This window comes from Mytilus californianus, unplaced genomic scaffold (assembly GCF_021869535.1).
Source record: "Mytilus californianus isolate M0D057914Y unplaced genomic scaffold, xbMytCali1.0.p SCAF_1, whole genome shotgun sequence".
In the NCBI taxonomy this organism is placed as follows: Eukaryota; Metazoa; Mollusca; class Bivalvia; order Mytilida; family Mytilidae; genus Mytilus; species Mytilus californianus.
In genome coordinates this window covers 61,607,973-61,821,842 of record NW_026262581.1, presented here as the reverse complement: position 1 = coordinate 61,821,842, position 213,870 = coordinate 61,607,973, and the positions used below count along the sequence as shown (strand labels likewise).

At 31.8% G+C, this 213,870-nt stretch overlaps 6 protein-coding genes across 14 annotated transcripts; 3 read left to right on the top strand and 3 right to left on the bottom strand.

Annotated features, from left to right (window-relative positions):
- Nucleotides 1–8,472: 8,472 nt before the first annotated feature.
- On the bottom strand, nucleotides 8,473–32,379 carry LOC127705876 (tax1-binding protein 3 homolog). The gene is made up of 4 exons (XM_052210243.1): nucleotides 32,310–32,379; nucleotides 28,420–28,572; nucleotides 15,956–16,033; nucleotides 8,473–14,722 (listed from the first exon to the last, which is right to left on the bottom strand). Exons 1-4 carry the CDS (start codon nucleotides 32,349–32,351, stop codon nucleotides 14,543–14,545), a joined length of 453 nt encoding a protein of 150 aa, XP_052066203.1. The 5' UTR covers nucleotides 32,352–32,379; the 3' UTR covers nucleotides 8,473–14,542.
- A 223-nt stretch (nucleotides 32,380–32,602) lies between these two features.
- Nucleotides 32,603–52,975, top strand: LOC127705632 (nucleoporin NDC1-like). Of its 2 annotated transcripts, none has more exons than XM_052209962.1 (16): nucleotides 32,603–32,726; nucleotides 35,540–35,660; nucleotides 38,391–38,492; nucleotides 40,559–40,727; nucleotides 41,454–41,577; nucleotides 42,012–42,120; nucleotides 42,868–42,913; nucleotides 43,308–43,440; nucleotides 43,902–43,994; nucleotides 45,219–45,300; nucleotides 46,221–46,367; nucleotides 46,508–46,605; nucleotides 47,916–48,030; nucleotides 48,301–48,401; nucleotides 49,163–49,314; nucleotides 52,719–52,975. In XM_052209962.1, exons 1-16 carry the CDS (start codon nucleotides 32,694–32,696, stop codon nucleotides 52,780–52,782), a joined length of 1,689 nt encoding a protein of 562 aa, XP_052065922.1. In that variant the 5' UTR covers nucleotides 32,603–32,693; the 3' UTR covers nucleotides 52,783–52,975. The 2 variants fall into 2 exon arrangements, with proteins under 2 accessions (XP_052065922.1, XP_052065929.1); XM_052209969.1 differs by having other exon boundaries at nucleotides 32,645–32,726; nucleotides 42,015–42,120.
- A 2,546-nt stretch (nucleotides 52,976–55,521) lies between these two features.
- LOC127705389 (lipoxygenase homology domain-containing protein 1-like) lies at nucleotides 55,522–130,919 on the bottom strand. 8 transcript variants are annotated; one of them, XM_052209706.1, is made up of 69 exons: nucleotides 130,849–130,919; nucleotides 123,626–124,521; nucleotides 123,106–123,310; nucleotides 122,158–122,321; nucleotides 120,735–120,821; nucleotides 120,185–120,317; nucleotides 118,676–118,827; nucleotides 118,182–118,260; nucleotides 117,830–117,908; nucleotides 116,965–117,055; nucleotides 116,503–116,632; nucleotides 116,054–116,157; nucleotides 115,463–115,639; nucleotides 114,956–115,171; nucleotides 114,221–114,398; nucleotides 113,223–113,330; nucleotides 112,755–112,793; nucleotides 108,694–108,854; nucleotides 107,873–108,095; nucleotides 106,640–106,791; nucleotides 105,884–106,041; nucleotides 105,277–105,332; nucleotides 101,137–101,166; nucleotides 98,030–98,104; nucleotides 97,672–97,695; nucleotides 94,152–94,315; nucleotides 92,697–92,786; nucleotides 92,113–92,248; nucleotides 91,434–91,588; nucleotides 90,825–90,973; nucleotides 90,309–90,382; nucleotides 89,640–89,809; nucleotides 87,024–87,038; nucleotides 86,178–86,264; nucleotides 85,634–85,766; nucleotides 84,865–85,233; nucleotides 84,412–84,465; nucleotides 83,221–83,393; nucleotides 82,824–82,910; nucleotides 82,430–82,559; nucleotides 81,812–82,051; nucleotides 81,345–81,476; nucleotides 80,744–80,973; nucleotides 79,375–79,461; nucleotides 79,014–79,146; nucleotides 78,540–78,691; nucleotides 77,409–77,563; nucleotides 77,037–77,131; nucleotides 76,519–76,706; nucleotides 76,275–76,364; nucleotides 75,952–76,078; nucleotides 73,470–73,627; nucleotides 72,119–72,267; nucleotides 71,574–71,692; nucleotides 70,494–70,657; nucleotides 70,161–70,250; nucleotides 69,354–69,483; nucleotides 68,571–68,725; nucleotides 68,003–68,081; nucleotides 66,644–66,722; nucleotides 65,989–66,119; nucleotides 64,955–65,563; nucleotides 64,492–64,652; nucleotides 63,362–63,454; nucleotides 63,105–63,234; nucleotides 62,642–62,659; nucleotides 60,272–60,426; nucleotides 59,172–59,329; nucleotides 55,522–58,532 (listed from the first exon to the last, which is right to left on the bottom strand). In XM_052209706.1, the coding sequence occupies exons 2-69, from the start codon at nucleotides 124,475–124,477 to the stop codon at nucleotides 58,301–58,303; spliced, it is 10,098 nt and encodes a 3,365-aa protein (XP_052065666.1). In that variant the 5' UTR covers nucleotides 124,478–124,521; nucleotides 130,849–130,919; the 3' UTR covers nucleotides 55,522–58,300. The 8 variants fall into 8 exon arrangements, with proteins under 8 accessions (XP_052065666.1, XP_052065661.1, XP_052065680.1 ...); XM_052209701.1 differs by having other exon boundaries at nucleotides 130,845–130,913; XM_052209720.1 differs by lacking the exon at nucleotides 62,642–62,659 and having other exon boundaries at nucleotides 130,845–130,913.
- A 187-nt stretch (nucleotides 130,920–131,106) lies between these two features.
- Nucleotides 131,107–141,988, top strand: LOC127705826 (uncharacterized protein C8orf74 homolog). The gene is made up of 5 exons (XM_052210187.1): nucleotides 131,107–131,195; nucleotides 134,776–134,968; nucleotides 136,553–136,956; nucleotides 139,571–139,712; nucleotides 141,573–141,988. Exons 1-5 carry the CDS (start codon nucleotides 131,145–131,147, stop codon nucleotides 141,695–141,697), a joined length of 915 nt encoding a protein of 304 aa, XP_052066147.1. The 5' UTR covers nucleotides 131,107–131,144; the 3' UTR covers nucleotides 141,698–141,988.
- An 8,888-nt stretch (nucleotides 141,989–150,876) lies between these two features.
- On the bottom strand, nucleotides 150,877–175,273 carry LOC127705803 (eukaryotic translation initiation factor 3 subunit I-like). The gene is made up of 9 exons (XM_052210157.1): nucleotides 175,191–175,273; nucleotides 170,629–170,809; nucleotides 170,218–170,283; nucleotides 162,130–162,270; nucleotides 161,104–161,225; nucleotides 158,928–159,038; nucleotides 153,301–153,390; nucleotides 151,979–152,145; nucleotides 150,877–151,151 (listed from the first exon to the last, which is right to left on the bottom strand). Exons 1-9 carry the CDS (start codon nucleotides 175,191–175,193, stop codon nucleotides 151,070–151,072), a joined length of 963 nt encoding a protein of 320 aa, XP_052066117.1. The 5' UTR covers nucleotides 175,194–175,273; the 3' UTR covers nucleotides 150,877–151,069.
- A 6,749-nt stretch (nucleotides 175,274–182,022) lies between these two features.
- LOC127705887 (NADH dehydrogenase [ubiquinone] 1 beta subcomplex subunit 7-like) lies at nucleotides 182,023–186,686 on the top strand. The gene is made up of 3 exons (XM_052210254.1): nucleotides 182,023–182,196; nucleotides 185,117–185,285; nucleotides 186,524–186,686. Exons 1-3 carry the CDS (start codon nucleotides 182,073–182,075, stop codon nucleotides 186,621–186,623), a joined length of 393 nt encoding a protein of 130 aa, XP_052066214.1. The 5' UTR covers nucleotides 182,023–182,072; the 3' UTR covers nucleotides 186,624–186,686.
- The last annotated feature ends 27,184 nt before the right edge of the window (nucleotides 186,687–213,870 follow it).

Genomic DNA, 213,870 nt, shown 5'->3' with positions numbered 1-213,870 from the left:
ACATATGTCTTATAAAAGTTTGGACCACACTATTACCAGGATTTAGCAAAAGCATTAATTTCTTCTATGCCTTACTTAGATGAAGATGTATATCATTTCATATTTCTATGTCCCTTGTCAAAATGGCCAGTACCCTAATTTGAGAACATCGGTAAATACAATCAAAGCTCCATACAAATACACTGTTGACACATTGTTGTTTTTTAAGGCTAATTTATACAATAAGTGAACAAATTTTGTTGATTGTATTCATCTTCTTTAAGTATATTTCTTCTTGAAAGTCCAGATAGCAAAATGTATATACATATATATTGTTATATATCAGTAGGAGCAACAACAAATAGGTATATTATGGTCTACATGTTGCAAATAAAACAGGAACATGTTTGTCCCAAAACCACTTTAGTAATGATTTAGATATGAGCAGTAGAAATAAAATATTGAGTTCAATACAGGTCATAGCAGCTATATCTAAAAGAATTTTGTCTTCTGTCATTAGATAAATAACATTTGTCAAAACTTAGATGTTTAAGTATATAAATCAAAAATAAGCTATTACATGTTTGAGGGAGTAATTTTGATGCTTTATCTTTTTTGGATCTTGTATATGTTTGGTTTCTTAAGATTCTAGGATTATTTCTTTTTATACAAAAAAGAAAGAAAAAATAGACAACTTGCCTGTCATGACCTTTGGTAGTGAAGAAAAACAGTATGCTTAATTCAAATGTTTTGTCTGGTCACATGTGAGAAAAATTATCAAAATCTTGCATTATCTATTCGTTTGTAAGCCAATTTAATGTACTGTTGACTTGAAAATTCTTTACAACAAATCCTAATATGCATATCTGTGGAATTCATTGTGAAACAGAATTAACCCTGTTTTGTATGTTGATTTATAACTAGTTTATATTTCATATACCGGTAATCAAAAGTATATAGATATGTGATTTTGAGGAGTCAAAGGATGCTGATCTATAAAGACTGTTACAATAATATATATAAGCTCCTTCATGGTTTACAGTAAATTATGCAAGACATTTGTAGTTGAATGTCTTAAAAATTCTTGTATTGGAAAAATGTAATGAATTCAACCCATAATATAATTTTTGAATTACAACTATCACACAAATTGACCGATGATTGATTTATTACAAAACAAAATTTTTCATTGACCTTACATGTCCAAAAATAGGACCAAACAACATTTTCACCACTATAAGTCACTAAACAAAAGATATAGATAAAAAAATTATAGATGCAGATCTTATTTTGATGGAAATGTGACTAAACAAAATTTAGAGTATTCGTTTTCTTTTCATTCATGATAAAAATCTGCTTTACTGCACCATAGGGAAGTGCAGTATTGGCTTAGAAGTGTGTCAAAGACGACATATGATACTCGGTGAAATCAGATATACCCTTATGCTTAATTAATCATGTAGAGTAAAACAAAGGTAGTAACAAAATGCTTCACTACCACTTTTACTACCCCACAAAGATTCACCCCAGCATTGATCATCTACACGTGTAGCTTTAGTGCAATCTAGCTGTTATTCAAAATTTATTATTCAAAATTTATTAAATACTGAATGCAGCTGTCTCCTTGTTTCTAAAGCTGATCATATACCTTGTATTGCTTTAAAAAGTTCACCACATGTACAAACTATATGATTAGAGGGTATGCCATGACATGGGAAAGGTTTGGCTACAATGACCTTGATATACAAAATAACTCTGGAAAGTCACATGCCAAAACATTACACTCAATGTGTATTTCATATGCTAAATATGCTAAAGTTTTTTGTGTCACTAGATTTTTGTATCCTTCACAAAGCTTGAATACAGGTTTTTCTTATTCCTTCCAATTTAAAACTAATATTTGAATTAATATAATGTTTTCACACATATTATTGACATTTACCACATTACTACGTACTTTAACAGGATTTGTTCATTTTCTGATATTTTGGTAATTGATGGATTGTTGTGCAATCTCCTTGTTAGTCATAATGCCATTAAATTAGTGTCGCATGGAAATTGATATAAGTCGTATTTTTCAAACAATCACCTTATTGGCGTGATGGTTTGGATGTGTGAAAAGTCACAGTATCTGCTCAATCACCTGCTTCAATACTTTGAAAAATTAGTTACTTTCAATCTTGAAATAATGAAGTTATTTTTATTTTTTACCATGATCGATAAATCTTTAATAAATTCTATAAAAAGTTCACAGAAAAGAACTATCATTTGAATTGAAGTTTTACTGCAGGATTTTTTTCATGCTGAATATTTATTGTCATCTGTTGCTAGGCCCAGGTTATATATTTTTCAGCTTTATTTCCTTTTGTACACAATCACATCTTCCTGCATTTTGTCATGGAGAATATTCATTTCCATCCTATACTTGGCAAGAGAATTTTTTTCAGTATTTACCATAGATGTTCAGTTATTACCCTTGTAATGTTGGGTTACTGTCATCATCATTGATGTTTGGTCCTTATAACTCTTTTTATTCTTTAAAATAGATCACAAAGCTATTAGGTTAGAGCCTGTTTTGTTTTAGGCCATCTCACTTAGTTGGTGCTGTATCACTTAGACTGTACAGTGTTCTATAGTTGTTAAAATCCTCTTCTTTTGGTCTCTGATAGACAGTTGTCTCATTGGCAAAAATATCACATCTCCTTCTTTTATATAAAAAAACCCAACATTTAGAGTGTCAATACACAACATTCAACAATAGACAAGAGAGACTTTACTATATACAAAGCTCTAAATCGGCTTGAATCTAGACAATTTGTGAATTAATTTGAGGAGACCATCAAAGGTCTGAATTGTCAAACAGGACAGACCTCACATAAAGATTCCAGCAATATTATTTTGTTTCAAAGAGAGGGACTTATATCTCCATCTTGATGATGGACATAGTCTGAAAATTATTGGATCAATGCAGAACTAATCATGCAAGCAATAGGTTATGGAACTAGAGGCTCCTAGGAACAGGCATACCTCACCTGGTTCCTATGTATTTTATTGAATGGTGTACCGGGTAATATTCTTTCTAATTTTACAATTATATCACAAATATCAACAAAATATCATAAAGGATGGTTATTAAATCTGAACAGAAAAAGTCATTTTCATCAGATTTTTAAATGCTGATGACAGTAATGTATTAAAAAATAAGGGCTCCAAGCAGACTGTATTGCTCACTTGGGGAAGTATGTCCAGTGCACGATGTTTTACGGATATTGTCAACATTGCGATGTCTACGGTATGGTGTCATTATTGTGCTTACATTGTATTATATCTATACCTTGTGTTTACATTGTTTACATAGTATACATTGCGATGTTGACAATAGCAAGTCAACATCATGTTTATATTGTATAACAAGTTTATACCTTTGTGTTTACATCGTTCTCATCATAGACATCGCAATGTTGACAACTGCGAGTCAACCTCATGTTTATATTGTATTCTAAGCCTATACCTTTGTGTTTACATTGTTCACATCGTAGACATCATGTTTATATTGTATACCAAGTCTATACCTTTGTGTTAACATTGTTCACATCGTCAACATTGCGATGGTAACATGATATCGTCACTACATTGTATATATCACGATGTTAACAATGTAAACAGAATATAAGAGTTCTCACAATGTTAATGATGTTGACACGATATTGTGTTAACATTGTAAATATTGCGATGTCGACAATATTGTTTTTACATTGTGCACTGGACATGGATGCACTTGACATTCTAGAATAGAACTAATACAAAGCAACAAGAATATTTGTGTTGAATGGAAACTTGTGTGGAACAAAATCTTGTCTTGCTGACAATTGTTAGCTGGACTAGAGTTTTTGTCTTTCCAATATAGTTTTCAAGATAATAGGCAAAAATTGTGATTTAGTAGCAATAAAGAGTGGATTGACAATTTCAATCATATTGACTTATTTGTAGATATTGATCTTATTTTGTTGATAGTTTTTGCTGTTTACAGTTTTGTTTATTCTACTCAGTGCTATATTTTCCACAAAAACGTAAAAATGGGGAAAAATAGCCAATAAAGGCCAATAATTACTATGAGGAATCAACTAAGAACTTCAGCCATGTTGACTTTTGAGTAGATCTTATGTCGCTGATAATTTTTACTCTTTAGTGTTTCTCTCCATCTTCTTGTTTTCACCAAAAGCACATTTTTAGCCATTTAAAGTGTCTTTCTCTATCTATTATGGTTTTCATAATTTATGAGTAACAATTGTCATTAAATGGGCAATAGCTCCTATAAACAGTAGACTGACCATTTTAGCAATGTTTGACCCATTAGTAGATCTTTTCCTGCTGATCATTTTTGCATTTAATGTTGCCCTCTTTCTTTTAAAGATAATAATAGCCAACAAATTAGTAAAAATTGTCATTTAAAGGCAATTTTACTCCTACAAGAAGTTATCTGACAGTTTTTTTTTTGAACTTTTTCCCCTGTCAGATTATCTCCATCTAGAAAAGTTTTACAATACTAGATGATTATTTCATTTATCCCTAATATCCATTTTTACCCATGGTGGTCTATTTGGTAGGCCAGCGGGTTCATCATACACAATTCTAAACTAGATACTCTAAGGAAGATAGTGGAGAAGTTTGGTTGCACTTGGTCCAGTAGTTTCAGAGTAGATTTTTGTAAAAGTTATCAGAAGTCAGATTTCAAGTGATGGCAATAGCTCACAATGGCACTTTGGACCAGTTGAGCTAATAAATACAAGTATTCTGAGAGTATTTCATGGCAATACATAGTCCCCTACCGGGTAAAAATTCATTATACTGGAACAAAATGCTAACTTGTTCTATAACTTGTCATGGTGTAAACAAAAAGAAAATATCAAGTCAAAATCTTCAAGCATGACTAAAAACAGTGTGGAAAACTGATTAAATGAGTGATTTTTTCAAGTCCAAGGACCATAACTCTGCACAAAATTATCAGACCAAAACAAAATTTCAAACTTGATCTGTATACTTACTTGTCATGATAAAACTATATACCAATTATCAATCAATATCTTCAAGCATGATGAAAAAAAGGGTGGAAAACACTTTAACATTAGATATGATTAATAGTTCTCTAAAATTAGATATGATGTAATACAGTGTATATCTATTTTCAAATTATAATCAAATATAATTAATAGTTCCAAATATTTTTTCTTTCATTAATGTCACACAAACTAATATAGATTTGTAACTTATCTATAAAATGTCAACAATTTTTATCTACACAATGTAATATAATATATACATTAATAAAAATAGATTATTATCTAATTAAAGGAATTCACTTCATAATTTTTTTGTATATATATAGCATTCAGGAAATTAGTTTATGCAAAATAACAACAAACCTGCCAAAAAATTCTTCAAATTATTTACCAAAGAATGTCTTTAAAAAAATGAGTTATCTCCCTTTGTACAGAAATATGGTTTAACATAGTACTCTACATTAGATATGGTCCAGAGTTATGGTCCATAACTCTGGACTTAATCATCAGACCGGAACAAAATTCGAACTTGATCTATAACTTGTCATGGCAAAACTATATACCAAATATCAAATCAATATCTTTAAGAACAAAGAAAAAAAGTGTGGAAAACTGATTTGTTGGACTGATGGATGGACAGATGGACGGACAGACGGACAGAGTGCAAACCTAAAGTCCCATTGACTTCATCGGTAAGGGACTAATAAGGGATTTAGTATGCATGGCAATAAGACATGTATCCACCAAAGACCAAAGGAAGGGGCAACCAATGATAACCACTGGAATGTCTTGGGCCAGGCACATACACATGTGTGTATACTAGAACAGAGCTAATATATCATGTTAAATAAAATAAAATGTTCCGCTGGGCGCAGCTTGGTACGACCGCAGAGGTCGAACCCTGAACAGTTGGGGCAAGTATGGACACAACATTCAAGCTTGATACAGCACTGAATTTGGATTGTGATTAAATATTTGACACAGCATAGGTTTCTGACACAGAATGAATGTGGTCTAAGAACTTAAAAAATTCTAATTTACCTATTCAAACCACATCATTATTATTTGCTTTTATATATAAAATTTGCTTTTATATATAAATCAGAAATAACCAATTTAAAATGGAAAATTTTAAAGTAAAAAAATTTGTAAGGGTTCCGCGGAACCCAGTGTCTCGCCTACTTTTGCTGTTAATTGTAGGCTCAACAAAAATGAGATGAGGAAAAAATTTAATAAAAATATTCCTCTCGATACAATTTTGTTATTGTAAGCAGCTTCTGTCCAAGTTTGGTAAAAATCCAGGATAGTTTATGAATCTAATAAATATTTTTAAAAATTTAACTGCAGACTGTATGTAATGTTAACTGGAAGAAAAACTAAGTCCATTTATAAGTAAAATATGGATAAACAAGTACAAAATTTTAATAAAAATTTCCTTCTAGATACTAGCTTTTGATCATAAACAAGCATCTGGCCATGTTTGGTACAAATCCAGGATAGTTTGAGAAAGTTATTAAAATTTTAAAAACTTTAACCACAGAGTGAATGTAATGTTTCCTGGCAGAAAAACTAAGTCCCTTTATAAGTAAAATACGGAAAAACAGGAATTTTTTTTTTACAAAATTAACTTCTGGATACTATCTTATGATCATAAACAAGCTTCTGTCCAAGTTTGGTAGAAATCCAGGATAGTTTAAGAAAGTTATTAAAATTTCAAAAACTTTAACCACAGAGTGAATATTTGTGGACGCCGCCGACGACGACGCCGACGGAATGTAGGATCGCTATGTCTCGCTTTTTCGACAAAAGTCAAAAGCTCGACAAAAAAAGGAAAAAAAGGAAAAAAAATCCCCCCCAATTTTTTGAACCCCCTTATGATTCATCACCCCTAAACTCAATCCCAGCCTTCCCTTTGTGGTATGGTACCTTGCAGTACAATTTCAGAGATATCCATAAACTTGAACACAAGTTATTGTCTGGAAACTAGAAAAATGCTTGCTTTTTGGCCCCTTTTTGGCCCCAAATTCCTAAACCTTTAGGGCAATTACCCCCAAACTCAAACCCAGCTTTCCCTTTGTGATATGGAACCTTGTAGAACAATTTCATAAAGATCCACACACTAACACACAAGTTATTGTCCTGAAACTAGAAAAATGCTTGTTTTTTACCCCTTTTTTGCCCCTAATTCCTAAAATTTCGAGGCAATTACCCTGAAAATAAATCCCAGCCTTCCCTTTGTGGAATGGTACCTTGAAGTACAATTTCAAAGAGATTCATACACTTGAACACAAGTAATTGTCTGGAAAATAGAAAAATGCTTATTTTTGGCCCCTTATTCTTAAACATTTTGGGCAATTACCCCCAAACTCAAACCCAACTATTCCTTTGTGATATGGAACCTTGTAGTACAATTTCAGAAAGATCCATACACTTACACACAAGTTATTGTCATGAAACTAGAAAAATGCTTGTTTTTTGCCCCTTTTTTGGCCCCTAATTCCTAAAATTTTGAGGCAATTACCCCCAAAATCAATCCCAGCATTCCCTTTATGATATGGAACCTTGTGGTACAATGTCAGAGAGATCCATACACTAACACACAAGTTATATCTGGAAGTTACAAAAATGCTTATTTTTGGCCCATTTTTGGCACCTAATTCTTTAACTGTTGGTACCATAACCCCCAAAATCAATCCCAACCTTCATTTTGTGGTATTGAACCTCATGGTAAAATTTCATAGAGATCCATTCACTCAAACTAAAGTTAGAGTGTGAAAACCAATGGGTCTTCGGACGACGACGACGACGTCATACCAATATACAACCGCATAATTTTTTTGCGGTCATATAAAAAACTAGAGGCTCTAAAGAGCCTGTTTCGCTCACCTTGGTCTATATGCATATTCAACAAACAACACTTTCCAACTTAGTAGACAAGAATGGATTTCATGACAAAAATCTCTGTGTAGGCCAGGTGAGCTAAAAATATATATGAAATATCAGTTCACCACCTTCAAAAAGGACCAGTACAAACATTTAAAGTGATTTTTAACTTATCACATTACTATCATAAGCCAATCATCATCTCAATACCTGCAGCTGAAAATGGAGATGAAAACTGTCAATAGTATGTCAAAGAGAACAACACTCACATCTGATTTGTTACTAATCATAGTCTCCAGGCATGTATACATTGAATTGATTCTATATATCAAATAAGTGAAAAAATTACATGATGCAAAAAACAGTCACTGAACCATAAAGTCAAGGACAAAGGACATATGTCACATTGAAATTTCAGATCATAATGCATCTTCTAGCTTTATACCAATAGTTATATTGCCACTAACAGATAAGCATCTCTATGTCTTGCATTCCATTTTTTTGGCAAGTTTTTAGAATCCTATTTCTATAAATTGAAGAAACAAATATATAATATCATAAATAAAATTTTAATGAAAAAAAATACTAACAACAGAGACAATTCTACTATTATTTTCATCTATTTTTTACTCATCATTTGTTGTAAAATTCTTGAATAAAATGCCATTTACTAAAAGTAATCGCTACATAAGCAATTTCACAACAATGACAAACAGCAGCTCCAAGAGCACCAGATAACGCCCATTGTATGCATATTGAAATTGTTGGAAGAGTAAAATGGAATATTGTAGAAGGCATTAAGTTTTAGGTCAATAAACTGGTCATGCACAAACACTTGCAGGAGGATTACTTTAGGCATAAAGCAAGTGTCTGGAAACAGTCATATTTGCTAGACATGACTGAGTCTAAAATGGAAAAGACTGAAATGATTATTATAAGTACAATGTAATAAAATTAAAAATTCAAATGATTTTCTGCCATTTGATAAATAGAACAAACCCTGCATGGTAAATCCAGAATTCATTCATAATTTATAAACAACTTGAAACTTCTGGTTTTCACTTCTTTTCTCAAAATCAAAAGTAATGTTGTCAAAGAATTTTCAATTTAAGTCATTCAAATCATTTCAATTTTTAAAAATAAAAAAAATAAAAAAGCTTTCTTCCACAGATTTGATTAAAGCATTCTCTAGCTTTTGTATAATATTGTAGACTGTTGGATACATTGACAGAAAGAACAATAGTATAACCATAATATGTCCCATCTATGATGTACATATAAAAATGTAGAAAGTCTCTATAAATGTACAACATGGCAGTTTCACAGCAGCTAATTTAAGATATGCCCTAAATATAATGAAAAAAGAATGAATTATTGTAATTGTAATTGAAAAATACATTAAGATTTGAAATACATAATTTTGGCAATTCACTAAAAATTGGAGAACTTGTAAAAGTTATTTATGGTGCAGACAATTTTACACTGTAGAGAAGTAATAAATATTCAAAAAAGTTAAAAGCAACTATGTGTATTATTAGTGCTTTTTCCTGTCAACCTTATCATGCATTAAATGCATTAATGTAAGAGGTTTTATCATTATCAAATTTGAATCCTGAAAATGTTTTAGGATCAAAGTTGACTGAAACTTTAACTGCTACATAAGTATAAGACATATAAATAAATTAAACATTTTTCTTTTTTTATTGCCTTCAAAGATTAAAATATGACTACATTTTGGACCTACATATCATTCCTGTAATGATGGAAGTATGAGTAATAGTACAAAATTTATCATAAAAATTGCACAATATTAAATTTTCATTCACTCATCAAAACCGGTGATGGCTATATACCCTGTTCGTAAGCACTTGTTTCACTAATTGTCTAAAATGAATTATGATTTATCATACAGACAATCCTTTAACACACTAAATAAATAAAATTAAAACCTGTAAATATGTGTAGCAACTTCTGTTAAATGACGGTCATGTTATTATTAAAAAAAAAAAAAAAAAACTTGTTGCAGTAGTAAATTTCAAATATACAAATACCAGTACATGTAATAGTATAAGTGTGTGGTGATGAAAAAAAAAAATTCTAACAGAAATAAAACCACTAATTCATGGCCTCATTGCTTTCTATGTCAAATTCAGCAATTTCCAGCATTCATAGTCATTGAAGTCAAAATACAGTGACAGTGATTTATGTCAAAACAATACCTTAACCTAGCTTGTGCTGTTTACATTAAATTTAACTTTAATTGCATATAAGAAAGCACTGGTTCTTGGAAGTTTGGAAGTGTAAAAACAGTTACTTTTGATCTGAAAAACAGGCAAAGTATGCACTTCTGTTTCAATTTCAAAACAAATATTCAGCAAGTGTTCCCAGGTCCTAAAGCTTTCATTTCATACCAAAATTACTTAAATATCTTACACATTTTAAAATTGAACAAATTTGTGGGAACTGTTTTGTTGTAAATATGTACTCGTTCTTATATGCTCTTTCTGACTAGGCCCAAATTAGTGGTTCCATACCATAACTTGTTAAAGGTGGTCCCAAATAAAAAATATAACATTATAGAAATAATAGCATAAGATGACTTCATCTGAAAAAAAACAACACCATGTATTAAACAACCTTGTAGAAATATAAAGAATATTGGAAAGACATTCACATACATTTATTACATACAGAAATATAAATAAAAATTTCAAAAAGCAATTTAAAAGTCAATATTATATGTATATATTGAATAAACAAAATAAAAATAACAGAAGTCATTTAGCATACCGACACATTTTGATACTTTGTCCATGTAATTATAGCTTAAAGAATAGGGATTTTCTTTGTCGATGTAATAGCTTTAAGAAAAGGGAATTTCTTGGTCGATGTAATAATACTAATAGCTATAAAAATAGAAAATTTCAAACATGCTAAGCTTCAAAGTATCTTCTTAAAAATCAATGTTCATGAAGATAGGCTTGCTTTTGTTTTAGAAGTATATCAAATATTTCCCCACATAAACAACTGTCTGTCATTAAGTCCGTCATCATAGTATGTCATCGTTTGTCATAGTCCCGCCGGTCTACTATTAGCACTTATTCTAGAATTGATAACAAAACTTAACATTTAACGTTTGCAATGATGTTTCTGAAGAGTTATAATTTAAAGGGCTTCACTACATTCATTGGAGGCGAGACAAAAATTATGGATTTAATATGATATGTTATGAATTTAATTCATGAGATATGTGTTAAGTATCATGATAATAAATTGTATGTGATGGAAACCACGAAGGGTCTATCTTTTATCCTTTAAAAAATTTATATATTGGTAATACCTCCTAGCATTAAATATAACAAGAATGCCCTGCATAACAGTATATGATTGAATTTTATTGTATGAAATCTTCAAGATCAAGGTCTAAATTCAGGTTAAAAGAACCTTAACATTATCAATGAACCATGAAAGGTCAAGGTTAGATAAACCCTGCAAAATAGATATGTACACCTTACAGTCATTCTAGACAACCATTATAGTTGGCCCATTACTTAAAGTATCTGAGAAACAAACCTTATCATAAAATCTTAACTTTAACCAATACAATGAAAATGAGGTCAAATAAAGGCAAAAGTAGTATACCACTGTTCAATAGTCATAAATCGTTTAAGCGAAAAAAAATCCTGGTTACAAACTAAAACCGAGGGAAACAAATCAACTATAAGAGGTCAAAGTCAGATGAACCCTGTCAGACAAACATTTCCACCTGACATTCATTCTGTATACATGTACTAAATATTGTTGACCTTATGCTTATAGTATGTGCAAGATGGACCTTATAATGAAAACTTAACCAATCATGGCATTTACAAACGAGGGTGCACTTTATAAAACAATATACATCTTTAATATTGGTGTAAGTGTGAAAAAAGTGTTTATTCAAAGCAATTTACAAAACAATTTATATCTTTAATAGACCTTATCGCTATTTTGGAATCTGCGCTGCTTGACCTTAGAATCTGCGCCTCTTGACCTATTGACGTCATACAACAATCACTTTTCCATTGTGGTGTCAGATATTTTTTATTGTGACATCAAAATTTTACGGGAACCTTCGTGATGTCCAGTAATGGCTGACAAATAGTGATAAGGTGTATTGGTGTAAGTGTGAAAAATATTAATCTGAATAACCTTGTGTAACATGTGACTTTTAATTCCAAAACACTTCTTCATACATATTAAACTGATATAATATTTTATTATATACTTAGTAGTAAATACAGATAAATTGTATGTGTAATACAATCATTGGCAAGCATGCTGTATCAGCTACCCGTGATGATATCGATATCAGCACGGTTGCAAAGGCTTTATCACACCTTTAATATGTATGACGTCACGTCATCGATTGCAGTCACTGTTGCAAAGGCTTTATAAAACCCCTAATCTGTATGACGTCATGTCAAACCTATAATCTGTATGATGTCATTTCAAACCTCCTTACCTGTATGACGTCATGTCACATAAAAAAAATCTACATAATAAAGTGTACATGATATGGCGTTTTCAATATCACACACCGTATCAACCCTAACCAATATAATCCCAAGAGCTCTGCTATAAAATGAAAATCACCACCCACATGTACATATCAACCTACATATTTGATTAAAACTATCATAATATCAAAGCAAAAACTTTTAAGTACATGTAGTAAACAAAAATTTGAAAAAGTACAATTTCTTTTTTATTAGATCATAAACAAGTGGTGAAATAAAGCTGTCATTCAATTTTCCTAATCTTACAAACCCTTTGATCTATATATTGTAAAAAAAAGCTATAAAGAAAAATTCTTGGGAGATTAGGCACGTTATAAACGGAACCTTACATATATTCAATAAATGCTAAATTGTGTTCAATGCAGATCCACAATATTGACTTTGATGTCCAAATAAAAAAAGACTATAAAAATATATAAATACAACCACTTGACTAATAATGCAGCATCCACATTGCAAATGAGAATAAAAACAACAAACACTGTGGGTTCATTTGTTTTCGAGGGTACCAATTTTTGTGAATTGAGGAAAAATATATTTTTGTGGATAGTTAAAAACATGGTTTTTCAAAAGTTTGTATATAAACCTATAGACAATTTATACTTCGTCAACCATTTAACTTCGTAGTTTCCCTATATCCATGAAATCAAAGAAAATTGGTATCTCTTCAAATATAATGAATCCACAGTACATTACAAAACAAATGTAATCAATGAAAAATATTTAATACCAAGAGGAAAAGGTCTGTATGAAAAAGGCCTTGAGATGATGAGATAGGAATAAAAAAAAAAAAAAATCAGATTCTGGTTTCTTATGTTTGTTTTATAAATACATCATTTAAAATTTAAAAAAGCTACCTTTTTTTAAGTAAAAATTTTCAAAATTTGTTAAAAAATCATCGAAAAGAATGAAGTTTTGATCATTTAATTATAAAAAAAAATAATATGTAGATATTGATGCAATCTATATTTGCCTCACTTTGAAATTTTGAATAACTTATACCCTCCTGTACTATGTGTTACATTCATTATGATTTTGTATTGCTACTTATTCAATGTAATTAAATTTGTTGAAACAGAAAATTCAGTTTTATGTACAAGTATGAAAAACTTTCTTTTTTTCTTTTTCTCTAAATGACTATGAAAATGTTTTCTATGCCTTTCTATTACCACAATTTCTATTAGACAGTATACATAACAAAATGTGATTCCATTTTCACATCTATTTTTTATGATACACAAAATTCAACACTAATGACAATTCATTGTAATAAAATCTTAACAAGAAGCACCTCTTTATTATTTTTAACAAATAAAATAACTAATGTACAAATGAAAACTAATGCATCTGAAAATGCACTGAGATTCAAATATTTGTTTCATGTTCCAATGTTTATTTTCTGTTTATAAGTTTGGAAATTTTTACAGGCCAATATAAATTACTGAATGTTGTTACACAATCTCTAAACAAGAAAATTCGTAAACTGTTTGAAATTCAATCTAAAATTTATAGCCTTAAGGTTTAACCTTTTGATTTTTAAAAAAGCTATAAATAATTTTCAGAAGCCATAGTTTTAAAAAAAAATCAATGATGAAATATCAAATTTATCTACTGTGGATTCACTTCATTTCGTGAGTACCAATTTTCGTGATTTGAAGAAAAAAAGTATTTTCGAGGATATTTGATATCTTTATTTTGCCGAAGTTTGCATTACAAGCCTATATGAAATGTATACTTTATTAAACATCTAAATTCCTGGTTCATCTATACCCAAGAAACCCATGGAAATTGGTATGCACTAAATTATAAACGATCCACAGTACTAATTTTTTGGTTATAAAATATAAAATGTTATAAGAATTGGATGGATGTTTTGTAAGTTCACAAGGTTGTGACTGAACACATATTTTAGTATGAAGTAATTCATAAAATTTTGAATATTTGTATATGTTTGATTTAAATAAATCAACGAAGGCAAGTCCTATACTGGCTGTGATGAAAACATTATTATCTAAAAAAATTTAAATACAACGAATAAATTTGATCCTATTATAACCCAGACTACTGATACTGCATCGGGTAATCTGGTTGTTGATTATATGCCTGGAACTGAGGTTGCTGTTGGTTTTTCTGTAAATTTGGAACACCTTTACGGTAAACTAGCATATTTAAAACTGGTTTCCTCTGAATATACTCCACAGCCTTACGGTGTGTAACTACTGTCATGTCATGACCATTTACCTGAAATATAAATGTTTTAAACTAAATTCTGCTGTTCACATGTCAAATTCTACTTACTTACTGACTGATTAAAGCTTAAACATTCAGTTGATATAGATATGCATATTTAATTAAACATATTCAGTAGTGGTAAATATAATTTTACTTTTCAGTTCTACTTATTAATGAAGTACATTTCACTTCAGATATGAAAAAAAGGTTCTTTAAATTTAACAATAATCCTCCATAACTATTTGCACTTAAGAAGACTTATTAAAAAGTAAAATAACAAAATAACGAACTCCAAGGAAAATTCAAAATGGAAAGTCCCCCATCAAATGGCAAAATCAAAAGCTCAAACACATCAAACGAATGGAAAACAACTGTCATTTCCTTATAGAGAAAATGGTGGATTACTCTCACTTGTACGACAGTCGCATGGAATTCCATTATATTGACAACAATGAGTCAGCAAAACAAACTGACCTAATAGGTAAAAATGCAAAAAATTAGGATACAGCAGTCAACATTGTATTATAATCTGAATTACTTTAATACTTGAGTATATGTGTGCTTATTATGCATGGTACCTATATCAGTGAAATAAGCCAACAAAATTTGCCATAAATTATTTGCAATATAAAAATACATTCCTGCTCACAATCACATTTGCAATATGTGTTTTGCTCATTGTCAAAGGTCGTACCGGTGACATATAGTTGCTCACTTCTGTCATTTGGTCTCTGGTGGAAAAATGTCTAATAGGCAATCATACCAAATCTTCTTTTTTTTCATTTTTTATGTGTACTAAGTTTCAAGTTGATTTGACCATACTGAATATAAAAGAAAACACAACCAATATATCTATGAAAGAAAAGCTTCGGTCATTTGGATACATGGAAACAGTTCTAAAATGTTCCAAAAAATTATCAAAGGCAAGGTAAGCCATTTTGGATTAAAAGGCAGGAGACAACAAATAAAATCTTAGAATTACAATAAGAAAATTTGGTGTCCATTAGTACTCTATGAAAACTTTGTAGAAGATGGACACAACGCTATTGGTCACTGTAACTGGTATGTGAATACTGTACTTTAATTCATCAGATATTCATGAAAGAGACATGTAAGGGGTACCTGTAAATACTAAAACCAGAAGATCATGTTTTGATCAGGTTTTTTATTACAACATTTGGTAACTCAAGAGAGCAACCAGTAAAAATGGAAGAGGCAAAATATTTCCATGTTTGAAAATACCTGTAAAATTTTGTCATGGACCGTAAGTCCACATCTTGCAGCAGGTCCTTCTTCATGTATGTAAGTGACATATATACCCTGAAAATACAAAGTTTTCACCATATTACTTATAAACCCTGAAAAAAGAAAGTTTTCCCCATAATACTTATATACTCTAAAAGAAGATTTTTCCCATACGATATATATACCCTGAAAATAGAAAGTTTTTCTCATATTACTTATATACTCTGAAAAAAGAAGATGTTTCCCATATTACATATATACCCTAAAAAATAGAAAGTTTTTGCCATCTAACATATATACCCTGAAAATAGAAAGTTTTCCCCATATTACTTATATACTCTGAAAAAAGAAGATTTTTCCCATATTACATATATACCTTGAAAATAGAAAGTTTTCCCCATATTACATATATACCCTGAAAATAGAAAGTTTTCCCCATATAACTTATATCCTCTGAAAAAAGAAGATTTTTCCATTATTACATATATACTCTGAAAATAAAAAGTTTTCCCCATATTGCATATATACCCTGAAAATAGAAAGTTTTCCCCATATTACTTATATACCCTGAAAATAGAAAGTTTTCCCCATATAACTTATATACCCTGAAAATAGAAAGTTTTCCCCATATTACTTATATACTCTAAAAGAAGATTTTTCCCATATTACATATATACCCTGAAAATAGAAAGTTTTTCCCATATTACTTATATACTCTGAAAAAAGAAGATTTTTCCCATATTACATATATACCCTGAAAATAGAAAGTTTTCCCAATATTACTTATATACTCTGAAAAAAGAAGATTTTTCCCATATTACATATATACCCTGAAAATAGAAAGTTTTCTCCATAATAATTATATACTCTGAAAAAAAAAGATTTTTCCCATATTACATATATACCCTTTAAATAGAAAGTTTTTGCCATCTTACATAATACACCCTGAAAATAGAAAGTTTTTGCCATCTTACATATATACCCTGAAAATAGAAAGTTTTTGCCATCTTACATAATACACCCTGAAAATAGAAAGTTTTTGCCATATTACATATATACCCTGAAAATAGAAAGTTTTTGCCATATTACATATATACCCTGAAAATAGAAAGCTTTTGCCATCTTACATATATACCCTGAAAATTAAAAGTTTTTGCCATATTACATATATATCCTGAAAAAAGAAAAAAATAGTCCTTTCTTTTAACTTTGATGTCTTACTTTGTTAAAAATTACTATTCATAACACTGCATTCATAAAAAGAGGCCAAAGATACCATAGGAAAAATCAAAACTCACAAGCTGAAGAGACATTGATTTCAAAATATAAGGTCATTTTTATCATGTTGTTTTTGTCACTCCTTTAAATTACCAGGACATATACAAAGTAAGGCTACATTCACAATGTTACTATATTGGGTAAACTTCATTATCTCAATAAAATTACATTCGACTAGTTAAGTACAAAATGAAGCAAATTTTTTTTCAAAATTTAAACCTTAAATATTGTTTATTAAACTTTAAGCTCTATTGGTAGACATGTTTCTCGTCTTTTGACACCAAAATGAAAATACTTTTCGACGTCAAGGCCTTATGTTTGTTGTAGAATGCAATAAAAGAGACCATAGAATATTCCAATTGTATAATGTCTAATCAATTTGAAATAGAAATTACATTTTAAATATTTGTTTAGAGAATATATCAACATTTCTTATTATTCTTAAATCAAATAAGGAAGTGCTGTGTTTATACGATCATAGAATATTAAAACAAATTATATTTAAAGTTGGTTATTCACATGTACCTCTTTCATTTTCAGTACAATATATTTATGTAGACCTTGTATATGTATTTAATTTTAAGAGACATCACAATGTCAAAATTTAGTAGGGGGAATATTTCAACTTGAGTATAAAGATAAAGAAACAATAATATTTTATGTTGGGAACTCATGGTGCTGTAAATTTCAAACTTTAGCTTTGTACTTTGTTTTATCAGATATATATAACTCCACAATTGGCAAAATTGAAGTTTCACATTGGCATGGGGACATATACATCCAAGTACCTATACTTAAGTATGACCACGAATATAAGAACTGTACACACTAATATTTACATACGTATGTAAAGTAAATCTCATTTAATACATTCTAAAATCTTTTTCCTCTCAAGAGAAAAGTCAAATGGATGACTGTGTAATCGATTGATGATTTATTACATTTTAAATGAACTTTATTAAAAAATTTTGCAATGTCATACAAAAAAGGTTAAAAGTGCGAAAATAAAATCAAAAATAGAAACTCTTATCTTTACTAATGATATGCATCTATGCACAATGTACTTTAAGTGAAAGTATGTTTGTTGTGTTTAATTAAGCAGAAACCAAAATAAACAATAAAGCAATAGCATTTCTTTGTTTTAACAATTAAAACATTGTTGTACCTATAACCTTAAAAAACTTGGAAATATTATTTTTCCTTACCCCCAGAACACAGAAAAATAGAATTTTGACATAATGGAATCTGTCATAGGATCATAAATAAATTAAAAATGACTTATTCAAATTGGGTTACCAAATGTTCTGTAGGGCCATCTACCTTAAACATGTCTCTTTATTTTATACTATGGTAAAGAAGTAGAAATCTGTAAATTCAGAAATTAATGCTGGCATTTATTATTCAAATCCCTGATTACTGGTGAAAATGGGATCTAATAAATGTGATTGAATTTTGTGAAGGAAAATCACTTCATGTCCTGAAATTATAAATACAAACTTTTATTTTGGCAAACCTTATTCTGTCATATTATTCACATTAATAAAAACATCGCAATAATTTCTGAATTTACAGTAACTATCATGTCTATAAGCCTCAAAATCTCTTCAATCTACGAACAAGTATTTTGGATAAAGCATTCTCTAAAGAACATTTATATATAAATTAAGCAAATCAATGTTAAATATCATTTTTGAATAAATATAAATTATAAGAAATGTGGGGTATACATCAATGAGACAGAGACCCAACAACACAAACACCAAAAGACATGATATAATGGTCAATATACAGTTTTCAACAAGAGACAAGACCTGTGTGATAACATTATGCCAAGCTTTAAATCCCTGAGACTGCTGCTTTCAGTGTAAAAATGAAATGATCGACTGTCGAAAATATAAGGCCAATTATCCACTGTGTAGCATCACCACAGGATATAGGTACCCTCAAGTGGTGGAAAAAACAAAAGCGAAGTCAGGTAAGATCAAATTTTTTTTTATTTTCATCATATTCTACGTTTTGCTGATAAGTAAAGTTTTATGATACTGATTCCTATTAATGTAGCTACTATTTAGGGCTGATTATGATCCTTAATTGGCTTTCTCTCTCTTCAAATAATCAGAAACAGACCGGGTGGTACCTGTTCAAAGAAGCTTGTGACGAATTCAAACTTGTTAAAAATACATTTATCCTTCAACTATTCATTTGACGTTTTCGTAGAGCAAAGTTATTTAAGTTTGAACAACACTGTATTCTGAAATAAACTATTGTTTTCACAGAAAAATTCATGTAAATAAAGCGGATACATTGTACGGCAAATAGTTGTTTACTGTATGGGGATTAAAATTGAGAATGGAAATGGGGAATGTGTCAAAGAGACAACAACCCAACCAAAGAGCAGAAAACAGCCTAAGGCCACCAATGGGTCTTCAACACAGCGAGAAAATCCCTCACCTGGAGGCGTGCTTCAGCTAGCCCCTAAACAAAAATATGTACTAGTTCAGTTATAATGGACGTCATACTAAACTCTGAAATATATAAAAGAAACTAAAATTAAAAATCATACAAGACTAACAAAGGCCAGAGGCTCCTGACTTGGGACAGGCCCAAAAATGCAGCGGGTTAAACATGTTTTGTGAGATTTCAACCCTCAATACTAGGTACTTTTTGTTAACATTGTTTCTTTGCTTCGGGGTACCTATATCTGGTGGTGAAGCTACACGGTGGTGGTCATTTTCTGAAAATAAGAGATGTTTTTGTTCATTTTGTAGTAACTGCGCCACTATTTGATTGACATATTTAATTCATGAACAGCACAGTTAAGTTTCATTGGTCAGCATTTAACCTTTGACATGTATCATCGTCAATTAATATTACAAATCATATGAAGCTAAACGTTACTCTTCAACATATGTAATGAACTCATAGTAACACTTTTCGTCCAATAAATACATTAATTCATAAAAGGTATATTTATAACTTTCTTTGCACTTCCAGCTGATGTTGATCATCATACACAATACATGTACTGCCATAAAATGAAAATAGAAATTTATAAACAAATTATATGGGGAATAGTTTCTTACTGTATGGGGATTAGAATAGAAATTTTTTGCTATCTTTGTTTCTTTGGGGGTACCTATATCTGGTGGTGATGCTACACAGTGTTATCAGTAAAATACAGAAAAATCAATTTGAAAAAAATGAAAAATTTTCCCAAGTATCCATTGGTTAGACAAGCTTCTGTCCAGGCTTTGTAAAATTCCATGACGGTTTGACAAAGTTAATTAAATTTTCAAATCTTTAATCACAGACCTTACCTAAAATTTTAAAGCAAAAAGAAACATAACCACAAAATAATAAGCCCAATCATTTGTAAAATATGAAAAAAATGGGGAAAATGACCCCTGGGAACTCTCTCTATGTGGTGGTTTATTTGATTTTTCTTGTGATGAAGACCATCTTTCATTCATTAGATTCTCCTAAAAAAAGAAGATGTGGTATGATTGTCAATGAGAAAACTTTCCACCAGAGACCAAATGACATAGAAGTTAGCAACTAAAGGTTTGGCCTTCAACAATGAGCAGACTTAAACCGCATAGCAAGCTATAAAAGACCCTACCATGACAAATGTAAAACAAGAAAATAAATGGCCTGATAAATGTACACGACAACAAACGAAAAAAACAAATATGATATACAGCAACAAATAACGATCAGTTAAAAAAGGCTTGACTCATCAGATTTACACAAAGTACACCCAAAAAAAATCCCAACTAACAAAAAGACTTTTAAGACACAAAGTACAGATCTGAGAGTACTCATAGTAACTGGAAGCTAGATATGAAGCAGACTAAAATATCAATCAGAACACATCCAATGGATTTTGTGTGAAGAAGTCAGTGAGAGAAAAACATGATCTTGTGCAATTCCAAAATATAGGTATCGACAGAATGTAGGACTGTAAATGTTCATAGCTGTATATAGCAATAATATTTAGTTACGTTTTAATTTAATGATAACAAAATCAATGTTTGTACAGATAAAAACAATAATCAAAGATCTTATTACAGTGTTTAATTGATAACCTTTAGAATAAGTTTATTCAAAGGAATGATTAGTTTACATAGATCGTATCAAAATTTATGGGTACTATAAACAACATCACCGAAAAAATTAGGATGTGATATCCCATTTGTAATAAGATTTCTTTAAGTATAGCCAAACTTCCAGAACAAATCATTGTATCTACGAAATAATTTAGTATAGTTTTAAGTAATTTGGGAAAATAAAAAAAACCCTGACTTAATAATTTACCACTGATACATAGATTACTTTCATTGAAATCTCTAATGTCACTATAGTCAAGGTGATCTCAAACAAGTTGGGATATATAAAAATTTGTAAGGGTTCCGCGGAACCCAGTGTCTCGCCTACTTTTGGTGTTAATTGCAGGCTCAACAAAATTGAGGAAAAAAATTAATAAAAATATTCCTCTCTATACTATCTTTTGATTGTAAGTAGCTTCTGTCCAAGTTTGGTAAAAATCCAGGATAATTTATGAATCTAATAAATGTTTTAAAAACTTAAACTGCAGAATGTATGTAATGTTGACTGGAAGAAAAACTAAGTCCATTTATAAGTAAAATATGGAAAAAATGGAACAAAATTTTATCAAAATTTCCTTCTAGATACTAGCTTTTGATCATAAACAAGCTGCTGTCCAAGTGTGGTACAAATCCAGGATAGTTTAAGAAAGTTGTTAAAATTTTAAAAACTTTAACCACAGAGTGAATGTAATGTTAACTGGCAGAAAAACTAAGTCCATTTATAAGTAAAATACGGAAAAAATGGAATTTTTTTTTTACAAAATTTACTTCTGGATACTATCTTATGATCATAAACAAGCTTCTTTCCAAGTTTGGTAGAAATCCAGGATAGTTTAAGAAAGTTATTAAAATTTCAAAAACTTTAACCACAGAGTGAATGTAATGTTTCCTGGCAGAAAAACTAAGTCCACTTATAAGTAAAATACGGAAAAAATGGAATTTTTGTTTTACAAAATTTACTTTTAAATATAATCTTATCATCATAAACAAGCTTCTGTCCAAGTTTGGTAGAAATCCAGGATAGTTTAAGAAAGTTATTAAAATTTCAAAAACTTTAACCACAGAGTGAATGTAATGTTTCCTGGCAGAAAAACCAAGTCCACTTATAAGTAAAATACGGAAAAAATGGAATTTTTTTTTTACAAAATTTACTTTTGAATATAATCTTATGATCATAAACAAGCTTCTGTCCAAGTTTTGTAGAAATCCAGGATAGTTTAAGAAAGTTATTAAAATTTCAAAAACTTTAACCACAGAGTGAATATTTGTGGACGCCGCCGACGACGACGACGCCGACGGAATGTAGGATCGCTATGTCTCACTTTTTCGACAAAAGTCGAAGGCTCGACAAAAACCTTAAGATTGGGCCAAGGGAACATCACCGTCCAAGAAAGGAAAGTTAATAATTGGGAATGAAAAATCATCCCTTTTGTCGTAAATTTTTGTATAGAGTTTCCCATGTAAAATATTCCATATCTAAATCTAGGAAAGGTCAGTTATTGCTGTTTATATCTTATTTATTTAGTAAGTTCCTTTGGGTAAATTTCAGCAGTATATTTTGATAATTTTTTATTATATAACATAAAAATATTATCAAAGCATCAGATAGTGTTGTTCTCCTCATCAACTAAATGCAGTTCAAAAGAGTCTTGGCCATAAACTGTTATTCATAACAGTACAGGAAGAAGTCTGCTAAATAAATGGGCGTTATTTGTGCCCATAGGAAAACCTACAACCTGTCAATGAACTTTATTGCACAAATGTACATAGTTATTGTCAAGGAGAAAAGTTACAGCTTTAATCATCTCATAACACTTCCAGTAAGTATGTCTGTTATATTTACCTTTTTCATTACAGAAGGCTTTATATGAGTTGCAGAAAATAAAATTGCACTCAGATTTTTCAAACAACCAATTAATTAAATAAGAAAACTTTTGTCTGATATGATTGTGTGGATAGAGAGTTGAAAATTCAAAACTGTCAACTGAATTTAAAGGACCATCATAGCATGTAATTTATCTAAAACATTTTTTTACACATCATATCTATAATTGTTTTTGTGTAATTTTAAAAAATAAGGTTCAAGGTCATTCCTGAGCATTGGACATTGATGCTCAAGTGGGTCCAATGGTTCCATAACCATTACTGTCTCTTATCACTTACCCATGTACTGTTCTCAAGTTATAACCATTTAAACATGACAATAAATACTTTCCAATAACTTTCTTTAGTAAATCCCACTCTTCTTTCGGCCCCTAAAACAACCCCTTATAGACCCCCATGCAAATAAAATACTTAATTTATTCATTATAATTTATTAAACATACAATCCTAACATACTGCAAAATCTTAAGTAAATCTGAATTGTGGTTTTGGGGAATTGCCCTGGACAGAAAGTAGAAGTGAGCAAAAAAGAAGTCTACCAACTTCATTTTGCAGACTTACTTAATACATAATAACTTGGAGGGTTCAAATTATCAATGTACACATTCTTTACCAAATATGGCTGATCTATTTTTCCCAATTAATGAGAAACTGACCTATACAGGAAAACACAAGTTGATCATTGAACAGTGAAAAAAGATAAAGTCAGGTGACTTCTATCAGATGGACATTTTCACCTATGAACTATTTACTCATAGTAAAGGAATAACTGGCCTAAGTAGAAAAACTTTAACATTTATCTTTGATGTATACCACAAAATTAATTCTATGAATTAAATATAATTGGCCTACAACTCATAATATTTAAACGGAATTAAGCATTAAACAATGATTATGGAACCATGGAAATGAGGTCAAAGTCATGTAACCATTTTATATCATACTATACACAGAATAAAGTTGACAAATTACTTATAGTAAATGAGAAACTGGCTTTAGCACAAAAAATACAAAAGTTCTGAACATTTAAAAACTGTAAAAGAGGTAATTTGATTTTAATGACTAATATCCTCTTGCATAGGGGTTTGGTTCTGAAAGAAAGTATTAACATTACACTTTAACAAAAGATTCCTTATTATTTCAGTGTTTATTTATAAACAAGTCTTTCTAAACATGCAAAGGTATAATACACCTTTTTTAATCAAAGTAATAAAAGCTATGATCAAACACTATGATTGAAATAATTAACAGTTTAATATCAAAATTAGAATCTGTCTTTACAATCATGGCATATCAATCAAAGTTTAGAACAAATCTTTCTTTCAACAGATCGACAAGCGATAGTGTGGTTTTATACTTTGGTCTGATATCTTGAAATTCTTAATTCTTTTAATATGGTTTAACACTACTATTTTCTTGTACATCAAACAGGATGTAATTATATGTTTCACAGAACTGAACACAAAATTGAGCCCAAGGCATACAGGAGAGACAAGAGCACATCATAGGGTTAACCTTAAAAATAGCAAAAATACTGACATGGCATGCAAGCATTGTTGTCTTATATTAATCAATAATTCTTTCTAACTGACAATTATCACATGATTATCTTCACAATTATTTAACAAGAATCGGACCAGGAAGAATATCATGCTGCATAAATTTTCATCCATGAATGATTGATGGTTGCTAAAAATCCAGTTGTAAATATTACATACATATACAGGAGGATACAATATCGATGAAATATGAATAAACCTGAATTACTCAGTAATCAGTCGTCTTAAAAGTTTGAAATTTGTGCCTGATATCTGGTCAGAAAAATGATCAATTTTGCCTGACCAAAACATGATTTGCCTGGCAGATATAAAGATTACATAGTAAAATTGAAAAAAATTGTCTGACATTTGGACAGACAATTGGCAATAGTTGTCTGACCTACCCAAATTTGCCTAAAAAGTCAGGCGGTCAGGCATATTTTCGGACCTTTTGAGTTCATAAGGAAATATTCTATAGGTCAACACAGTGCCCTACCTGGACACACTCTCTTTGCAAATACTGCTTAATTCCAGCTGGTGCTTGGCAAATAAACAGCAAATACAAAATTTAAAGTATTTGGTTTGACCTAGCCAGGGATAATTTCATCATAAAACACATGACCTCCCACACTCGAGGCAAATGGTTAACCACAAGACCACAATTCATTACCTATGATAATGAATGAATGTAAAATTAAAAGTCTATGTGATCAAGGAAAAACTACACATATGTTACTTGAGACTTTTTATAAGTTTTAGAGAAGGAGAATTTGAAAAATTCCCCAATCAGAATCAATAATTGCATCTGATAGCCATGGTTGTCAGTAGATAGTTATAAAAAAATCCATAAATTATGTAAGTTCAAACATGCCATGCAGTTTCAGAGATTAAAAAAGATGGGAATAAGATTTCCAGATGGTTCTGTCGAACCTATAATATTCTGTGACAAATGCCCTAAATTGGTATACAATGAGGAATTTTTACAAAGAGTCTGTCAATCATCATACCTATTCAGTTTGAAAAGATTTTGTTTGTAGTTTCAGAGGATAGAAAGCTAGTCAAAAAAACAATCTCTATTTTCATAATAAACCCTTTTCAGCAAAGAAATAACAATTTCATTCATATATTTGACTAAGTACTTCCATCTAAAAACTCATCCAAGAAAGATAATTTGCAGCGTTCATATAAAAAAATGTTTGAAGCTAGTAATTCTTACTCAAACAAATTGAGCTGTGAGCTATTACTCACAAAAGATACTTGTGCTATAAGTATCTTTGATAAACAGAATGATGAGGAACAATAAATGTGAAAGCACATTACACAGTATAGCATGCTTACATGAAGCCAGATACCAAATTTCAGAAAGCCTTGATTTGTTGTTTCTGAAAAAATGTGACATACATAGCCATTATGTGTATAAGTATATAAGTATTTGGTAAACAGGAAGTGGGATGTCAAAGCAATGAATAAAAGAATGCATCACATGGTCTAGTATAATCATATGAAGCTTGATTCCATATTTCAGAAAGCCTTGAATAGTTCCTGAGAAAATGTGATGAAAATTTCATACATGGCCACTATGTCTAAGAAAGTTTCAGTGTGGATGAGTGATGAATATCAGTGCTCCAGCTAGAAATCAAAAGGGGCAGGGTGCCAGTGGAGGGCAGGGCACTTTTTTATGAAAGGAAAAGGCACTGCTCATTTCTTTTGTCTATGTTTCTGTGTGTATCATGAGTTCACATTTTTTATTTTGCTGTATATGTTGTTAATAAAGATGCATAAGTTGTTTTGATTATTTATTCTATAAAATTTGCATTAGAAAATGTAATTCATACGACATGTTCATAAAACATGTCAATACACATTCATACATCACATCACTATAAACCAATAGAGGCAAATTAACTAACTATACCCCCCCCCCCTTTTTCAAAAAAAAAAAAAACAACATAAACTAAACATCTCATAGTTTAGCATACATGTGACAGAGTTGTCTTATTTCAAAATTTTCAGCTAGAGTTTGGCCCTCAAAACTTTTTTTCATTGTTTGGGTTAAAGAATTATCTGGTAAAGCTTCATCAAGTTGATGTCATGATAGTTTAACTTCTCACTACCCATTTTTGAAGGACTGCAGCTTAACATCATCATAACAAATGAACTTATAAATTTCTTAATTGACAATGTATAGAACATGGATTGCTAAAAGTATGATTATCAAAAATAAATTGCAATATATTTGTTTTGGTATGTTCAAAGACAATTAATATCCTTAAGGTAACATTCTTATATAATTTTGTATTCAATTGGTAATTTATTCCTGTTTTTGATACTAGATAATATTTTAGGAGCACAAATTTGTAATAAGCTAAAACAGGGGAAGTAACTCCAAAATAAATTTCTAACACGTTTACTGTTTGCTTGTCGCTCACAAGTTGAGATGGACGGTGTTTCTGTGAAGGCATAGTTGTATTTTGATGACTTAAATTCTATTCTAAAGTCATGAAAGTCTTCATTTATACACTCTTCTTGGAGATCGAAAATGCCGACCCAGACCCAAACTAAAAACACTCGCTGACACATTCATCAAATTTATGACAAAAAGGTACATTGTCTTAATTAAATTACCTAGTTATTAACACCTTTGAAGTCTTATCCACTGTAATTGATTGTAATGACATGATTAACCTGGGGGCAATCACCTGGTGTCATATATGTAATTTAACTTTGTGATAAGAAATCGATTAAACAAAAGGCAATTTTACAAAAACGGCACAAGGGTTTATGGGAAAAAGGCGTCAGGGCAGAAGGGCGCGGATGAAGGCACCCAAGGCGCGGCTGAGGGCACCCAGGGCACGGCGCCCTTCTATTTTGGGCTAACGAGACCACTGAATATAAAAATGCATCACATATATCATGTTATGCTCACATGAAGATTGATATCAAATTTCAGAAGGCTCTGATTTGTAGTTGCTGCGAAAAACATGACAAAAAATATTATGGGATGAACAGACACAATGGATTGGAGCATTGAGGATAAAACTCAGTATACCCCCTTTCAAAGCAGGGGTATTATTATTACATAAACCTGAATCATTCACAAATTAAAAAATTTTCTAACAAAAGCTATGATTTTTCTCCAAAAATATTTGACAAATGAGAAGGTAAATTTTGACTTTGTCTTCAAACATGTTTCTAAAAAAAAATGCTTATTTACCTCCCCTTGTATTGAATGAGATCTCATCAATCAGGAACAATGTACTTGTAAATAGACAATCAAAAATATCTAATGAAAATAAAGCTATAATCACATAAACTAAGTATAAGACAAGACTTAGTTAATTAAATACAAGTGTCAGAACATGATGTTAAACTATTTATAAATCAAAAGTATTTTTTTCTTTCTTTAGTTCACAGTATAGGTACAAAACACTGGTATGCCTAGACTAGCTACTCATCTAATTGTTTATTAAAACTCTTTCTAAAATAACAGCTAAGGGGGAATAACTCAAATGTATAGCTGTACTATAGTTGATATAGATTGTATGTAAAGTCACATTGTATCAATAAATAATTTCTGTTAAACCATAAGCATAATTTAACGATAAAAGAAAGGACAGCCAACCATTCAAATAAGTCTTTATCATGTTTAAGTTACCTTGTCAGGGTAGCCTTGAGGGCTCTTTGAATTATCTTGATCTATTCCTCCACCAATTCTAAATCCACATCTATATTTTGGTTTGCCATCAGCTCCCATTATAGGATTACCTAACTCATCTTGTTCAGGGTCTTTATTCAATACCAATGGAATCTAAAATTATATAAAATAATTGAAATGGCTGATGTCTGTTTTTAATGGTTTTAATGGTAGTCAGACCTTCTTTCAAACAATCTTTTGAAAGGAACTTTGAAGGTCTCTTTTCCCCAAAAGGCAAGCCTTACAATTAATATAAATATTTATCAATTTAAGGGAATTCTTTTAATGAATTTCTTATAAAATCTTTGTTTTCAGTCTAATGGATACCAAGGATAGATAGCAATTAAGAATAAAATCAAAGTGCATCATTTCCCATAGTTTGAAAGCAGTTTAAACACAGGCATTTTTTTTTTTTTTTTTCTTTCTAAATTTTCATTAAATGTAAAGAGATAGCCATGCTGCATATGGGTTAAGGTATTAATAACGTGTATTGTTTTGAGTTAAATGCACTTTTACTATCAGAGTAATACATATATAACCAGACCCGATATTCTTTCTTATGATTAATAAAACCCAGATTTTCTATCCAACAAATTGAAAAAAAATATTATCTTTACCCCATCATCTTGATTCAAAATATATGGATAAAGGGAGAAATGGGTTATACATATATATGTAAATGAGACAGAAACTCAAGGATACAAAAACCAAGACATCAAAGGTCAACATGGTCAACATAGGTATATAATGATAGTCACCTATATTGTGTACATCACACGTCCGCTCAAAATAACTGAGTTTATGCAAAGTGTGAATAGCTTTAACAGAAACAACCAAGCACCTGCAATCGACACTATTTTTTAAGGGATAAATACACTAAGCATAACTTAAGACAATCACTGGTATGCAAGACACTGAGTCATGGTTCATGCTACCCCAATGAATGTATTTTTCTCAAAAATTTGGTGAGCAATTGGCTGACTACAACAGTTTAAATTTAAAATAATTTTTCATATTTTCACTAAAATTTTGCTGGCATTTTCTGTATCCAGTAATACTGCTTTACAAGGCCACTGAAGATATCAAGTCAAATGCAGACATTTCCTTAACAACCAATCAGGTCATTATATATACATTAACTCCGTAAAAAAAGCTACTATGTTAAAACTGTAAGAAAGTCTTCATAAAAATTGACATGCCATTATTTTGAACATTTAGTGAGATAAGCTGTAAAAACAGGGAAAATGAAGGAAAATTAAACTTTCTTACCTTAAAATGTAATAACTATGAAAAACTACGAATGTAAATTGTTTACAATGCAATTGAATATACCTCTTTTATATTAAATCATGTTAATTTGCTGTGCCAAACCTATCAAGCCTTATTATTATAAGTACATGTGCACTTCAAGTTAGCTTGAAAACCTTAACTATATACTATTCCTAATTGGATTTTCCTTACATATTTTTCTCATTGTTGAAGGCCGTACGGTTGCCTATAATTCCTTACATCCTCTTCATTTGAACTTTGGTGTATAGCTGTCTCATTAGCAATCACACCACATCTAATTTTTATTTAGATATTGTAAAATATCTACTGCTAGACACAATATGGACCTTTTTTAGCTAATTCCCAAATGAAGCATACCCCTTTACAAAACTGACTGCTTTTTTTAAATGAAAAGGTTCACGTAGCTTATCTATATGAAACCTTACATTGATTGAAAATTTTGTAGAAGATGTTTTGAAAAAATACCTTGAGTCATCATCATGATCATTTCACATGTGTGAAAAATACCAATTTTGGACTACACTAAGCAACACAAATAAATACATATAAAAGTAAGGAGATGAATGCCAAAGAGACAACAATCTACCAAAGTTCAAATAAAGTGGATGTAAGCAATTGTAGGCAACCATACGGCCTTCAACAGTGAGAAAAACCCATACTGTATAGGCTATAAAAGGCCCTGACATGAAAAATATGAAACAATTCAATTGAGAAAAATAACGGCCTAATTTATAACAAAACAATATACGAAAAAAACAAATATATCAGACATGAACCAATAACAAGCACTGAACCACAGGATTCTGACTTGGAACAGGCACATAAAGAATGTGGCGGGCTTAAACATGTTTGAAGGCGCCAACCCTCCCCTAACGTTGGACAGTGGTGTAATAGTACAACATAAGAACAAACTATAAGAATAAGTAGAAAAGGGCTTAACTCATCAGATCGATATAAACAGAAAACATCTAACAAAAACACAGACAGGACATGGCAGGGTATTTATACATCCCACACAACAAAAAAGACACAATGTACAGATCTGAGAGTACTCACAGTTACTGGCAGCTAGTTCAAGGCCAATAACAACTAATCATAAATCATGTATCTTAGACTAAAATATCAATCAGTACACATCCAACATCCAATGGATTTAGTGTAATGATGTCATTACAAGTCAGAGAAAAACATAACCTTGTGCAATGCCAATATATAGATATCGACAGATTGTAGTATCTTGAATGTGCATATGTGTATAACAATAACATTAAATATGGTTTTAATTTACTGATAACAAAATCAATATTTATGCAAATAAAAACAATATTCAAAAATCTAATTATAGTGTTGAATTGGTAACCTTTTAGAATAAGTTTATTTAAAGGATTGACAAGTTTACCCAGATTGTATCTAAATTTCTGAGCTTGGTAAAAAACATCACTGTTAAAATTAGGACATGCTATTCCATTTGAAATACATTATCTACAGGTACAGTCAAAAAAAAGTTAGGAAACAGTTAAGAGAATCAGGAATACTCAACAAAAAACCTACAAAAACTAAGACATCAAACCAGCAATCCTCCTATATTGTCATTCTGTATGTTCAACAAACAAACAGAAAATGGCCATGAATAGAGGCAGCAATAGTAATATGATGTTCAAATCTCATAAGTCGAATAAAAAGACAAAGCTAAGTAACAAACAAAAACTGATGGAATTGCATGAACTCCAAAAGGAGAGAGACCAGGTATGTCGACAGTGTTAAAGTTCTTAATAAAGTTATTGAAGCTTTAGGGTGCAGACAACAGAATGTCAACCTATATATGTGGTTGCAGCGGGCAGTGCTTCCTGAAAACACTAAACACAGTCATATTTTACACTTATTAACTACTAATAGTACAAGTGCTCTCATTGATCAAGAATGATGTAAGAAAGTGGGTGCGGTTTTTATCTTCAATAGATGGTGCAGCGCTGTATTAATAAAATCTGTCTTAATCTGCCAAGGGTGTAGAGGATGGGCCTTGATTGTAATGCTTGGCTAGCGAAGATGCATTTACCATGTGAATCCACACTCAAAATGACTCACACAAAACAAACATTGAAATGAAGTTTGAAGGCAACAATGATGACACAAGAGATATAAATACGAAAACTGAATTAAGAGATAGACACTTCTGCAGAAAAATCAGATACTGATTCAGTTGATTAATCAAAATAAGTAATAATTTTTACATGTTGGAAATATTGAATTGTTTGATTGTCAGACAATTCAGAGAGGTAAAATAAAATTTAGATGACTAAAAATCTTTCCACACCAATTTCTGTATACTGGTATCCAAATTAAGGTATAATGCACTAATCTAGGTATAATTTAGAGGGTTGCACTGACTTGAATCATAAGCTATAGGGATTTCAAAGCAATTTTTTGTTCTGTTGCCACAGCGACTGTTGGTGTCAAGAGAACTTTAAAAAGTATTTCATCATGCATGAATTAAGCAAGCATTTATCAACTTGTTCAGCTTCTTCATCGTTAATAACAATTCATCACAAAATAGCTCTTACACTGTAACATTCCAATGGATCACCAGCAGTATGACCAGCCATGTTTTTAATATCTTAAAATAGAAACAGGTGCCCTTCGACTGGTTCAACTTTCATTTTTGAATTCAATATGAATTATAAGCAACAAAAGTAAATTAAACCAGTTCCAAAATAAAATTTATTCTTTGCTAGAAAATTCATTTAGTTATAAAAATCAATTCATAAAAGACAATATTAACTGATGAATGACTGAACTTTTAATTTCACATCCTATAAGGAACAGAAAGTATCGCAAACACGTGGAGATTTTTCGGGTTGATTATTTTATTATTCATTTCAAAGTAAAGTCTTGAAAAGTTCCAAATGTCTGAATGGCGCCTATTTTGAACACATGAGAAATTTAGTATGGAAACGATAGAATCGTGGTTCAAACGAGAGGTTTGACATTGAAATCTCATGATATTTTGCCCTTGTCACAGTTGTAGTGAATCTGCAGATTTCATCGATCCTATTATGTTAAAAAAAAGTCACTCTCAACACCTTTGATATGATAATTTGATTATGACAGTTGTCCTTTCGTTTGATGTGTTTTATCATTTGATTTTGCCATTTGATTAGGGACTTTCCGTTTTGAATTTTCCTCGGAGTTCAGTATTTTTGTGATTTTACTTTTTGGCAGTTTTGATCAGTTTTTCTTAAACACGATATAGTCAAGTGTGTTGATATGTCGTTGAACACCACAAATCGATTATATAATCAAATCCAGATTAACAGATCCCACATATAGACAGAAAGAAATTTGCTGTGATTGCCAATGAGAACTATCACTATGTTTCGTCCTGAACATGCATGAAATATTTGCCACTGGACGTTGAGCAACCAACAATCAATCAATATCACTGTCTTGACAGGGGTGCAAGAAAACTGGTCCTGGGCTTGTATAGTTTGCACTGGTACATTGTCTGCCCCCCCCCCCCCCCCTTTCTCGCCACGAAATTTCAGGTAAAAATACTTTTTTGTAACAGTTAGAAAATGTCTAAAGAAACTCCGGTAATTTCAAATCGTGTGTGGTCATTTGCGGTATTTGCATGGAAAAACCTGTTTTCCAACATCGAACAGAAGTTGAAACTGCTTGCAAAAGATTCTAGAACACTTCACGATTGTTAAAATAAGTCAAAATCACACAAAAAACAATTTAGAAACTTGTGTATGTTTAAACCGGAAGTTTGAATAGCACATGTAAAATATAAATAAAAACGGTGAGTCAGAAAATCTGTACAAAACAGATATCACTAGAATACGACTTTGAAAGTAAAACAGTTCCATCCTTGTGTAAAACAATGTTTTATATATCTATCACATAAATGTTTGAAGGATCTTAAGCTAATACAAAACACATGCGTCTGTATGAAACACCAAAAAGGAACAAATAATGGATTACTTTCTGTAGTTTATACATTGTAAGCTGGTTTACAGTTGACTTTTATACTTTTTTAGTTCCGTTACATTCAAGCAGATTCCAGTTTTTCTAAGCAATGCAGTGAAAAGAAACGAGAAATTTGCAATGAAGCATTTAATTTTTAAATTTATCAGTATTAATTTGATATTGAATAAAAATAACTTATTAATATGGATTAGGTAAAATTATAAGGGACCCTCCGAATGGCGGCCGCCCTATAGTGATCAGTCTGTCCGTCTGTCTGTCTGTCCGTCCGTAACAAATCGTGTCAGCTCTATATCTAGAGAACCGTTATGATTTCAAAGTTTATACTTGACATGTATATTAACCAACACCAGAGGGTGTGTCAGAATGTATGTACAACTTCCAAGGTCAAAAACTTTGGTTTTAGTTGACAACCCCATGTCCTATGGTAAAGATCGTGTCCGCTCTATATCTTGAGAACCGTTATGATTTCAAAGTTTATACTTGATATGTATATAAACCAACACCAGAGGGTGTGTCATAATTTAAGTACAACTTCCTAGGTCAAAGGTCAAGGTCAAAAACTTTGGTTTCATTTGACAACCCCATGTCCAATGATAAAGATACAAATTTTTTACCACACATTATTCACAGCTGGGCCCACAGAGATGGCGCCCATCTCAATGGTATCTAGTTAATTTTGAAAATGATAAGAGTGCCCTCTACAATATCAATAACAAACATGGCGGAACGTAAACAAACCACCTCGTGAAATCAAATTTTTTCTTTTATTTCTTGCTTATCGTACTCTATAGTCTGCAATCCTGTCTGGCAGGTTCAATTTTGGAGAGGGGGCCTCGGTGGCCGAGTGGTCTAAGTAGTTACTACTGTAATCACTAGCCAGTCAACACTGAGGTTGTGAGTTCGAACCCCGCTCGTGCAGGTGCACTTGACTCCAATCTTAATTGACTAGGATTGTCATTTTTCCTATCGAAGGTTGGTGGTTTTCTCCGGGCACTCCAGCTTCCTCCACCAATAAAAACTGGCTGCCACGAAATAGCCCAAAAGCCGTGCTTAAAAGTGGCGTTAAAACACCAAAAATCAAAAACCAAATCAATTTTGGAGAATAAAACCGCTGATTATACAAGCCTTTATACGGTACATAAAACAGTATATTTTGTTTTTAACATTTTCCCAAAAAGTAAGTTATGCATGTGTACATAATATGATCAGTTGATCAGTCTAGAGGATTCTTATTGGGGATTTCTAGAATTATAATTGTATACATTGAAAATAGGATGTTTTACACAAAGCAGAATTTTCTTATTTTTGTAGTTTGAAAATAAAATATTTAATTTGTGTTTTCTTTTAAAAAGAGTTCCGGATGTTCAGTGGTTGTCGTTTGTTGATGTGGTTCATAAGTGTTTCTCGTTTCTCGTTTTTTATATAGATTAGACCGTTGGTTTTCCTGTTTAAATTGTTTTACACTAGTCATTTTGGGGACCTTTATAGCTTGCTGTTCGATGTGAGCCAAGGCTCTGTGTTGAAAGTTGTACTTTGACCTATAATTGTTTACTTTTTACATATTGTGACTAGGATGGAGAGTTGTCTCATTGCTCATACCACATCTTCTTATTTCTATTAACACGAAATAAAGTATCCGTGAAAATAAGTTGGTTTACAGTATATACTCATTTTGTGTATGCCTGTTGTTGTGGACGACACACTGGGAATAGTTTTCCTGTTGTGGGGGTTTTGTGTTTATATGACATGTATGATGCACCTTGTTGTTTTTTTTTCAAATAATATTTATTCATTACATTTTCAGGTGCAGAGTTGGAGAACTGGAGCTAGTATTTGTTGGACAGTGATTTCTCTTCCTGTTTTGTTCACAGTTTATACTATTTTATCACATTTCTACATCTTCTATCCTTTTACATGGATTTCAGGTAAACATACATGATATGCATGGTAGATTAACATTATACTCATCAATCAACACAGGTTATTTAAGGTTGTATCTCCTCCACACTTGTATTTTTAGCACCACTCTTGAATGTTAAAACACCACTCTTTATTTTTTCATCAACGATCTTCAAGTTTTAGATTATAGGTGTAATACCACCAAATCATAGTACGTCACATCCGGTTGCATACGAAAATAGGTCGAAAAAAAATATTTCCTTGAATTTGACAGTTGTAGGTAATTGATCCTACATTTCATTGCAGTAAAACATTTCTGGGTCATAAACATATATCTTGGGTATTTCAAAGCACCATTATTTTTTTATTTGGGGTTTCTATAGAATATTTTGGAAACTTGAGGTTACATGGTTACTAAAGCTTGTATACAGGTTAAAAAAGGGGGAAAATTTGATTGGTTAACTTCCAGTGATGGTTATTTTCTTATATGCAATGAAATGTTATGTGAAGTTTTTTCTATAGTACTGGACAGGATCAAACTTTACTCATGCCAAGTATTTCTTTATTTGAAACAAAGATAAATTCTGCACAATTTTTTGAAAAGTGCAAATTTAACAAAGACTAATAGGGGAAAATCAATGGTGGTATTACACCTAATATAGGAAGCTGTACATGCACCTTTGACCTTGTGAGTACTCTCATGTGTTAAAATTTCTTGCTATTTAAGTGAAATATTACTAATAATGAAATATTCTGAGTGGATTGAGTCTCCAAAACACATTTTATGAGAAAATTTCCTTGAAATAGGACTTTACCATGAATATAAGTTGACAGAATAAGCCATACTTAGAGTTTTGGGGAGCTTTTTCTTCTTTTTTCTTATATTCTGCTATACTAGAAAATTTTTCCTAAGACATACTTTAATAAATATATAGTTTTAAGTAAATGAAATTATTTTTAAAGCAGTAACAACAAATTATTCACCAAAAGAGAAGCTTTTTATGTCCCTCTCTGGAACGCGGCGTAAATTTAAGTTTTACGTAAGGACTTATTGAAACCTCCTTGGAGACAGTAAACTTTTATACGGATAGTTCATTCAGCTTGAATACTTCAATTAATCATTTATTATAACATTTCTATCATAAATGAGTGAAAGTTACCCCAAAATTTTTATTTATTGGCCTATAAAGTAGAAATTTGAGGAAATGAGAGGTATAAATGGACCAAAAGAGACCTTATAAGGAAGACAAAGAGGTCCATTGGTAGTATTTATCATCCTAAAGTCATCTTTTGTATCATATTCAACTGTTTGTAGGCAGATGAGATAAATATTTGATCATTTATTGGTCCACACTATATTCTATCATGATGCGGCTTGGTTTGGATTTTTCGAAGAAATTTAGCTCGAATCGCTGCAGATGTCGTCTTACATTATACTAGATTTTTCTCAAACTATTGAACTGATTATGACAAAACTTGACAGGAATGCTTGAAATAACCAGTATAACAAAGGAAAAAAGTCACATTCAGTTTATTTAACAAAAAAGTCTTCTTTTGGTGTAAAACGCCAAATCATAGTACGTCACATCCGGTTGCATACGAAAATAGGTCGAAAAAAAATATTCCCTTGAATTTGACAGTTGTAGGTAATTGATCCTACATTTCATTGCAGTAAAACATTTCTGGGTCATAAACATATATCTTGGGTATTCCAAAGCACCATTATTTTTTTATTTGGGGTTTCTATAGAATATTTTGGAAACTTGAGGTTACATGGTTACTAAAGCTTGTATACAGGTTAAAAAAGGGGGAAAATTTGATTGGTTAACTTCCAGTGATGGTTATTTTCTTATATGCAATGAAATGTTATGTGAAATTTTTTCTATAGTACTGGACAGGATCAAACTTTACTCATGCCAAGTATTTCTTTATTTGAAACAAAGATAAATTCTGCACAATTTTTTGAAAAGTGCAAATTTAACAAAGACTAATAGGGGAAAATCAATGGTGGTATTACACCTATATGAGAGATTTTGAAAATGTTTCATCTTATATTTAGTATATTAAATTTTGAATAATGATTAAGTTTATCAATCTTTGTTATCAGTTAACTTAAGATAGAAACGCACACATACAGATTCAAAGTGATCAATAGGAAAAAAAAGGATATGGGGTATCTGTTCATGACCCAAAATCCGTACATGCACAGCAAAAAACATGCAAAAAACAAAGGAACAGTGCTTTTATTCTGTTCTTCATCTCAAAGTAACAATGAGGCCTTCAATATGGAGCCAAAACAACTCTCACCTCAGTGCAAGTTTAGGACGGCCCAAATGTATGTATAAGTTAAAGTAATGCAAAAAGGTAAAAATTTCCATAATATTTTGTAACAGAGTTATGCATGTTATTAGCTCCAACCTTGAATGAGTAGCTGTGGTGATACATGATAATATTGTCTGTTATATTTTGACTATTAACTATTTTTAAGGGATACAAAAGAGATCTTAGGCCAATTAAAACTAATTGATAGGTTTTCATCCCTGTCTGCCTTTCTTAAATCGTCTTGCCCCATTTTTTGTTATTGTTTTTATGTGTCTTATTTTCCAATTATAGCTATCAAGATTTTCTTATCTTTACTTGCAATCCCTACAAAACTTGTTATCTTCAATGTTATGGAATTGAAACTGTATACTCGAGAAGATGATGACATCTTTTATTTGTATACATGTATATGACTAGTAGTTATTATTTTTCAGGATCCATTAGTACAGTATTCTCTGCCTCCTTTGTGTTGTTATTGTTGCTGTTGATCCTGGTGATAGTAGCGGTTTGTTGCTTTTCTATATCATCCTACACAGGTAAGAAGTATCTTATCTCAGGTACCGTAATCGGGCTTGTATAGTTCGCACACACACCCCCCTTCTCGACATGAAATTTCAGGTAAAAAAAACTTTTTGTAACTGTTACAAAATGTCTAATGAAATGGTTATTTCAAATTGTTTGTGGTCGTTCGCGATATTTTCATGGAAAAACCTGTTTTCCATCGTCAAATAGAAGTTGAAACTGCTTGTACATGTAAATGATTCTACAACACATCACAAGTGTTAAAATAAATCATAATCACACAAAAAACAATTTAGAAACTTGTGTATGTTTAAACCGGAAGTTTGAATAGCACGTGTAAAAAAAAAAAATACGTTGAGAGTGTACGGAAAATCCGTACTTACCAGATATCACAAGAATACCACTTTAAAAGTAAAACAGTTCTGTCCTTGTGTAAAACAATGTTTAATATATCTATCACATTAATGTTCGAAGGATCTTAAGCTAAAACGAAACACATGCGTCAGTATGAAACACCAAAACAGAACGAATAACCGATTACGTTTTGTAGTTTATACATCGTAAGCTGGTTCTCGGTTGACTTTTATACTTTTTTCATTCTGTTAAATTCAAGCAGATTCCAGTTTATTTAAAGCAATGCAGTGAAAAAAACGAGAAATTTGTAAAGAAGCATTTAATTTTTAAATTTATCAGTATTAATTTGATATTGAATAAAAATAACATATTAATATGGATTAGGTAAAATTATTAGTTTTGAAAATGATAAGAGCGCCCTCTACAATTTCAATAACAAACATGGCGGAACGTAAACAAACCACCTTGGGAATTAAAATTTTTTCTCTTATTTCTTGCTTATCGTAATCTATTGTCCGCACCCCTGTCTGGCAAGTTGAATTTTGGAGAATAAAACCGCAACTATACAAGCCTTTTATTCGGTAGTCGTAGAGCAACAAATAAATTGTTTTCAATATAAACTTTTATGTTAAAAATAAGGAGATGAGGTATGATTGCCAATGAGACAACTATCCATCAAAGTTTAAATGAAGTGGATGTAAGCAATTATAGGCAACTGTACAGCCTTCAACAATGAGAAAAACCCATATTAGGTAGTTGACTATGAAAGGCCCCGACCTGAAAAATATGATACAATTCCATTGAGAAAACTAACGGCCTAATTTATAACAAAACAATTTACGAAAAACAAATATGACAGACATGAACGAATGAAAACCACTTAACTACAGGCTTCCGACTTGGGGACAGGCACATATATAGAATGTGGCAGGGTTAAACTAGTTTGCTGCTGCCAAACCCTCCCCCAACCTGGGACAGTGGTGTAACAGTACAACATAACAACAAACTATAAAAATCAGTTGAAAAGGGCTTAACTCATCAGATCGATACAAAGCAGAAACCATCTAACAAAAACACACACTGGACGTGGCAGTGTATCTATATATCCCACAACAAAAAAGATACTAAGTAAAGATCTTAGAGTATTGCAGTTACTGCCAGTTAGTTCAAAGCTGATAACAACTAATAGAAAAATCATGTATCTAAGACTAAAATTTCAATCACTATACATCCAACATCCAATGGATATGTTAGCTCACAAAATGGTGTCCATTATTTGTTTACATTGTTCATCATCTGTAAACATTTAAGCTCACCTGGCCCATATGAGCTATTACTATAAATGAACTTTAAATTTTTCGTCACTATTCCTAATAACTACTGAATAGAATTACTTTAAATTTTGTCGGCAGCTTAACAATGATGAATTGTAAACTGTGTGCTCTTTTTGAATATGTTGGACACCTTTTTGATACTTAGAACTATAAGTGGGGGTATCTATAGCACGACAATACATATATATGTGCATACTTGTTATTTTTGGGCAGGGACATTTGTGTTGTTCCTTCTGCTAGTCAACAAATTTGATTGCATAAAATATTTAAATTTTCAGCTCATCAGCTGTGGATAGAATATACTGTTAATGAAAGTGTATGCATCCTGAAGGCTGTATTTACTCTAGGAATAAAGTATTAGTATAGTTAATGAGTAGCACATTGTCTTTCAGTGATTCCAGAAGTTCCTGAGACACGTCTTCACAGCTTAGTCCAGTTATTAACCCCACCACGACCTGTACATGGTATTGTATATGTGATCAGTGGTGCCATCTGTACTTGGATTTGTTGTAATGTTTTAGGTGGCAGATATACTCACCTTTCCGTCCAAATTGCAAGCAGGTAAATTTTTCAATAGTAGTAATAAATAATAACCTTATTATATGAAAATAAGGAGTTTTGGTATCCACCAGAGTTCCAATGATGAAGATAATAACAATTGTAGGTCACTGTATGACCTTCATCAATGAGAAAAACACATACCGTATAGCTAGCTATAAAAAGACCCTACATGAAAAACATGAAACAATTCAGACAAGAAAGCTAACGGCATAATTTATACAATATTATTTAGGGAAAATAAATTTGACGGACATGAACCAATGACAACCACTGAATTACAGGCTCCTGAATTAGAACAGGCACATAAAGAATATTAGAATGAGCAGAAAACTTGTAGAAATTAAACTTTCAAACTTTTATTATTTTCATTTTTTTAAACGTTTTACGTCCTAAAATTTATTGTCTGCTCATCTTTCAGGCTAAAATACTTACATTGATTGGTTTTCAATTCATTATTCAGTTAAGTTTTTGTTAGATTCAAATGTTTTATTTTTAAACCATATTGACTTCAACCTTTAGTGATTAGACTCAGAAAATGGAAATGATTTGAGGTATTGTGGAAAGAAAAATACATTTATATTTTAAGCAATATATGTACAAGAAATATTGAAAGTTTCTGGGTTTGATAAAAGTGTTGTGAAAAGAAAACCTACCATATTCAATGTAATTTATATGGTTACAAACACAAAACTATGTCTAATTTATTATGTTTTTTTGTATTTACAGTAAGAGTTACATGTTGAACGAGTACCATTTATTCCTGGTTCTTTATGGAATCTACAGTGGTTTTATGTACCTGATTTTTCATTATGTAAACCATAACAACTATCTACAATTTAATATTTTACAGGTATGGTAAAATGATCACTTCCAAAACTCTTCTACTTACATAGTACATGTATTTTTGAAATGTATCATATTAGTTTTGTTGATTCATAACTGTGGTTCTAAACAACTTGGTGTTGCGACATATTTTCAGAATTTATTTTTTCATTTATTTTTTTCGAATGAAAGCACTCTTTTGCAAAACTATAAAAAATTAACAGTATAGTTATTGGTTAGTTTTAATACTGCAGACTAAGTTGTGGTAAAATGCAGGATTTATGGATTCAGTCCCAGCCCAGGTCAAACCAAAAACTTTAATATTGATTCAAATTTGCTGCTTCTTTGCTAAGCATGCAGCACTTATAAGTAAGAGCAAAGACTGGTTGGCCTATATATGTATGTTACTTCTAAAGACAGTACAAATCCTATTCTAACTAATGTAATAATCTTGTTTTTCAGCAGAGTAAATTTTTCCAGGTCAGAGGTCAAGTAGTGGATGTACTTTTGACATCAATACAATGTACATTATGGCAAACAGTTTATTTTTATCCAGGATACTGGTTACTAGGTAAGAATCAGAGATTATTTTAATGAATTATTTAACTTTGAACAAACTTAGTATATATATGAGGGTGGTACCCTAAGTTTGTTTCTTAAGAGATGACAAATTACTATATGATATTGTTAGGAAATCCAATTGGCATACTCAAATAGGGATATTTGAATACATCAAAAATTTGAAAATAACTCTTTGTTTATAATTTCAAGCTGCCTATCATGCCTATTGCAATATTATATGATCATTGATATACCATCAAAGCACTACAACAAATATTCACTATTGAAACTTGTAAAGATGACAGTATAAGGTTATACCTAACTAGAGAGATGAAGAAGATTAGTTCTAATTTATTTTGACTTGATCTGAATCATGAAAAGAATTCAATAAAAATGAGGAGTCAAACAACAAAATTAGAAGAAAACATGCTATGAAACATGAATACTCATGGAGGAGGATCAACTGCTACAATTCTATGAATTTTATTCAATTTTAGTTTTTTTTCTTTGTTATATATATGACACTTTTTGTTCCAACTAACATGATACTTTTGGCTTCATGACATTCATACTTCTTTTTTTCCTAAAGTTTTGTGCATTTTTGTTGAGATTAAAACATTTTGTCTGAGAGATATAGCGATCCTATATTCCTGTGGATTCATCCAATGTTCTTGCTGGTAGATGACTTTTTATTGCATATGCTTTCAGAATGCTTGTTAATTATTCCTTTGAAAACAGATTTTGTTTTCTTTTTTAGGACAGGTTCCAAAGGATTGGATAGTCCATAATTTGTCACTCCTAAGGTAATAGCAATACTATGTCAGTTAATGCATACATTAGTTGATAAAAAATATATTTGAAGAAAGTACATTTTTAGGAACGATGGTGAAAATGGTCATATTTTGCAACTAAGTCCATATCTCAAAAACCCAAAAGGATTTTGTGGACATAGATTTTCAATATTTTTTTATATGATACTTTTCAATATTTTGTTATATGATACTTTTCAATATTTTTTATATGATACTTTTGTAACTTAAATATAAATATGAAGGTACAAAGAAATGTTTACACTTATATCCATAGTTGAAGAAATTAACAATCGAATAGTGTATAAAGTTAGTAGTTGAAGAAAAGTGGTAAGAAAAAACCATTTAATGGGGTTAGAATTGAAATGTTTGTTTTTCTGTTTTACAGATCTGAACAATCAGTAGATACAGTTTATGGATTACTGGATATAGGACTTTGTTATCAGACAATATTACTAGGAATATTCCTACATTTTGTTTGGAGTTACAGTGCGTTGCTGTATAGGGTGTATTCTACAGAGGTACAGTACATCTTTATCAGACATTATTACTAGGAATATTCCTATATTTTTGCTGAGTGCTATAATAACAATACAGAGATATGATATGATTGCCAAAGTCCATGGCTGTTTACAACTACGGTTTACTGTATGATATTATAAACCTTAATTTCTCGTCAGTTTAGAATTTGATGCTTATGTTGATCAGAGTTTTTTGACAACTTGCATGTATGTAGACTACAGCAACCAAACTGTTCAGACTTTTGGCTACATGTTGGAGTCATAATTTGGACCTCCATGTGAAAACGTAGGATAATTTGTTGTACAAATGTTTATGTTTAACCCAGGCTCCCCTTTTCTGTAATTAACAAGAATGTTTTGCTGCTCTGTATCACCACATGAATGTTAATTTTCACCATTTATTCTTTGGGAAATTTTCTTGTATTATTACGAACTAATAGATTTTTGTTTATCAATTACAGCATCATACATTTCCTATAGAAAGTGCCTTTGACAATACTGCAAACAGATGTTTGATAGATGCTATGTCCTGTCAAAAAGATAACCTTGTCAAGGTCAGTCATACAAAGTTTCTTACTTAATTTAAATAACAATTAAAAAGAAAATATGAAAAGTTTGCCTTGGTTTTGGAAAAAAAAGGTTTCAACTGATACCTGGTATAAACCATATGGTCCTCATATGTTATTTCACTGAATTGTGTAAAAGTGTTACTTAAAGACCTATAGTGGGCGAATAAACCAAGAGAAAGTGAAAACTAGGTAAGGATTAAGAATTACATTGAAATTGGAGCAGAAATGATCATGTATAGATTTCTTGAAAATAGTGAAATGTATTCTAGTTTCAATAACAGCTATTTGAAAACTTGATGTATGATGAAATAAAAATTTCTCATTCAAATATAACAAGATAAACTCTAGTTACTTCATGCAAAACTCTAAAATATTATTGTTATTGGGGTACAGGTTTTACCAGTATTTTGTGGTTGCTTCAACCATGAAAGATTATAGTACCTATCAAAATGCATGAAGTAAGAAACTGTTGATCTTGAAACCACTAAAATCAAATTTTCATAAAACAAAAAAGAATGTTTTCACAAACCAAATTGTTGATACAAAGAAAAGTGGCTTCAATGTAATTTCTTTCTCTAAATAGCTCTTATAAAACCAAAGTAAATTTTACTAGTTGCAATAAAGGTTCCAACTCCCTCAGGCAACTACCTTGAATAACAAAGGAAAAGATGCCTGTGTATCTGTAGAGTATACCTGAGTAGAGTACTGTGCAGATTTTTCTTGTGTACCAACAATCCAAATTTGAATAAAGAAATTGAAAGTGAATTTGGTTATATTGGAACTGCTTCACACCCCCTGCTAACCTGAAATCAGGGAATACAGGTTATACTTACATAAGACAGAATAATTTAACATGAATCGTACAAATGAAAGGCCACAATGACTATTCAGTACTTTCAAAAATTCTGTAATGCAGATGGCTGTCCATTTAAACCTTACATATTGAATGGTCTATGATATTTTTGGGGGGAGGCCCTGCAGTGAAAATTAGATGTGTAAATCTTTTTAGGCCATAAAGTGGCCTTGAAAAGAAAGTGTTACGATTATAATTATATGTTAACTTGTATGCTGCACAATTATAGCTGTACTGAGACTATTTGTAATATTTAACAGTAGAGCTTATATCTTTTGTAGTATCTTTGATTCTTAGATCTGAGTTGTATAGAGACTATTTGTAATATTTAACAGTAGAGCTTATATCTTTTGTAGTATCTTGGATTCTTAGATCTGAGTTGGCTTTCAAAAAATTCAATGGAAAGAAGAGCACAAGTATTCAGTCTCAGTCAGCCAGGTAATTATAAGATGTCAAATATCTACAGAAGTCTTTTGAAGTGGTGAAATATCAGGTGCAGCAGGTAGCTCATTGCAGTTGCCTTTTACGGTGCTCCATTTGAAAACTCTCTACAATACATGTATATACAGATGATACTTGTAGTTGGTTTATTATTTTCTTTCTTTGCTGAAAAATTACCAAAAAATATGCTCTGCCCATTGTGTTTAAATAATAATTTATCTGAATATAACCCTACTTTGATGAACTTCTTTAAAATCAGTAAATTGATTCAAGGGCAATATTAGAAGTATGTCGGTACTTAAAGGCAAAATGTGCCTATTTTATTTTGGGGGAAGAGAGGGGTTTCATGTACATGGAACAAATATTAGATTGCAACCTAAATTGTCTGTGGTCGCATATGATTAAAGGAATATCTCTTGATTTTGTGGTCACAATCTTCAAGGTCAGTCTGATAGTTCATAATAAAAAATCCACCCACATGGTGGAACAAATGTATGTTGACAAAAGTCATTGTTACTAAATATGTACTGGATTTTGTGCATTGCAACGCAACCTTAATTGGAGATGTAGTCACGTATAGTAAGAGGAAGACCCTAATTGATTATGAAATCACCACGTCTAAGGTCAAGGTCATAGTTACTAAAAACATATTTGTGTTAGGCAATATTACTGTCTGAAATCATAATATAAAAAAAATGATACCTAAAGTAAATGAAATAACTATACCATTAGGTCACTATAAGCTTTTCCCCTCTACGTGAGGGATGTGGTTGGTGTGAGATTGCTCATTAAAGTTATTTTGATTTATTGTTATTAGTTGTAAGGTATTTTTTCATGATGTTTAAGCAAATTGCTTCCTTTGACCAACAGAAATGTCAGTTATAAATAGTTCTGGTAATATGTATTTGTTTTATTAGGAGGGCATCCTCACAATTGGAATAAACTAAGCACAGCCTGTTTGACTGAAATAGATGCTCTCAATCAGAAAGTACAAGAAGAAAATTGGAAAGTATTTGTAAATGTTCCTGTTCGACAGACAGAAAAACCTACACCAGTGACTGTTGGTAAGTATAACGGTATAACAAAAATACCAAACTCAAAGGTAAATTCAATTAATATGGCTGTACAAAAAAAAAGTCCTTGTGAGTGTGCAGTAAGTAACACAATTTGAAAGCAATATAAATTATATGATGTTTAATTTCAGGTGATACAACTACTTTGTCTCATAGAATTACACCAGAGCATACAGTAAATGGTACAGGAGATTCTCAGACCAACCCATCAATTGCACCTAAGGAAGGGGTAAATGTAGAACTAATTAAACTGACACCGGTAAAAAACCATCATGAATTTGAAAGACATGAAAACAAACGTGACTTTCATACAACCAGACTCTAATGATACTGTATATTCTTACCATATCTATAATAAAAGATAGTTTTTGTGAGTTTTTGAAATAAAACATTCATTGGAATACATATTACATAGGTACTAAAAATTTAAAGATTATCGAAAAAGCTGAAACCTCTCCAAATTATATAGTACTTGTGCCTTAGAAAGACATATCTTCATACTTTGTAATTTTTAATTAAAATAATACTAAAAAAATGATTCAGGGCACAAGCATTGTCAGGTTGGTGATACTTTCTTCGTTTCATTATAAAAGTAAGATGTGGTCTGAATTGTTCAATTAACCACCAGAGAAGAAAGGAGGTGGATATAAGCAACTATAGGTTACTGTACAACTTTCAACAATGAGCAAATCCCATACTGTAAAGTAAGCTTTAAAAGGCCACGGAATGACAAAACCAAAACAAGTAAAAAATCAATAGCCTAACTAATGGCAGACAGCAACCAACAACAAAACTGAATTACAGGCTCTGACGGGGACAGGCACATAAAGAATATGACAGGGTAAAACATGTTTGTGAGCCCTCAACACACTCCTGACCTGGGTCAGTGTTAACAGCACACGTGTAAAAAATCATTGACTCATCAGATCAGAATGAATCACAAAAAAATCTTGACAAAGTATGGATCTAGGTCTACCCTCAGTTACTGATGGCTAGTTTAAAGCCAATTACAAATGATAAAGGAATCAGGTTTCCACAGAAAGAAATATCAATTAGTAGACATCCTACATGTATGTATTTAGTGTAAAGAAGTCATAAACAGTCTGAGAAAAGCATGAACTTGTACAATACCAAAATATGAGTATCAGCAGGATGTAGGACCATAAGTGTTTTTAAACCATAAATACAGAAAAGTAGATAAAATGTGAATTGTTGATTTATTTTTATCAGAATTTTCTATTCACAGATAAGATTTGATAAGTACTTAATACCGCGGTAGTAGCTGTTTGCTATTCAGAACTTAGTAAAACTATCATTTCGGATTAATGAAGATTAATAAAAAATATTGGCAGTCAAGGTAGTACATATTCATTTGATCAGTGTTTTCAAATAGGAAACTAAAGACATTTTATGATCTTTGCCATGAAGTCTAGCATTATGTTACTTTGAAATAACACCAAGTGTTAAACAAATATGTTCCTTGACTTTACAGGCAAATTTAAAACACTGCTTCTAGTTTTCTTCACATTTTATTTACAGATTCTGTCATATTTAAAGAAGAAACCGTTCTTTAGTTTTTTCTTAATGGATTCACCTGATGCAAAGAGTAGACAACTGTTCCAAGGAGCACAATTACAAATATGGGCCATAGAAGGTTAAGTTTATTACCTAATTAAGATATTGTGATCTATTGTTGTAATGTGCCACAGGAGCCCTTTCTGTTAATAATTTGAACAGGGTCACGATACATTGGATCTCAATAACTGGTAAAAAAATTTTGATATAAACCAAATCTCCACACAAACTTTTACATATTTCAGATAATCCTATCCATGAAATTTTAATTTAGGTTAAATTAAAAATTTTTTTTAAAAAAGTATGTCTTTCAAACACCTTTTTAATGTCTTAAGCTTTTTTTTTACAGCATTATCTAATTTTGCAACAGCCTCTTATACAGAAGATAAGTTTGGAGTAGTACAGAGATCACTTCCATCTACTTTGACTTCCCTGCTTAATCTACAAGAGGTATGTAATACAAAAGAAGGATGCAGGCAATATTTGGGATTTTGGAGGTATGCTTCATTTTATGGGGCCTTTTTAATAAAATCTATAACATGAAGTAATGGGAGATAATGGCTAATTGGGATATAACAGAACCACATTCATAAGCATTTTGTGTTAAAAAAAATGTCAAAACTCTGCCATAAATTTTTCTTTAACTGTTGTAAATATTGCCTGTTTTCAGGGACCTTCAGTTTCATTATAAAACAAAAGCTTTCAATAGCTTACACAGTATATCTGGCTGATGCTATTGAAAACAACACTTTTGAGACCTTATATATTTGTACCAATATATAATATCTGCCAACTTATAGGATGTAAGACATGAATTGTTCATATTTCACCACTTGTGCTTAGTGCTTGATTTAAAAAACATGCCTGAACACTCTTTTGTAAAAATTAGATATTTTCAGGATTTATTTAAAAAACTGTCATAGAAAGCATGCCCCCATAAATATATTGATTAAATATTTTTGTTTAATGCTATTTTCTGCACTCTTGGGGGACAGTTTTTATTGATGGAGAAAGCTAGAATACTAGGAGAAAATCACGACCTTCTTCAGGAAAACTGGCAAGTCAGTGAAGATAGGAATCAAACACCCTGCTACCAGCAGTGTTCAAACCCACACCCTCAGTGTTCCATAAATAGCAGAAATTTTGACACATAACAAAAAGAAATTATATATACAGAATTTTGTTTAAAGTGGCTCCATATATATTTGCAGAATGTTGAGAAGTATTTCAAACTAGCAGTAACTTCAAGCAGACGTCAAACTAAAGATTCTATGACAAAGGATGCTGGATTGAAATATTTACTGCAGACAACATTGAAAAGTTCCCTGTATAAAATTGTCAACACATTTGGCAAGCATTTAATGTAAGTTTGAAAGGAAATGTCAAAAGTAATGAATCATTGAGTTGAATAACATAAGTTAACATTGTCTTGGATTAGGATAGATAGTTTTTGAAGAAAATATTAAATGAATTTTATAGAATATAAAAATAAGGAGATGTGGTATGATTGCCAAATGAGACAACTATCCACCAGTTCAAATTGACGTGGATATAAGCAGTTATATGTAACCATACGGTCATAAAAAATGAGAAAACCAATACCATATACTGTGAAAGTACTTTTATTCGTGGGGTACCAATTTTCGTGGTTTTCATAGAAGGCTTTATCCACAAATTTATTTGTCCAACGAAATATAACAACTGTTGTCAAAATCAAGACATGGAAAGATCCTCATGTAGGTTTGATTTAAAGGTATACAGGCATATAATCCAGAGAATACATCGAGTACCAGCAAACACACTATAAATTAAATATACAACTTCGGATAGGATTTTATCCATTTAATCTTTAAAAACCCTAAACTGTAAGACTTTTAATTCTCATGAAAAATTAGTTTTGATCGATGAAAGTCAGACTTTCTATGATGATATGCAATGATGAAGTGCTCATTTTATCTCCTCATAATCCTGATACGAAAAAAAAATTATATCATATTGAGCTTGCTTTTTGTCTCGCCTTGACGGAGTCAAAAAGCGAGACATAGGTATGCTGTTTCCGGCGGCGGCGGCGTCAACAATGTATTAGTTTGTGATTAGGTCTAGTTAAGTCTCCCAAACGAAGTTTGGGAAGACTTATTGGTTTTGCTCAGTTCTTATTATTATTATTATTCTTCTTCTTCTTCCGCCGCTTTTAAATTTGAACTTGTCCGCACCCGTTCTCCAAAACCGCTTGTCAGATTAACTTAGGGTTTCACAATATGCTAGACTAACATGTCTAGTGGTGCAATCAGGGTTTTGTTTGTGCATTGGGGTTTATAAAAGGGTACTTTGAGGGGCAAAAAGAATGGAGGGTTTTACTATAGAACCCTATGGGATTTTATTTTTTTAAATTTTCAAATGATTATAAATTGAAAACCGTTTGTGATAGACACAATCTTTTTAATTGAAAATGTTCTAAATGATAAAGCACATGAAATGAAATACAGGGTTAGTCCCCAGGGGTCATCCATACCCCCTGCCATTTGAGAAAGTTCTAATATCTTGTAAACGGTCGAGAACCCCACCCCTAAACCATATATATTCTGGTTTGTCATGATAAAGCACATCAAATGAAATACAGGGTTAGTCCCCAGGGGTCATCCCGACCCCCTGCCATTTGAGAAAGTTGTAATATCTTGTAAATGGTCGAGATCCCCACCCCTTAACCATATATATTCTGGTTTGTCATGATAAAGCACATCAAATGAAATACAGGGTTAGTCCCCAGGGGTCATCCCGACCCCCTGCCATTTGAGAAAGTTCTAATATTTTGTAAGTGGTCAAGATCCCCACCCCTAAACCATATATATTCTGGTTTGTCATGTGAAGATGGTTTGAATGATATACAGGGTTAGTCCCCAGGGATCACCCCCACCCCCTGCCATTTAAGAAAGTTCTAATATCTTGTAAGTGGTCAAGATCCCCACCCCTAAACCATATATATTCTGGTTTGTCATACCAAGATGGTTTGAATGATATACAGGGTCAGTCCCCAGGGGTCACCCCCACCCCCAATGTTCTAATATCTTGTAAATGGTCGAGATCCCCACCCCTAAACCATATATATTCCTGTTCGTCGTGTCTCGAACATTTGAATGATGTATAGGGTCAGTCCCCAGGGGTTCCCTCCACCCCCAATGTTCTAGTATCTTGTAAATGGTTGAGATCCCCACTGCTAAACCATATATATTCTGGTTTGTCATGCCAAGATGATTTGAATGATATACAGGGTTAGTCCCCAGGCATCACTAATGCTTATAACTTTACTGGACCAAACCAATTTTCACTGGACTTTGTCCAATGTCAGGCGATACTGGTAATTACGAATTATGGGAGCTTCGTTTGGGAGACTTCGTAACAGCATCCTGTTACAATCATTTCTTGTTCATGGTGAACCACTAGTGGTAGGTCAATGATATTTGGTATGCAGTTGTATTAGCATTGGCACATCTCATTACCATTTAGATTATTTGGCCCCACCCCCTCAGTCAAGGTCTATTGACTTTGAAACTTTTCATAGTTTACATGTATTAGTTTGTGATTAGGTCAATTTATGGGGAACCACTAGTGGTAGGTCAATGATATTTGGTATGCAGTTGTATAAGCATTGGCATATATCATTTCCATGGAGATTATTTGGCTCTGCCCCCTTAGTCATGGTCTATAGACTTTGAAAATTTTGCTAAGTTAACATGTATTAGTTTGTGATTGGGTTAGTTCAAGGGGAACCATTAGTGGTAGGCCAATTTTAATTGGTGTTCAGTTGTATAAGCATTAGCACATCTCATTTCCATGGAGAATAATTGGCCCCGCCCCCTCAGTCATGGTCTATTTACTTTGAAACTTTTGCTTAGTTTACATGTATTAGTTTGTGATTAGATCAGTTTAAGATGAACTGCTAATGTTAAGTCAATGATATTTGGTATGCAAATTTATTCGCATTTGCAAGTATTGTTTCCATGGAGATTATATAGCCCCACCCCTGATCATGGTTCATTGACTTTGAAACTTTTACATAGTTTACAAGTTAATGTTTGTGTTTAGGTTTGTTTTAAGGGAACGACTTATAATAAGTCAATGGTATTTGGTATGCAGTTGTATTAGCATTGGCACATCTCATTTCATGGAGATTGTTTAGCCATGTACCTTCAGTCATGGTTCATCGACTTTGAATATTTGCATAACTTACATGTTAAAGTATTGCTATTTTAATTTCAACATTTGCATTATCAAAATTACAAAAAGGCAAGACATATCTCTGTGATAACAGTTTATTTATTTCATAAGAATGAATTCTACAATTCAAAGTACATTTGTAGCATTTTTTTATGTAATCCTTTTCTGTAAGTGATATGTTTATAGCCCAATTACTGTGACTTGAATGTAAGCATTGCTCTCCACCTATTGTAGTTTGTTCAAAATTCTGACCAAATTACAATTTGTTTTATCAAACCAAACTGTTCAAATGGTCAGAAATTTTGACAAACTGCTGTAGAAAACCACAGTCAAGTTGTGAAAGTGCAAGATGATAAAATGAGGCATACTTACAGTCCTATCAGACTTTGCTTCCACTTCATTGATATTGAAGAAAATGTTTATAAGAATTTCTATACATTCTTTTATTGTTGAAAAGGGAGAGGTAGTGATTTTTAAATTGCTATAAAAATGTCTTTTAAATGCAAATTTCTAATTTCATATTTAACTATTTATTACATTCATCTATTTCAGGAGTTTAAAATTGCAGCCAGATGCAACTAGAAAGTTGAAGCAGTTTATTGAATATAAGGAATAGTTACACTTGAAAATCATAGGCTAAGACAGAAGATAATACATGTACATTCAATTAAAGACTGAGTGATTGAAGAAGTATGAGTGGCAAATGTTTCAGAGTAAATCATGTTTTCAGAGGAAAAAATGCTCACGAATGACTGAAAAGTGCTAGTTTTTTTACAATGTTGTTTAAATAAATTTGATGGAAATGTCAATTGACTTTTAGTCACTTAAAAACAATTACTAAAAAGTTTGAGTTGATTTGCAACATACTTCTTGTAGAAAATAAGCATGGTTATAGGAAACATATATTGCTGCCCGTCTGCACCTTGGTTCATGATACCTGCTATCCACATTATTGTTAAACTTACCATGCATACCAAATTATTGACTGACAAAAATTTTGTGGTCACTCCTGTTAGATACTGCTGAAATTGTATTGTAGTTGTTGATGGGACGGAATGTGATAAGTAAGTTTGCTTACCCATCAGGGATTGATTGATTATTTATATTGTGTTTAATGCCACTTTCAGCACTGTTGGCTATTTCGTGGCTTCTAGTTTGTATTGGTTGAGGAAGTCGAAGTGCCCCTTTGAACCGCAACATTTGATAGGAAAACTGGCAATCCCAGTCAATTAAGATTGCAACAGAACACACCTGCCACATGCAGAGTTACAACTACTACATAAATTTATGGTATATAAGAGTGCACACACTGAAATGTCTCTCCTGTTTTACTCATCATTGAATTAATTTATGTTGAAAGTCTGTAATATGAAGGTTTTACTACAAGTATCACATAAACATAATATTATCAATGTTCCATGATAATGAGGTGATGGTCAGATGAACCAGGCTAGACAGACTTGTACACCTTACAATCATTCCATACACCAAATATAATTGATCTGTTGCTTATAGTACTTGAAAAACAGACCAAAACACAAAATAACTTTACATTGACCAATGAACCATGAAAATGAGGTCAAGGTCAGATGAAACCTGCAATGTACCCCTTGCAATCATTCCATACACCACATGTAGTTGACCTAATGCTTATAGTATCTGATAAACGGACCTAATCATGTAACTCTTACCTTGATCACTGATCCAATGAGGTCAGGTGAACCCTGTGATGGACATGTGGGCATTCCAAGGAACCCATACACCAAATACAGGTATCCTTTTACTCATAAGTGAGAAATTCACATGACAAGAAAACAAAAATTTTTTTCATGTAGTCACTGAACCATGAAAATGAGGTCAAGGACAATGAACATATGACAGACAGAAAGTTTGTAACATAAGGTATCTGCATACAAGGTATGAAGCATCCAGGTTTTCTACCTTCTGAAATATAAAGCTTAATACAAATAGTTTACATCGCCGCCGGATAGTAATACCTATGGCTCAAATACTGCAAATTTCGTTGCAGGTGAGACAAATATTTTGTCAAGACAAAAGAACAGCTGGGTAGTTAATATCTTTTAAACATGCTTTTTTGTCTGGCAAATGCCTGTTGTCCTTGACTTAATTTTCAATTCTTTGTTTCAATAGAACTTTGCTTCATAAATTTTTTTGAAATCACAATATCAGATTTCTCATTTTTGCCAGAGGTCAAGGATTTGCTATAATTCCTGAATTTACAGAATGTACCTAAAACAATATAAATAAATGAAGTACATCCCTACATCAAGCTGTATGACTAGGTCAGTTATAATACAGGAACTATATATAGGCTTCATAAATCTTAATAAAATTGAGAATGGAAACGGAGAATGTGTCAAAGAGACAACAACCGACCAAAGAGTAGAAAACAGCCCAAGCCCACCAATGGGTTTTTCAACACAGCAAAAAAATCCCGCTACCGGAGGCGGGCTTCAGCTGGCCCCTAAACAATAATGTATACTACTTCATCGAAAATGGAAGTCACACTAAACTCCGTAACATATAAATGAACCAAAATTTAAAAAAACCATACAAGACTAACAAAGGCCAGACGTTCCCAACTTGGGAAAGGCACAAAAATGTGGCAGGGTTAAACATGTTTGTGAGATCTCAACCCTCCCCCTATACCTCTAGACAATGTGGAATAAACAAACACACAGCAATACGCACAGTAAAATACAATTACTTGTTTTCTCTGATTTATTTCACATTTTGTCTTGCTATAATGGCTTACTACATGGTATGAGTTTTGCTCATTGTTAAAGATTGTTGTTTACACACCTTTCCTTAGATCTGTGATGGAAAGTTGTCTCATTAGCAATAATACCACATCTCCTTTGGCGGGGTTCAGCTCATAGTATTGTGATGTTGGGCAGGCACTTTTTTGTCGCAGAAGAGAAACATAGCGATCCTACATTCTGTCATCAGTGGTGTCAACAACTAGGTTCAATCTGTGGTTAAATTTTATTAAACATCACCAACTTTGTCATACCTTCATGGAATTGTATAAAAATTGGAGAAGCTTTCTTACGATAAAGACAAATATCCAAAGCAATATTTTGAAATTTTTTTTTTTTTTTTTCATTTTCCCTTATTTTACTGATAATGGACTTCAGTTTGCATTAAGATTTAGATTTTGGTAAAAGTTTTCCAGACATCAATTACTTTGTTTAACCTTCATGGAATTTTACCAAACTTGGAAAGAAGCTATTTTATGATCACAAGACAGTTACCAGAGCAAAATTTTGAAAATATTTTATTTCATTTTCCAGCGTTTTACTGAATGGAATACATGTATAATAAAACAATGCAATACATTTCTATCTTTATTACCCAATTATAAATTCACAGTACAAATTGTGTGGTATTATGCTCATTTCTTTCTAACAGACTATTGAGTCAATGACTTTGTGAAATATTTATATTTTAACTAGTGTATAGATGAAACTTACAAATGTAAAAATCTACTACTATCCTAGAAAACAAGCAAACTGAAATGATATATGAGAAATGTGATCCAAATCTAAAGTGCATATTTTTTTTTATTCATATAACAACAAGATTGAAGTCTATAACAAAGATTTAAAACACCCAAAAAAAAAAACAAAACAACTTACAATCTCAAACTATAAAAGTTTTCCACAAAATCTTGTAGAAATCAATATCTTTAATAATGTTCCAATGAGAAATATTTCTTTCAAAGTATGAATAAATTTCAAAAGGGGTACACTGTTGTCAAAAGACATCATATGGATTTGATATGCGCTAGAAAAAGACATACAGATTTTACCATTGCATTCAATAAGAAATAGTGTTTTCTATTTTGATGACATCTTATAATATATCAATGCTGCATGCTCATTTAAATAATTAAACGGTTAACATTTAACTCCAGTCACCTTAAAGTAGATATAGCTATATCAAGGAAATTAACAAAATCTAAAATACTCTAAGGAAAGTATGAAAATAATGAGGTATGGTGTACCAGTATTTGACATGAAGACACCTAACAGTCAAAACAACGTTAAATTGAAAATCAACATTAATAAGTCAGTGCAATGCCTTTAGCATAACACATTTACAGGTCATTGCAATGCCTTTAGGATTTGCGAAAAAAAATACAAAACAATAACAAACTAAAATTGTGAAAAATTCATGAGGCAACAAAAACTTATTCATTAACTTCAAAGGGAAACATAAATATGAAGAAAATGACAATCACTAAACTAGTCTCCTGGCTTTGGAGAGGCACATTATGTATGTGATAAGGTTAAAACATGTTTGCAATACACCATCTTGTGTCTGTTATTGTATAATGTATTGTTAATTCACATCGTATAAAAGGAGAAGGCACATTTTGGGGCTTATTTGGTCTTTTCAATTAATATTTAAACATGAAAAGTTTGACTCGAAATGACATGAAATGTTTGCTTATTTGCATTATCTGAAATCCTTTTTAAATTGTATTTCCAACGATGAGATTCAACCGTTTTGTCGTCGGCAGATACCCACATCAATAAATAACTATGAAAATCATGGAATGTATAAAGAATGTTTAAGTACATGAAAAGTAAATGAGACAAAAATAATATTATATCACAGACAATCAATATCACAGCCTCACATGAATAAAACGTATACGTATATATAAAATTCTCAATAATAATCACATAATTTATTTTGTAAATTATATATACATTTTTCTTACATGTAAACTGAATTTCTAACATTCAGGTGTGTGTCTTGTAAAGCTTTTAAATTTATCCGTCATATGCTGGATAAATTGGATAAAAAACTGTACAATATATAAATTGGCACCTGTAAAATTGATATTGGCACAAATATTCTCACATTACTGTGCAGAAACAAGGGACTAAATTTTTGTCTCCAGATCTGGTATACATGTATGATTTAAAGCACTTTACCACTATAACTGCTCTTTAGGGATCATCACTTCTGCCATCAAAAAGTAATCTTTCAGCATTTAAAAACAATTCTATTTTATTCAAATTATAGAAATTCATGAGAGTATGAAAAGGACGGATTTATTATAAACTTGATATGTACTCTATCAAATTATATTTATACCTGTAAAAATGTCAAACAGGGACAACCTTATTTGATTATTATGTATGGTCTTCTACGATAAAATGTATCATTTTACTCATCTTCTCAAGCCAAGGGTTATGATCCAGTCCCCTTCACTTCACCCTTGGCAGAATAAGCCAACATTTGTGATTACAATGCTGCGCCATCTACCATCAGATAAAAGTCACACCCATTCAGACTTCATCATTCTTGACCAATGGCAGCACTTGAATTCTCTTCAGTGTGGAGGTGTAAAAATGGTTGTGTCTAGTGTTTACACATTTCATGCAGCAGGAACCAAAAATATACGTTGACATTCCAACAATTGCGCGAGAAACATACCCAGGAACTTCAACTAGTTCTTTAAAATTGTCACTCAATATCATCCTATGTTTTGGGAATAAAGACTTATTGCACAATCAGCAATTGTTTATTTACTTTTTCTACAATTACATCTGATCATCTAAGAGGTGTTTTTCTGATTGGATGCAGCCAGTTACAACTGAAATCAATGGAAATTATTACATCGTGGATCCGAAAATTCTATCTTAATCCTCCAAGGGTGAAGAGGAGGGGACTGGATCGTAACCCTTGGCTTGCGAAGATGCATTTTACTATTTTCAAAATGTATCATATGTAATTATAAGTTGACATAAACTCAAACAATACAATAATATTCTAATATAAACAAGCAATTTTCTGAGGTCACTTTTTTTAACAAGAAATACCATACCATAAAAGCAATACAGTTTAAATTCACCTTTCAATATTACAATATACTGTTTTACATAACTGTACTATTCTAAGACTATTGGCAAGGACAATACATTTGCTGTAGTTACATAAATAACTAACAAAACACATATTTCCATTCTGACTTAAAACAAAAGGCTAAGAACACTATTCCTCCTTATAACATATTGATATATTTGGTCCTGCTTATAAAGTTTCAGTGAATTTTTGTAATTTTTCAAACATTTTAATGATTTTAAATCTTCCATATTTCAAGTTTCTACTTTATCTATTTCATCACTGTTTTTGTTTTCAGTATTGTCAGGTGACTTGTTATCATAATTATCTTCAGTGTGTTTATTTGATTGATCATTTTGAGTATTGAGTACTTCAGTGTTAGCACCATCAGTTTCGTCAGCATTATTATTCTGATCTTCTTTTTCTACACGATCCATATATAACTCAAGCTCTGCTACACCAAGATCATTATCATCTCGTAGCCAGCTGCAATTACAACATATATTTATAAATATTTTAATTTTTCATGGATAAAATAAATATTCTAATTTTTCATTGATAAAATAAATAAATTTCTTATTTTTCATGGATAAAATAAATAAATATTCTTAATTTTTCATGGATAAAATAAACAAATATTCTAATTTTTCATGGATAAAAAAATTCAAAGGATCAATGAAAAACTAGCAGACCAACTGATTGCCCCTCAAAGCTCCTAATTTGACACACAAATGAGACATCAAAAGAGACTTTTTGCTTACAAAATATTCATTACACTGTTTTAATTATAAGCAATAATATTTAGCCACTTAATACAAGGATTTCCAGCTTCCAATAAAAAAAAAGATGAATAGGACAAAAGTTATCATAGACAGATTAGAAAAAAATGACAGTTTCATAGTATTATAGGAACAGATTATCATAGTTGTGTTTGGCAAACTTAGTTCTTTATTTGGCCTTTTTTTTAATTCGAGCATCACTTGTGAATCTTTTGAAGATGAAGCGTGTGTCTGGCATACAACATTATTAGCCTGGTATCTTTGATGAGTGGTTTTTTTTTTTAAACAACCACAACAATATTATGGCTGAATTTTAAGGTAAAAATAAGTAAATATAAAAACAAACCTTCCACAAGGAAATATGTATTTAGTTGTATCTGTAACCGATTCTTTCACAGAAACCTTCTCCAGGAACCATGCTGAACTTGGGCTATGTCCATGGTGTCCAACAATTAAAGCTTCCAACCTACCTAAGTCTACAGCTTCAATAATAAATGTGTCCGTCTGAAATTTAACAAACAAAAATCAATTTGGAATACAGTTTACTCTTTTCTTGTTGAATGTAGTATATAATCGTGTATGCTAATAGTTGAAGTGAAATCAAGAGAACTGCCACTAATTTCAATTACTGTGGTTTTGGAAAGGTTTTGTCTCTTCACAATACCAATTGAACAAAATGTGTTTCCAAGTTGCAGTTTGAACTGATCAACTTGTGAAAACTTTTAGCCCATTGCTAGTGAAAGTTGTTTCAATACAGTTTTAAAATATTAGCTTGGAGATACTTGAGCATTGCCAATTAGAACCAGAAACTATCTCTTGTGGCAATGTTTTCATCCAATCTTAAGGAATATTCATACATTATTTCTATCAAGTTTGATTTAAGATTTTCAAAGCAAAATCTGGGGAGATGACAAAACATGAAATGTGGAAAGACAAACATGAAGTAATATGTGTTAACGACAACATCAAATACCTTGATGTAACACAATGTATACATCGAATGTACATTCTTAAGGCATAGTCTTAAAATGTTGATCTTCTCCTACACTAGACAAAAATACCTTTCACAATCTACTAAGGTAATAGGGAATCATTATAAGACAGTATATGCATGAAAGTTTAGTCTTCCTATCAACGCAATTAATAAGTTAGTTCTATTATCATACAAAATATAGAGACTTTATAAAGGTATTTACTGCTACTCCCAATAAAGCATTGCAGTGTTAACAAGAACACAGACAGTTTGGCTAGGAGTCAACATGATAATTCCAAGTATGATACGTTGTTGGCTAGTACATTAAAAATCTTGCTAGGCCTGTCAATTTATAACATTAGCCAGACATATTCATATCACTCAGATGTTCTAACTCACTTATGCATAATTGCTGCTGGATATTTAACAAACACAGACCAATCAATCATATTATCATATTGGACATTACTTACCTGACCTCTCTGGAATTTAGTTCTTTTCTCCGTATTATGAATGAGATATCGTTTGCCACTATCCCCTAGTGTACCAAACAGGTTAACATGTATTACTTCACTGGTATCTGCTCCTTCTTCATCACCTGTTTCTACTTCTATCACATACTGATTTACTACAATAAATCAAAAGGTTAAATGAATAAATAAACCATAACATCTCGGTCTTGTTATATTTTGGCTGAATGGTGTAATAATTGAGACTGCATCACTGTTTTATAACCTGTCTATATAATTGATTGTGCATTAATAGAAAATCTTCATGATGACACTGTGGCATGAAAGTTGGCAATCAAAATTAAAAGTATATTTAAAATTTTTTTTTTTTTTTTTTTTAAAAAGCATATACATCCACTTTTTCCTCTTGACTTAATTGATACAGACCATAATCTGAAAAAATGTCTGCTCACTAAACTCTGATCTGTGTATACTTTAAAATGTACAGTCAGGTTATGAAACAATTTGGTAAAGTTTTGGTATATTTCAATGTAAATTGTGGGAATTTTGCATAAAAAATTTTCAATTTAAAGCAAGTCTGTACAGTTTCATTCTATTCCTATGTAAAACTGTAGGAGATTTTGCACTGACAAAGTTGTGTGACTGACAGACAGACAAAGACAAGTCAAAAATCAATGTGTCGTCCAACATATTTATAAATAGTAGGGAAGACCTTAAAAAAAGTTACTTCTGACAAGCATACTCATCAAAATTGGATATAGAAATATGATCGTAACTAAGGTAACACAGCATAATAACCAAACATGCAAACAAGAAGCAGAAATATAAACTATACATTTTACAACTTACAACTATATATTATCTAGCACATGCTACAGGACTAATGAAAACTTTGCATGCAAACTTAAATTTATGGAATTGTAAAAACTAGACCAATAAAATAAAACCTTAAATGAAAAAGCTCACATACCACACCCACAATATAGATGGGTAAAGTTATATTGACCTGATGGCATAGTTTTTTTTCTGTTTACTTTAGGTATGAATCTTTATCATGATTTCAGACAGTAATGGTGTGTTTCAAAAACTTTCTTTCATTTACTATTGACCTTGACCTAAGACCTAGTGACTTAATAATCAACAGAGTTCTCCTCTTAACATATGTGACCAAATATCCAAGTAAGGTTTTGATCCCCCAGTATTTGATTTAGCATCTGGAAACAACTTTTCTGCAGAAATATCAGTCTATCTTTAGTAGCTTTGACCTTGATCTTTAATGGGGTCTTCCACTCATTATATGTGACCATATATCCAGGTATGGCTGCAATCTGATATAAAGTATTGGAATTAGCATCTGGAACGAAAATGACTGACAGAAAGGACTTAACAAGTCAAAAACTTAATACTCCGTTCTATCTCGTAGCATGGGGTATTATAACTTTCAAAAGTTAAATGCAGATGATGACAATTTTTATTAAAAGAATGTGGACTGGTGTAAGTGCAGGAGTATAAATATTAAAATTATACTTTTTGAAAGCACTTTTAACACAGATAAGAAGACATTTTTATTACGGTACATAGTTGACAAAATGAATCCCTGCTTTAGTTCTTAGTATATACTGACATCCAACACCACACATTTTATCGTTATTAATAAGTGAAATGTGATATATTATTTCAAACAAAAATAATATGTCTACAACACAATGATATCCTGTTTTAAAAATTTTTAAATAATGTTTGTAAATCAATTGATCACCATAATGACTAAAATGTTACTTAATAGCATAGTACTGTATAAAAGACTGTTATGGTGAAAATGATTGATAACCAGAATTTTCTTTGTTTACTGTCCAGTGGCAAATAGTTCATATATTAAACAAATATCAAATAAGTAAGTTTTGCAAATTTGGTAGACAAGGACGAAGGGCACGAAATTTTAATACACCAATAAAAAATAGGATATCTTGGAAAGGGATGGGCATTTAATCTTGCAACAGACCTACAGATCCTTCAAGAGCTGTTGAAAGCAGAGTTCTTTAAGGTACAGTATTATCTGAACTAATTAAAGCGTCAACTTATTTTTTAAATAAACACTAACACAGCTAACTTTGTATTTGTGATATAAATAACACTAGCACAGCTAACTTTGTTTATGTGATATAATTAAAACTAACAAGGCTAACTTTGTATATGTGATATAAATAACATTAACAAGGCTAACTTTGTATATGTGAAAACGGCTAACTTTCTATATGTGATAACGGCTAACTTTGTATATGTGATAAATAAGGAAGTTATTTGTATATATTAGAGCATTCAAAAGCTAAGGTGAATTTTGCCATTCAAAAATCTGACACTAACAATTCTTACCATCAACTCCTGAACTCTCTTCAAGAAAAATTATAATTCACTTATTTTCCAACACAATATAATGGTATATACTATAGAATCCAAAATAATGTGTTCAAACTAAATGATACACTAAACAGGCAAAATAACAAATAAAACCAAACTGAAGCATAAAATGATAGGAAAAATACAAGACCATTAAAAACTGAAGCATACAACGAAAGTTCTAAAATTCATTTGCTGTTCACAGTTTACCAATATGTATTTGTAATTTTGCAGTAAGTTACTAAAGTTTCCTTTAAAATTTGAGTCAAACATGATAGATATGGCTCATAAATGCTGTGATCTGTACTCAATCTACAGAGATCCACATAAGCAGATGCAATCCACGTGTAGCCATTTTTTCAAACAATTTCATTTCATTTTAATACTAATGCATGCGATGTACATTTGATAATTTCAATAGTGTGCAGCATAAACGTACCTGGCCAGACATGGTTTTTATGATGTGCTGGTATTTCCACAGATATATCACTTCCTGGGTCAGCTAAGGTTAAATTCTTGTTCACTGGGAACTCCATTATGTCACCTCTAAATAAGTCTTCCACAATGATCTAATAGAAAAATAATGCCTTAAAATATCAATTTGAATTTCTTAAACTTCTATCACAGACAAGACAACAATTTTTTACTTTATAAATCATAGAATATTTGAAAGCCTATACATTTGACCACACTAACCTTGTCAACAGCCCAGGCAGCTCCTGGTTTTACATCACTGTGCTCCAGTCTTATTTTACGTGTTTCTCCAAGTTCTTCCAGTTCCAGTTTAATCTATAAATACAATACAATTGACAGTGCTATGAAATTGGACCAACTAAAAGGGACGAGTAATGCTAACAAAACGATACTGAAATTCATCTTTGATATAATATTACAATTGTTACTGACCTTGAAGATGGATATTCTAACCATATTTATGACACAACCTCTGGTGGTTGGCAGTGATATTATCACATATCATTATTATCCTTCTAGACATTTAAAAGTTCTGAGTGGGGCACCACTTTGTATGTTTTTATGTATGGAATTCCATGTGACTTTCATACAAGGGAGAGGTTTAGCTAGCTATAAAACAAGGTTTAATCCACCATTTCTACAAAAGGAAATGCCTATATGTTTGAGCTTTTAAATTTTCCCTTTGATAAGGGACTTTCTGTTTTGAATTTTCCTTGGAGTTTGGTATTTTTGTTATTTTTAATTTTTAATATGGGAATGTAAAGTTTAACCAAGTTAGTGACCTTGACATTGCAGACAGACATTCCAACTGTTTAATTGACACACCCTCTGGTATTTGGCAACAATAGTACCAAGCATCATTAATGACCTTCAAAAACTCTTAAGTTCTGAACTGAATGACAAATTGCAGACAGAGACTAACAGGGTGATTCCTATTTACCCCAACCCTGAACTTTGTTGCTGTTGTCACCACACAACCCTGAAAAATTTAATTTATGAACGGAATTTCAATATGCAGTTCAAACCTATAACATATAAGTTATATACTCCTTACAAAAAATCTAAATACTAAATACTAATGGCCTGCCATGTGTAGTTATTTAGAAACAACCTTATGCTGAAAAAGTATTAAGCTGACTGCTGAAGGGTGAAAATGAGGTCATGGTCAGGTAATGATGACTGGTTACAAAATTAGCATAACAAACTTCCACACAAATTTTAGTTTACCTGAATGAAAGTTGTATAAGATATAATAAAAAAAATGCATCTGTTTTCACCATTAATACCAAAGGAGTAAGCACTCCTGACTTCCACAACTATTGTTGCAGGGAAAAAAGAAAATCCATAAATACCTCAAACATATCTGTGGTTCCTGCCTGGAACAGTCCTGTGCCAGGTTCTCCTAATGGTAACTGTCCAGAGTTACCAGCATCACCAAACACTGTTAAGTAGACTTGATCATCAAACCCTTTAGACTGACCATTAGTGACCACTGTAACTTTGAAGTCTCCATCTACAAATATGCATATCTCATTATTTTTTCCAATGTAGAAGTATTTTACTGAATCAGTTACTAGTAAGATCAGTATAAATAAATCTGAGGTGGCTTCATATCACATTTTAGATATTGCATGTTAATCAGTAACACCAAAACTATCCTTTTATTTCAGTCAAAATTCAATATGATACAGTACATGTATTACACTATTTAAACAACTATTTTCTAGAATATCACATTTATCCCAGAAAAATCAACAATCTTTATTCTGTGTAACTATTAAACCTCCATAGAGTAAGAGAAGTACTGAAGCTTACCAACAGGATCCTTATTAGGAGTCTCTGGTTTGGGAGATACCAAAGGCTCAGTGGTCTCTGGAGATGGACTTTTAACAAGTTCATCAGGTTGTTTTTCCAATGACTTTGGGGATTCTATTTCTCCTGCATCATTTTCTTTTTTGACTTCTACATCTCCTGGCTTTGGTGATGGTGATTTGACTGGCTCAGTAACTGGTTCAGGCGATGGGGACTTGCCTTTTGGTTCAGGAGATGGTGACTTGACTTTTGGTTCAGGAGATGGTGACTTGACTTTTGATTCAGGAGATGGTGACTTGACTTTTGGTTCAGGCGACGGTGACTTTTCCTTTGGTTCTGGTGTTTTTGTTCTTTCATTGACAATTGGAGATGGTGTTTTTGTGTTACTTTCTGTCTTTGCTTCTAGTTCAGGTGTTTCAGTTCTAACTTCTTGTTCTGGTGTTTTTGTCTTTGGTTCAGGTGAAGTGTTGACTAGTTGGTTTGGTGAAGGTGACTTTATTTGAGTTTCAGGAGTGGGTGATTTTGTTTGAGGTAGTGGAGTTGGTGTCTTTGGTTTTGATTCTGGCTCTGGTGATTTTGATTTTCTTTCTGATGCCAAGTTCTCTTCAACAACTAGAAAATAATATGAAACTTATTGCTTGCAATGCATCAGTACAAATGTAATAATGAGAGTGCACACACAGAAATGTCTAGCCCGCTTGCTTTCCTGATAATAATTGAATTTATGTTGAAAGACCTTTTAAGATAAAAATTTGACTACAAGTATCATATATACTTAAAATTATCAAATCCATTTAAATGAGGTAAAGGTCACAAGAACTTGCCAGACAGACTATTAAACCATACAGTCATTCCATACACCGAATATAGTTGACCTATTGCCTACAGTATCTGGGAAACAGACCTAACTAGGAAAAGTTAGCATTGACCAATGAACCCTGAAAATGAGGTCAAGGCTTCATAAATGTCCAAACACACATATTATTATTACTTATCAAATGTGAATAAAAGAAATTATGTTAGTGAATAGATTTTACCTGGGGTGGGAATTTTAGGTTTGACTTTTGATGAAGGAGTTCTGTCCCTTAATCGATATGTTTCACTTCCTGGTCTCTTGGCAATCAAAGTTCTTTCTATTTTGCCATCTCCATCTTCCTTGGACAACCACCTAAAATTAATATTACAAGACATTTTTAATATTTCACTGAAACACACTGTGTGTGTGTGTGAGACACAGAAATTGAAAATTAATTTAATTTAAATTAATTAATTTGTTTGGTGCAATAAATATAAATCAAGGCTCAAAGAAGTCTGCATGTCTTTATTTCATCCAATAAAGCATAATATTGAATAATCTTACTTTCAGATTTTAAAATAGGGCATTTTCTTATGCAATTGAAAAGGATCAAATATTCAGAAACCCTCTTTTGACACCACATTCAGTAAAAAGTTTGTACAAAAGTTCCTAAACAAATCATTTTACTTTCTTTGTCACACAATTATTATATTCTATATAAATAAACAGTGGAGTCAACTTCTGAATTCTATTAGTTTTGAATACAGTTGCTACAAAACAAGATCCTAGATGCTCTAGGAAAAACATTAAGGAAACAATCTTCTTTAACTTTTATAAAAAAAACTGCATTCCTTTAAATTTTTGTCATTTTTCATTAAATTAAGTTATTAACTTACTGATCACATGGGAATATAGTTTCTTCTGTAGCAGTCTCTGATTCAGTAATCACAACCATCTGGAGGAACCAACCAGATCCTAACAAACAAATCATTATTATATAAAAAGTGAAGAAAAAAATTATCATATATTATTTCAAATTATAAGCATTCATTAATTCTAAGTTTCCTAAAATTAAAGTTATTCAGAGAAATGTAAATTTAATTTTGATACATTTCGAGGAATAAATTTCTGAGCCAACAAGATGTACTGTGAGCAATTGCTCACTAATGATACCCCTGCCATTTACATCAAATTTCAGCAAGCTCTGATTCGTAGTTCCTGACAAAAAAGCTACCAAACCTTCATGCATGGCCATTATGTTTAAGAATATATAAAAGTATTGGGTAAATAGGAAGTTAATGAGCAATGAATGTGAAAACACTTCACAGGGTTAAGCATGCTGAATCAAAGCTTGATACCAAATGTCAGGAAGCTCTGATATGAAATTCCTGAGAAAATTTTCATCATTAGAATGGACACTTATATTTACAGACTAATAGACAGACCCTTTCCTTTTAATCAGGATATAATAATTGCAAAGTGAGAATTAATGTCAGTAGCAGTAATATATAATATCAGCATATAATTAGCTCATGGTCATAATTAATGTCAGTAGCAGTAATATATAATGTATAATGTCAGCATATAATTAGCTCATGGTCAGAATTAATGTCAGTAGCAGTAATATATAATGTCAGCATATAATTAGCTCATGGTCAGAATTAATGTCAGTAGCAGTAATATATAATGTCAGCATATAATAAGCTCATGGTCAGAATTAATGTCAGTAGCAGTAATATATAATATCAGCGTATAATTAGCTCATGGTCAGAATTAATGTCAGTAGCAGTAATATACAATGCATAATGTTAGGGTATAATTAGCTCATGGTCAGAATTAATGTCAGTAGCAGTAATATATAATGTCAGCTTATAATTAGCTCATGGTCAGAATTAATGTCAGTAGCAGTAATACATAATGTATAATGCCAGCATATAATTAGCTCATGGTCAGAATTAATGTCAGTAGCAGTAATATATAATGTCAGCGTATAATTAGCTCATGGTCAGAATTAATGTCAGTAGCAGTAATATATAATGTATAATGTCAGTGTATAATTAGCTCGTGGTCAGAATTAATGTCAGTAGCAGTAATATATAATGTCAGCATATAATTAGTTCATGGTCAGAATTAATGTCAGTAGCAGTAATATATAATGTCAGCATATTATTAGCTCATGGTTATTATCCCGGTTACCAAGGATTTCTAATCTATCAAAACACAATACAACAAGAAAACTTGTATCAAACATTTACCTAAACCTTCATCATTGTGACCAATGACAACTTTCTGTAACTTTCCTAACGATACAGCCTCAACAACAAATAAATCTTCCTACAATTAAACAGAGGAATAATGATTTAGTTATACTGGATGTAATCCAAGGTCATGTTGTACATTCTTGTTTTACATATGATTTGAATTCAAAAGAATAAATCTGATAAAGGTAGAAAAAACAAATGCAAATTAAAGTAATGTTTATACGAATAAAAGAATTCCCATGTCCTTTACAATACATGTATATTTTATTATGCAGACAGCATGTATATAACAAGAAATATGTTTTACTTGTTATATTCTTCAAGCATGTCCAGAAAACAGAAGGTGATATATAATAGTCATATGAGACACAACACCAAAAGATAAACTTTTTACATTGTGTGTGTTTTTTAGTAAAGTTATAAGTCTTGACTTTTTGCCTTCAAACATAAACAAGATATATAAAGGTACACAATAATAAACTACAAAACAGGGACAGATGATTCCTGCTATTTCTTGTTGTAGTGAATATAATTCTAAATGTTATAAAAGCCTGTAACTTACTTGATTTCTTTCAAACTTATCATCATGTGATTTTGACTTTTTCAGTAATCTACGACCAGTACTGCCTAGTTCCCCATGGATGTAGATATACACGTCAGAATCTGTACCAGCACTCCTTACATCTCCTGTGTATGTCTTTATTTGGTACTGTAGCACTAAGAACAAAAATCATTTTCTATAGTTTATATCAGTAAAACACTCATTGAAAATATTTTAAAAAATGTAATAAAAAAATTTCAGAATATATTTCATTTACATAAAAAACATCTTTAAATTTTCCTCTATAAACTAACAGTCTACTCATTAAATGAATATTTCCTATATATCTATTTGTGATTATAATCATTATGTTTCTAAAGTTAGAACAAACCTACTACTCTGCAATACAAGACTGCCAGCATTTCAAAATGCTATCTTGATTCGCTTAAACTCTCCTCTAATCGACCTTCTGTTATGTCAAGTTTGTTTACTTCATAAACATGATACCATACATGCTTAGATGCACTTAAATTATAGAAAGTTTTTTTTTACAATTTGTTGAAATTTGTCTTTCAATGAAATCAAAATGTTTCGATTTGGAAAAATTCATTTTAATGGGAGATAACTAACTTGGTGGAGTTGTATATACCGAGTCTCATATTTTGGTAGGATATGCTTTGTTAACAGCTTGCACCAAAGATAGGATTAGGTAAAGTCTTAATAAACGGGTAAATTTAGGGTAAAGGCTATGAGCAGAAAAGTTATATTCCTCAACCTGATGAGATTACTGTAAGTGAATGTTACCTTTAGGTATATTAATGGCTGGCCATGCTGCAGGTACTTCCTTCCATCCATCATTATATTCATCAACAACCATCCAATCTTTTACTTCATAACTAAACACATCACCCGTATCTAAATCTTCACACTTTATCTACAATATGTTAAGAAATGAGTATCATTTAGTTAAAGAATAACAAGTGTTTTCAACAAGCAACATATCATCTTATGTAGATTTTATGGAGAAAGACAAACCAAGTATTCAAGTTCTCAACTTAAAGCAGAATTTTCCCCTTATTATTAATACCTCAAGACAATAAAGTTGGAAAATTTAATTCCTTTTTTTTATTTCAATCACATATTTTTATAACCTACCAAACAGTTTATTTGACTCAAATTTCATTTGAATATGCATAGGATATTTGATATTTGGTGCATTGCAACAATCAATCAATCAATCAATCAATCAAAACAAATAACATGAACAATGGTTCTCACTGATACCACTGTTTGTTTTAATTGTATTCTTAAAAATCTCTGGTAATCTAGATTTTACCTCCTCATTGGAATAAATGAAATATATTTACTTTACTTTTCTAAGCATGACTTGTGAAAGTAAAACTTAGCTGCTTATTTGTTGATCTATTAAGGTCACATTTAATTGAAAACATTAAAGCCTACCACATTAAACATGGTAACCTCACACAACCTTAGTATTATTTTTTTTCACGATAAAAATGTCTCCCATAAAAGCTGTAGTTAGTGATTCACAGACCAAAATATTAGACAGTCACCAGCATAACCTGGAACCCCTAGACTTTAATAACTTACCTTTTTAATGAGCCATCCTTTATTGCTTGTATTATCTTGGAATCCAAGTCTGATCTTATATAACTCTTCTATAACTTCAGAAAACTTTGCCTGCAAAGAGTATAAAAAAACAGTATTCTCAATTTTTTTCTCACAGTGATTTCCTTTGCAATTTGAAGTCAATATATATTTTTCGTATTTATTCAAGAAACCATTTAATGTTAAGTTCTATAAAACATGGATAAAAGAGAACGGTAAAAATATTAAACCTCAGTTGCAAAACCCATTGCTTATCTTCTGTCAAATCAAAATTTAAAAAAATATTCTTTTCTGGCATTTCCAAAGTATCCTTACATCAAATACATCTGTCTGACCAATCTGGAATGGCTTCTCTTTTGTTGTGACTATTTTGACAGGTTGTGTTTCCTCATCTTCGGCACAGAGTACCATGACAACATCTCCAAAGTTTTCTTCTCCCTTATTACCGCCTGTCTCTGCAGTAAGCTTCCATCTTCCTTCTATAATGATGAAAGTTGACATTATAGGATTAAACACATTTTCTAGATGTATTGAAACGTAAACTGGGGCAATATATTCACAAACTGAATAAAATTTTCTCAACCCATTTTATTTTTCTTTTGAGTTTAACTTTCTTCAACCCAAGAATCCCATTCATGTGTATTGCACAGTGAAATTTCCATAGTGTTTACATAGGTTACACAAGTAGTTTCGATAAAATGGTCTATCATAGTGTAAACTATAAGGGATAATCACATTTAAATTTTTATAGATATGCAAATCATAAAAAAAATATTTCATATTAACACCAGGGAAATATATTCATATGCGATGATTTTTTTCCTAAGGAGTAAGAAGATACATTCTGACTTTCTAAATATTATTTCAATTTTGGAAGGTTATTCACATAATAAAAAAAGCCAAAAACATACATAACAGAAATAACTTTGTTTTTTTCCAATAGACTAAATAAAGAAGAGATAGGTTTCGATAGGAAATATTTGAGTATGAGATATTTCCCTTGGACGACATTTTGGATGATTAAATGATTGATTTTTCTTTTTTCACAAACCAATTTGAAATATGCTGTACAACCAAGACTGATAAGAGATCCTTACTAGATCATAGTGATAAAGCAAGCAAAGCTAAAAGAAATTATAATTGTTCAGAAATTTTTTTTCTAAAGTCTAGCAGACAGTATAACAAGATGAATTTGACTGTTTTATGAATGAATTTGTGCACTTAAAGCTCCAACATGGCAAAAAGTGGAAGTAACTCTTTCTCAAATTGGGTCAATCGAAACCTATCTATATATAAAATTATCAAAGCAGTGTGTTCCAACTGTTTACATGAAATATAAAAATATTCAGTCAAGAGTAAACTGATTACATAAAATATAGGAAAATTAGTTCTTACTAGATATAGGTAAGTTGTCTGACCCCAAGGCTGGTATAACAACATGACTGTTCTGTACAGCTGTTAATCTTATAGTCTCCTCTATTTCTGCTGGTGTATCAGATTTCTTCCCTATCCAACTGTAAGCATAATTACAGGTCATTAGTACATGTACTCAAATCTAATAATTTCTATCATTATAGATGAAAAAATAATTAAAAAAAAAATTCAAATTTATTTTTTACTGTTGATTCAGTTATTTTTGTGGATACCAATTTTCTCAGATTGGGAAAAAATTGTATCAGGAGATATTGAGTTTCGTGGTTTTGACAAAGTCTGCATACAAGCATATAGACACGCATACTTTGGTGAACATTTGAATTCATGGTTTACCTTAACCCACGAAATTAACGAAAATTGATACCCCACGAATAATAATGTACATTAAACTTAATCCATAAAGAAGTATCATTTTTGGCAGAATGTGAAATTTCTTCATGAAATCAAAAATGAATAACTTGCTTTCAGAACTAAGTCAGTTGCCTAATGCTATAGTATTTACTTACTTATCATGAGAGAATATGCTTTCTTGTGAAGCAAAGTCAGAGGTTTTAACAACAACTTTTTCTAACAACCAAGGATTCCCAGGTCCTTTTGTCACTACTACTTTCTCTAATTCTCCAAGGTCTACTGCATGCACAGTAAATATGTCTATCTATATACAGAAAGATGACAACATTAATGATAGCATAGATGAAATAAAATCATAGTTATAGATAAAGATGTACTGTGTATTCAACTGCAATATATGAACAATCATTTTGTGAAGATTCAATGATCTAGGTAGATAACTGTAGTGATTACACCAATTTGGTACCAGTACTATGTCTTTTTTTGTTATCTTTAAATGAAAAAAAGGTTCAGAGGTTTAGAAATCCTCAAACAGCTCTTTAATAGCAGTTGCAGTTTCAACATGTGTTCAACCTTTCTGTGAAGTTTCAGGGATCTAGTTTAAAAACTGTAATAGCAGTTAAATATACACTTGTTTTGTAAATTTTGCTGAAAATGGCGAAGTTCTAAAGTCTGGAAAAATAAGAACAATTCTTCAAACAATTCCATAATAGCAGGTGTACAACTTCAACACATAAGCATTCTTTCTATAAAGTTTCAGAGTTCTGGATTTTAAACTGTAAAAATAACATATCCATTTTCCCTACTCCTCCTGATCTGAGGTCCAAATAAATCCATGTATTCATTACATTTATGAATAAAGAGTTTTGCCATGAGTGCATGTTACACAAGTCGCTTTTTCAAAGAATAAAGTTCCATAACTCCTCCATGTCATATCAGAAATTTATAAAAAAAACTAAAGGGAGGTTATTTTAATAGATATAAACCAGTCACCACGTTTTAATGAAAACTGCTCAAAGAACTTTTGAGTTATTGTCCGAAAACGTGAAAATCTCCCTTTTTTAATGAATAAACCCCCACAACTAAGAAATGTTAAATCTTAAATTTATAAAAATTGAAAGGGAGCTCATGTCAATAGATATAAACAATTCACCAAAGTTTCATGAAAACTGCTCAAAGCATTTTTGAGTAATTGTCCAAAAACTGGAAAATCCCCCTTTTTTTAATGAATAAAACCCCATAACTCAGAAACGTAAAATCAAAAATTTATAAAAATTAAAAGGGAGCTCATGTCAATAGATATAAACAATTCACCAAAGTTTCATGCAAATTTTTGAAGTTATTGTCCGACATGTTGACGACGGACGAACTGACAGACGGACGGACAGAGAATGGTATACCATAAACGTAAACGGGCGTATAAAAATCAATTTCTTGATGCTTACATAGAAGGTTAGACACACATTAAGTATTAGAAGAAACTTAGAGAGTTACAACATAACAAACCTGTCCTGTTTGAAATTTTGTTTTATTGTTCCGGCTTTTACTTAGAAGTCTTCTGCCAGAATCTCCCAGCATTCCATACAGAGTAATAAATACTTGAGAATTGGTGGCTGCATTCATTTCCTCTTCACTTGTGTGAACTTCCACATGATAAGGAAATACTACAATTATACAATACATTTACTGACCAGCTGTTTTACTTTTGTTACTATGACAGTGACTTGACTGTAAGTGTTGCTCTCCACCTGTTGCAGTTTATTCAACAGTGATTTTCCTGCCTTTATTTTAGGGCCGAATATTGGCCCCGTTCCCAATCAGAAAATACCTGAAATTTTCCCAATTGAACCCGTAAAATACCCAATCAAGTTGTAGCGGAAAGGTATTTCATAATTTCATTGGTAGTATGATTTGGTTCAAAATATAAGTTGTTTTACTGTTCCCGAAGAAAATCATGTCGAATATAGACAGGTAACTATCATATTTTGTAAACCAGTTTTTACAATGGTTAAGCTTAGTTCAGCATTTGGATGACGGTGGTTAACAGGTAAAAATTTGGAAAGATATGAAGAGATGATGCTGTGTTATTATCTAAGTAACATTGTAAATATATGCTACATGAAAAATTAAAAGGTTTTCAGTATTTCTCATATTTAAATTTTTACTATATGCTTTTTCGGCAATTTCGTACTGAGCTAAGATATGCCGGTCTGGTTTATTTTTTTTGCTGTGAATTGAGCATGCTCAAACAGACAACATGTCCTCTCGTAATTCAAAATATTATGTTCACAAATTAAAAAAAGGCAAAGATGCCACTGATTGTAAAAAACTTCCAAAATTAGTACTGAAGATACTACCTGAACGATAATGTTTCTACTTTTACGGATGTAGAACAGGATGAAGCCGTGGTTGTGGAGATTAAAGGCACTAAAGAAGTCACCTCAGACCCTAGTACTAGCTCTGAACATACTGTTTCTACACAAACACCCAGTGTTCTCCTTTTTGTCACGAAGGTAAGGCAGGTGTTTTGAAAAAAAAACAAACTTGCAACCGGGTGTTTTATATTTTTTAAACATTTCCAACCAATTTTTTTTACTGTGGGTCACAAAAAGAAGGATTAGTATTGTATTCACATTTAATGGAATTCAACAAAAATAAATAGATCAAACCAAACTGTTCAACTGGTAAGAAATTTTAACAAACTACTGTAGAAAAACACAGTCAAGTGGTGAAAATGCAAGGTGATAAAATAAAGCATAATTACAATCCTGTAAGACTTTAATTCCACGTCCTTGATATTAAGAAACATCAGTCTAACAATTTCTATACAAATTTTATTGTAATTGTCATGCTAAAAGTGATAGGTAGTTATTTTTGAATTGCTATAAAAATGTCCAAACAAAGCTTTCATACAATTTTTCTTTGGAAAGGTCTTCTATATTCATATATATAAGAATCAGACATCGTTTGAATTAAAACATCTTATAATCAGTAAAATATATGTGAAATTACAATACGTTGTTTATAAGTTTCCATGGGAGAAAATCTAAAATCATTGATCTTTTGAAATATTGATCTTATCTCCCTTTAAAACTTCAAGAGAATATATTTAAGCTTCAAGTATATTTCACCAAATATTTTAGAGATTAATTCAAAGGAAGCTTTGTAGCATGCATAGAAAAACACCAGTTTATTAGAAATAATTCAAAAACTTAAATTTGAACATTTCAAAAATTACTACCTATCACCTTTTGTATGACAATTACAATAAAATTTGTATAGAAATTGTTAGACTAATTATTCATATTATAATTGAAGTGGAATTAAAGTCTTATAGGACTTAATTATCAAGAGAAGAAAAAAGTCTTATAGGATTGTAAGAATGCTTTATTTTATCACCTTGCACTTTCACCACTTGACTGCGTTTTTCTACAGCAGTTTGTCAAAATTTCTGACCAGTTGAACAGTTTGGTTTGATAAAACAAATTGCAATTTGGTTAGAATTTTGAATAAACTTCAATAGGTGGAGAGCAACACTTACAGTCAAGTCACAGTAATAGAGAAGAAATGTACATTCTACCCAATGTAAAAATATGAAATGAATTTCAGTAAAATTGATACTAATGCATCTTCCTATATGTTAAAAACTTTAATATTCCATGATTTCTACATCATAATAAATATAATACCAATTTTTCTTTACTATTATTACATAATTTAAAAGGTCACTAGCATTTTCAAAGATGTGTTTCTATATTTATTGTTTATTGTGAAATTTGATAGTGCTCTGTTTTATCGGTTGATGAAATCAGTGGGACTAGCCACTATATTTCTGCAAGTAATTGAAACTATTAGTCAGTCAGATGATCCTGTGCAATCACCAATAAGACAACTAACCATTGCAAGACCCAAAACTCATCAGTTATAAGGAAGAATGGTGAACTTTCTTTTGAACTTTAAAAAAAAATTAAGTGTATATTTAACATACTTTGTTTTTGACCTTTTCCTAATCTCAAAACTGGTAATTCTTTCCTGAAATCACCTTTGACCTCTCCAACCCAATGTGAAAAGTCAAAGGTGAAAATATCTTTAGTATCGTCGTCTTCTAATTCAATCTGAATAAAAAAACAAGAACAATGTACATCAATTAAACATTTTTGTAAAGGAAAGAAATTGCAGAGTGAAAACCTACTGTAAAATTTATATTTCTGTCAGATTGAGAACTTTGTTATCAACTTTCTTGAATATATCTAACAAACATAAAAAAATAACAATTAATTATGAATGACTTAACACATATGTTATACTTACTTTTTCAGTTGTCCAAACAGATTCAGGATCCTCTTCATATCCAGCACAAACTCGGATTTTCTTGATTTCACCGACATCAATAGATAATCCCTACAAACATTATATAAACTTTTTATACTTATATATTTCAAACAACTTTTTTCAACTATTTGTCCTTGTATTACAAGTAATAATTTCATGTAATAATGTCAGATTGTTAAAATATTTTTTAATGTTAAGTGTTTTTACATGTACTACACTTTACCTTGAACACATCAACATGTCCTGGTAAAAACAAATCTGCTCCTGGTTTGTCCAGTTCTATTGGTCCAACCACAGATTTACTGCCATACACCATCAGTGATACCATGCGAGATTTCTCACTTCTATCTAAACCTTTTGGAGGTAGTCTCTCTCTATCAGCTGTTGTCACTGTACATGTGTAGATACCCTCTAAAGGAATAAATATTTCAAATGGTTATGTAATTTATATTTTCGCTAATCATTATTCTGTTAATAAAATTTGATCGTTCATCTAAATGGACAGAATTCACCAATACATAAGATCTAAAAAGACTATAAGCTTATTGTGATGAAATTCATTTTCAAATAAAAATGTACACAATTTATCATCTGACAGATATAATGGAATTTTATGCCAAAAAATATCACAAGTTCTTGTTCTTACAAATTTCATCAGGTAAAGATAAAATTCTTCTTTTATTCGAAATATAAGCTATCAATAGAATTTGCATAACAGTTATTACTAAACAGTATGCTTACTTGATGTCCCTGAAGGTGGAGCCACTACTGGCATATCTCCAATATATGGCAATTCTCTCATCAACTTCCTGTCTTCACAACCTGTATCCATCCACCTAAAATAATTAAGAATAATCATTAAGTTGTTTTCACTATCTTTACAGTCAATCTCATTAAACCATGCTTGACACTTGTAGCTGTTGACATATAAAATGATAGAGCCATACAAATTTAATACCGGAGATTAAGTTTGATTAACTTCTATTCAATGGTTTCAAAGAATTAGGGCTACAAGACCATGATGAAAGATGACTCATACGTCAGAGCCCTGTGTTAGACAATGATATGTAGGCTACACTAAAAAGCTAACAAGAAGATTATAATTTTCCTTACCTGTTACATGGAAATATCTTCATAACTGGATTAAGTTTAGATTTAATTTGTACACGTTCGCAAAACCATCCTCTTCCTCGTCCTTTCTCATTATGACCTATTACAACTTTCTGCAGTTTCCCAAGATCCAAACTTTTAATAACAAATTCATCAACCTGTATCATATGATAAAGGTAGATAGCAAGGAAGAATTGTTAGCTCAAAAATTATGTAACGATAACTGGTCTAGACAAACAAAAATTCTATTTCTTTTTTAACTTTGTATATTACAAAGGGATACAGAAAAAGGTTATGTAAGGCAAACTTCAATCAGACACAAACTCAACCATACATGCTAATCAAATTATAACATTTAGAGGTAATAATAATAAGTAAGTAGATACTTCATAACAGGCTTTTAACTACTAACAATTTAAGGTGATCCTTTAAATCAAAGTCTATTAGATTTTGCACTACACTTGTTTTCATTTCCCATATATACCATACTTTCATGTGAAGTTTTGTAATAAATATCTTGTAAATGATTGATGTCAGACTGACGTGTATTGTAATAAAAGGCTGAATGTAATGAGACATAATAAGCTATAAACAAGATATAAAACTATTAGCTAATCTAGAAAAGAACAAAAAAACCTGAATAAATAAAACAAGAATGCATGCATTGTGGTGCTCAACATAACCCCACTCATATTTCATAGTATCTGACAGCTAAATCATTGTCAGAGAAGATTTCTGATTTGACAAGACTTAATTTACAGATAGTAGAGTTAAAACTTATTTTCTGGGTGATTATCTATCAACTTATCATATATGTTACTGACACAGTAATAATGCATAAATAAAAATAAAATCACAAAAAATGCTCTATTAAATCATACAAGTACTACAGATTTCTCTTTTAAATACTTAATCTTTTTGATAGTAAGTTTTTCCCTGTAGTAAATATAGCAGGTCGTAAATTTTGTTCTTCTTTTTCATTAACATCTATCAGCCTTTAATAAGTGGGATTTTAGTTAATGGTTTCCAATGTGAAGATGTCGTAATGTAAATTTCTTGATGATATCTAGTCATGTCAAATTATTTATATACTATAACACAAACAATATTTTAATAAAAAGATTAAATTCGTACCTGTCCTGTTGTGAACGGAACTGGTGAGTTTGACTTTGACAGCATACGCCTGCCCGTGTCTCCAAATTGACCAATGAGACAACAGAATACATCTGCCTCTGTATCTGCCATATCCTGATTACCAGTGGCAACATACAAAGTAAACTCATCTTCTATAATTCATAAAAAGTATACACAAATTATAGCATAAATAAATACAAATATGAATATCAGAATAACATAAAAATCAATTTATTTAATTACAACAAAGGAGTTTCTGTTTCACTTTTATTAAATTTTAAATTCAAGAATCTTAAACAAAAGAATAAGAAACTTTAAACTGATGGGAACTTTATATATGCAGAAACAATTTCATAACACAAGTAAACAAGTAACATTGAAACTGATCCAGTAATATCTAAGAAACAAAATATATCTTATAAATAACTTTAACTTGGTCTATCTACTAATTTTATATAACTCTTAATTCCATACCTTCTAGTGGTGATAGATCAGGTCTAGTTACTGGCAATTCTAAACTACCATCAGGATTTCCTTCAGTTCCAACTAACTCTTTATCTACTCTCATAATAACTTCTTGTAATGTATCATGGTCCTTCATTTTTAACTACAATCATATGAAACATCAAAAACATTAAATACATAAAGACATGTTACAATAAATTCCATTTTGAAGTATTTTAAAAACTAAACAAATCAAGATACATCTATTCTAATAAAAATCTCTTAAGAAAAAAAATTCTAAATATGTAATCAGTAAAAATAGCTTTGGGTTTTTATGCAATAATCATTTATAGCATTTGTGTCTTTAAACTATGACGAGAAAGGAACTTACACTTGAAAGGAACCATGGAGATCCAGTGTAGTCACCACCAAAGTATAATCTCACTTTAAATATTGCACCCATGTCCCCTATATTAATCTGAAAATATAATTACACAATATAGTATACATCCTTAGAGCATATCAAATAGTACTGTCCCATCTTTAAATCAACTATAAATTTCAAGTGAAATGTATCACTAAATCAAAACTTTACTTAACAAACAGGTAAATCATTGATTTATGCAAACCCCATTAGAATTACTTATTGCATTAAAATTACATTAGATGAAAGCCAACCAAAACCTTGAAATTTAAAGACATAATTTAAAAGCATCTTTATTCATACTTAAGATATAGTGTAAACTGATTACTGTAAATTCAGAAATTATTGCGATGTTTTTATTATTGCGAAAAATGCAACAGGGTTATAATCGCAATAATTTAAACTCGCATTTTAAAATTTTTTATATGAATTAAACAGGATTTTTCTCAATATCACAATAATTAAAATCTCAATAATAAATGCACACAATAATTTCTGAATTTACAGTATAAAAGATAATTTCAAATAAAAAATAAATGGTGAATGTGTCTACGGGTCACTGATGCCCCTGCTCGTAAATATGCACGAGTCAATGTACTAATTAATGACATTTTCTTTTCTTTTAAAGTTAATGATATATATTTCTAAGGTTGTTATAAGAAATTGCTTGCAGGTTTGAGTGCTCTCATTGTTCAATAACAAATAGTAATTAGGGAAGTTGTTTGTTTTTTGTTCTTTTATGTAAGAGAACGGAAAAGACAGATTTAGCAATTTTTCCATTTATAAAGGGGCATAACTCTAGAACGATAAAAGTGACACCACCCAATTTCAAACTTGATCTGTGTTTTGTGGTAATAGGCATTGGGTATAAGTTTCACAACATTTGGTTGAGGCAAACTAAAGTTAGAAAAAGGAAACAACAGATTTAACAATTTTTATGTTTATAAAGGGGCATAACTCATGAACGGTAAAAGTGACGCCACCCAATTTCGAACTTGATCTGTGTTTTGTGGTAATAAGCATTGTGTATAAGTTTTATAAAAATTTTGGGGATGTATGCGACCGAGGGACGGGACGGACATTGGTATCACTTAATGCCCCCTTCGCCTTTTGAACTTGATCTGTATTTTGTGGTAATAATCATTGTGTAAAAGTTTTATAACATTTGGTTGAGGCAAACTAAAGTTAGAGAACAGAAACCAATTTTGGGGACGTACACGACGGACAGACAAGGGTAATACTTAATGCCCCCTTCGCCTTGATTTCACTTGACACAATATAATATATATAACATGGTAAAATACAACACTTTAAGCATAAGCATTACTTGACATACATCAGTTTTGACTATTGATCTTTGATTGAATTCCATTTTGTCATTTAGTTGAATAGGTTTGGACTGTCCGTTGAGTCCATATACAATCATATGGACCGAATCCTCAGTCCCACCATTGCTGTCTGGCCCACAGTGTATCCACACAGTCCAATTACCTCGAGATACTTGTGGTCTTATATCTTTGTACATATTTTGTACAATCTCTGATGGACAAGAGACAGGAATGGTTTCTTTAAAAAAAGAAATAAGGCATTTAGCAAATAATAAAGAAAATGCTCAAATTCATCCTGTTGTATCAATCAGTCATATCGAAAAATAAATCATGGTGGATGGATTACAAAGTTTTAGCTGTACTTTTTTTTTTTATTTAAGTTTATTCTGACTTTTTTATTGCATACATTAACTTTCAAAAGTATTACTGGAAAGAAAAATCAATGGCAGATTTTCATTTTATTTCGTCTTTGTTGTCTTACATAGAAATGGAATACCATACAAACTGTAATATAAGCCTGAGACCAGTGTCTCATCAATAAACTCAATAAGACTATTTGGTTTAAGAGTGAGAAGTCAATATTTAATATACATAAGGTTCTAAACCTACCCGACAAATCAAATTCTTTACTGACAGATATCTGGTCTGTTTCTGTACTTAACATTGTGTAACAATTGAAGACAGACTTAGAGATAGCTGAAACTTTATCAAATATACTGATCCTGTCCAGACACCATTCTTCTGCAAAAAAAATCCAATATGTTACTTATTCTATTAAGAAAACTCTTTAATAACTTTTGCCTCCTTCTGAAACCTTCATTGTTACAAGAAAGATGGCTAATTTAGAAAAAAAAATGCTGTAATTAGTTTTCAAAACAATAAATATATACATGTAACTATCAAACATGAAAAATAAAATGTTCAAATTTAAAGCATAAAAGATAAAAATTTGTGTTTATTGATGAGTTTATGTTATGAGGATTTTAAAATGGAGCAAATGTTTTAGTCATTAAAAATAACTTCTCTTTACAAAAAAAAATTAATAATCTGTATCTAAAGGAAGGTTATAAACTAACCTGTTCCAGTTCCTTCATATCTAACATGTATTTTTTCTATTTGTCCTACAGATATGCTTTCTATCATGTAAATGTCTTCTTGTTTTGGTTTCCATGGTTCTGCATTGGAGGTTAATGACTTGTTTAATCTTCTCAGTCCTGTGTCGCTATGGTTACCAATCAAATTCATATACACAGCACCTTTACTAGCTGAAGCATTTGTTTTGCTTCCTGTCTCAATTATAATAATATACTGACAAGCTGAAAAAGAAATTCACTAATCTCTAAGGTGATGCCATTATAGGAACTACAGAAACGGGAAACAACAGCTAATCCCCTTAATCGTTATATTTTCATTCATTTTGTTATTCATATCAATAATGAAGGTCAAGATCAACTAATTTGTTTGTGGACCTATGCACTTAACATGATACAACGACCACTTTTAGTTGTAAGATTTTTTTGTAAAAAGAGCTACTGGATCTTTAGCAAAACAACAAAAGCCATTCATGTGCCAAAAAAAGGTACATTTTATTTCCCAAGCCAAAATGGTGGTTTAAAAATTGTAAAAAATAGTACTTGAACTTCACTTTATAGAGAGTAACAAATTTATGCTATATAAATTTTCCATCTACTTACAAGGCTGTGGTACTCTATCTGAATTTATAACAGAAAATTCCCTGAGTATCTGTCCATCCTCTTCATCTATAGCAAACCATTTGTTTATATAAAACATTACTTCATCATTGTCACCTCCTGTTAATTTCACCTGTGATAAAACAGAATCTTCTAAACAAGGTTACATAGGAATTATACAAACAATATAAAACTTCAATCAGGTTAACAGAATTTGCATAAACAGTAAGGTTTTGTCTATGGCATAAATATATAAGATATAGGTAAAAAAAGTGTTACAAAATTTGTTATGTAAAGTTATCAAGACAACTGTTGTTTCTCCAGCTCTATTCAACTCCAAGTAACTGCATAAGTTTTCCTACTCAAAACCTTTCTTCAAACATATCGTAATACTTACCCAATCAACATGCCATGAAGGATGTTTACTGGTACCATCATGTTCTAATCTGATCTTTGTTAGGTCACCAATATCACCAAAAGATACCTGTGATATATATGCATTCTTTAACAATGAATAAGAGTCTTCCATCTGCCAAAAAAGGCATAGACATGTTTTAATTGATACATTGAGACTGTACATTTTTGTAAGTTTCTAAAAGATGTTATTGTACTAAGGCTGCAACTCTTTCAGCAAATTTGGATGTTAAACAGTTTTGTCTGGTCTGTTTTTGTTTTGAGATTCTCAACTTTTTTAATGTATTACCTTCAGAAAGGTTTGGTCGGATGAAGATTTTTTCAAGTAACATGTGTCTATTTCAATGAAATCAGTATTATACATATCAGTTTCTACTTACATTGATTTCTGATTCAGCACCTTTAGCAAAGATATGAGAACTATCTGGAGATGTCAAAGATAATTTATCTGACTGTCCTTTAGTACCATATGCTGTGAGGTAGACCTGAGCTTCTGTTCCAGCATTATCCAAATCACTTGTCTTTACTGTTACCTGAACGTTCTTCCATTTACCTGTGAATGTAAATATCTCCTATATTGGCCAGAGAACAGTTATTTCTTAGTGCATTTCTTTAAGACAATAAATTAAAATTAAAAAAATCGCACCTGCTCTATCTCAATAAAGATTTTTACAGTGTAGTGTACTACTTTTGGGACAAATAATATCAAAATTATAGAAAAGTCTACCAGCTCTAACTCAAAATATGGACAATTCTATGTTGAGGGTCTATAATTCAGTTTGACAGCTTCAAGCTTACTAATTTTTTACCTTTTTAACTGGACCAAATCACTACTTTACATAAAAATTCATCACCCAAATTTTTTTAACATGTAATTTCATCCCCCTACTTAATATTTCATGCATAAAATATAAAGAAATAAATTTGAAAAGTGTATGAAAAAAATTTTCAAGTTATACACTGTCTACATTAGGGACTATATTCGTAGACAATAAAAATCAAAGGACGATAACTGTGTCCTCGGACCTATTTATCGACTATATCATTTTATCTAAAATTTATATAAAAAATATGAAAAAACAAACCTTTACAATATTGTTTACTGAAAACATTGATACTTTAGATTGCAAATTACATGTTTTTAATGATAAATACCTATCAGGCTGAACCAAAAAATTGCCCTCTATTTTCACATTTATTTGTTGGTGAAACTAGAACTTTTACTCTCTATTTTAACTGTGAAAGTTCATTAATAAAACTATGAGATACCAGTATACAAACTGAGTGTACTTGGTCATTGTTTCATGTCTGTCATATTTGTTTTTTTCGAAAATTGTATTGTTATCAAGTAGGTTTTTATTTTTTTTTTCTCATTTGAGTTGTTTCACATTTTACCATGTTGGAGCCTTTAATAGCTGACTATACAGTATGGGTTTTTCTCATTGTTGAAGCCTGTACGGTGACCTATAATTGTTTATACCTTCGTCATTTGAACTTTGGTGGATAGGTGTCCCATTTGCAATTATACCAATATTTTTATATGGTCAAAGTATTAATATTGTAACACTTACCAGCAGTTTTACTGGAATCAAGCTTTGGTTTAACCTTTTTAGTATCTAAAACATCTGAAAAGGATTTAAAAATTCAAACCATAATTGCCTCAAATCATGTATAAATAAACTAATTTGTTTTATATTTTACCATTTTCCATGCTATATTATCAACAAAATAGTCTTTTTCTTTGGCATTACTTACCTTACCTTAATGAAAATGTTTTCATAACAGAACAACCCATCATATGAACCCGATCTGACTGCAATTATTTTCTAGGTAACACAAACCCCCCATTTGGACCTGACATTCATGCAAAGGAATTTTAAATATTTGGACAAATAGTAAATGTATTGTATGAACAGACAAACAATTTGAACGATCAGAATAACAGAATAATAGATAATTTAAGTCTCTTATGTCTCCAATCGTCCACCTTATCATACAACATTTGACTCGAAAAGTGATCTTACCTAAAACAGGAAGTGTCCTCCATGTCTTCCCATCACCCTCTCTGTCATCTAACCATGCTCGACATGGGAAGACATACTCTTTAGTTGAGTCATCTTTCTCAGATATCACAACTTTATCTAGATACATCCCAGCACCATGACCTTTTCTGTCGTGTCCAATCTCAATGTGTGTTAAGTTTTCTAAAGATACAGCCTCAATTTCAAATAAGTCTATTTGTCCACGCTGGAATTTTTGTGAGTTATTTTTGGAATGGTACAAAAGTCTTTTGCTTGTATCTCCTATAGAACCAAATATATTGATAAACACACTGGCATCAGTGTCTGCTCCCCAATTGTTTCCTGTATGAATGCTTACTTCATATACTTTAACTGCAAAAAAACAATGTAAAATAAATCAAATACAATATTTAATACTCATAAGGTTTCAACTCCTTCAGGCAAAGTTTACCTTAGATGGATTTTGCTATTATTTCAAGTCCTTTTTGGCCATATAGCTCTGAAAGGGTTTCGGTTCTTATACATCCCTTACTTTCAAATATTTGGCTTTGAGCGTTCCTGATGAAGGTAAATTCAGAAAAGCACTTCAGACGCACAAAATTTATGACGTGTTGTTTTTTATTTTTTCTAGAATAAACTATATTGTACTACAAATAGAACTTAATTTTTTGCTGAAATGGACATAGAATATAAGAGATGGACAAACAACAGAGCTTTAAAAATATTCTATAATTCTGGAAAATAAATTCTTGACACAGCCCATAATATATACCTTGTGGTGTAGACCCTGTCTTCCTACTGATAGGGAATTCTCTTACAACATCAAAATCTTCCTTGTCACGAGATAACCAGCGATCACAGTGGAATGTGTATTCTTCATCTGTTTCTACATCTTGCATCTTTATCTGTAAAATTTGTATGCTGCATCATATGATGATCATTTTTCAAGGCACTGATTTTCATCACTGTCTTAACAAGTAAAACAATTTCTGACAGTCTAGAGTATACTTCACCATATACAATGCAAGCAAATGCTTCTAATTAATTTTTGCTGCATTAAATTCTCATACAAAACAAGAACTAATAATAGGGAGAAATAATTTCTTTCAAAACAATGATTCTGTTGAAAAATTTTGAAATTGATAAGAAACTAAGGTTCTTACTGATTAGGCTAATTTGACCTTAAATGGTTTTGCTTAATCTCTCAAAATCCCATTTTGGTGTTATATAGCTCCTCAAGAATTTATTCATCCTTGGCACTATTTTTTGTTTAAAAGCGTACATAAGTAAAATAAACCTTATACACATTTACTAACCTCTAACAGATGCCATCCTTCCCACTGAATTATATCTTGTTTTGTCAGCCTGATTTTATACAGTTCACCCAGTTCTCCTGCTGATATCTTAAACAAGGAAAAGTAAAAACAATTATCACAGAAATAGAAAGAGATTAAAATATACATAAAATTGAATGATTTTATCATTAAAAATAAAAGCTAGATTTTCAAAACACAATGTTTAAAATAATATTTTATTATACAGTGAAAAACCAATTGTACAATCAAAATGTTCTCATAAAATTCTTCTGTACACATGAAGATTAAAAAGTATAAAACTCAATAATTAAAAAGTGTAAATCCAGATGCACAACACAATCTTCATGCCTTACGGTATTCCTGATATAATATTAACATTATACTACTTATTTATTAGATACAAAATTTATAGTATGTTAAAGAGTTATTTGTAGTTTAATTGTCTAATACCATCACAGAAAAATATAATAATAAAATATATTTGAATTTCACTGCAGCTATTTGGACTGCCAATAGAAAACAAGTATTAAATATTATCATTTCATTAAATTGTGAACACATGTGCTCAAGCCAGTCAAGGTTTCAAAGAGTTATAAAGTAATAAGCCTCAGTATCAATGTGTAACCTATGAAAGAAAAAGTACTCAAAATAAAAAATATAAAAATTCCTTTCACCAACAACAAAATATATTTATAAAGATAAAACAAGGATTAAATGGGGCATTCATACTGTGCATTTCCATACCCAATTTTCTCATTATTAACTCATAAGAATATAAATTCCCAACTCCTTGTCTGAAGTTAAATAATATAAGCACAAAATGTATTATTATCAAAATTTGCTTACTGGTACAGGGAAAATCTATCAAAAAGCATGCAATCATAATAATTAATTGTTTACAATGTGAAAATAAATATCTATGATTATAGGTTGGTTTTTGAAATCTTTTGTATGTTAAAGTCTCGTTTAAATATTATTTGCATTATGGCATGATTTGAAATTTACGGTATTGTTATTAAAAATACCCATGCATGTAAGTTGTTTCGTTTTTTTTACTTTGTCTTTGACAAACCTGCTCATTTGTCCCTGATACTGTTATAATCTATCACAAAAACATAGTCATTTTTTTTAATTATAAACTTGAGATTTAACCATACATATAGCATGATCATAACAGGGCAATGCTGATACAATGACATGTAACAATCATGAGCAAAATTATTGTTGACCAAAAAATTGACCAAACTTGAAAAAATACTAACATACAATTGTTTTATAATCGTATTTTTGAAACTTTTAAATGCTATAAAATCAATATTTATTATCATACACAATTGCCTTGTTATTTTTTACTGATTTTCACTATTGTATTCAAAATGTCTATTTTGTTAATCATTTTTGCAGCTTTTAAAATCTCTTTCTCATAATCTCTTCAGATTTAATCATAGCACTTTTAAGGTAACTGTCATTCTCAAATACCTAATTCTTTAAAACTGTCACATTTAACAATCTGATGGTTATACATGTCAATCTGGCAGACGGGGAACAAATAAGACTCTTTCATCACCATGAGTAAATCAAAGAGCTGAAAGCTCTAAGTAAAAATGACGCCATTGTCTCTCATATTGGGATATTTTTGATACAAGTCTTGATTTTTACTTAATTTACCTACTGAATCTTAGGCGAGTTTCAATTTATGGTAGGTAGGGTGACTGATAGAATAGATATGAATTGTTTCCACAATCTATAGCGTTTTTATTTGTTTGTCAAGATATATATATATATATGTGTGTGAAGTGAAAATAACTACTAGTTTTTCTGCTGTACAAAGAAATAGCTCAAGACTACCTGAACAATCTACAATATTCAAAGTAATATGTGAATGTGTTTCCCTTATTTGTAGAATTATTTAACAAAATGATTATGAAGAGCCTGTAGTAAGAAAGCTCTTATACCCATCATAGTCCTTATTCAAGAGATAAGTTACAGGTGACCTAGTGACAACATCACATTGTTATTTCAGTTACCTAAACGTGACCAATTTCTGTAGATTTAGACAATAGTATTGGTGTACTAGTTTCACAATTACAAACAAAGTGACACCATCTATACAACTTAATTTCATTGTGAAGAGGCTGTAGTAAGCAAGCTTACACTGAAATCTTAAAATGACAACATAAATTATTGCAAAATTATTTTTTTTCAAATGATTTAATGTTGAGTACCGTAGTCATTTATTTCAAATAATTGACCCGTAATAAAATAAGGAGATGGGGTGTGATTGCCAATGAGATAACAGTCTGATGTACTATCTACCAGAGTTCAAACAATGTGGCTGTTGGCAGTTATAAGTCACTTTCAGACCTCAACAATGTACCAAACCGGTTTGTTTTCAGGTACCACAGGAAAAAGAGGAGTTGTGGCCAGGTGCTGCCAGGATTTAAAACTATTAGAATTACACAGTTTTGTCTGCATTCAGAGAAAATTTCATGGTGTAAACACAGCCATTTTTGTTGGTGTATATTAGATGAACCTTAAAGGTGAATTATCAGATTATTGGTCACAGGAATATTAAAGTGATTGTTGACTTTTCAAATATAAAAATATGTACAAAGAAGGAAATATATCTGATTCCTTGTGAAAATTAAAAGATAGAACATTGTACTTTAATTGATTTGGTAATTTAATTTCAAGAATGACAACATGTATGATCTGTTACCATAAGTGTAAAATTTGTCCATTAGCTACTGTTTATTATGTTTATGGTTGAACTGTATCTTTGAACTTTGTCAATCAGTCATGATTTCCTTCTTAAGCTGTGTAAGAACCTTTTTGTAATTGAAATTGGTCTGCCATGATCACGATTTCTACAATATTCTGAGTTCCTAACAAGTTCAAAATTTAGCACATTTGCAGTTTACAAAAACCAAAGATAAGGAGAAACAACGATTTTGATTGGCTGATCACAGTTGTCTCCCTTGGGAAAAGTTTGAGGAAAGTTCGAAATATTGGGAACAGTATAATTTAACAAAATCGTGGTTTAGAGGTTTTTACACGATCACAATCGTGCAATCGTGACAAGGAGTATTTCACGCCTGAATCGTGCAAGTTGGCAGGTATGACAGGTTAAGAAATTAAAGAATGAAAATTACAAATTTAATTCTGTTCCAGTTGTATTTCCAACAATATGATTGAAAATTGTCCGACGGTCACGAAGGTTAATGACCGCCATTTTGTACACAAGAAGACATATTGAAGGGAGACAACACCATCTGTTATTTTAAAATGTACATTTGCAACGCTGGAGTTGTCTTTCTTTTACCAATGTATGAGCATACTAACATTCACTTTAAGTATGTAAAATACGGAACCGAGTTCGGAAGGCGGGTTGGAAGTCTGGTCAATGGTAAAAGAAAATTGACTGCGTCATTTTCTAAAAAGATGAAAAACAGCATTAATTACCTCAAACTTATCAATGTTTCCTGGTTCAAACAAACTTGATGTAGAAGTTTGAGAGAACAGTTTGATCTCTTCGCTCCTACCAACATCACCATATAATACAAATGTCACAGATCCACCATTGGCAGGCAGGGAATCTTCTGCTGTCTTTATAGATAATCTATATTCTCCTTCTGATTAATAAATTACAGTTAATCATAAATAGTTAATACAACCAACTGAATCTTAATTCAAAGTTTTATATGTGAAGAGATTGAAATACAATTTCTTCCGTCCATTCTGATTAAATTTTGTTTCTAAATTCATTTATTTCCATTTCTTTCCTCAGCTGGGCTTCAGACAAATACTTTATATTTAAACAAGTAGATTACTGGATATTTCTTCAGTATGAAAAATACAATAGATTAAATTATATAATACTGCTAAACACATTACACAGTCAATGTAAAACAATTTATCAAAGACAATATGGAAACAGTTCAAGGCCCATAAAATATATATGAAAGAAAGTTCAAATAAGATATAATGATAACCTTCCCAAAATGATACAATGAGCTATTTGCCAGTAATGAACACTCATTTTATCATTTTTGACCAACAAAAAATATTTCTTTAAGCATGGACTGAGGTTTCAAATTAACTTCATATTTCTTTTTGTTCTGTATAACTTACTAGATTCTTTAGGCATGGGCTGAGGCTTCAGATTGACTTCACATTTACCATCACCATCATCTTCCACCAACCATCTAGAAAAAACATAACATTTGCAGATACAAATTTTAATATTCTATATTGTCTAATTTTCTATGTAGTGTTGTTTTTTGTCTTTTTTGTTGTATTTCATTTTATGCCATTGTAATGGTGCTGTATGATCTTTTTCTACTAATAAATTTTGATTGTTCCTTTGGTATCTCTCGCCTCTTTTTTATATGAAATGTCTTTCTTAGTAAACATTTAAGAATATAATATAACATTTATCTGTAACTTTATCACAAAATTTAATAATAAAATTCTACCATTCATTCTTCTGAAGGAAGTTATAATTCAGCTTCAGGCTTCTGGTAAAACTTCATATAAACGCAGTTCCATATAATCTTTTTACCTTGGAAGGAGGTTCTTTTGACTTAGAGAGTTATAAACTCTCATACCTAAAACTCTCATACCTGGACTAGACTAGTGTTAACATACCTGTCACATGGGAAGTAAAACTGTTCATCCTGGACACTGATGATAACTTTGTCCAGATATAATCCTGAATAATCACCATTGTTATCATGACTGATGGTGATTTCCTCCAAGTTACTCAAAGATACTGCTTCTATTTTGAAAACATCCTTCTGAAAATAAAACAGACCTGCAAATCTTTTAAGAAAAAGCAAAAAAGGACTACAGAGTTTAATAACTTGTTCTTGATTTTTTAACAATGAGAATGTGTCTCATGTATCAAAACATTATACTCTTTTTAAAAATATTCAATTGACCATTTCAGATTCTAATCGAGTAACCTTTTTTCTATTTTGGTGAACAATGAAATTACCCACAATACTTAAGATCATATTCAATTTTGAAAATATCTTGAAGAAAAATGTGAATATTTATAAAAGTATTCTCTGAAGTAACGAAAACTTAATAAGTAAGATGTTAATTTAGATGACAAGGCAATGACTCTATAGCTTTATAGCCATGATAAATTAACTAGCATGTACTTTTTACTCTAATATCTCAGATCCTGCTCAAATAAAATTTGGGCATGAAATATAAGAACATATCAATGCATGTGTTTAATATTTTCCTTACACTTCCTGTATTAAAAGGTGTATTTCCTTCAGATGACTGGTATAACCTCCTCTTCCCAGAATCCCCTATCTCTCCAGACATTAGTATAGATACTCTAGAACTACAGGCTGACTGTTGTTGTTCTCCTGTATATACCTCTACTGTGTAAACCACAACTGTAAATTAAATGTACATCATTAGTATAGATATTCTAGAACTACAGGCTGACTGTTGTTGTTCTCCTGTATATACCTCTACTGTGTAAACTACAACTGTAAATTAAATGTACATCATTAGTATAGATAGGGCATTAAAATTGTTTTTGCTTTCTAACAGTTAAACCCCTTGAAGGTTAGGAAAGAAACTTTGCATGATTATTTACATATACTAGAAAATGTGTTATGTACATTAAAGATATCCATATTTTGAGGGTCATAGTCAGAAATTAAGTTGAAATTTAGACTTTAAGGTATCTCTTTCCCTAATTTACCTGGCAGTGAGGGTTTATCAAAGAATGTTACAAGTATCTTTCTCCCTAATTTACCTGGCAGTAAGGGTTTATCAAAGAATGTAACAGGTATCTCTCCCTAATTTACCTGGCAGTAAGGGTTTATCAAAGAATGTCACAGGTATCTTTCCCTAATTTACCTGGCAGTAAGGGTTTATCAAAGAATGTTACAGGTATCTCTCCCTAATTTACCTGGCAGTAATGGTTTATCAAAGAATGTCACAGGTATCTCTCTCCAGACATCACAATCCTCCTGTTGTCTTGACATCCATCTGTTTACTGACAATTCAGTGGTTTTACTATTAACCATTAAATCTTGTAACTTAACCTGAAAATTATACAGATATTAATTCTAGTAGGTCATTAAACTTTATATTCTAATATAACTTATTCTTTTTATTTAAATGTTTTGTAGGATCAACTTTCTTTGAGTTTTTCCTACTTACATTATGTTTTATAACAAACAGAATACACCTACTGGTCAGGAATAAACTGTAAGCAATAAGCTTTCAAATATACAATTAGTACCTTTCAAAATAAAAGGATGAGAAATAATATATTGATCTATTACCACATGAAATTTGATGTTGCTCAGTCTTTAGATTTCTGTGTTGTGTTAAGTGGATTGTTGAATGTCTTTTTCTTATCTGTTCTTTTGTTTTTGTCATGGTGTTGTCTATCTGTCTTTGGCTTCTGGTTTTTAATTTATTGTTTGCTTGCTTAATGTCCAGTTTGTGATTGCTCCCTTGGTATCATCTTAAATAAAAACAAATTACCTTTTCTACAAACCATCCACTGTTATCTTTTTCTTCATCATGACCTATTCTGATCTTGTAAATGTCTCCTAAGTTAGTGCCAAGGTTAACCTTCAAAAGATGATACATATCATGACATCTATTAGTTTTCCAAACTTCTGACTATTAATGCTAAGGAAAATCTTCAGGAAGAACATAATTTGGATATTTTTCCTAATGTTGTATAGTTTTTTTTTCGAGACATTTCTTGAAAAATAACTTATTTGGAATTGTATGGACAGGAAGTTTACAAATAAAATAAGGCAAACTTGGAAATTCATGGCATTCCCCATTCAGATTTCCTGTTAATATCTTCCTATTAACAACTCAATGCCATTAGCAAAGGTTCCTTTTAATATCTCTTAATCTTATTTATCTGTTATTTTGGTTACTGTTGGAAAAAAATTTCTAAATGACATCTTTTTGAAGAACTTTATAATAGCATAGCATTAGAACACTAAATTTCTTTCTAATTTAGATTTATCATTAAACAAAAATTAATAAAAGAACAGTGTTCCAAAGTCCCCCGCGTTGCACATATTTTATCTATCCAAGGGCAATAACTAAAAAAAAAATATTTTTTTGTTCTTTAAAACTTTTTACATATATCTGAGAGAAATGAAGGCATGAGAGCAAATACAATGCAATTTCCAATATAATAAATATTTTCAATGGGCAACACTCCTTAAAAAATAATTCATCAACACTAATTTTCGAACTTGTCCAAGATATTGCTTATATAAATCTTTGAGATAAATTTGATAATAATCTGGCAAAAATTGTACACATGAGAGCGCTTACAATGCAATTTTCCCTATAACTGATATTTCCAAGGGGCATAATTCTTTAAAAATTATTAGATCAGCACTGATTTCGAACTTATCCAAGACATTGCTGATATAAACCATTGATATAAGTTTGATAAAAATGTACACATGAAAACACTTATAATGCAATTTTCCAAATAATTAATATTTCCAAGGGAAATAACTCTTTTTAAAATAATTGATCGACACTGATTTTCAACTTGTCCGAGATATTGCTGATATAAACCTATGATATAAGTTTCATAAAAATCTGGTAAGAATTATACACATGAGGGTGCTAACAATGAAATTTTCCATATAATAAATATTTCCAAGGGGCATAACTCTTTTAAAAGTAGTTGATCGGCACTGATTTTTGAACTTGTCCAAGACATTGCTGATATAAACCTATGATATAAGTTTTATAAAAAGCTGGCAAGAATTGTTCCCCTGAGAGCGCTAACAAAACCAAACGGACAGACGGATGGACGGTCGCCTGGTATTTCTATGTCCCCCAGAACATGTTACACGGGTGACAAAAATGTCTATCTCAGTAAAAATTGTTTGAGTTTCTTTTTCGAAAGTATATTTAGCTTCCATAGCTTTTTATTATAGTATCATGTACTCATACCTTAAATTCATCAGTAGCACCAGCCTGGAAATGTCCCTCTGTTCCACTTCCAAGTAACATTGGACCTGCCACATTATTTGACCCATATACATACAACATGACACGATTTAATGTTGACATTTCTTCTTTTCCTCCTGTTGTTACCCATATTTTCCATTCTCCTTCTAGTAATATAAAAAATGTGTTGCTGAAACCTGAGGACTGTTTAGCTTACAATTTTACAAAAGTTCAAATATTGTGAAAAATTGGTATATTTTAGTGAAAAGCAGCAATTAGATGCTCTAAACTGAAAATGACTGATAATCTTCAATTTTACCACAGCTTGCTTAACCCTTTTCCTGATGTTCTTAACCATAATCACAATCTCTCCTGTTTTCTCCGTAATAAAAGACATTAAGTGGATGGTGATAACAAAAAACTTGGCATGCACAAGTTGCACCCTTTAAAATTTAATTCTGACAAGTTTCTTTTATAAAAAAAATTTTGCCATGAAATTTTCCCTATGTGTAAATGTGGCAAAATTCCTATTTTTCACTGTGCAAACCCTGCCTCCAAAAATCAACATCATAATTAGGTACATAACTTCACAAGTTTCTATCTATACTTAAGTAAACTGTAAGACTAGAGACTTTGTATTGATAAACTTCTCATTTTTTACAAATTACAAAGTCTACATTTTGACATACAGAAAACACTTAAAATCAATCATAATCATATATGATTTGTACAACTAAACATTCTGTCAAATTTGTTCAATTTAAAAAACAAGAGGCTCTCAAGAGCCTGAATCGCTTACCTGTATTTCAGAGGAGAAGATTTTTAAATGTTAGCAAACTTGATGAACAAATTGTGTAAAATTGTCTTTAAAGGTCAATAACTCCTTAAGGGGTCAATTGACAATTATGGTCATATTAACTTTTTTGTAGATCTTACTTTGCTGAACATTATTGCTGCTTACAGTTTATATATATCTATAATAATATTCAAAATAATAACAAAAAACTGCAAAATTTTGTTAAAACTACCAATTCAGTGGCAGCAACCCAACAATGGGTTGTTCGATTCGTCTGAAAATTTCAGAGCTGATAGATCTTGACCAACTGAACAATTTTATTCCATGTCAGATTTGCTCTAAAAGCTTTAGTCTTTGAGATATAAGCCAAAAACTGCATTTGACCCCTATGTTCTATTTTTAGCCATGGCGGCCATGTTTGTCGATGGATTAAAACTTCGGATACAATTTATTAAAAACTAGATACCCTAAGGAACATTTAGTTAAAGTTTGAAGGTATTTGGCCCAGTAGTTTCAGAGGAGAAGATTTATGAAAAAGTTTACGATGACAGACAACGGACGCCAAGTGATGGCATAAGCTCACATGGGGCCCTTCGGGCCCTGGTGAGCTAAACTAGAGGCTCTAAAGAGCCTGTGTCGCTCACCTTGGTCTATGTGCATATTAAACAAAGGACACAGACGGATTCATGACAAAATTGTGTTTTGGTGATGGTGATGTGTTTGTAGATCTTACTTTACTGAACATTCTTGCTGCTTACAATTATCTCTATCTATAATGAACTTGGCCCAGTAGTTACAGTGGAGAATATTTTGTAAAAATTTACAAAAATTTACAAAATTTATGAAAATTGTAAAAAATTGACTATAAAGGGCAATAACTCCTTAAGGGGTCAATTGAAAATTTTGGTCATGTTGACTTATTTGTAGATCTTACTTTGCTGTACATTATTGCTGCTTAACAGTTTATCTCTATCTATAATAATATTCAAGATAATAACCAAAAGCTGCAAAATTTTCTTAAAATTACCAATTCAGGGGCAGCAACCCAACAACGTGTTGCCTGATTGGTCTGAAAATTTCAGGGCAGATAGATCTTGACATAATGAATAATTTTATCACCCATCAGATTTGCTCTAAATGCTTTGGTTTCAGAGATATGAGCCAAAAACGGCACTTTACTCCATGTACTATTTTTTAGCCATGTCAGCCATCTTGGTGTGCGGGCGGGGTCATCGACACATTTTTTTAACTAGATACCCTAATGATGATTGTGGACAAGTTTGGTTAAATTTGTCTTAGTAGTTTCAGAGGAGAAGATTTTTGTAAAAGATTACAAAAAATTTACGAAAAATGGTAAAAAATTGACTATAAAGGGCAATAACTCCTTAAGGGGTCAACTGACCATTTTGGCCTAGGTGACTTATTTGTAGATCATTCTTTGCTGAACATTATTGCTGTTTACAGTTTATCTCTATCTATTATAATATTCAAGATAATAACCAAAAACGGCAAAATTTCCTTAAAATTACCAGTTCAGGGGCAGCAACCCAACAACGGGTTGTCTGATTCATCTGAAAATTTCAGGGCAGACAGATCTTAACCTGATAAACAATTTTACCCCATTGTCAGATTTGCTCTAAATGCTTTGGTTTCAGAGATATAAGCCAAAATCTACATTTTACCCCTATGTTCTATTTTTAGCCATGGCAGCCATCTTGGTTGGTTGGCCGGGTCACCGAACACATTTTTTAAACTAGATACCCAAATGATGATTGTGGCCAAGTTTGGTTAAATTTGGCTGAGTAGTTTCAGAGGAGAAGATTTTTGTAAAAGTTAACGACGACGGACGACAGACGCCAAGTGATGAGAAAAGCTCACTTGGCCCTTTGGGCCAGGTGAGCTAAAAATGGAGAGGAAAATTTTTTGTCACAACCAGATTGAAAGACTTGTCAAAAATATTTCTTCCAGCATACAATGTAGGAGAGCTAGTTTAACTAAAACTGGTTATACAGAGCTATTAAGACTATAACAACTACATTAATAATTGTAGCTAAATCAATCAATGTTATTAACATGTAAAATTTCAATGAAATACCATATCTGTAAATAGGAATAATATTCATAATATCTTATCAACTTTAATTTTAATATGAAAAAAGATTCACTCTTAAATATAATATCCTTATTTAACAAAATACTAAGGGTTCCCAAAGACCTGTAATTCTAATCTGATTATTATTAATGCTCTTTCTATAGTTACTGAGATGTGATTTTAAATAAATTTACTCTACTCCCTTAATGCAACCTTCAATAGGATCTGAAAGTGGATCATCTCTGCCACAACTGGTACAATCATCATATAAATTATCTTATAAAATTTATCTAAAACTGAAACTATCAGATATGTCAATGTAGAATTTTTTTACAGTATCAGGGAAGATTCTATTATACTTTTTACTAACTGTAATAAATCACTGCCCCTTGTAGCCATATTATTCTTCACATAAAAAAAGGAATTGTATGAAGGACCTTTTGTATACTACTTCTGTCAGGATTGTTTCAGGATGACCTACAAGGTGAAAGTGTGACAGCTTTGATAAAATATACCAAAGGGCAGACAACAGATATAAACTGACATCTATGCATCATAATGAAAAAAAACACCACAAAACAAGAAACCAACATCCTAATAAGTCCCAAAACCAAATCACACAGTCAATAATTCACCTGTAGTCACAATGGTTTCTTCTTCTGCAATATTATCACACCAAATCTTACATTTTAAATAATATCATGTTTTCAGGGATTTCTAAAATGTCACAGTTAAAAAAAGTACATGTTTTTTTTTTCAAACACTTCTCACATACAAAAAATTTAAACACTTGCAAGAAAGAGACTTTATTTAAAAACAATTGTGAAAGCACCAATTTAACTTTCAAATGAAAAACTTTCTTTACTTCAACTTGCAGTAATATGTTATTTACTATAAATAATTGAAATAATCTTTTTGCACAGAATTTGTCAATATATTTTCTAAAGACTTTTTTATAGTTTCATCAAGTCTGATAGAAGCAGCTTATTTTACCTTTGGGAGGTTCCTCTTCTTCCTCTTGTATAGTGGACACCTCAGGTTCTACACTGGGATGTACCTCTCTTACTTCTGTAAAACAATTAATGACAGTATTACATGAAATTAATGTAGCCAAGAAGAAAATTCTTCAGAAATAACAAAAATAGTCTCTAACCCACTGTGATGATTGGTTATAAGTTCTTTATACATTTGATGTCAGTCTTAATACTGGAATATTCTACTGAAGAGAGAGATATTTTAAAGGATGCTACTACAAATTCTCCCATGGTTATAAGTTTTAAGGATCTAATATTTTGTTATTTTCATCATTTGACAATTTTTGTGCACAAAGGCTGTTTCCTTCTTTTTATTCAAGAGTTATCCTTCTTTAAGCTCTATGTCAGTTCATAAGTCTATAATTCATTAAGTGTAATTTTAAGAACTTTCAAATGAAATGCGAAAATTCTTCTTTTTTGTGTATTATAGAATTTTGATTGACTTTACTCTGTAATTTTAAACTGACTTTTAAGGAAATTAAAACTGCACAAAAGCAATATATCATTCATTCAGGTGAATGACCATATGCTTATCCAAATGGTTTGCCCTTTCACAATACCATTGGAAAATATTTTTACAAGTTGAAGCTTGAATTCATTTCTGCAAACTGGCCTTGCGGTCGTAATAATTTGGAGTAAAATTATCGTACTCAGAGTCAGAATTAAACCAATCAAAATACTGGATTTGGTGTTTCAACCACAACTTTTGTACTCTTGAGTATTGAGAAAAGTTTTATGAAGATAGGCCCAGGTCATAAGATGAAAATTTGTATCCATTAGTAGAGAAATAATTTTAATATAAATCAATTGCAGTGTAATGAAAATATACACCAACCAATTCAAATGATTGAATCATTATGTGCCTGATAAAAAGGTGTTTGACTTTTATAATCTTCTGATGAAGAAATCACAGGAATTGGATGGTAAAAATATTTTCATTTACACTTGCTTTTTGCTACATTGTAACGACCTTTCTCTAGCAATTGGCTAAAAAAACTCACTAGTTGATCAATTTGAACAATTTTGAATTCATACCATAATTAGAAATAAAGGTTGGTTCAATGGTACTATGAAAGATCAAAAACTCTTACATAAACACAGTCAAAGCCTTTATAATTTAAGAAAAGTTTTTTCTCTTCCAAAAGAGTTTTGAATAATAAAACAGTTAAGTTTTCACTATAAAAAGCATGTTACACCTACAAAAAGAAATGGTTGTAACTAGGTAGTTCAACTATAGTAAACTGTTCAAGTGGGAAAAACATTTCAGCTATTCAAGTTAGCATGAATTACAAAGGCACAAAATAATAAAATGTCAATATGTTTATTTAAATCTTACTGCCCTAAAACCATGCAGTGAAATTCACCCGTCCCTTTTACATGTATTAACATATCTTTAATTTATTTGACCAAATATTGTGCTCCTGTCAGTTTAAACCCACTCTTCAGTAGCCTCACTGATTACACTTTTTCATTTTGTATATTCAATGAATCAAAACATAAAATCAATTTCAAAAGAAAATTGTTTAATGAAAAGAATATTTTCAGTGAATACATTTCTTATGGAACATTTGGTCATTATAATGTCAAGGAAATTGGTAATATATACAATAACTTTCTTAAAGATTTCTTTTTAACACATTTTCCACAGAATACCACCATTATGCAATAAGGTTATTAAATACTGTTAAATATAAAGATACAGAATGGATTTGATAATATAGACTTTTAAATGCCTATTACAATAAAGCATCATTCTTGATTTATCCACTTTTTTTAATCTGACACTGACTTGGTGATTTCAAATACAAAAGTTGCCAACCATATTATCATATGCAAATATTAAGTATTAATCTCACACAAGTTCAAACACACTATATTTTACCATATTTTCCTCATATACATGTATAAATACAATATTATTAAAAGGTGTCAGTCACTAAAATAATACCTTTCTGATCATAAATTATAAACATTTATTTTACACAATCGAATGAAATTACAAACATATCTGCTTAATCAATCAGTAAATATATATATTCCATTAATTTCCACCAATCAAATCATAGTTTTACTTTTAAAACCCCACCCCTTTAGACCCTCAAAATTCCATCATCATTTCATCCAACAAATTTAATTAGAATTTATATAATTGATTTTTTTTATAGTATAAATTTTTATTTGAGTCAAACTTGAGTTTGATTTCATGCAATGTAACTATAGGATCAGCAGGAAATAGATCGATTTTTCTGTTTTTATTTTCATTCTTGTTACAGGAATACTCTCACTTTGAAATTTGAATCAATATGTTTAATTTCTGTTTGAATTTTTATTTACAAAACACTATGGATTATGACCTCGTTGAATGGAAAATGACATTAATGGGTTATTACAAGCAATAATAGGACTTGAAAGTGTAATTTGAGACTTTGTTTACAAATGGAAATATGTAATGTTGACACTGCTGATATAGGTTATAAATGGATTACACCAACTGCTTGATCAAACACTTTTAGAAGATTAAAGGCCATTCTGACAAAACAAATTCACCTTTTGACAAAAGATGAAATCAATCTTTAATCGTTGCTATTTAAGGTACAATATTAGGTATTATAAGGTACAATATGACCAATGGAGCATTGATAAGTAAACCTAATTCTTTACTTGTACTCAATCTGCACTTTTTAAATAATCTCATTTAACAAACAAAACCCTATATCTAATTTCATAAATGACACTGGTACCTCCACAAATTGTTTTTTCCATAGTTATGATTTCTTAATGTTAGTAAAACTGTGGCACAGTTAAGACAAATTAATAGCATTTCCACAGCCCTTCAAATTAAATTTCATCATTTCCTAGGTAATTTTTTATTACTATGGGAAATTAAAAAGGCTACTGGTGCTTTTTCAGAAAGAACTGTTGAAGAAATATAAACTTATATCTGTAAGTCCAAGCATGCATTCTGACTTTAGTTCAAATGAAATCATTTCATACATGACTTTGTTAGCAAACACTCTTCAGGATTAAATTCAAACAGGGTTAACATTTGTAACATGGAGGACTCACCCTTGACAAATCTTGCACATGGGGCAGGTTCTAACAATAAATTAAACAAAGATTAGAACAGAAAATGAGTTTTATACCTTTATTTCCATTCTATCTACAGTACATACATATTACATATACTTCTCTCATATACTAATAATAGTTTAATTAAAATTAGCACTATCCTTAATGGCAAAATATACGTAATTTGGCTGTATATCAGATTTTTGTGACATTTTGTATGCAATAAGAATTTGAAAAAAATAATGCTATGTGTAGAAATTATACTTCCTAAGAAACAATAAATTAAAAAAAAATTGTGAAAGAGAGGTATCATTATATAGAATCCACATAAAAATCTGAAATACTGCTCGATTTCATATACTTAGCCATAATGTATTGAACTTATTAGATTAAAACAAACTATTTATTTTAATCAAAGTACTGGTATTATTCAGTTCTCTGATTAAATTAGGAACAGAATAGATTACAATAATGAGAAAAAGGAAAATTCTTTTCATCAAACATCTCAAAATTTCAATTTGGAATTTTGTTAGAACTTTGCTACATCTTAAATTTGTCAAATACAAATTTCTATCTCTGTACAATATGCATACTAGTATTTCGCGAATTTGAATCTGTTGAACTGAAAAAATAGGTCTCACCATTATTTCACTGGTAATTTCTTAAGATCTGACCATATTGAAAATTAGAGAAGTAGTCTATAAATAGAGTCAAGATATCCAAGAGGAATATAAGTACAGATATTACAAAATAAAATAATTTAGGAATTCACTTTATCCCATAAGTGCATGTATTTGGTTGGCAAATGTGAAATTAACAGTTTTATGGGACGAATGAAATTACAATTCAAGTATGAGAATCTACTAACAAACAGTGTTGTACAATTTTAACATAACATATGACCGATTACCCCTATATTATCTGCTAAATTGAAATAAAGAAAAATTATGAAGCACTTGTGAAACAAACTACAGAATGATGTTGTCTGAGGTGTTCCAAGGTCTAAGTGCAGGCAGCCAGGAAAATTAAGATAATAAGTATGTTGTAAAAAATACAATAGTCAGACTAAAATCAGATGTGTCTTTACAATATAAAAGTCTCTGCCAACATATTTTTTTTTAACAAAGGGCCATAATTTCTTATATGAAGGTCAAGGACATATAAGGAAATGAACTCAATTTGAAAATGTAAATTAGAATCTTGTAAGTAATTAATATTGACAGAACAGCATACCCAAAACATTATGTCAATATCTACAAATATGATAAGGCAAAGTGTAAACAAGTACAGTTTTCAAGGTCCAATGGTATTAATTAGATCAATTGGAAGTAAATGTAGTTAGACCAACAGTAGGTCAATTGGAAGGAAATGTATTTAGACCAAAAGTAGGTCAATTGGAAGGAAATGTATTTATTCCAAAAGTAGGTCAATTGGGAGGAAATGTAGTTAAGTCAAAAGTAGGTTAATTTTAAGGAAATGCAATTTGAATCTTCAAGCAACAAAAAATGCATGCAACAAATGTTTAAATTAGGTTGACATGACCTTCTTAAGTTAATTTGTTTGCAAGCAACAGAATAGGCATGCAGCTGAGTATTTTAAAAATAAAATAATGACAAATAGATAGCCTTCTTAGGTTTGTTGGATGAATATGAAAATGTCTATGCATGTTTAACATCATAAGACAATATAATGATGATCAAATGTAACCAAAAACTATCGAAGTGGAAAATGAAAACTCTTGTGCTGATATTTTGACCAAGCACATGTTTTAAAAAGTTCAAATAATCTCAAAATATACCTGACATACGGATGCATACAAGTAACTTCAACAAAGTCAGTATTGAAATAGGTCTGAGTCCTAAGTTTCTCTTAATAAGTTATGCATATTTAAATGCAAGTTAGTACACCAGTTATTCAACTTTAAAAAAATACATTTGATTGGCAATTGCTCAATTCTGCATGATGTACAATCTAGAGTGACAAAACCACTAAACTAAGTCTTTGATCAAGTTTAAATGTAAGAATCCTGACATACAGATTTATCTCCTTTCACTGAAATTTTTCTCTGGAACAAAACAAATTTATCTTTGGCAGTCATACATGTTCTAACAATCTAATGTGTCTGGTTTTTGTAACAATCTAATGTGTCTGGTTTTTGTAACAATCTAATGTGTCTGGTTTTTGTAACAATCTAATGTGTCTGGTTTTTGTAACAATCTAATGTATCTGGTTTTTGTAACAATCTAATGTTCCTGGGTTAGGCATAGCACAGCAAAACATGCAAATAAAATATTGTTTCTGTTGAGTGTATAATGGTACACTGAAACTTTGTTGAACAAGACAATGTCTTGTAAAAGATAATAAAAAGATAATATAACAAACATGTTTATTATGGCACAATTGTGGCAGAATCTAAATATCCTTTTGGATAAGTACACATATGAAAGAAAAAAATGTTTTCAAAGAGAGGCTATTGTATACACGTTTATGACATTTTATGTTCAGAAAACAAAGCCACTATGGTTTTAATCATATTACTTATATATTAAATTCATGTAAAATATATTATATTAAAAGCCAATATTGTTCCATTTTATGGAGTTTACAAGTTTTAATCATTCAAAAGGCATCTGAATTCTATAAATTATAAAATAAAACTTAAGGGTATAAAGAGCCCGTTCAACTCACCTGGTAGCTATGGCAAATGTCTAGAATGGTGAATTTTCAATGCCAAAAAGCTTACTTAGCACCAATAAGTTATGTGATAACTGGGTCTTCACAGGATATTCAAAAAGTTTCTGCTAAATTTTTTTATTTAATTTCAAAATGTTCTATTATTACCAAGAATGCTTATGATTGCATTGAGATGGGGAATTTCAATTAAGGACTTTCCATACATAATTGCCATAAAAGTTTGTTCAGCGTGGCCAACTTACAGAGAAAAACAGATGATAGTCATTCCACTGTGGTAGCATTGCTGCTATGCATTTGAAAATTGACCAGTCACAATCAAGAATTGACTCTGTCATGTTTTTGTCCAGGAAATTTTGATAAATTATTCCTGCCTAAATAGCTTCAGACTATCATGATACAAAAAGTAGTGTCATAGAAGGTGAATATTTGTCTTCACTTGGGTTCAATGGGAATCTGTGTTAATGATGGTTAAAGGATGAACAATGCCAAGTGATGACAATAGCTTAACCTAGCTAAAATGGATAGAATAATTCTCAAAATCTTTATGTTAATTGTGGTCATTTTTTAATGAGTTTTACACAATTAATTCAAAATTTACCCTTTACACTGTAGCAATACTTAACCCAACATTCACACATAACAAACAAACAATGGCAAGACTGGATGTAAAAATTGAACAATACGAATTTGCACATAACAAATAATCTATCCCCAAATGAAATATTTTCCTTTATATTAATTGAATTTTTTTTTTACAATACTGTAAGCCATATGAAAGTTGATATTTTAACAAACAGTCTCTAAATTCAACTGCGTTTCCAAACAAAAGTTTGCTAATTTGAGTAAAAATATATAATGTTCATTTGTAATCCAAGATGGCAGAATACTCCAAAACTACTTGTGACAAGGAAAATATGTTATTCAAAACTAAATGAAAGTGTGGATTAGTATTAAATCATAACAAAGTCAGTTTTTCTATCTTAACTTGAAATTCAACTTTATTTTGCCTAATGCTAACATTTTACCAACTCCAAATTTTGTAGTAGAGAAATTCACTATGTAGCTTTTATTTTTGTGATTCACCGCTTACCATATACAATACAACCAACATCATATTTTCAAGCTAAATAAATTAGTATCACAATTTTTGACAACATTGCACAAACTGTTGGAAGCATTAGATTCTTTCTAACATGAGCACACATAACAATGAAATAAAATTGAAATGACAGACTCATCTTTCTGAACACCTTTGTTTATTGTGGAATGTACCAAATCTAAATGTTCTCAGTAGAAATAAAAAACAAATCAAACACACATACAAATATATTGGGTCATTGAAACACAACACATGCATTTAGTGAAACACAAAACAAGCAACATGGAGTAACATGAGCATAATCTCAGGAAGACAAGTCAAGGAGAATAACTCTCATCACCTACCCTTCACATAAAGCACTCTTTCTATTTTTCTGTCCTCTTCTCCTGTATCCAACCACCTGGAAAATAAAATCATAAGATTATGGAAAGATTTAAACTGAAAGAGATGAAATATGCAAAGATGCTTTCCTGACTAGGTTATACAAAACTTTTAATACTTAAATACTCCAAAAATGAAAGGACATTCTTAAAATAACTGTTCATTTGCTTGGGAGTTAGTATGAATACTTGCTATGAGAAACCCATAAACCCATTTATCGTCCTTCCCTTTGCCTACATCACCCTGCTCAGTTGCTCCTTTAATCTCATATCACGGCTTTGAGGCATGAGCAGACATTATCAGCGACGTCACAATGTGGCCTGAGAAGTAATCAGCTACGTCACAATATTTGAGGAAATATCATCAAGCTTTCGTTTCATCAAGCGCTCACTTACCAAAAAGGTTCATTGTTGCTCGTAGCTGATAATTTACGATATTAATGTGTAGAGAACCTGATAATCAATACTTAGATACTTTGTGAGGCAAAAAATAAATAATTTTGTATTAATCTATATTTTGTCATTGACTTTAAATCTTTGAGATAGGTTACAATGAGAAGTAATGACTTACTTTTCACATGGGAAGATATATTCCTCTTTGGCATCTTCAAATTCCCTGATAACAACTTCATCTAAATACCATCCCTGTCCAGCCATTGTTCCATCATGTCCAATGGTCAGTTTCTGTAGTACACCTAGTGATACTGCTTCAACATGGAATATGTCAGTCTAAAATAAATACTAAATTGTTCACCGAGATATCATCCCTCAGGAAGTGCTTTCAATGAAGTTAAAAGATCTTTGTCATTATTATTCATCTTAACATAAGGAACAAACATGTAAATATTTGTGAATATGTCGAAGTTGTCGAATCTTCTGTTTTAAATTGGTTCATAGTACTGCAGTTATACAATTGAGACATTCAAAGTTTACAATACAAAAACAATAAACTGTTGACACATAGATGTGTCTCTCCTGTATGTAATTTTGATATCAAAATGTAAATTTTGATATCAAAATGTAAATTTTTAAATTAAAATAGCAATACTTTAACGTGTAAAATATGCAAAATACTCAAGTTAATGAATCAAACAGAGGGAAAGGGTCAAATAATTTCCAGGGAATAAGATATGCCAATATTAATTCAACTGCATATCAAATATTGATTTACCATTAGTGATTCCCCTTAAACTGACCTAATCACAAACTTTAACAAATTGTTGACCGGCCGCATCAGCCAAAGACACCAGAAACAACACGAATAAGTCTTGTTTTTTGCCTCTTTCGAGACAACACATAAACCAAAATACATAACAATGTAACATACCTGTCCCACCTTGAACTTTGATACATTATTGGATTGTAAGAGCATACGTTTTCCTGTATCTCCTTTCTCACCAGCAATGTTGATATATACATTGGACTCTGTTTCTGATCCTGATTCTTTTCCTGTTGTCACAATCACATGATATCTCACCACTAAAATATCATAACAAATGTCATCACTAAGAACAGAATAAATATATGAAACATACTTCAACTGATTGATAGATCTGAAAGACAGAAATTGTACTGTCGAAATAAGAATTGAGAAAACTGTTGTTCACAATATCATTAATATACAAGTTGACTGTAGTGGCAAAATGTATTTGAAATACCGTATAGCGGGTTATTTTCGCGGGTGTAAAATTGTGTAAAAAAGTGTACGCAAAAATTTTGGCGGTTTTTATTTTGGTGGATTTTTTAATCCCACTTAAATATTTTGGTGGATACTGAAATTGTTGCAGTTCAAAAGTTGTAAAACTTCTCAAACAAGTGTCTATTGTTATGGTTAATTGAATTTTTTTACCGGAATGACCTCTTATTTATTGATTAGATTCTGATATTTGTTACAGGTATTCAGACGTCTTGTAAATTTTACAAAGATTAGTTACGAAATTGACCGGACCTTTGATGTACTTACTAATTAGGTTACAAAATTATCATGAGTGTTTACAATCTTATATAGTTTGACACTAATTAATAAGGGAATTAATTACCTGATAAGAGTACCGTACACTCTTATTCTAATTGACACTTATTAATAAGGGTATACACACCTGACAGTCATTTTATAAAAAAACATTTATGTACAATGCCCTTTGGCATTTATCTTGTTAAAACTAACATATACCTTCCGACAGGAAAAAATAGATCGTTTACAAAATCCTTTAACCATTTTAACTTGGAAACTACCCAACGTATGCATAAATTTTCGCGGAATTTATTTTCAAGATTTTCGTGTATCCGCCAAAATAAGCGAAAATAAACACCCCGCGAAAATAACCCGCTATACGGTATATCTTTGTCTCAGGATTTTTTTTCAACACATAGAATCAACTAAGATGTCTTCTAGTAGAAAACATCGATTTGTTTTAATTAGCCATTATTGACATTTATGCATTAGAACCCACATGAGAAAATATCTGATTAAAAGACGTATTTTACAACACTTTCTTAAAAAATTTGAATAGTAGCATCAAGTAATAATGTCATATATAATTCTATTACAATATCTTACATGGCAAAACTGGTTCCCCATTTTTCCTGACTGGTTGTTCCCTCATAGTTTCCCTATCTTCCTGTACTTTCGACAACCATTTACTGAATGGGAACACAAGTGTTTCGTTGGTGTTGAGATCTATCATTTTGACATCTTTGACTTTCCATGACGGATCAGCTGAACTTCTTGGTATCAGTTCAAGTCTTATCTTGTAAATATTTCCAACTTTTGATAAATTGGCCTAAAAACAGATAATAAAAATTAACAGATCAGTTTAATACATATCTGTTCAGTAATTGACCATGTGATGGCTAAAAACAATGGGATATAAAAATAAAATGTATCCCTTATTTTCAGTTAAATTTGGAATGCCAAACAAGAGAAAAATATTTAGCAAATTATAATAGAAAATTATTTTTGCTTGTGGCTTGTAAAAATATATTGATGTCAAACATTCATGACATTCTCTAACATTTTCATGAAGTTAAAACACGTTGTCAGAGATTTTCTGCAAATACAACCTTGATTTTAAGGGTAACACTGCCAAAAGTATAAAAAAAAATGTAAGTAATAAAGGCACAGAACATGATTTTAAGGGTATATTCACATTTCAATGTTATGAATGAAAATTGTCCTCTTCAAATGAACTAGTCTATATAAAGTAATAATGAAATACAATATACCATCAAAAATAGTTTCCTGAAAAGGAAACACAATAAAGATCATAAAAAATCAGAGATAATTTGAAATATATTTGATTATAGGGCCAATTTTACCATGATATTGCACCATATCCTTTATTCATAATAAATTAATTTAAAACTTCAAGAATGGCTTACCCTAAACTCATCATTATTTCCTGCTGTAAATATTTTCTTGCCTGGTGGTGCTCCCAGTAAGATAGATCCTGATGTACCTAAATCTCCATAAACCACCAAGGCAACATCAGCATTCTCATCCAGAGATTCCAGTGTTGACACTTGTATACTCCAATCACCATCTATAATCATAAGTTGTTACTTATCATTATATATACTATATTTCATTTGCATACTCAAATTACCATCTGTAATCATAAGTTGTTACTTATCATAACATATACTACAATATTATACTCAAATTACCATCTGTAATCAAAATTTGCTACATAGGATATCACAAACTATAACATTTCATTTTACCAAAATTAATACAACTTAAATAGTAGAAAATATGTTCTGCTTATTTTTTTGTGTAAAATAAGGGTCTTTCAGGTACCTTACAAATCTAATTGCTCATTGTTCAATTTTCTTTTAAACATAAGTTATAAAGTTAAACTGAATAAGAGAGCATCATCAGAAAATCTCATGAATTAAATGCATATCAAAAACTGTAATTGTTTTTTCTTTCACAATCAAGCCATAATGATAACAAGAGATCATATAATGCTCAATATCCTAAGGACTGGAAATCTTGGATACCAAAAAATCTGAGCAATAGACCAGTCAAATAAATTTGTATTACAATTTCTAGGTCTATTACTTATAGAATAACTAATCGAAGAATTCAAATAGAGAAAAATATTCAACGAGTGACTGAACAACACATTAATTCAAGAATGCGCGTAGCGCATGAGTTAATTATCAGTGTTGTTCGGTCACGCCTTGAATATTTTTCGAAATTTGAATTCTTTGATTAGTCATTCTTTTTATTACATTGGCAAATGGTCTTTTTTCTGAAATTAAACTAGAATATGCAAGGAACATTATCTTTTTCTAAGCATTCACAATTTGTTTTGATCCGACTTCATGACAACGCCTATTGTTGTATGACGTCAGAGGAGTGAAATAACCACGTTTATTTCACATGTGAAATTAGCGGTTTTTATTTCACTGGGAAATCAATGTAATTCATTGCAACCGATGTAATAATTATTAACAAAAATACATAAGAGACAAATATTATATGTATTGTATGTGTGACCTTATCATAAAATAGTTATTGTTGATGCCACTGATACAAGAATTGGGACACATTAGTCTCTCCTCCATGCTTTTCATTACAAGTGAGACAAAAGAAAATTAATCAAACAGAAGTTATAAAAATAAAGTAATTAATTCTAAGACATTCATTATTTTCAAAATTAATCTACTGTTAAACAGTCTGAAGTGAAAATCAACAAATTAATTATTAATATTTTAAAATCACAGATGTTAAAGTGATCAAACTATTTATAAGATGCAAAAATGTGTGTGTTTTTCAAATAATACATGCTATCCAAACATGCATGCATTCCACTCAGCATGCAAAACAATCAATAAGATTAACATATGTATATTACACAAACAAAAGCATATGTATGATTATATGTTAGGAACCTGATGTTAACATCTAAACAACACATACAACAGAAGAAATTATGGAAAATAGTTTTCAGTAGAATTCCTGTAACAGAGATCATGGTCACAACTTGTATGCAGTATTATTTACTAAGCAATCTTCCTTGAGGCTTACTTTACATAATCTGATGCTATCTTACCAGTGGTAACCACGTTGCATTTTGTTATTTGTAAATTCTCATTCTATGTCACTGTGAAAATAATTGAATTCTGTGTTATAGTTAGAGGAAAAGTCATTGGTTTCTGGCTTTTATAATAACAGAACCATCTGAAAGCTTATGTTCAATTTAATATTAAACAAGATTGCACATGCTGTCTTGCTTAGTATACTCGAACTCCTACTTAAAAGTATCTGAAAACAGGAAGAGGGCGCCTGAAAGATACGAAAAGCACCCACACATAACAACTAATCAGTATTGAGCTGCTGACCAAGAATGAAGTTGTTCTCTTCAAAACTACTCAAGAAACTTGCGATAAAAAATTTCAAGTCCATTCAAAACATTGAAAAGTTCTGAGTATCAGCAAACAGGAAGAAGGTGTCTAATAGATCCAAAAAGTGCTCAAACTTTAAACTTATTACTGTTAAGCTGTTGACCAAATATGAATTCATTCTGTTAAGCAGCACCTGAGAAAGTGATGCAGAAATATTTTTTTGACGAATTCAAGGACTAGGTGAATGCAATACAGCCTTCACTTAAAGAGTGGTGGTATAATAATAATTCTGTGGTTTACATTAACTACACAATCAACAAAACAAAAATGCCTTATGAAAAAGTATTTGCAAAGTATGGAGAAAGTTTCTTATAATTTTCTATAAAAACTTTTCAAGCCGAATATAATTTCATAGCTATGAGTAATCAAGTGTCAGCATACTAATTGAATTCCCTTATCAGTCAATATACAATCAGTTTTTGAGTAAACAATGAGGAGACTTTATAAGAGCAAACATGATAACCACACAAATGTGAGTAATTTGTGAGACAGGACTTAGTAACAAGGTCATATGTACAAACATGCTGAGAGGTTCAAACGGGGGAAATTGTAAATTGTATACCCAGATTACTGAAAACAGAAAGTTAAAATGTTATTATCAATTATGGCACTCCAAGACACTACAAAATTAGCAAAACAAAGCTTATTTTATACAAATCAAAACATAATGTTGTACATCCAAAATTACTTTAGTTTCAACTTCATTTTCAAAGTCTGATTAGGCACATTAAAATTGTCTATCAATTTCCTGGTTATGTGTTATGCAATTCAATTTGTTATTGATATCAAGGATTTATATAGTAATTAATATATATCTATAAATCCTTGATATTATATCAGCTACCAATTAAAAACTTTGGTGATATTGAAAATATATTTTTTTGCTGATAATTAAAATCTAAATTTTAATATATTTAATCATTCTTGAAGAAACCGTTGGAATTTATTCCAATAAAATTGTTTTAATGATTCAGCAATTGTTAGTTTCTTACTGCAACCCGGATTTCCAAAAGGATCCTATTTTGTAGATTAATTCAACATGTTTGAAACAGAAACTGAAGTATTTGTGGAAGTACAACAATTGTTACATAACTCAAGTTTCAGCAATGTTGAATATTTTTTCAACATTCTTTCTATCAATTCTTTGTTGGGTAAGTGCTAGAGTAAATTCAAAATCAAACAAGCATATGAATTGGGATAATTTCCCTTGGATATAAAAATACCAAACTTTTATAAGATAACCTATTGGCAAAAAAAATATTTATCTTTTGATTAAGGTTGGAATGCTAAGTAAAGCGACAATATTTGATCTTAAAAAGACCATTTAATTGAAATAAATTCTTCACAGAAAAGACTGCTAAGAAAATTTGACAGTATTTCTTTCAGAGGAGTCGATACAAGTTACATTGTATTGTCATTTAATGGAATGTTTCATATGTTGTAGATCTAGATGAAACCTCTGAAAAATCACAGTAAATTAAGACTACCTTACTAGTTTTTAAGAAAAAACCAGATCAGAAATTATAATTTTTATATATTCTTAAAAGAAAAAACTTTAAAAATGTGCACTAAATTTCTTTACTATTAAGCACCTCATATTTTGCTGGTGAATTGTTTTACAACATTCAACAATGTCTCCCACTAAAAAAGCATTTTAATGACAACAGCAAAATCAATACCATATATTTCTCTCCTTATTCATTTGAAGAAAACAAGATTCTATTGTAACTTATATAATTGGTCATTTTGCACTATATCCCATTTCCAAATTTTACCATGAGAAGGTTCCTTTTAAACTTCATCATAAAAAAAAGCAGGAAAAGACTTAATTTTGAGCTTTTGTCTTCCTAAAAGCAGATGTTTCCCTGAAACTGTAATGACCCCACTTAATAGCCATCTCAATATGTTGTGAATTTCTAGCACTAACACACTTTAAAGAAATTTGGATATGAGCTGCAACAAGCTATTCACTTGAGTTAGGTATAGTATGAATTAGATTAGAAATAAAACAACAACGATCCTAAACTCACCTCCAAACAATGACGTGTCCATATCATCAGTCACATATACTATATATAAAACCATCAAATGTTAATACATGAGTACCCAAAACTATCTATCCATATTTCATATTAAAATGTTAATAACATTTCACTGTTTTATGGCTGAATGGTGTATGCCAGTTTCCTTTTTAAAACTTTATATCAAGATTTATAAAAAAAAAGTTTGGGTACTCAAAAACTGGTACTCCAAACAACTAACCTATTCATGTATAACTATGCACCATTTGCCCCTAATGTTAAAAAGCTCACCTCATTAAAAAGGTTTACAAACACAATATTCAAAACAAACACATAACAAAAAGTGAGACTCTCATCTTACTTCTCCACTTGTCAGTCCTTATCAGTGATTACAAATATACATTACAGAACCATTTCCAATCATACATGTGCAGAGTTCTACCATATATCCCATACATCATAATAATATTTACAAACCTGCAAAATCTTTCTTGATCGGTTCTGGTTTAGTTTTAACTGGTGTTTCTTCTCTTCCCATTTCTTCTTCTTCTATAAGCTCTGTACTCTTACTCTTAGGGACACCAACTGAAGATAAATGAATCTTACTGAAGTCAGCATTCATAGGAACAAAAGAAGATGAGTCAATGAGACAGCAAGCCAAAGACAAAAATATTCACAAGGCCATTATTAATCTTACTGATGTCAAAGTCTTCTAAACAGCAGTCTGAATTAGTCTGACATAAAACAGATATCAGCAGTCTGAATTCCTCTGTCAGACATAAAACTGGAATCAGCAGTCTGAATAAGTCTGACATAAAACTGATATCAAAAGTCAAAATAGGTCGGACATAAAACTCAATATCTTTTTACTACTGTTTTACAAGTTAAAATGTTTATTGTTATCTAAAATGTATGTAGTGTTTATAAATGGCTTTATAACAAGAGAAATATTGCTCAATATAGATATCCCTGCTATAAGTATGTGTGTGTAAACAGAAAGTTGGTGAGCGATGGATGTGGACATGCATCAAACTGTATAGTATGCACACATGAGGCTTGATACCAATTTCGGAAACTCTGATTTGTAGTTGCTGAGAAAAATGCAACAAAATTTTCATGGGAAGATCTGATGGATGTACAGATTTAAAGCAGTCAACCCCCCTCCTTTGGATCATGGGCATGAATACTGGTCGATGAAGCTGCCATATTTGTGGTTTGAATGATATATACAGGCATGTAGTTTGGCCAAAATGCTTGTTTATTTAAAATAGCTAATAAAGAATTCATGCTTCCCCATGCTAGTAAGACTAAGTTATTTTTTTCATTTTTTTTCTCTGAGTGTGGGTGTATGTATGTGTGTTTAACTTTGTAATTTATCAGGTTCTTCTTTCAATATGGTCTATACTCATACATTCTTAAAAAAAATATGAGCATAACAAGATGCTTTCTAGGATTTTTTTTGTAAGTTAACTTACATTCAATAACTTCAGGAAACAAACTGGTATTTCTTACTCCAGTATCAACTGTAGGCCACACCCTACCATCTGGCTTCATCCCTAGATACAAGCCTCTCTGTGAAGCAGATTGTAAACTGATGCTGCCTTCTTCTGGATGTTTTTCTACTATGAAATGTGATGCTTCATCTCTGCTACCCTATAAAAAAAGAAAAACATTTATTCATAAAGCTATTCTAAATATTAACAGATCTTTTTACTCATTTTTCTTCAGCTATTGTAAAGTGTTATTATATTCCACAGTTGCCAGTTTGGCTAATTTAGAACATCATGACAAATAAAGTATTAATTACATTTTTATTATAGCAATTAAAAAGGGTGAAATAGGTTTAACTGATTGTGAACAAGAAATTTCAGGACTTGTGTTTTTTTTTTTTTTACTTTTGACCAAAGATTGAACCTAATGTAAATAAATGTGAGTTACAAAGAGGAAAAAACATTAATTAATTCTACTCTCGATTTCAATTTTATAGTCTTTGGTTTGACCCTGTCTTGGATTGATCCATCGACCTCACACACTCAAAACAAGCAAGGTACTGACAGTTTGCGTCATGGAAACAGCTGCCAAACAATTCAAATATAATACACCAATGGCCTGCAGTTTTCAATTTGACAGACAAACTCTCTTATCATTCTAAAATGAGATCTGTATGAATGTCATGAGATAAAATTCTATCTAAATAAAAACTAACTTACCAAACAATCAATCTTTCCATCTTTCAGTCTAATATATTTGCCAGGATGTGCTATACTTTCAAACATCCTAACTCCACCAGTATCTACCTTGTGTACCATGAAATGAGCACCTTTATTTCTCTTGCCTGTGCCAGTCATAGTGAAGTCGGAGTTGATGTTTATACATTGAGAAGATGATGTATTTAGCATAACAGTACCTCTATGTCTAAATATACCCTGTAAATAGTTAAATAACTCTTTTAAAGTAAATTCATTTACAGGTTTCAGTTTGGGGTGTTCGGCGTTTGTATCAAAGATTTGAATATAGTATCTTTCAAAATCATGTAAATGACATTATTTTTTAAAATATCATTATTTTATATCTATTTTGTTTTGTAAAATAATATGGTAAATAATCCTGAATTCTGTTGATGAATTGATGGAAAATATTCAATGTCCTTCATCAGTTGATATGCTGAAGGTAAGTTGATTGTTTACAAAATTTACTATGCAGATCTAAAAACGTACCTTACAGTAGACAAAGAACCTTCTTGATGGCTCTTTATCAAGGATAGCTCTCACATCCAGTGGATGTCCATCCTCTCCTATTGTAACAAACTGTAATGGATTCTTCACCGACTCCAGAATCACAGATCCATCACCCTGAACCCGTATTCTAAATTCACAAAATGGACCTCCTTTACCCTGTAAATATTACAGAAATTACATTATTACTACAAATATGCTGCTCAATTTCAAATCTTATTGCTGATGCAATTATCTGTAAAGACTTAACTTCTTTGAAATGTCTCAAAATCGTAAAACAGTTTTTAATTTTGTAATATTACGATCTACTTTAACTCTCTTTATACCCCTTGCACTGTTTCAAATTGGCAAAATTGATGGTTTCCAGATGATAACATCAATTTGCTATGAGTTTTGATATGAAAAGTTTTAATTTTTTTCTATTTTTTGTGAATTGTCGTGATGGGACCTTCTGTTAGCTGTAACAACTTTTTTCGCTTATGTAATGAAGTATTAAAACCACAAATGTGATTTTGCAGCATTCAACAGAATCATACAAAATTATCACATAATAATAAATAAAATATTATTTACCAGCATTGTAATTTTCCCACTATCAATGGCAAGAAAATTATTAGGATTACGAACACTGTTAAACATCCTGATCATTGCCTTCTTTAGAGAAACATTAAATATACCTGAAAATAAAGGGAAAAAAACATTTATTTCTATGTAAAACTTTTTAAATAAACAATTAACATATGTTATTTGTTTTAAAGTATGCATTCTGTAAAAAATGTTTACATACACAGAAATACTGAATTTTCTGATTTTTTACCATACTAACTATATCTGAACATTGATCTGGATTGACATTTTACAAAAAATTGCATTAATTGATTTTAACTTAATAATATAACATTTACAGCTGCACATTTTACTTATTAATTTAATTAATAATCTTATTAATCTGACAGAAAAATAAATATATCTATCTGACTACATTAAAAAATATTCAACCAACAAAAATAAAAACATTTTACTTTCAGGGTCCATCTGAATACCAAGTCCATCAACACTCATGTCCTTTTTAGCTCTTAATGCTTTACCAGAAGCAAGAGAATAAAACTTCACTCGACAGTCCTTCTCAAACTTCCATCTTTCTTGTTCCCACTGAAACAGAACATTCAGTTTTAAAACTATCTTTAGTTTACATGTTATGACATTCAATATTTGAAAAATTTCCAATTAGCCCCTTATTCAAACATCTTCCTAAATGGACTACCCCTTCCAAACTTCTATTTTCATCCCATCAAAATTTTCTGATAAGTAACCTTCTCTTTATCAATGAACTCCTCAAAATGCTTTCTCAATTCTTCAAAAAATATCAACAGCTTAAAATGCAATCAATTAAAATTATTCATTGTCTTTTATAACAAAAAATCTTGTATATATATTTCTTTAAATTAATTGCAAGTTTTTAGCTATACAGTCTTAAATCTTACATTTCTCTTTTCTAGAATGTCATCCATGTATTCTTCTTGTATTTTTAATTCTCTGACAATCTTGCCATCATCTTCTCCTTCATCTAACCATCTATTGTAACAAAATTTAACATTTATAAAACTTCAAAATACATGTGTGAATATACAAAAATGTCTACCAGCTAAATGTCTCCATATCTCAATATGTTTTAAAGTGAAAAACCAAGTAACACAGGTTAAAAAAACCTACAACTTATTTCACAAAAAAATATTACGAGAAAAAAATACTCATAACTTGTCAATATTTTAGTTTAACTTACGCTAATTTTTTATTGTAAATTTTTTTCATGAAAAGCCACTGAACACTAGTCAAAGAATATTAACCTTTTTTGACTAAGAACTAATCCTTTCTACTGAAGCATTAAAATGAGGGAAGGTCATGTGACAAATGTCGGACAGCATATACTATCTCTTAAGCAAGTATTAAGGAACAGATCTAAACTCAAATTTAATACTGAAAAGTTTAGATATCCTTTAGTTTTTTGTGTTATACAGTTACCTTTACCTCACATCTACTTTTATCCTGTGGACAGACAATATGACTAACAACCATTTTATACATCAAATATCATTGACTTATCATGATTTACAACTTAAACTGTTTCAAACTACATCCATACTACCAAATTAACCAAAGCTGCACAAGAATGTGTTTTAGAGTAAAACAATGAAGTCAAGTGAAGACTACAGTCAAGAGAAGGAAACTGAAATAATTCAAAGGTATAATAACCTAAGTGACAAATTATCACTTTCTATTATTAGACACACATTACATTTGAAAAAAAGAATTTGTCTGGTTTACAGAATAAAATGTTGCTTTACTTACTTTCCACAGTAGAAATTGTTTTCTTCGTGTTGTCTCGTTGATTCTTTGATTGATATTTTCTCTAAATACCATCCATTACCTAAATCAAACATTATATCATTGTCAATATAAACAACTTTTCATCAATAATTAGTGTTAAAGTTCAGGAGAATGTTCACATGATAGCTACTTTATACATTGCCTGTATTAAATTATACTACTTTAAAAACTTTGAGCTGATTTACCCAAACAGCTGATACAATTAAGAATTTTTTGTGAAAACATAACAATAATAATTGCATGCTCATTGCTTAAAAGCACATAAAATTATTATGCAGGTAAGGTAAACAAATTGCCAACTAATCTTGCTTACCATTGCCTGTTCCATCATGTCCAACAATGATTCTCTTAAGATGTCCTAGAGAAACAGCTTCCACAGTAAACTTGTTTGTCTGAAAATAATTTAAAATACATGTTATCATGCTTCACACAAAATACATCAATTATACTAAATTCAAAGAATACACATATACTGTTTTATCTAAGATTTCTATGAGTAAACAAAGCAATTAATCTACACTACATGTCTACAAAGTTACATGTAAAAATCATGCGATCAATAGTGTTCAAAATTCAAACGGCCTTTGTTTTTTTTTTTTAATTTTGCAGTTATATCTACTTCTTTTTTTCGGAAGGGGGCAGGGGGATGTTAATTCTTAAAATTAAATTATATGGAAATATATCAACTTGTAACCTGCTTTTGCACAATTTTTTAAAAACTCTTAGTGAAAACAAAATTAACTGATGCATATGATCTCATAATTATATTCTTGACAAACAAAAACAATCCCTACAAGAAATACTTACTTTTCCCTTTTTAAATAAGTCTACTTTGTCTTTGGAATAGAGTTGTCTTACTCCTGTGTCTCCTCTATCACCATATATGGTAATGTAAACATTTGCATCTGTGCCAGCATTCCATAAATCACCAGTTACACATGTAACTTCATACCTTATAGCTAAAAAATAATATTAAAATTATGATTTTTAATTTTCATATCATCAAATTTAAACTATAAGGTGTGATGGACTTTAATATTTAGTTATTACTGATTTTAAAGATAAAAAAAGCTGCAAATGGCAAATTTTTTATTTTTGTTTAATGTTCTTGATCACTTAAATTTTAATGGAGCTTCAAGCATTCAATGATGAAATATTGCAGATAATTTGGTTCTTTTTGAAACAACCCAGGGCTTCCAAAAAATTTTGCCTTTTTTTACTTATCCAGATTTTAATCCCTTCAGACTTAGTAACAAAAGGCAAGCTTGGTAATCATTTGGGCGCCATGTCAATGATTGACATAGAACTATATTTAACTTCAGACTTTTGATATAAATTCGATGTTCTAACATAAACTGTTACATTGACTGTGCATCATACAAAGTGTGCAACATCAGCCTACTACTATCTGCCTTAGAACTTATGCAATATCACACTGTCAAACCTTCACTTTCATTTTCAAAAAGCACATTTTTCTAAAACCGGATGTTGACTTCACAATGGTAAAACATGGACCAGAGATGGATACGTAAAATCCCTGTACATTTTCAAAGGATAATCGAGTTTAAGTAGTTCTTTCCAAGTTATTTCTTCAAGAAAATACTTTAAATGAACCAAAAAAAAAAGTAAAAATGATATTTTTAGTATTTTGAAGAATTTGGATGCATAATTAAATCTCACACCTGTGCACACTTTATACTAGTTCAAACAATGTGGTTCAGACTATTTTTCGCTTAAAACCTTTATTGCTATCTTTATAAACAAATCATCAAATGATATTTTGATACAAATTCTGATAGTTTAAATATTTTTTACTAAATTAAATAGACGCAAACCAGTGAAATTAAAAAAAAACAAACTTTAAATAGACTGATCTATGTCTGGTACAAAAGAGTTTACCTGTTGCCAGAACAGGTAAGGTGAAATTTACCTATTCTGGCAACAGGTAAACGAATCAACCTTTATTGTAATGAGGGGTATTGAAGTAGGGCTTGTTTTAATAGTACTTATTCATCATGTCACTTTTATGGCCTGAAATGTGAGGCTGTTTAAGTCAAAAGGTCAGGTCAAAAAGATCGCATAAACTTCAATTTTTTTTTCTGAATTATGTTAAAATGGCAAACCCACATTATATCTGACGTCAGCATAAAACAAGAAAATATCAAGTTGTAGACTTTTAAAGACATATGCCAAAGGAGGATTTAACTATCGTTCCATGGCTCAGAGGTCAAAGGTATATATTCACACGATGGTACTCCAAGGCATAGACGCTCTTTTCAAACATGTTATTAACAAGGTATCATGTCAGATACAAACCTGGCAATATAGGTTCTCCTTTTCTAATAGCTGCTATTTCTCTTGTTATTTCCCCATCATCTTCATCTCTTGCCAACCACCTATGGCAGGTAAATGTTAACTCTTCACTTGTATCAATATCAAACATTTTCACCTGTAAAACACAACTGATGTAAAGATTCCTACAAAGCTTGGAAAGAACAAGGGTAATATTTTCAAAGTTGTCAGTACTAAAAGTATCAAAATGTGAATGATTTTGGGGTATTAGTTTTACAGACAGAAGGACAGCTGCTAAAAAAGAACCCTTTATACAGAGACCAAAGGAATCACTACAAAGAAACAAGCTGTTAACTTCTAAGGTGTTCATTTTAAATCAATATTCCTAAAGTACATGTATATAGCCATCATTGTGAGAATCAAATCTTAAACAAAACAATGCCATTATCTAATAAGTTTCAAATGGGGAACTCTTTAAAACAATCTCCCAAAAAATTACGAGAATGCATGCAATGTTTAATATACGGCTTACCAAAACATGAGTTTTAAAGACAAAACAATTAATAACACCTACCTCATCACATAACCACCCAGGAGAATCTCCCGAATCATCATGTCCAATCCTTATCTTGTATACTTCACCAACATTTCCAACATTTACCTGTAAATTAAAGTTTTTTTTCAATTACGAAAATATTACATGACAAGCTTCTAATCTTGATTTTTTTTCTAGATGCAATAAATGTATATATCTTAATTTTATAATTTCTGGTTTTATATTTTTGTAGTTTTTTTAATGTTAATGATGACAGATTATACAGACACATTTAAAAAGATTCAATGATAAAAATATAATAGGTTTAAAACTTGTCATATATTTATATAAACATATAAATATATGACAAGTTTTAAACCTTTTATATTTTTATCATTGAATCTTTTTTAAATGTGTCTGTATAATCTGTATTTTCTAGTTTTTGTCTCATTAATGTATACCAATATATCTTTTTATTTCTTGTTATAGTATTTTGCTTTTAGTTTGGCAATAATTTTGGCCACTGATGTAGTATTTCATAAAATCATTTGATTGCTTTTCTTAAAAAGTTTGTTGTAACAACACTTTTGTAATTTGGAGACAAATTCTTTGTACCTTTGTTCGTACATAAAGGACAATGTATGCTTTGAGGTTTATTTGATTCTGTAACTTCTCCCCAAAAAATGAAATCTATACAACATTTCATCAATTTAATAATTTCTTAAGGTGGTACCAAACACCTTGACTAAAATTAATTTGGCTCGTTTAATTTTTCATTAAATTTTGACAAAAATATTTACTTTGACCCTTTGCATTGACATAAATATAAAAATTTAAAAAAAACTTGAACCACACACTTTATCGGAAAAAAATCATTGGATATATAGCAGTTTGACAAACACTAATTTTGATCATTGAGAAGCTTAATATTTCCTACACAAGAGAACGTGATTAAAGCATTCAGCTGATTTTTACAGAGTTATCTCCCTGTAGTGTTATGTACCACCTTAAATTCTAAATAAAGCCTTGAAGAAAATGTATAATTTTAAACTTATGCTTCAAGAGCCAATTTGAATGTGAAATCGATAAAGTGACATAATTAGGAAGATTGGCCTGATTTTATGCAAAAAATTATGCTAATTTCAGCTAAGAAAACATAGTCCCCCCAAAACTATTTTTAGACAGCGAGGAGATAATAGCAAAATTCACAACATGTGTGAATACTGTTTTGAGCAAGAGTTCTGCTCTTTATTATTTCTAAATATTTGTAAGTAAGTTCTGTAATTTCATCATTTTACTGAGTTAAGTGTCATATTAAGACTGAACAACCCATGAAAACAGGAACCTTCTAATGAAGAACATAGATTCAATATTTAATTCTGTGAATTGAAAATATTTTGAATATATGGTCAACCTTGCACCAAATCATCAAAATGTCAAAACTGACATTTAATTATCTTACATCAAATTCATCAACAGTACCACTCTGGAAATTTTCCCCATCACCAGTACCAAGTGATATTGGTCCTGAATTGCCTTTATGACCATAAACAGTAAGAGTTACTTGAGCTTGTGTACCAGCATGTCGATTCTTGTTTGTTATAACATTTACTCTCCATCTTCCCTCTGAAAAATTATTTTTCATAAATAAAAAAATCATCCTACAGTATTTGCGACATGAATCTATAGCTCACTTGCATGCAGGTGACAATAAGAATTAAATCATAGCTGTTTTTTTTCAATTTATGGTTGCCTTTTCTTTAAACGAATTAAAAGCATAAAAAATATACAATTTTGCCTCAGCTGAGCCTTGAAATCATCATTTTGTAGCAAAAGTTTAGAATTCATCTTAATTTGATGTAAATTCCTTTCTCATTTTGTCTTGGAGACTTAAATGACATACTATAGCAATGATATTGTGTTTTCTCACTGTAGGACTCACCATGACCAAAAATGGTGAGTCCCTAGACTTGCCTACTAAAATGCTTAGGGAGAACCCTAGATCAAATAGATTGTATCTGTAAGACTCTTCAAAATAAAAGACCCAATCATGATTTGGTTGACTGTCATTGTATATCTGCCTCACATATGGCCAAAAAGTTTTCAATTTGTCATAGCCACCACCCTGTCCTTTGTTCTTTGTTTATCACATCAACTTAACACTGGATTTTCACTTGTCATAAGAAACATTGCAGGTGCTAGCAGTGGAGCAGGAACTGATTACCATTCTTGAGTAATTGAGTTATTCCCTGTTTTTTCAGTAGGATAAGACCTCTAAGTGTTTATCAATCTTTAATTTTATTTGTAGTGTTTTGTCGACTGTTGTCTTTTTTTTATTTTAAGTTGTTGTCTGTCTTTTTAACTGCTTTTTTGGTATCTTCTTAATTATGTTTACATATAAAAAGATTACTTGTATTTGCAAGTCTATCCCTTCTTGTTTTCATTCTGCTAGCTATCATATCAGATCCTCTGGTACCCATGCCAGTTCTAGAGAAGTTTCTGGATGTGGCCTGGCTTCCTCTTGTATCATATGAACCTTCCATACTCCTGAATGGTTCACGTCCAGCTGCAATTAATGCATCTGGTCCACTGAACAGGTTACCTAGACTCAGTATCTATAAAATACCAAAAATATTTATGTAGGATCACTTTTTAATGTGTTTCTCTTCAATTCAACTCTTCATATTATTAAAATAAACATATTAAATATACATTGGTACAATATCAACTAAATATAGTAGCCCTCTTGTAACTTGATACATTCATTTACATTTGGTACAATTACTGTCTAGTAACCTACATGTGCATTGTTCCTTACAATATAAGTGCTCATAAATGGGGTTTAAAAAGCATGTAGCAGCTAAATTTACATACTTAAACCGAGTAATTGAAAAGCAATCTATCCAAAATAAAAACATGATAATGCATACCCTTCTGCCTTCTATTGTGTATAATCTCCAAATGGCTGTTTTAAACATATCACTTAAATCTTTTAAAATCTGTTCAAAATTCTGAGCTGTTTTTCTGTTGAATAACATCACATGGCGATTTGTAGGTTCACCATTCCGTAAAATTGTCACTTTCTTTGGTTGATTTCTGTTGTATACACTTGTCATGTCGTAATCTCTTTTTACTCGTTTTACTTTCATGTCTCTGTATTTAACATCCTCCTTTAGTATATCATTATAAGCCCTCCTACCACTTGGTGGTCGTGTCATAAACCAAGAAGGATTATGGTGAACTCGGTTAATATTCAATGGTCTACATCTATTTCTGTTTGAAGAGCAAACATATTTACCATCATGAGTTAACCCGTCCAGATTTGAAATGGCATCATGTCCCTCTGGTGTATATACACTTCTAACACCAAATCCTAAGCCAGGAATTTTTTTAGATAATTCTAAAAGTAAGACGTCCCATTTTTTATATTTCCTAGGATTAACAGGAATTTTGACACCAGAAAATGTGTAGTCTTGTTCTTTGTAAAAGTAACATGTCTTGGCATGATCAGGTGCTGTAAAAGATTTACGCATATCTAATTCTGTATCCTGACCCGTTCCCATTTCAACCATACTCCTTGCATCATTGATTGGAGGTAGTCTATTTCTAGGCTTCTTTTTTGGAGAAGGTTTATCATCTTGTCTGTCCTTTTTGGTAGCTGCTGTTGATGGTTTACTGTCCAACTTTGAATCAGGTCCTTTTGATTCTGCTTTTGATGTTTTGCCATCACTCTTTCCGTCATTTTCAACAAATTTATCTTTCCCTTTCTTCTTTTTATCCATGTTATCTACTAGGTTTCTTCAGTTTTCACATCAAGATACTAAGTCTAAAATGAATAATGATTCTTATTTTCAACATGGTCAACAATAAATTTTAAATGAGCATGGTAAATTGTAATTAAATAAGACATCACTTCATTAGGCTTGCTAAGCTACATGGTGAATATTTTCAGTTATAAAATGTCATCAAAACATTGCTAAATTAAGAATTATTTATAATGAAGGGAAATTTATAAGTAAGACATGTAAGATGTCTGAAATACTATGCCACAAAAGACAACATGGACAACCAATACTGTTATGACATCAATAGTTCAATTGCCACACATTCTTGGGTTATGCCACACATTCTTGGGTTAAGTGTCACAGATTCGAAAATAGCCATAAGGTCTATCATGATTTGTATCTCTATACAGTAAAACCTGTATAAACAGGCCAGCTGTGGGACTTTGAAAATGGGCCAGTTTGGACAGTGGCTCGGTTTATTCAGGTTTCAGATTGATAGGAATTTATTGACTTGTGACATCAGATATTTTCCATGTAAAAGTTCTGTTTCATTGTAAACTGTAAAACATTTTTTTGAAAATGCTGTAATAACCTATTTATTAAAGGTTATGTCATGATTTGTGAACAAATATTTTGACATGAACATGTCAAATGTTCCCTGCCTTTTCACCATTTTACTTTGAACTATCGTGTCTTCTGTCATCATTTTCTTTGGCTTTAAAAATTTGAAAAATCAAAGTCCCCCGAATTATAAAAAAAATATTATATAACATTTTTTTACATATATCCTCCTATGTGAAATCGGCCTCGATAGCATCAGTCTCCAACTCGTCAGCTTCACTTTCACTTTGAATTTGTTGTTTTCATTTGCGTCAGAATCCTTGCGTTGTTTGATTTGTTCAGCGAGAGTTTCTTTCCAATTCATTCATTTGTATAGCCGATTAAATAGCAAGCATTTCATCGAACGCAATTTAATCCTGATCGTAACATTGTCGTACAATGTATCACACCGATAAACTCGACAGTGGAATGTCATCACCCGGGTTTTTTCCATTGTCAGACTCATCGCTTTCATCAGGGTTCACAACAGGAACCCCAGCATTTTGAAAACATGATGTAAATGTCTCATTCCATGATTTAAAAAGTGTATCAATAGTACAACATAAGTTCTATCCGAGATATATTTGGCGACGATGTATTCAAATTGAATTGGTACATGTTGTTTGCTTTATATTATTTTAATGAAAACTTTAGTGTTTTATAAAAACAGGTCACTAATGTAATTTCACCGTTTAACACCTTGCTAATTGATTATCGTTAAAGACTCTCTTGTGTAAACAATTTTATTTTGATTGCACATCGATCAATACAGTTATCATGATTTATTGTTAAATAAATAAAACAAACCAGTTTTGACAGGTAATAATTAATGTAATTAAGAGTATTGGGATTGCATAATTAGACTGGAGATCGGAATACACAGGGTCCGTTTTACAGAGTCTTTTTACAAAGGCTTTGAAGGGGGAAAAATGTGACCAATTTTCGGCCAGAATGGACAGGAATCTGGTTTCACAGGGACTGACATTAACTTTTAAACCAACTTGTCCCATCAGACAAGTGACTATGAATTTTACATGTCAGAATTGAAATGTCACTTGTCCAAATTTTGCAACTCATAACTGACAGTTTTAGTACAATGTACATATTGATTTGCAGTGTCTTTTGTGTATATTTCTCATTTGTTCTTTGGTATAGTCACACAACATCGCAATAAAGTATACTTATTGTGTTGTTATTGTTGGAGCTCCATCTGTTAAATTCACCTATTTTTTTTTAGTATTGTACAGACAGTATATAATGGGTACAATTTGTGAACTGAAAATTAAAATAACACTGCACAGTAGTGTAGCAAACTAAACTAGAGGCTCTCAAGAGCCTGTGTCGCTCACCTGACTCTACTTTGGTTTTTGAAATCATGTAAAGATAGATAAAAATCATAACAGATACCCAAATAATGATTGAGGCCAAATTTGGTTTAATATTGGTCCCGTTATTTAATAAAATATCCTGGTGGCCGTCTTGAACAGTAAATCGGCAACAAAGAAGCAACACTTGGTCAGCACCTCATAAGGAACATTCATGCCATGTTTGGTTTCATTCCATTCAGTGGTACTCTAAAAGAAGACATTTGTATGTATTTCCCATAGGGTCCTATGTTAAACTAAGTCCCCCCCCTGGCGGCCATCTTGGATGATGGATCGGCTGCAAAGTAACAACACTTGGTCAGCACCTCATAAGGAATATTCATGCTATGTTTGGTTCCATTCCATTCAGTGGTTTTCTAAAAGAAGACATTTGTATGTATTTCCCATAGGGTCCTATATTAAACTAAGTCCCCCGCTGTTGGCCATCTTGGATGATGGACTGACTGCAAAGTAACAACACTTGGTCAGCACCTCATAAGGAACATTCATGCCATGTTTGGTTTCATTCCATTTAGTGGTTCTCTAAAAGAAGACATTTGTATGTATTTCCCATAGGGTCCTATGTTAAACTAAGCCCCCGCTGGCGGCAATCTTGGATGATGGATTGACTGCAAAGTAACAACACTTGGTCAGCAGCTCATAAGGAACATTCATGCCATGTTTGGTTTCATTCTATTCAGTGGTTCTCTAAAAGAAGACATTTGTATGTATTTCCCATAGGGTCCTATGTTAAACTAAGTCACCCACTGGTGGCCATCTTGGATGATAGATCGGCTGCAAAGTAACAACACTTAGTCAGCACCTCATAAGGAACATTCATGCCATGTTTGGTTTCATTCCATTCACTGGTTCTCTAAAAGAAGACATTTGTATGTATTTCCCACAGGGTCCTATGTTAAACTAAGTCCCCGCTGTCTGCCATCTTGGATGATGGACCGACTGCAAAGTAACAGCACTTGGTCAGCACCTCATAAGGAACATTCATGCCATGTTTGGTTTCATTCCATCCAGTGGTTCTTTAAAAGAAGACATTTGTATGTATTTCCCATAGGGTCCTATGTTAAACTAAGTCCCCACTGGCGGCCATCTTGGAAGATGGATTGGCTGCAAAGTAACAACACTTGGTCAGCACCTCATAAGGAACATTCATGTCATGTTTGGTTCCATTCCATTCAGTGGTTCTTTAAAAGAAGACATTTGTATGTATTTCCCGTAGGGTCCTATGTTAAACTAAGTCCCCAGCTGGCGGCCATCTTGGATGATGGATTGACTGCAAAGTAACAACACTTACTGGCATCTCATAAGGAACAGCCATGCCATGTTTGGTTTCATTCCATTCACTGGTTCTCTAAAAGAAGACATTTGTATGTATTTCCCATAGGGTCCTATGTTAAACTAAGTCCCCCACTGGCGGCCATCTTGGATGATGCATCGGCTACAAAGTAACAACACTTGGTCAGCACCTCATAAGGAACATTCATGCCATGTTTGGTTTCATTCCATTCAGTGGTTCTTTAGAAGAAGTTCAAAATGTAAAAAGTTAACGACAACGACGGACGACAAGTGATGAGAAAAGCTCACTTGGCCCTTTGGGCCAGGTGAGCTAAAAATAAAGAGATGTATTTTTCAGATAGAGCTCAGACAGAGTGAATCTGATACAATAACAAGTTCTATATTACTATATTGTTATGTTAACAGGCTCTTCGTCATTGTCTGCGTCTAGGCCAAACTCAAAAATGATGCTGCGATCAATAAAAATCATATACATGTATACTGACATGCACTAAAATTAGCACGGTACTGGTAAAATTCTCTTTCAAATCAATCTTTTAACATATTTTTATCTTAATTTTTATTTTTGGAAAACTTTTTCAATCAATAAAATCGAATTTGTATGTTTGCACCTTTAATTTCTATTTAATTAAGAACCACTTCCAAGAAACAGTGAGAAAAGAGACTTCTAATTGGTCCGATAAAAATACTGCGCTCTTTGAGAGGTCAATTTTTAAAAACCCTTTTTGGAAATAAACTTCCAATCTAGAAATACTACAACTGGAGTAATTTAGTTTGAATTTAAAGGATATCTTTAATTTTTTTACTTTATTGTCACCTAGGACAAGTGCACTACAATAATCAGTCTTGTCAGAACATCGTTTTTAGTTGTCTCGGGCAATCAGACAGCAGTTAATGTCAGTCCATGTTTATTCAGGGTTCAGTTTCTCAGGTTTGACTGTATATACGTGGCAGTATAAACCTAGTTGGCAATACTGGCTTAAATACGGTAAGCAAACAGAAAGTCAAAAATTTGATAGGACAAAAAGTTGCTAATAAACTATTTACTATTGAAATATTTTCATTCTTTTACATATATTAATTTTACAGTTTAGGATATTGTTCATTAGCCTTGATAAATTAAGCTTTATCAAAATTTTTATCATGCAAAGGATATATTTCTTGGCACAGTGAAGCTATTTAAGCACCAATCCACTTTGACAAGTAGTTTTCTTAACAATTGTTTTATCATTATTGAACTTTTAAGAATAAATTTTTGTTTACAAAGTTGCTTTTATAATACATCTTATCGCTATTTATTCCATTCCGGATAAGTTCTGAAATTACACAACTCTTTCAAACCAGTTGAAGCTATCTGGGGCCCTGTTTCAACAATGTACTGTGCTTAAATTTTTTCAAAGAGTTATGTTTAAACCATTGTAAACACTTCAAACAAAGCATTTTTCTTACTTTAATTTGAGTTTAAAAAATTGGATCATAAACTATACAAATTTCAAAATGTTCACTAATCCTACACGTTTTCCTCCCTCAGCTCATTACTGATGACCTTTGTTTAGCAACAATTAATTAACCCAAACAGAAAGTTGTCTAAATGATTGTTTTTTTTTTCGGAATGGACTAAATAGCAATAAGGTGTGTAGTTCAAGAATAATACAAATACATTTTTTAAAATATTAATGTTTTCTCATTCATAGGAAAATAATCTCAAAACTGAATTGTGACTTTTTGTCCATGAATTTTCGTCTATGACTTTGTGTCCTAGTGTGACTTTCTGTCCTACAATCTTAAATACAACTGGGTATTATCTGATGTACATGTATATAATTTCAATTTTGTACCCATCTCCTGTATTTGCCCCGAATCCGGGTCCGTTCATCCTGATTTGCTTTCGCCCTAGTACCTGTTCGCCTTTATACCGGTTTGCCCTGGGTCCGTCTGCCCTTATACCTGTTCGTCCTGGGTCGGTTTGCTCTGATATTTATTTTATTTTGTTGTCTTGTTGTATAATGCTTATTATTTGAAAAGAGTATGTTAAAGTTTGTTGAAAATTCACCGAATATTTATGTTGTATTGCTGCTACCAAATAACTATTTTCATTTGATCTGCACTGTAGAGTACTTAGGAAAACAACTTCAAGGTATTTAATATAAAACAACTGATGACCATGTTAGTCCTTAATTTTTTTTACACTATTATTTTAAAGAGCACATCTATAGGAAATGTGTCAAAACGAACTTGAGATAAAAAAAGCCAATTTGTGTGCAAAAATAATTCCCTTTTATGTCTTTATACAATTCATACATCATTGTTTTTCTCATTCCAACTTGACTAGTTTTTAAAGAAAAATGTTACTTTCATTATTAATCCAACAATGACAATTAATACAAAAATAAGCAAGATAATATAAGTGTCTAGCCTCAGCTCAACAACATCATAATTATACCTTAATTTATCAGCATTCTAAATTACAATCAACAGTCATTAAAATTAATTCTAAATAAAACAAATGTAAGAATGAAGCCCATTAAATTGATCCAAAACAAGCCATTAATTTTTAAATATTTCCATGTTTTTTCATGAATTTCAAGAATATATGAATTCTTTCAATATTGATAATAAATATCTGAATATGTTTATTAAACCTTACATACCACTATATTAAAAAAAAATTTAAAGCAGGGCGAATGAACCCAGGGCAAACGGACTCTATGGGCGAATGGACTCAGGGCGAACAGACCCAGGGCGAACGTGTAATTCGGGCGAATGGACCTGATACCACTTGTCCCTTACCAAACTAAAATTGATTTAGTACCAAATCAACATGGCATAATATATGATACAACCATTTTATGTGAAATTAACATGACTGGAAACTGAAATTAATTGCAAGAAGAATAAATTATGACACTATATGAGTGATCAGATACATTAGTCATTACTGACATTAGTATTTTCTTGCTTATCTCAATATCTGAAAAATATCTTTTTGTATGATTTCGGCAATACCAACATATTCATAATGGGACAATATCACTGATGACAGTAAACTTTATAAATTCATTACAGCAAAGTAGTGTGGATATTACCTACATTGTTATTTTGTGTATTGCATTTTCTAACATGTTTTCGTATCGAGTGACAAGCATCTGTCAATCTCGTTTCCAGTCATGTGACATCAAAAATTGTTGATAGCTTTTTCAAATTATTAAATCATTTTGATGTTTTCTGTAACAGAAAGATGAAAACGAATCAATTGCCCGATTATAAAGATGGTCAGGGGAAGAAATTGTAAGTTTAATACATAATTAAATTGTAAAATGACTTTTCGGAAGACCAGATGAAATCGAGATTTCAACGAGAACTCGTCAAAGCTTGGTAGCAACAAAATGGTGGACGAACTGTCAACAAGTGCTGTGCAAGAAATTGCCGGACTTTCGGTACGAATACTATGCAGATAACTGATAAAAAGAGAAAATGACAAAAAATAGATTTAACTGCTAGGAATTTAACCTCTATTTCACAACATTCAATTTGCTGTCATTCAATGTACCATGCACAATTGCACTTTTTGTAATAAATGATTTTTAAATGTGGCCTGGGTGATCTTCTATTTTAAATGGGATTTTATTACCAAATGAGATTCAGGTCAGAATTATTTTTCTTTTCTGATTTTACTATCCTATAACAGCTCTTACCTCTTAATTCCAAATAGGGCTGGCCTTGATCCAGAACTGTAACTCTTGTGGTCCTTGCGATATATTTTGGTACAAATAAATAAAAGAACATTGTCGAGAATCAGTCAGGTCAATATGCAATGCGAACATGCATGAATTCAGATCCCGTACACACATTAATTGTTATGTGGAAAATATACTTTAACACACGATATTTAATTTTCTTTTTGACAATTCCCCTTAGTTGCTGTTGTCACCAAAATCCTTAATGTGTCTCTCTTTTAAAGAATATAAATTATTTTAAATTGAAGTTTGAACTTCTTAATTGCTACAACTTTTAACTTTTTACAGTAAAGCCAATCACATGGATTGCAAGTGCAGTTATTCTTCTAGTAAAGTAGATGTCATCCTTTGGAAGACTGGGGTCAACTTTTCAAAACATATTTAAATGACTTTCAATGATCAAATACCTTAGGTGTTGCTACCAAAATGAAGATGAAAGGTTAAAGTTTGACGTGATGTAGTTCTTACAAAAAACGAATTTGTTACTCTTTTGGCGATGTTTTGTTTTTCACTTTCAATAGCTATTTGACCACAGTATAATTTATTGTGTAGGAAAACATACAGTGTAACCCATGATACAATTGTGTTCATTATTACTCATCCCTTCAAATGTACATATTATACATGTACAACTTAAATGAAATTTTGTATTCAATTAATTTGGGGTTCACGGAAAAGAGTAAACAACACACAATTATAAGAATTCAAGAATTCATTAGATATGTTTATAGTTATTTGATACCTGTTATAGATGAAAATTAACTAGAAAATGCCAACTAAAATCATTTGCATTAAATTCAGAATATGTTGTTTGCTTCTAGTTTATTCAAATACTTAATTGATTACAATTCCACTGTTCAATCACAGTGAGAGGCAATTCATTGGCAACAGAATTCCTGGTAATGAGAAAGATTTTATAAAAAAGAGTTATTCCTCTTTGTACTGGCTATCTCGATTCTTTAATATATATTTGTTCTTTTAAAATCTTTCTCAATCATTATGACATAAATACTGTAATCAGTGTGAATGTTTGCTTGAATGTGATGCAAGTTTTAATATGTATGTGGCTGTAAGGGTTTGTAAAAAAATTACTTTATGCTCTCAATGGGTGGCACAACCCTTTCAATAAGAATAAAGAATTTTGTTGTAGAGGTCCTCGAAGTCAAATATTATATGTGTCTTGTTTTTGTAACCACTATAAATCTGAATAACCACTTCACATAACAATTGAAAAATCGAATTTTTGAGAAATTATGTTTGATTTTTTTTAGGGGGGGGGGGGTTAAGTAATCTCAATTTGATTTTGGCTTTAAATAATCTAGGACTGTGATTCATTTCGGATTTACCTAAAAAAAAAATCATATATAATTATAAGAACCAGACATGGGGTAATTGAAATATGTAATTGTAATTGGCTGTAATTAATTACTATTTCTCAAGTAGTTGAATGTAATGTGTAATTGAGCATTTTTTCAATTACAAGTAATTGAAAGTAATGAATTACAAAGCCAAAATTGGCTGTAATAGACAATAACTTTTCAATTACAACTCAATTACATTTGAAATTTGGGATCAGAAAGATTGAATCTTGTGTTTTCTCAAAAAATTATGAAAAGCCATGACCTTAGCAAATGTAGTTAGCTGACAAATCAAAGCATACACAGTATACCTTCTGTAATTACACAACCATGGAAGATTCTTTATTTTGTAATGAATGAACAAAAATTAAAAAGAAAAAAAAAATTGTAGAAACATGCCATAATTTGTGTTTAAAAGAAACCATTAGTAAGTCACTGTCGTATACCTAAATTAGCTTGTTACCTACATGTATATTCAGATGGATATTGTTAGACATTGATTTAACATAATCAATTTGAAAGGTCATAAGTCAATCAATAAATATAACCTCTGGCAATTTGTTTTATCATAAACTATATAATGACTGTTTTTACAACAGTTATGTATGCATGTTAAAAAGGTGTTAAGCCAATTAGAGAGAGATAAATATACCCCTAGGTACATGATTTTTTTTAACTTAATTAATTGTGATTAAAACTACATTATATTTTTAAAAAAGTCAGACTTTCTAAATCATTTCTATAGGGAAAATAATTTTAATAAGTTGTGATCAAATTAAAAAAATAAAATTTTATCTATAGGGCTCTCTTCTTTTCTTTTCAATGAAATACATTAAAACATAAAATTTCAAAAAGTAATTAAACAAAATTTAATATTTTCCAAATATTGAATAAGTCTTTTTATCATTTTGCGCATTAAATTAAACCAGACATCTAGTCCTATTCCTGATAGACAAAGTATTATGTGCACTTCAGATTTATGTTTGTTTTTTCTTTATTCCCGTAACACACCAGATATTTTACTTTTAATTACTCTTCTTTGATACTGGCTGAATTTGAAAATAGTCACTGTAGATCTCATTTGTTATTACTATAAAGCAATGTATGATAATTATGTACATATGATAGAATAAATGCATGTTCTAAATTTTCCTTTCAAAAGTAATTGAAGTAATTAATTACATTTGCCAAGTAATTGGAAAGTAATTAATTACATTGTCAAAAAAAGTCAAATGTAATGTGTAATTTAATTGAAGATTTTGTAATTGTAATTGAATGTAATTAATTACTTTCAAAAGTAATTGACCCCATGTCTGGTAAGAACTACATGTGTAATAAAAGGAAGCTCCTTTTAGCAATTTAAATGTTCTGGTGTTTCGTTCCAGAGTTAAGAGACTTTGTCAGATTTAAGTAAAATTGTACCATAACTTGACTTTGGATTGATTACTTTAAACTTTTCAAAATTGTTGGATTGGTGCACATAACAACCCATTCGACTTAAAAAAAAATCTGATATGTCATTCCAGAGTTATGAGACTTTGACCATCAGATGAATAAAAGGATATTTTAAATATCAATCACTAGCTCTAGTATGCTTGGATCAAATTACTACAAACTTAATACTGTTTTGGGGATTGATGAATGTCGATTTGCTTTTGATTTTGAAATTTTCTGTTATGTCATTCCAGGGTTATGGGACTTTTAACAGTCATACATTTATTTGACGCATTATTTATACGCCTAAGAGTATCCTCATGTTTACTACAAAGTCATTTTACTTGTTTCTAATTTAATGTCTTCTAAATATCACATTTTATTCTCGCAACAATAAGGGTGTATCATGTGCTCTCTGTGCAGCTTCTTAATGTGATTTTTATTACACTGCGGCTTAAGTAATCTCAATTTATTGGGTTTTTTTTCAGAAACAGAGAGGCCAGAGAAAACTGGCAAAACATCTAAACTTAACAGTTGATGATGGGGAACTTGATATGAGACAAGCCATACATCTTGATTTTTTATATGATAACTTAATGTTTGCTGCAGAAAAAGGATTTTCTTGGGATCATGTGTGTTTGGTTGCAAAATTTGCAGAAAATGTTCTTACCAATTCCTTAGGTATGTTATGTCTGTTTTATTTCTAAATACAAATCTATGTTAAAGTATGACATTCTCACACATAATATTTTAACCAATAATTGTCTAATGGTGAAATTGTAAAATTAGGATATTGAAAAAGAAACACTGTGCACATCATTACACAGTCAACGCAAGTCCATTAATTGTTTTATGGGGCCATTTTATTGCGAAAATGATTTATTATACAATATGATATCTCATTTCCCACTCCATATTTATATGACCCTACTCATAAAAGTAAATTTCTTTTGTCTCACTATAAATGAGTCTTATTGTATTATAAACTGAAATTTCCCCATTAAAGGGGCACTAGCTGTCAAATTCATGTTCACTGATTTGACTCAAATTCTCATATTTGATTTATAACATATTAAAACATTTATTCAAATTATAAAAAGTATAAAATAAACAATTTACAAGGCATGGGCTTGATAATATGTCTCATTGTTTAGTGAGTATTTTAGTCTAGACGCCATCTAATTAACTATCGAGTTGACCTCCGAGTACTGCCGATGGTCATATATGAGATATAAACATAAATATAGATATAAATAGATAACGAACTCGTGCAATTGGATTTTTCTAGGTCTGTTTAATTTCATATTTATATAGGTTTAAAATATATTCTAATCATCGTTTTTACCTGTATAACAATGAGTTTTTGTGGATCGAATCAGTCTATCAAATGATTTACCTTTGTTTCACTTTCAATGTTGACATTATTTTCCTTTTTAATAACTGAACATGCACAATTCATGTGTTATCCATCTCTAACTAAGGGGTTAAATTGAAGTTCACATGAATACAGATTCAATGAGGTTGAATTATTCATCATCAATGTTTCTTAGATTATTTTGACAAATGGCTGCTAAAAGCGAATTATTATTTCACTATTTCACGTAAGCTTTCATTAATGATTGAAAAAAACAAATCATATCAAAACATTTTTATATATCTCGTACATTTTTGTAGCTAGTGCCCTTTAAAAGTGTTTTAAATTTTCACTATTGTTTTTTAGTAGAATTTAAGTTATTCTGAAACAAAAAAGTTCTTCTTTTTTAATTTTTTCAACTGAGCATTGTATGATTTTTACTCAAAATTTACTATTTTCACCCAAAATTATCTGTTAGGGCTATTCCAGGAAAAAATGTATGCGGTGGTTTGACAACTTTTTTATACCCCACCATCCATAATTTTTATTTTCATTTGTAACAGAATTGTATAAGCTTCTACTATTAATACCCTCAGAAAAAATATATATATATGGTGTCCTAATCTCCAATACATTTTTTCCCTAGTATAGCCCTTTGTTTTACAGGGAATATTATTTCATTGTTTTAAAATATTAATTTTATTTGCTCACCAAGACTTACATTTCTACCATTTTTTTAATACTTATTTATATGATTTAAACTTTTTAAAAGTCATCTAGATGAATTTTAAAATTCTACAATCTACTTATATTATGACAAAACAAGACTGTAATGGTCATTATTATCAATAGCTAAATATTAAATTACTATGTAATTTAAGCTAAGCTTCTTTTTTTTTTTTTAATTACAGGAAAAGATTTGGTAGCTGTATTGAAGTATATCCAGGCAGAATCTACAGAGATTGGTTGTGAACTTAGAGAAAGAAATTTTAAAGTGTACATTGATTTTTTATTTTCAACTTTTCTTCAGCACATTAAGTTGTTTCAGTTTGTATTTACAAGTGATCGTGAACGAATGTCCCCTAATGTACAGTTAGAAATCATTCCTCCAAAATCTTCTGAACCTTTAAAAGAAGCTAAAGAAGTCAAAATTTGGGACTATCAACAAAATTATGAAGGACTTCAAAGAAAGGAAACTGAAAAACAGAATGAAAGGTTGCTTAAAAAACAGTATATTGCGGAAACTGCAGAGAAACGGTTGGAAGAATCAATGAAAAAAATTGAAAGTAAAAAGGAGGAAAAATTTACAAAAGAGGTTAGCAATCAATATTTAATCATCATTTTGGCATTACATACTGATTTTAGTATGTGCTTGTCTTCTTATATTTACTTTACTACAAATTTATTTAGCAGTCATATGATTGTTCATGTTAAAACAATTATACCCTGCTTTAAAAAAGTGGGGGTATACTGTTAACCTCTGTCTGTCCGTCCGTCCATCCGTCAGTCCCATGAATATCTTTCGTCGCATCTTCTCAGGAACTACATTACAAGGATTTCTGAAATTTGGTTTCAGGATTTATATGAGACAGCTGTACCTTGTGATGCGTTTTCAGATTCATCACTCAACAACTTCCTGTTTACCTTATACTTTTAGCAGGGCGGGGGTATCATTAGTGAGCAGTAGCTCACAGATTCACTTGTTTTATTTGCATCCAAATGAATCTGAATGCCTCAGTTGTCTAATTTACCAGGTAAATTTACCAATTTCTCACTTGAGTATAAAAACATGAAAAATATGGACAAATTCTTTCATTATTCTGATTACTTTTATTGTCTCGCCTTGACGGAGTCAAAAAGCGAGACATAGGTATGCTGTTTCCGGCGGCAGCGTCAACAATGTATTAGTTTGTGATTAGGTCTAGTTCATGGTGAACCAATAGTGGTAGGTCAATGATATTTGGTATGCAGTTGTATTAGCATTGGCACATCTCATTACCATGGAGATTATTTGGCCCCACCCCCTCAGTCAAGGTCTATTGACTTTGAAACTTTGCTTAGTTTACATGTATTAGTTTGTGATTAGGTCAGTTTATGGGGAACCACTAGTGGTAGGTCAATGATATTTGGTATTCAGTTGTATAAGCATTGGCATATCTCATTACTATGGAGATTTTTTGGCCCCACCCCCTCAGTCATAGTCTATTGACTTTAAAACTTTGCTTAGTTTACATGTATTAGTTTGTGATTAGGTCAGTTTAAAGGGAACCACTAGTGGTAGGTCAATGATATTTGGTATGCAGTTGTATAAGCATTGGCATATCTCATTACTATGGAGATTATTTGGCCCCACCCCCTCAGTCAAGGTCTATTGACTTTGAAACTTTGCTCAGTTTACATGTATTACTTTGTGATTAGGTCAGTTTATGGGGAACCACTAGTGGTAGGTCAATGATATTTGGTACGCAGTTGTATAAGCATTGGCATATCTCATTACTATGGAGATTTTTTGGCCCCACCCCCTCAGTCATAGTCTATTGACTTTAAAACTTTTGCTTAGTTTACATGTATTAGTTTGTGATTAGGTCAGTTTAAGGGGAACTGTTAGTGGTAGGTCAATGATAATTGGTATGCAGTTGTAGAAGCATTAATTTTAGCACATCTTATTTCCATGGAGAATATTTGGTCCTTACTTCTCAGTCATGGTCTATTGACTTTGAAACTTTTGCTTAGTTTACATGTATTAGTTTGTGATTAGGTCAGTTTAAGATGAACCACTAATGTTAAGTCAATGATATTCGGTATGCAAATGTATTGGCATTTGCAAGTTTCATTTCCATGGAGATTATATAACCCCACCCCTAATTATGGTTCATTGACTTTAAAACTTTTACATAGTTTACAAGTTAATGTTTGTGTTTACTTTAGGTTTGTTTAAAGCGAACGACTTATGAAAAGTCAATGGTATTTGGTTTGCAGTTGTATTAGAATTGGCTTATCTCATTTCCATGGAGACTGTTTAGCCCTGTACATTCAGTCATGGTTCATTGACTTTGAATATTTGCATAACTTACATGTTAAAGTATTGTAATTTTAAATTCAGCATTTGCATTATCAAAATAACAAATAGGCGAGACATATCTCTGTGTTAACAGTTTATTCAGTAATTAAACAGTACAGATATTTCACTCTAAATTAGAGCTTTGCAGTGCTTATCTTTCTTCTCTGAAACTTATCAGAAAAAAACAGTAAAGTGCAGAATTTTCTGCACCTCCATCATGTCAGATTTGTTATTGTAAAAATTTCTGAAGGTCTAATATCTCATTAGGATTTTTTTATTAAATGGTGACAATGTATGTAAATTATCTGCTTTTCTATTGTTTACAGTGCATTTTGTACAATTTTTCAGTAATTTCCCTTCTTTATGTACAGATAGCTTTGATGTGTCAATCTGGGTATTCCACTAAAAATCTGTTGACTGTAAGAAGAAAACTTTTGGAATTAAATATTATTATTGGTTGAACTTGCTGTGATTTCAGTTTTTTGTATGCATTATTTTGTTAATTACAGCCATATTCTTTTTATTTAGTTTTTGGTAATATTACAAAGGAACAACAACCTATCACCTAAACATATATATCTAAAGACTAAATCACAGAACTTTGTTTTTTAATGAAGGCTGTTGGCCTGTTAATGATATCTGATCATTAAAATTATTTAGTTCTGGTAATTTTTACATTTCTTTCTTACATGCAAGAAGCCTGAAGGCAAAAAGCAAATACAAACATTAAATACATAATAATTTAAAACTGAAAATGTGTTTTGAACATTTGATTGGTTATCTTTGGTGAATTTTCATACTTTGTTCATTTTTAATTCAAGAACTAAAAAAAATGGCCTTATCTATCTTCTGCTATCTTTTTTTTTAGACAATCACAGATATACTTAAAGAAGTAATAGGAACCTATACCACCAACACCCTAGACAACATGAAGTGGAATATTGAAGATGCCAAAGAGGATTTAGAAATTAAAATTCAGAAAACAAGTCTTCCTAGACCTCAGGCCTTAGGTATTAAAAAACACTACCATTTCATTATTAATGTTAAGATTATATGGCGTTACCAAATAACCATTGGCAAGTGTTTCAGTACCTTAGGTATTCTATGAACTCTTGTTGCATGTTATGTGTTTGCTTGGTTAAAATAATCATACAATAAACTTTGTACTATATTGCTCCTATTGAACACCAGCATGCCCATATATTACATATAGACTGGGACTGTAGGCCAATGGTTATATTGTATTGTACCAGCAAGTCCAATTATATAGTATTTTATCTACTTTAGGTCTAATGTGACAAAATTTTCAAAATGCTATGGGACCAAAGTACACTAAATATTTTGCAAATAAAATGCTCCGCTGGACGCAGCTTGATACGACCGCAGAGGTCGAACCCTAAACAGTTGAGGCAAGTATGGACACAATATTCAAGCTTGATACAGCTCTGAATTTGGATTGTGATTAAATATTTGACACAGCATAGGTTTCTGACACAGAATGAATGTGGTCTAAGAACTTTAAAAATTTTAATTTACCTATTCAAACCAAATCATTATTATTTGCTTTTATATATAAATCAGAAATAACCAATTTAAAATGGAAAATTTTAAAGAAAAAAAAAAGGAAAAAAAAATACCCCCCCCCCCAATTTTTTTAACCCCCTTATAATTCATCACCCCCAAACTCAATCCCAGCCTTCTCTTTGTGGTATGGTATCTTGCAGTACAATTTCAGAGAGATTCATACACTTGAACACAAGTTATTGTCTGGAAACTAGAAAAATGCTTGTTTTTTGGCCCCTTTTTGGCCCCAAATTCCTAAATGTTTAGGGCAATTACCCCAAAACTCAAACCCAGCTTTCCTTTTGTGAAATGGAACCTTGTAGTACAATTTCATAAAGATCAATACACTTACACACAAGTTATTGTCCTGAAACTAGAAAAATGCTTGTTTTTTTGCCCCTAATTCTTAAATTTTGAGGCAATTACCCCCAAAATCAATCCCAGCCTTCCCTTTATGGTATGGTATCTTGCAGTACAATTTCAGAGAGATCAATACACTTGAACACAAGTTATTGTCTGGAAACTAGAAAAATGCTTATTTTGTGCCCCTTTTTGGCCCCTTATTCCTAAAGGTTTTGGGCAATTACACCCAAACTAAATTCAAGCTTTCCCTTTGTGATATGGAACCTTGTAGTACAATTTCATAAAGATCCATACACTTACACACAAGTTATTGTCATGAAACTAGAAAAATGCTTGTTTTTTGCCCCTTTTTTGGCCCCTAATTCCTAAAATTTGGAGGCAATTACCCCCAAAATCAATCCCAGCATTCCCTTTGTGATATGGAAACTTGTGGTACAATGTCAGAGAGATCCATACACTAACACACAAGTTATGTCTGGAAGTTACAAAAATGCTTATTTTTGGCCCCTAATTCCTTAACTGTTGGTACCATAATCCCCAAAATCAATCCCCACCTTCCTTTTGTGGTATTGAACCTTATGTTAAAATTTCATAGAGATCATTCACTTAAACTAAAGTTAGAGTGCGAAAACCAATGTGTCTTCGGATGAAGACGCCAACGTCATACCAATATACGACCGCAAAATTTTTTTGCGGTCGTATAAAAACTCATCATAGCTTGATTGTGTAACTTAAAACATTAAACTCCCAAAATATCTTAAAAAACAATTTATATGGTATTGCGCTGGAAATATGTGATAAATTATCTTGATAATGTTATATAGTCTTCATAAGAGACAAGCATCCACACCCTCTTGGTTCAAAACAGACATTTACATACAGAACAAGGTATCAAAAGCAGTGTTAATTGAATTAAATTCTACCTATTTATTTTTCCATTTCAGGTGCTCCCCCAAGATACAGCTTGAAACCAAAAACTCCGGGATCACCACCAAAAACAGCAAAAGCCTTGAAATCAGCATCTCCAGAACGTAAAAAAACAGGTTCTGGACGGTCACGTAAAAAGTGAAAGGATATATAAAAATAACTATATGTAGTCTAAACTTGTTAAAAAAGTTTCTTTACAAGAATACAATCCAACATTCAGATGAACCTATTGTTTGAATAATCACTGTGATTTTTACCATTATACAAATTCAGGATTGTACAAAGCTTGTTTTTTGTCTGTGGATAAATGCATTTAGTTTTGTCAGTGAATATGTATGGCTGCCCTCCATTGTTGTACATTTTACTATCATTTTGTTGAACAGATTAATTTAATGAGGTTGTTTATGTTTTCAATAAATTATTTACAGTAACAGTTATATCTCATTGCATTCTTCATAACAAGAGGCTGTCGAGTGACAGCAAACCAGATTTTCCTGCAGATGTCGAACCCTGAACAGTTGAGCAAGTATGGACACAACATTTAAGCTTAAAACAGCTCTGAATTTGGATTGTGATTGAATATTTAAAATAGATTATTATCTAATTAATAATGAAAATGATATTTGCAAATCTGAACCCCAAACAGGATCATGTAAAAATTAAAAATTAACACGCACAACAAAAATAAAATACCACATAACAACTGTGTCATTTACCTTCATAACACACATGACTTAAAGAAAATAGTTATAAAGAAATTTTGACAACTAATGACTAAAATTAATTGAATAGAATCCATATACTTAATTTATAATTACTGGTTCAAGGAATAAGTTTGAGTTATTTTTCTTTAAACAGAAATATGGTTTAACTAATAAAGCAAACATAGTTCTCTAAAATTAGACATGATTTAACTCTCTAAAATTAGATATGATGTTACACAATGTATATCTATTTTCAAATTATAATCAAATATAATTAATAGTTCCATATTTTTTCTTTCATTTGTCACAAACTAATACAGATCTGCAACTTATCTAGCAATGTCAACAACTTTATCTTCACTGACAATGTAATGTAATGAAATATATCCTTTAATAAAAAATAGATTATTATCTAATTAAAGGAGTTCACTTCATAAAAAAAAAAATTATATATAGCATTCAGAAAATTAGTTTATACAGAATAACAAACAAACCTAACACAAAATTCTTCAAACAATTTACCAAAGAAAAGAAAAAAAATCCAAACTGTCATTTACCATTAATACAATGTCTTTTAAAAAATCTTTTAAAAAAATTAGTTATTTCCCTTTGTACAGAAATGGAATAATTCATCAAAAATTGAATTCTTGGGAAAGGGATATAACTCAACAACGAGAAAAGCTACAATCGTGAAAATTATACTTGACCTTCCTTTAGTCACAGGAAACAACATATCTAAATTTGAAAAAATTTCATCAAAGCGTTTTCATGTTAATGAATGGACACTGTTTGGCAGCCGCCCGCCTGCCCACCGTCCATACATCCCCAAATCATCAAACAATTTTTCCTTCAAAAATCTGGTTAAAAATCATTACTGCTATATACTTTAAAAGTTCGTGTATCCTTGGCATCCATTAGCCAATTCAAGTCTGTGTCCATTGCAAGATTTCAAAACCTATTAACCTATAATCATGTAACCTTTAAAAAAAAATGTATCATAGTCATGCCATGTGCCAAAAAAAATTGTCTGACAACCCATATTCTGTGGTTATTGTCTTAACATTCTGATTTCACTGTGATTCATAATACATTTTCTCAAATATTTTATTTTTCATATATATATTAATGACATTCTTCAAAAAACAATATTGTTAGTACTCCCTCCCTTAAAACTTCTTTTGCAAGATGTTAATAACATTTTCATCAATTGCAATAGACTCCTTGGTTTCATTTCTATGAATACAGTATATTCAGTAGTCTCTATTGTTTCACATAACATCACCTATGCCTCATTATGTGAACTTACATTGGAAATGAGAGACGCACCAAGAGTTGTTTAGGGGGTGCACAATATAAGAAAATTATCAAAAATATTCAATATCCTTCTCAATAATGTTGGGTATTCTGTTTATGGACAAAATTGATTCGCCATAGCGAAATACCGCGCACACTGTATAAATGAGGAATTTTTTAAATTGTGTGTTATTGTAGGTCGGTAGTCGAGATATGGTAAAAGTCCAAATGTGAACAATTCAAAATGACCGTATATTATGATCAACTACACATGATGGCAAACAATCCTACAAAGTAGGAAAGCTTTCTGTCAATTTTCTCAAGAGTATTTGTGTTCACTAATACAATACTCCCAAGAAATAGTCAAAGTACCAGAGTTCCATAAAAATTTTCAAATCAAAATGGCAGTACAATATGGTCAACTACACATGATGGGGAAATTATACTACTAAATACTAGAGCTTTCTGTAAAATGGACTCGGAAGAGTTGCATTCCCAAGGTGTCAATGTAACAATACTAAAATAAATGGGGAATGTGTCCATGGGACACAGATGATGCCCCTGCTTGAATATAAAGTTATAAAGGGACATAACTGAAGAACGGTAAAAGTGACACTACCCAAATTTGGACTTGATCTGAGTTTTGTGGTAATAAGCATTGTGTATAAGTTTCATAACATGTGATTGAGGCAAACTTAAGTTGAACGGAAACAAAAAATTCAGCAATTTTTCCATTTGTAAAGGGGCATAACTCTAGAACAGTTAAAGTGATGCCACCAAAATTCAAACTTGATCTGTGTTTTGTGGTTATGAGCATTGTGTATAAAATTCATAACATTTAGTTGAGGCAAACTAAAGTTAAGAGAACGGAAACCTACTTTGGGACGTACAGACTGACAAGGGTAAAACTGAATGCTCCCTCAGCTACGGCCGGGGCATAAAGATTGGTCAAAGTCCCATAACTCCAGTAAAATTTTCAAATCAATCTTAAGATATAGAATGGTTAAGACAATATGATGACAAATAGTCCTACCAAGTATGAAAGCTTTCTGTCAAAGGTCTGAGAATTGATGAGTTGAAGATGGACGTACAGACAGAAACCATTACCATATCCCCCGAGGCAAAAGTAACACACAATGGCAAAAAAGACTAGTGCTACCTTGCTGTTGCTGAAATATTGTATTTTGTTTTCTTGTTTTGATGGGATACCAGCTCATTGACTTACCCATTGTATTAATTTGTATAATACAGTCTTTCATAGTTGATAGGTGTGGTAGAAGATTGACCTTGTTCTTTCCAATGAAAGACCTTTCTAAATAAAGGGACTGATGCTATAAGAAAGTATGAAAGGTAAACAATTGTTGAACCTCATATGCTAATGAAAAATATACCAGTATGCCAACATCAATGTCCAATCAATTTCATAATACAACTGAATTTTTTTTTAAAAGGTGAATCTTAAAAAAAACAACATTTAATCTAATGTCAAACTGTATTGTTTGATACATAATTTGAAGAAGCCATGAAGTCTAGCTTGATAAAACATCTATCATTCAACAGTATTGCTTCTCTTTCACTGTGTTAACACAATATAATATAAATACAAATGTCTGGAGAGTACCGGTACTATGCTGTACAAAAACCACCCAAATTACATCATAATCATAGTTTAGAAATTTGGGCACTCCAATGGAAAGTTGCTAAACTGCAAACAAGAATTTTGAAATCAAAATGACCATGTATGAAAGCTTCCAGGCAAAAAGTTTCAGAGGAGTTGCTTTCCCAAGGTGTCATCGTATTACAATAGTGAAGGAGTAGCACCACTTATTCAAGTATGGTCAGTAAAAACATACCAGAAAGTCGTACATATTTAAAACAAAATAGTTCCTATGTATAGGTGTTCAAAATATGTAGAATATTTTTGTAATTTGGTATCAAATCAAGCTGAAGGACTGGTGATCATTATAGAATAGTTTTTGAATAAAAATAAAAATGCAGGAAATTTAAAATAGGGAGCATATTTTGCCCGTTCCTCTGATCTCTAAAAGTACCTGTCTTAGTACTTCTGAAGTTCTGGGAACTAATACACTCTTTAAAGATGTTGATTTTTTTCAGCACAAGACAAGTTAAAGAAGTGTTTTATATGAACTTAAGACACAAGAGCTATGAATGCTTAACAAAGGAGCCAAGAATCCGTGGTGTGACTAATAAAAATAAATGTAGATTGTGTCCACATGTGGACACAGATGATGCCCCCGCTTGCATATAATATAGTTATAAAGGGACATAACTGAAGAACGGTAAAAGTGACGCTACCCAAATTATAAATTGATCTGAGTTTTGTGGTAATAAGCATTGTGTGCAAGTCTCATTTACATTTGGTTGAGGCTCACTAAAGTAGAGAACAGAAACGAAAAATTCAACAATTTTTCTATTAGTAAACACCCATAACTCTAGAATGGTGGTGTATAAGTTTTATAACATTTGGTTGAGACAAACTAAAGTTAGAGAACGGAAACCAAAAACTCAGCAATTTTTATGTTTATAAAGGGACATAACTCAAGAATGGTAAAAGTGTCGCCACCAAATTTCGTACTTAATCTGTATTATGTAGTAACAAGCATTGTGTATAAGTTTCATAACATTTGGTTGAGGCAAACTAAAGTGAGAAAACGGAAACAAAAAATTTGTACTTGATCTTAGTTTTGTGATAATCAATACTGTGTATAGGTTTCATAATGTTTGGTTGGGGCAAACTTGTTACAGAATGGAAACTAAAAATTTTGCAATCTTTCGACTTATAAAGGGGCATAACTCAATAATGGTTAAAGTAACACTACCCAAATTCAACTTGATCTGTGTTTTATCAGTGGAAGTCAAAATTAAACATTGCATTGTATAAAGCATTGATTGTAGTTGATTCAACTTTAATCATGGACAAAGGAAGATAACTCCAATTTTAATAAAATGCTCTGCTGGGGGCACCTTGATACGACCGCAGAGGTCGAACCCTGAACAGTTGGGGCAAGTATGGACACAACATTCAAGCTTGATACAGCACTGAATTTGGATTGTGATTAAATATTTGACACAGCATAGGTTTCTGACACAGAATGAATGTGGTCTAAGAACTTAGAAATTTTTAATTTACCTATTCAAACCATATCATTATTATTTGCTTTTATATATAAATCAGAAATAACCAATTTAAAATGGAAAATTTTAATGAAAAAAAAGGAAAAAAAAATCCCCCCCCAATTTTTTGAACCCCCTTATGATTCATCACCCCCAAACTCAATCCCAGCCTTCCCTTTGTGGTATGGTACCTTGCAGTACAATTTCAGAGAGATCCATACACTTGAACACAAGTTATTGTCTGGAAACTAGAAAAATGCTTGTTTTTTGGCCCCAAATTCCTAAATGTTTAGGGCAATTACCCCAAAACTCAAACCAAGCTTTCCCTTTGTGATATGGAACCTTGTAGTACAGTTTCATAAAGATCAATACACTTACACACAAGTTATTGTCCTGAAACTAGAAAAATGCTTGTTTTTTTGCCCCTTTATGGCCCCTAATTCCTAAAATTTTGAGGCAATTACCCCCAAAATCCATCCCAGCCTTCCCTTTGTAGTATGGTACCTTGCAGTACAATTTCAGAGAGATCCATACACTTGAACACAAGTTATTGTCTGGAAACTAGAAAAATGCTTATTTTTGGCCCCTTTTTGGCCCCTTATTCCTAAACGTTTTGGGCAATTACCCCCAAACTCAATTCCAGCTTTCCCTTTGTGATATGGAACCTTGTAGTACAATTTCATAAAGATCCATACACTTACACACAAGTTATGTCTGATGTTACAAAAATGCTTTATTTTGGCCCCTTTTGGCCCCTAATTCCTTAACTGTTGGTATCATAACCCCCAAAATCAATCCCATCCTTCCTTTTGTGGTATTGAACCTTATGGTAAAATTTCATAGAGATCCATTCACTTAAACTAAAGTTAGAGTGAGAAAACCAATGTATTTTCGGACGACGACAATGAAGCCAACGTCATACCAATATACGACCGCAAAATTTTTGCAGTCGTATAAAACTTGATATTTAGAAGAAACTAAAAATTTTGCAATTTTTCCATTTATAAAGGGGCATAACTTTAGAACGGTTAAAGTGACACCACCAAAATTTGATCTGTGTTTAGTGGTAATAAGTATTGTGTATAAGTTTCATAACATTTGGTTGAGGCAAACTCAAGTTAGAGAATGGAAACCAATTTTTGGATGTACGTACAGACGGACAAGGGTTAAACTTAATGCCCCCACCGCTATGGCGGGGCATAAAAAAGATAAAAGTCTCATTACTCAAAGACTTGTAAATTCTTAATGACAGTCAAGGGAATATGATGACAATTAATCCCATCAAGTATGAAAGCTGTCGGGCAAACAGTAATAGTATGTTTTTGACAGACTAAGATTTTACTATGTCCCCTGTGGGGGACAATAACAGATAGTAGAAGAAATTCTAATCTCTTATTGTGAATGAGTTGTAAATAAATGGGGAATGTGTCCATGGGACACAGATGATGCCCCCTCTTGCATGTAATGTTATAAAGGGACATAACTCAAGAACTGTAAAAGTGAAGCTTCCCAAAGGAGTAGGTCCAGTAAGACCCCTTTTTGGCTCCAAAATATAGCAGTTTTTACAAAATTGTTAGAATGTAAACTTAAAATATTTATTGGAAAGTAGAATACTTCTGTTACATAAATATGGGCTGTTTTTGACAATACAATGCACATGTAACGAGTACTAGCATCATTAAGTCATGCTAAATTACTGAAATCTTCACAATTTTAGCATTTGAGGTAAATTTTAGACGGTTTCTGTCTTAAACGAAAGTGGCCGCATTTGTGTTCATTCTTAATATTTAAATGTAAGTTGTATTTGATGATAATACATAGCATATATAAAGGTTGAGAATGAACACAGATGCGGCCACTTTCATTTTAGACAAAAAACATCTGAAAAGTGACATATTATGGCATATTTGATAGATTTATCATATTTAAGCTTGAATCTGAGCGTCTTTAATGACTAAACCTGTTCAAATCTTTCACACAAACTAATTGGATCGACTAGAAAAATGCTTATTTTTGGCCCCTTATTCCTAAACGTTTTGAGCAATTACCCCCAAACTCAATTCCAGCTTTCCCTTTGTGATATGGAACCTTGTAGTACAATTTCATAAAGATCCATACACTTACACACAAGTTATGTCTGATGTTACAAAAATGCTTTATTTTGGCCCCTTTTGGCCCCTAATTCCTTAACTGTTGGTACCATAACCCCCAAAATCAATCCCAACCTTCCTTTTGTGGTATTGAACCTTATGGTAAAATTTCATAGAGATCCATTCACTTAAACTAAAGTTAGAGTGAGAAAACCAATGTATCTTCGGACGACGACAATGAAGCCAACGTCATACCAATATACGACCGCAAAATTTTTGCAGTCGTATAAAACTACTTGATATTTAGAAGAAACTAAAAATTTTGCAATTTTTCCATTTATAAAGGGGCATAACTCTAGAACGGTTAAAGTGACACCACCAAAATTTGATCTGTGTTTAGTGGTAATAAGTATTGTGTATAAGTTTCATAACATTTGGTTGAGGCAAACTCAAGTTAGAGAATGGAAACCAATTTTTGGATGTACGTACAGACGGACAAGGGTTAAACTTAATGCCCCCACCGCTATGGCGGGGCATAAAAAAGATAAAAGTCTCATTACTCAAAGACTTGTAAATTCTTAATGACAGTCAAGGGAATATGATGACAATTAATCCCATCAAGTATGAAAGCTGTCGGGCAAACAGTAATAGTATGTTTTTGACAGACTAAGATTTTACTATGTCCCCTGTGGGGGACAATAACAGATAGTAGAAGAAATTCTAATCTCTTATTGTGAATGAGTTGTAAATAAATGGGGAATGTGTCCATGGGACACAGATGATGCCCCCTCTTGCATGTAATGTTATAAAGGGACATAACTCAAGAACTGTAAAAGTGAAGCTTCCCAAAGGAGTAGGTCCAGTAAGACCCCTTTTTGGCTCCAAAATATAGCAGTTTTTACAAAATTGTTAGAATGTAAACTTAAAATATTTATTGGAAAGTAGAATACTTCTGTTACATAAATATGGGCTGTTTTTGACAATACAATGCACATGTAACGAGTACTAGCATCATTAAGTCATGCTAAATTACTGAAATCTTCACAATTTTAGCATTTGAGGTAAATTTTAGACGGTTTCTGTCTTAAACGAAAGTGGCCGCATTTGTGTTCATTCTTAATATTTAAATGTAAGTTGTATTTGATGATAATACATAGCATATATAAAGGTTGAGAATGAACACAGATGCGGCCACTTTCATTTTTGACAAAAAACATCTGAAAAGTGACATATTATGGCATATTTGATAGATTTATCATATTTAAGCTTGAATCTGAGCGTCTTTAATGACTAAACCTATTCAAATCTTTCACACAAACTAACTGAATTGACTGAAGTAGACACTTAAGTGTTTAAAAATTGTCCAAAATCTTTCATCAAATGAACCTGAAGTTTGAGGCCAAAATCGGCCCTTACCGGACCTACCCCTTTGTACTTGATCTGAGTTTTGTGGTATAAGCATTGTGTATACGTTTCATAACATTTAGTTGAGGCAAACTTAAGTTAAAGAACGGAAACGAAAAATCCAGCAATTTTTCCATTTTGTAAAGGGGCATAACTATAGAACGGTAAAAGTGACACCACCAAAATTCGAACTTGATCTGTGTTTTGTGATAATTAGCATTGTGCATACATTTCATAACATTTAGTTGAGGCAAGCTTAAGTTAAAGAACGGAAACGAAAAATCCAGCAATTTTTCCATTTGTAAAGGGGCATAACTATAGAACGGTAAAAGTGACACCACCAAAATTCGAACTTGATCTGTGTTTTGTGATAATTAGCATTGTGCATAAGTTTCATAACATTTGGTTGAGGCAAACTAAAGTAAGAGGACAGAAACAAAAAATTCAGCAATTTTTCCATTTGTAGAGGGGCACAACTCTAGAACAGTAATAGTGATTCCACCAAAATTCAAACTTGATCTGTGTTTTGTGATAATAAGCATTGTGTATAAGTTTCACAACATTTGGTTGAGGCAAACTAAAGTAAGAGAACGGAAACCAATTTTGGGACATACGGACGTACAGACAGACAATGGTTAAACATAATGCCCCCTCCGTTACGGCGGGGGCATAAAAATACTGCCAATGACACTGAATTAAACTTCAATGATACATTTATTCACTTTTTAACAAAGTGTATGTAGTTGCAGGCGCAATATGATAAAAACCCTCTTTTGCGAAGGTTTAAAACAAAAGCAAAATGTCCGTTTTGAGATTTTATTTTTGTCATAGGTCCTCATTTCCATTCAGAAGGTATCTAGTCACAATTTCTTCTAATTTTAAACACTTTTAGTAGTCCAATTTGAAATCAAAGTAGTTAGGGTCAAAATAATGAACCCTCACATAACCATCCTCTCCACCACTGCTGTAACTGAAACAAAAAAAAACTGAATCAAAATATTTATTTCGAAAGTATGCTACTCTCACAAGGAGAGCTCATTTCTGATACGTGTTGAGTTTTATAGCATAAATAATTTATGTTCATTTAAGCTTGGCGAATTAGAACATAATGATTAAAATATTACTTCAATATCACTGTTTTTGAGGTTTCTTGGTTTTTTTGTTTTGTTTTGGTTTTTTTGTTTGTTTTTTTTATTGTGTGGGGGGGGGGGGGGGGGGGGGGGGGTAGGTTAGGTTTATGTCAAAAGTCTTGTAAGAATTGTCCCCCATTTGTGCAAAAAGTTTTAAAGTGCATAGCAAACTTTCAATTTTTTCATCCTCAGCTCTAAATTCACTAAAAAATGCCCAAAGGAGAAATTTCTTAGCAGTGATATGCCATCAAACATTCTGCTCTTACTCCTAAATAACACTCAATTGAAGAAATGCAGCTATATTAATTTAAATGCTTTTCTTAAATGCACTTTGTATATATTAAAGCCAGCATTCTCCGAATACATTAAAACCAGAAACTATTTGTTGATTGTTGAATATTATTTGTCTCACGTATATAAAAACTTATTTCCATTTTTTTTACATGTAATAATTGCAAACCTTTATATATAATTTTGATGAAGGAAGAAGAATTTCTAAACTTAACTTGAGTTAATATTTTAATACTATCAGTTAACTAAAACTAACTTGAGTTAAAATTTTAATACTATCAGTTAACTAAAACTAACTTGAGTTAATATTTTAATACTATCAGTTAACTAAAACTAACTTGAGTTAAAATTTTAAAACTATCAGTTAAAAACTTACCTTTTACCATCTGGATGAAATGCTACACAATTAATGGGACCAAAATGACCTTTGACTCTTCCAAACTCTTCCTCAAATATTAAACTGAAGAATCTGGCATCAAACTTTCCTATTTTTGTTGAAGTTGTGGTTACCATGGAAGCTTCCTGCCCTCCACCAAGAACAACCTTAAAAACAATTCATAGATAAGATAAGTTAAGATTTATTTTATTAAAGTGTCACCATCCATTACAATATCTATATATCATGTATATATATACACATAAAGTCATAAGAACCTAGCATTTAGTAAAAGGATGCCAGCCAAAAACGACTTATGAGACACTATCATTAAAAAAGTATTTCATAAATAAAACCAAGAAAAATATACATATATAATTTCTAGATGACAACATGTTTTCGTCGGTAAAACATAGAATAAAGGGAACTAGCTAAAAGAGGAACCATATTCTCATTACACATAAGATAACAAAGCTTTTCAATATCGCATAAATACTCAAAATCAACATTTAAAAGACAGGCTTTGGTATATAATTCATGTCTGATATCAGAGTAAAAACAACAATTAAAAAGAAAGTGTTTTTTCATCTTCAATTTGGCCACTATCACAAAAAATACATAAACGGTCTTGTAGAGGTTCTGGTGGTCTAGCATATCATATACCAGTAACTTAAATGACATTATTTATGATAATATCAATAATACTTGGATAAAATCATAAGTCCTTTTTCTCTAAACAGGTTAATGATATTTATTTTTGTTTTGAAATTCCAGGTCTATTCAAGGAGTTTTAAAGGAAATTCCCATTTTTTTCAAGGTCTGTTATTAGTAATGATTTTAAGCAAAAATCATAAATTGGAAACATCTCCTTTAATTCATACTGAAAACAGTATAGACCAGAAACCTTTCTTTTAACATGGTTATAAATATCTGCTATCATGACTAACACAGGTCTTTTTTACAAAGTTTCAACAGGTATACAATTACAAGGAAAAACAAACCAAAATAATTCTCGATCAACACTGGAGCTATATCATATCTGGCTGACAAAACTTGTCACAGGTCAGTATAGGAACAAGACGGCTACAAGTAAGTTTTTGAAAACAAGTTTTGTTTTTGGATATACATTAAACTTTTAACTTGAGGAACACCCACAATAAAATTCAGGACTATTTTTCTGTTTACATGGAAGCATGCAAGTGGAATCTAATAAATCTATAATCAGTTAAATAACACATGAAATTTAAAATCTTGTCAATTATAAAATTGGAACAACATTTTTATATCAAACCTCATTTCAAAATTGAACAAATATTACTCACATGTTCTAAGTTAGGACTAATAGATGCTGAATTTACTGGTCTTTCTGTTTTATATGTCTTTATAAGTTCTAAACTGTTTGTATCAAACAACTGAAATATATAAATATGTCAATCAAATATCATATAAACTACAATTTAAAGAAGACAGAATTCCAGTTTCGATGCTTCATACTATTTTCCAAAGGTTCAAATTCCAGCGTTTATATCCAGCTATTTGAATTATTCTGAAATAGGCAGGTTTTTCAATGCAATTCTAGCAGTCAACCAATAAAATGTTACCCTTATAATAAAACAATTTCTGTATTATTAGTTTGACAGAATGTTTCCTCCTACTCTGAAAACATGAACATATGTAATATATAATGATAGCATCTCATGGCTAATCTTTGAAGTAGAATATTGAGAATTGAGATATACAATTTACTGTAAGAATCTACTTGTTTTGGCTTCATCAGGAAAAGGGTTAATAAACTGCTCTGCCGAGCACAGCTGGATACGACCGCAGAGGTCCAACCCTGAACAGTTAGGGCAAAAATTGACACAATATTCAAGCTTGATACAGGTCAGAATTTGGATTGTAATTAAATATTTGACTCATTATAGGTTTCTGACACAGAATAAATATAATTAAAGAACTTGAAATTGGTTATATGATTTGAATTTATATTCAATTGAAGATTTCTTGCTTTTGTGCAATAGGTCCGAGTACACAGTTATTTCGTAGTGCATTTCTTTTAGACAATAAATGAAAATTAAAAAAATCCCACCTGCGCTTTCTCAATAATATTTTTACAGTGTGTTGTACTACTTTTGGGACAAATTATATCAAAATTATAAAAAAACTTCATCGGCTCTAACTCAAAATATGGACAATTTTATGTTAAGGGGGTCTTGAAATCTTTTGACAGCTTCCGAAGTGCTTATTTTTAACCTTTTTCAGCTGGACCTAATCACTACTTTACTTTAAAATTCATGACCCAAATTTTTTTACAGTGTAATTTCATCCCTCTACTTGCTATTTGAGGCATAAAACATGGAGAAATAAATTTGGAAGGGGTATAAAAAAAATTGGCAAGTAACACACTGTCCACACTAGGGACTATATGTGTGGACAACGAAAATCAAAGGACGATAACTGTGTACTCGGACCTAATAGGATAGAAAAAGTTGACCAATCTTAATAAAACTTGGTATGACCAAAGTTTAATAAATTATGAGACTGCCTACAAAGTTTCATGGCAATTAGATATATATTATAGACAATATGATAAATTCTATATTCAACTTTGCGTGTTAAATTTTGACGTTAAAATTGAAAAATTTCAACTATCAACATTTGGGGCTTTTAAAATTAAAATATTGCAAAAAAATACTTTTAAAATGCCTTAATATATAACATATCATGTATTAAAAGCAATAGAGTACTCATTTGATATATCAGACTTAGCATAATTTTTCAAAAGTCAAATTTATATGAGCCTGTGCCTAAAAATGGAGGTTTTCCAATGAAGGGGGGCCTTACATGAATATGTAATATTTTCCAGCAGTTTTAAATTTTTGAAGCTTTTTGGTTATAAATAATCCTTACATATGTATTTAATGTACTTTAAATGGAAAGAAAACTTACAAATAACATATCATATTAGTTTAAAAGGGTCTTAGGCCAAGTAAGACTGAAAATAATTTAGGGTCAATTTAGCCCGTAGCACATATTTACATATAAAAATGCATATTGAAGCTATAGGAAATAAAAATGTGTGTCTTTTCTATCATTTCTATACTCAGGTGACATGATACAATAAATCTGAGCACAGAAAGACTCTTGCATTCAACTTTTTTTGCAGACAGTATGGTCTGATATAAAGATTTTTCACTTTTTAGTGAAAAACTTGCAGGTAATTTTAGTCTCAACAGGCTTATATTTGAACCACTTGCTATCCTACAGAAGAAAAGAAAGATATTATGTGAAATGAAACAGGTACAAAAGACATTGTTAAGTGCTTTTTATACAAATTTAGTGAGGTCTTTATTATGGACTTCAACTTTTATGTACCAAGCTCCTCACATTTAACTTGATCCAAACAGGGCGTTAGACGAGGGTCATTTATACAACACATTTTGCACATATTGTCTGAGATAATCTTCTTTTCTGTAGATTCAGAGTTCACAAATGAGTAATACAACTGGATTAAAGCATAGAAACACAAATATTGACACATGAAAACCTGTCAGATAGAAAGTCAGAATGCCACTTATGCATCAAAATTGAAAAAGCTATGAAATGCTTATTTTGACCATATAATGCCAAAATTGGTCATTTTTGCAGAAATTCTATCAAATAAAAGTTTAAATCCTTTAGTTTCATGCTATTTGACAAATTGACACCATCAAATCATTCAGGGAAGTTGCCAAAGTACAGATTCTATATTTCCTGATTTCACCTCTTAGGTCCGAGTACACAGTTATTTCGTAGTGCATTTCTTTTAGACAATAAATGAAAATTAAAAAAATCCCACCTGCGCTTTCTCAATAATATTTTTACAGTGTGTTGTACTACTTTTGGGACAAATTATATCAAAATTATAGAAAACTTCATCGGCTCTAACTCAAAATATGGACAATTTTATGTTAAGGGGGTCTTGAAATCTTTTGACAGCTTCCGAAGTGCTTATTTTTAACCTTTTTCAGCTGGACCTAATCACTACTTTACTTTAAAATTCATGACCCAAATTTTTTTACAGTGTAATTTCATCCCTCTACTTGCTATTTGAGGCATAAAACATGGAGAAATAAATTTGGAAGGGGTATAAAAAAAATTGGCAAGTAACACACTGTCCACACTAGGGACTATATGTGTGGACAACGAAAATCAAAGGACGATAACTGTGTACTCGGACCAATACACTGTGCTGTTGCGCAATACTTAGTAAATCTGTTTTCAGACTATATACAAATTAGCAAAATAAATTGTGACCCCAAATTTATCTTTGGAAAATTGACAATTTCTTAAATCTTGAGGAAAAAAATTGATCCTCCCCCCAAATTTTGTTTTACCACCCCCCCCCCCCCCCCAAAAAAAAATTTTTTTTTTTACCCCCCTTTCCAAAAAAAATAACATTTGAAGAAATTTTCTTTTTGTAAAATGTGGTACAATTTAAGAGACATCAATACACTTAAACACAAGTTATTGTCTGAAAACTAGAAAAGTGCTTGTTTTAGACCCTTTTTGGCCCCTAATTCCTGAACAGTTTGGGCAATTACCCCCAAAATGAATCCCAACCTTTTACTTGTGGTATAGAACCTTGTGGTACAATTTCAGAGCAATCAAAATACTTATACACAAGTTATTGTCCTGAAACTAGAAAAGTGCTTGTTTTGGGCCCCTTTTTGGCCCTTAATTCCTAAAGGGTTGGGACCGTCACCCCCAAAAAACAATCCCAACCTTCCTTTTGTGGTACATGTATTGAACCTTTTGATAAAATTTCAGAGATCCATACACATAAAACTAAAGTTATTGTCTGGAAACCAAATGTCTTCAGACGTCGACGACGATGTGATAGCAATAGGACCCCAAAACTTTTTTGTGGTCGTATAAAAAGGGAATATATAACAAAGAAAGGCAATATAAACCTATGCCACATGAAAATCCTTAAAACTGGTATAAACCTTTGATCTCAATTTCATAAAATAAGACAAGAAATATAGGTTTTAGAGCATTTAAAATGCAATTTTCCATATAATTTCCAAGTGATATAACTTTTATCACCACCTTTTTTTAACTCATCTGCGACGGACTAATGAATGCATTATATTTCTATGTCCCTGCTCCATAAGGGGGACAATACAATCGTATTTGTGCAACAAAACCCAAAATCTCTAAAACTTCAGTAGAATTTTAAACAACCCAATTGTATTCCTGATACATCAATGTGCTTTGTTAATGCTTTTGATGTCACCAACTATAATTAATTATTTTACCATTAATTATTTGTGTACCTAATTAATGCTTTGTTTGGGGTCAAACAGTCATTAGAACTGATTTCTTATTTATCATTTGAATAAGTAAGTAACCAATTAGATGGTAGTTTTAAGGTAGATGTCAATTTTTAGCACACAATGGGCAGTTATCTGCCACATTTGAAAGGAGGTTGTTCCAGAGGGGGAATCATTTCATCTTAAAACAAACTACAAATGAACTATTTCAGTGTCTAGTTTTCATATATAGAAATTAAGTGTGATTATTACTTTGGTGAACAACTGTTTCACATTTTTTGTGTTGGGGCATTTACAGCTGACTATATGGTTTTCTCAGTGACCTATAATTGTGTAAATCCACTTCATTTGGTCTCTGGTGCAAGGATCTGGAAACTTTTTCACCCAATTTCGGTCATTTTGAGATGACTTAAAAGTTGGGGCCCTTTTTTCAAACTGTCGAAATTAATCACACTAGATGCATAGTATCAACAAAACATATTTACTTTATTAATTTCCTTACCGTTTTTTCTAAAAACGTTCAAGAACAGTTTATGATATGCAAGAGTTTAAAATTAAAATTATTCTAAAATGACTCAAAATTGTAAATTTCTCAGACATGGCTAACGTTTCTTTTGATTTTGAAGACGAAATTAAAACCGGAAATTTCACGACAATACTAAAGTACGAGTAATTCCAGATTAATTTCCGGGAATCGTTCTGATTATAAAAATGACAGGAAATCACCAGATTTTTTATTTTATTAACTTTAAAAGTGTTTGAATATAACATAATAGTTGCACTCGTTTAATTTAGCATGATATCATTTTGCATTTTACGAATTAGTGTCTCATCTCCTGATGAAGACAATTCACGCATGCCTATTACTTGGTAAATAAAGCACATTTCTGACTCATGAAAAAATACTTTTTCCTTCGTAAACTAAGTCAAGTTTTAATTCATAGATCAGAATTGACGATTGTCTTTGCTGAAAAGTAACTAAATATTGAAAAGTCTTCATTGATGGAATTTCAGTATCTTAAATAGTATTATTTCTGAGCTTGAGATCACTGTCAGGTGTGAATTAAAAACACAGGTAAAAAATTATTAGGGATCACGAGCCATTATTTCCCAGAGGCATTGATATGGTTATTAAGAGGGCCCTCAGAATTATCATACAATACTGGAGTGGCAGTTTTATGACAGGAAAAAGATTACAAAAGAGAAAAACAAGTGCAAAATGGTGTTTAAGAAACCCGATCTCAATAAAATGACCGAAATTGTTGTAAAAAAATTAATTTTGTCTTAAATCCCAATCTGTGGTTTAGGACAAATAGCTTTCAGTTTAGGACATGACTGGCAAATATGACCGTTTCTGGACCCTTGCTCTGATGGATAGTTGTCTCATTGGCAATCATACCACTTCTCCATATTTTTTAATTAAATTCTTTTTTACAATTGTGAATGCAGAATTAAACTTGGAAAACTGGTTCAAGAGTTTTGTACACCTCCACTGATTGTTATCTTCAAAAATGTGGGTTATTGTCAGATCTGCTGATCTTTACCAATCCATACCCACTTTAAATAAATTATCTGTACATCAGATTTTTAAAAAGCTGTGTTATCTATAGAACACATTTTCCTCCCTAACATACCTTGGCTGTGTGATCTTTAGATGCTGCTATAAACATGGTCATATCAGCAGAATACTGCATATCATTGATAGCCTTTGTATGGATTCTACAATTGTGATTCTTTTCACCTGTCTGAAATGATGGAAATGATGATAATTGACAAGGTACATGTAGTAGATATATATATAGTAGTTCTATAAGTATGTATAATCTTAGTTAATGTGCAATTTAGTTTCGTAGTATAAAAATCCAACATAATTAACAAAAGAAAAATTTAGCAGATAGATCATTTAAATTTTAATTTGGACATTGTTAAAAGTGACAGAATCCCCTAGAATAACAAACTTTCTAGATACTGAACAAGTACAAATTAAAGTAATCTACATTCAGAAGCTTGAAGAATATAATTTTTTTTACAGATGATTTTTCTAATGGCTTCAATATTTTACTTGTATTTAAATGTTGATAAATTGATATGTTTTTTACCCAATTAAACAGTGCATTATGGTGTTCTCAGAATTTTTTGAAGGCGCAAAAATTGTAGCGTGTAACTCTTTTTTTTGGAGTGAGCTATTGTGACGCAAAACAATCCTTCAGAAATACAATATGAATTTAAAAGCTTTATGACAGGCTAGGTGTTTAATTATGTACACTATTTATAAATTATTATAAAATAAAATTTAATCAATTTACACTCATCACAGTCCATTTATAGAGTCCAAATTTATTTTAAGGAGTCCGAATTTAGTAATTTCAAGAAAATATTCTCCTGTTTCTTTGAGCCTTCCAGTGCTTTATATATTTCCATGTCTGGTGCATCAGCTCCTTCTAAAGATATTGTATTATCTAATCATTAAGCAGTTTGCAATTTTTTTTCAATACCTTTTTAAAACAAAATAATTAAAACTGCTGTTTGACATTTCAAGATCGTTTCTGTGTGTATTTGGCACAATCTTTTCTTTGGCAAATAGAAACCTGACAAATTCTTCAAAGTTTAGTCCAACAAAATTATTTATTATTGACTTTATTCATATGCTTCTATGTATCCATGCCCAACTATTAACACCGAGTTGTTAATTGTCATAGTTTTCAGGTGCATGGACCAAAAACCGACATAATTGATATATGTTTTTAAACATGACAATTAAAGACGAATTCTATTTTCTAAGAACAAAATGTCTCATTCTGACCCTAACTATTGATTCACATTTTTAATTTATCATAAATATTAGTTAACTTGACGTTTTTTATGTAAAACAACTTCCATTCATAAATATTTTTGTTGTTGTGTATTGCAAAGCTTCCACATGTTTTCATCATGTTCATTGGTCGTTTTAAAATAGATTTTATTATTGACCAATGAGAAAATTCAATATACAGTTCGGCAAAGAAATCAGGAAAGCCATGCATAAAAACGTTTCGTATTTGTATTTCGATCTTTTCTCGTAATTCCAACCCTGAAACACTGAAAACAAGAATGTGTCCATAGTATCATAGATGCCCCACTCGCACTATCATTTTCTATGTTCAGTGGACATTGAAATTGGGGTCAAAACTCTAATTTTGACCATATCATAGGACACATTTGTATTAAGTTAGTTGATTGGACTTCAACTTCATCAAAAACTACCTTGACCAAAAACTTTAACCTGAAGCGGGACAGACGGACGAACGGACGCAAAGACCGAAAAACATAATGCCCCTAGGTGGGGCATAAAAATATCCAAGAAAATTATTTATCTATTCGAAGATATTAATCTATGCAATTACGCAATCTAATATGGCAAATACTGGTAAAGGGTAACTGGAGTCGATCAATAATTGCGTAATTTGGTGTAATATTGATTTTTTCTTCTCAGCTGCTCAGTGGGGATCTTGAACTTTACAAAAGTTATCAACAGTTTATAATTCAATATGAAAATCAACACGCTGAGGGATTATGTTATAAGGCACTGCATGTCAATGTAAGCGCTGCGGGGACAACAAAAATATTTGGAATATTCTCTCATGTTAAATTTTTACGTTTGAGCTCATTTGTCCTACATTTACGCTTATTTATCCTATGTTTGTGCTAATTTGTCCTACGTTTGCACTTATTTGTCCTACGTTTGAAGTAATTTGTCCTACGTTTGTGAAAAAAAATTTCCACAAATATGCCAGAACACTCATAGGTTTGAGCGTTTTGAGTAATAAATACCTTAAAATCATATTGACAGATTTCTCCATCCTCATGTCCTGTCAGTATATATTCTTCATAAGGTCCCCACATAGCAGATGTAATCTTCTTGTCAGGCATAGGTATAACCATTACTGGGGAAGCTAAAATAGTAGAAATGGCATTCTTTGTTAGCAGTTACTAAATCCTGATTTTACTGTATTAATGCCACTGAGGACACCATGCTAAAGATCACTTTTACATGTGTTCACACCTGAGTGGAGAATATTTTAATCAAGTTCATAAGATTTACTTCATTATTAAGTTACTTTTCAGCAATTTAGATTAAAAATTTATTCTTTTTATTCAAATTTGTTAAAAAAAAGATTTTACCACAAGGCAATCACATTCTACGCGGGTTATTCAGTGTGCACCACATTTTTTATGTTATTTCTTCATAGACAGAAAAAATATTATAGTCATTCCTTAAATTTATAATGCAATAAAAATATTGTAAAAAGTGTTCCCTATTTTTTTTAAAAGTACAAAATTTTTAATCGAAATTCATGTGTTAATCATCACAGCACGTTGACCTCAACACTTTCATGCTAATTTACGTCGGTCATGAGAAAAATTGTTTTCAGTCATATTATGTCACTTTTACATTTCTAATTTTTATAAAACTGTTAATTTTGAAGTTGTCAGTAGCAAACCTATACTGTATAACCCAATTCTTTTGAATTCACCATCAACTTGAGACTTCCTGTTTATATTTCATATCTCAAATTGACAGTAGCATGATCCATACCAAAGAAATTTACAATTTGAAGTTTCAATTTAAAACTGTTGCATTTTTCTTTCAAATTTTGCATTTTCAATTTCTTTTTATACTTCTTCAGTCTCAATTAAGTTTAGAGTTTCAATACTGAATGATTTTTATACACTGCCAATATTCTATAAACTATTACAAACATAAACAACAATTAGTGTCAACAACTGACCTAAATATACATTTTGTTTGTTTGAATTTTGTTGTTATTTTTTTAGTTCTACAAAGCTGAAACTTACAAGTATCTGCCACATCATAGATGTAAATTTCACATGGATGTCCCATAGTTTTGTCTGTTGTAAACATTATATATCGACCACTGAATGAAAAGTTGCATGCTCTTACAGCTGTTTTGGTTTCTATATTAGCTAACTGTTTCCCTGAAAAACAATGATTGAATGTTTAAAATATCTGCTGAAAGGTTAATCTTCAGAGCAACAATATAATGGAAATACATTATTAAGAATTACACTGACGATGTTTATGGAAATTTCTCATCACAGTAATTAATATTCAGATTATTTTTTGAAAAGGTCCTTTTCTTCACAAATGACTGACTGACAATACAAAATATCACAATGTCAAATGATTAATTTTTATGGCAGCATTTAATTTAATTTAATTCAGCAAAAATCTAAATACATGTTTAGATTCAGCATATCAAAGAACCCCATATATTCAATTTTTGTTGAAATCAAACAAAGTTTAAATACTGGAACCTATCTTGGACCAACTTGAAAACTGGGCCCATAATCAATAAAATGCTCCGCTGGGGCGCAGCTTGATACGACCGCAGAGGTCGAACCCTGAACAGTTGGGGCAAGTATGGACACAACATTCAAGCTTGATACAGCACTGAATCTGGATTGTGATTAAATATTTGACACAGCACAGGTTTCTGACACAGAATGAATGTGGTCTAAGAACTTAAAAATTTTAAATTTACCTATTCAAACCATATCATTATTATTTGCTTTTATATATAAATCAGAAATAACATATTTAAAATGGAAAATTTTAAAGAAAAAAAAAATCCCCCCCCCCAATTTTTTGAATTCCCTTATGATTCATCACCACAAAACTCAATAACAGCCTTCCCTTTGTGGTATGGTACTTTGCAGTACAATTTCAGAGAGATCCATACACTTGAACACAAGTTATTGTCTGGAAACTAAAAAAATGCTTGTTTTTTGGCCCCTTTTTGGCCCCAAATTCCTACCGTTTAGGGCAATTACCCCCAAACTCAAACCCAGCTTTCCCTTTGTGATATGGAACCTTGTAGTACAATTTCATAAAGATCCATACACTTACTCACAAGTTATTGTCCTGAAACTAGAAAAATGCTTATTTTTGGCCCCTTTTTCCTAATCGTTTTGGGCAATTACCCCCAAAATCAATCCCAGCATTCCCTTTGTGATATGGAACCTTGTGGTACAATGTCAGAGAGATCCATACACTAACACACAAGTTATGTCTGGAAGTTACAAAAATGCTTATTTTTGGCCCCTTTTTGGCCCCTAATTCCTTAACTGTTGGTACCATAACCCCCAAAATCAATCCCAACCTTCCTTTTGTGGTATTGAACCTTATGGTAAAATTTCAGAGATCCATTCACCTAAACTAAAGTTAGAGTGCAAAAACCAATGCGTCGTCGTCCGAAGACACAACGTCATACCAATATACGACCGCAAATTTTTTTTGTGGTCGTATAAAAAGAGCTGCGCCATGAATGCATCATACGCCCAATGCTTTTTCAACAAATAAAGTTCCAAAACTCCTCAATGTCATCAGAAATTTATAAAAATAAAATGCTTCGCTGGGCGCAGCTTGATACGACCGCAGAGGTCAAACCCTGAACAGTTGGGGCAAGTATGGACACAACATTCAAGCTTGATACAGCTCTGAATTTGGATTGTGATTAAATATTTGACACAGCATAGGTTTCTGACACAGAAAGAATGTGGTCTAAGAACTTCAATTTTTTAAAATTTACCTATCATGGTCCAATGTCCAAAATCAAAATACATGGTTAGATTCAGCATATCAAAGAACCCCATATATTCAATTTTTGTTGAAATCAATCAAAGTTTAATTTTGGACCCTAACTTGGACCAACTTGAAAACTGGTCCCATAATCAAAAATCTAAACACATGTTTAGATTCAGCATATCAAAGTACCCCAAGAATTCAATTTTTGTTAAAATCAAACTAAGTTTAATTTTGGACCCTTTGGACCTTAATGTAGACCAATTTAAAAAACGGGACCCAAAATTAAAAATCTAAAAACACTGTTAGATTTGGCATATCAAAGAACCCCAATAATTCAATTTATGATGAAATCAAACAAAGTTTAATTTTGGACCCTTTTGACCTCAATATGAACCAATTTGATAGCGGGCCCACAAATAAAAAATCTAAATACATGGTAGGATTCAGCATATCAAAGAACCCCATCTATTCAATTTTTGTTGAAATAAAACAAAGTTTAATTTTGGACCCCAATTTGGACCAACTTGAAAACTGGGCCAAAAATCTAAAATCTAAATACATGTTTAGATTCAGCATATCAAAGAACCCCATATATTCAATTTTTGTTGAAATCAAACAAAGTTTAATTTTGGACCCCAATTTGAACCAACTTGAAAACTGGGCCAAAAATCTAAAATCTAAATACATGTTTAGATTCAGCATATCAAAGAACCCCATATATTCAATTTTTGTTGAAATCAAACAAAGTTTAATTTTGGACCCCAACTTGGACCAACTTGAAAACTGGTCCCATAATCAATAAAATGCTTCGCTGGGGCGCAGCTTGATACGACCGCAGAGGTCGAACCCTGAACAGTTGGGGCAAGTATGGACACAACATTCAAGCTTGATACAGCTCTGAATTTGGATTGTTATTAAATATTTGACACAGCATAGGTTTCTGACACAGAAAGAATGTGGTCTAAGAACTTGAATTTTTTTAATTTACCTATTATGGTCCAATGTCCAAAATCAAAATACATGGTTATATTCAGCATATCAAAGAACCCCATATATTCAATTTTTGTTAAAATCAAACAAAGTTTAATTTTGGACCCTTTGGACCTTAATGTAGACCAATTTAAAAAACAGGACTTAAAATTAAAAATCTAAATACACGGTTAGATTTGGAATATCAAAAAACCCCAATAATTCAATTTTTGATGAAATCAAACAAAGTTTAATTTTGGACCCTTTTGACCTCAATATGAACCAATTTGATAGCGGGGCCCACAAATAAAAAATCTAAGTTCATGGTTAGATTCAGCATATCAAAGAACCCCATATATTCAATTTTTGTTGAAATCAAAAAAAATATAATTTTGGACCCCAACTTGGACCAACTTGAAAACTGGGCCCATAATCAAAAATCTAAACACATGTTTAGATTCAGCATATCAAAGAACCCCAAGAATTCAATTTTTGTTAAAATCAAACTAAGTTTAATTTTGGACCCTTTGGACCTCAATGAAGACCAATTTAAAAAACGGGACCCAAATTAAAAATCTAAAAACACGGTTAGATTTGGCATATCAAAGAACCCCAATAATTCAATTTTCGATGAAATCAAACAAAGTTTAATTTTGGACCCTTTTGACCTCAATATGAACCAATTTGATAGCGGGGCCTACAAATAAAAAATCTAAATACATGGTTAGATTCAGCATATCAAAGAACCTCATATATTCAATTTTTGTTGAAATCAAACAAAGTTTAATTTTGGACCCCAATTTGGACCAACTTGAAAACTGGGCCCATAATCAAAAATCTAAATACATGTTTAGATTCAGCATATCAAAGAACCCCATATATTCAATTTTTGTTGAAATCAAACAAAGTTTAAATACTGGAACCTATCTTGGACCAACTTGAAAACTGGGCCCATAATCAATAAAATGCTCCGCTGGGGCGCAGCTTGATACGACCGCAGAGGTCGAACCCTGAACAGTTGGGGCAAGTATGGACACAACATTCAAGCTTGATACAGCACTGAATTTGGATTGTAATTAAATTTTTGACACAGCATAGGTTTCTGACACAGAATGAAAGTGGTCTAAGAACTTAAAAATTTTCAATTTACCTATTCATACATGTGATGGACTGTGAAACTCAGATCAGGAGATTGGGAAATTTTGGTCAGGAGATTAGGACTCAGATCAGGAGGTTTTTAATCGACATTAATTTTGTTGTAAATGTAACCGTGTGCTGTAAAAATGGTCTTTTAAAGTGTGTTTTCTTCAACTTTCCATCCAATTTATTATGTTTATAGTACCCTTGTACTTATAAAGTTTCTCCATCTTTATATTCTACATGTTCAATCTAACATTGTATTTTTCCAGTATGTTCTTTAAATTTTTTACTTCATATTCTATAAAACAATCATTGCAACCAGAACATTTGTTTAGCTATCTGCAAATAGTTTTTATTTTTTTTTTTTTCTCTTGCAAATAGTTTTTATTTGCAAACTCAGAAAATCATTTCATCTGTAAAATTAGGGTCATAGTTATTATATAAATTTCAATTTAAGCCTTGAAAGGAAGTCTAGAATCCTCAAATAATTTTCAAATTATTATTTTTTTATTTGTCCTAAGACATTTAAAATCATTTAATAACCATCCTTTTATGATTATTTGTTCAATTTATATTTTATTTATATTCTTTTAAAAATTTTCATTATTAAAAGGAAATAACTTAAAACAGGATAAATCAAGGGAAGTAACCCAATAAATACACAGTTTTTGTTACACAACGGCAGTTAGCCTGAGGTAAAAATCGTTGATTACCTGTATGTTTGACACCCAAGCTGACAAGTGAAGCCATATAATTATGCATGTTAATTGATTTACAGGTAAAATATAACTTCAGGTAATGTCAGTTACACCAGATGCCTGAGATGATATGTTGGGCAGAAATTTTTCATTCATGAAAAATTTCATACACGGGATTTTTTCCTCTTCAACGGGAGGTCGGGAGGAGACCCCTGAAAACGGGATTATTGTACTCCCGTCGGGAGGTTCACATGTATGCCTATTCAAACCATATCATTATTATTTGCTTTTATATATAAATCAGAAATAACCAATTTAAAATGGAAAATGTTAAAGAAAAAAAAGGAAGAAAAAAATCCCCCCCCCCCAATTTTTTGAACCCCCTTATGATTCATCACCCCCAAACTCAATCCCAGCTTTCCCTTTGTGGTATGGTACCTTGCAGTACAATTTCAGAGAGATTCATACACTTGAACACAAGTTATTGTCTGGAAACTAGAAAAATGCTTGTTTTTTGGCCCCTTTTTGGCCCCAAATTCCTAAACGTTTAGGGCAATTACCCCCAAACTCAATTCCAGCTTTCCCTTTGTGATATGGAACCTTGCAGTACAATTTCATAAAGATCCATACACTTACACACAAGTTATTGTCCTGAAACTAGAAAAATGCATGTTTTTTTTGCCCTTTTATGGCCCCTAATTACTAAAATTTTGAGGGAAAACCCCCAAAATCAATCCCAGCCTTCCCTTTGTGATATGGAACCTTGTAGTACAATTTCATAAAGATCCATACACTTACAAACAAGTTATTGTCATGAAACTAGAAAAATGCTTGTTTTTTGCCCCTTTTTGGCCCCTAATTCCTAAAATTTGGAGGAAATTACCCCAAAAATCAATCCCAGTATTCCCTTTGTGATATGGAACCTTGTAGTACAATTTCATAAAGATCCATACACTTACAAACAAGATATTGTCATGAAACTAGAAAAATGCTTGTTTTTTGCCCCTTTTTGGCCCCAAATTCCTAAAATGTGGAGGCAATTACCCCCAAAATCAATCCCAGCATTCCCTTTGTGATATGGAACCTTGTGGTACAATGTCAGAGAGATCCATACACTTACACACAAGTTATGTCTGGAAGTTACAAAAATGCTTATTTTTGGCCCCTTTTGGCCCCTAATTCCTTAACTGTTAGTACCATAACCCCCAAAATCAATCCCCACCTTCCTTTTGTGGTATTGAACCTTATGGTAAAATTTCATTGAGATCCATTCATTTAAACTAAAGTTAGAGTGCGAAAACTAATGTGTATTCGGACGACGACGCCGGACGACGACGACGCCGGACGACGACGACGACGACGCCAACGTCATACCAATATACGACCACAAAAATTTTTTTGCGGTCGTATAAAAATCTAAACACATGTTTAGATTCAGCAAATCAAAGAACCCCAAGAATTCAATTTTTGTTAAAATCAAACTAAGTTTAATTTGGACCCTTTGGACCTCAATGTAGACCAATTTAAAAAACAGGACCCAAAATTAAAAACCTAAATACACGGTTAGATTTGGAATATCAAAGAACCCCAATAATTCAATTTTAGATGAAATCAAACAAAGTTTAATTTTGGACCCTTTTGACCTCAATATGAACCAATTAGATAACGGGGTCCACAAATAAAAAATCTAAATACATGGTTAGATTCAGCATATCAAAGAACCCCATATATTCAATTTTTGTTGAAATCAAACAAAGTTTAATTTTGGACCCCAATTTGGACCAACTTGAAAACTGGGCCAAAAATCAAAAATCTAAATACATGTTTAGATTCAGCATATCAAAGAACCTCATATATTCAATTTTTGCTAAAATCAAACAAAGTTTAATTTTGGACCCTTTGGACATTAATGTAGACCAATTTGAAAACTGGACCCAAAATTAAAAATCTAAATACACTGTTAGATTCGGCATAACAAATAAATAAATGTGATCAAAGATTTTACAAATCTAATGCGCCATACTGTGCAATTAAAGATTACTTCTTGAAATTTTTCAATATTTGAAATTTGAAAAAAAAATAATATTTGAAGAATAATTCTTTTTAATTTCTGAAATCTGAAATGAGAAAAAATTGACCCCCGACAATTTCTTTTTACCCCCCCCCCCCCCCTTTTTTCCCCCAAAAAATTCTTTCCCTCAAGATATGGTCATAATCTCAATTCAAATTTTCAATGGAATTTGCAACCATAATTACCCATTTAAATTTACCATAGTGCTAACTTAATCTATTTTATAACAGAATTTAAAATATAGTGTCAAATCTTTCATATGGATTTTTTTGTAAAAAAAAAGATGCAACATTTGCAGATATTTTTACTGGTCTTCCTTTATAAATATGCATTTCTTTAAACATAATTTAAAAGCAGAGTAAGGGAAGTAACCAAAACGTTGTATTTGGATTACCTCCCTTACACTGTTTTAAATCATCTTAATTGTTCATTAACCATTACTTTATACATAATTTAAAAGCAGTGTAAGGGAGATAATTTCAATGATGTATTTGATTTATCTCCCTTACACTGCTTTAAATTATGTTTTGTACTAAAGTATTTGTCCATTAACCAGGACAACCTTGTTTTTCCCCCTTTTTTGCCCCTAATTCTTAAACGGTTTGAGCCATAACCCCCCCAAAGCAAATCCTAACCATCCCTTTGTGGTATGGAAACTTGTAGTATAATTTCAGAGAGATCCATACACCGTTCCACAGTTATTGTCTGGAAACTAGAAAATGCTTATTTTGGCCCCTTTTTGGCCCCTAATTCCTTAACTGTTGGTACCATAACCCCCGAAATCAATCCCCACCTTCCTTTTGTGGTATTGAACCTTATGGTAAAATTTCACAGAGATCCATTCACTTAAACTCAAGTTAGAGTGCGAAAACTAATGCGTCTTCGGACGACGACGACGCCGCCAACGTCATACCAATATACGACCACAAAAATTTTTTTGCGGTCGTATAAAAACTAAAGAGAGCTTATTTTAATAGATATAAACCAGTCACCAAGGTTTTATGAAAATGCTAAAAGCATTTTTGAGTTATTGTCTGAAAGTTAGATAAAAATCCCACTTTTTTATGAATAAAATCCTGTAACTCAGAAACGTAAAGTCTAAAATTTATAAAAATTGAAAGGGAGCTTACATCAATAGATATAAACAATTCACCAAAGTTTCATGAAAATTGGTTGAAGCGTTTTTGAGTTATTGTCCAACATGTTGACAGACGGACGGATAATGGTATACTATAATAAGTCCTGTAAACGGGCGTATAAAAACTTGATGCACTGTTGTTTTCTGATATTAATCGCTAGCTATCAGAAAATTGTAATATACCTGCAGTAATTTCAATATGTTTACAAATATACAGTCTTTCCTCAAATATCTATTTTCTTATATCATGTATATTTTTTCCAATTATTATCATTGTTACAATTTATTGACTTACTTTTAATCAATATTAGATAAAGCTTACCTGTTTCACAATCCCATATCCTACATGTGTTATCAGCTGATGCTGTTAAAACTTTTGTTGTATCCCCTGATTTGAAGTTAAGGCAATACTCAATTTGAAAGTACAATTTTAACACTGAGTTAAGGCTATGCGGATGTCCCAATGACAAAAGGTTACTATTATTAATAAGTTAAAACAGTGAGGACTATAACACTAAAAACACTTATAAATAAATTACTATCATTGACTATGGGTTAGTTAGAAATGAACCTAAATGTACATCTACCATACTGTACTTTCAAAATGAACAAAAAATTAGCTAAAATTTTTGCACTCTTTCCTTTAAAAATGTTTTAATGATAATTCACTATGAATCTGTCATTGTGTTTTAAAATTCCTTTTGAAGTAAACAGAATTATAATTTAAGGATACAGTTGACATCAATACTCCACACTGCACCATTATGTCCTCTGAATGATCCTAATCTTTCTCCATTTAGGGAGTACCATACATTTGGCTGGTTATCTTTAGCACTTGAAAATATCAAGTCACCTTCTCTGTTGTATTTAATACATGTGATAGATCTCTCATGTCCGTGTAATAAAATCGGCTTCTGTAAAAGCAAAAGAATATTTTAGTTTAAACCAGACAATTTCCAAAAGCCCATGATCTTTCCCCATATATTAACTGTAATCTTACCTGAAATAAATGGGGAATGTGTCCATGGGACACAGATGATGCCCCCACTTGCATATAATGTTATAAAGAGACATAACTCAAGAACTGTAAAAGTGACGTCACCAAAATTTGTACTTGATCTAGGTTTTGTGGTAATACGCATTGTGTATACGTTTCATAACATTTAGTTGAGACATACATTGTACTTGAAATAGAGAACAGAAACGAAAAATCCAGCAATTTTTCCATTTGTAAAGGGGCTCTAGAACGGGAAAAGTGACGTCACCAAAATTCAAACTTGATCCGTGTTTTGTGGTAATTAGCATTGTGCATAAGTTTCATAACATTTGGTTGAGGCAAACTAAAGTAAGAGAACGGAAACAAAAAATTCAGCAATTTTTCTATTTGTAGAGGGGCATAACTCTAGAACCGTAAAAGTGACGCCACCAAAATTCAATCTTGATCTGTGTTTTGTGGTAAATAGCATTGTGTATAAGTTTCAGTCGGAAAGGACAGGTGGACCGCCCTGTGAAAACGATCATGCTGGAACAGTGCGTTAGTGAATGCATATGTGTATTAAAAAGTTATCTGTCAAAATCAATGGATAGCATTCAAATCAAAAGGGTTTTTTTTTCAGTGGTTTGCACAAGTGATTAAACAAAGGTTGACTGAGAATCCTCATGGGCATTTTAAGTTTAATCTAATCTCCATGGGCATTTTAAGTTTAATTTAATGGTGAATTATTTTGTTTTTATTTTACTAATTAGCTTACTTGTGAACCTGTATTCAGTGTTAAAATGGAAACTCCCTAAGAAACTTAAATTGATTACACTTAGCTTCTCCCATCCCAGAAAAGGGCAAGAAAGGAACTTTCCCTTTAATACAAATTGCAATTAATTAAATGCAAATGATTTAAATATAATTACTGCCATTCTGTGATCGAACTAGTACTGTGTCAAGAAATTTAAGATTTTAAAGCCATTCACTGAGGGTAGGAATGCCCTTTACCGTCAGGCGTCAAACGGTTACTTTCGGCTACTGTTAGCTTCAAATTGGTTAAAATTTTACCGTGATTCGTCAAAATATCATTATCGTGATTCGTCAGAGGTCTCAAATAATTATTGTTTTTGGAAAAAATTTAACGTGATGCGTCAAAATCAGTCAAATTTTTTATCGTCTATAACAAAGTGTACATTTTATCGTCATCATGCACCAAAAATTACCATTAACATCATTTGGCAAGATTTTTTACTGTTATTCGTCATGAAGGTACCCCTATAACAACCCTCATTCACTGGATTGAAAATTAGGGAACAAACAAAATCAAGAACTATTGAATCATGTTTTCATAATGCAGGATTCCCTTTATTTGTTAAAGGCACTTTAGTATGCACATGATTCTTAAGGATCAGATGATGAATCCTGTTAGCCATTTAGTAAATTCAGGTCCAAGGAATCATGTGTGCAGATAATTGAAACAGTCGATGTTGATCTTGATTCAACTACAGAATTGTCATTCTGATAGCGATTTGGTGTCTGAATTGGCAAGTTTATTCAAGGGTTACAACTAAATTGAATCATACGAGGATGTAGACACAGAAAATTAAACTGATATCCAACCAGGATCGAACAGAAACCATCCCGATCTAATTTGTACAATTTTTCTCTTGATAAAATTAGTCGCTACTTAGATCAAACTGAACAAATGATTTCAATAACTAAAGATATCATTATGAAAAGCAAACTCACTACATGTCAGATGACATTAAAGAATTCTCTTAACAGTGGAGCATGATTTTCATTACAAAATTACATGGTCTCCTCAGAGACTCAAACCTGGGACCTCTGTAATACAAGGTAGTGCTCTAACGGACTAAGACAAAGAGTACTTTTCTAGCTCAACCACTTAAAGCTGGCCAAGTATCTACTACATGTACTAAGGGAAGCAATCTCGACACACTTCCCCCACCTCAAGAGTCATCATACCGTTACAACACATACCCTGGCTAGAAATCCTCTCTAACTCAACCACTTACAGCTGGCCAAGTATCTACTACATGTACTAAGGGAAGCAATCTCGACACACTTCCACCACCTCAAGAGTCATCATACCGTTACAACACATACCCTGGCTAGAAATCCTCTCTAACTCAACCACTTACAGCTGGCCAAGTATCTACTACATGTTCTAAGGGAAGCAATCTTGACACACTTCCCCCACCTCGAGAGTCATCATACCAATACAACACATACCCTGGCTAGAAATCCTCTCTAACTCAACTGCTTATGGCTGGCCAAGTATCTACTACATGTACTAAGGGAAGCAATCTCGACACACTTCCCCCACCTCAAGAGTCATCATACCGTTACAACACATACCCTGGCTAGATATCCTCTCTAACTCAACCACTTACAGCTGGCCAAGTATCTACTACATGTACTAAGGGAAGCAATCTTGACACACTTCCCCCACCTCGAGAGTCATCATACCAATACAACACATACCCTGGCTAGAAATCCTCTCTAACTCAACTGCTTATGGCTGGCCAAGTATCTACTACATGTACTAAGGGAAGCAATCTGGACACACTTCCCCCACCTCAAGAGTCATCATACCGTTACAACACATACCCTGGCTAGAAATCCTCTCTTAACTCAACTGCTTATGGCTGGCTAAGTAACTACTACATGTACTAAGGGAGCAATCTTGTCACACTGCCCCCACCTCAAGAGTCATCATACCGTTACAACAAATACCCTGGCTAGAAATCCTCTCTAACTCAACTGCTTATGGCTGGCCAAGTATCTACTACATGTACTAAGGGAAGCAATCTGGACACACTTCCCCCACCTCAAGAGTCATCATACCGTTACAACACATACCCTGGCTAGAAATCCTCTCTAACTCAACTGCTTATGGCTGGCTAAGTAACTACTACATGTACTAAGGGAAGCAATCTTGTCACACTGCCCCCACCTCAAGAGTCATCATACCGTTACAACAAATACCCTGGCTAGAAATCCTCTCTTAACTCAACTGCTTATGGCTGGCCAAGTATCTACTACATGTACTAAGGGAAGCAATCTGGACACACTTCCCCCACCTCAAGAGTCATCATACCGTTACAACACATACCCTGGCTAGAAATCCTCTCTAACTCAACTGCTTATGGCTGGCCAAGTATCTACTACATGTACTAAGGGAAGCAATCTGGACACACTTCCCCCACCTCAAGAGTCATCATACCGTTACAACACATACCCTGGCTAGAAATCCTCTCTAACTCAACTGCTTATGGCTGGTTAAGTAACTACTACATGTATTAACTTAAAATAAGGGAAGCAATCCTGTCACGCTCTTTACAATGAAGAGCTTGATCGACGAACTTGCATAATTTGATTATTTAAACTTGTAACTATGTTTTACTTCATCTTCATTTGATAGTTTAATTATATTAACATTTTTAATATGTATAAAATAACAAACTCTGTAAAATTTGACAGACCCGAATATCTGGATAATCATGATAATATAAATCAAACATCCTGGAAATAATTTTTTTGGGAGTTTGGTATTTGATACTCTTCGAAAGTGAAGGATCTTTGGAAATCTGGGAAACCATTTAAAAAAACATAGGTCATTGTAATTTTCAGATGGAATTGTAACTTAATTTTATCATTACTTTTGGATATTTCTGGAAATTTTGTGCACCAACAAGCCAACAAAAAGAAATTGTATATTTGCCAAAATTTCATGGCAAAATTGGGGCTCAAAGTTGAGTGGAAAATTTTCTCCCAAAATCCAGATGATTAAATGGCTTCAGCGTTATGACATCGCAGGAAGGCATCAAATCAAAAGATTATAATAGCTTTTCAACACGTTCAAGACGTCATAATAATAATTTATTTGGACTAACCACCTACAGGCTAGCTGCGGAAACGTAGCTCTATTGTCCTTTGAATTTTTTTTGATGGTCCGCAAATATCAAAATCATCAAAAGGACCTTAAGAGCTACGTTTTCGCAGCTACCTACAGGCTACATCTACACTTTTCATTGTTCTTTGAAAATGCTATTGGTATAGTGAAGATTTTATATTTCTAAAAAAATTGACTATTTATACAAGTTTAAAGACGATAGTCCATTAAATTATTTACCGGCTGACAGTTAGGATGCTGATCTGCCGACCATCTGGTCTCTTGGTTTTTGAAATAAACTTGAAAATATCCCTTGGTACATTACTTATTGGTATACTTTTTCAAGTATATTTTTTCATAAACAACAGTCAAAAATACTTTATACTTAGTATGTTCTTACCATTGTATTAGTTTTATTGCGAAATTCATGTGTAAATCATCACAGCACGTTGACCGGAAATGGACCTAATTGGAGAAAGGGGTAAAAACTGTCCTCCCTCTTCGAGAACAGCTCCGTATTCTAGGCTTTATATTTTTCTGCTATCATAAACCTGGTAAAAGGGTTAACAAAATAATTTCCTTTCTAAATCACAAAGTTAATGGTTAATTAAAATTAGATTGAAGAGTACGTACATATGTATTATAGATTTATAATATTAGTCCAATTACCTGTTACCTGTCTGGTAGGTTCACCCTTTCTAAGGGTCACTCCCAATGGGATTTATTTAGGTTAGTATTAAATATGTACATTATTTACAGTTGTACATTTAATCTTTTTAAAATATCAATACCTGTACAGTAACACCATAAACCAAGAAACTCCTACTTTCACTTGATAGACTGATATAGTTCATAAAGAATAGTTTAACTCTTATTCATCAGGATTGTCCGTTTTGTATGTAGACCATAGCATAATGTTCGTGTGATGTTCTCAATGTCTCTGATATTTTGATGTTTGATGTTAACTATTTGCTTGATCTTTTCAGATGATGAGTTCATAATAAACAGCACCATGAGTCCTTCATCCACAATTTTATCAAATATCTCCACTGTGTATCATCGCCACCGGAAATTGGGTACTAACGAAGCGGAGAGAAATGGAAAAAAAAGTAAACAAGGTAAGAATTCATTCAATTTAAAGCATTTCTACTGATTTGACGAGGGTACCGCCATTGGCAAGATATTCAACTGTTTTTCATTATTTTTCCAGACACTTTTTTAGATTATTATAGTGTGGCATCATATTTACTGAAATTTGTTGTCAAAATGAACATTTTTAAAGAATATAGACCATAAAAAATAAAGTCTAGGGTACGGCAACTTGCTCATGTTGACAAATTTACTGTATGGCAACTTGTTTTCAACTGTATGGCAACTTGCTAATTTCAAAATATTTATTTGCCGTCTTTTTAAAGAAAATAAAGTATTAGGTTCAAAAATCTAATTATGCATGTGATAAAAATACAATTCGCTTGACACCATTTAAGATGTATACACCATATAATGCTTGAACACAGTCCTATTACATCTTTTACATACCTGATGTATACAATATGAAAACGGCATATACAAAAGCTGGCAAATGTTGTAACTTTCGGATATGCATGTCACTGTTTTACTCACCTGTTGTTCTGCCCTGACGTAGCGTTAAATGTTACCCATGTCCGTCCGACCCGTCTCTCCCGTCCGTCCAGAAAGTCCCAATAATTGGTTTCCGTTCTCTAACTTTAGTATGCCTTAACCAAATGTTTTAAAACTTACACGAAATGCTCATCATCTCAAAACACAGATCAAGTTATAAATTGGATAGCGTCACTGTTACCGTTCTTGAGTTATGCCCTTTTATAAATGAAAAAAAGCTAAAGCTGTCGTTTCTGTTCTCAAACTTTAGATTTCCTCAACCAAATGTTTTAACCATACAACATTAGTCAGCATTCGCATATACGTGATGAACATTTCGGGGATGGGTTGTGGGTGGAGAGAAGGAAGGAGGTAATGGCAGGAGAATTTTTCCGCATTGAATATTTAGAACCATTAAGTGAATGAATTCTCTTTCAACTTTCAGATAAAATGAAATATAAATGAATTATCATTCTCTGCAAAAAAAAATGTTGTATTGCTACACCACGGCACTATGTTAAGGGATTTTTGAGTGCTCACAAACATGTTTAAGCCCGCCTCAATATATATGTGTCTGTCCCTGGTCAGGAACATGTAATATAGCGGCTGTCGTAAGTTGCTGCCTGACATATTTGTTTATGATTTTGTCATAAAGCAGGCAATTTTGATACGGTATGGGTTTTGTTCATTGTGAAGTGTAAAGTAACCAATGGTTGGTCAAATCTATTTCATTTGGACTTTGTTTGAAAGTCCTCTCAGTGAAAACCATTCCACGTCTCCTTTTTCAATTAATGTTATTGTGTTATTTGTAAAAGGCAGATACAGCCAATATATTAGAATAAAGAACATTAATTTTATAAAACAAAACTTCATCTCTATATAGTAAGAAATGAACAAGCTCGGTGGCTAACACTGTTTAAATTTAAAAAAAATATTAACCTTAGATTAATCATTTTTGGAAAGAATGAAAGAAGAATCCGATACAAGGGATACAAATCCGGCTGTGGCTACGGCATAAACTATTTATATAAACTTTCTACTTGAGAATAAAGATGACTTTGTATGAAGTTTTCTTTGGTTGTCATCTTAATATTATGTACTTATTAATACAATTCCAGAAGCTAGCATCTTCGACTTGTAAGTTTAAAGAATTATAATGAAATAACATCTAATAAGGACAGGTTGAAATAATTTTGAACCCTGATGGTACATACTCATAAATTCTTTTGGAAAAATCAACATAAATTTAAATGTTGATTTGATAGCGTTCATTTATTTATTTGCCCTCGTAAACAGTTTTGTTAAAATACCGAAATCGGTAAATTCTTATCGTGAACGAATAAGTCGGGTACACCTTTTTACATTCAGGCGTGCTTAAGTTGCACTTTTTTCTTCTTATTAAGAAAAATGATTTTAATTTTAGCATCTATCTAAAGCCGATTAGATTATTTACACACACACAAAAATAGGGCTTACTGTTGATTTTGAAACTCTATGAATTCACATTTATATTCAACCAAACAGATAGGCCGAGATCCATACCTTTATAAGTTTTAAAACAGAGAAGGTGTGTTTGAAAACAAATAATCACGTACTGCTATATCTTTTAAGGCAAATGCAAGTCTTACTTGTATTTATTATATAATTTTAATTGGCACAATATCACATTAAAATTTACTGAGAAATATTATACAAAAGTAATCATGAAAATGTACTACTGTAACAATGAAAATTCGGACAAATACACTCCTTTTCACTACCCATCCATCTACTCATTTGAGTTTAGGCCAAACAGCCTTAGCAACAGTTTTTTTATTATTTTTTCCCTATAAATAAAAAGATTGATTGAATTTACTTAAACTAAAAAAAAGACAATCTTATTTTCAATAAGAAACAAGAAAATTAATTCGAAACACAATTCATGATTTATTTCTCCTAATTTTCAATGAAAACAAAGTATTTTCTTCACTTTTCTTTTTATAAATTAACAAATTATTCATTTCAAAAATTTAAAAAATAAACAATAAACAATGTTGAAGACCGTACCTTGACCTATAATGGTTTATTTTTATAAATTTTGACTTGGATGGAGAGTTGTCTCATTGGCACTCATACCACATCTTCCTATATCTATTTAACCCAGCACATTCTTTATGTGTCTGTCCGAAGCCACGAGCCTGTAGTTTGGTGGTTGTCGTTGGTTCATCTCTATCATATTAGTTATATTTCGTAAATTGTTTTTTATGAGTTAGGCCGTTAGTTTTCTTGTTGAATCCTTCCACAATTTTCATGTCGGGGCTTTTTATAGCCGACTGTAAGGTACGATTTTTCGTTGTTGAAGGCCAAACGATAGCATATAATTGCTTACATACACTTTATTTGACCCTGGTGGATAGTTATCTTATTTGCAATCATACAACATCTCCACTGTTTATATTAAAAAAAACAGCACCAACATAGGATGAATGGGCACCCTGACAACAAATAAGACAACAGTCGTTAGTATTATAACGATATATGAATGTATTTAGGATAATATGGTTGAAAAAACCTTTTTGTCTTTAACAACACAAAGTCAAATAGAGGTACGCAACGACGACTTCTGAACGAAATTGACGGCATATATTTTATAATATTTGATAATTAGTTTATTTTGTATATTTGTAAGCCGGTAAAGCTTTGATACAGCCAAAATTTCGTCACTTGATATTATCTAAGCAGTGATTAATTTCATCTTTAAATTACAATATATTGCAAGACGCCGTACAGACAAAAGTTGTTATTTTGCAATTCGCCGTACAACGTCCTGCAATTCGCCGTACAATAAAAAAAAACAATGTTTTGGTCCATATTCTTTAAAACATCTTAATGACAACAGATTTCAGTCAATATGATGTCACACTATCATAATCTAAAAACGTGTCTGGAAAAATAATGAAATACAGTTGAATATCTTGCCAATGGGGCGACAGAGGACAATCGACCTCGAAATTTTCAGGTACTAAGTGGCAAGCTTTGGAGTATAACACAAAATCTTGTCTTAATTTTGTACTTATCGGCCTAATAATTTAAAGAATTATATATCAGAAAATCATTTCTTAAGCGGTACCCTCGTCAAATCAGTAGAAATGCTTTAAATTGAATGAATTCTTACCTTGTTTACATTTTTTTCCCATTTCTCTCCGCTTCGTTAGTACCCAATTTCCGGTGGCGATGATACACAGTGGTTGTGGGAATGTATAAATACCATACCACGTGCGGTCTGTATTTTTGTTACTTGTTTTTCTGCTTTGTATCGATCTGATGAGTTTAGACCTTTTCAAATGATTTTAATAGTTTGTTAATATGTTGGGATGTTACACCACTGTCCCAAGTTAGGGTAGGGTTAAGCGCCTCAATTATGTTTAAACCCGCCACATTCTGTATGTGCCTGTCTCAAGTCAGGAGCCTGTAATGCAGTTGTTGTCGGTTGTTGCTGTATATCATATTCGTTTTTCGTTCATTGTTTTGTGCCGTTATAGTTTTCTCGTTTTAATTGTTTTATATTTGTTATTTCGGGGCCTTTTATAGCTGAATATGAGGTATGAGTTTTGCTAATTGTTGAAGGCCGTACGAATGACCTATAGTTGATAACTTTTATTTCATTTGGTCTCTGGTGGAGTGTTATTTCGTTGGAAATTATACCACATCTTCTTATTAATATATCCATAGTTGAATTTTTAAAAAGAATTTGTTGAAAGACACAGAGTTGTCTAAGGAGTATTTGTTTATTTGTTCATAATTTTGTTTTCAGTTGTTTTTGTTTCTCTTGATGTGAACAGAGACATAAATATGTCTCTGATGTGAACACGTATAATGATAATTTTTTTCATTTGGATTAGAACAGAGACATATATACACATATGTGTATATATATATGTATATATGTCTCTGATTAGAAATATATAGCAAATGTCTGAACAGAATGTAATATTTGTGTTTATCACATGAGAAAATGAGAATGTTTCACAACAAAAATACAATGTACAACTAAATAAACAAATAAACCTGTAACAATTCTACTTCTATTGGTAGTCGATTATATGAAATATATAGTGAAAAATGGCCACACTCTGTATGAATCCATCACGAGTTATAAATTTTTAATATTAAATAAAAGAAACCGTCTCTTACTAAAAGGTGTCACTTTCTGCTTCTTCAAATTTACACATTAGTAAAATTGTCAAAGTTTATTCTTTTTCTATATTCTGGAGTATTGGTGTCACGGAATAGAATAGTCCGAGATTACTCTGACGTCCAACGGCTATTTTGCCAGAAAAGCTGGGGCCGTGGGACGTCAGAGCTCGTCCCATATCAAAAAGTGGATATTTGCCCGTCCAAAATAGATGCGCTGCTTCGTCGCTTCTGGTGCCAACGGACGGCCTTGGAATTATATAAATCGGGTATCAATTTGTTCATTTTTCATTTATCTCTTCATTTATGTAAGTTTCACCTACCTTCCACCCTTTATTTTCTCATATTTAGACAGTTTTCACAGTGACCCATCGATTCAGACATTTTTACTTTTATTTTCAAATGTTACGAGAGATTTTGCGACCTCGAGACTCAAATATGCAAATATTTATACTTTTTTCACCTCCTTTATAGGAGATCGATATTTAACATTTAGTAGCCAACCACGATTTTTCACCTCCTTTACAGGAGATCGGTATTAAGCATTTAGTGCCAACCACGATAACATTCAGAAGCTCTCGGATATTTACATTGCTTGCATCGTAAATGAGCGAGGTGTTTGATTATATATTCATATTGACCTAGGGTCATATGCATACATAATTTCCCATAGTCCATTGTGCCTTACTTTTTTCTCGTGATCACATGACAATCTTTCAAAATGAAAGTCAAAATGCCAGAATCGGTGGGTCACTGTGAAAACTGTCTAAATATGAGAAAATAAAGGGTGGCAGGTAGGTGAAACTTACATAAATGAAGAGATAAATGAAAAATGAACAAATTGATACCCGATTTATATAATTCCAAGGCCGTCCGTTGGCACCAGAAGCGACGAAGCAGCGCATCTATTTTGGACGGGCAAATATCCACTTTTTGATATGGGACGAGCTCTGACGTCCCACGGCCCCAGCTTGTCTGGCAAAACAGCCGTTGGACGTCAGAGTAATCTCGGACTAGGAATAGAAGTTCCTTCATAATATAAGTTCCAAATGGAAACAATATTCTGGAATATTATTTCCACTGGAATAAATATTACAGTAAATGTTCCTAACGGAATAAATGGTATAGAATATTTGTTCCAACAGGAACATATATTATGACATTGTTTATAACAAAGTTTCCAGTGGAACTTCTGTTAGGCGGAACAAATATACGTTGACAGCGGGTACAAAGGCGTATAATTAAGCTAGGTTTTAGCCTAACTCATGGCTTATATCAATTCAAAAATATTTTCATTGAATATACATTTTGATTTTGTTTAATATTTTTATATAAATCAGTAGATAAAATTTTTTTTTAGTGAAACGCTGTTCAAATATAAAATATTGAGACATCTATAAAAAAATTTTTAATAACCACACGAACTCATAGATTGTTAATGATATAAGGAACAACTTGTCCTTCGCGAATTCTGGTAGCGACCGCTACCATGGGTGGGCATATGACTAGGGCTATTGATGCCCAGATCTTGAATCCAGATGTTGCTCCTGATTATCGTAATCCACCAAAATTTGATCCTATGTTAGGATTTGAAAATGGAAGAAAAGAAAGAGGTTGTTACAAATGTATTTGAAATAATCTGAGACTAGTAGTACTGAACACAGAGATGCTGAGATTACTTTAACACATTATCTTATTGTGTTGTAGTAATCTCAGGAAGAAACAAGAACTTAGTTTTATCTGGGACCAAAATATTAATGTATTCATATATCAGTCCCAGGTTTTCATGGTTTTATACAGATTTTTTTAAGGGGGAGGGGGGCATGGTTTTACTTTAGGGTACAAGTCAAATCTGCACCTATAGAAAAAGTCAAATCGGCGCATATAGAATAAGTCAAATCAGCACCTGGTTAAATCGGCATCTGGTCAAATCGGCACCTATTGAAATTCAATTCGGCTTCCGATAATATTTGATATGATATATATATAAATAATTCTAAATATGTTAATCACTTTCAATTCTTAATTATTTTTAAAAATTTTGAGGTTGGATTTTATTTTATTCATTACATCGTTAAAAATCATCACATGTTATCAAGCAGTTAGAATACATAAGTTAATTGTTTGAAGTTTTCGCAACATTTTATGACTAATGTTTGGATTAGTTTTCTTTTCAATTAATGAATTAATAACATTTATTAATTAAATAATTAACATGTTTGCTGTTTTAATGCTATACAGGTAGTTTTTGATGTTTTTTCTTCAAAACTTAAATAAAAAACAATGAACCCATTACCCAAGCTGTTGTTTAATCATGAGAAAATTAGAAGCAGTTAAGGTAGTATTTCAGGATAGTTTAAACATCATTAAACCAACAATCTTGCAAAATGCTAAACTGGTTAAAACATGCATAACAAATATCAAATACCTTGAATACACAGTTGAACGAAAAAAAATACATACAGACACCCCCTCCAAAAATGTTAATATATTAAAGTCAATATTTCTGGACAACCCCTTCTTTATTTTAATCTTTTTTGCTTAAAATACAATAAAAGATATATATTCAACAAATTCAACATGGGTGCCGAAATGACTACATTGTGTGCCGATTTAACCAGGTGCCTATTTGACTAGGTGCCAATTTAACTATACCAGATGCCATTTTGACTAGAATTCATGGTTTACCCTTGTCTGTCTGTACGTCCTTCTGTATGTTTCTGTTCTCTAACTTTAGTTTCCCTAGACCAAATGTTATGAAACTTATACACAAAGCTTATTACCACAAAACACAGATCAAGTTCAAATTTGGTTGGAGTCACTTTTACCATTCCTGAGTTATGCCCCTTTATAAATGGAAAAAATTGCTGAGTTTCCATTCTCTTTCTTTAGTTTGACTGAACTAAATGTTATAAAACTTATACACAATGCTTATTACCATAAAACACAGATCAAGTTCGAATTTGGGTGGAGTCACTTTTACCGTTCCTGAGTTATGCCCCTTTATAAATGGAAAAATTGCTGAGTTTCCATTCTCTAACTTTAGTTTGCCTGAACCAAATGTATTAAAACTTATACTCAATGCTTATTACCATAAAACACAGATCAAGTTCGAATTTGGGTGGCGTCACTTTTACAGTTCTCAAGTAATGCCTCTTTATAATGTTTGATGCAAGAGGGGGCATCATGTGTGTCCCATGGACATATTCTCCATTTATTTTCATTCATCAAACAGTCATTTTTCGACTACAGTTGCATCAAACAGTCATTTTTCGGCTACAGTAAGTGTCAAATTGAATTAATTTTCATCGTGATTCATCAAAATATCTTTATCCTAATTTGAAAGAGGTTTCAAATAATTATTGTCACTGTTATTTTTGGAAAAAATATAACATGTTTCGTGAAAATAAGTATGTTTATATCATCAATTGACGAAAAATCAACCAAGAATATTTTTATCATCCACACTATATCAAATCTACTAGATACATGTACCATCAATCTCGCATAAAAAGGAAAGCCGAGATACCATGCATTTCTTAGAACAAATAAATCATGAGGACGTTTAAGGCTATGTCTTTTTATATGACCGATTATTAAAAATAATATTAAAATGTAATAAAAATAAAGTTCATAAAATAGTAGGATCTGTCATTTTATTCAATGAATTATCATGTTTCTATACAAGTTATTCCAGGTTTTTTGACAATGAAAAAGCCAAAGAAAGGTATGATAGGTGAAATTATAGTTGCTTGATTTATATCCAGTGGCAAATATTTCATACCATATTCTGGATGAGAACAAATTATTAATTTATACAATATAAGGTTTTGCATATAGTGGTTCAAAATGCATCAATTCCAGGAAATTTAAACTGCCACTATAATTATGTTTCAAAAGTTTTGCTATGTGATGGGCCACAAACCTTCATGGAGCTATTACAAGGACAATTTAACAATGCACTATTCTGACAAGGAACATTATATTTTATATCCCCATTCCGACCAGAAGTGGATGCATAATTATACACCCCAAACAGCAAAACCGATGGCTCTTGTGATATTTCTATACCACTTGGTACATGTGTACAGGTTTCATTAGGGCTAGACTGCTAATAAATTGGTCTAGTGGTGGTCCCTTTTCAAAATGGGTTTAGGTTGGATGACCCAAAGCTCTAGTCAAAATGGTTACTAATGGGAGAGGGTTGAGCGATCACAAACATGTTTAACCCCGCCACATTCTTTATCTGCCTGTCCCAAGTCAGGAGCCTGTAGTTCAGTGGTTGTCATTGGTTCATGTCTGTCATACTTGTTTTTAGTAAATTGTTTTGTTATAAATTAGGCCATTAGTTTTCATTTGAATGGTTTGATATTTGTATCTTGTCAGGACCTTTTCATATTTGCCATGTCTGGAAATTAATAAACTGTCTTTGATCTAATTTACTAAAGAGATTTTTCTGTTCAATATCAATATAAGAATAGAATTTTATGTGTAATAACTGCTATCATTGATTCTTATTGATTTATTTTTCAGTCATGATGGTCAGTGCAGAAGATATGGATGTTGCAAAGGTTCCTTTGAGACATCGTGGTTACTGTGCCCATCTATATATAGACTGGAGAAAATGTATGCAGGATCATTTCTTTAGGCCTTCTAAATGTGACCATCCAAAACATGACTTTGAAAACTGTGAATTTGAAGAGTAAGTTTACTTTCTAATTAGTTTTCAATATAAGACAAAAAATCTTGTGTATTTCTACATAACATAATGATTTAATTTGTATAAAAGTCTTTGATCTGGTACCTTATCGAATGCTTTATCTAAGTCCATTATAATGAGACAGTTTGAGTGTTGGGCCATAAAAAAGAATATGTTTGTTTGCCCTAACCCTACCTAACCAGAAAATAGCTGCCTACACAAAATCTTTTATTGTCCTGATGTGAAAAAGTTTTTTTTTAATCAGATAGGCATGAAGACTAAAAAACATCTGACACTTCAATTTCTCTTTGCCGAAAAAAAAAAAAAGAAAATGCCTACCTACCTTTCCACTGTCTATACCTTTGGGTATGATTTGGGCAAAGCAAAACATTTTTAAGTGTGGCCTTATTGTTTGTAGCATATACATTGTAGTTCTTGAATAAAAGATAGTTGTTGTCCTGTGGTGCTTGTCCAGTTTCAAGTGATTTTTTAGATATTATTGTTAAAATTGGTGCTATATGTTTCTTGCATTTCTTATAAAATATGGCCAGCCCACTGATATTGTCAGGGCCGGTGCGTAAGGCCTTTATTAGGGTTGATGTTGTTAAGGAGTTTTGTTATGCTTTGTAGATATAGTCTAAAAGTTAAAATTTACGGTAAATTTTCATCATCATGATAAGGAGAGGCAATATGAATTAGGTCACAGTGTCTTATACTTCTTTGAACAATTAATCGGCTAGTTCCCTTTTGTACGAGGTTCACTTGAACGCATGTCAATGACTATGTATTTTATATGCAGTAATTAGATACGTTTGGATAACAGTTATTAATGTTACAGAGGTTACTGATAAAAATCAGTTCCTATTATCATTGAAATATTCTACAGTTATGATTATCTTTCCAGTTATTTGTCCACAAGTTACGATTATCTTCTTTTGGAGTTACAATTATCTTCCTTAAATTTTCGATGGCTATTTTGGTAACGATGTCATATATGATATTAAGAATACACACACACACACAACAAAACTGTGCAGATCAACCTGGCGGCTGAGTAATTCTTGTAAACAACAAGTTAAATTAGCAGAAAACGATTTTAACTATTTCTACTTCAGCCATGTTGGGATCATGGTAATTGCAGTTACCACGATCAGTTTAACCAATCACCTGTGGTTAAATTTGAAAATCAAGTGCTATTTATGACATATATTTGTATAAATAATGTTCTTTTTTATTTTCAGTTATGTGTTAAGAATGAAAGAATATGAAAGGGAAAAGAGACTGCTTAAACGTCAGAAAAGAATTAGGGAAAAACAATTACAAGAAAACATTGGTGGTTAATTGCATTTTAAGTAGATCTATTTTTTTGTTTCTTTTCTATTAAAGTTTTGATGACTTATCAAAGTTGCCTTTTTTTGTTGATATACAGTTTTGTACAAACTAGAGTAGTAAATGAGCATTTTCAGATAACTGCTAATCATGTACAGTATATATGATCATATATATGTTGGAGGATCATTGTCAATCCTTTCTGTTTGTATGTTCATCTTTTACTTATGCTGTTTGTTCATCTGTCAGAGCATATCTTGTGTTAATTCAAGTTTAGCCTTACATATCTTTATAACATTTTACAAAATGTGTGACACTACTAAGGCAAGCTCTACTATGGTTTTGATGATAAACAGATTTGTATTTCAAAGTTATAGGACATAATTGTTGTATATTAGGTAATTTCGAGCATATGTCGTAACAAATCAAATTTGCTTTATTGAAAGTAATCACAATTCTCTACATGATTTACATATTTGGTCCAAAACATTCTTGGAATTGTCTTTCCACAGTCAAGGGACATAATTTATGAAAATAGACAATTTGAAGCAAACCTCATTTTAAATTCAATGTTGCTTCATTGAATCTTTTGAATAAGGGGTTCAACAATGAGAGTTCCTTAATTAAGACAATTTTCACATTTGTCATTCCAGAGATAAGGGACCTAAAATCATTAAACATCTTACAATTATGAGGCCAAAAATTAAATTTTAATTGTTTGATGTTGCCTTCCTTCCCACCCAGAATGCAGCCTATCTGAAAAATTTTATGAAACAAATCATTTCTTTTTTTTTTTTGCTCAAGTCGTTTTCTTGTCTAAAACATGTACCTTATGTTGTTTGGGAAAAAACGTACCCAACCCTACAAGGCACAGATGGGCAACATCTAAAAAAGGGTTTGCCTGAGCATGTCACCTGATAACTTTATTGTCCCGGAGCAGATCTCCATGAACATTTTGTACATTTTTATAGTCCATTAATACAAAAAAAGAGATACCAATAGGACAATCAACCATAGTTGAAGAAAGACGGACAACATTCAACATAACATTATCCAGGAATTAAAGTTTCAGCAACAGGAACTTGCTAGAAACTGATGGTAAGCTTGGGTGTTACAGAAGGGTAGGCAGTTCCTAATGTATGTGATATTTGCTGTTTAAGACAAGTAAAAATCTGGTGAAAAGTGAGTCAAATACCATGATGCCATAAACAAGAAAAAGAGAATTTGATTCTTCTTACAATTGGTAGAACACATATTTTACACAGATACAGATATTTAAGAACAGTCAACCACATTATTATGGTGTCCATAAACAAACATTGTGTGAATGTTCATTGTTTATCTACTGTAGTTGTCAAACTTTAGTTTTCAGTTTATATAGATCATCTAAAAAATTAAAGCACTTGGGGTCTTAGAGTAACCATAACAAGGTACAAATGATCATTCTACCTTGAAATTTTTAGAAAAATCAGACAACTTAACACTATTTTGGTGTTCCTATAGAATATTTTTGGAAATTTGAGGTGACCTGGTTACTAAAGCTTGTAAACAGGAAAAAAAAAGAGGTGAAAATTTGCTTTGTTTGCTTCCTGTGCAAGTTATTTTATGCCATGAATGTGTGAAATTTTCACTGTAGTACTAACAAGTTGACACTTTATTCATGTATTTCTTGAAAGAAATGTAAATTCCACACAATTAAAAAAAAAAATAGGCTGATTTGACAAACACTAAGTACTATGTTTTTCTTGAAAGAAAGGTAAATTCCACACCATTAAAAAAAATAGGCTGATTTGACAAAGACTACTTTGGGGGGGTGGGGGTGGGGGGGGGGGAAACAATGGTGGTATTGCCCCTTAGAATTTAAGAAACATTGGACACGCTATTTTGGAGTTGGGACGCCTTGTAAGTCCATTTTTTGGCAAATATTTAGATTTTTGGCTATTGCCGTAAAAACTAGAGATATTTTCTGAACAGTAGAACAAGATTGATCGACCCTGAAAATTTCAGAAAAATCAGACAATTCATTATGGAGTTGTGGCCCCTGAAATGTCAAATTTTAGCACAGAGTTCAACTTCAGTAGCTAGATGAAAATAATATATCTCCACTCTAGGAGTGGTAGTTATATTGTAATCACCGTGCCATCTGTTTGTTTTTACAAGAAATATTTTTCGTCACCCTTTTCCCAGGTACTACTAGAGCACATTTTGGATTTGTCCGGCACATACTTCCTGCATGTTTGCACTTTGATTTTTTTATGTTGAATGAACTTAATATTTTCGTCACACATTTCTCCAGTTTTATTGAACATATTGACTTCATATATGGTCAGCAGCTTGACAATGATGAATGCAGCATGTTAGTGCTTTTTATACGACCGCAAAAAAATTTTGTGGTCGTATATTGGTATGACGTTGGCGTCGTCGTCGTCGTCGTCGTCCGGCGTCGTCGTCCGAATACACATTGGTTTTCGCACTCTAACTTTAGTTTAAGTAAATGGATCTTTTTGAAATTTTACTATAAGGTTAAATACCACAAAAGGAAGGTTGGGATTGATTTTGGGGGTTATGGTACCAACAGTTAAGGAATTAGGGGCCAAAAAGGGGCCAAAAATAAGCATTTTCTAGTTTCCAGACAATAACTGTGGAACAGTGTATGGATCTCTCTGAAATTATACTACAAGTTTCCATACCACAAAGGGATGGTTAGGATTTGCTTTGGGGGGTTATAGCTCAAACCGTTTAGGAATTAGGGGCAAAAAAAGGGGGAAAAACAAGGTTGTCCTGGTTAATGGACAAATACTTAGTACAAAACATAATTTAAAGCAGTGTAAGGGAGATAAATCAAATACATCATTGAAATTATCTCCCTTACACTGCTTTTAAATTATGTATAAAGTAATGGTTAATGAACAATAAAGATAATTTAAAACAGTGTAAGGGAGGTAATCCAAATACAACGTTTTGGTTACTTCCCTTACACTGCTTTTAAATTATGTTTAAAGAAATGCATATTTATAAAGGAAGACCAGTAAAAATATCTGCAAATGTTGCATCATTTTTTTTTACAAAAAAATCCATATGAAAGATTTGACACTATATTTTTAATTCTATTATAAAATAGATTAAGTTAGCACTATGGTAAATTTAAATGGGTAATTATGGTTGCCAACTCCATTGGAAATTTGAATTGAGATTATGACCATATCTTGAGGGAAAGAATTTTTTGGGGGAAAAAAGGGGGGGGGGGATAAAAAAAATTGTGGGGGGTCAATTTTTTCTCATTTCAGATTTCAGAAATTAAAAAGAATTATTCTTCAAATATTATTTTTTTTTCAAATTTCAAATATTGAAAAATTTCAAGAAGTAATCTTTAATTGCACAGTATGGCACATTAGATTTGTAAAATCTTTGATCACATTTATTTATTTGTTATGCTGAATCTAACAGTGTATTTAGATTTTTAATTTTGGGTCCAGTTTTCAAAATAGTCTACATTAAGGTCCAAAGGACCCAAAATTAAACTTTGTTTGATTTTAGCAAAAATTGAATATATGAGGTTCTTTGATATGCTGAATCTAAACATGTATTTAGATTTTTGATTTTTGGCCCAGTTTTCAAGTTGGTCCAAATTGGGGTCCAAAATTAAACTTTGTTTGATTTCAACAAAAATTGAATAGATGGGGTTCTTTGATATGCTGATTCTAACCGTGTATTTAGATTTTTTATTTGTGGACCCCGTTATCAAATTGGTTCATATTGAGGTCAAAAGGGTCCAAAATTAAACTTTGTTTGATTTCATCTAAAATTGAATTATTGGGGCTCTTTGATATTCCAAATCTAACCGTGTATTTAGATTATTAATTTTGAGTCCTGTTTTTTAAATTGGTCTACATTAAGGTCCAAAGGGTCCAAAATTAAACTTAGTTTGATTTTAACAAAAATTGAATTCTTGGGGTTCTTTGATATGCTGAATCTAAACATGTGTTTAGATTTTTGATTATGGGCCCAGTTTTCAAGTTGGTCCAAGATAGGGTCCAGTATTTAAACTTTGTTTGATTTCAACAAAAATTGAAAATATGGGGTTCTTTGATATGCTGAATCTAAACATGTATTTAGAATTTTGATTATGGGCCCAGTTTTCAAGTTGGTCCAAATTGGGGTCCAAAATTAAACTTTGTTTGATTTCAACAAAAATTGAATATATGAGGTTCTTTGATATGCTGAATCTAACCATGTATTTAGATTTTTTATTTGTAGGCCCCGCTATCAAATTGGTTCATATTGAGGTCAAAAGGGTCCAAAATTAAACTTTGTTTGATTTCATCAAAAATTGAATTATTGGGGTTCTTTGATATTCCAAATCTAACCCTGTATTTAGATTTTTAATTTTAAGTCCCGTTTTTTAAATTGGTCTACATTAAGGTCCAAAGGGTCCAATATTAAACTTAGTTTGATTTTAGCAAAAATTGAATTCTTGGGGTTCTTTGATATGCTGAATCTAAACATGTGTTTAGATTTTTGATTATGGGCCCAGTTTTCAAGTTTGTCCAAGTTGGGGTCCAAAATTAAACTTTGTTTGATTTTAACAAAAATTGAATATATGGGGTTCTTTGATATGCTGAATCTAACCATGTATTTTGATTTTGGACATTGGACCATAATAGGTAAATTAAAAAAATTCAAGTTCTTAGACCACATTCTTTCTGTGTCAGAAACCTATGCTGTGTCAAATATTTAATAACAATCCAAATTCAGAGCTGTATCAAGCTTGAATGTTGTGTCCATACTTGCCCCAACTGTTCAGGGTTCGACCTCTGCGGTCGTATCAAGCTGCGCCCCAGCGAAGCATTTTATTCGGAACTGTTATCAGATAGCTCGGATTACAACTGGGGGAATTGTGTGCAACTTGTTATTAATTTAAAAAATGATTACTGTGACTTAACTAAATGTTTATCTCTACCTATTGCAGTTTATTTAAAAATCTGACCAAATTGCAATTTGTTTGATCAAACCAGACTGTTCAACTGGTCAGGAATTTTGACAAGCTGCTGTAGAAAACCAGAGTCAAGTCGTGAAAGTGCAAGGTGATAAAAGAAGACCTACTTACAATCCTATTAGACTTTTACACCACTTTATTGATATTGATAGACAAAACTTGCATTTTACCCCTATGTCCTATTTTAAGCAATGTCGGCCATCTTGGTTGGTAGGCGGGGTCATCGGACACATTTTCAAAACTAAATACCCAAGTGATGATTGTGGCCAAGTTTGGTTAAATTTGGTCCAATAGTTTCAGAAGAGAAGATTTTTGTAAAAGACAACGGACGACGACGACGAACGCCAAGCGATGAGAAAAGCTCACTTGGCCCTGTGGACCAGGTGAGCTAAAAAGTGGACAGCACAATTCAGTTTAGTTTTTAATTTTCTGAAACATAAAATGCATTTGAATTATATATATCCAACGCATGCTGTCTTAACATTTTTCCAGATGCACAGGTTTGTCTGCACTCAGAGTAAATTTTGTGATGTAAATACACTAAGTCATTTTAGCCAAAGGGTCCACACGAACCATAAAGGAGGGCCGGGACCACTGCCTTCCTAAATCTGACTGTTTTTATCATGGAAATTTATGTGTGACTGTGTACATGTTTTTTACATGGTATGATCTTTCTTATAGTTAAACAAGTGGCTGTATGACGAATTTTGCAAAGACAAATTCATAATCATATAGTACCAGAGGTCATCAAATGACCATTTGACATTGTTTTTGTAAACAAACCAACAAGGCACGTGTCTAACTTCCCAAATCATGTGCAATCCATCTTATTGTTGTATGCTATTTGATGATAGTGCGAAAGACAAGAATGACTGAATAACATCCTCTCTTTTTGTTGGAACACTAGAAACCATTTGCAAAATATTGTGAGGAATTACTGCTTAAGGGGGTCTTGAAGGGGTTTATAGAATAAAGAATAATTTACGGACCTGAAGAAAGAGAGAAACCCAAAAGTTAAAAAAAGAAAGAATAGAAATTAATGGCAGGCTTTTCAAAATTGATTAAAGGACTGTCAAACATTTGGTCAGATAAACAGCAATGCTTTATCTGACCGACCAAATATTTTTGAGGATAATTTGTAATTGGTCAAATCAGAAAGTATTCCCCAAAACAGGTTCTGAATTATACTCGGTATCCGGTATTTAGGACATGTTTGATAAAGATTAACAATTAAAGTCTGTTTTCAAGATTTCATGGTTTTATAAAATTGGGAATTTATGAAGGAAAAGTCAAATGGTTCAATATTTAAAATGTAAACACAATAACGGGAACAAGGAAACTGTATCTAAATGTTTTGATATGATTTTGATTGCAAAATATATATGATCACACATGTTTTTTTATGGAACGACTGTTTAACTTTAAAGGGGGGGGGGGGGGGTATGTTTTTTTCAGCTTTCAACTGATCAATTAGTAAGTTTATCTCTAAGCTCCATAGCTCCTTCCATTATACTTCCAAACTAATTTAAAAAAAATTCTTTTCCTGGAAAATAATCCCATATAACTACAGATTTAATTTCACAATGATGCATAAAGTAAAAGTATTACAAATAACCTAACACCATGTGCGGATCCAGGATTTGATGTTTAAGGGAGGGGGCGCCCCTTAGAATTAAGAATTAGAGGACCTTCTTTTGACACGAATGTGGCTGTAATTATACCATTTTTGCATAATTATTGAAGCAGTATTCACATAACATAAGTAGTTATAAGGAGATTAAAGCATTTTAATATTTTTAGCCAAACATTTTTCATCCAAAGAGCCAAATAAAAATGAACACATTGAAATATAGAAAATTATAGAAATTAAGAATCGTAAACAAATAGATTAGATTTACCATCTTATTAAAATTATTTTCTTACCGGTAAAATGTTCTGTTTTAAAACTTTAACTAGGCCTTGGGGAGTCTAGGAAGAAGACATTTTCAAAGAAAGAATTAAGATAACACAACACAAGTGTACTTTCTAGCTCATCTAGGTAATTTCATCACTTAAAACTATACACCTTATCGCTATTCCCGCTTGACCCGAGAATCTGTCCCGCTTGAACTTTTGACGTCATAAAACAATCACTTTTCCATTGTGGCGTCAGATATTTTATATTATGACGTCAAAACTTTACGGGAACTTTTGTGATGTCCAGTAATGGCGGACAAATAGCGATAAGGTGTATTAGACATCTAAGAAACAATTTCCAAAATTTAATAGAAATATTTTACTAATGCTACTGGGATTATCCTTGACTAATTTATAGAATTTTTTACAAACCCAAGTAAGAAGTGGACACTACAATGGAACATAAATAGAACCGTTTGATAAGTACATACATACAGGTTCTCAGAAACCATCTCCCATATGAAAATCATTGTCATGCATAAATGCACCTTATGTGTTCCTCTCCTTATTTTGAGTTTTTGCTGCTACCCAAAAGCAAATTTGTGGAAACATATATTAACAGAATCATTTGGTAATCCATTACAAATAGTGTCTTCGTCATGACAGTCTTGAATATTAAACCCAGACATTGAATAAACGACACTGCTAATTTTTAGTGTTTTGGTAGTGGTCTGATATTCAGGATGGCTGTCGTTATGGAACACAGTCTAACATGGAACCCCATGAAAAAAAACAAAGAAAACCTTTTTTGTCAGAAAACAGTCAAACATCCACCCATACTATCCACACTGATCTGTGTCCACACTTGTAAATATAAAAAAAAAACATTAAATTGCTCTCTCTCTCTCAAAATAGAAAAAAAAACTGACTGACTGACTGTTTTTGTAGGATTCGTGTTGCTCCTTAACGTTCTGTATAATATTTGTTAACTTTTGTTTGTCTTTTATCGTAAAAAAACTATTTTCTTTATGTCCATGGTATTTTCTGTTTTTCATCGATTTTTGATTTGAGATTGTCCATTTTGGTATCTTCTGCCTGTGACTGATCGGTGAAATGTCCGCCAATGAAAACTTTGCAGTACTACAAAAATACTTAGAGAATACTTACTTGACACACGTAAAACCTAATGAAAACGCGTGCATTGCATTACAAAAGATATTCGGCGCATGTATTGTAAAGGTAGCGGAACGTCATAATTAAACAAACGTTTCCAAAGTGACGGCATCATCCCTCCTACACTACACAGTTTCATCTGTCGCAGTTAGAAGTGATTACAAAAGAAGAAAACTTATATTGAATTATTTCAATCCGTGTATACAAAATTTATAAAAGAAAGAATGAAGAATAACCGGTAAGCATATTTAGCATTAATTTATGTTAATATCAATAATATATATGTAAAAGACATATAGTATTACACTGAAAGTTCGAAACGTTTCATTTAAGCTACATTATTATCATTATCATTAGTATAAGTATTTGTATATTGTATCAACCATCTGCAGCCAATTTGAAACTGCATATTTTAAAATATATTTGATTTGCAAGAGTACACGTTATGACAACATAAGGTGTCCTCCCCAGTAACAATCCTTGGTCGTTTAGATATTGACCACAACTTAATCACAGTGGCAAAATAAATAGAAAACTATTACATGTTCTTATAAGAAAAGACTACTCCATTATACAATAAATCATTGTTTCATATGGTCTTATCTAAGTTGTGAAACCGTTCTTATTTCATCAAATATGAAAAAAAACTTACTATTTCTCTTTTGTAGTGATAAAGTCGAAAATATGGCACCTAGAAAGCAGCTTGTGCCCAAGAAGACGCCAGAAAGAAGTAAGTCGAAGGAGCCACTTCATCGCGTGTTGTTCTCTCTTCGGTTTGTTTGATCACCCGGGGACTATTTTATTTAATTTAAAATCGTCTTTTAATTTTTTTGGATAAAAAGAGGGAGGGCTTCGTTAAAACAGATTACCAATGTTTTTATATGTATTTTGATCTCACTATAGAAGCATGAACCTGACTTTGCCAATAACGGTAAAACAAATTACATTTCATCACAATTGTTTACCTTTGGAAACGAACATAATTTTTCGAGACTTGGAAATAAAGAAATAAAAGCCCCCCCCCCCCCCCCGTAGGCATCGGGGGCATTAAGTTTTACACTTGACCTTCTGTCCCTCCCATTTTCATTTCCGCACTCTAACTTAAGTTTGCCTCATGAAAATTCATGAAACTCATACATAGTGCTAAAAACCAAAACTCGCAAAGTTCGAATTTGGGCAGTAAGAACTTACGGTTCTAGAGTTATGCCCCTTTATAATTAGGAAAATTGCAATTGTTTTTGTTTCCACACTAAAACTGGATAAGATAAACTTAAGTTTATCTCATCCAATTTTATGAAACTCATACACAATAAGAACCGAAATTGCAGAGACAGAGTTCGAATTTGGGCAGTGGGTCACTCAACGTTTTAGAGTAATGCCCCTTTATAACTTGGAAGATTGCATTTTTTTTTTCGATTCCGCACTCTGACTTAAGTTTTCCTCATCCACATTTTATTACACCCGCAACATATTTATATGTCTGTACCACATCCAGAACCCATATGCAGTCATAGGTTGTCTACAGTTATACCTCAGTGTCTTTGTCCTTCTGGAAAGGTGTTGATGACAGTTCTATAATAGTTTATAGATATAGGAAGATGTGGTATGAGTGCCAATGAGACAACTCTCCATCCAAGTTACAATTTATAAAAGTAAACCATTATAGGTCAAGGTACGGCCTTCAACACGGAGCATTGGCTCACACCGAACAGCAAGCTATAAAGGGCCCCAAAAAATTACTAGTGTAAAACCATTCAAACGGAAAAACCAACGGTCTAATCTATATAAAAAGGACTCGAGAAACGAGAAACACGTATGAACTACATAAACAGACGACACCTACTGTAATCAGATTCCTGACTTAGGACAGGTGCAAACATTTGCAGCGGGATTGAACGTTTTAATGGTACCAAACCTTCTCCCTTTTCTGAAACAATAGTATACCATCACAACATTTTTTTATTACAAACTTCTAATCTCAGAGCATATTCTTGTACAGATATTATTAAAAACTGTATATTGACTTCTATATGGTTTTCCATCTTCTTTTTGAACGTGTGGTTGCTGTCTACTAAACTTTTATCACATCTCCTTTTATTCGAACAAAATAGAATTGCAAAATTTAACAGAAACCAGAAAAAAATGACAATGTATCAGACTTCTACTTTTACTTCTACCAGATAATGGCCACACTCGACAAGCTGATTATCCTGCCATGACTTTGGTCCGCATACAGAACCCCTCCCCCTCACAATGTTTGAATATAGCCCAGCCGTTTGTCAACGAGGCTTTGAAAATCTCTGACACTGACGGTGCTAATACAAACAGACTGACTGCAATAGGTGGAGTGTCTCATGTTACATCTCTAAATCCACATGACTGCAATAGGTGGATTGTCTCATGTTACATCTCTGCATCCACATGACTACAATAGGTGGATTGTCTCATGTTACATCTCTGAATCCACATACCACATCATTTACTAGAACAAATATTTGTGCATTTTGTAGTCACACCATGGAGCAAGAAATTCAAGATAGATTATGATACAGTTGAAAACGTAGACATTAAAGGAATCGAGTAAGTTTTATATACAATAGTTTCTGAAAAAAAATATGGTATCTGACACAATATCGAATTAGATACTAAGTAATAATGTTCCTAAATCAAAAATAAAGAGCATTATACAAAACCGCATCATGAAAGACAAAACAACGCCTTCAACAATAGTAACTCCCAAACCTCATATGAAATTTTAAACTAAGTGGAATCTATAAACCTAAAGAAAGAGGTGCTGATAAATACACCTAACACAGCACGGACGAGAAGGTAGGAAATAAAAATATTGGAAAACACACCTTAGATATCGAATGCACTGTTTATCTTCATATAAGTTCAATAACTTAATAACAATAAAATTAAATGAGAAACGTGTGCTAACAATGGTAATTCGACTTCTTACTAATAGTCATTCGGTAACAGGTAAACATAACATGTTATCATCTAAAACCGTTCGTCTCGAATTTGTATTTGTATTGTCTCTACTTCAGAATCATAAATTAAAATTGAGCATTTTCTTATCTTTTCATTGTTATGTAAATGTAGCCACTGCTGTTGTCTGTTCTATGGTCGGGTTGTTGTCTCTTTGACACATTCCCCATTTCCATTCTCAATTTTACTAAATGCTGATTTTTTTTCATAATAGTCAGTTTATTTACAACTAATTTATTAGTATGTGAAAAAATTTCGTAATGATTTATGTTTAAAAAAGTGCTATTTTATGTTACGAACTGCTGTAAATTACACTAAGAACTAAAACATTTTTTTCAGGTTGCTTGACAACTGGAGGTGCTTACTTCAAGAAAATCAAAAAACAATCCTCAAAACATTTAACAAACTAATTAACATGCAACCAAGCAATCTATCGGACAATATGCTCAGGCAAGAAATAGAACAACACATAGATTTCCAAGAGAATGACAGGCATGTTATGAAGCAATGCATGAACAATCTACAGATTTCCATTAGATATAGGCTTAATTACTTGAGGAAACAGAAACAGTTTCTTCTTTATTATCAAAAAAAACTGGAAAATGTTTACAACACAACTGAAAAAAGTAAACGCTTAAAAATTCCAGATCCTTTTCCAAAATTCCTTCTTGACGTCAAACGGGAATATTACCATATGTTCAACGAGAAACTTCTTATTCCCTCAAATGAACGCCCAAACAGGAATAAAAGACATATGACTGAAGCCAACACTGTCAGTATTGGTAGAACCAGGACATATCTTGGAAGAACAGGCAGAACAAATGTGATGACTCCGATTCACGAAAATAAACTAGAATTCGATAAATGCTTAACAGGCCAGTGTGTTAATTCTTGCTGCACATGCCGTATGTCCGATTCAGAACTTAGTTTTCTGAATCATGAACTTAATATTGAATGTATGATGTATGAAGCTATAGAAAAAAGCAAGGCAATTGAAAATTGTTCTGGAAAGGAGGAGACACAAATGAACGTGCTCCAAAAACAAGCTCTGGAACCAAAAATTCAAGTTCCAGTAAAACTGCCTCCACTAACAGTTAATAAAAAAATGAAACACATGGAAAAATCGTCCTCTACTCCACTGAAACTACCAATACTGCTACCCAACAAGAAGATGAAAAACGAGGAAGATTCGTTCTCCGCTACTCCGAATCTTAAACCATTTTTACGAAACAAGAATATAAAAAAAGGAAAAGAACACCCGAACACTACTTTGAAACTACCACCATTGTTACCTGATAAAAAAGAAATATGCAAGCAAAAAAAACCCTTCACTACCTGCCTTGGTACTCCAAAAATACTTCAACCATTAAAGATGCTGCCACAAAATATTAAAAAGACATTAATTATTAATGTGACCGGGGATAAAAAGAAAAAGAAAAGTAAAGTTATGTCAATGGAATCCATGTCAAAACCAGTACCACAGCAGACTGCAGAGACAAAAGCTTCCAATGAAATGTATAAACCAGTACCACAGCAGACTGCAGAGACAAAAGCTTCCAATGAAATGTATAAACCAGTACCACAGCAGACTGCAGAGACAAAAGCTTCCAATGAAATTTTAGATATGCATAAGGCATCTGGTAAAGATTGCTACATCCCTGAGAGAAAGTACCGATATTCCAGGCTGCATAAGTCATCTGTTACAGATAGCTATATCCCTAAAAGCAAAAGTGATAAAGTAAGTAAAATCGTTCTTGAAAGATACTGTACCACAGGAAAACAAAAGAGGAATGTCAGAAAACAAACAGAAAGAGAAAAACCAGACAGTTACCCAGAACCCGGCCAATTTCATACTTTGCCACAAAATATAAAAAAGACATTGATTATAAATGAGACCAGGGATGAAAAGAAAGAGGAACGTGAAGTTCTGTCAACACAATCAATGTCTAAATCAGAACCACAGCAGACTGCTGACACAACAGCTTCCAATGAAATGTATAAATCAGCACCACATCAGACTGTTCAGATAACAACTTCCAATAAAATGTCTAAATCAGCACCACAGCAGACTGCTGAGATAACAGCTTCCAATAAAATGTCTAAATCAGCACCACAGCAAACTGCTGAGACAACAGCTTCCAATGAATTTTTTAATTTGAGCTCAGAATTAACTTTAAAAAGGTACTGTTCCACAAGAGAACACAAGATGAATATCAGAAAGCAAACAGAAAGAGAAAAATCGGACAGCTATCCAGAACTAGACCAATATCATACTATGCTGGATATTGAAGTGGCTGACAAATATCCAAACGAAGACATCTTTCATAAGCTGGATGATATCGAAATGATAGGGTTTTATCAGGTGCAAGAAAAAAATCTGATTCCAATCATCGAAAATATGAGCGACAACAAAATGGTAGAATTGTACGAGAAACTGGACGATCAACATATTGCAGTCACTCAAAGTATAGGTAGTACCATAGATGATACCCAGAGCTCGAGCTTAGGTAGTTCAATAGATGATTTTCAAGATGCAGAAGAAAATGACGGTACATTAAAAACAACAATTAAAACATTTGTTAAAAAATTTATTCCAGATTGCTTAACGAACAGTAACCAATGTCAACCAACAGAAACTCTTTCATCGAATTGGCAAAATTTAAATATCCGCTCTGGAACAGATATTAATACACAATATATTCCTATGCCACCCAATACACCAAAACCAAAAACATCAAACTACAGACGTAATCAATATCACAGGAAAAATGATGAAAATAATAACCCACCAGAAATTTAAAAACAAATGAGATTCTGATTGTGTGTTGCATTCACGCTTCATATTTTCAAAAGATCTTTGCTGCATACCTGGGAACACAGTTTGGTTTGTTCAAATGAACCAGTAACTAAGTATCGGCTTGCGCTGTACATGCACTACGTTCCATGTCTGTTTTAGCAGCGATGACAAAAGAGGGCTGAAATATAGTTCAAGGACCAAATTGCAGAGTGGCAAGAATATATATACTAGTAATGGAATATCCAGGATAAAACACCTCATTGAATATATATAAAACATCAATGACAACAACAGAAAGACAATCATATTGATTATGTGTAAATAAATAAAATTAAAAAAATAACAATTGTATTTTGTCAATGAGTCACACTCCATTGCACTACCTAAATATTTAATATGTCATAAGAAATCTAACATGAAGAAAAATTATGAAAGCAGGAGACAGATGAAAGCAGGAGACTTATGGGGAGCTTATGTGACACTAACACATGAGACAGCTTATTAGACACTAACACATTATACAGCTTATGAGACAGCTTATGAGACACTAACACGTGAGACAGCTTATGAGACACTAACACGTGAGACAGCTTATGAGACACTAACACATGAGACAGCTTATGAGACACTAACACATAAGACAGCTTATCAGACACTAATACATGAGACAGCTTCTGAGACACTAACATTAAAACTTACATTGTATGAGGGTCTTGATGGGGTTTACAGAATAGAGAATTATGACCCAATACTCCAGAAAAATGGGCAAAAAAATAAAGAATAGAAAAAAATAGGCAAAATAAAATAAAGAATAGAGAATAAGGGGGTGCTAAATTATAAAGAATGGAGAATAATAGGCAAAATTTATAAAGAAAAGAGAAAAAAGGCTTAAAATTTAAAGATAAAAGAATACAGAATTGAAGGATCCCACCCCCATCCATACCCTCTTGTTAATTTGAACGAAATAAATCTTTGTATTACGGAAAGATTATTACACCATGGATTTCGATACTGCAAACTTTTCAAAACTTTTACTAAAATTGTATCATCGGGACAAGGTTATCATTCGTTCGTAAATGAATATAAATCAACATGCAGACATGTTATATATATGTTACAGTGAATTTGTAAAATCAGGGATTTTTTAAAATAACTGAAATAATTAGTGATTTAGTTTCAGTGATTTTGTAAAATCCCTGAAATTGTTAGGGATCGTACAAAATCACTGAAAATAGGGCTAGGGATTTTCTAAAATCCCTGATTACAGATTTAAACTTGATACTAGAAATGTGTTTTTCATAATATAAAAAAATAACAATGATTTTGAAATATATATTTTTTTAATGACCACTATTTTTTTAAACTAGTGTACAGTGATTATGAATGAAAGGCAAATGAACTGATATTAAGACTACAATTTACTTATTTTTGCATGATAAGTTTGGGTGACATCTACTGTTACATAATTGCCCTGCTTGTTGACAGGCACATCTATTTTGTTTATATCTATTCTTTCCAGAACATACATATTTTTATAAACCTTGTCCATCACAAATGGGAGACAGTTTAACTGCATGTCGAAAAGATATGAAATTGTCAATAAATACAACTGACGGACTCAAAAACTGGGTTCAAAATGGTTTCTAGTGTATGACCATTACAAAATATTGTAGTAGGACAATCACCTTTCTCTGACTTCCCATGGACAATTGCCATTATAATTTTGTGTCACCCTTTCCACGATCAACACCTGGGATAGGAATAACAACATTACATCCAATGTCTACTTCTTCTAAAACTCTACTCGACCGACTTACCATACGATTGGCTTGTTTTACCATTGATTGAGAAGGGTTTGCACGTTACTTTTGACGGAAACTCTTCTGTTATGACGAATTTTTCACATAAAGCATGTACTGATTTTTATACGACCGTCGTATATTGGTATGACGTTGGCGTCTTCGTCGTCGTCGTCGTCCGAAGACACATTGGTTTTCGTTTTTTTAAGTTAAACTTTAGTTTAAGTGAATGGATCTCTATGAAATTTTACCATTAGTTCAATACCACAAAAGAAAGGTGGGGATTGATTTTGGGGGTTATGGTACCAACAGTTAAGGAATAAGGGACCAAAAATAAGCATTTTTGTAACATCCAGACAATAACTTGTGTGTTAGTGTATGGATCTCTCTGACATTGTTCCACAAGGTTCCATATCGCAAAGCGAATGCTGGGATTGATTTTGGGGGTAATTGACTCAAAATTTTAGGAATTAGGGGCCAAAAAAGGGGCCAAAAACAAACATTTTTCTAGTTTCATGACAATAACTTGTGTGTTAGTGTATGGATCTTTCTGAAATTGTACTACATGGTTCCATATCACAAAGGGAAAGCTGGAATTGAGTTTGGGGGTAATTGCCTAAAACGTTTAGGAATAAGGGGCCAAAAAGGGGCTAAAATAAGCATTTTTCTAGTTTCCAGACAATAACTTGTGTTCAAGTGTATGGATCTCTCTGAAATTGTACTGCAAGGTACCATACCACAAAGGGAAAGCTGGGATTGATTTTGGGGGTAATTGCCTCAAAATATTAGGAATTAGGGGCCAAAAAGGGGCAAAAACAAGCCTTTTCTAGTTTCAGGACAATAACTTGTGTTCAAGTGTATGGATTTCTCTGAAATTGTACTGCAAGGTACCATACCACAAAGGGAAGGCTGGGATTGAGTCTGGGGGTGATGAATCATAAGGGGGGTTCAAAAATTTGGGAGGGGGGATTTTTTTTCCCTTTTTTTTTTAAATTTTCCATTATTAGTTGGTTATTGTTTATTTATATATAGAAGCAAATAATAACAAGAAATGATTGTAACAGGATGCTGTTACGAAGTCTCCCAAACGAAGCTCTCATAATTCGTAATTCCCAGGGTCGCCTGACATTGGGCAAAGTCCAGTGAAAATTGGTTTAGTCCTGTAAAGTTATATGCATTAGTGATGCCTGGGGACTAACCCTGTATATCATTCAAATCATTTTGGCATGACAAACCAGAATATATATGGTTTAGGGATGGGGATCTCGACCATTTACAAGATACTACAACATTGGGGGTGGGGGATCCCCTGGGGACTGACCCTATACGTCATTTAAATGTTCGAGACATGACGAACAGGAATATATATGGTTTAGGGGTGGGGATCTCGACCATTTACAAGATATTAGAACATTGGGGGTTGGGGGAACCCCTGGGGACTGACCGTATACGTCATTCAAATGTTCGAGACGTGACGAATAGGAATATATATGGTTTAGGGGTGGGTATCTCGACCATTTACAAGATATTAGAACTTACTCAAATGGCAGGGGGTCAGGATGACCCCTGGGGACTAACCCTGTATATCATTCAAACCATCTTCGCATGAAAAACCAGAATATATATGGTTTAGGGGTTGAGATCTTGACCACTTACAAGATATTAGAACTTTCTTAAATGGCAGGGGGTGGGGGTGACCCCTGGGTACTAACCCTGTATTTCATTTGATGTGCTTTATCATGACAAACCAGAATATATATGGTTTAGGGGTGGGAATCTCGACCATTTACAAGATATTAAAACTTTCTCAAATGGCAGAGGGTCGGGATGACCCCTGGGGTTTAACCCTGTATATCATTCAAACCATCTTAGCATGACAAACCAGAATATATATGGTTTAGGGGTGGGGATCTTGACCACTTACAAGATATAAGAACTTTCTTAAATGGCATGGGGTGGGGGTGACCCCTGGGGACTAACCCTGTATTACATTTGATGTGCTTTATCATGAAAAACCAGAATATATATGGTTTAGGGGTGGGGATCTCAACCATTTACCAGATATAAGAACTTTCTGAAATGGCAGGGGTCACGATGACCCCTGGGGACTAACCCTGTATATCATTCAAACCATCTTCGCATGACAAACCAGAATATATATGGTTTAGGGGTTGAGATCTTGACAACTTACAAGATATTAGAACTTACTCAAATGGCAGGGGGTCGGGATGACCCCTGGGGACTAACCCTGTATATCATTCAAACCATCTTAGCATGACAAACCAGAATATATATGGTTTAGGGGTGGGGATCTTGACCACTTACAAGATATAAGAACTTTCTTAAATGGCATGGGGTGGGGGTGACCCCTGGGGACTAACCCTGTATTACATTTGATGTGCTTTATCATGAAAAACCAGAATATATATGGTTTAGGGGTGGGGATCTCAACCATTTACAAGATATTAGAACTTTCTGAAATGGCAGGGGGTCGGGATGACCCCTGGGGACTAACCCTGTATATCATTCAAACCATCTTCGCATGACAAACCAGAATATATATATGGTTTAGGGGTTGAGATCTTGAACACTTACAAGATATAAGAACTTTCTTAAATAGCAGGGGGTGGGGGTGTACCCTGGGGACTATCCCTGTATTTCATTTAATTGGGCTTTATCATTTAGAATATTTTCAATTAAAAAGATTGTGTCTATCACAAACGGTTTTCAATTTCTAATCATTTGAAAATTTTAAAATATAAAACCCCATAGGGTTCTATAGTAAAACCCTCTTTTCTTTTTGCCCCTCAAAGTACCCCTTTATAAACCCCATTGCACAAACAAAACTCTGATTGCACCATTAGACATGTTAGTCTAACATATTGTGAAACCCTAAGCGGTTTTGGAGAACGGGTGCGGACAAGTTCAAAAATAAAAGCGGCGGAAGAAGAAGAAGAAGAAGAAGAAGAAGAACTGAGCAAAAACAATAAGTCTTCCCATTTGGGAGACTTAATGATATGGTTTTATTTCATCAAAAATTGAAATATTGGGGTTCTTTGATATGCTGAATTTAACCGTGTATTTAGATTCTTAATTTTTGGTCCCGTTTTCAAATTGGTCTACATTAAGGTCCAAAGGGTCCAAAATTAAACTTAGTTTGATTTTAACAAAAATTGAATTCTTGGGGTTCTTTGATATGCTGAATCTAACCGTGTATGTATTTAGAATTCGAATTTATTTCAGTTGCATTTGCCTCTGGATGCTGCAATGTAAGTCATACGATTTCCCGCAAAATCCTATGTATACACATACCAAAAAGAATATGGACGACCAGTTGGAAAGCAGGTCACGGTTTGACCCCAAGTCTATCAGCAACAATAGAGTCACGTGACCGTGAAAATTCAGTAAAACTACGGATGAGACAAACCTCACTTTTACTCACTAAAATACCACTGTCATAGTAAAAACTTATTGATCAAATAATCTTGAATATACATAGTTTTAACTCGTCAAAACTTATACATCAACTCAAAGTCCTTTATTCTTTATTTTATCTTCAAACTTGAAGTTTGTGTGAAAATTGTCAAGGCTCCTGATCGAAAAATCTAAATATTTTCGAGGAAACTAAAAATGATGGGCTGAATTTAAATTTAATAAAACATCTCATTAAGACAAACACTCGATATGAATATCTAGGCAATACAGTTTTGGATACGCAAACGTCAAGTTATGTTCAACACGAAGCGGTGGTTTTTTTGCCGATTTGTGCAAGTGGTTATCTCCCCTTGATATCACCAGTCAAAAATAAAAACCCACCAAAATGAATAAAAAGGAGTTTATTTTACAAAAATCAAGAAGAAAATTATAATATTAAGACAACACAATAACAATAAAATGCGTATCCTTTTCATGTCAGAAATTACGATTCTAATATGATAAAAAAAACCTTACCTGATGAAAGCGTTTCATTGTTTACATTGCAAATGTCGAAATGACGTCACAACTTAATTTCTTAACAAAAGGACCAACATCGGAAACGTTGCATTATTTCCGTTTTTTTAAAAGATTCTGTTCAGTTAAATTATTCCTTGAGTTCTTTTGGGAAACTCGCCGCTCAGGCAGACTTTTGTATCTGTACAAAGATCACGGTAATAATTCGTCTGTTATCCACTGACATACAGGCTTTTTTAAAACCAGTGATCTCACTTTGTGTATAATCTCATTTAATGTGTTTTTAAAACTTAAACTGAGTTAGATACAAAGTTCACTAATCATGCTAACAGATGAGGGTCTAGGTTTGGTTTTAAAGACTTGTGAATAACGGACGAAATGTGCAAAATAGATGGCAAAAACATTAGAATTAAGAAAAATATGACAAATTAAAAAGTAAAAAAAAGAGAATAACAGGGCACTCAAAGGTACAATGAAAATGGGGCATTCAAATACAAAGAAAATGGGGCACTCAAATATAAAGAATGGAAAATAATGGAGACTGAAACATAAAGAATAGAGACCCTTTTATTTTCATGATTTTTTTTGAAAAATTAACTCACAGAACAACTTTCAATGAGAATAAGAAATCAGTATTGTTTGACATAAAATAAACTTAATCGCAGAAAATTAGCAAAAAAAAAATACATTTCATTGTTCTTAAATCATATCTCATAAAAAAAATTAAAAAAACGAACTCACACGCACAGACCAACTTTTCTTTATCATATATTTCAATAATTTTATTAGTTACAAAACTTACTGACAAAAGAAAAAGAAGCGAATCTTTCCTATCATGATTTCCTTGATAGAGGGTTGCTGCTCACAAGCGATTAAACCAAGAGTTCCAAATGGTGAAGTTGAAGTCATCCCTTCGTAAATTTTACAGTCGCAATCACAAGTTGGTTGACCGATATGGAATAACTGTTTCACGTGACAGATGATATTGGATATATGTTCCTTATGTCGTAACTACAATCCCCTTCCCTTTTCACGAATATGACGTACCGAATGCACCTGAGATCACCTGAGATCACCCCAGTTTTTTTTGGGGGTTCGTGTTGCTTAGTCTTTAGTTTTCTATGTTGTGTCTTATGTACTATTATTTAGATATAGGAAGATGTGGTATGAGTGCCAATGAGACAACTCTCCATCAAAGTAATATTTTATAAAAGTAAACCATTAAAGGTCAAGGTACAGCCTTCAACACGGAGCCTTGTTTGTCTTTTTTATTTTTTAGCCATGGCGTTGTCAGTTCATTTTCGATCTATGCGTTTGACTGTCCCTCGGGTATCTGTCGCCCGTCTTTTAAACGAAGCCGAAATTTTAATTATATACTACAGACATATATTTTTCTTATTCAAAATTATAAAATCTTTCTACTTAGGATACATATCTTCATATATAATGGACCTACAAGCTACAGGTATTGAGCAAAATCAACACAACTTTTGTTTTCTACAATAACAAAGATAGAAAAAATGATACAATGAGAAGTAAAAAGGGAATTCAACTTCACATTATCAAATCTAATAGTAAGAAGTGAGAAATTTTTGTAATACCGCGATGGAATGAACATGGTGAAGAAACAATGAAAAACAATCAGAAATTTTAAAGAAAAGTTTTATGTTATCACTTGCTACATTCACTGTAGCCACTTGCAAACCCATGGCCATTTCTCAATTGCTATGCTTCCGAAAGAGATATGATGTAAATTGAATTATACAACCTACGATCAGTACTTAAAGTCTGAAGCAAAACATTTTAAAGATACTTTCTTTACCACTTAAGTGTTTCTTCTCTATGTAGAAGCAGAAACTGTAACACTTATGCCCATTTCTATACTCTTGTACAGTAGGACGTTTTTTCAGATGTTAAAACAATGTAAAGGAGATGTTGTGTAACTGGCAATGTGATCACTATCGATTAAAGTTCAAATGAAGTTGATGTAAACAATTATAGACCGCCGTACAGCCTTTAAACAGAGAACAACACATACTGTGTAGTTGGCTATACAAGGCCTCGACATGTTTTTTGTTTGTAGGTTTTTTTGGCAGTCGTCAGTTTTTTTTCTGTACATTTTAAGAAGATAACTGTTATCAGCTATTCGTGACATTGAATAGTTGCCTTTCGAGGATATGGTAGAAATCAATAAAGTGGAATTGAACTCTTCGTGACATTTTCTGGAGGTTATCAGATTTAATTGGTACAGAACTTCACCTTCTCTTCCACTTGCCTTTTAACAAACCTACTAAGGGAGCTACCATTTGATTTTTATGGGGGGGCTAGGATGAAATTTAAAAAAAATAGGCAGGACAGGAGTTTTGAGTAAAAAAAAAAAGGCAGGATTAGACACTTTGCAAAAAAAAATGCAGGATGACAAATAATGTAAAAAAAAGTCAGGATAAACTAAAAAAAAAAAAGGCAGGACCGAATAGAGTGAAAAATAAAAAGGCAGGACAGAGATTACAACTAAAAAAAATGCAGGACAAAATTTTTCATCCTAGCCCCCCCCCCCCCCCCCCCCATAAAAATCAAATGGCAGCTCCCTAATAAATATACCTTCTTGACAAGTGTTGTACAGTATATATATCGATAAGTTTATTAAGTAAGCCCTTTTCAACTGACTTTTAAGGGGTTTTTCGTACCACGTTATGAATGTTCCAGTTCTAAATTGGAGCCCTTTATTTTGCAGTTATTGTTTGTTGCTGTAGTGTATATCATAAATGTTTTTGTTTAAATGATTTGTACCGAAATTAAGCCGATACCTTTTCTCGTTTGAATTGTTCTTGTTAATATATTATATTCATTGAAGACCAAAGATATTTACTGCAGGAGCAGAATGTGTCACATGCAGACTATTAAAAGCACAGAACTGTTCAAGTTTTAACTAGTTGCAGTCCGCAAGCTTCAATAGTGTTATTGTCTATTGTATTGGTATGTCAGTTATGTCTGGCATCAATATTAAATAGTACCGCATATCACCTTCCACATTACATATAACTTTAGACTACTATATCAGTGGTTCTAGAAATCTCAGATGTAACCATGCAGTTTGAGAATTTACCCTTCAGGTTGACTTTGCAATTGTTAATGCAAATAGCATAACTCATAATTGTTGTACGTACGTCATAAGGTAACTGATGCCCAGTAATCTGCAGAGGAATTAGATACATGTCGTAAAGCAGGTATCATTCTATTGTCGTGTGTTACATTCAGTTAATTCTTCTCCAGTGCTTATCATTGTGTGCAGGTACATGATTTAGTCAGTAATTCTGACACAACAAGGTCTTTGTGTAACCCTTACCGTTTTGTGTTTTTTTACCATTCAAATCTTTTAAAAATTAATGTTAATCAAGGATGTATAACTAACATTTAATATGCGCCCTTGTCACATGTAAATGCAGACACATATATTGTGTACATGTGCATAAAATGTCTTTCTTTTACTCAGACATCCGAAGTCATTTGAAAGATATTAACAAAAGTATGACAAATACAGTTTTACTTCTACATGAATAAACATGATAAAAGGCATATAATTTAATTTTAACATGTTAATTTCATCAATTAACTATTTAACCTTAGGGGGACCACTCGAGCCATGCTACAGTGATTCCATATATGATCAACCCAATTTTTCAAACAAAAGTGCACCCCCCGGGATATAGTAAAGATCAGTAAAGTATTCTAAAGGTTTTCAATCTAATTAAAATATAGAACTCGGATTTCGTTATACTGCATACGAGATCTAACAACTACCCGTATAAGGTTTCACTTCTGACGGATTTTGCATGTGACTTTTTTAACCAATCAGAATTCTAGTTATCGAATCTGAACACCGCACGCGAAACATATATACTTGAATGAGGTTCATTGAAAGGTCCCGAGGGTATCCAAAAATAAAAACAATGGGACTTAAAATTTATTGCTTCGATTGTTAATCGTTTGGAAATAGTTTTTAAATCTCTTTCATTTTGTAACTATAGCCATGAATATTTGAAATATGTGACGTTTGTCTTAGTTTTCAGATGTGCCTCATATGCTTTATGACTTGAGGTCGGATCGTAATCGTGGAAATTAAAGAGTACAGGAAACACTTTTAAACTGTACACTCTAGCGGTGCTTCCCTCTGCCAGATGTGGATCAAGGATTTTGATAAGGGGATGCAAACTATGCAAAGCTTGAATGGGACATGTAAAAAGTCTAAGCATTGATAAACCATACATATATATGTGTAGCGCCACAAGCACGACCTCTCCCAACCTCGGCTTGCATACAAGAAAAAAACTGTCCTCTATTGGCGGCTTTGGTGAAGTTTTTTTTAGCTCAGTTGGTAGAGTCTACTAGAGAGGTGCATTACTATCCAACTTTTGTGAACTGTCAGGGGGGGGGGGGGTTCTTTTATTTTGTATCTAGTAAGAAAAAAATCTTAGGTAGTTGGCTATATATTTAAATACACGTGTATTTCCTATACAATTCCCATGTTGTAGCGGATACATATATACCAAAAACCAATCCTAGTCTATCATTGACATAATAATTGATATTTTTACTGCTTGTTTGCTAGACACCTTCATTCATTAGAATACATCCATTCAAACATTCATCAATATAACTAAATTTTATTATTTTTTTCTTATATGTACCTTTTATTAATCTTAAAATCTAGATAAAAAAAAGGTGGCAAGGTTAAGATCTATACTTTAACAAGAGTGTATATTCTCGTTTTTTATATAGATTAGACCGTTGGTTTTCCCGTTTGAATGGTTTTACACTAGTAATTTTTGGGGCCCTTTATAGCTTACTGTTCGGTGTGAGCCAAGGCTCCGTGTTGAAGACCGTACTGTGACCTATAATGGTTTACTTTTATAAATTTTGACTTGGATGGAGAGTTGTCTCATTGGCACTCATACCACATCTTCTTATATCTATAAGCTGAAATGCTCGCCTGCTTTACATATGATTGAATGTATGTTGAAAGTCTGTTATATGAAGGTTTCACTACAAGCATCATATAAACTTAACATTATCCATGGTTATGAGGTCAAGGTCAGATGAACCATCACTATAAACTGCTGAGTCTGAATTCAAAAGGACTATATTTTGTGCACAACCAGTAATTAAGGTAGAGCACAGATGTTACTTGTCACACTAAACATAATCAGGACAGTACTTAACTGTACTTGACTTTAGTCTAGACTTTACTTAATCAGTCTAAATGAGTACTTGATAATCTTGGTCTAGTCTGAATATGGTATTGACCAGTCTTGACTTGGTCTGAATCAGCCCATCTATCTGTATATACATATACATAAAATCATCAGACCGGAATCAAATTCAAACTTGATCAGTAACGTGTCATGATAAAATAACACACCAAAAATCAAATCAATATCTTCAAGCACGAAGAAAAAAAGTGTGGAAAACTGATTTGCCGGACTGACGGATGGACAGACAGACAGACGGACAAAGTGCAAACCTAAAGTCCCCTTCGACTTTGTCGGTAGGGGACTAATAACCAGGTATTTTGTAATATCAATATATGATTTAGATACATGTAGCTGTGAATTTAGCTCGAACTGAAAATTCTTGCTTTTTTTACCTTTTAAATAAATCCTTACATTTATAGCAATAAACCAGACTTCCAAATAACCTTGCATTTTGTAAGATCAATATATGATTGAGATAGCTGTGGAGTTTTATTATAAAATCCAAGTTAATTTGAAAAAGTTTTAGACATTTTTAAAGGTGACTATCTGAATTTAGTCCAAAATGAAAATTCTAGCTTTTTTTACCTTTTAATCAAATTTTTAAATTTGAAAGCAATAAACTAAATTATCAATAAACTGTCATTTTATAAGATCAATATATAATTGACATAGATGGGCTGATTCAGGCTGGGTCAAGACCAGTTGAGATTAAATGAAAAGTTCAAAACTGATTCCAGCATTGGTCAAGCATTTGTGGAGACTTATATATTCAGACATAAATTAGGCCATTAGTTTTGTAGTTTGAATTGTTTTACATTTGTCATTTCGGGGCCTTTTATTGCTATGCGGTATGGGCTTTGCTCATTGTTGAAGCTGTATGGTGACGTATAGTTGTTCATTTCTGTCATTTGGTCTCTTGTGGAGAGTTGTCTCATTGGCAGTCATACATTGTACCACATCCTCCTTTTCTTATATTTACCAAGATTATCAAGTACTCAATCTGACTTAAGTAAGTCTAGACATTAAGTACTGTTGAGTCTTGTCTAGTAAAATCTGTGCTTGACCTTTCTGGTTGAGTACAAAATAAGGTCTTTTCAGACTCTGAGCAGTTTCTAGTGCATGCCAAACAATCATGTTCACCTTACATTCATTGCATACACCAAACATAGTGGTCTTATATTTTTGAGTACTTGGACACAATGTTGGAAAAAAGACCAAATCAAAACTTACCATTGACAAATGAACCATGAAAATGAGGTCACAGTCATATGAATTCTGCCAAACAAACATATTCAATATATACCGGTACCTATCATTTCATATACCTAATCTGATAAAATGATTAAAAAAACCAAAAAATTAGCACTGACAAATGAACCTGGCATGAAAATGAGCGATAGGTCAAATGAAACTTGCCGGACAAGACATGAACACCTTATAATCATTCCATATGCAGAATATAGTGGCCCTATTGCTTCAAATGTCTGCAAAATAGACCAAAATCATAAATAATAAATGTCATATAATGAATCATGAAAAAGGTCAAGGTCAGAAAAAAAATGCCTCTGTCAGACATGTTCACCTTAAAATCATTCCATACACCAAATGTAGATGCCTAATTGCTAGTCTCCGAGAAATAGACTAAACCACAACAACTAAAGATTGAACCATGAAAAAGAGGTCAAGGTTCGATGAAAACTGCTAGTCCAACATGCACATGTACATCTAACAATTATTCCATACACCAAGTTGACCTATTGCTTATAGAATCTGAGATACAGTCTTGACCATAATACATTTGTAAGTGAAAATTTCACATGAGAAAAAAAGCATGATTTTTATTCAAGCAGTCACTGAACCATAAAAATTAGGTCAAGGACAATGGACATTTGATGGACAAACTTAGTGACTACACAAGGTACACAAAAATGTATCTGTGTACAAGGTATGAAACATCCAGGTCATCTATCTTCTGAAATATCAAACTTTATTCAAACAGTTTATGCTGCTGCATTATTATGCTGATTGTAAACCCTAAGTGTCGCATTTTGCAACAATGGTCTCAGGTGACACAAAAACTATTTCAATCACATTTCATGTGCCTGTACCAAGCATATTAAACCCTGTTGTAGACTTGTAGTACATGTTGCATGGCATATAGTTTTTATTTTTTTATTTTTTGAATTGTGTATTAAATGCATGACAGATCTGTAGTAGATAATTGATAAGAAGTAGTGGATTCGTAAACGATAATCAACGAGCGACTTTAGTCGCAAGTTGATTATCGTTTCCGAATCCACTACTTCTTATCAATTCTCTAGCTTAACCCATTTCTAGTAAAACGACTGTCTGTTTTACGTTTTGACAATGGAAAATGATTATATCCACACGGTTCGCATCTATA

Coding starts and splice junctions, on each gene's coding strand:
- LOC127705876 (XM_052210243.1), bottom strand. CDS start 32,351: ATGGCTGGTCATACTGCTGGTGATCCATTGGAATGTTACAGT. Junction 28,573..32,309: donor ATCCATTGGAATGTTACAGT/GTAAGAGCTATT, acceptor ATATAATTTTAG/ATTCCATTGGTATTGAATAA. Junction 16,034..28,419: donor CTCAAGGCTACCCTGACAAG/GTAACTTAAACA, acceptor TTGTATTTTCAG/GGTATATATGTCACTTACAT.
- LOC127705632 (XM_052209962.1), top strand. CDS start 32,694: ATGGAAACGATAGAATCGTGGTTCAAACGAGAG. Junction 40,728..41,453: donor TCCGTCCAAATTGCAAGCAG/GTAAATTTTTCA, acceptor TTGTATTTACAG/TAAGAGTTACATGTTGAACG. Junction 42,914..43,307: donor CATAATTTGTCACTCCTAAG/GTAATAGCAATA, acceptor TCTGTTTTACAG/ATCTGAACAATCAGTAGATA.
- LOC127705389 (XM_052209706.1), bottom strand. CDS start 124,477: ATGGATAAAAAGAAGAAAGGGAAAGATAAATTTGTTGAAAATGACGGA. Junction 117,056..117,829: donor AACAATTTCTACTGTGGAAA/GTAAGTAAAGCA, acceptor TTGTTACAATAG/ATGGTTAGATGAAGGAGAAG. Junction 94,316..97,671: donor AGAAACCATTGTGACTACAG/GTGAATTATTGA, acceptor TTATATTACTAG/AAGGAGAATGGAAAATATGG.
- LOC127705826 (XM_052210187.1), top strand. CDS start 131,145: ATGGTGGACGAACTGTCAACAAGTGCTGTGCAAGAAATTGCCGGACTT. Junction 131,196..134,775: donor AAGAAATTGCCGGACTTTCG/GTACGAATACTA, acceptor GTTTTTTTTCAG/AAACAGAGAGGCCAGAGAAA. Junction 139,713..141,572: donor TCCTAGACCTCAGGCCTTAG/GTATTAAAAAAC, acceptor TTTCCATTTCAG/GTGCTCCCCCAAGATACAGC.
- LOC127705803 (XM_052210157.1), bottom strand. Junction 170,284..170,628: donor GTGGAGTATTGATGTCAACT/GTATCCTTAAAT, acceptor ACTTCAAATCAG/GGGATACAACAAAAGTTTTA. Junction 161,226..162,129: donor CTATGATGTGGCAGATACTT/GTAAGTTTCAGC, acceptor CTACTATTTTAG/CTTCCCCAGTAATGGTTATA.
- LOC127705887 (XM_052210254.1), top strand. CDS start 182,073: ATGGGTGGGCATATGACTAGGGCTATTGATGCCCAGATCTTGAATCCA. Junction 182,197..185,116: donor AAATGGAAGAAAAGAAAGAG/GTTGTTACAAAT, acceptor TTTATTTTTCAG/TCATGATGGTCAGTGCAGAA. Junction 185,286..186,523: donor GAAAACTGTGAATTTGAAGA/GTAAGTTTACTT, acceptor TTTTATTTTCAG/TTATGTGTTAAGAATGAAAG.